The following is a 258,205-nucleotide window of genomic DNA, read 5'->3' on the forward strand; positions in this document are numbered from 1 at the left end:
TATTAGCTGGATAATTAAAGGCATTTTATATCAAAACACTCCTAATATTTTAAAAAAACAAAGCAAGCATGATTTACTGTGATGGTGCAGGGCTGAAAGCATGAGTGAAAAAGGATTAACAGGATGAATTTTTCTTTCTTCAAGAATAAGAATTTCATTTTAACCTAAGAAATAAAAACCATGTTACCATGAGATAATCTATAGTTGGCATATCAAGAACGCTATAAAAATATTCAATATTTTGAGAAAGCCTTACAGCCTACTGCATAATAAACCACACTGCCAGAAGATTAAATCCCAATTTTAGCATTATTCAGAAAGAAACTGGCTCAGTCAAAATAGCTATTTCCTGCCTTTCTTCCAAACCTTCTAATTGCTTTCTTAAACTTGAGCTCCATTTGATTTACAATGATTTATTTAAAGTTTAAAGTTTACCTGGGTAATTGACTGTACTTTAATAAAAAATAAAATAAAATATAAAGTTTACCTGAAATCAATTTCAAAGTTAGAATGAGATGATATTTACAATTCTTTTTTATTTTATTGAAGTATAGTCAGTTACAATGTGTCAGTTTCTGGTGTACAGCATAATGTCCCAGTCATGCGCAGATATATACATATATTCATTTTCATATTCTTTTGAACTCTTTATTTTGGGAATGTAGAAAGCCCAGTATCTTGACAGGGTTCAAATTCCCACTTTATTTTGATACCACAAGAAGAGTTGGGCATGATCAAGTCAGAAAAATTCAAAGTAAAATAACAATGTAGTCTTATTTTATTTAGAAATAAAAGCATTTTTATTCCATTCTTTAAAGTTCATCTTCTGGGCTCCAATTTAATGTTAAAATTCTATTAATCTTAGTTTGGCTATTTTCAAATCTGAGGTCTTATCCACTCCTTGGTCTAAACATAAAACAATCATTCCACATTTATCCCCATTTTGTGTGGATTCTTGTTCATTCCAGCTATCTTGAACTGTAAATATAAAAATCTTAGGTTGATGGGTATCTCACATTTAGAGGTAAACTAACACATATATGATCATGAAAGATTCTTTATTTTTTGTTTCTGTATGCTTAACCATGGTGTACATCATTCCTCCTCAGAACCCTAAAATAACTATTACTTGCAGTAGATCAAAGTTATGGAGTTCACTAATGTTCTTGCACTTACTTCAAATCCTTTTAAAAGAACTTTAAAAATGTGAAAGGTTGTCCTATTTCTCTCTTACCAAACAGACAGGATCACAATACTCCTAAAATATCAACTTCATGATAGATTTCACTTTTATATATTTATTTCCTGTTAAAGAGAGAAAAATGAGGCACAGTGACAATTCTTTGGAAGCCTGAGAAAATTAGTTTTTAGTATCTCATCCCCAAGACTTCTATAAACGCCACAGATATGTTGCTCACTCTCTGTTTACACCCGATTTTTGTGTAAATTAAGGAATCCATTGTATGTTGTAGTTGCTGACTATTGTTCTTTAAATAAGGAATAACTACCCAGACCTTGTGGGCTCTCCTGTGAAAATAAATGCTGGAAATGATATACTTGAATTGATAAAGGAAAATGAATAAAAATAAGATGAAACACAAAGCAAGCAAATGAAAGCTTTATTGAGACATCAAATATATAGAGTCTACTCCATTCTTGTTTTATTAGCATCTGAAATTTGATATGCATATTAATATCCAGCAAGGAGTTCCCTGTAGATGGAGGAAGACACTCAGAAATCAAATTATTTGACTCAAAGATTTAAAACTATTACAAGATGATTACAAGACAAAGTCCACGGGTAAAATTCAAAAAATACTTGGTCTCTACTGTGTGCTAGATAATATTTTAAGTGGGGGAGAATACGCAATGAACAAGACAAAGCCCTCCAGGCTCACTTAAAATATTGCTAACATGAACTCAAAAACTATACATTGAATTCTTACTTTTTCTTTTCCTAGGCTATAAGTTTAAGGGAAATTGTGTAACAATATTCTTATGGAGGTAGACACCAAAAAATATTTCAGTTCTCACAAATGAAATACTAATACCACCCTCACTCTAGGAATGAAAACATTTCTCTATATTAACCACCTGGACAAGTATTACGTTCTCTGGTTAAATGTTCATTTGCAAAGCTCTGCGATTAACTGTAATTAACTAATTCATTGAGTGTCCTATGAAGGCCAGAAAAAGATGCACTTAGTGTGAGGGAGGATAGCATCCCTAGCCTTTAAGGCACTTGGAATTTACACACGTGAAAAATGCACAAACAGGTCTGAAGTAAATAAAGATACGAATCCAAATATCCAATAAACACAATGACATGTTTCGACTTGGAGATTTTCTTTGCCCTGGTCCAGTTGAAGGTAAATAGGTCAGCGCTTGAGACTTAAAATTCGTAATGTCTCCAAAATCTCTCTCCCTCTTACAAGCAGTTTGAGGCTGTGTCCCCAGCAGAGCTGAGGGAGGCTGGGGGTGGTGGGGGTGTTGCTGGTAGAGTCTTACTCCAGGTCGTGTTGCTAAAGAAGAAAGACGCTGGATCTCATCGTCACTGACATCTTTAAAACATTTTTTTATGAAATCCCGAAGCCCTAGACACAGGCTTTTCCAGGAAAGTAGTTTTCAATTCTGTCTTTTCAGTGGATGTTTGTGATAAATATGAGTCTTGTCTCTCCTGCGACTCACTCTCAGGTTGACCCAGGAAACACGAAATTCTGCCTGGTAGCTGTAACGATCTCTTTCTCTCCCACAGAAAGCACACTAGAGCTGTTCACAGGGATAACCATGACTACATGCCATTTTATTTTTTAAAAGGTAAATCATCTGCCAACTTGGGCAATTTAACTCTTGTTAGTTACAACTTACTCAGAATGGACCTCAGAGCCATCCCCAGTGTTTCCATTGAAAGCTTCCTCTAACCAAAGGATCAGCCAGTGTCTTCTGCAAAGGACCAGAGGGTAAATATCATCACCTCTGTGGGCCATGCAGTCTTCATGGCAACTATTCAACTGTCACTGTAGCACAGAACCATCCATAGGCAAGACCTAAATGAATGAGCATGCATGTTCCAATAAAACTTTATTTACAACAAGAAGGAGGCTGCACTGGACCCATGGGCTCTAACTAGTTCTCACCCCCTTCTCAGACTCAAGATAGGACTGCTCCCCAGTTTATCCAGTCTTGGCCTATCTCTGGTGGCCTTCTCCCTTTTTATGCAATATACCATCCTCTCCTCTTTAAACAGAATCTCCCCAATACATAGATCATTTGATATTGCTTCATTTACATTTCTTACATGGCTGTTTTCCTTCAGTCTGATATTCTGGAATATATTCCTATGACTTCTGTCTTATTTCTACCCATGGTGATACACGCTTTGGCTAGAGAAGAGCACTTCCTAAGTGAAAGCACATTTCCTGCATTAAATGAGGACTACTGCGTTTGTAAAATTTCCAGCCATCAGTAACTATTGCCAAATAGAGCAAGGCTTCTAATTAACAAATTCTGAATTCTAAATGGTGTGCCAGACTGCTTAATTCGATCTGTTGCCTTTTAATTCCCCGACTGGAAGTCTTGGGCTTGGCTTTATCCCCATCCAATCAGTTCTTTTCTTAAATCTAATCTCGGTTGTCCTGTAGGTCATGTTAATTATTTCCACTAATGTATTTGTTTATCGCAGGTAGAGGACCTCTAAGTTTAGAGAACTAGTAGCTCATAGTTCTGCTAGTTTTATCTCCCAGGCAACAAAAGCAATACCTGACCATGGCTTTGTTTGTTTTTCAGGTCTTATTCTTTTCTTTCTCTTTCTCTTTTGTCTGGAACCTCTACATTTATAACCTAATAGAATATTAAAACTCAAACAAAGGACACAAAAGAAGAATAAGGAGCGGGTTTCACTAGAGAAATGAAGTCTGAGGTGAAGATGCTGTGCTGGAGATGGCAGCACACAAGGGTGAAAAAGTAAGTGGTGAGGATTGTAGCAAGCAGGCGGGTGAGTGCTTTCCTGGTGCCCTCCCCTCCTAACTCCAGTTTCCAGCTGTTTCTCCACAGCCCGGCACCTGCCAGACATGAGCTGGCCTGGAGGACAAAAGCAAACCTCTGCCCAGGCCAATAAGGAAAAGCTTAGGCAAGATTTTTCTCCTCTTGTGGCAAGATCTCCTGTATTCATTTCCTGCTGTTCTGAAACAAATGATCACAAGTGTAGTGGCTGAAAGTGATGTGAATGTATTATCTTACATTTCTGGGAGTGAGAAGTCCAAAAGCGGGCTCATGAGGCTAAAATCAAGGAGTCAGCAGGGAGGCATTTAGGGAAAATCTGTTTTCTTGCCTTTTCCAGCATCCAGAGTCTGTCTGCATTCCAGGGCTCATGGCCCCTTCCTCCATCTTCAAAGCAGCACAGTAAAATCTTCAGTCTTGGTCTGACTCTGACCCTGTTGCCTCCCTCATTCACTTAGGAGCATCCTTGTAATGACATTGGGCCCACCCAGATCATCCAGGGTAATCTCTGCATCTCAAGGTCAACTGATTAGCAAACTTAATTCCACCTGCAACTTTAATTCCCCCATAACATAATCACCAGTCCCAGGGGATATCTTTGAGAGGCCATTATTCTACCTACTACATTAACTGAGTCTAGAATTCAATAAGTGAGAATTGTGGAGGCAACCTTATGTATATCTTGACAAAATTCCTGAATCTTAAAATTAGAAGTAAATTTCACAAGATTTTAGATGGAAGTTATAGTGATTCTCACACACACACACACACACACACACACACACACTCCCAACTGGTATTAAGTTTATCTGTAGAATGAACATGGAAAATGACAGACATCTACAGGCTACCAAGGAAAGGAACACCCCGCAATCCAAGGAATGTGTGTCCATCTAAGACATCATTTGCCCACCAAGGAATATAATGATATTTATTTATGAATATGCAAGGGTTCCAAAAATACATTCCATGAACTTCATCCAAGGACAATATTCAAGGAAAAAACCTTTAGCCAAACAACACAATGTTCAGAATAGAGATCAGAAAAATAAAAAGAGAAAAGAGTGTTCAGTAATGAACCTTGAAATTGAAAAATCATCACACCTAAATAAAGAACAGTAGAACATGAAGATTAGAAATCAGAGACTTCATTTATTTGACTGACCATATATGTGGAAATCTAATTTGTAATTTTAATTGATAAGAGAAGCCTTGAAAGGAAGGTGGTCTTTGATGACATAAGTCTTTAAGGGGTATGTTGATATTGCTTTTCTTTGCAAGACAAGAAAGAGAATGAAGAAAAATATTTACATCCTGCTGGCTACTACAGCACTCCAAATAAACAAACAAACAAACAACAGTGTTGGAAACTACCTAGAAATGTCCACAGTCTCTGAGGTTAAAGTAACTCAGCTAGAGATACAGTCCTCAAATTTCCTAATAGCTATGAGAAAAAATAAGACTTCTTGAGAAATATGAGTATTTGACAATCAGACTTGGAAATATAATGGTTTAACCACAAAGCTTGAAAACATTGTTGTAGGAAATTGATTTTGTTCACTTCAGCTGTGAATTAACTCATCAGACCTGGGATAAATAACGTACTGCTCAGGATGTGAACTTTTCTGGCCTTGTGATAATGAACCTATGACACTACACTTTCTGCTGTTTCTCAGAAAGGTTTTTGTCCCCCCCATCAGTTCTTTTCTCAGCAGCTATAGAAATAATCCAAGCCGCTTCTGATAGATCCGATTCATATACAGCACAGAGTTTCTTTCTTCCACACACTGTAAAATGCTAATAACAGTCTTGTACTAAAAGTTATAAATTCAGCAAAACCTAGGAGTTGAGGAGAGGAGAGGGTTAAATAAAATTAAAAGTATTCTAAATTTATCTTCTTTCTGGTGCATGGGGAGAAAACAGTGGTAAAATAGAGTATCTTAAGTGTAAAGGAATAGTATTCTATTTTCATATACTAGTAAAGTCATGATGCTTGATTATGAATGTACTTTTCACAAAGAGAAAAAAACTGACATTTTCAAAGGCTGAAATTTTAAAGACCATATTCTCTGATCATTATCCAATAAAATTTGACAAAAAATAAAAATATGCCTCTGTGACTCAGAAAATCAGAAATTCACTTCTAAATACAAGTCAGATAAAAGAGAACAATTTAAATGAAACCATGAACGGTGGAGAAAGCAATGAAAGGAAGGCCACTGCATTCTAAAGCCACTGGAACACAATGAAAACTGTCCTTGGTGTAAAATTTTAACCTTGAATGCTGTGGAGGGCGGCCCCAAGACCATTCTCAGGCTTAATGATTCACCAGAAAGACTCACAGAGCTCAGAAAAGGAAAAGATCATGCTCACAGTTAGTGCAGGAAAAAGAAGTGGATTAATATCAGCAAAAGGAAATGGGATGATGTCCAGGAGAAGCCAGGTGCAAGCTTCCAGGTATCCTCTGCCAGTAGAGTAACACAGATGTGCCTAATTCTCCCAGCACTGATGTGTGACTACATACACAAAGTGTTGTCAACCAGGGATGCTCCTCTGAGCTTCAGCGTCCAGGGTTTTACTGAGAATCAGAAACACAGGCACACAGTGTCTGCATGACTGATCTCAGCTACTTAGACTCCAGCATTCCAGAGCAAAAACAAGCATTCACAAAAAAATCACATTGCTAGCATAAATTATCTGATGAAATTTGGTACTGCATGGCCCAAGGCTCCAGACATGCAGGAACACCCTGATTAGGCAGAATTTTCTAAGGGCTCAGAGCTCATCTCCCAGCACTTGGCCAAGGGCCAGCCCTGAAGACAGCCTTCCTTGGGAATGTGTGGAGCTTGAGCAGCCAGACCTGCTAAGTTTCTTGCACAATACCTCCATGATTATAGGGGCAAAAAATTAAAAGAAATGTAATGTTAGTCTTAAGAAATTAGAAATAAAATCAAAAACAAAAGAGCACAAAAAGAAATTCAGATAGCAAAATAATATAGAAAAAATACATAATAAGAGGTTGAATGTATCCCAAAGCCAGTTATTCCAAAAGACCAATACAATAGATAAAGTCTCCTGAGCTTAATAAAGTAAGAAAGAGAACAGACATTGTAACTGATGCCACAGAAGTAAAAATGATTTTTAAGAGACTATTATGAACAATTACACACTGACAAATTAGATAACATAGAAGAAATACATTTCTAGAAAATATTACCTACCAAGGCTGAACCTTGAAGAAACTGAAACCTTGAACAAACTAATAATTGATGAAGGTACTCAAAAACCTCCCAACAAACAAAAGCCCACAACCAGATGGCTTAAAGAATTAACACCAACCCTTCTCAAGCACCTTCAAAAAACTGAAAAAGAGGGAACACTTCCAAACTCATTTTATAAATCCATTATTACTCTGAAACCAGAGCCAAAGATACTACAAGAAAAGAAGACTACAGGTCAATATCTCTGATGATGAACACAGATGCAACAATTTTCAACAAAATACTAGCAAACTGAATTCAATAGCAATTAAAAGGCTCATATACCATGGCCAAGTGGATTTTATTCCTCAAATGCAAAGATGGTTCAATGTATGCAAATCAATTAATATGATACACTATATTAACAGGTTGAGAGATAAAAATCAGATGATCGTCTAATTAGATGCAGAAAAAATTGACAAAGTTCAACATCCTTTCATGATAAACACTCTGAACAAAGTAGAGAAGATACGTACCTCAAAACGATAAAGGCCATATATGAAAAGTCCATAGCTAACATACTCAACAGTGAACAACTGAAAACTTCTCCTCTAAGATCAGGAGCAAGACAAGGATGCCACTCTTGCCACTTCTATCCAACATAGTAGTAGCCAGAGAAATTAGGCAGGAAAAAGAAATAAAAGGCATCCACATTGAAAAGGAAGGAGTAAAATTATTGTTGTCTGCAAATGACATGATCTTACATGTAGAAAGTCCTAAGGACTCTACAAAAAACAAAAACTGTCAGAACTAATACAAAATATGGTATAGCTGCAGGATACAAAATCAACACACAAAAATCCGTTGCAAACTATCTGAAAAGATAACTAAGAAAACAGTCCCACTTACAGTCAAAAAGAATAAAATACTTAGGAATAAACTCAACCAAGGAGGTGAAAGACATGTACATGGAAACTACAAATCATTGATGAGAGAAATTAAAGACAAATAAACGGAAAGACAGCCTGTGTTTATGGATTGGAAGACTCACTATTGTTGAAATGGCCACACAAAACAAAACTCTATGCATATTCAATGCGATCCCTATTAAAATATCAATGGCACTTTTTTTTCCTAGAGAAAACAATCTTAAAATTCATATGGAATCACAAAAGAATCCAAATCTTGAGAAAGAAGTTTTACTTAATACTTACATAATACTTTCCATAATACTTCCTGATTTCAGAGTATATTACAAAGCTATAGTAATTAAAACAGATTAGTACTAGCATAAAAACAGACATATAGACCAATGGAACAGAATGTAGAGTCCAGAAAGAAACCCATGCATATACAGGCAATGAATCTTCAACAAGGGTGCCAAGAATACACAACGGGGAAAGGACAGTTTCCTAATAAATGGTGCTGGGAAACTGGATACAAAAGAATGGAATTGGTCCCTTATCTTACATCACACACACAAATCAATACAAAATGAATTAAAGACCTAAGCATAAGAACTAAAACTATAAAACTTCTAGAAGAAAACAGATGAAAAACTTCATGACTTTGGTCTTGGCAATGATTTATTGGATATGACACCAAAAGCCCAAGCAACAAAAGCAAAATTAAACAAGTGGGACCACATCACATTAAGAAGTTTCTGCACAGCAAAGGAAAAAATCAACAGCATGACAAAGCAACCTATGGAATGGGAGAAAATAAGACCCCAAAATACAAGGAACTCCTACATCGCAATAGCCAAAAATTAAATAACACAATTGAAAAATGGGCAAAGGGCATAAAGGGACATTTCCCCAAAGAAGACTTATAGATGGCCAACAGGCATTTGAAAAGATGCTCAACATCACTAATGATCAGGGAAATGCAAGTTAGACCCTTAATCAAAACAAAGATACACTATGAGGAGACATTAAGACATAACTTCTTCACACATCAGGATGCTTATTATCCAAAAAGCAAAAGATAGCAAACTGGTGAGAAAGTGGAAAAATTGGAACTCTTGTACACCGTAGGTGGAAATGTAAAATATTATAACTGCTATGGAAAACAGTATGGCCTTTCCTCAATAAAGTTAAAAATACAGCCACCATATGATCCAACAATCCCACTTCTGGGTATTTAGTCAAAAAAATTGAAAATCAGTATCTCAAAGAGATACTAGAATTCTTGCTTTCATTGCAGCATTATTTATAATAGCCAAGATATGGAAACAAATTAATTTCCGTTGATAGATGAGTGGATAAAGAAAATGTAGTGGATACATACAGCAGAGTATTCAGTCATAAAAAAGGAAGGAAATCCTGCCATATGCAACCAACATAGATGAACCTGGACATTACGCTAAATGAAAAAAATCCAGTCACAGAAGGACAAATACTGCATGAGTCTACTTATATGAATTATCTAAAATAGTCCAACTCATAGAAGCAGAGAGTAGACTGGTGGTGACCAGGGGCTGGGGGTGGGAGTAATGGGCAAATTGTTCAATGGGTATAAAGTTTTAGTTACCCAAGATGAGTAAGTTCTAGAGATCTGCTGTACAACACGGTGCCTGTAGTTAACAATTCTGTATTGTACACTGAAGGGTTTTTTATACGAACAATGATGCTTATGCAGAGAAATTTACTGAATATTTTTTTCAAAATTCAGCCTCTGATGGTATAACCACAAGCCATTTTAAATCGGCTAGTTTATAAGCATAGTATCACATTTTTTTATAACCTCTTCATAATCTTGCGGTTTTACAGAGTCTTGTTTTATAGACACCATGATAATTAATGGAATGAATTTAAATTGTTTCCCATTCTTTCTTCCCTGGTTCCTTTCTTTTTTTATCTTCCCACTGATAGTCTTTGGCAGCTCTTAAATAAATTCTACCTGTTTATATCAAGGGAAGAAAATTAACCCAAAAGTTTTCATCTTTAGACAAAGTCAATTATATAGTAGTTCTGTTATGAACTATTCAATAGCACTTATCTTTCTGGGACATTTGTAAAATGCTGTTTTGTTTTTTTTTTTAAATATACATGCTCCTGAATCTCCTTTTTCAGTTGTTCTTGATCATGTGACTTGTAATCAAGGTTCAGAATAATAAAAGCCTTTACTACTTAAAACAAATATTTGAAGCACACACACACACATACACACACACACATACACACATACACAAAGAGTTTGATAAGAGAGTAGACCTCAAGTCAAGGGTTTTCAACCACCAAAAAAGGGGGTGAAGATAGAAGGAAACTTTCGGAGGTAATGGATATATACATATATGTGTATATATATTACCTTGACTGTGATGATTTCATGAGTGTATGTATGTATTCAAACTCATCAAATACATATATATTAAATATATGCAGTTTTTGTATATCAATTATACCTCAGTAAATCTGTTAAAAATAGTTTCCAAAAATAAAAGAGATCAAAAACATATACAGAATTAGGACTGAGAAAGAAAACAAGATAAGGAAGGCATTAAAATCATTTTTTAGAATCCTAGATATAATTCATAGCAATTAAGTTCAAAGCCGAGAGGAAATGTAGTTTTTGAGCAAAATATAAACTGCCAAAATTGATCCCAGATTAAACAAATTACCAATAGAAGAAATTGAAAAGATGATTAAATATTTACTATAAAAAATACAGCAATACTATGTATTGTCACAGCTGAGTTCTTACAATAAAAGCCTAATTTGGGTATTATTTATACAATTCAAGACCACAAGAAAATATTAAAAGCTTCCAGATTCATTTTATGAAGTTATTATAACCTCTATTTTAAAATTGATAGGTGGAATCTGGGCAAGCCCTCCTAGATTCTGATTTCCCAGTTTAGAACTGGTATCTAGATCACTATAGCAACTGGCCAGAGGTTGATGAGAGCGATTCGAGTTTCTGAATATGGTGGACCAGAAGTGCTGAAACTCCAGTCGGATGTAGCTGTACCGATTCCAGAAGAACATCAGGTTCTAATCAAAGTGCCAGCCTGTGGTGTGAACCCAGTGGACACATATATTCGCTCTGGTACCTACAGTAGGAAACCGCGCCTCCCCGCTACTCCTGGTGTAGATGTGGCTGGGCTGATAGAAGCTGTTGGAGAGCGTGTATCTGCTTTCAAGAAAGGTGACAGAGTCTTCACCACCAGCACGGTCTCGGGCGGCTATGCCGAGCACGCGCTGGCCGCCGATCACACCGTTTACAAGCTGCCGGAGAAGCTGGACTTCCAGCAAGGAGATGCCGTCGGCGTCCCGTGCTTCACGGCCTATCGCGCTCTGCTCCACAGCGCCTCCGTGAAAGCTGGAGAAAGTGTTCTGGTTCACGGAGCTAGTGGAGGAGTTGGACTAGCAGTGTGCCAGATTGCTAGAGCTTATGGCTTAAGGGGTTTGGGCACGGCCGCTACTGAGGAAGGACAAAGGGTTGTTTTGCAGAATGGAGCCCATGAAGTGTTTAATCACAGAGGAGATAATTATATTGATAAAATTCAGAAACCTGTTGGTGAAAAAGGAATTGATGTGATTATTGAAATGTTAGCTAATGTAAATCTTAGCAACGATTTGAACCTTTTGTCCCAAGGAGGACGAGTAATAATTGTTGGCAGCAAAGGTCCAATTGAAATAAATCCACGGGACACCATGGCAAAGGAATCTAGCATAAAAGGAGTTACTCTCTTTTCATCAACTAAGGAGGAATTTCGGCAGTTTGCAGCAGCCCTTCAAGCTGGAAAGGAAATCGGTTGGTTGAGACCTGTAATAGGTTCTCAGTATCCGTTGGAGACGGTGGCCCAGGCTCATGAAGATCTCATTCACAGCAGTGGCGCTACTGGAAAAATGGTTCTTCTCTTAAAATGATTACTCCTTTCATGGATTTCCTATTAGAAGTTTCTTACAGTATCTTTGCTTTAATTGGCATTCATTTGATTTAGTAAGTTTCTTATATTAAAAAAAGATGTATCTTTAGAAATTATAAGCATTAGAGTATGATTTATTTCATAGCTGGCAGTATTCTTTAAGCCTCTACCTCTCATCAGGGAGGCATCAGAGTAGGATGTTAGTGGTCACTGGGCATTGGAGTGCATTGCAGAAATACCTAATTGATGCGTGATCATTAATTCCGTATCTTTGACTAAAACCTGCTCATTCAAAATAACACTGCTTGATTTCCAAGCCTACTTCTCCTTCTACAGGTTCTTTAGTCTCTGATTAGCCCAGAATTATATTGGACTCTGAAATTTTCTGGACTAAATGAGACCCCCTTTTCAACACTTATCTCATCTAGATCTACAAGACTCTCAGAAGGGCAAGATAACCATGTCCAGAGAAATTTGTTAGTTTTCCAATAGTTTCCAAAATAGTAGAACATTGACTAGGTTAATGAATGATTACCAATGATCCATATCTTTTGTGAGGACAGCAGCCTTATCTTTGATATGATATGATGGGTACATAGTTTCCAAATAGATACTCCTTGATTGATTCAGCTTCAAAGTAGATTTAGAATGATCTGTTTTTGTGATGGGGGTCATATATTTTTCTTTAAACTAATGAATTTAACACACTAAAAAAAATAAAAAAATAAAATTGATAAAAAGTTGTATGAAAGGAAAAAGAAACAAATCTCACATGAATACAAATGTAAAACATTCTACTAACAAATAGAACCCAGCAACATATCACAGGAATAATACATTGTGAACAAGTAGGATTTATTTCATAAATTCATGGATGTTTTAATATTATAAAATCTATCAACATAATTTGCTACATTGATCATTGTAAAAAGTAAAAGCGTGTATCATGACATTGGATGATAAAAAGTTACTTAATAAAATTAAACAATTTAGTCTAACAAAATTCTAACTAATGTAAGAGGAGCAGAAAGAAGTACATATTGGCGGCGGGCGGCGGGCGGCGGGCGGCGGCCGCCGACTATTCACCGCCCATCAGGCCGCCGCCAGTCGCCGTTCCGCGGCGCGGTGCACGGCTTCTCCCGTGGCGCGTCGGGTTCGGAGGGTCGGCCTCCAGGCAGAGCTCTCCCGATGGAACTCTGAACCTCAGCCTCCGCGTCCTCTCATCTGAAAAGGTTTCCTGAAAGACAGAGGAATGGAGGAATCGCTAAGCCAGACGCAGCGGCTGCGTGAGCAGCAGGTGGCCAGCTCTGAGGGCGGGTATGTGCGGCAAGTCACCCGTATGAATCGCCTGCACCGGTTCTTACGTTTCGGGTCTGAAAGTGGGATTTACTATATCAAAGAACAGAAGCTGGGCCTTGAGAATGCTGAAGCTTTAATTAGGTTGACTGAAGATGGCAGGGGATGTGAAGTGGTCCAGGAAGTAAAGTCGTTCAGTCAAGAAGACAGAACCGCAAAGCAGGTGCCTCTGCTCTTCGCCCTCGCCGTTTGTTCCCAGTGCCCTGACAGGAGCACCAAGCAAGCCGCTTTCAGAGCTGTTTCTGAAATGTGTCGCATTCCTACACACCTCTTCACTTTTATCCAGTTCAAGAAAGAGCGTAAGGAAAGCTTGAAATGTGGCATGTGGGGCCGTGCGCTCTGGAAGGCTATAGCAGACTGGTACAATGAGAAAGGTGGCATGGCCCTGGCCCTGGCAGTGACTAAGTGTAAACAAAGAAATGGCTGGTCTCACAAAGATCTGTTAAGATTGTTGCATCTTAAACCTTCCAGTGAAGGACTTGCTGTTGTCACCAAATATATTACAAAGGGCTAGAAAGAGGTCCATGAATTGTATGAAGAAAAAAGGCACTTTCACCAGCACAATCTTAAGAGGTCCACGCCATCAGTGATCACGATAAAAATCCGAAGCTACTTCCCAGCTAATCTTAATCCAATGACAAAAGATAGTAAACAGTATAGTATGTGTATCATACTCAAAAAAAAAAAAAAAAAAAAAAAAGGAAAAGTTAAGATGAGCCCAACGTTCTGTCTTCTAAACTAGCTCTTGGGAAGTAGCTTCAGAATACTGTAGCCCCCTCTGTCCAACAGAGAACTTCTTGTTGATAGACACTGTGAAATAGTCAAGACCGTTTTGCTTTGGTGAATAATCATGTTTGTACTTAAAAGAAGTGAGAGCCCAAAACGTAGGTAATTCCATATCATGTCACTTGTGTGAGAAATGCTTAAAGGTTTCTTGAGTGTTTTCATCGGGAAAGGACAGCTTTGGTAATGTCCAAATACTCTGAAATGCACTGGACCATGTGAATGTGATAGAATATGAAAATCCATCTGTAAACTTTTATACCAAGGGGGTGGAAAAACCGCAACACTTAATTAAATTATGAATGATTTTTACAAATTCCTTGAACAGTTTTCTACAGCCACATAAATAGCAGGTTTCCTAGCCAGTGAAAAATGTATTTTGTTCTATTTATACTTGTAGAATTGTTACCATTAACCACAAACTAATGGAAACCCCTGAAAAGAGATTCTAAAGTATGTCAGCTGAGGCAGTCTGTTTGGTATGCTTTTGTTTATTGCTAAGGGTCATGACTTGACAGTTTCCTCTGACTTATAACAATATAGCCACATGTAGGCACATTTTCTTTTTTTCATACTCTTAAATGAAAACATAAAATGTTTCAAGCAATTTAACTTCCCCACTCATACTCTGAAAATATAACAAAAAATCAACTGTAACCAGACTAGTTTTTTCCTTTAAAATCATTTTTTTAATTACTTTTAACTATTTTTTTTTAGCAAACTGTAAATAGGTTTTAGATACTTCTAATTGTAAACACGTCAGTGGCCTCCTGTCTCTTTGTCCATTGTGCATTTGTGGCAAAACCTTTTTTGATAGTATAAAAAAATAATAAAGCAGGCTAAGTTTTTCAGGTATGAAAGGCAGTTTTTGAGTGGCATATCAACACTAACCAGTCTGTAAGAAATTAATTTTTCTATTTTATTTGTGTATATTAAACTTCCTGTTTATTATAAAGTGCATTATTTTCATGAGCAAATATCCTTTCTTTGTGAGGAGGTTAACCTGTTGAAATGCCAATATATTTGCTCATAATTATATGGTTGTCTAAAATAACATGCACATAAAACTTCAGGTTCTATGTATTGTTCTTTAAATGTAATTAAAGATTTACTGGGGATTTATAAAGGCCTTCTCACTATTGTATGAAAAGCCAAACTAGTAAATGTAAATTATAGACTTTGGTGTGCTTGGGGGTTAGAGGTTTTATGTTTATGGGGAGTGGGGCTTAAGTAATGTTAGAATTTGTATACTTTTTTCGTGTGTTTCATGAGAAATTTGGGCTCTAGGAGTGACAAGAAAATGTTCATTTTAAACTTGTTTGTCGTATTAATGCCTTCACGGCAACTGGTAGGAATATGTAAAATATTGTGATCTACCTGAGGTTTTTTGGTCAGCAAAGCTAGTAGCCCCACCACCCCAAAAAAATACATTGCTTCTGTCATTCTGCTTTTTGCCCTCTGTCAGGCATTGGATTTGACATGTTAGCTACTTTTAATACATTAAAATACCACGTTCAGATTGAATTTAAATTTTAAAGAACCTAATAGAATCATGTAATAGTACTTGAATTCTTTAAACCCTAGATCTTCTTAAATTAAAAATTATAACATGATTAACTTTTTATTCCTAATAGAAATGTTAAGTGGAACATAGCATGAATGTTTCTTTCTTTCAGTTTTATACTATTTCTATAGTAGTTTTAGACAGATACTGTTTAGGAACTAATAGTAGATCAACCAAAGCAGAAAGATTAGATGTGACCTTTTTGAAGTCACATAGATAAGTCTATTAAATGGGTGAGGGTAAGATTTAAGAAAGAGGAAGAAAAAAGAACTAAAAGCCACTGCACGAGGTAGCTTTATTTTCAAATCATGGCGCTCTAGAGTTGGGAGAAACCTGAGAGATTGCAAAGGTCATTTTTTCCTTTAGGCTAGGGACCCGAGGTTCTTGAGGGGCTTCAGAGCCCTGGCCCTAGGAATCTGCATCTCTTCCTCCCCAGGGCATGGGGAGATGCTGACTCACAGAGCAGGGGGTGAAGTCCAGTTCTTCTTCTGTCTTTTTAGGTATTAGGAAATAATGTAAATACATGACTGGTTTAGGAGTAGACAAGCAGAGAAATTGTGAGCATGTATACTTTTGTAACTCACTGTAACCCTCAAGCACAATTAACATCTCCATAACCCGCGTTGCTATATAACATAGTCCTGTAGAAAGAATAAAAAAAACTTACCTCATTATGAATAACATGTACTCAAGTGATCAAGTTTTATTTTCTGTATTACTTTTAGTGTTACTGCTGATTAGGGAAACGTTGCTTTTTAAAAAAATCCTAAGAAAAATAAAGTTAATTTCCTTGGGAAAAAAAAGTACATATATAAGATAAATTGTATTACAAAGAACAGTCAACCTGAAAGGTGTAGCGCTAAAGCCATTTTCATTAAAACCAGAAACAAGGCAAGGACACTTGCTATTTAGATGAAGACGTAATGCTGCTTTGGAAAATCTAGTAAATAGAATAGTACCAGGGGAAAACAAATTGGGACTGTGTTTGAAAAGAAGAAAGAAAAGTTTTTGTCGTCGATAAAATTGTATGCCTAGAAAACCCAAAAGCCCTGGTTAAAAAAAATTTTGATTAATAAAGGAATCAGGTTAAGGTATATAGAGACAAGAAAAATATACAAAAGTCTTTATAGTAATAATCATCTCTGTGTTATAATAACCAGCTAGAAATTGAAACAGGGAAAATTGAATTCTCATTTGTATCAAAAGTAAAAAAAAAATATGTAGAATAAATTTATTCTAGCAAAGGACTTATAATGTAATAAAACCCATAAAGTTTTATTGAAGGACAGAAAGCTAATCAGAACAAAGATACACTATGAGAAGACATAGAGATGTAACTCCTTAAACCATTTATACATGCAATTCTCATACGAATATAATTTTTGTATATTTAATTTACATAATCTAGAGTTCATATGAAAGAACAAGAGTTTGAAACTAGTCCAAAGATTATAAAAAGAAACAGTGAGAGGAAACGTGACTGACACATATTTAACAGTCATTGTAATCCAAACAGTATGCTATTTGCATTTGATTAGACAAATATATTCATGAAACAGATTTCTTAGATATAGATCTCATTAGGTAGATATATGAGAGTTTAATATAAAAACATTCAGTCCAGTGGAGGGAGAAGATGATTTATTTTATAACTGGTGCTGACATAACTGGCTATCCATAATTTCATTTTATTTTATTTATGATTCACATACTGTAATGCTTTGTTTTATTACTGAAGTATAGTCAGTTTACAACATGGTGTCAATTTCTGGTTTTACAACATAATGTTTCAGTCATACATACACATACATACATTTGTTTTCATATTTTTTCATTATGGGTTACTACAATATATTGAATATAGTTCCCTGTGCTATACAGAAGAGACTTGTTCATCTATCTTATATATAGTTGTTAATATTTGCAAATCTCATGTCAGTTCTGAGTCTGTTTGGTCTCAGATTCATTTCCTGTCCTTCTGTTACTCCTTGAGCCCTTCGAGGCTGCCTTTTCCATTCTCCTTTGACAAGTAGTCTGGCTGGGTTCTAGCCAGGGGGAGGCTGTGGGCGATACCTGGGCCTCAGGGGGGAAGGGAGAGACAAGGTATTTCTCTGCATGGGGGGGCATCTCCAGCAGCAGCTGCATCTTGTCATCTTCATAATAGCTTCAGCTCCTGTGCGACAGGTCTCCTGGGGACTCAAGCTTCAGTCGAGGAAATGCACCAACAGACAATTCCTAGAGGATAATACAAATGACTTTTCTTTTAGGCTAGGTTCCCCAAGACACAGACTCTGACACCAGGGTTCAAGGGGCATATCTGGGAGTGGGGAAGTAAGACAGGGAAGTTAAGGGGCCAGTAAAAAGTACACCATTAAGTAAATCACCACCTTTAGGAACCGGAGCTTAATGTTGCTGGGGAACTCTGGGAAACAGCCCAGACACATACTGCAGAGTATCCCACTCGAGGGCAGAGAGCGCTCATCCCTCACTGATGGAGGACTTCTCCCAGCGACCGTTACGTCCCCAGCATTTTGGCCTGTCACGTGGCTCCTCACAGCCAGAGTGGATCCTCACAGCCAAAGAAAGTTCCCCGATAAAGAAAGGCAGGTGTTAGCATCTGGAAGTCCAGATGGCATTTATTAGAACACCAATATTATCTGCTACAACTATTAAACACAAAAGCATGTTCAGTTGCCCTGGGAGATTGGAAAATGCAAATTAAAATAACAGATATCAGAGAACCCTGTAATATTTGCAATTATAAAAAGGAATGAAAGACACCACAGGAGAAAAGGCTCTCTTACACTTGGTGGTAGAAATAAGAATTGTTACAACATTTTGAAAAGCAATCTAATAACACCCATTAAAATTGAAAGCATACATATAGATTTTTTTTTTCAGCAATCTCAATCCTGGAAGCTTTAGAAATCCCAGTCATCTTAAAATCCATCTCATAGAAGTAAGTGCAAAAGTCTATAGAAATATATATTCAGGATGACTTTAAAGCAACGTTGTAGAGGATTTTTTTGAAAGCAAATTTCCATTAATAAGAAAACAATTGAAGAAATATTGATGCCTTCATACCATATACAGTTGTGCAGCCATTTAACAATGATTAACTCAGAAGGACTTTCTCAAGGTATTAAGTGTGAAAACTAAAACATAGAGGTGTGTATGTAATTCTCCATTTTAGTAAGAAAAATTTTTCTAAACACTTCATGTGTATGTTTACACAAAAGCCTGAAGAAGGTACAAAAGTTACACAGCAGCTTGTTACCATGGTCACCCAGCTGGTGGGGGGAGAAATGGGGCAATGGCACCATTTAGGAGGGAAAATGAGGGAGGGAGGGGAGGAAAGAGAGGTGTGGTGCTCATGATGAAATAGTATTATGGTATTTATGTATCATTTTCTGTATGTGTGGCTATCAAGAGATATATGAAGGAAATTCAACATTAAATGGTGTAGGTTGATGGGATATCAAGAGATAATTTTAACTTTTTCTTTCATTTTTTAGTATTAATTAATATATTATGTTTTGATTAGAATAAAACAAAACTTTTGTGAAGTAAAAATATCTATCTATCTGTGGGCATGCAGTAAATTTTACTTTCTTTTCTAAGCTGGAATTTCTCAAAAAAAAAAAGATGAATTCTGTGAACTAGTTATTTAGTAGCTGAATTAAGAACTCTGGGATCAAGTAAGTTTAGGAAACACTGAAATCAATTGGAGTTGTATGACTTTATTCTGGAACTTTCAGAACCAGAACAGAACGTGGTACAAAAAGTTTCTTGATCTCATTTGACCACAGAACTCTTCACCCCTGTCTTTCTGTGGGTGAGGAGCACTTTGAAACTCTAAAGTTCCCTGAAACTTCTTTGGGAAATGAAAAACCACTGAAGATTTTTCAGCAAGTGATATATGTTTTAGGAAAATTAATGAAGAGTGGTGTTCTAGACACAAATGCTCTCTTTTCTCAAAGGCTTATATCTGGGTATTTCACAGGCTGAGATCATTAGTGGAACATTTTTTCTCTTCACTTTGATACTTGGCTGTCCCTAGTGATTTGTGGAACTTTGCAACTTTGTGGTTTCCTTATCTATGGAGTAAGAAGAGGAGAAATTAAGTTAATATAAACTATCTGCTAGCATCCACGGTGGGAAAAAGACCTCATGGAATTTCACTGAGGAATTTTGCTATTATTGGTGTGGAAGTGAATGAAGAATCACTCTAGGAGTCAATGAATCGTGTTAAGATGCATTGCTATGAACCCTTTCAGGCTTAGTTTTCAATAGTTCAAAGACTATTTCTACTTATACCTACTTCATAGAAAGGTCGACCTTGAAAGGGTTCTTATCTCTGTAGTCTTTCCTAATCCCTACACATGAAGGAACAAACCTCTTTTCTGAATCTCAAAGTAATTCAGCTTTAAATGTCAGTTCAGGCTTCCAGAAAAGAGATGTCAAGATAGAATTGGAAATGCAAGAGCTATTCATGTTTGATTGAGGCATTGTGCTGTGCACCAGAAACTGACACAACATTGTAAACTGACTGTACTTCAATTAAAAAAAAAAAAGAAGAAGAAATGCAAGAGCTTTACTAGGAGACTCTCCTCTGAAAGGCAAAGTGGTGAGGACAGGAGGCTTCAGACCGAGATTCGAGTCTGGTACCTAGTGTGTGATAGGAGGGGATGGAGGGAGGAGGAAGGAGGACGGGATAGAAGCCCAGCAGTGGGTCCTGTTAACTACCCTCTCTGCAACAGATGCCTTGCAGAAGGAAGATCTGGGCAGCGCACTATGTCTGTCACACTTTATAGCTCATGAGACTTATCTTCCTTTCCATCATTATTAGAATCATTTATTACATATCTTACTTCCCCAACTAGCTTGTTAGGGACTTGGGCATAAGCTCCATATCTGATTTACTCTTGGAAATGTGCAAAGCTGTGATATGCCTGGAGGGACCTAGAGACTATAACAAGAAACAAACGGCCAGTAATTTCTTTCTGCAGGAATAATCACTTCTCTGATACGTAACGCCTTATGGTGGGAAGTCAGGTTTTCCTCGGTGACTATGATTTCTCCGTTGCCTTCAGAACCTTTTGAGGACACAGTTTACCGTCCTGACTGCATGCTCTTATTTACTAGGGAGTTCACCTGTCCCCTAAATCCTTTTCCTTCTTTGACAGTGGTGTGAGGTTAAGCTAGAGTTTATGCCACATTCCCCAATCCACTTGGCCCCAAATTCCATGTGACACTACGCATGTACGACATTAGTTTTAGACATTTATCAACATTTTACTATGAACTTGTTAAGCATTCAAGTTAGATATATAGTTGACACAGACTACAGAAGGCACTCGATAAATATTTCTAGTTTGAATAAACCACATTCAACTTTTCCTTGTACAGGCAGACCTCGGAGATATTGTGGGTTTGGTTCCAGACCACTTGATAAAGCAAATTATCACAAGAAAGTGAGTAACAGGAGCTTTTTGGTTTCCCAGTGCATATAAAAGTTTTGTTTACACTCTAGTGTAGCACTGCACCAAAAACAAACAAAACAATGTACATACTTTAAAACTACTGTATTGCTAAAAATTGCTAACCATCATCTGAGACTTCAGGGAGTCATAATCTTTCTGCAACAAGAACATCAACCATCACTGATCCCAGATCACCACTGCAAAGGATCATAATGAAAAAGAGAATTACCCAAATGTGACACAGAGACTCAAAGTGAGCACATGCTGTTGGAAAAATGGCGCAGACAGACTTGCTCGATGCAGGATTGCCATAAACCTTCACTTTGTAGAAAATGCATTATCCGTGAAGCTAATACAAGCACAATTAAACAAGGCATGCTTGTGCTCACATGGTAGTTGCACCATCTGGTCTGCAAGAGCAGATTGGTGCCAACACACTGGGGCAAGTCAAATGATTTGTCCTCTCTATGATCCTTTAAGAAATACTAGGTCAGCATTGTTGGGGTGTATAGTTAATTTTTCCTTTTTAAGTCAAAATGTAAAAGTTCTTCTTTTAACTCCTAAGAGCTGTCACCCTGAAGGCTTCATGGAAAGAACTGAAGGGTAAGAAGCCATAATTCTTTTTTACAGTCTGGTGTCAATATTACTTATTCTGGTCCAATGGCTCCTCTTCTCACTTACTGTTACTGATTTGCCAGTAACATTCAGCATCAGTTAAAAACACGCAAGTTGGCTTACCTACATTCAAATATACGTATATGTATGGAAAGGAAGGTTTCCTTTGAATTTCAGAATGACAGCAGCACCGCAGGATTAACATCTAGCCTGAGAAAGGAAGGAAGAAGCTAACATTCCATTGAGTGTGATTTTATTTGAAAAGAAACACTTCTTTCATTTCCCAACCCCGTCACTGGCATCACATGCAATTATGAATCCGTAAATATGTTTTAGTTCCCACTAAATCATTTACAACACAGAAGACCCATTTCATAAAAGGGATCTAGGCTAGAATGTTCTTAATTGTCTACAATAAAGATCTATGAGCTGAAATTTATGAATCCTGGGGGCTTGATAAGCAAAAGCCTGAGCAAGTAGAAAGGAAATAGCTCCTCTCTTGCACATATATCGGAGGATATAAAACTGTTCCCACCTCACAGAGGTGAGAATTCCATTTTCCTGTGAACCAAACAGGAATTCTGAGCCCAAAGCAAACCAAAACATCTTTAGAAACCTTCGGAAATCAGAAACTGGAGATTTCTGGACCCCAGATCACTAGTTAGCAGTCTAGAGAGCTTGGTTTAATTCTTAATGAGTCCTAATATGAGGATCTAAGAAATAGTGGTGCCAACTGTTTGACTACCCAGGGTTTATAGCTTGTTAGTGGCATTCTGTGTACAAGGAAGAAGCCTCTTCTGTTATTCGAGCAGACCCATTTCCACATGGCTGTCAGCCTTCTGCATTTGACCAGGCATTCCACAGAGTGCCAACTCTCACCCCTATTAAACTGCAGAAAATAGAAGCTTACATCAAATTGCCATTTCAACCCCTACAATCCCGCTAATCCTTCATCTCGGGAGAGTAGCGAATCTGACTGAACCACAGTGCAAGTTCTTAGGAGACAGTGGTGATTATGAAACTTCTGTCCCTTGATGGCCATTCTCAGCTAAGAAATAATAATCCTTTAAGAAAAAAAGAAGACTGTGCTCCCTTCCTTCATGCCTCAAATATTTGTTTTGCACTTAGTGAACGAAGTCAAAAAACATATTGAGGAAAATCTCTTGATGGCAAGATTGAGCTGAAGACCCACATGACCTGAAACATTATCATTTCACCTCTCATTCTTGAGTCTGATTGAAATGAGCTCTGGAGATGGCGACGCAGTCCCTAGAGGGCCCTACCGGATGGTAAATTCAGATCAAAAGTCATTGTATGTATGAACTGGTGCTGATTTTATGGGACAGCCTGTTTCCATTTAGACAGGTTCAAGCACCAAGGAACAGAATCACTTCCCTCCTCCTTGTTAGATTAAAACTGGAACCATTTTTAAACACATTCACTTGGTGCTCCCCTATTACCCTGGTTTTCCTGGAATCATAAGATCTTTGTTTACTGATGATAGCAAACATTTCACCCTCTGTTCACCTTGCCTTCCTCTTGTAAAACAGAAGTATCATAACTAGGAAACCAGATGGTTTAAAGTGTAGTCCTTCATTTTGTTTATAAAGAATTACAAAGCTCCAACAATAACCAACAACCAGCCTCCAGAATTAAAGCGTCTTCACATGGGGAACCATATAATCTACTCAAGGGGTCTCATATTTCTGCCTATTGATGAATTAAACATTTTTTGCATTTAATTTCTGGGAAATAAACTGGATTTCATGGGAAAATAAATTAACAGAAAGACTTGTAAGTTTTACTTATTTTTTTTTAGCACATACTTGTGTCAGATAAATCCTGAAGGAGAACACCAGTTCACTGAAAAATTATTAAGATCTCTAACAATAATTGCTATGACCACAATGGGCTATCTGTTCATTTAAGATTTACCACACCTGAACAAAGACAGTGAAAGCAGAAGGCAGTGGTTCAAAGAACTGCTGATTCATACTCTACACAGTAGGCTGAGTAGCAAAATGTAACAATGTGAGTTTTGGGTTCACAGGGACCTGAGTTGAAATTCCACTGGTTTCTCCTCTTATTTGCAGTTTTGGCTAAATTATTTACCTTCTCAGATTCTGTTTCCTTATTTTCAGAATGGTGGTTGTAGTGCACATTTTTACAGTGTCTGCTTGGCCTGTGACACACTCTTTTTCAGAGAACAGCCCCCTCGTCCCCTTCTATGCCCCTCCTCAAACTGGGGCATCAGAGGCCATTTTTGGGGCTAATGCCTGGAGTGGATACTTGACCCAGGACCATCGATTTCCTCTCTGTGTATTATTTAGATGGAGTAGCAGTCAACAGGCCTCTGCTGGCAGCTGGAACCAGAGGTTGGTAGGGTAGCCCACGCAAGGAGAAGCAGGAAAAGACAGCAAAGGCAAAAGACACTAGGAGCCAGAGAGGGAAATAAAAGTCCATGTGGTTCAGAACCAGGGATTAAGGACTAAAGAAGTGGCTGTCTTGTTATGTGACAGCTTTCGAGTTCTTAGCTTAACTCACACGTGAGGCCAAATTGCTCTTGAGTGAGATTGTAAATTGCAGTAAATTTCCCTTTTTTGTTTTAGATTTAAAATGAATTTCCTGCCAATAAAAATGAAAATAACCATGCCCACTATAGAAATAGTGGCTATGTATAAGGGTAATGGTGAACATTAAACTGTGTAAGTAAAATGCCAGCTCAGTTGCATTCAATAAATGATGGCTACTGTGATTATGTCACTCTTCCTATGAGCAAGATGGGAATACATTTGCAAAAAAGACAAATATTGGAGAGAGATTTTAAAGTATATTAATAGAGGAAAACCATAGTAAATCGGTAGAAAACGTAATTATAATTTATGCTAGTAACATACTTTCTTAGTAACTCAGAATATTCTTTCTCAATGGCACCGCTAATGGGCCACAGGGATCTCATTTGTGTGTGAGTGCGTGTGTGTGTGCACGTGTGTGCGCGTGCGTGTGTATGAAGATAATACACTTACATCACTTAGTGAATTCAGATTACTATTATAATAAGGGCAGGTGAACGTCTAATGAATATGACATTAGATTTCATTATATGCTTATTCCATTTTATACAATCACTAACTGGAATTACAAAAGTTATATTTATGAATGTGAGAAATTTCAACTAAAATTAAGTAGTCAGCAGCAGCGTTCAGTATTTTAAAATCATGATGTTTGGCCAGCAGCAATTTTCAAAAAATGTCTTCATCTGATCACTTACTGCACAGGGTCCAAAAGCAGGGCCTTCCCCATCTTTCAAGTCACCAGGTTTCTGATCTCGTTCTATTCCCTTCCATCTGTGTCTCCAACCAGCCAATTCTTGCCTGAGATCCTCTCAAATACTTTACTAGATGTAAGTAGTAACTAACACTCCTAATATTCTGCTTTCCAAATTCTTGCCTGAGAGCTAGAGTTGCAGCAGTACTTGGTCTGCTTTCCAAGTTCCTGCAGGGTCAGCTTTGCCAAATGTTTGGTTCTGCCAAACAAGCCTTTCCCGCCTTCCAGTCTGCCGTTTCTGCTTCTCATGGCCTCAAGGTAAGCCAGAAAAGGTGGAGACAAAGAGGCAAGAGAGGAAGCAAAATGAAATTCGTCTTGATGATTGTATCCAGGAAAGAACTTGGGTTTGGTTCCTAACACAAAGAACTGATCAGAAGTACAAACATCAAAGGCTTCTAAAGTTTTTGAAGGAACCAGAGAAATTCTGAGCCCAGAATAAAAGAATGCCCTTGACTGTTCATTCCTTAAGATACTCCTTCATCTCCTCAATTAACACAAGTAGTAAATGGACTTCAAAAGCAACACATCCCAAAGAGGAATTTCTCAATAACCCATTAACACATGCACATATATATATATAGATATATAGGTATATACATACAAATTTACATGAGAGTGTGTGTGTGTGTGTGTGTGTGTGTATGAATATATTTGGGGTTGTCCTCATATGGAGGAAAAGTGTGCGAAAATGATGTCTGATTTTTAGAGACTTCCAACTGCTCACCCAAACCTCCTTCTTTCCTTGACACATTTGTGACATTTCTCTCCCCCCTGTGCAGTTAGGTATGGCCAGGTTACCATGTTGATGACATGTGAAGAAGTGTTAGGTACCATATTTACATCTGGGCCATAAAAAATCCTCTGATCTGTACTCCTCCATGTCTGTTCCCTTTTAGCTGAATATACGTGGATGGACACATTTAGAAATCATGTGTTGAAGACAGCAGAACACAAAATGCAGAGTCAAAGTCTTAGAATAACCGTCTTGGAGGTGAGTTTCCTACCAATCAGGAACACCTGCTCTTGACTTCACAAAAATTAGAAACAAACTTCAATATTATTTGAACCATTATACATTGTGAGTTTCGTTGGTTATACTTGCTATCCTTATCCGAAGTCAGTATTTAATGTTCCCAATTCATTTAATTTTTTGTTGTAATTTTCTGATGAAAGTGAATGTGCTTCATTCATGTCAGAAACCTCATGAAAGGTAAATGGCAAGAAAGTATGTATTTTCTACTTAGCAATAGTCCATGAAATTAAATACCTGGCAAAATTCATTACACAGACATGCTGTTTTTAGACTTTACATCAATGAAAGCACAAAGTATGTTCAGCACATCTTTATTATTATGAAACAAATTCTAAAGTATCAATAATAGGTAGACAGTTATAAGGAAATGATCTATACTGAAACAAATGCATCTTCATAGCTCTTCAAGGATTTAAGCACAAAGTACATTTACTGAAATAGTTTAACAATATTAGATTTATATTTTAAAAGAAAGCAGCAATTAATTTTGTCTCTTACACATATTCATATGTTAAAAACTCAGCCTAATATATCTTTTTTTTCTAATGTCTTTGAAGTCAGTTACTATTCATTTATTTAAAAAAATAACACAAGTATAGGTTTCTAAGACCGATGAGAAGCTGCTCTTATAGTTGGTTACACTGTAAGAAAAATTATGCAGGAGAAGCCGAGGGTACCTACTAAAATTCCTCCACTTGGAAATAAAAAATAGAAGGCAATCATTTATAAACCACAAAAAAGTATGAGACATTTTATAATGTTGTCGTGATTAACTCTAAATGTAATTCCAGATGTCCCTTTAAATACATAACATTGGCTTTATCTCATTAGGACTTAAGTTTATGTATCATAGCTTTTAGGATTTCTTCATTGACACATCTTTGTTTCATGTTTTTAAAGGCTATAAAAAGAATGTATGTGAAATATTAATAATAATTATTATAGAAATAAAGCAGCAATGGTTGCATGTATTGAGTCCTTATGTTCTTACCACTGTGCTCACCACTTAACATAGATCATTTCATCTTTGTCACTAATCACAGCAATATTTTTGGATCTGTCTCCTAAGGCCAAAATAAGTAAAAGCAAAAATAAACAAATGGGATCTAGTTAAATTTAAGTTTTGCACAGCAAAGGAAACCATCAACAAAATGAAAAGACAACCTATAGAATGGGAGAAAATATTTGCCAATGCTATGGCTGACAAGGGTTAATATCCGCCTATATAAACAGTTTATATGACTCAATATTAAAAAAAATAATGATCCAAACAAAAAAATGAGCAGAAGACCTGAACAGACATTTTTCCAAAGAGGATGTACAGATGGCTAATGGACACATGAGAGGATGCTCAACATCACTAGAGAAAAGCAAATCAAAACCACAATGAGACACCACCTCACACCTGTTAGAATGGCCATCATCAGAAAGACCACAAAGAACAAATGCTGACAAGGATGTGGAGAAAAGGGAACCTCTGTACCCTGTTGGTGGGAGTGTAAATTAGGGCAGCCACTATAAAAAGCAGTATAGAAGTTCCTCAAAAACACGGAAAACAGAACTATCATATGATCCAGCAATTCCACTCCTGGGTGGAAAAAAATCAAAACACTAATTCAAAAAGATACATGCACCTCAATGTTCACAGCAGCATTATTTACAATATCCAAGATATGGAAGCAACTCAAGTGTCCATCAACAGATGAATGGATAAGGAAGATGTGGTGCGCACACACACACACACAAACACACACACAATGGAGTATTACTTAGCGATTAAAAAAGAATGAAATTCTGCCATTTGCAGCAACATGGATGGACCCAGAGAATATTATACCTAGTTAAATAAGGCAGATAGAAAAAGACAAAGACTCTATGATAACACTTATATGTGAAATCTAAAAAATAAAACAAATGAATACTTTTTCAATAAAACAGAAACAGACCCACAGATACAGAAAACAAACTAGTGGTTATCAGTAGGGGGAGGGAAAGGGAGAGAGGCAAGATAGGGGTATGGGATAAAGTGATACAAACTGCTATGATTAAAATCAATAAGCAACAAGGATATATTGTGCAGCACAGACAATTATAGCCATTATTTTGTGATAACTTTTAACAGAGTATAATCTGTAAAAATACTGAATCACTATGCTGTACACCTGAAACTAATATTGTAAATCAACTGTACGTCCAAAACAAAAGTTGGATTCCACCTTGCTAAAAAAAATCTTCCCCACAGCCCTGTGGGTAAGTACCATTTACTATAGCTGCACAACTCCAGGGGGTGCCACTCATATACTGGTCCATGTAAATGGTGCCTCTTGGAGTTGTGCAGTGCACAGATTCCAAAGCCACATGTGGTGATTCTGACTTTTATTATTCTCACGTTAGAGATGAGGAAACTGAGGGTCATACAGGGAGAGGAGAAAACAAATTCTTAAGAAAGTAAACCCTAAACCAGACGCTGTCCTTGAGGGGTAGGATTGAAATCAATTCATTTTGAAAAGACAATGGCTGTGCTGCTAATAAGTATTAAAATAATACAATTAAGGTTGGCAAGAGTCTATATCCTCTGCCCATTCCTGGACACGCGCCTTAAGTGAATGGGACAACCTACATCTACTGACCAGCAGCCGGAAAAGTTAGGGCACCTCCTCCGTGTTCCTAGAGCTCTCTGGGCATTTCACTGCATTATACTGTCATTCTTTAACCAGCCAGTCCTCACCCTACAATCTGAATTTTTAGAGAACCATCCCATATTTGTATCCCTAAAAATAGACCATAACAGATATTCTATTAGTTTTTTTTTTTGCAAATTAATGAAAAGGATGTTAGTAGTTACATAGAACAATGGTATATTTAAAAACTGGTTTTCTATCCATCACATTTGAAAACCAAAACCTCAACACATTTCAGAAGTCAGCTGAAAGGGAATTGAGGAAAATGTTACTTGACCGTGAAAGACCGCTTTCTAAACAAATGCCCTTATCATGAAATCCCAGGAGTTGAACTATGTATGGCTATTTGGCAAAAAAACAGTATCGTATATCTCACATTAAGACAAATGTAACAGTAAAAAAGAAAAAACCCAATATGTTCTCTTATTATAGTTAGAGGTCTTCATTTCCTCAAGTTTGGACTAATTTTAGCTCTTAGGTTATTTAGTGTTGAAGAAAAAGTATTCATTTACAGTTTAGAGCCAACTACTTCTAAAAGTTTTGAAGGCAACTTGAAGAAATAATGAGCTGTATCTAAAATTATTCCAAGTGCAATCTTGCTTCTGAAATGTCCCTTGTTTGGGGTTTGTTTGTTCTTGTCTGGGACAAAATACTCTACCCTGACTTCCTAATTATTTTGGAATAAAGTAAAGAACTTTAGAGGTCAGGACAGCACATCCCTGAGATCTCTTCTGAAATGGCAGATTGCTAAGCAGAGGAAAGGAGTTTCACAAATTCAGTGAATCTGATACAGGGTAGAAACACTGGAAACTTAAAGAATATGACAGCTTTAAGCTTTGAGACATTAGATATACGAAAAATACACTGTCTACGCAGGAATCTACCTTACATGAAGTATCTGAGGAAGGACTGATGTTATGGGTAGTGTCAGAAATGCCGTTTCTCGCTATTCATGATTAAACAAAGGTGCTTGGCAGCCCCATATGTCTCTGAGAGTAACAAGCCATACCTCTAAGTGTCTGATATTAAACAGACACTTTTACTGCATATGTACTGAGGAGCTTGGATTGAAAGTCAGATTTGTCACTTGGGATGAATTATGTGGGGAGCTGGGGATGTGTTTTGCCCTGCAGTGGTGCCAATGTTGAGATCACAAAATTCCAGTAAGTTTGTGGCTGGACGCAGGACATTTTAGGAAGTCATGAAGGTCACAATTCACAGTGGTGCCAACATACGTTATGGAGAGGAAGGGAAATATCCCGGAATACATTTCTCGGAGTTCCCTGCTCAAGGAAATAGTTAAAGCAAAATCACTGTTCTGTTGAAAGGGGAGTCGCACTGGGGGAACCATAAATCCTTCCAGTCAACCAGTGGCAAAAATGAGCTCCCTTCATATTTTCTTCGGGTACAGAAGTCAGAGACTTTTGAAGACTCAAGGATTCAGTTTCGATTCACTGCAGTTAACTTTACTGAATAACATTGTGGGAGAGGAAACCCATGGACTCTCATCTCTTACCCAGTTCCCAAATGTACATCCAGAGACCATATAGGCTGTCAAAAAGCAGCTCAAAGTGAATTCTAGTAATACAAATTTTGTGAACAGGTTTTAGACTGCATTTACTGACAGCTCAAAGTAGCACTCACTGGTTGACTACGAAGATGCCAAAGTGCAGCAAAAACTAGAAAACCTTGTTCTCAAAGACAAAATCAGTGCACTGACTCAATGGCTGGATATGTCAATAACAGTCTTGTTCATCGAGATTGGGGAAACAATCTAGGATATTGGTTAAGAAGGAAATTTATTTCCTGAAACCCATTACTACTTACATTGTGCTTGTTCTTAGAAAATACGTACTGACTTAGGGCAAACAATCATATCTTCACTTTGCCCTTAAATCAATAGTTGATTCCACGTGAAGGGTTATATGGGGTACTTATCATGCTATTTCTTCTAATTTTTTGTAAGTAAGTTGAAGCATTTCAAAATAAAAAGTTTTAAAAAAAGAAGTAGTTTTCTGCAGTCTTCTGTGTATTAGCTGTATAATCCAGTTCAAGTTACTTCTTGTTCTGAAATCTCAATGTTCTCATCTATAAAATGAGAATAATACTGGTGACACCCTCAAAAAATTCAATGAAATAATCAGTAACTCAAAAAAGGTAGGAATAACACAAATCTTAAAAAGCTATTTGCTATGTATGCTTGATCATGCATTTTGGTTTTGGCCAGTTAGAAGCAGCTGAGTCCCTATGTGATCCATGATGATAATAAAATATGTTGATGCTTTATTAAGTCATCATCAATGCTCAAAAATATTCAATTTTTTAAAAAACAAACATTATAAAGCAATCTATTATTGAAGTGGCCTGTTTAATTATAAAACAATTATACAGGTCCAGAGATATTTATTAAATGAACTGAATGGATTGGAAATTTATCAGGCATGAAAAATTACTTTGAAACTATGCAATTTTTAGCAGTTTCTAAAAAAAAAAAAAAACCCCCAGAAAATACAAAAACAGGAAGCAATGTTTCCTTAAGTTTTCCTAGATACAGTTGAAATGTTAATAATTGCTTTCAGCATTTATAGACAATGAAGCCATTTACTATTATCACTATGCCAAGGTGGTGGAAGAAATATTTTACCAATAGAGAAAATAACTTTCAATACCTTCTCTTGAGTAAGCTGATGCCAGCATTATATTAAAGATCAGTGCTCTTTTTCAGATAATGGATAACTTTTCTTATCCTTATGAGAGCTATAATTATTCTAGCAATTTCAGTGTCTACCTTTAATTCTACCTAGAAATACTCTGCCAGACTGGCAATAGTTAAATACGCTAAAAGTTAAAATGATAGGTTGCTCTGCCTTTAAAACACTGAACATACTAATCTATGACAGTATTCATGGGACAGGGACCTCTATCCACATTTCTTAGCACAGGAAAAGGAGGAGATTAAATATATTCAAAGACCCCAATAGAAAGCTGATATTAGATTGGACTGGGGCAGTACCAGAATTGATCACACAGCCTTCTAATTATTTCATTGTCTAGAAAGGTTCACATTCAGAAAACAAAATCCATTCACCATGGAGACAAAAGTATTTAAAAGCCAAGAAATTCTCATCAACTTCACACTCCAGTAGGACCAGGTACCACTGTTCTCCTGACTCTCAGAGAGGTAAAATAGAGTATCGCTAAGTTTTCAAAACCCAGACTTCAAACTTTTGACTAAGTTATATGGTTTATAGCCCCACCAAATCCTGTTTATTAAATTTTAACTTCCAAGAACCAGGTGACCACATATGTTGCCATCAAATTGGACACTTACGAGTACAAAGAGGGATAAACTAGGACCATCTGGGCCAACCAAGACATAATGATTAAAGAATAAACTTTCAGGGGGGAAGGTATAGCTCAAATGGTACAGCACATGCTTCACATGCATGAGGTCCTGGGTTCAATCTCCAGTACCTCCTCTAAAAATAAATAAAACAAACCTAATTAACCCCTACCCAACCAAAAAAATGTATGAGTTTAAAAAAATAAAAGAATAAACTTTCAATGAGAGCCTTAGATGGCAAATGAAAGGAAGCTTTCTCTTCAAAAATGTTTATTACTAGACTCTATGACTGGAACTACTCTGGGGTTGCTCATATACAAAGAATTCCATGATTCTTGGAAGAGTAATTTGGGTAAATACCTAATGGGTAAATATTGTTCTGGGAAGCCATCAGGTTTGAGTTCTTTAGACAAAGTTGTTAAAATATCACTCTATTTACCCAAAGATCAGTAAGCACAGAAAGTCTCCTCTAAAGGAAAAAGTCTTAATAGCGATTCCTCAGACTTCACACATGAGCAAACATTTCATTTCACACATCTGATGAAAGTGAATCAAGTCATTGTCTTACAAGTAAAACAAATTAGAGTGCGGGGTGGGTGGAGGGGTCCTACATATTACATTTTGATTAATACAGAAGAGGGATCGGTGCCTGAAATGAAAGCGAAAAATGTGCCACTCATGTAAGAACTGTTTCTGGAATGAACACATTTAGTGCCCAGTAACTTATTTTACCAAAAAAAAAAAAAAAGGTACAGAGTGTTTTTTCTCTGTTACCAGCAGGACGGCATACTAGCAAGCTTCAGGGCTTGAGAGAAAGACTATGGGATTTGGAGTCAGAACTACTTGGGCTCAATCTCAAGTTCAGTCACTTGGTAGATGAGTGAGACAGGGAAAACTGTAGCAAATACTGTTAGATGCCCATCCAAAATCCTCCTTTTCTTCCTCCTTCCCAACAAAACTCTGAATTCGCTCAGGTACACGCTTGTCCCCCTTGAAGTCCACGCTTCCCAGCAATAGGATTGATTATAAAGGTTAACTCCAAATTCCCTTTATTCCCTCTGTCAATGCTAGGTTCAGGTATGCCCATGTGACCATTCTGAGCCAAAAAGAAACAAGGAGGGGTTGGCTGGGACTTTGGGGAACGTTCTTCCTCTTTCTTCTGGGACAGTGTCAAGAAGAGACGCTCTCCTCTTCTCTGGACATGTTCAGATGTATAAATGTACATGTATGAGGCCTGCATGTGATGCTTTTGTTCAAAACTAGTCTTAAGATGAAGTTAACACAGAGATAAGGAAGCCAGACTAAGACTCTAGCAGGGAAATGAAGCCAGAACCAAAGTTCTCAGACTGTGCTATCTCTGGACTTCCAGATCGGTGGTCAAGAATTCTACATGTGTTAAGACAGTTTGATGGGGCTTTTGGTAATTTTCACCAGAAGGCACTTTGATCTTTGAGTCATTTTCTTATCTGTGAAAATCAGACTGAGAGCTACATTACCATCTTGCAAGAATTCATAATACATGTAAAGTTTTAGGCACAGTGACTGGTGCAATTCAAGCTTTCAATAAGTGGTATCAGACTTGCATCGCTGCTTGCCTGGCACACTGAGTACCTGCTGTTAACCTTGCTAATAATTAACTTTGGCAAATCTTTAACAATTTCTGATTGCTCACATTTCCATATAAAAGAAAACAGGGGATATTTAGCCTCCAATGAACACATTGTTATAGCTGAGGTAACGATTCTAAGTCTCCTTGAGGTACCAAAAGATGAGGAACAGAAAAATGCTGCATTGGTATTTTACCGCATTTCACACACATATATGTGCACATACCTCAAAGGCAGATGAAATAGAATCAGGCTGATAAAAGACATTAATTTATCGCATTAAATGCTCATTTCAAAAAGAACTCAGGGGAATTTTACACATTGGATACTTCCAAAAAAGTTAAAACTTAGAACTTATCAAGAAGAATAAGGTGATTAAAAAAGATCCAATGTAATGAAGGTAAAAGTCTAAAATTTAAAAATGTTAGATAACCTTTTTTTTCCAAACAAAACACCATCAATAATAATGAAACTAAAGAGAGGATACAATACTGATTAAACACATAGGCTTTGGGTATACAACCTAAATTTGAAAATGGGCTCTGACATTTGTATACTGTATAACTTTGGGCAAGTTTCTCAGCCTTTTTAGCCTGTTTCTCATATATAAATTGGAGATAAACTTTGGTTTTAAATAAGATAACTGTAAGCCAGGTTCTTGTGTAATGGTGCCAAGTGTAGAGTTAAGCACTTAATAAAATATTTTAATTATATTCTTATAATAAAATTACTTCCATGGGATCTCACTGACTTCTGGTAGTCTATTATAGAATGCTGGGTTTAAAAATACAGGCTCAAATATCAGATAGGCAAAGGGAAATCCTCAAAGATACCTCCAGCAACTCCAAGAAAACACAGGTGACAAACACTATAAAAATATATCACATGGGAATTTCTCTTTCTGCATAAGACGGTAACAAGGACTTGATTTAACTGTCTATTTGAAAAACTAAAAAGCAACAGCAGACAAAATGAGTGAAATAATGGTTTTCAGACATTGGACATTAGGCAATTCAGTGATCCCTGAGAAAAGGGAAGAAAATGAGGGGAGTCCTATAACTGCCCTAACTTATTGCTAAGTGGTCTCCAGGCCAAAGCACAGGGAAACTCAGGTAGAGTTCAGTGGTTTCCACAAGTAGAGGTTATAGATCTAGGAGTCTGGGGATGCCAAGGTAGGTATAGAGTGGAGGCTTCATGGAGAGAAATATCTGCAAGGTGTTCTCCTCTGGTCTTTGGCTGCATGCTGGAGGCGGCGGCAGGGGCGGGTGGCCAGCAGGCGGCCGCAGGCATGGGCTTGGGCAAGGACATGGGCACCGAGTACGCTGCTGCCAGCCCTGCCTGGGTGGCCACGCAACAAAGAAGCCACCCAACGATGAGCCCCGACACCCCTGGCCCAACCGTGGGCAGATCCGAGGGCAGCCCAATGGATCCCATGGTGATGAAGAGATCTCAGCTGTATGGGATGGGCAGCAATCGTCACTCAGCCACAGCAGAGCAACCCTTACCTGGGAGGCTGCTACGGTCCCCCAGGCCCACAGCAGTACCCCATTGGCATTTAAGGTTGGACCCCAGGGGCCATCGGAGGAATGCAGTACCCACAGCAGCAGATGCCACCTCAGTATGGACAGCAAGGCGTTGAGTGGTTACTGCCAGCAGTGCCAGCAGCCTTACTACAACCAGCAGCCACAGCCTCCGCACCTCCCCCAGCAGGAGCAGTACCCGCCATCCCAGTACCAGCAGAGGTACCAGCCGCAGCAGGACACGTCTCAGGAAGGCTATGGAACTAGGTCTCAACCTCCTCTGGCTCCCGGAAAACCTAACCATGAAGACTTGAGCTTAATACAACAAGAAAGACCATCAAGTTTACCAGTTGAAGTCTTGACCTCAGAGGATACTGCCTTTGGACTCAAGGATCTGTCTGGCTCCATTGATGACCTCCCCACTGGAACGGAAGCAACTTTGAGCTCAGCAGCCAGTGCATCCAGGTCCACGAGCAGCCAAGGAGATCAGAGCAATCCGGCTCAGTCACCTCTCTGTCCGCATGCATCTCCCCATCATCCCTGGGGGCCCATCACCTTCTCCTGTCGGCTCTCCTGTAGGAAGCAACCAGTCCCAATCTGGCCCAATTTCTCCTGCAAGTATTCCAGGCAGTCAGATGCCTCCTCAGCCACCTGGGAGCCAGTCAGAATCCAGTTCCCAACCTGCCTTGAGCCAGTCACCAATGCCACAGGAAAGAGGTTTTATGGCAGGCACACAAAGAAACCCTCCGATGTCTCAATATGGACCTCAACAGACAGGACCATCCATGTCACCTCATCCCTGTCCTAGAGGCCAGATGCATCCTGGGAACAGTAGCTTTCAGCAGAGTAACTCAAGTGGGACTTGCGATCCACAGATGAGCCAATATGGACCACAAAGTAACTACTCCAGACCCCCAACGTATAGTGGGGTGCCCAGTGCAAGCTACAGCAGCCCAGGGCCTGGCACGGGCATCAATGCCAAGAGCAGATGCATGGACAAGGGCCAAGCCAGCCATGTGGTGCTATGCCCCTGGGACGAATGCCATCAATTGCGATGCAGAACAGACCGTTTCCTGTAAATATGAGCAGCATGACCCCCAGTTCTCCTGGCATGTCTCAGCAGGGAGGGCCAGGAATGGGGCCACCAATCCCAACCATGAACCGTAAGGCACAGGAGGCAGCTGCCACAGTGATGCAGGCCGCTGCAAACTTGGCACAAAGCAGGCTTTTAGGAATCCAGGATGGAATACGCATTGTTCCTATGTGCTTGGTGGAAACAGCTTCACCAAGACGCAGAGGTGAAAATACTGCTCTTTGCAGAAAGGCGGAGACAACCAGGAGACATGCTGTAGACACGGAGAGGCCCTGTGGGCAACACCACGTCACAGGCCCATGGCAGAGACACGTGCAGGAGAAGTTCTGCTCTGAAGTCATCTGCAAATATCCACTCAATAGAGAGCATTCTGGAGAATATGCTAACAAAGTCCCCTCTGCCTCTGTATTGGAACGGTCTTTTTCACAGAAATGGTGAATGTTATTACATTCCTCTTTGCCCATTCTTAAAGGACAAAATAAAACTTAAATGTATCAATTACCAAAGGGATTAATTAAAAAAAAAAGGAATAATTCATGTTCCCACCACACAGAAAGGAAAATCGTGTAATTCATGGGACACTGAATAGGGTCCTCATAAGGGTATTGCCTCAGTAGGAGAAAAAAATGTGCCCTGGAATAAATGCTACTATGATTCCAACTAACAAAGGTTGTAAGTAAGCCTGTAAAGGAACAAACCCTTTACAGGTAACTTAATTTCTTCCCAGAACAAATTTTAAGCTAGTTATAGGACACCAGAATATTTAACACATACGAAAGTAAAATTTATGGTATTTGGCATTCAATAAAAAAATCACCAGACATTCAAAGAAGCAGAAAAATACAACTCAGATTGAGAAGTAAAAGATATCAGTACAAACAGATCAAAGAATTACACAGGTGATAGAAATAGTAGAAAGAGACACTGTAAGGTTTATAAGTATATCCCACATTCTGAAGAAGATAGAGAAATAAACAAGCCTACTAAATATAGACATGGAAGGCATAAAAAGACACAAATAAAGCTTCTACAATGTTTAAAATGAAAAACATACTGGACGGGATTAACACCAGATCAGACACTGTAAAAGAAAGTATTTGTAAAATTGAAGATGTAGAAACAGAAACTACCCAAAATGAAAAACAGACCACAAAAACAAAAAGAAGAAGAAGAGGATTAATAGAGAATCAATGACCTGCAGAGCAAATTCAAGTGGCTTAGTTTATGTTAACTGAAAATTCTGAAAACTGGAGAGGAGACAGGAAAGAAAAACCTTTGAAAATAATGGCCCAAACTTTCCAAATTTGATGAAAGCCTTATGTCCACAGATTCAAAATGCTCAAAAACCAAAAACAAAAAAAGTATAAAAAACTTGAAGAAAATTATATGAACACACATAATAATAAAAGTGCCTAAAACTAGTGACAGAAAGAAAAAATCAAAAGGAAACAGAGGGAAAAATAAATACATTATATACGTGAGAACAAAGGTAAAACTGGCAATAAACTTCTCATTGGAAACAATGCAAATCAGAAGAGAGTGGAAAAACATCTTTAAAGTACCGAGAGAACATATACTATCAATTCAACAAAAAAAGAAATGTTTTTCATGAAAGTGAAATGAACATTTTTTCAAATATACAGAACAAAGTATTTATCATTGAGCCATCTAGCACTACAAGAAATATTAAGGGAAATCCTTCAGAGAAATTATACCCAGTGAAAATGCAGATCTAAAAATATAAAAAGTACAGAAAATGGAAATATCTGGGTTAAGTATAAAAATTTTTAAGAAAAAAATTTATAAAGGTAATTGACAGTTGAAAGCAATAAAAATGTATTGCTGGGTTTACCATATATGCAGAAGTGAAATGTGTGAAAGCAAATCTAAATGATATAAACACATGAAGTAAAAGGCAAATGTTTAGATTAAATAAAAAAGCAAGACCCAACTATTTGCTATCTTTAAGAAAATCCCTTTAAATATAAAGAAATAAGTTCAAAGTAAAATGACATGCTAAAAGAGATATGCTAACATTATATTTAAAAAGTTGGAGTGGCTATAATAACATGAAAGTAAATGTCAGAGAAAATATTACTAGAGATAAAGAGGATAATTTCAGAATGATAATGAGGTCATTCGTCAAGAGAACATAACAATCCTAAACATTCAAGCACCTACTAACAGAGCTTCAAAATGCACAAAGCAAAAGTTGATAAAAGTGCAAGAAGACATAATCAAATCCATAATTATAGTCAAGGATTTAACACTCTTCTCCCAATAACTGACAGGACAAATACACAGAAAATCGGGAAATATACAGACGCCTGAAACAATAAAATTAATCAATTTGATCTAAGTGACATTAGAACAGTCCACTCAGCAACATCAGAATGCACATACTTCTCAAGCGCACACAGAACGCTTACCAAGAAAGACCATATTCTGGGCCATAAAAATAAAAGTCTCAATAAATTCAGGTGGATTAAAATCATACAAAGCACGTCCATTGACCACACTGAAATTTAAAGTAATCTACAATAATATATCTGGTTAATTCAGAAATATCTGAAACTAAATTACATGCTTCTAAATAAACTTTGGTACAAAGGAAAAATTACCCAGGACTGGGGGACTGAGGGGAAATTGGGAGTAACTGCTAATAGGTGTAGGGTTTTTTTTGTGTGTGTGGGGGGAGGGGAGTGATGAACATTTTAAAATATTGGTTATAGTAATGTGTATACAACTCTGTGAATATACTCAAAGCCATTGAATTATACACTTTAAATAGGTAAACTGTGTGGTATATGAATTTATCTCAATAAAGGTTTTTTTAAAGGGGGAAAAAAGTCAGAAGGTATTTTAAACTGCATGAAGAACATAACATGACATATCAAAATTTGTGGAAAGCAGCTAAAGTATTTGGAGGGAAATCTATAGCACTAAACTCCCATGTTAAAAACAAAAATAGGTCTCATATTAATTACCTTAAGCAACTATAAAAACAAAAGTCATGAAATCCAATTACTCTTACTTCACACTGTAAATAGACACACAAAATTAACTCAAAAGTGTCTCGTAAGACTAAATATAAGAGTCAAAGTATAAACCTAGAAGAAAACATTGGAGAAAATCTTAGTGACCTTGGATTTGGCAAAGATTTCTTAAATTTGAAACAAAAGTACAAACTACAAAATTGAAAAGTTCAATAAATTAGATTTTAGTGAAATTTAAAAATTGTTAGAAAAATGTCGTACTTTTGACAAAAGATTTGTATCTAGAATATACAAAATTCTCTTATAGCTCCATAATAAAGCAATCCAATCAAAAATGGTCAAAATATTTGAATGGACACTTTACCAAAGAAGATAGATAGGAAGCAAATAAACACATGAAAAGATAATCGTAAGGGAAATCAAAATTAAAATCATGAGAAACAAGCATACATCCAAAAGAATGCCTAAAATTAAAAAACACTGCCCATACAAAATTTTATCAAAGATGTGCGTTAACAACTTGTATAGACTACTGATAGAAAACATGAAATGTTACAACTTTGGAAAACAGTTTGGTAGTTTTAAACAGTATGAGACATACATTGACCAGGTGACCCAGCCATTCCAACCCTAGATACTGGCCCCAAAGAAATGAAAATATATGTCCACACAAATACTTCGTATGAATGTCCATGGTAGTTGTATTTGTAATAGCCAAATACTGGAGAAAATTGAAATGTACATCAGTGGGTAAAGGGGTCAAAATTGTGGTACATCCATATCAGTAAGTAGAGGAATAAACTATTGACACAAAAACAGTATGAGTGAATCCTAGTATTACCATGTTGAGTGAAAGAAGCATAAGAAAACATTTTGGGATAATGGGTATGTATATTATCTTGAGTGTGAGGATGCCTTCATGGGTGAACACATGGGCTTAGGGTCAGACAGACAGGAGAATGAATACTAACTCTACTCTTATAATTTAACCTTACAAAAGTTACCTATTTGAGTCTCTTCTATATTTCTTATGTGAGGATAAGAACATAAATGTCAAAGGTTTGCTTTATTAAACATGATATCATACATAAAATACCCAGCATAGTACTTGGCACGATGTAAATGTTCATTTTCACATATGTATTTTCTTCTCCTAGTCATTTGTGCAGGTCTCCCCTTCTGTAAAACATACCTCCTTAGCTCTGTTATTTTTCTACCAAAGGATATCTGTACTCTTCCTCTTGGAACAAAACAGAAAATGTGTTTTGATACCGTTTGAGAACTTTTACTGTTTGATTCCATTGAAATTGGCTGGATGATTCTTGCCTCTGTTCCTTGTAGTGCTTTACTCAGCTTTTGTGATAACGATTAGAACAGCACATCACAGTTCACAATACACACATCTGTGTCCCCCTGCAGAACTTAGTATCTCATGTCCCTCTCACAGAGCCTGCGAAAGGCTCATGAAGTCACTGCTCAATCATTAAAAACAAATCAATTGAATGAGGGGCCCCAGAGGCAAGACAACAGATAAGAATAACTGAGTATTGTAACTATTCCCACTCGTAAAGCAAATCCTGTCAGTGGGAGAGGAAAAGGCTTGGGCGTGAGGCAGAAAGTGACTAGAACTTAAAGAGTGACTTTAAAATGTAGATAAAAGAGGAAAAGAACTGGCCTTAATCTAACCACCACGTCAGCACAGCTCAAGACACAAATGAATGCAATTAGGCACACAAAGAGACAGAATTCATTCCTAAATAACCAAGGGTTTCTTGTTTAAGAGATCACCCACAATTTTCTTAAATGCACCCTTTAAGACATGAAGAAAGGTGAGAAAGATATTACTGACAATAAAACGATCTGATGGAGAAAGAACTCCAGTGAATATTGGCAATTCAGCTGTTCTCTCCAGAAAGGGTCTTCGAGACAGCCTGCCTTTTATTATGTCTGGTGAGGGTGGAAATGGCTATTACAAATATCAACAAGGCAATAGTCATTGTGTTCCTACCTAATGCCAAATACTTGCCAAGAGTGTTCAAAGATTATCACATTTCCCTAATATGAGTTAGATATCATGGTCCCCATCTTACAGGAAGAAAAACTGATGATTAGAACAATTAAATGAGATGCTGAGGTTGCAAACATAGCAGGGAGCTTTGATCCAACCAAATTTCAGGACTTTTCCTATTATTCCCTATAATCACATCTTTTGGTGTTTGGAACATGATACTCACCTACTGCATTATATAAAAATTATTCCGACTTTAAGACCTTCTGCTTAGGCTACTTCACATTTGCTAAACTGCAATTTGAGGATTCCTTTCACGTGGAGCTGGAGAATTTGGCTATACTCTTTGGGCATCTCATGGAAACCGCGTTTAGGTAAATGGTTGTCGTAGTAGTGGTGGCTGACAGATGTGTTCTCTGCAGTTTTAGAGAAGGGCCAAAAGCCATACAGCTTCACGCTCTCACACAGTTCAACCGCCACACTTGTGATCATCAAGCCGGAGGACAGGCGATACTCGGTCACACCTTTAGTCCTCCAGAAAAGGGCTAGGTTTTTCAGGTACTTGGGATGAAAAAATAAAACTTTTTGTCTTGCTTTAGACTCCTTCAGTGTGCTGTACACTTTAAAAGAGGCCCCGGTGTTGGCCCTGAAGGAGAATGCCGGTAGAAGGACGAATGCATCTCCATAGGTGGCCATGTCCTCCAGAAACATTGCCTTCTTTTCCTTTAAGTTCCCATATCTGCCAAATTTTTAAAAAACCATAATTTTAACAATAATACTCAAATGAGCAGGTTTGGTGACATGAGGCTGAATTCACCACTGGCCAAAAAGCAGAACCATTTATATCACTGAGATAAACTGGAGACTCAGAGAAGACACGTTAAGCAAGCATCATGTGCATATCGGGGCTGGTCTTTCTCTCTCTCGGCACATCTATGCTTCCTACTTTCTTATGAGGCAATGCTTTCACTCAGCATGCATTGTTTTACATTATTTTATCTTCCAACTCACGTCATTTTTTCCTAGGGTTACTTTTTGATGCTGAAACACCTTCCAAATTCATAATGCTGAACTGTTTTCTCAAACATAAGACAATATTTAAATATCTATACATTTTTAAGAATTCATTGAGCTGTAAACTTATACAAATGTTATTATAAAATAACAGTTTCATTTAGAAAACCTAAAATGTCTACATGCGTACACACACACATTTAAAATTTCCTCCACAGATTGTGATGTCTGATTTAAATAATACCTCAGTAAATATCCTGTTTATGATTATGTGTGTTTAGAAAATAAACACTGGGGAGATGGGAACAATATTTTATATTCTCTTAAGACATACTAGAACTATTTGAGGGGTGCATACTATTAATAACAATTATTAGTCACTTTTGATGAAAACTGTAGAATAAAACTATGAATGGGATTTTTATTAAACAGCTGACATTTTGTAGTAGTTACAGTGCGGAAAAGAAAATATGGAAATTATCCTTCAGAGATAAACTACCCAAACCGAAAACTTGATTTTTGCCAGGTTCTCCTAAGGCTTACTCTCCAAAGCTTCTAAATAGACTAAGTTTTCTTCAAGAAAATGCTATCAAGATAAAAGTATAGCAGTAAAATTCTGAAAGAACACTGAAAAAAGGAACTTTGCTTTTAAAAAAAGATGAGGAGGTAAAATAAGTTCTCGTTTGATTAGCAACTATGACATTGGAAGTCATACTTCTTATGAGCCAACACCTAAATTACCAATAATATATTCTTACATATTTCCCCCAAAGCCATTCCATCTGTACTGGGAGTCACTCTCAGCACCAAGATTAATGCTCAGACTAAGAGTTAATGAAAAAACGTTCTTGAACAGAAATGTAATTTGGAGGTACTTACCTTAGTCGTATGATACTAGGATTTAAAGTTACCAGGTTGGTTTTACTGCCAACATCTTTGCTAACATTCCCTGTGGTTGGGGGGATGTTACACCTGAAATTTGAAAGAAAAACTATTTTCAAAATATAACTTCTAAAAAAAAAGTACATACACACACATTCACACATATACATGAGATCTTTCTCATTGGAGAAAAATCATTGCTCTTAAGAGATCTCAGAATTCATCTGATTTTCATTTAAAACCATTTAATAAGTACTGAACTTTTGGTTGGCATTTCAACATTGCATGAAATGTATGAATTTGAAGAAAGGCTTTCAATTTTGATTAAGATCTTTATAAGTAACAAAGCAAGAAATGACAATTACACCTTGTGTAGCTTTTGAAGAATTCATGATCCTTTTATTAAAATTATTATTTATATTAATTATAGTCCCACAATAGTATGATCACCAATTTACAGATATTTAAAAATGGAGGCATTGTGACTAAGGGTTATAGAGTCTGCCAGAAGCAAAGGCTATACAAAAAAAACCAAAAAAATTTCCTGATTCCCATATGGACTTTCCCACCAAATCATGCTGTTAATAAATAAAACCCTAATGGTTCTTATAATGATGTTTTCCTACTGATGTTCTCATCTCCTTTTGAGTGCTAATTTGTTTTTAAATTGGAAAACAAATTGAGAATTATAATTTGGGGCTAAATACATTCCTGCCACAAAAAAAAAAAAAAAAGGAGGCGGGGAGTTGGTTATGATCCCAAAGTATCATTTACAGAATTTCAAGTAGACCATTTCCTTAAAGCTGCCCATATAAAGGGAGCATCAGTGAGGAAGGCTATTTAAACCTGAGGTGTTCTGTAATGTGACTGAAGCAGAAAGATTCTATTCTATGCGATATAAAACATACAGATAATACAGTCCATATAGAACATGGACTTCTCTCACTGATTTAAAAAATACATCAGAACATGGTTAAATGTGGCACCTTGGGGAAAATCTTCGATAATAGGCCACAGAAATGTCTTTATCAGTGGGCTTCCTATAACAAATCCACCTTCTAGAACAGTCTCACGTTCTTTTGAAGACTCAAAGGTGATTTTCCCAATAGTATCAGATGCGGCTCCTAGGGGAACTGTTAGGTGCCGTACACACACAGTACAGCAAAGCCATGCATCACCAATTCCCATTTCTTACACACGCAGCTGACAGCTCTCGACCTTTTGAAATGGAAAATTTTAAAGAAAGTAGTCTCCAGATGGGCTTATAAACTACGAAATACATGCATGGCCAAAGTAAATCTGGCCTTAAAAAAGTAAATAGATTTTAATGCCACCAAACACATCTAGCCTTCATTTGGCCTTTCAGGTTGGAAGGTCAACATCAAAAGGAACTCTGTATTCAGAAAAATTCCTGGCATCAGCAAATGTAGAATCTGGAAATACATGTGCTTGTTTTAGAGGTATAAATTAAGTAGCTGTTCAGGGCTTTTTTTTTTTTCCCTCTCCCCTGATTGTTAAATCTAACAAAAACCTTGTATTTCCTGTATTTGCTATAAAGTAAAATGGATGTTTAGACATAACACTCACCATAGATGTTTTGGGAATTTTTCAGTCTATAAAATGTCTATTACAAGAAGAATTATTTATCATCATTATGGCTTTTTCATACTGAGTACTTTAACAGAATGGCTAAATCACGCAGGTACTGGCCACTTTCACATTAATCACAAGGAACATATTCAATAATGATTGGACTGCCAGGTCTGTGGTTCTGCCATTCCCTTCAGCACAAAATTCTAAATGAGATTAAACTCGGGGGAGCTACTGATTCAAAATTATAATTCTTTTTCATGTGCTAAAAAGGGCAGCATTAAATCGATAAGGATCAAAGGATTTCTTCTGATGTATGCAGTCAGTGCTTCCCAAATAGGAAGAAACAAATTTTGACTTACTTTATAAAAAAGGTGCATTTCAACTGAAATCCACCCTCACAGGGATGAGTCACCTGTCCATATATTCTGAAAGTGGAGATGCTCTATCCCTTGCTTTGTTAGTACAGACACACACGGAAACCATTTTTTGTTACTGTTTCTGCAAGCTTGCTTGAACTGAGATATAAACATGTAACAAGACCAGAATTTAGAAGCTGCACAATTTTTAAAAAATATTTCAAGCCAGAAACCTAAATAAACGATGATATTGTGTGGCTGTAAAATGCCTAGGTCAACATGCTCCAAGTATTATCTGAGAACAAAACTTACTTGAAATGCTCTGTTTAAAAAGAAAGAGACAGAAAGAAAGAAAGAAAGGAAGGAAGGAAGGAAGGAAGGAAGGAAGGAAGGAAGAAAGAAAGAAAGAAAGAAAGAAAGAAAGAAAGAAAGAAAGAAAGAAAGAAAGAAAGGAAGGAAAGAAAGGAAAGAAAGGAAAGAAAGGAAAGAAAGGAAAGAAAGAAAGGTATCCTTAATACACTGGAGGCTCTGACAAGTCTGACAGTGAAGATCCTCTTTCACCATGATTTCAAGCAGGGTTTCTGGAAATTGACTGTGGCACATTTTTATTACCCTTCTGATATCAACATTCAGAGGAACTCATGATCCACTTAATATTTCAAGAAACACACTAGATCAGCTGTAGCCTTAAGCATCACAGCTCAAAGGTCAAAATGGACATGGAGTGTCTTTACCCTATTCCTTTCAAATATCCAACTCATCTGGGATTTCAAAGAAACCCATTTGACAGATCTTACCTAAACACGAAGTCAGATTTATCTATTTCAGCTCCGCAGAGAGACTGATTCAGAATTCCTCCATTTCCGACCACTGCGCACTGATTGTAGGGGTACTCCACAAAAGGCTGAGACTATCAGGAGAAAGTGAAAACCTGCCATGAGATGGCTTTAGTTTTAGGACCATAAAAAGCAGCAGCTTAATTCAAGCAGCTTAATTATTACACCTGCTAAGGAACAACAAAGAACAAGAAAGAGGGGCAGAAGTAGCGACACCACTGTACACTGATCAACTTATGACTAAAAGTTCCTAAAAAATCCTGCAAACCTACATTTCATTTCTCTTGCAAGAAGTATACAGCATATCACCCACAATATAATGTAATAATAAAAATATATTTGTTTATAAGATGTAATTTGACACATCTGACATCACATACTTAAGTAAATAAAACGAGAATGGCAAAATCTCACATGGTATCTTTCCGACAGACAGGACCATTTTCAGCAAAAAAACAATAACAACAAAAAAAACCCCAGAAAATAAAGCAATTAGAAAGGAGCATTAAATTCTCCACTCTCGGCCATAAAATTAATAGCTAATTTAGTGAAAGCTCGTTGTCTTTCTTAAATAGTTGGACCTTCAGGCTGGGTGATGACAGGGGATTTATGCCTGTCATCTCCACAAATGACCAGACACGGTGCTTCAGGGAGATCTAGTAACTCTGTGCTGATTTATTTCAAGTTCATCTCCAAGGCCGGAATCATTTTTGTTTCCTCCAAGGACCCAACTGGCCGACCCCTAAAGACTTCCCACTTTCACCAAATCCTCCCCAGTCTGAAACACAACTGCTCAGTTTGACAGTGCACTTTGCCTTTGTGGGTCACTTTTCCAGAAATAATGATGAGACCTTAACCAGAAGGAAGAGGCCCAGCTCACACGTCCACAATGAACAGGTCCTGATTCACCTACCTGGTCTCTAAATTCAAATGTAGGTCCTCAAGGGCACAGAGTGTGTCTATTACTTTTAATTTTCTTTTCCCTTTTCCTACAGACCTAGCCCTTTCCTACAGAAGGATGTCACTTCTCAATGATGTCTGCTGGCCCAGTGGCCACGTTGGTGCAACCCCAATGCTGTGCTGGAATCCAGTGGTACCAGCTTATGGGAGCCACCCAGTACATATTCAGAATTCTGTCATCTGGTTGTTAAACCACTAGTAAACTACAGTCTGCCACAGTGTGGGTATTTACAGTGCTATTCAACAGGGCGTGCACCTACCTGCCCAGTGTACCAGCCTCACTGGCAACACCCCAGGACCAGTGTGGCTCTGAGCTGCCCATGAGATCCTACCTCACTCTAAACATATGATAACTCTATTTTAGGATGTCGAGGTTTGTCCCTAAAAGATGAAAAATCGTGTGCTTCTCATGCGAGAGGCATTTTTTTCCAAGTGGGTAACTTACCAATACACGGAATCCATACAACAATCTGGTGAGCATTTTACAGACAGGATGATGGAAAGTGGCAGAGCTGAGATTCAAACCCCGGCAGTCTGTTTCAGGGTCCATGGTCTTAACCAACTACACATCACACAACTGCACTTGTTGCACTTGTTGGGGGTGAAGTGTTAATTTAAGTCTGTGCTGTATTTCCCTGTATAGCTGCAATGCCCAGCAGAGTGCCTGGCTCTTAAATAAATGGTTCCCAGACACCTCAGGCTATTTCAAGTCACTGAAGTTCAAGCTGAAGACGTCTTCAGTGTTTACTAAGCAGGATCACCGTACATGCTGAATTTTATGGATAAGGCAGGCTGCAAATAGGCTCTTTATGGTACAACAGAAAAGACTATTGAGGGAAACATCTCCAATTAAACACTCAGAATAATGAATGTTTTCTCCGGTTTCCTGGTCAACTCAGAGAACAAAAAATCCATATGTTTCGGGATCTCACATTCAGGAAGAATTTAAATGAGAATTTCAATGTTCCTTAAAATAAACTGCCTAAGAAAACGTGAATCTGTGCAATTCAGCTGCCTTGCTGGTCACTCACTCTGGTTGAAAGCCAACCTTGTGTTTTTTTTTTCAAGTAACTTTGTGACGTTTTTGGAGGAAGTGACTCCACAACACTTAATCAGAAGTATCTATTTTGATCTGCTCTCTGTGAGCCCCGCAGTGTGAAGCAGGGTGGGGGGTGCAGGAAGCGAGGTGGGAAAGAGGTCAGATGCTGTGTCCATGGGGAGGGATATTGAAGCAACATAAAACTGACCTCCCTTTGCGATCTTTACTGCACTGACTTCAGAATTTCCTCCCCCCAGTTTTTAAACATTAGTATCAATTTGGAAAATGGATGCTGTTGTTAACTGCAGCCAGAATTACTGAGCCTATGTTGTTATTCTTCTCAAAGTGTCAATTAGAAGCAAAAATACCTGCCACTCCTCTGTCCTGGCCAGCCTAAAGCAAGGAAAACACTAGCAAAAACTGCCAAGAGTTGCTTTCTGTGGAACTCCCCAAGGCCCTCCCTGACGGACAACATAAATATTCTTTAGTTAATATCTTTCCAACTACTGGTAATTTCAGTGCATCACGAGAGGAGTTTTAGAATGCTGTAGGAGTTACCTTTTCCCTCCTAGAAAGTTTGCAATATTTTTCTCTAACATTTTATATTGATTTTCCATTCATTCTCAGCAAATCATACTTCCTTTGAACTGTTATATTTTTTTAAAAAAATTGGAACAACTTACATGACAGTAAAATAGTTGAAAGAAGTCAAAGGTCCAACAAAATAGAATTAATTGCAAGAACTGAATATTCTACAGTTGGTAAACTGCAGATATAAAATGATCCCATTTTGACCAGACTGTCTTGGCCTCACTGCTCTTATCATATCATAAAAAGATGCCTGAGAGTATAGTTTATAAGCAGTAGGATATCCTTCATGAGAATAATTTCCCCCAAGATTTGGATTTATATTGTAACAGTACTCATTACAATATAATCAATGCTCACTAGTTTAATTAACAACTAGGTAATGGATGTATACATGCACTGAGGAATGTCCTAGGAGCTTGAGTCACATCAGGGAACATACTAGGTAAAAATCCCTGGCTTGTTAAGATTATGTTTACTGACCACAAATTCTTATGTATTCGCTTCCCAAAGATTAGCCACATAAACCTACAGTTCTTCGTGAAGGAACTGATTCAGTCACCAAAGCTGACAACTGGAAGACTCTTATTCCAGGTGAAAAAAGTGGTCAACTTCCCATACCCTAGTAATTACTGTGTAGAAAGTCCAAGTAACTCGTCTCACTCAAGGATGAGCCATCAAGACACAAGGGCTCCAAGAGCTTATGTAAATACCATCCCCTGCAGCACCACAAGCGTTCAAAGCTGCCCTGTGAATATGGACCACCATACAGATGTTAGACAACAGAACAACGGAGGGCGGCACTTTAACTCATCAGCTCCTCCATTGTTATGCTGGGACTTAATCTGACAGAACGCTCACCTGGAAAGGTGACACAAATAAAACAAAACACACAAATCTTCACTCACCACTGGCAACATAGCAAAAATGTTCTCTCTGATTTGGATTTCGCTTTTACTTTCCACCTCGTAACTCATGTTAGTCCCAACTGGAGTGTTATTTTGAGAAACAATGAAGTTTTGAATGGCATCACAACAGGAAGCAAGTTTGGCTCTGCAAAGGATAAGGATAAGAGTGAGTCAGGAATAAGATTAAGAAGCCAAAAATAGAGACTACAATGGAAAAATGCAGAGGACGATTTTGCCATATTGAATTTCAGAAAGAAGACTAAGTCATTCACAGAGATGACATTTTTATCTCATGCCATTCTAACTGGCCCTGGATGGTGAAATGGTGATGTGGTCAGAAAAAAACAGCAAAGAACATAAACATACTTATATTCAGGTAGGGACCATCTCCCTAACAGGAAATACGTATTATACAATGGTTTAAATATAAAAACTTCTTTCTAACAACAAAAAGAAAATGACAGAATACCTTATAATTATTTCAATAAAAAGTACAGGAACTCAAGAGCAAATCATCACCAAAGTGATATGTAATCATTTATTATGATTCAATGAAAAAAAAAAGAACCATTCAATACAGTGATTTTTTTTTGAGCTTCACTTAAGTATAATTCACAAATACAAATTGTTTATATTCAGGTGTAAACTTCATATTTTGATATGCATACAGTGATCACCATTATCAAGCTAATAAACATCCATCACCTTACATGGTTATCTTTTTCCTTCTTTCTTTGTGGTAAGAATACTTAAGATTTACCCTGTCAGCAAATTTTAAGTATACAATACAGTAATGCTAATCATAATCACAGTGCTGTACATCAATACAGTGAATTTTTAAGTGATGTTAATATAAGCTGCCCTTCCTTACAGAAAGCCCAGAAAAACATAACTTGGTATCAACCTGTATTTCAAAACCATTACATTATTGTTAGAATGCAGATCCACAAAGGTCCTTCCAGGGATCATCTAAGTTTGCCCCCAGCCTCTGGCAGGGGAATCTAGAACCACTCAGAATTTATATTATGCTTATGTAATTCTCCAGGGATGGAGATTCCACTGCATCTCTTGATAACTATTCTAGAATTTAATCCATCTTAAAAGTCAAGAGACTCTGTCATTTACACAACTGAATTCTCTTAACTTAAACCCATTTCCCTGATCGGCTCTTCCTAGAATCTCTCCATACAAATACGTCACGTAATTCAAAGCGGTAACAAATCAAGCAAAACTCGAACCTTTTCAATCTTGAAAGAATTTAGAAAGAATTTCCTATTCTCTTACTTCAGACGTTCCTAAGATCAGCTTTTCATTTATTTAAGTCACCCTGCCCCTCTGTAAACATTTAGTTCTTTCGCCATTTCACTTAAAAATATGTATGAAAGGTGGGTCCCATCACAGTACAAGGAATGGTGAACAGTCAGCGAGCAGAGCTGACCGCGGTCAGGACTGACACCCGGTCAGATTCACCAGTGCTCCGTCCCCAGCCCACACCGTTTATTGTTTTTTTGGTATACTTTGTATACGTTCCTACCGAATTTGGTTCTGCTGAAAGAATACAGTGCTCTAATCTGTCATGGTTGTTTCCAATTCTGTTCCAGTCTTCTTGAATTCCAATAATCCTCAGGGTATGAAAAGCCAGTGTTGTGATATTATTTGTACCCTAAAATCAAGATTTTTCCAAATGACTTATTACCAGCCAGCGTATACTATAGCTTATACTTAAAATAGTACCTTCTTAATTGAATCCTATCACCTGCTTATTATCCCACTTTGTATTACACAACCTCCATTTCTAAAAGATAGTTCATGAAGATTAACAAAAAAATTGAAAATTAAATGACGTGTAGTCAGAAACATGATATTTTTCATTATAAATTTAATTTCATAACAATTCATGTGATTTATTGCAAACTCAGAAATCCTCATGTGTTAATAATTTTATTTTTTGGTGGGGAGAGGTAATTAGGTTTATTTAATTTTTTTAATGGAAGTACTGGAGATTGATCCGAGGACCTTGTGCATGCTAAGCATGTGCTCTACCACTGAGACATACCCTCTCTGCCTTCCTACCCCGTTTATAATTTTAAATGTCTCTTTCATGCAAGATGTTGACAAAGGCAACAGAATATTCTCATTCACCTTTTACAAGTAACTTGATTTCTCCAAGGATATCTTGTACTTGAAAGAATATTGCATTACAAAAAGAACATACTGATTACCCTTTATATGTTTTTAAATAGTTTTTTTTCCCTGAAATTATATTTTCAATGGTTGTATTATAACATTTTCAAACCTACAGGAAAGTTGAAAGAATTGGACAGTGGGCACTTGAAAAACTACTAGCTAGATTCTGCAAGTAATTTTTTTCCTGTATGTGCTTTATTGTGTATTTACCCACCAATCCATTTTTATTATTATAGTTATTGCAATTCAAAGTAGATTACAGGTCCACTTCACCTCTAATTACTTCAGCACGTATATAATTATTTTGTTTGTATTTTGGGATAGAATTTACATACAACAAAATTCTAAGTGCGTTCACTGAGTTTTGAGAAGTGTGTATCTCTGTAACCCAACTCCCTATCAAGATATAAATATTACCAACCCCGCAGATAATTCCCTCAGATCCTTTCCCAGTTTACTTCCAGCCCTCCCTCATCTCAAGGCAACCACGTTTGTGATTATTTTTTATCAAAGATTAATTTTGCCTGTTCTAGAATCTATACAAACAGAATCATATCATATATATGCTTTTGTATAAGACTTCTTTCACTTGGCATAAATGTTTTTGCAGTTCATGTATTTTGCTGTGTTTATTGGTAATGTGTTCCTTTTTATTGCTGGAGTAGAGTTCCAGTGCATGAATGTGCCAGAACTGATTCAGCCATCTCTCCCTTGCACTTTTAAAAAAATCACTATAAAAAAATCAATGTTAAACACCAAATCACTCATAGTAACTTCCCAGGAAAAGCATCAGAATAATTATCCAAGATGTCATTTCTGAAGCTTACATGGAGTCACTGACCAACAGGACTTTTTAAGCCTTAATATTCAGTAGCGGAATTACAAATCTATGTTCTTTGTCACCCTTCAGCTCATCCACGTGGTAAAGACCCCTGTAATAACCAGAGTTTAGTATAAAGCTGAGATGCTTAGAATAAACAAAATAAAACAGAATTCTATTTTTCCTCTTCCATTTCCCATCATCCTTAAGAAGAGAGTCAGTTCTGATCCTTGGTGACTCAAAAGTCAACTAGCTGCGTTCACAATAACCGACATGGCTGTTTCCTCCTTCCTGTTTATTGGTAATGTGTAACTGTTTATTGGTAATTGGTAAAAAGAGCAAGGGACCTTAAGAAATGAAGGACACTGTTGGTATTAACTAGATGTGATGGTCAATTTTATGTGTCAACTTGACCAGGCCACATCGATGCCCAGATAGCTGCTAAAACGTTATTTCTGGGGGTGTCTGTGAGGGTGTTTCCAGAAGGGATTAGCATTTGAATTGGCACACGGAGTCAAAAGGCTCGCTCTCTCCAATGCACAGTTAACTATCCAACCAGATCAGTATGCACAAAGCTTACTTACCCTTGTAAAGCACCGTACACTTCCCAGAGAATTTTCACACCCTTCATGACATCTGATTCCCACAGCAACCAGGGAGGTAGAAAATACAATTATTCCAATTTTATTATTTTTTAACTGAAGTATAGTTACTACAAGATCTGAATATAGTTCCCTGTGCTCTACAGTAGGACCTTGTCATTTATCTATTTTATATATAGTAGTTTGTACCTGCTAATCCTAAACTCCTAATTTATCCCTCCCCACTTCTCCCTTTGGTAACTATAAATTTGTTTTCTATGTCTGTGAGTTTGTTTCTGTTTTGTAAAGAAGTTCATTTATTTCATTTTTTTAGATTTCACATATAAGTGATATCATATATTTGTCTCTCTCTTTCTCTTTGACTTACTTCACTTAGTATGATCATCTCTAGGTCCATCCAATCATTCCCATTTTAGAGATGAGAAAACTGGAGTTGAGAGAGTTTACATGATAGGACCAAGGCACCCAGGTAGCTAGCGACTCCAAGATATGTCTTTTGACAATCACATCTCTGCAATTTATACCAGAGTACACTGTGATGGGGGTAACGTTCTCACCTGAGCTTCTTCCGTTAGGGTTCTTTCCATAATGACACTAAGACAACACAGTGGTTCCCCAAATAATGCTGGTCACACCTCTTTGAAAACTGGTCCCGACAAAACCCAAAGATTTTACATATAAATGCTTTAAACTCTCTCTATAACTGAGACATTCAAGGCTCTTGTTTTACATGGAGGATGTACATGGTCCCCAATGGGATCAAGGTTATCACGTGGTCCAGTCAACATGCCCCAGGAGTTAATGGAAAAGAAACCTGTGGCTTGATGATGATCTTACTTTTTTTTTCAGTTCTCATTAACACAAATATTTATTGATACTATTTATACAGTAAATTAGGTTGAATGTGACGTTTTGGATAGCTTGAATACACCATTTTCTTGTGCACAAAGGTACTCTCTCATTTATAAATGGGCATTTCTCTTTGGCATCCATTAAGTTTTTTGCCCAGATATCGGCCTCTGTCAAATATTAAAAATCAACTTAGTTTCTATTAAACAAAACTGAAAGTGATTCCATGGAGTGACTGTATGATTACCAAACACATCTGCTGTTAAATGTCATTAAAGTGATGCTTGATCATCTCTGACAGTCTGTGCTAATTAAGACAGAGAGAGCTGGGATTTTATAAATCGCAAGTCTCTTACCTGAACAGTCTGCATATAAAAGTTGTCTTTTAGCCTGGTGAAGGGGTATCCATGAAGCTGTGGACCTCTGCATTCTTGTTTTTGCTGGTCAATAACAGCCATCTTTCCAACTGTCATCTTTCATGCTGCCATAGGTTTTAGGAGCTGGCAAGGATCTGTGAACACGCGGTGCAAGTTTGCTGCGAGTCACTGGTATACCCCCCGCAGAAGGGGCACTGGGTCTGGGCAGGCAGCTTCTCAGCATGGCTGTCCCTGCAGGTCTGGTCAGAGCAGTGCTGTTGATACTGCTCGGAGGATCTGCTGGGACTGTGTTCTGAACCATGGGAGGCCCAGGCGAGGAGGTGGTTTGCGTAAGTTGTGTTGTTTCTTGGCTACCAGGAGAACCAGAGCCATGGTTACTAAATGCTTTTACTGGTTGCCGGAGAGCCAAAGGAGATGGTGCTGCAGGGGAGCGGAATTTGCCTGGAGAAGGTATGGCTGAAGCCTGAGGTTGCAATGCGAGGTATTCCTCCATTTGGCACTTGAAAATTTGAGTCACTTCTGCTGCTTTTCACGGAGTCAACTTGTGTATTAGATGTGCAGGACAGGTTTGGAAGACTGCGCTTTAGTTTTTCTTCATTTTTAACATTGGTTGTCTGCAAATCTGTGGGATGGCCTTGAAGTGAAAGGCGAGGTTGCTGTAAGCGGCTAATCATAGGCTGTGGGGACAGTCTACTATATTCTATTCCCCGAGCAGGAGATAGAGAACGAGGTGAATTTTGGGGTGACTGCTTAGGTGATGGTCGAAAAGAACTGCGTGGTGATGGTGAAAACCTGTTAACAGCAGGGTATACTGCATGATGCATATTGTCATCTTCATCATTTAAACTTTGTGCATCAAGTTCCCAATCACTAAACGTACTCCGTCTTGTAGAATTGCAAGATGAACCAGAACCGTGACGAGATGTGGTGGCTGCATATTCTTGCCAGAGACTCTTCCTGCCTCCGAGCTAGAATCTGCACATCAGTTACATCGTTTAGCTTATAATTGGGTCCAGTTGAACCTTCATCTAATTCTGAAGAACTTAACTGTCTATAGAGGATTGAGGACTGAGTGGAGGATTTCTGTCTGATGAACTTTTCAAATTACCTGAATTTCCAGTCAGTATTCGCTGTTTGACTATAGGAGGTCGCACTGGCGGTGAGGATGGAGAATTAAAACCACTGCTGTATGGGCTACTGGCATTTGGACTGTAAGGACTTGTGTAACTCATGGAGTTGAAAGGATTATTATATAAATTCTGCCTCTTGAGCGCTGACATAGTTTGATCAAGTTTGTGGATAAGAGACTTTCAGCGCAGTCAACATCAGGACTTGGGTAATCCGAAACTTGCCTGCACCAAACTAATGCACTAACTGATTTCTGCATTGGTGTAAGTCTTTCCTTTGGTGATGAATACAGCCAGCTCTCCCCCTCCTCCTCCTCCCAGCCTGACAGGCGCTCCAGCTCCTCGGGCCGCAGCGGCTCCACCTGGTCCAGCAGGCCGCCCTCGCCCGCTGCCAGCAAGGAGGTGGCGTCCCGCAGCCCCTCGCTCCTCGCCCGCCTTGGGCCCGCCCCGGCCCCGCTGCCCGGCGTGACGCGGAGGCCCAAGGGGAAGCCCCGAGGGGCCGCGGCGCCAGAGCAGGGAGTGGACCCGCCGGCGCGGACAGGGCAGGGCTGCCGGGCCCGGGGAGCCGCGCGCTGCTCTGCTCGGCCCCGGAGCGGCTCCTCAGCTGTTCGTTCCGCTTCTCCGCTTCTCCATCAGCTCCCGCCGCCTCCGCACCTCCTGGCCCGCGTGCACACTGCAGTGGACGTCCTCCAGCCCGGCCCCGCCGCGCCCGCCGCCCGCCCGAACTCACGGCCACAGGGGAAAAGCCACGGGGCCAAGCCCCACCGCCAGGGCCCCCCTGCTCCGGTCCCGAAGCGCCGCCGGCCGCAGCCGAGCCGCCTCGTCTGCGCCGGCTCCGGGACTCGGGGACCGTCGGCGACCTCAGAGCCTCGAGGGTGGACGCGGCCGCGGGCTGGCGCTGAGAGGGCCAGGCGCCGGTCTCGTGGACAGCGATGATGACCTTACTCTTGCCGTGTCGTACCTTCAGCAAGTTCCTCCACGCAGTCCAGCTCCAAAAGGAAAGCTCTCTTCCACCCCCAGGAAAAGCATGGGGACCCTCTAACTGTGTTGAGTTCCAGAACTGGAAAGAGTCCACCTACTTCCAAAAGGGCTTAACGCTCAAGAAGTCAGTTGGTCCCAGGAGAATCTGGCTTAATACTTTCAGCCTTGATCTATAAAGGCAGAATCTGAAAATGTGCAAAATCATCTTTGTGTCACAGTTGGTCTAATGATAAAGTTTTGAAAAAGCGATTTTTGTTCAAATTGCAGAAGTTCCTTTTTCTTTCACACTGTAGACCGCTGAGTGTTTCCTTGGTTTTTATCTTTGATTTTTTTTTTTTTGATTCATTTCAAGTCCCAGGTCAAAATTCTTCTTTAGTTCTAAATGGGATGCTTCCTGGATTTCCATGAAATGTTAATGACTGCTTAAGGCTTACTGTGTACCAGACACTGTAGGACACTCTGAATACTAACCACCTAAGTGTCCCAGCCCAGAGCCCACAGGCCTCTCTTCTGTTTATCAAACTCTGTAAGACTCCCTAATGAGATATGGGGCAGCCAGGGTGAGGCAGAGGCTACAGGCACCTTCCAAGTATTAATAAAAAGCTGCCTTTCCTGGGATCCATTCTCTAGGGTTCAAGGTCATGAGGATTACAACTTATAAGTTATTAAATACAAAAATACGTAAAGCACAGATGGACTCTGCTCTCCAGGGAGCTGAATGACATCAGAAGAGACAGACACAAAATGTAATGGGTACTTCAACATACTTTCAATATGACACAGATTGACGTGAGAAGAAGCATGGTAAGTACACAGAGGAAGGGCACTTCAGCTAACCGGGGGCAAAGGGAAGATTTCGTGAAGGTGTTAGTACATGCCCAGCACACAGGAGTCACGGGATAAATATCTGTTCAGTGAATGAATAAGCTGGTGTTCGGGAACAGTCACTGGGGTAATGGAGGATGGCTGGTGGTGGAAGACCAGAAGGAGGAAGGCCAACTGTTGTTAGAGCTTATCCAGGTAAAGACTGAAAGGGCCCACAGTAAGCAAGTGATCTAAGGGTGAAAAGGGTTGGGTGGGGAAGATTTAAGATCTACTGAGTAGGTGACAGAACAAGGGTAAGGGATGAACTAAGGCTGCAGGAGACAGGACAATGGCTCTGTCACACGATGCCCTTCTCAGGCTCCCCCTAGCCCTCAACATCCCCCAGAGGGATTCACGCATCTCACAACTATTCACCAAGAGCAGTCAGTGCTTCAGGAACCATGCTAGACCCTGGGACTATCTCAAGGAATAAAAGAGACCCTGTCCTTACTGTCGTCTTGAACGTGGGGCACCACAATTTAGGTGAGATGTAGAAAATGGAAGAAGGCTTCAGGGCAAAGCAACAAAGGTGATTAACAGTTGGTGAACTCTGTTCAAGAGGGAAAGGTCAACAAAATCAGGGGATCTTTTCTGTGTAAAGTGTGGCTGAATTGCAAGGAAAAGTCTATCCACAGAAGGCTGTGTAAGCAGAGGACAATCTCATTCCCCCTCTAGAGAGCAATGAGAATGTTGTAGTCTTGAGCTTCTAAATTCATGAAAAAGAAGAGAAAGCTATTCAATGAATTCAGAAAATACTTTTTACATTCTAGTTTTTATATTATGGGTAACTGCAGAAGAGAGGTAACAAGGTTAAGGGGAAAGCAAACTAAAATTGCAGCCCACACAGCCACTGTCACAAGACTTGTAGATAAACTCCATGACCTTCAGGGGCAAATAGCTACCTCTTGAGACATCCTGTAAATTGTGATTAAATATTTCTAAACTGTGCTGAATTTCCAGGGTTATATGCAAAATAAGAACTAAATATCAAGATGCTTTTGATGAGTACTTGTGAAATGGATGAATTCTACCGGGGAAGTTGAGGGTTAGGGGGAGACTGAGAAGAACATCATGAAGACAAATCCCTCCCTCAGAAGGAGGCCCAGCTGGCCACAGGTTAAAGGGCTAAGGGTCTGGAACTGGGGTCCAAGGAGTCAAGGTCAAGGTCAAAATTCCTGCCCAGGCAACAGACTGCTTAGGGCTGGGAACCAAACACTACTTCTAAGAAAATGATCAAGTGTGACGCTAACGAGAACAGATATGAACAGCAAACACCAAGAAGGTAGAGTTGGGAACCAAGTTTAGTGACATGGAACAGTGTTCAGGGTAAGCCAAAGATTTCTTTTCTTTTCCTTTCTTCCCCTTCCTCTTCCTTCCTTCCCTCCTTCCTTCCACTTCTTTTGTTTCTTTCTTTCTTTCCCTCTCTCTTGCTCTCTTTCTTTCTTCCATTTATTCATTCATTCATGTGTATATTTATTCAGCAAATCAAGCTCTTAGCACTGGTCTCAGTACCAGGGATATGACAGGAAATAGGCAAAATTAAGTGCCCAGGAAAGGCTTGTCACCTAGTGGGAGAGAAACAAGAGCCAGCGATTACATCATTATGCCATCAGTCCTCCACTGCGACGAGGGAAGCAGAGGCTGAGGACCTGGGCTGGTCATGCTGGGCCTGCTGTTACCCCTGATGCTTAAGAAAAACAATCCGGAAGGGTGAGACTAGAGCCCAAGGGAGCCTCCCTCTGTGACTGCAGCACGAACTGTGGAGACTGGCAAGCTGCCAATAAGGCGAGGAGCCTGCAGTTTGAGATGTGAGCTCACTCATTCCCAAGGGCTGCACGAACTACAAGAACTTTAGGTGCTAATCTGAATAGAACCATTCGCTCACTTGAATCCTTAATCTTGTGTTTTCATTTTGCTAATTCAGTAATAATGCAAAGTGAAAGCAAGTTTAACTAAGTCCAATTACACATTCATGCAAACCCAAGACCTGGGCCAACCCTCCAGGCAGGAGGACATAGGAATCCAATCTAAACCTGGGGTGTCAGGGCTCAGCTCCCCAGAAGAAGCAAAGCTTAGGCTGAAAACCAAAGATGAGTAGAGGGTAGCCAGGTAAGGCAAGAGAAAGAGAAAAGAGTGGGGAAGACTTTGAGAAACAGAGAACAAGGAGTGTGAAAGCCGGGGGGACAAAGAGCACTGAACATGCAAAAATGCTGAAAGAAACTCTGTCTAGGTCGGGAGAGAAAGTACTAGGTGGAGAATACTGCAGAACTACACCACCAGAAGTCTTAGAAGCAAGAGGAAGTGAACAATCTGGCTTCCTTCTACGGGAAAGAACAAGTTGTTGGAGGTCTAGTTACAGTAGTGATATAATAAGATACGTATTTTAGGAGTGTCCCCTGGCTTCACTGAGGAGGACAGATTAGGAGGGTCTGAACAAGGTGGTGTGATCAGTGAGAAGGACATGGCAGTGATCCAGTATCGAAGATGGTCTCCAAAGATGGTCACCACCAATCCCTTCTGTCCCTACACACTCCCATTGCTCCTCACATCAGGAAGTGAAATTGAAAGCTCCTCCCCTTGAATCTGGGCTGGCCTTCATGACTATTCGACCAAGGGAACACAGCAGAAGTGGCACTGGGATTTCCAAAGCTAGGTCGTAAGAAGTCTTGGGACTGCTGCTTGGGGTTCTTAGTATGTTCACTCTTTGGACTCAGGGAACCCAGCCACCATGTTGTAAGAGGCACAAGTCACCGGCAGAGGCTCCTTTGAAGCTGCTGTAGTTGGCAGCCCTAGCTGAACTCCTACCAAAGCCAAGGTCACCTGCCAGCTGTGCGAGGGAGCCATCACGGATGTCAGCAAAGGCAAGCTTTTAGATGAATTCAGCTCCAGCCACCACTGGACTAGAACCATACAAAAGCCCTCGATGAAGCTCCAGCTAAGCTCATTCAGCCAATGGAACAGTGAGAGAGTATGAAATTGTCCCCTTAAGTCATCAAGATTTGGTTTTGGGGGATATTTATTATGCAGCAATAGATAACCAGAACACTGGTTAAGAGATAACTAGGTAACAATTAAAAGACAACTAGATGGGCATTTAGGTTGCTTCCAGGTCTTGTCTATTTTAAGTAGTGTGGCTATGAACACTAGGGCGCACGTGTCTTTTCCAATTAGAGTTTCCTCTGGATATATGCCCAGGAATGGGATCAACAGGTGATAGGATAAAGAAGACGTGGCATATATATGCAATGGAATACTATCCAGCCATAAAAAAGAATGAAATAATGCAATTTGTAGCAACATGGATGGACCTAGAGATTGCCATACTTTACCATAAGTAAAGTAAACCAAAGACAAATACCATATGGTATCACATATACCTGGAATAAAAAAAAATACAATGCAAATTAACTTATTTATAAGACAGACAGACTCATAGACAGAAAACAAACTTACGGTTACACGGGGGATGCGGGTGGGGAGGGATAAAAAGGGAGTTTGGGATTTGCAACTACTACTATATATAAAATAGATAAACAACAAGGTCCTACTGTATAGCACAGGGAAAACTATATTCAGTACCTTGTAATAGCCTATTATGAAAAAGAATATGAAAAGGAATACATATATACACACACATATATAGGTATGTATGTGGTATATGTGTGTGTGTGTATATGTATAAATGAATCACTACGCTGCACACCAGAAATGAATACTATATTGTAAATTGACTATACTTCAATTAAAAAAAAAAAGACAGAGTAACTATGTCAGTTAGGGCTCTCCAGAGAAACAGAACCAAGAGTCTATCAATATTGATATCTATCTATCCATCTATCTAGATTTATTTTAAGGAATTGGCCCACACAATGTGGGGGTTGGCAAGTCTAAAATCTGCAGGGCAGCTGGCAGGCTGGCAACTCACACAAGTGTTGAGGCTGCAGTCTCGAAGCAGCATTTCTTCTTTTCTGGGAAACCTCGGTCTCTGTTCTAAAGGACATCACCTGATTGGATGAGGTTCACCCACATTATCCAGAGTCATCTCCTTTACTTAAAGTCAACTGATTGTAGGTGTTAAGCACACCATCACAGCAATGCCTAGATGCACGTTTGATGAAATAACTGAGGGCTACAGCCTAGTCGGGGGGACATGTAAAATTAACCATCGTGGTAAACTGGACCCAAGTTGTGGGAGGGGACAGAAAAAAAAAAGTAGATCACTCTGTAACATATTTAGGATGTGAAACTTGAAGTTTGTTGACAGACTGCAGATGGGCACCAAAGGGAAAGATGTCAAGGGTGATACACAAGTTTCTGATCCTGGGAGAGGGTGGTGCCCTCCCTGACGCAGGGAGAAGCTTCAACAAAACGGGGTAGGGTGGGAATGGCCCTTTCCTAGTGCAGGAGTGACCTGTGATCATCTTCATTCATCCTAAGACTCAGAGAGAAAATGAGATCACACCGCAGCAGTGGAACCAGAAGTTACACTGTGAAAAAGCAGGGCTGTGCGGTCTCCCAAAACAGGAGGGATGTCCCACCATTTGGCTGGCTTCAGAGTCACTGTGAGCTTCAGAGTCACTGTGAATGAGCAAAAACTATGACCAAAACCACTTCTTCGGGTCCCTCCTGCTGCCCGATCACAAGACTGGCTCCTGCCTTTTTAAAAAAAGTGTTACATTCAAATCAACAGCCAATGACATAAGTGTGGAAAAAAACAAGTTCTAAAGATAGAGAATCAACTGTTAAGATGAACATTAGGGTTTCTGAAAATATCTGACTCTGCAGACAGGGGAAAAAAAATCAAGGTCACTGCCATTATTATCCAGTGTGTGAAGAATATGGGGAGCTGTTCGTTGATACTTGTATTTGGTGAGATATTTCGTAGAGGAAGAAAAAAGAGGAGTAAGAAAATTTTTTTTCCTTTTTGCAGACATTGTCTGGCAACATTATTTCAGATGCTGAAGTTACACTCTGAATCCGACGAAAACAGAGATTTATTATTCTAATGCTGAATCAGTCTTACGTGTAATTGCACCAATACACTGTTCAGTGAAGCATCTCCGAAGGAAAAATGTTTCCTGTCTATTTTGCATTTACATCACTTTCTTTTATAAAAGGTCTCATTATTTCCTGATCTTTAAACTTAACCAAACCAAGTCCTAATTGCACACTTCACTGACAAGCGATGCAGGTGTTATTGTAAAGGGTTTCTTCTGGGTTACAGGCGGGAGTCGCTGTCTTGCACGGATGGAGGGACAGGTAGGAGGCCAGGTTGTTAAATGAGCCTGATTCACATGGACAAATGGGCCGTACGTGCTCCCAGAAGCCACTGCGGTGGGTTACATCTCAAGCACTCTTCCAGGACCACTCCCACAGCTCGCTGAGGAATTCAGCATCTTCTGTGTTTTTGGCTTCAGACACAAACTCAGCTTCTATTTCCACCTGGCCTCTGGGAACGGTGCACTTATATTCTGGCTTTTGGCTTCTGGTTTCCCTCCACATCCTGACTTTTCATCTCTGCTCTCAGGCTTCACCCAATAGAAAAGAATTATCCAGTCCTACCCTGAGCTTACCAGCCCTTTATTTAGTTCCAAATAGGGGAGGGAGGGGACTAACTATTCTGTGAAAAGAACGAGATGTGTAGCTCTGTGCTCTGCCTATAATCAGGCTGATTAATTTCCAGGCAACTCAGTCATTCCTTGAGGGACCTGAGAGCAAGTCACCAAACACAATCTGACCAGCTGTCTTGAAAGGGAGGGACAAGAGACAGACTGTTCCTGTAAAGGTAAGTCCTTTTCTGCTGCAAAGAAGAATGCACAGGAAGATTGCAACCCAGAAAGCTGAAGCTCATTACTTCCTGCTCTGTGTGACCTATTTTCCATCAAGAAAAGATCAAAGACAAGTTCAAATAAAGCAAACCAAATAGAAAGGGCTGGTCCTCATCAAATGCACTGTCTAATCCCTAAAAAATGCATCACAAAAGCAAACATGGGGCTTACAAATGTTTACAGGTCTCCCCAGGCAGAGAATCAGACCTGAAACTGCTTTATTGCTACCCATGGACTTGCTGTATTTATTACAGATGCCAAGAGTTTAAACTACTTTAAGTAAAATATTCATTGTAAGCTAGGAAAATGACAATAAACTCATGATAATAATGATAATAGTGATCAAGTATGGAGACTGTAATGTATAACGGACTCTGTACTGAACATTTTACATACTGAATATTCATAAAGGCTCATGGAAGAAGGCATGATCTCATCTCCACCATACCAGCAAAGAGACTGGCTGGGAGAAGTGGTTTAGCCTAATAATGATAACGATGTCACAGATAACCAACTGCCCAAAAGTCTCCTGTCCAAGGTAAAACGGTGCCCTGAACATGTTCTAGTGGGAACTCAGCATTCATAGAGAGACCAAATATAACATAAAATCAAAGACGATGGAAAACCAAACAAGAAAGGTAAATAAAATAAGATGCATGAAGCCAGCATGAAGCTGAGCCTACGCTCTGAGCCCAGAAACCTGACTCTGCTTTCCAGCTCCTAGTTCCTGTACTGAGTCTTGACCCATTTTTAGAACCATCTAGAAAGAGTCTTGCTTCCTTCTGATGAAAATGTTTTCCCATCATCATTAATTTTCACTCTATAAAACATGGATCACAGGTAACCAGGTCTGTAAATTAATTTCACACACATGATGAAAACCCATATAGGACCAGTCTTAGGAAGGAAAAATCTCATTACAGGACAGTGGCCAAGAAGTCATCAGGTGGTTTGGGGAAGGCTTTCCTGAGCATGAGGTGGCTGATTTGGGGTCTGAAAGATGAAAACACATGAACAGGGGAGGTGGGGGAGGGAGAAGGGGACAGAACTGCCAAGTTCCGTGGCTGAAGCAAGGATCGGACGTCTGATGAAGCCGAAGACCAACACAGGTGGAGCAGAAAAGAGCCAGGAGGGGTGTGGGGTCCAGTAATGCCAAGGAAGTAGGTAGTGGCCAAGCAATATAGGGCCTTAAGGGAGTTTAGTCTCTGTTTTAAATGCAATTAAAAGAAAAACAGAAACTAAAAAGCAGCAGAATCCAAACAGATTGGGGCAGAGGTAGCGTGATGGAAGTGAGTTGTGACCACAGATCACTGCCCAATTTCCATTTAAAAAAATCCACCTGGCGGCTGTATAGACAACGGACAAGAAGGATACCAGCGTGGTGGATGATGACCAGGGTGGCGGTCACTGCAATAATCCAAAGGAGAAATGGCGATGAAGCCAAAAGACCCCCCCTAACCACAGTCAGTCATGGAGTATCTGCTATGCGCTGACAAAGATTCCCACATTTTAGACTTTTCCAAAACACAAACAGAACCCAAGGATGGACTGATATGGAGATAAAGAGGAAGGAGCAAAAAACAAACAAACAAACAAACAAACAAATGGAGCGACACAGAAACCAAGTATGAGAATCTTTCAAGGTGCAAGGAATAGGCTACAATTTCAAAATACTGTGAGACATGAGAGGTCAAGCAAAACGGGAACAGAAAACGCCTTTTGGATTTAGCTGTTGCAGGGGGGGTCACTGCTGACCACAGGTGAAAAGATGTAGTTAAAGATATGGGTGGAAGACAGAGCAAGTACAGACAACTCTTTCCAGGCTTCGGTTGGGTAGTGGAGGAGAAACAGTCTTTGGGTAAGGAGTGAAAGAAAAAGAAAATCAAGCTGCCATGTCAAAATATTGAAAGTTAAGAATCAACAGGCTCATAATGAATGTCTGTTTCCCACACTAAAAGGATGTTTCACACTAAAAGACTGTTAAATCAAACAGTCTTATGGTTACCAGGAAAAGGGGATGGGAAGGGATAAGTTTGGGAGCTTGAGATTTAGCCACTATATATGAAAATATATTTTAAAAATTCTTTTGCATAGCACAGGGAACTATGTTCAATATCTCGTAATAACCTTTAATGAAAAAAAATGAAAACAAATATATGTATGTATATGCATGACTGGGACACTGCTGTACACCAGAAATTGACACATTGTAATTGACTGTATTTCCATTAAAAAAAAAAAAGAATATGATGATCTAAGAATTCCAGGGATTCTCAGGGATTCACAAGGCAGGAAAACATTGTTTCAGCTCCAACAGATTGGAAGAATTAAGGGCTTCAAAAAGACGCTACTTCTTTTTAGCAACATGCCTATGCCTAAATTAAAATAGAACCATCCATGAGGTTGAGCTAGCCTCCCAGAACACTCGGAGAACTTCCAGCAACCCAGAGGGGATCTGTAATTAGTTTGTGTGATGATCAGTTTGGCATCGCTCTGAAAGGTAGGATGGAAGAATTGATAGCTGTCAGGTTAATTCATGATACTAATCATAGAGCTTTACCGTCGAATCACTGGCTCTCTCACAAAATTAGGAAGTGTAGTGGCCCATACATTTAGAATTAATGTCAGACATCAGTGATGGTCCTTAATGAATCCCATTAGATACAGAATGAATGCAAAGCATGCCAGACAGAAAAGCCATTCCATTAATCATTCATATCGTAACATGAGTTAGTACATCCCGTGTCAGTAGAGGTCTGGCATGGAGAAAGTGGAGTTTTGAGGAAGGATGAGGGAGAGAACATTAAGGAACATGGAAACCTGACATCACAAGGTGTCCCTGGACCCCTGAGGCACTGCACTGAGAAAGAAGAGAAGAAGCAAAGAAGGAACTGGGGCAATTTACAGAAGATCAAAAAAAAAAAGAGGTGGCAGGAAACCCGGGCACTTGACCCAGAATGGATATTTTATCCAGTCTGAAATATATATAAAATATAAAATAAATAAGTGACCGTTTCATTTCACAATTTTAGCTTTACCTCAACCCACTCCAAGTTCTATTTCATAGAAAAATCCAAGAAGGTATGTGATTCCATGTTTGACATGGGATTAACCCTAGTTTCAGGCTAAGGAAGAGAATGAATGAAGACCAAATTCAGTCCTCATCTTGGATGACTGAGGTTTTTTCCCCTTATACGTGTACATTCTTATTTTGAAGTTTATGAGAGATGAGCTCATATATTTGAGTAGAACATAAGTAAACCAAGGTAAAATAAAACAAATATGATTGTCAAGGCAAAGGACAGGAACTCAATTGAAATGTCAACTCAGACGTAAAGGAGACATGCTAAAACACTGGAGAAAGATCTATATGTATTCAGGAACGTTGTAACAGTGTTTAAATGATGTCAACGTACCAGTGAAGACAGCCCAAGCAATGTGACAAGGAGCAGAGGGCTTGAAAGGTAGGGCAATCTACAAGACTTCTCTGACATAGAACAATAAAGCAACATGGTTGACACAGAGTGCAACTTGGGAAACACGTTTTGAAATAAAATTCAGAAGATCAGTGAATCCCGTGTGGGTCTGATGCACTTTTATGGCAAAGTTTATATTCTGAAGACTGATAGAGGAATGAGTTCCTTAAATGTACAAGAGCCAGTTTCTATCATTAAATACGGCAGGCGTAATGACATGGTGTGGTTTTTGTTGCTTCTCTAAATGCACAGGCATGCTGTACGGCGTGACGGATGGAAGATAATAAGACAGGATGTTAACAGTGAAAAATGGTCTTGATACAGAGGAAACGAGGAAAAGAAGCTTTTTCAATCTGACAACTGACCCAAAACACCTATCATCAAATGCAAACATCTTAAATTTAAAAAAAAAAAGTATTGCTTTGAGCCGTCATCATAGTCACCCTAGATGAATCATAAACATTTAAAGGGAATGAGAAGGAGGAGAACAGAGGTTCAGAAAAATGAACACAGTTTTTTGTATAATCAAAAGAAGCTTCTGGTAGAGATGACTTTTGCTTCCCCCCAAGAAATCTGTGCTACAAAACAAAATGCCTGGGGCATAATGCTGTTAAGTGTTGATTGAATGGGGAGGGGGTAGTTTAAACTCAGCAAATGCTAACCAAAATCAAACCATAGCCATTGCTTCTGGGAGCCATATTTCAGAAAACAGCTGAAAACTTTGCTGGTTAAATGAAGTTTGGTTGTTCAGTTTTACGATTTCTTGAAAAATATTGATTACCTTATCCATCTATTTGTGCAATTTATATCCTTTCACAAAGCTAAGTCATTAAACGGCACTCGATCATGTAACTATTGTTGAACGAAAACTACTGCAAGCCTATCAGTAAATAAAGAATGCTGAAGCCACCAAGTCATCAGCGGCTGCCGGCACCCCCTGGGGAAGACAAGCCTGCAGCCCAGCCTCTGCAGCCACTCACAGTGGTGCACCCTGAGGGGACTCAGAATAAGAAAGGACAGGATACTGGCCCTAGATAGCTAGATGCTTGTCAAAGGAATGAATTCAGTAAGCCCAAACGCTTGCGCCCTCCCGTATATAGAAAAGCGTTAAATTCCTTAACGTGAGATGTCTGGTTTCCTTCAGTTAACAAGTAATCTTTCAAAGTTCGGACTACCTGGTCTTTGTTATAAAATTCCTATATATCCTTGCTCCTCCCCTAACTCTTTGGAGCAGTTTCTCAGAGCGATTGAGAGGCTGTCATCCTGGCTCAAGCCCTCCCGCCAAAAAAACCGTAACTCTCAACTTTCAGGCTGTGCATTTATTTCAGTTGACAGTATAATGCAGTAAAAAAATTAACATACGTGATATGCAATCTGGAAGATCACTTTGTTTAAAATGCTTTTTTTTCCCTCCAAGGAGCGCCAATAAAAATGAAAGCAATATATTGGCTGTTATTTTAGAAATATCAGTGAATCTACTAAGACAGCGATGGAATATTTTCTTATATACCCAACACAAAGAAAGACGAAGTTATTTTCAAGAAATTTTAATCTAACCAAACCTGAGGGGATAATTTGAGATTTAATAAAATTGCTACCCTGTAATAGTTATCTGTAACAAAGTAATCAGGCACAAAAATACCTGTTTTACAAGTACTTTGAAAGGTATCTCATTTGCATGTCTTAAAATAAAAGTGCATTTATATAATAGCACCATTTTTTTGCCACTAAGTTTTCAGTAAATACGTGGTTGACAATATTCAGCACTTTTGGATTCAAACTCATGTCTATGAAACACAGGGATGTCTGAAGAAATCAAATGATGTTAGAGTACCCAAAAGAAACCAAAACCAAAATAATAGTATGACTATTTCTGAAAAAATATGATAGTAAAATGAAAATTAAGCACGGTTGTGTATACACCTGTTAGCATTCTGTAATTGATTACACAAATGAATACAGTTCTTTTAAGTTAGAAAAACGATTCATGAATGTGAATACAGTAATTACCAAGCAAGTTACCTACCTATGGAATCTAAAACTAATTATTGACCCTCAAAGATCTTCTGTTGGGATAAAACTTGCTTTCCAAACATTCCCAGACTTTCACAAAGGAATTTTCAAGGCTGAAGGAGAGGAAGTGGACAGAGAGAAGTAGGGAGCAATTCCTACCACGTTTAATTTAAGTATTTTGATGTTATTGTAGTAAACAAGAACAAATCTTGTTCTCCATAGACTCCATGTTTCTTTTACTTTAACCTTTGTATTGTCTTGCATTTGCTACAAGTTAGTCATTAACAGGATGTTGCCTAGAGCTTAAAATGGCCCATCTCCAGGAACCCTGCCTCCCATGCCCCCACATTAAACCAAAATACCTTCTGTCACTTACAGGAAACATCCTGACCAGGCCCACCTGTGAATGGCTGCAGGCAAGATGAAATTAACATACCCCCCTCAGGAGTCTAGCAGAACCACACAACAGTTTCAACAACTTATCACTTTTTTTTACTTTACTCCCTCACCTCCCCCATTTTGTTCTATAGTTCACTAACATCCAAACCAAGAATCGTGGTTTTTTGGGTCCACTATCTCCTTGGTCTGTTGACTTTCTGAATAAAGACACTGTTCCTTGCCCCAACAACTACTGACCTGTCACATGGCAAGCAGTATGAGCTTGGACTCAATAACATTATGCTCAAATATCCGAGTGTCCTGCTCAAGCAATGATTACCCATCAGTTTCTAAAAATGACAGGAAGAGAGCGTGAAAAGCAATACAGATCTTTCTCTGCTTATGATGGGTTTACATCAATAATAAAGCCATCGTAAGTTAAAAATATCTTAAGTTGAAAATGCATTTAACACACAGCCTCCCCAACATCATAGCTTAGCCTCACCTACATTAAATATGCTCAGAACACATGTACATTATTAGCCTACAGCTGGGCAATATCATCTATCACAAAGCCTCTTCTGTAATAAAATGCTGAATAGCTTATGTAACTTACTGGATTCTGTACTGAAAGTGAAAAGCAGAATGGTTGTCTGGGTCCAGGATGGTTGTCAAGCTGTTCACCCTTATGATGTCGTGTTGTCAGGGCTGACTGGGAGCTGTGGCTGCTGCCACTGCCCAACATCACGAGAGAGGATCAGAGCACATGTCGGAATCCCGGTGAATGGCTGTTACCATAGTGATGCCATGCCAGGCTTGTTCATTTCCTCCTGGCCTTCTACTGACCCTACATAGGACTGTACTGTGAGTAAATCTCTTCTTTGCTGTCAAGGACTTTGTAGTTAACAGACATTGTTTAATAATCATTAGATCCAGGTGGTTTCTATGCTATATTAGTCTCTGAGTAATGATAAAAACCTTCGCTGACATATTCCTGGCTCACATGGGACTAGCTGCTCATCATAGACCTTGACTTAGGATGCACCTGCTGTCTCCAAGCACATACCCTCACACCCTAGGTTAACTATAGAACTGTCCCAGTGGCCCCTCGGAGATGCAGAATGCAGCTGTGAATGCTCCTGAATCATGGTCCACCAGCTCCTACCCTGGATATAAGTTAGCACAGAATAATAGATCCACTGATTACATGGAGCTGCTTGCCTCACTTTTCAATCTCAAGGTACCTTTTCAGTTTGGTGGGCACATTTTGTTCCCTCTGTCCTCAGACACCATGGAAAAGATCATAATTCAGTACAGGTTCTAATGAAAGTGTATCAAGGTCGCACCATCGTAAAGTTAAAAAATTGTTAAGTTGAATCCTTGTAAGTTGGGGACTGCCTATAACTTTTTCTCCTCTACTTTTTCTTAAACCCGTTTATTTTTTAATTTTTTAATTTTTTTTTATTGACATACAATTACAATGTGTCAATCTCAGGTGCATAGCACGATGTCCCAGTCATGCATATACATACATATATTTGTTTTCATATTTTTTTCCATTAAAGGTTATTACAAGATTTTGAACTTCTTAAACTGAAATCCAGGTTAGATTTTACACAAGTAATTATACGTGCATCAAATTGCACTTGTGGGAAATAAGTATAATAGGATAGCTACTCAATGATTTTAAAAGCAGAAGGCAGACAGCTCAACATTCTTAACTTTGTAGCTATGCATAAATCGAAGTACATACCAAGGAAAAAACAGTGGGTAGGACATCTTCAATTCTTAAGTACGTTGTTAGGTTCAACTAGGATCTCATAGAAAAGTCAGTTCATAACTGAAATTTAGAGTGTCTGCATTTTAGGAGGGATAAATCTGAGCTATGGCCACACTTAAGCTTATGATAAGAATGCTTACAGGGAAAGTGAAACAAACCAATGCCAAAGCAAACGGAGCCTCAAGTCTGGAGGAGTTCTTAGAAATATTTTAGTCCATTCTGGGGCTCCTAGAACTCCTTGAGAATCTGATAAAAGTTAGGTATCTTTTTCCCAGAAACATGTACAAAATGTCACACACAATTTCAAGGGCTTCATGGAACCACCGATATACACCTCAGATGTTCCCAGGTAAAGGCTGAGGGAAGTCAGGGGCTCAAACCCCAGGCACAAGTTCTCAGACTCACAATTCCAGTACTGAATGATTAAAAACTAAGGAATCTATGAAAAGAGGACAAACATTGTTAAACAAGGGGAAAAAAGACTGCTGAGAAGACAGGCTTTGAGAGAGCCATATTTCTATATAATCTAGCTTTTAAACTTCCTTTTCCAGGAGAGCCCATTTTCTCTTAACACTTAAATGTTGATCCCAGACCAAGAAAACACCTTCTGCATCTGGTTGTCCCAATGTCATCTCAAACACAGCCTGCCCCGAATCAGCTTATCTTCTCAAAAGCAACTTCCCTTTGAAATCTTTCCACTTGTCCCTAGCACCACTAATATCCCAATCAACCAAACCCAAATTTTCTTGTGTGTCCTTGACTCTATTTTTCTTCTCCTTCAATTAGAAAACCAGGAATCAGTAAGCAACCAGACCCTCCCCACTCTTTCAGTCATGTATACCACGGCTATTTACTGGGTACCATCTATGTGATGGTCACAGGAGACACAAAGATAAATAAAACATACCAGTTCTTCAAAGAGCTGACAGTCAAGTATCCCTTCTTGATATTTCTATAGCAACCACTGATGTTTGAGGTCATCATTCTGCAGTCATCTTTCTACAACCAACCCTGCCTGCTCTGATTTCCCTCCGTCTGCTCACTCCCTCCTAAGATTCTAATTTGCATAACATTTTGCTGACTGAATACATTCCCTAAAATAATAAATTCATCATGTAATTCCCTTGCTGGGAATATCTCTGTTGGGTTCCTGGTATCTACAGAAAGCCTGTGGACTTTGATAATCAGAGCCCTGTGTCTCAACGGGCCGGCCCCTGTCTACCTACAAGCACCCCCTTCCCCCCAAGTTCCCTCTAGTACAAGTTCACAGCTCCAGTGAAGCTGGTCTTCAAAATTATTCATGTTTATTCCTGGTCCCATCGCTCCTGGTCTCTCCCTCCCTTTCCACTTATCTTCAGAGCTACAGCTCAAGTCCTGCTTCTTTCCACAAAAACGTTTCAAGAAATTACATCCCGCACTGATTGTGCATTGATATATTATGGTATTTGTAAACCTCACTCATTTTGACATTAAATCATAAATATTCATATTCTTATTTCTTGTCTCACCAAACTGGCTACAATTTCTTCAAAGTCAGTAAGAAAACCTTGCATTTTTCTTGTTTATTTTCATGCAACCATTTATTTAATATACATTTATTGAGGTCCTACTTAGCACATGTCTCATACCGTCCCAGGCCTAAGGGGTCTATTGTGCTTTGGCATTGTAAACCCAAAACAAATATTTATTGATAAATAAAATGTATGCTCTCTGCTAGCAGGCAGCATATTTACTTAAGAAAAGCTCTCTGCTTTTTTTTTTAATCTGCATTTTTTTTAACTGAAGTATAGTCAGTTTAAAATGCTGTGTCAATTTCTGGTAGACAGCATAATGTTTCATTCATACATATACATACATGTATTCATTGTCATGTTCTTTACCATTATAGATTACCACAAGATATTGAATATAGTTCCCTGTGGAAAGCTGTCTGATTTTTAGATCATGTGACCACAAAAGTTCATCTTCAAATAGTTCCTAGGTAGCAACTGCTGGGAGTTTCAACAATCAAGCTGGACTTAGAATATATTTACTTGCACATATTCTCCAGAATTTAGTGTAACTTTAGTAATTCCTGCTTAAAGAATATTACCACCTTTCACTTTTCTTCAATTTGGTATAAATTGCTATAAATAAATAAAATAGGAAACAATTTAGCTACTTGGCATCTATAAAAATCGGGGACATTTCCATAACACCAACTTTATAAATAAGCTAGAAACTCTCCAGATTTGGCCAGCTATATTACTAAAAATTGAGAAAAGTGGATAGTTTATTATGGTTTAATTGCACACATTTCTGTCGTGGGTTTGTATAATTCAGTTTACAAATATGCCCATAAAAAGAACATCCTGATATAATAAATGTTCCAAGAAATACATAAATGTCACCATGACTGTTCTCTTGAATGACAATAAACAGTAAGTGTTATAGTCCCAGATGTTTTCTTAGATTCGTCCTGAAGGGATAGATGGGCCACTGGGTACTCATCAAGGTTATAGATGCACTTTTTGTACTGAGATGGTACAAAGGGGGAAATGGCCATTATGTCTGCATATCCCCATCTACACAGCATCTATTCATCCTAATTTGCACCCAGTGACTTTCATGCAGCTTTGGATTCGAAGAGACTCCAGATTTTTAGCGCGTGCGCGCACACACACACACACACACACAAGGAAAAACCCTTCTAGACTGTGTATAGAGGCTTACAGAGATCACCCAAGACTCAGAGTGAGGTTACTTCCTTCCAGAGAGGATTTATTTTGATTTCATCAGGCATCCAGGCCAAGGGCAGATCTAAATCCAGCTGAGGATGGAGATGACTCCAGTTTGGGCATCAGTCTTTGAGAGAACTGGGCGTTTCTAGGGATTGCTAGAAGCACTGCTCAGCTTCTCTGCCGCCCATCCTCCTCTTGCTTGTGCGTCCCGCAAGCTCCCGGTGAGGAAAAGCAGCTCCAAATGCAGGTCCCTCCTCCCTGGGCTTCTTTCTTCTTCTGGATCTGCCCTGGTAGCTCTCCGCTGGCCTCAAAGAGGTGTTTGGTATCCTTTGTGTTATTCTCCGGAGGTTTGATCTACACCAACTTTACAGTCAGATGTAGAAGCTCCGTGACCCCCTACTTTAATTATCAGCGTCACCACTCATCTGGTCTTTTCCAGCTAATGATCTGGGATTGATCCTCAATGGTTCAAAACCTCCATATTCTCTTTCTTTTTTTGCCTACTCGGCACACGTAGAAAGGTCTCTCAAAACCAGACTCGCCTGCCACTCGTTCATTGATTCTGTGATCAATTCGGTTATAATTGCCTGTGCAACTTTCTACCTGGTCTTCCTGTTACAACGATCTCTCAAATCTAGTCTGCTGTTTAGTAGAACTTGTCTTAGTCCACTTGAGCAGAACACTACACACTGGGTGGCTTATAAAAGACAGAAACTTATTTTCACAATTCTGGAGGCAGGGAATTAGAAGACGATCAAGGTGCTGACAGATTTGGTGTCCGGTGAGAATCCACTTCCTGGTTCTGAGACAGCCATCTTCCTACTATGTCCTCACTTGATGGAAGGGGTGAGAAGTAGTCCGTGGCATCTTTTATAAGGTCATGTCTTCCATTCATAAGGACTCTACCCTCATAATCCAATCACCTCCCAAAGGTCCCACCTCCAAATACCATCATACTGGTGATTCAGTTTTTCAACTTTTAATTTATTTTTTGATGAAATTTATGACTCTGAGGGGACCCATTCAGTCTACAGGAGACTAGGTAGCATAAAATACTCTGGAGATTAAATAGCTAAATATCTCATCCTTTTTCTCATCCCTCAGTTCAGAAAAATACTTAATGGTATCCCGTAGGAAGTCATGACAATTCATGTGTCTACCCAGTGGAGGAAGGATATTCACTTTTAGCTGTGATGCAGTCAAGAAGCTACTCTTTCACCCAATGGGAGCCGACCAGAACCTTCCCTCCTCTTGAATTGGCCACAGAATCACAGGCCATTGGTCCAAGGACCCCTGCGCATACTGACTGGATGAGGTGCAGGCAGAAGCCACAGCCCTGTGCAAGCAAGAAGAGCCGCCTTCCCACAGTAAAGAGAGTGGAGCAGCAGATACTTGCTAGAGAATCTCAGAGGACAGCAAAGTCTCTTTAATAGGGATTTGAAAACACTGGATCCTTAAAGTCAGTTTTGAAAATAGGAACCAGTAAAGGAAAACACATGCTTCCATTCTGTCATAACTTAGCACAAGACAAAACTTGTACTGATGCAAAACAAAGAATCAGAATGTGGGCAAAGAAAAGCAGCGAAAATGGAGCCCAGGCAAGCACAGAGATCCTGGCCCAGTGGCACCGTATGAGCAGGTGTTAGGAGGAAGAGGTGCCAGGGAAATGTCCAGGCACCTGCCGCAGAGAACCGTTTTGACACAACTGGTTTCTGTCGGGTGGGCTCCAAGTTATCCACGCACAGAATAGCTCTGTAACCATCAATGGATAACCTGGTCTTGTCAGGCTTTTGACAGCACCTCCCAGGTAGTTACCTGAGGCATCTCATGTCCCTGTACGTTGCTGGTGTCGAAAAGCTAATGAGACAAACTGGAAGGGAATACGCAGCAAGGAATAGTTTTTGTTCTAAAGCGAGGGGACCACAGATGATTCTTTTGCCTTCTATGTTTTCCAAACATTCCTTAACACTGTTACATTCTATTTACAAAATAAATAAATGTCAAATACAAGTGGTACAGAGCGGCAGCAGTAGCCTCTAAACTATAATAAAAAGTACAACAAAAACTATCATTTTGAACATGGGATTTTTGTAATTAATTTCAGTCACATAATTACAAATACAAACTTCCATATAAGAGAAGGAGACAGAGGACCATGTGCCTTATGAGGCGATCTTGGAATGACATCTTCCTAATTGTCACCTGGCCCCTTCTACTTTTCTTTTTAACAACACATTGCTTATTTTCCCTAGAAAGCAAATGGAAACACTTTTCATCACCGATTATTTATGAAGAAATGTTTTTACCTGAAATTCTCATATTCTTCTGCTTGTCGTTTCCACGGACAGCTCTGAATATTTGTGATAATCTGAAGATAGTCATCTTCTGAATACCTAAAAGTCAAATGTTAATGAAATTAGAAAGTAAAGGTCTCACTTTTTGCTAAACAAATAAATGTGTCCCAAAGGACACTTATAATCTATTCACTTTAGCCCTTTACATCTTTTCTGAAATAAGGTGACATGGAAGTAAGGAAATATCATACCCATTTTGAGACTCCTAGGAACATGCAATTCTTAAGGAATTATTCTGTTGATTTGGGAATGTATAATTTGCACGTATCAGAAGTCAAGTGTAGCATTACAAACAAACACGACAGCACACAAGTTCACATTCATATCTTAAGGCCATTTCACCTTAGCATCTCATTAATAAATCAGTAGATCTTTCTCTAGATGTTTAACATAAATATACAGTTAATCATTTTTTTCAGACTCTACATTGATAGATTTATCTTGGGCTATATGGATAACATTTCCCCAAAATAATCATCTTAAATGTTCATTCTGAATGGTACATTAAAAAACTAGATTAGGCCAAGTTGAAAGAGATGTCTATTGGTATAAAACTCTACAGGCACAGTGGTAGAGCTGGTCAGGATCCCAGTCCCCAGTCTATCTTCCTCTACCTGATACTCTGTCATTAGGTAATAACTCCTTTAATCACAGAATAGCCTCTCATCTTTAAGGGTTATCAATTAAATGCATATATCCTTTTGAGTGAAAAAAAAAGAAAAAAAAACCCTTAAATTTTCTTTTGATTAATATCACAGTCATTAGTTGCCGGCTGTTGAGACCAAGGCTCTGTAACAAAGAGAAAGAGTGTGTGTTGGTGAGTAGGTGGGGAAGGCAGTAAAGAATCTTGTCAGGAAAATTCCTTACCCACCCCAACACAGTACAATGTGGATCCTCCAAAGTTAATCTCCAAAAGGAGGTATTTATTATAGGTGGGGAAGATAGTCAATCAAGCAACTCCTTTGCCCCTGAAATTTACCAACCTTTTGGGTATCTCTCTTCTCAATGTTGCCATCAAGGTTAATCAAAAACATTTTCTCTTGGTTCTCATTGGACCAGCTAAGAAAAGCTGAGACTCTTGGAAGACTGTGCTGAATATTAAAGGAGAAGCAAAGCGAAAAGCTACCACAGGAGAGAAGAAAAATAGTTGTACTTGCATACAGGCATCCAACCTTAACCGGTTTACCTCTCCCATGGGCCTTAAGACTTGTCCTGGTACACCAGGTGGCTTGAGAGATCTATATACTCTGGCCCCAAAGCTTTGTCTAGATGTGACACTTCCTAGCTGGAGTGAGGACTGCCTGTCTCCATGTGGTGGAAGATAGCCAAAGACCTTCTGCAAAGCAGCATTAAGCTCAAAAATAAAATAAAAGACATGAACATCCAGCAGCCTACTCACAGCTCTCCCAATGTCTGGTTCTTCAAGAGAGACATAACATTATGACTATCCACTCCTGTCCAGAGAAGTCTTGTCTACCATCAAGGCATGGTTTTTAGTCATTTGATCATACTGGGAACAGGACAATAATCAGAGCACTGTGTGTACCAGGGTTCATCAGGCAAAGTAACAAAAGAACTGCTGTCCCACAAAGCTCAACAAAAGAGGAAATGGAAAGGGAGGGGCCAAATACAAATACTGATTAAATCAAGGAGAACTGGAATTGTATCTTAAGTCATCAAGATAAAATATTTCATGAAGTACAGTAAATAGGAAATTAGGAAATTATTATCATCATAAAAACCCAATGTGTCAGAGTCTAAAGTTTTATTTAAATGTCATTTGTTAGATTAAAAAGAAATTAGATTTCTCATGACATCTAGCTAAGATAATAAGATTAGTGAATTTGAAGACATAGCAATAGAAATCATTGAAAATGAAAGGTAAAGGGGGAAAAAGGTAAGTGAAAAAGTTACAGAGAATCATTCAGTTGTGAGACAACTCAACATAATTATTGAGCCCAATATACAAGAAATTATGATCCTAGCAGGAGAGAAGAGATAAAAAGAATTTCAAAAAAATACGGTGGCAACTTTTCCAAATTCAATGAACCCACAGATTCAAGTAGCTCAACAAACCCAAAGCACAAGAAACATGAAGAAAATTACAGCAAGGCACATAATAATAAAGTTTCTTTAAACCAGTGATGGAGAGAAAATTGTAAAAGTAGTAGAGAAAAAAGACCCGTTGTGTGCACAGAGACAAAGACGAGAATTACAGCATAGTTGTCAGAAACAGTGCAAGTCAGAGGCAGCCTAATGAGACCATTAAAATACAGAACAGGAATGGGTGAGGGCGCCTGTCAGTTTAGGATTCTACAGTCTGCAAACCTTTCAAAAAAAATGAACATAAAGTAAGGACTTTTTCAGGTTGTACAAAGGCTGAAGGAAATCATACCAGCAAATCTTCAGTACAAGGAATACTAAACGAAATCCTTCAGGCAGATGAAAAATGAAATCAGACTCCAAGTCTGAACTAAAACCAAAGTAATGAAGAGCACTGGGAAATGGTAAATATGTAAACACGTACGAAAGACTTTTTCTTCCTTTTACAGGTCTTTTAAAGATAATTGGCTATTTAAAGTAATAACAGTAATAAAATATTGAGGAATTTATAACATATGTAGAAATAAATACATGACAACTATAGAAGAAACGCTAGAAAGGGGAGAGGAGAATAAAGTGGTATAATATAAATCACTTAAAAGCAGACTGTGGTAAGAGAAAGATGTAAACTGTTTACCTAAAGCAACTAGTGAAAACAAACCACAGAAAGTGATCAAATCTAATCAGAAAATGACTCAATCCAAGGCAAAAGGGACAAAGAGCAGGCAAATAGAAAACAAGCAACAAAATGGTAGATTTAAATCTAACCACATGAATAATCACATTGAATATTAACAGTCTAAACGTACCAATTAAAAGGCAGAGAATATCAGACTGTTTTTTTTTCAAAGCAGGAACCAACCGCATACTGTTTATAAGAAACTAACTGCATGTATATAAACAAATAAATTTGAAGTAAATAGAGAAAGGTATACCACAGTGGAACTAATTAACCTGAAACCGCAATGGCTATATTCACACCAGACAAAGTAGAGTTCTGAGCAAGAAATATTAACATGAAAATTAGGCTAACAGCAGAAAGAGATAAAATTTAAAGGAAAGAATTAATGAAATAAAAACTGGTTCATTGAAAAATCAATAAAATTGAGAAGCTGCTTACTGTACTGATTTAGTAAAAGAGAAGGTACAAATGACCAATATTAGTAATGAGAGAGGGTACAGCACTAACAGTCCGACAGACGTTAAAAGTATAACAACAACTTAATGCCAAAAAATGGACAATTTACATGCAATGGACATCTTCATCAAAAGACAAACTACCAAAGCTCACTCAAGAAGAGAGAGAGAATGTGAATAGTCCTACAGTCATTAATAAAAATGAATTTGTAATTAAAATTTGTCCTACAAAAAAAACACCAGGCCCTAATGGTGTCACTGAAGAATTTTATCAAACATTTAAAGAACATTAATACCAATTCTACACAAACTCTTCTATAAAACTGAAGCAGGGGATACTTCCCAACTCATTCTATGGGAACAGTGTTATCCTGATACCAAAACCAGAAAAGGACATTAAAAAAACAACAAAAGATCCTACAGACCAATATCCCTCATAAATATAGATACAAAAATCCTGAATAAAATATTAGCAAATTGAATTCAACAATACGTTAAAAGGATAAGGCACTATGACAAAACAGGGTGTATCTCAGGAATGTAAAGTTGGTTTATTTGAAAATCAATTGATGCAACTCACCAAACTAACATAATAAAAAAGAAAAACCAAATAATCATCTCAATCATTACATGAGGGAAAAAAAGCATTTAACTTAATTCAATATTCAGCCATGACAAAAATTCTCAGTAAATCCAGTATAGAAGGGAATTTACACGACTTGATAAAAGGTACCTACAAAAAATACTGTACAGCTAGGATCATACACATCATGGTGAAGGACTGAACACTTTCCCCCTGAGATCAAGATCAAGGCAAGGATGTCCATTCTCACCATCTCTATCCCATGTTGTTCTGGAGGTCCAAGCAGAGCAACAGGACACGAAAAAGCAATAAAGTCATCCAGGTTACAAAGGAGTAAGTAAAACTGTCTTTACTCAGAGAGGATATGATCATCTAAAGACTCTACAAAAAGAAGCTATCAGAACTAATAATTTAGGAAATTTTCAAGATATAAGGTCAACCTACTAAATCAGTTATATTTCTATAGACTAGCAAGAAACAAACAGAATTAAAATTTAAAACAATTCCATTTATAACATCATCAAAATTGTGAAATACTTAGGAACAAATCTGACCAAAGATGTGCACTTTAAAAGCACAAAATATTAGTGAAGTAATTAAACAAGACCTAAATAAATGGAGCAATATCCCATGTCCGTGGGTCAGGAGACCCCAGATTATTAAGATGACAATTTTCAATAGATTCTAATTGCAAAATATATTTACTGCACCAAAATCTCAGCAGTAATTTTTGTAGAAATGAAGAATTTGATTCAAAAATTCATATGGAAATTTAAAGACCTAGAATAGCCGGAAGAATTTTAAAATTCACAACAAATTTGAAACAGTTGCTCTACCCAGTTTCAGGACTTACTACACAGTATTATAATATCAGAGCAGTTTCTTATTTATGTCAAGACAAATAAATTAATGGAATAATAGAAAATCCACAAATAAAGTTTTTCAACAAGGCAATTCAATGGGAAAAGAACAATCTTTTAACAAATGTTGCTAGACAAGTGGATAGCTAGCTTTTTTTTTTAAAAAATCATCAAGTCTTACGTCATCCATCTACAAATATTCACTCAAAAATGGATCATTAATCTAAACATATGAACTAAAACTGGAAAACATCTAGAAGAAAATAGAAGAAAAAATTCTGAATGACCTTAGATTTTGTACATACTATGCACAAAATGTACAGCTTATAGAAGAAGACATCTATAAACTGAACTTCATCAAAATTAAAAAGTGACTTTTCAAAAAACACTGGAAAGAAAATGTCCTCCCTGTACTAGAGCTGGCTCATACAGGCTGGGGAGAGTCGTGAGCACACTGTAAAATCATCCGGGAGCCTGAAATCGGCCAAGGTGGGAGCATTTACACCATGGGAATCAGCAAATGCGACAAATCAGGGCTCCCTCCTCCCCAAGCTAGTTGTGAAACATGCGTGCACTGCTGCTCTGATACCTCTCCACCCCTATTCCCCAAACCCTTGGTCTGGCTCCAAACTTTCCAGTTTTTCCCCAGTTTAAGCCCTATGGAGGTCTGCTGAGAAGGCCAGATGAGACTTTGCTGCCAAACCTGACTCATCAAGAAGGCTGATTCAGAGTGGTCCTGAGCCCCAGTGAAACAGAACAACCATATTAGATCTATCTTAGGAAATTAAAGGTGACTTTATTTCTCCCAAGGTTTTGAGCAAATGCTCTTATGTATATTACACATTAACTTTGGCTTACTTGAAAGGCAGAGTTTGTGCCACTTTGCTATCATTCTTCCTTTTATATCAAGCCTACTCTAGAACATTAAAATGATCATCCATTGCCAATTAGAATAAAAATGCATTGTAAAATACATACGGTCTTTTAAAACGTTTTGTTTTAATGACATACACCCCCCAATAAATTGTGGCTGGCTCCAATCTAGCTTAATGATGAAAGATGTCAAATCATAATGTATCTAATTACACTAGTAAGTTAGCTGCGTAAAAGTGCTTTTGAATTTATAATCTCTGATATTTAAAACCAAGTTGAACACATTGCAGCAGACTATCTCTTGTAAAGGAAGAAATACTCCTGGCCATTTTATAATCAGAAGACAGTACTCAAGCTACTTTATTTCCTGAAACTGTGGTCTTCAAAGAATCTTTTTTTAGGTCCAGCCTAGAATTGATACATTATCCTCTGATATTATACATGGGAAGACTAAAGAATAAGGAATATCAAATGGAGGGCTTTTTTTTCCCCTTTCTACTGAAAAATAAATCACCAACCAGCTTTTTTACAAAATTAAGATTACCACAGTAACATCATGATTTGTAAGGTGGGAGCCTGGCTGGAGAAGGAAAAATTACACATAAGCTGTAAGTGTGGGTTAATTGGTGAAATAAAGGTGCCTCTTTTAAAGTCTCCTGTTGAGTAAAATGATCTAAATCACATCTTACTTTCTGCAAATTTACATTTACAGTTAGTTTTCATTTGCAAAGTACAGCCTTCACCCTATGCTATTCCTATGTTATTCACCCCCATTTTTATGGATGACAAAGCTAAATGTTCAGAGAAGATAAATAGTTTGCTCAATATTATATTTTAAGCAGATGAGCTAGAAATTCAACTCACTGGCTTTTGATTCACAGTGCTCTCTTTCCAATATATCATGCTGCATCTCATCTATTTTCCTAATGAAACTGAAAATTAATCCCTTCAGAAATATTTTCTGGTACCAAGACATACAGTAAATCATACTAAATAACACAGCAAGTTATTTTCAAAAGAATAAATAATGCCTATTATTAATAATACTCAAAATGGTTACAAATTATAAATAACATGCTAAGTGATACTAAGTAAATATATTAAAATTTAAAGTATTTTTCTAAAACAAATACTGTATACGACTTCTATGTGGAATTAAAAAAAAAAACCCAAACTAGTGAATATAACAAAGAAGAAACCAACTCATAGATAGAGAGAAAAAACTACTGGTTACCAGTGGGGAGAGGGAAGGGGGGAAGGACAAGATAGGGGTAGAGAATTAAGAGGCACAAACAACTATATATAAAATAAATAAGCTATAAGGATACATTGTACAGCACAGGGAACACAGCTAATACTTTATAATAACTATAAATGGAGTATAATCTTTAAAAATTGTGAATCACTAACTATGTTGTACACCTGAAACTAATATTATAAATCAACTATACCTCAATAAAAAAATAATAAATAATGAAATATTTTTCTAGAAAAGTCTCTCTGGAGATGAAGACCTACATTCTGTGACTAGTTTTATCTCAGTTAAGGGGCTCTTTAAAAGCTATAATTTATGATTAATTAATTTAATCATTAAATATTTCTTGGGTGCTTATTAGATGCCTAGACATTATCTTGAGGACGTTCATTTATTAGTCCTATTTAAGCAGCTGAGATACTGATTTGGTTTCCTAAAACATTCTTCACAGTGAAAGCCAACGTTTTTGTCTACTGAAATGGGTGGGGTATAAAAAGTCAGTAGGCTGGTAAGTGGTGTTCTATGTAGACCAAACAGTCTTTTGAAGCTAGTTTCTACAAAACCTGAGAAGAGCTCAGGTCTACATGAGAATAAATTCTGCGAATCAATACAGTGCCATAAGATTTTTAGTCAGTGCAGCCAATCATTTCCACTGGGCAATACTTTTTAAAGAAATGATTGATGACTGTATGACAGCTAAAAAAGAGAAGTAGGTAGCAGGTAGACTGAGTTGAGCTATGAATAGAACTGACATAGTAACATTTCATCCACTAAAGTTAAGAGAATTCAATTTACACTGTTTTTAACTTTGCATGATGAGCTCTTCTAAGTAGAATGCTGTGGTTCCTGTCAATTGGCATAGGAGAAAGGGATCTCAAATTTATTCCCCCTATACCTTTTAGTGTCCCTAAGACAAGTTAAACATTCCAAAACAGCTTGAGGAATTAATTTCTAATGATGCCAATGTAATTCTTCATAGTCCCAGTGAAATCTCCAAACCTCTAAATTGCCACATTTGAAAAAGTCAAATATTGATTTTTTTTTTTTAAGGGAACACTTTCTCTGTCCTGGAACACTACATCTTAGGGTTTGGATAGTAATTACATATTTAAGACACATGCTAGGAAGTACTGCAACCAATTAGTTGGTTGGCTAATGTTGGCCAACTGAGAGGGAATGGGGTGTCTATTTATAAGGGGGTGGGGATGTGGTATCGGAAAGGCTACACAGAGTGGTGAAGCACACTAAGCTAGCAACAGCGTAATACAGTATACAGTCAGAGTGAGTTACAAGAGTGAAGGAGCAAGTGTGGAGAGTACATATGATAAGATTTTCAAACCATCTGAGTGACTACCTTTTGGAATTTAAATTCTCCTAACTCACATAAGTAGAGTTGACCTCTACCTCCCCTGAGTCCTTTATACCTAAACTGACTCAATATCTCTACAGCACTTATACTTTTGTTTTCATGTTTTTACTCAATAAATACTTATTGGGCATCTGCTATGTGCAAGGTACTGTTCTAGAAGCCAATAATACAATAGTATCAGTATTAGGTTAACAGTATTAGATCAATAATGGATTATTAAAAATAAATCCATGTTCTCATGAAATTTATATCATAATAAAGGATAATGGACAAAAAAAAAAAAAGAAGGTAAGGCTGAACTGTCTTCCTCCAAACTCACATGTTGAATTCCTAACCCCCAGAAACTTCAGAATATATTTGGAGAAAGGGTCTTTAAATGGGGGATTAAATTAAAATGAGGCCATTAGGGCATCCCTAATCCAATCTATTGACATTCTTCTAAGAAAAGGAAATTTGTATCTACAGAGAGATACCAGGAGTGTGACAAACATACAGAAAGAGTGAGGAGGACACAAGAAGGCGGCCATCTACAAGCCAAGGAGAAAGGCCCCATAGAAACCAAATCTGCTGACACCTTGATCTTGGACTTCCAGCTCCCAGAACTGAGAGAAAATAGATTTTTGTTGTTTTAGCCATCTGGTCTATGGTACTTTCTTATGGCCATCCTACCAAACTATACACCAAATAACACATAAACAGCATGGTGAAATATTACTTACTTTGTGCTATGTAGAAAAATAAAACAGGAAAAGAGGGAAAGAAAGTATGGGAAACTGGGTTGCAACTGATGTGGGATGGTCAGGAAAGACCTCACTGGGAGGGAAGAGCTGGGCAAAGACTTGAAGAAGGTGATTAAGTCCACTCTGCACTTATGGGGGTGTGGGGATGGGAAGAGCACTCTAGGCAAAGGGAATGACAAGGGCAAAAGCCAGAGGTAGAGGCAGGCATGGTATGTTCAAGGAACTACAAGATGGTCAGGTTGGCTGGAAATCACATATGAGTCACTCAGGAATCCACTCATGAAGATGATAGGAGATGAGGTCAGAAAGATAAAAAGTAATCTGATGGTAAAGACCTTGTTCAAAGTGTGGACCTCAGACGAGCCGTGCTGGCATCACATACAAGACTATTAGAGATGCAGACTCTCTGGCCCTGCCCCAGACCTATGAAATCATATTCTGTACGGAGATAATATCCCCAAATGATTTGCAGGCACATTAAAGTTTTTAACAGCTTCATTAAGGTATAATTAGTACACCATACATTTCACTCATTTAAAACATACAAGTCAAAGGTTTTGTATAATATTTACAGGTATTTGCAACAATCACGAGGTCAATTATGGAATATTTTTATCACATCAAAAAGAAGTCTTGCACACTTTAGCTATCACTGCCCCTGCATCCTATAAATTTAGATACATAGTGCCTTCATTTTCATTCATCTCGAAGTATTTTCTGATTTCCCTTTCTATTGCTTCTTGGATCCACTGCATAGTTAGGAGTATGTTGTTTAATTTCCACATATTTATGAGTTTCTGTAATTTTTTCCTGAATATTCATTTAAATTTCATTAAAATGTGGCCAGATAACAGACTTTGTTATTATTTCTGTAAATCTGTTGAGGTTTGTTTTATAATCTCTTATATGATTTATCCTGGACAGCATTTTGTGTGCCTTTGAGAAGAACGTATATTCTGTTGTTGGGTGGAGTATTCTATAGATGTCTGGTGTTGTATCCACTATTGTAAATAGAGCAGTTAAGTCTCCAATTATTGTTGAATTATTTACTTCTTCCTTTCTCAGTTTTTGCTTTGTGTACTTTGGTGCTCTGTTATTGGATATATATGTGTTTATAATTATTATAGCTTCCTGCTGGATTGACACTCCAGCTTTCCTGTGGCTGCTGTCTGGATGATATATATTATTCAAGCCTTTTACTTTCAATCTATTTGTATATTTGAATCCAAAATGTGTCTTCTCTAGATAACATCTAGTTTGATCATGCTTCTTAATCCAGTCTGACAATCTCTGCCTTTTGACTACATGATTTAATCCATTCACATTTAATGTTATTATTGATATAGATTTACTTCTGCCATTTTACTTTTGTTTTTATGGCTCATGTATTTTTTGTTCCTCTATTTCTCCTTTACAGCTTTCCTTTGTCTGAAGTGAAAATTTTCTAATGTAGCATTTTAACATCTTTAATAATTTTAAATATATATATATATAATACATATTTATTTTTAGTGGTTGCTCTAGGGTTTACCACATAATCTTATCAGAATCAGCTTTCAATTTATACTAGCTTAATTGCACTGATATACAGAAACATTATTCTTATATAGCTCTCATTCCTTTTTCTTCTTTTTGTGGAATTTTTGTCACACAGTATTACATCTACAAATGTTATAATGCAATTACACATTGTTGTAATTATTACTTTACCGTTTTTAGCCATTTTCTTAGTCAATACAACTTTGCTCCCACCCATCCACTTTGTGCTGTTATTGGCAAATACATTACATGCCTATATAAGAGGATGCCTATAAGGAACTTGTAGGTTGTTGTAAGAATTTTGTCCTTTTTTCTGAGTGAAATGGGAAGACACTGGAACAGAAAAGCCATCTGATCTGACTTACATTTAAAAAGGTTCCAACTGTACACTTCATTGAGAATAGTCTCTAAGAGAGCAGGGAAGAGTCAGAAGACAATTTAGAGATGTCTGCCATAATCCAGGGTTGGAAATAAAGATGGCTTGGACCAGGCTGGAAGGAGTAGAGTTTGTAAGAAATCATTAGCTTCTGAATATGATCTGAGGGTAGCCAGTGAGATTTAATGACAGATAATGGGATGGATAAAAAGAAAGGAATCAAGGATAACCCCAAGCTTTTAGGCGTGAGCACTGGAAGAATAGATCTGCCATTAACTGAAATGGGGAACAGTGTGGAAGCACAATGTTCAGGGGGAAATCCGGGAGATCCAGTGAGATGTATAAGGTTGGAGACACCTTATGACTACCCCAGGGAGGTGCTGACTGGGCAGAGATCATACAAATCGGGAAAGAGGTCCAGGTGGGAAATATAAATTTGGGAACCATCAGTATACAGGTGGTATTTAAATCCATGAGACTAAATGAGTTCCTTCAGGTCTGAGAATGAAGAAGGAATGAGGCTGAGTTCTGGGGTGTCAAAAGGAAGGGAAGATGAGGAGGAAACTACAAAGAAAAGAGAAGGAAAAGCCAAAGTTTTATAAATACTTGACCTTCTTAATATGTGTGAGCTGCTTAAGAGCGGAAATAATTTATTAATCATTGTGTCCCTTATGTAAGCGTTCTCAACCATGCAAACTTTGAAAAAGCTCTCAGGGAGTCTGATCCACACCTCCAGGTTGAGAACAACTGCCTCTGTGCCTGTCATAGTGCTGGGCACAGAGAAGTTGCTGTGTGTTTCTGAAACTGAAACTGAATGTATGATTAGAACATAAAAACACCCAAAGGTTTCAGGTATTAATTTTGAACCATGATAATAATTAGCTATCCACCATGATTTACCAAGAGAAGCCACACTGATCCCCGAGTTGCAATTAAGGTAACTGCTGTGCAAGAGAATAAAATCTATGTATATTTATATTACAGAAAAAGAGGTAACAAAAAGCAAGGGAAGTATATAGTATTTTGGAGATGGATTGCTTTTAACTAGCTTCACATTATATAGTCAAATGCCTTTCACTTCCTGTATTTGTGACTTGTAATTCTGTTCTCATTGAGAGTGATATCATAGAGTAGTAAGAATCGAACAGTCAGATTTTCATCCAAGCCCTGGTTCTGCCATTTCTAACTGCCATTTCTGAAGCTCTGCAAGCCATATAAACCCTCTGGGCTCATCTCTTTCACATGTGGAATTAGAATAATGAAATCCATTCTGAAGAAATATTGCAAACACTACAGACAGACTTAAATTATCTTGCAGAGAGCAGACTCACAAAAATGGTCATTGTTATTACTATTGACAATTTTGGCAATCATAATTGTCATTATGATAAAAATACAATAATGTAAAGAATTGTGAATTGAGTAGGCAATTAGTACCTATGTGATAAATTACTTCAAAACTTAGTGGCTTACTTGTTTTATGACAATGAACTATGACTGCGGTTCCTGTAGGTCAGGAATTCACGAGTAGCTTAGCTTAATGGTTCTGGCTGAGAAGCTCTTGTTAGGATGTAAAGTTAAGATAATGGTCAGAGCTGAAGTATAGGCTTCCAAGGAGGCTCACTGACGTGGCTGACAAGCTGGTGCTGGCTGTTGGCCGGATGCCTTAGCCCTGTGGACCTCCCAGTGTCCCCATGACATGGTAGCTGGCTTCCTGCAGAGCAAGCAATCCAAGAGAAGGCAAGGCAGAACTATCAAATTCTTCTACAACCTGGCCTTGAAAGTCTCCTTGCCTCCCTCCTTCCTTTCCCTTCCCTCCCGGGCCTGACCGCCCAGCCCGCCAGGTATGGCGCTGATGGTGGATGTGGTGGGGCCAGCGCCCTGGGGCTTCTGCATCTCCGGGGGCAGGGATTTCCACACGCCTATCATGGTGACCAACGTAACCGAGAGGGGCGAGGCTGAAGCTGCTGACCTCCGGCCTGGTGACATTATTGTGGCCATCAGTGGGGAGAGGGCAGAGGGCATGCTTCATACCGAGGCCCAGAGCAAGATCCGCCAGAGCCCCTCACCTGAGGCTGCAGCTGGACCGGTCCCGGGCTGCCTCTCCCGGGCAGACCAACGGGGAAAGCTCCGTGGAGGTGCTGGCCACTCGCTTCCAGGGCCCCGAGGACGCACATAGACAGCCAGTCCTCCCTGTGGTCACCCGGCTCCAACCCGGCCTCCCTCGGCCCCCGGCCAGGCAGCCCCACCTGCCCGCCAGCAGCCCACACGCCCTCGCTGGAGAGGATGTGACCCTCCACAGTTTCCAGAGGCTGCCCCACTCCCCGGGAATCGCCGCTGCGGGCCGCTTGTCCTATGGGGGCCGCCCCGGAAGCCAACAGGCCGGCCTTGGCCCCGCTGGCGACTCGGCTGCGCTGGTGCTGCCGCCACCGCCTTCCCCAGGTCCCCGTTCGTCCAGCCCCAGGCTCACTGTGGCCTCTGAAGGGGAAAGCCATCTCCTGAGCGAGGACTCAGAAGTCTTCAAGATGCTGCAGGAAAATCGTGAGGCGCGGCTGCCCCCGCACCCCCCCCCCCCCCCGCAGTCCAGCTCCTTTCGGCTCTTGCAGGAGGCCCTGGAGGCCAAGGAGAGAGGTGGCACGCCTGCCCTCCTGCTCAGCTCGCTGAGTCCCCAGTCTGCCCTGCGCACCTCCAGGGCCCTGGCCACCCCACCCAAGCTCCACACATGTGAGAAGTGCAGTGCCAGCATTGCGAACCAGGCTGTGCGCATTCAGGAGGGGCGGTACCGCCATCCCAGCTGCTACACCTGCGCCGACTGTGGCCTGAACTTGAAGATGCGCGGGCACTTCTGGGTGGGGGACGAGCTGTACTGTGAGAAGCACACCCGCCAGCGCTACTCCGCACCCCTGACCCTCAGCTCCCAGGCCTGAGTGCCCGCCCTCCACTCTGCGGGCACCTCCACGCCAGGGCCATGCAGTTGGCATGGAAAGGCGATGGGGGTTGGTGGGTTCCCTTCCTCCTCGCTGGGACAAGGACCTGCCTGCGCTGTGCCTCTGCTGGATACTCTCACTTCCTTCCCCCTGCTGGACAGGCTCTGCACCAAAGTCTGAAGTGGGCGCTGCACAGGGTGTCTCTGTGCCATAGGGGTTGAGCAGGTTGTTAGGTGGAGATAAATATCTAGGAGAGGGGTGGGCCAGACGCTCCAGGTATTCACTGTGTAAAGTTTTCAACATAGGAACGCTATAAATATATACTCAGCATGGACAAAAAAAAAATCGTTATTTCCGTCATATTGTACTTGTTACACAGGGCATCCCCCTTCAGTGAGATAGGGGAAAATATATAAACACCAGGCGGAAAGAATCATTGGGCACCATCTTGGAAGTCTGGCTACCACAAACAGTAACTAAACTATACCTTTAATGTTACCTGTTACCTTTGAAAATGGTGAATGGAAGTAATAGATTTGCTTTCTTTCTCCATCTCACTTCTAAAACTGGAAATAATTCCAATTATTTCTTAATGACCTTCAATAAGTGTGATTATATTTATTGCCACTGTCTTCCTAGTAAAGGTTTCTTTCAAATGTCTTGCTATTTGAGCAAGTACGAAGAAGCTTTCTGATGTGAATACATAATCAAGATTGTTGTATAACTCGAAAGTCAGTGTTTCAATTTTCCTCTAAGGGAACATTCAGCTTTGTTTCCGCTGACACACACTTATAACAAAATAATACCCTATTTCCATCTTCAACATGGCCAACAAATAATACTAAGCAACTCTTGCCAAGTACTAACTAAAGAATTTGGATTAGAACTATGCTGGTTATCTCCCAACATCAACAACTACAGACAAAATATTTATTTCCCACCCTCCCATTAACTGGTTGCCTGACTTTGAACAAATCATAATCCCATTTTAATCTTTAAACTGAGGGAATTCGATTTTTTTAGAAAAAGAAAAGTTATATATGCTCATGGTAAAAACAGAAAAAAAGCATATGGATTAGAAAAATTCAAGAGACTATTCCTTCAAGTTCTTAAATTGTATGATTGTTTATTTCTTATGTACTCTTTGAGATACAGAATGATGGTTAAATCATCTTTTGATAGATTTGGCATAACTAGTTTGGTATAAATGCAAAAAAAAAACTTCAGAGACTTCTACCATCACCTTGATCGTGGCTCACCTGCCCCAACTTAAAATTTTATATCAGTCACTGCTTTGGTTACCAAGAGATATTTTCCAAGATACTAAGAATGGACTATGCTGGTATGACTAGCTGTTTTGTGTTAATGTCTTTCTAACCTCTATACCAAGGAAAGGAAGGAATGCTAGATATTGGAGTCCTTAAAAGCTGACCAGGAAAGGCAAGTTAAAAGGTGAGAAATGAAAAGACAGACAAAAAAGTGAGTATCTCTTTAAGAAGCAATGAAAGCTTAGAGATTTCAAGGTGAGGAGAAGCAAGTCAAACATCATTCTATGCCAAGAAAATCTTGTAGATGACCACAAGCCACTTTTCCTGACAGACAACTGAAAACTTAGGAATATTTGCTTTGTTAGCAGGCTGTCAAGTGATATGTTCAGAGTCAGGTTTTTTGTTGTTGTTGTTGAAGTCTGATATGCCATAATTTATATTTCTTTCTTTTGAGTTGCAATTCAAGTCACATTGTACTCTCCGTAACAGTAAACAGGAAGACCATTTGAGGCTAGTCTTCAGTTCACTTTGCCTTTCACCTTGCAAAACAGAGCCTTCGAACTAGCATCTTCATTGCCCCATTAAGATGATCTTTTCAGAAAATTCCACTGTTATCAGCAATTTTACACGGCATGGCATGACACGGCTCATCGAACATACGCACTCATCAGGTAGTGTGTGGTTCAAGCCACACCTAGCCTGCGTGAAGCTGTGTTCCAGACCTTAACTCTGAGAATTTGGAGCTTACCAAGAAAAACTATCTGAATGCAGGTAAACCCTTCACGCCCTAGTGACTGCGCAGGAAGTCACAGGGCAGTGGCTCATCCTCTGTCTCTAAGGAACGGGTCTTGAAATCTCTCCTTTCTCTAGAAGTTCTATTTAAACTACTCAAGTGTTCAAAAGATGTAAGAGCTGGCTGTTGTTTAAGAAAATTGTTTCCTTCCATCTTTAAGAAACACTGGAGGGGCCTACAGAAGGATGAGAATGGTAAAGCCACTTAATCTACATGGTGCAGAAATATCTGATTGGTGTCACTGATCGGTGCACCCTTTCCACAGCATATAGTTGTTGCTGTAAGAAGCTTCCCAGCCAAGCACTACATTCCCCAACACCAACCACACACCAACTCCACTCACATTCTATTGGCCAAAACTGCCCACATGACCCCAAACATCTAGGTGGGCTAGTTTCAGCCAGTGGAATGTGAATGGGAGTGATGTGCGTCCCCTCCAATCTTTGTGTGCTTCCTCCATATCACCTCCTTCAGCAGGAACCTGGGGTCACCTGTTGAAGAAGAGCTGCACTGGAGGATGGAAAGGAGCCAGAATCCCTGATCAATACTCAGAGGAGAGTTGCCTGATCAGGAAGGAATATGTATACTGTTCATTGTTGAAGAGAGAATACAATATTGCATTATGACATTGCGCTTTGGGAGATTTTGTTAGAGCAGTTCATCTACCCTGACCAAACAGTGGAAACTGAACCAATACAGAAGTACATTTTCTTGGGATGCAGGATCATCTGGGAAAACGGAAGAGGAACACAGGAAGAAAAAAAGCACAGCAGCAGAGGCAGGAAAACCTAAGATGGAGAGAAATGAGTTCATTTACTGGGTCAGCCCCTGGGAAGTATCTGCTCTTAGAAAAATCAGTTCATTGGTCTGAAACAATGTGGACTAAGACGGACAGCTTGAATATCCACATACCCATTGTTAAAAAATAAACCAACAGAAAAGATTACAAATAATCTTTGCCATACTGAAAAGTGAACAAATTAGCAGTGATAAGATGGCTACATAGCATTTTTTGTACAGTGTAATATTTTATCCAAGAAATACGTAGTGAAGAGGATTGGGATGGAGAAATCCAGAGAAACATTCAAGGAAAAAGGATGAAGTAGGAAAAAACTTTAAAAACTTTAGATTTAAAGTAAGAGAAAGAATTAGAGAAGTTAAAAAATCTGCTCCAAGGAGTTGAAGTCTAAGGATCATTTTTTAAGAACTAGAAACTAGAGATGGTAGAGAAATGCTCTAAAGACCTAACAGGTATATTAATTCGTTCATTAGTTTATTCCACAAATATTTACTGAGCAACTACTATGTGTGGAGCCCTGTTAATGGCAGCATGGACAGCACCATGAGCTCACAGTCCTAAGCACAGAACAAAGGGTTGTGATACATAGTACCCCATCTCAGCGATCTTCTCAAAGGCAAATGTTTAATTTTCTTTTATTCAAAAAATGTAGTCAAGACCAGCGGAAAAAGAGGACTGTTTCCCTCCCATTCTAATGGCGCCTTCCTAAATTCTATTTTAGCAATCAGAAAGGGACAAACAGGCTGGAGAAACACAAAATTCTAAGTCTTTAACAGACTGTGACAAAAACAGAGCCAAATAATTATTTCTAAGAAAATGAAATTGCTTTTTATCACCACACACTGAATGAATTTTTCCAATTGTCCCCTGTAAGGCTGTAAAATGCACGAATCCTGACAACAGACAATACAATTGAAAAAATTAGTCTCCTGTGTGCAAAATAATACTTTCATAACAAGGGGCAATTCATGCTTACTTTCTTTAGACTTTTGCCAAACAGAATACCAGTTCAGGCTAATTACACGAGCTGGTTGAAAACTGTGTGCTTAAGGGAAACGCATCCCCCTTAAGAATAGCCAAGAATAAGTCTTAGCACCAAATACAAAACAACCGGAAAAAAATGAGTTCAATCCCCAGCACTTCTATTAAAAAATAAAGAAAGAAACCTTATCTCATCCCCTTCAAAAAATAAAATGTAAAAATAAAATATATAAATTCATTTTTAAAATTGTTAAAAAAAAAGCAAGCATGTAAACTAACAAAAAGTAAAGTTAAAAAATGCTCAATATTGGTAAATTATCAGAGAAATGCAAATCAAAACTACAATGAGGTATCACCTGACACTTGTCAGAATGGCCATCATTCAAAAATCCACAAACAATAAATACTAGAGCGGGTGTGGAGGAAAGGGAACCCTCCTGTGTTATTGGTGGTAATGTAATTTGGTGCAGCCACTATGGAGATTTTTTATCTTCTCTTGTTCTTTGTCTCACTTTAAATCTAAAGTTTTCTAAGTATTTTTCCTACCTCATCCTTTTCCCCTGAATGTTTCTCTGGGTTTCTCCATCCCACTCCTTTTCACCAGGTTATTTCCTAGATAAAATACTATACTGTACTAAAAATGCAACCTAGCCTTCGTATCACTGACAGTTTGCTCATTTTTCAGTATGGCAAAGGTTATTTGTAATCTTTTCTGCTGTTTTTATTTTTTTTACAATGATTGTGTGGGTATTCAAGCTGTCCATCTTAGTCCACAATGTTTCAGACCAATGAAGACTGAAGAAAGAGCCCAGAGTCAGCAACAGAGCGACATCAATGGTTTAACGGACAGGGGAAAACATAAGAGGATACTCACAAGAAATTTCATCAGCATACTGCAATTAGCCATGCTTGCTGATGCACATAAAAGAGTTGTAAAATTCTCTGCCTTGAAAGAAACAAAAATCACCTTCCGTGATTAAGGAACTTTCTGTCACATCGACTCAAGTGCTTTGCTCCAAAGCACAGCTATGGGTCACCTTTATGTTGAGAACTTTGGTCACCTTGGGAGAGAAAAAGCAGTTCCCGTGAAGAGAGTCAACTGTAACTTCCACACACTGATTCACACGTCGGGCAAGAAATACAACTGGCTTGTCAACGGGAATGGTGGGGCAGGGACCAATTTTCCCAAGTTCTACTTTTCATGAGGCATGGTGCCACAGGTCTGCCGCATGGATGATGCTGCAAGAGGTTTGGAAATCTGAGTCCCTAGAGAAATGTTTCAGAAAGAGACCGACAAACAACAAGCAGAACAATGCCTCCAACGTGATCAAAACAGGTGTGCAGCGCCATCTACGACGCATGAGCTACTTTAGGTCCCCCTGAAAATTCAGTTAATTTCTTGTGTAAGAAGAGGAGCATTTGTAAGCATTCAATCAAGTCAATCTATGATAAGCGAGGGTCCCGGCAAAAACAATGGCCTGCTCAAACTGCCTCATTTAAGAAAAGCTTAGAGAAGGCACTTCCCCCCAGTCAGAAAATGGACAGAAGACCTAAACAGACATTTCTCCAATGAAGACATCCAGATGGCCAATAGGAACATGAAAAGATGCTCCGGAAGAGGGTATAGCTCAGTGGTAGAGTACATGCTTAGCAAGCACGAGGTCCTGGGTTCAGTCCCCAGTACCGCTATTAAAAAATAAGGAAATAAATTAAAAAACCTAATTACCTTGTCCCCTTCAAAAAATAAAATGTAAAAATAAAACAATAAGTTTATGTTTAAAACTGTTTTTTAAAAAAGCATGCAAACTAACAAAAAGTGAAGTTTAAAAAAAGATGCTCAATATCGATAATTATTGGAGAAATGCAAATCAAAACTACAGTGAGGTATCACCTCACACTGGTCAGAATGGCCATCATTCAAAAGTCCACAAACAATAAATACTAGAGAGGGTGTGGAGAAAAGGGAACCCTCCAACATTGTTGGTGGTAATGTAATTTGGTGCAGCCACTATGGACAACAGTATGGTGATTCCTTAAAAAACCAAAAGTGGGGTTACCATATGATCTAGCAATCCCACTCGTAGGCATACATCTGGAAAAAACTCCAATTCAAAAAGGTACATGCACCCCAATGTTCATAGCAGCACTATTTATAACAGCCAAGACATGGAAGCAACCTAAATGTCCACTGACAGATGACTGGATGAAGAAGACATGGTGTGTACACACACACACACACACACACACACACACACACACACACACACACACACACACACACACACACACTGGACTACTACTCATCCATAAAAAAGAATGAAATAATGCCATTTGCAGCAACATGGGTGGACCTAGAGATCATCATACTAAGTCAAATAAGTCAGATAGAGAGAGATAAATATCATGATATCACTTATATGTGGAATCTAAAAAAAAACCACAAATGAACTTATTTACAAAACAGAAGGAGACTCACAGACACAAAAAACTTAACTTATGGTTCCCAAAGGGAAATAGTAGGGAGGGATAAATTAGGAGTTTGAGATTAGCAGATACAAACTACTATATTCAGAATAGATAAACAATAAGGACCAACTGTATAGCTCAGAGAACTATATTTAATAGCTTGTAATAAGTTAAATGAAAAAGAAGATGAAAAATATATAGATACGTATAACTGAATCACTATGCTGTACACCAGAAGCTAACACAACATTGTAAATCAACTATACTTCAATACAAAAAAAAAAAAAAAAAAGGAAAAAAAAAGGGACTTTTTCCAAAGGCCTGAACTGGATGTAGGAAAAGGCAAGTACAATATCAGGGGACTATTAAGAGCTACTCCTGTGCTGGCAAGAGTCCAACGGAAGGAAAGGAGAGAAAAAGGAGAGAGAGAGAGACACTTAACAAAAGTCATGGCCTTCATTCAGGATGTAACTAATACCTTCCTTCCGTCAAGGATGTCATTCACCTGCACACCACCACAAGAAGAAAGCTTCTTTCCCTTGCTCCTTCTTTCTGATCAGTTTCTAGTACCCACCTCTCTGGGTCAAATCCAAAGAAAACCAGATGACAAAGGAGCCAGGGGCCTATATGACGTCCCTGTCAGTGGGCCTCTCAGGGCAAAGACAGACTCAGCTGTGGATGGGGGTGGGGGGGAGTGCATCAGGCGCAGCCAATCAAAGGAACTCAGCACAGTGGATTTCTCTCGGAAGCTTAGGGCCCATCAGTTGGAATTTAAGGAAAAGAGAACAAAAAAATTAATAGCGCTATCCTTTGAAATAAACTGAGCGTTGGACATACAGCGTTGGATTGTCAAACCAGATTCTCTCAAATCAGAGCTCTAACCAGGTATCAGGCTTTTGTAATAACTGCAAGGATCCAGGCAGTCAAGAGGCTCAGACAAAGCAGAGAGGCACCTGGGACACCAAGGGTGGCCGTCTGGGTCCTGTCTTCCTGCACTGGATGTGCACCTCTCTGGCTCAGAATAGCAGATGAGGTCTTTAAGTGAGATCCATGGTGTTCCTTACACAGCAGGAACATTTAAAGTCTGAAACATCTCCCTGAATATCCAGACAGTTAGACAGCCACCCTGTGTGCCACTCTCCAGGGACACCTGGATCATGGATCTTGGGTTCCATTTAATGTATACAATACCTCAGGCAGGGAGCAGCCTGCTAGAACTTTCAATACATAAGTTTCTTCCTCCCAACAAATATCATTAGTCTATTACCCAGCGGTCCAGATGAAAGGCGTTCAGACCAGGTTGTCTACCCTGGTTTCCTTTCCTCCAGGTCAACCGCCAAAGAAGAAAGTAAATGGGGGGAGAGTATAACTCAAGTGGCAGAGTGCATGTTTAGCATGCACTAGGTCCTGGGTTCCATCACCAGTACCTCCATTTAAAATAAATAAAAATTTAAATGTCACAATAGTCCTATGAATTACACATTAATCTCCTATTTTACAGAGGAGGAAACAAACCCAGGGAGGTTAAATACCTTATCAAGGTTGTTGTTGGGGCCAGCATTTACTGATATGGTTACCAAGTTCAATCTCTCAACTGGGTATGAAGACACCATTGAGGGGAGGGTATAGCTCAGTGGTAGAGCACATGCTTAGCATGCAGGGGGTCCTGGGTTCAGTCCCCAGTACTTCCATTAAGAAATAAATAAATAGACTTAATGGTCTCTACGCACCCCCACCAAAAAAAAAGCTTAGCAAAATGTAATTCTCCTTAGCCAAAATGTTTAGAAATAAAAAAGAAATGGATTCTAGGGCAGCTTTATCTGCTTCCTCCCACAAACACTTTGTAACATTAAAAGAAGACGAGATGTGTCAGTTCACGTGAGTGGGAGAGACATAAAGGGAGAGAGGGGAGAACAATGAGAAGGGGAGAGGGAGAGATTGATTATTAGGAAGAAAAGGAGAAAAATACGGAGCAGAAAGCTCTCTGGGTCTCCACTGCACGAGGCTGCCGTGAGGAAATCTGCTACACCTCGTACCCTGAACAACTGTCCCAACTTTGCCAGGCAAGCGCTCAGCCAAACGCCATCCGAAACGCGAGCTCCTGGGAGGGAGACTGACAGGTGTGACCACAGGCCCAGGGCACACACACACGCACTTCCTCCTCCCCGTCACACTGATTGTGACTCTTCTCTGTAGGAAGCTAGGAGTTTTTAGATCTCCTTTCCCCTAGTTTGGAGAAGACAGTGCTGGAAGCTCTCCACCTGTACGCAGGTGTGGGGAAACGGCGTGAACTGCAGCTGGGACCAGGGGTCAGCCTGTTTACCTTCTGGGATTGTAAGCAACTCCACTCCCGCTTAGAAAAGGTTTCTCAAAAAGAGTGAGGGCCTAGAAAAGTTTAGCTGGCAAGACGACCAAATTTCCAGTGACTGTGTGGATCCAGAGACAGACAGCTAGAGTCCCCACTGCCAGGGGCCGACCCTGGTCTGCACTCTTCGACCCCTGGTCCATCCGTCCTGACCCACCGGGGCTTCTCCAAACCCAAGGTCATGCCTGCACATAAACAATCTTATTTTCCAAATGATTTCAAAGAGCTGTGAAACAGTTTTGAGTACAAAACACTTATTTGAAAATTATATTAAATGCAAAGAGTAGAACTTACTTTTTCGTTTTGTTAGATAAAGTCTCCAAGCCGGCTTGCAGATTTTTGCATCTCTCTGATGGCTGGAGTGACTTCTCATTCAGGTATGTGCTGTTTCATGAAAGAGATTAAAAATTGACTGCTTTATTTATTCAGTTATTAAATAGACTTTATTCTTTTAGAGCAGTTTCAGGTTTACAGCAGAATTGAGCAGAAAATACAGAATTCACACACAGCCCTCCCCACTCACACATATATACTCCTCCACCCTCAACATCCTCATCAGTGTGGCATATTTGGTGCAATTAATGAACCAACATGGGCACATTATTATCAACCAAAGTCTGTAGTTTACATTAGGGTTCACTCTTGATGTATCACATTTTTTCTATGGGTTTTGACAAATGCATAATGGCATGTAGCCACCACTATAGTATCATGCCAAATGATTTCATTACCCTAAAAATCCCTAGTTCTCCATCTATTCAAAGTGATTGCTTTAAAAGGAGAGCTTGTAAGATACGTTTAACAAAAATCAGATTTAATTGATAAAGTGTGCCCAAATGAAGTCTGATTTTCATTCCATTATTGGATGTGTCCATGAAAAAGGAAATTGATATTTTTACCTCCAAAGATGGGTCTAAATTAAAAAGCAAAAAAACAAAGAAACTTCACATGATAAAGTCAAATGGAAAAGAACTCTCCATTTGGAAGACTTTATCTTTTCAGGTTTTCATATTTTCAGGTTCATACGTGCAATGAACAGATTATTGGACATTTTTAATCATTGTGTATATAAACAGACCTTATTTTTTAAAAGATGTCGTCTCTGGTAGGAAGCATGCAGACACAGGAGATCAATAATTCTCTCCAAAAACAAAGGCAAGATAAATCTGGCCCTTGATGATTACAACAGCTGTGATAGCAGGGCCTGTTGCTGTTGTTTTATGAAATTGGAAAAACTGGAGTTGGAACAAAACCAAATCAAAAAGCAAGCTAAGGAAATGGGTTATGGAGTCGAGCTGCCTAACGAGCCTTGGAGACACACGCGTGCTATTTAACCGATCCAGGTCTCAGTTTCTGCATCTCTAGTCCCTACCTCACAGTGTCATGGTCAGGATATGTACATGATAGAGCAAACAATAAAAGGCACTTGGTACCATGCCTGCCACAGTAAATGCTCAAAAAAAAAATGCAGCTATCACTTTCCTTACACTTCAAAAATAGGCACACAACTCCGACTTCCTATTAACGCATTGATTTAATCACCCTGAAGGTATTTGCTGAGGAGCTAATACGCATTGGGAGCCAGGCAAAGGAGGTCCCTCTCCTTGGGGGAGCTTGCAGTCTGGTTAGGGAGAAAGATAGGTATCAAACAAAGGACCACACGAATGAAGGCAGAATTATGATCTGTGCTCGGGATCGTTAAAACAGCAGTGGATGCCACACAGGAGTGTAATGGGGAGCCACCTGCATATGGAGGGCGCTTCCGGACAGTGTCATTTTGGTGGAGATCCCCTGGGTAATCCAAGAGCGCTAATTTGGGAGGTGGGGGTACTTTCCAGATAGGGGGGGAAACAGGTGCAAAGGCCCCAGAGTGTTTGGAAACTGAAAGAAGGCAGGCAGGGCTCAAGGCTGAAGGGCTAAAGGGTGTGTGGAGGAGTAAGTAGGGGCCAGAGCTCACAGACCTGGTAATCCATGTTTACAATTCATCCTAATAACAATGCGGTGGGCAGCCATAGTAGGTTTGGGGGCAAGGGAGTGACGTATGTGTGTGACCTCGTATATTTCAAGAAGGTGACTGTGCAGAGACATGAAATGAGAGAAGGCCAGACTACAGAGTTTTTGTTTTGTTTTGTTTTTGGGTTTTATTTCAGCCTTTAAAAACAGTTTGCTTTTCACAGTTTGAAACATAACTTAGAGTTGAACATTTGCAGTGGCTAAACTTCTATGCTTTAGTATTTTTTTTTTTTTGAAAAATAGACAAACACGCCAGGCTCGAGAATCAAGAACTTTCAAGAATATTCAAATAAGGAGGGGACTTTAAAAGTGCAAAGTAAAGAAATGGAAAGCTCAGGGAATAACTTTTCAGGAAGATTTCGGGGGGCAATTTACATCTGGGTTTGTGAGGTTTTTTTTTTTAAATCCCTGAGAATCAGAAGAAGAAAAAAAAAAAGGATGGACAGATGGGAGGCTTCTGCTGGGTTCTGGGAGAGAGATGATTGCTCTACCAGCCAGGATAGAATAGACTATGATGTGGTAACAGACATCACTCACTGGCAGTTGCTTTACATCACAAAAGTTTGTTTCATGAAATGCCCACTAGACATCTGAGTGTCTTTCTAGGGCGGCTATGCTCCACATGACTTAGAAACACCACGTGCTGCAGTCTTGGGGCCACTTGGTTTCAGCAACCTGCTTCCATAATTGCTGTGTCAGGAGAAGAAAGGGCTGGCAGGTCTTAGTCTGTTGTCTGAAGGCTTCAGCCTGGCCAGAACTAGCTGCATGCCCTACTGTCAGAAAAGGGCAACCATTCTCTGTGCCCAGAGAAAAGAGGAGACCGGGACACAGGAGGGCACCGGAAGTCCTCACCCCCTGTCCATCAGCCGAAAGAGAAGCTGACAGGTTTGAGATCTCTCCTGGAGATAAAGCTGACAGAACTTCATAATCAATTGGATACAGGAGGTGAGGGAGCAGGAGGGGAATCAAGGTAAAGATATAAACAAGACAGATTCATAATTAATCCTCCAGAAGAGCCTTCCAAAACCATGGAGCACAAAGTACAGATGGGCTCACAAAATCCCTCTTTACCCTGATATGATATGTTTCCCCCCTCCCCATTTCCTTCCTCCTTCTGTCTGCGTGCCCCACCTTCTGTGCTTTCTGAATGTATTACCATTCTTTCCAAGGATTTGTTTATTTCTAATTTGCCGTGTATTTCATTCAGGCAGCACCGTTAATGAAGTGAATTACCAAGCCAGCAGTGCTCTGAATTATGATGGCTTTGCAAGATTGAACTGTGAAACGGCGACAAGCAGGCCTCCAATAGGATTTACAGTCACATAACTTTCCTTAAATCGGAGAGTTATCTTTGTTACTAAAAAGTCCAAACAGCTTTGCCCAACTGAAATCACAGAAGGTCCATAGAAAGCAAGTGAGGGTATTTGGGGTAAAGCAGAGAGGAGAAAATAAAGAATGAAGTCAGAGGGCAAAGTGGGTCCTTAGATGTCAGCAGGGTCAGCCTTGAATCTGAGCTCTGCTCTCTGACCTTGGCCTTTGAACCCAAGGGTTTTCTTTTTAAAATCTTTACTCAAAAACATAGCCATAGGGATGCTACAGATTGAATGTGTGACTATCTATGTTGAGCCGAGCTCTCTCCGGACACCAGGTCTGCAGGTGCTATGATCTTGGACTTGCAGCCTCCAGAACTGTGAAAAATAAATTTCTGTTAAGTCAGAGCCACCCAGTCCAGGTACAGCAGTCTAAATGGACGACTGCATGGAAGGACTGCACCGGATGTGTATAAATAACAGCTGACCCGCGGATGTTACTCAGTAAAGATTGTGTTCTCTACAACGCATCACTGTGTTGTTTCCTGGAGCAGCCGCTGTCATTACCCTAGGGGTCAGAAACTCCTCCCATCCACAGAAAGTCACTTCACAGCAGGAGGAGCCGAAAGAGAAGCCCCTCAAGTTCTCTTTGCTTCATTCATTTCATTCAAAGAAACTTCATAGTTCTCTTCCTTTTCACCTAATGTCATTGAAACCTTCTCAGGAAAACATTAAAAATGCACATGGAATCCATAAACTTCAAATGTTTGTCTACCTTAGGCATCTGACCAATGTAGCACCTTTCAGTGTCTCTGAGACAAGACTCTCAACTCATACTGTTTCCAACAATGTTGATTATCAGAATGAAGGAAATACCAATTAACTGTAGAATTGCCATGTTTTAAAATGCTTGAATTCCCTGGACCAGTAGAAGGCATTAGACCTTCCAGGGAGGGAAAGTGTTAGATCGTCAGTCCTCTCTGTCGGGAATAAGTGAGAATTAGGCGTTTCCTGCATCTGAGCCCATGAAGAGAACCATGAGGGAGTTACTTGCTCTTGAGAGAGCAAAAGGAAACTTCCCAGTTCTGAGTTGAGAGTGGTCATGCCCTGTGGACAGATCCTGTTTGAGAAGCTGGCATCCACCACAGATGAGGAAGTTGGAATAAACCCTCCTGAACTTCTGATATGGGGACATCTCTCAGACGAGTCAAAAGGGACAGAGAGAAACTGACTGAGACGAAAGTAGGAATTCCCAAGACCTGGAGTCACAAGGAACCTGGCAGGAGAAGAGATTGCTACAAAACATGTGTGGGCTGATTTGTAACCCAAGGAAGGAATACTGGGGACCAGGTTTGAAGGGCCCATTCAAAAGGACTGGATGTCAGGGAGGACCCGAAATGACAGAGGAAGAACATCAGAGCCTGTGGCTGGGGATCTCACATTTAGAGAGAAGTCCAGGATGTAAGCGGAGAGGGACCCCCTAAAACTTAGAACTCAAGCTGGCAGCCTGAGCAGTCAGATCTGGAAGAGGAAAGGCACAAGAGTCAGAAAGGCTGCCAGATAAGCTGTAAAAGCCACAATCTGGGGCCAGATGCTCATGGATTCAAAATAAGAATTCTGTTTCTGTCACTTCTGATAGTTTTGTGTTTGTTTTTTTTTAATTTCAACTTTCTGGTGAAAGCCCCTTTTAAGAAAGTCTTACCAGAATTAGCCAAAGATGAGAAAAGAATCAGCCCACATATGGTCTGCCAAACCGTACAGTGGAGAGTGCCTCCCAGGACAAGTCATGACAGGGACGGGGCTCTCCCCCTGGACATCTGCTTGAACTTGACGCATCAAGTTGGCCTTGAAGACTCCAGACCAGAGAGTGGAGGGGACTCTAACTGCCCTGCCAGGGCCCCTTTCACTGCCCCATTACAAGGTCACAGCCTCTGCTCACACGTCACGCTGCAGGACTGCTTGTCTGCTCGTTTGTAGCATGTCACCAACACTGTCAGGTCCCTGCTCCCTCAACATTCTGCCACATCCACCTTGCAAATCTGCTGCAAGGGAGAAATACAGCCTCTGGCCTAATACATTTCTATACCTGCCCCCTGAGGATGGCTGGGGAAAAAAAAAATCACCCAGGTAGATGGTTTGATAGATTTACGGCGTCCAATTTGCCAGGCCTTTTGTCCCTTGACACTTCCTGTTACACCTGCCATCCTGTCCCTCCCTGTCTCCTCGAAGATCCAGGCCCATCCCTTCATTTTTTTCTTTCCTGAACCTTCACCCTTTCCCTGCGACTGTCTCCTGCTCCTCAGGCTCAGTTCTCTACCATCTCAAAGTCAAAAACAAAACAACTCATTCTGCCATTCTCCTCTGCCTACTGCCCTGCTTCTCCAAACTTCCTCCCACAAGCTGTTTCTTTTCTTTACCTGCAAACCCACTGAACCATTCTTGGAAAGCATCGCCAAGTCCAGGGGATGTTAGGGCTCTTACTCTCCCTCCTGCAGCGTCTGAGTGGCAGGCCACTTGCTGGGCACCTGGTCCCCATCACAATGCTCTCTTTGTTCTTCTGCCTCTGATTGCTGATCAGGGTTCTCTGGCAGGTTCCTTCTTGGACCCGTCCACTAAGCATTGGTGTCTCCTGTGGTTCTTCCTTTCCTGCCTTTTATTTTAAAGCAACTGATTGGCATCCAGTTACAGTATTCCCCAGGACACTCTCTAGACCTCTTGTCTTCTCAGCCTGCCTGTCTCCTCGGAACATCTCAACCAACCTCTTTTCCCTTCTGCTCCATCCTCATGGCCCCCAAGGCGGGCAGTCTCATGTGCAAGTTTGATCTTGTCATTTCCCTGCTCAGGACCTTCCGTCATGACCTCTCTGTCAGCCTCAAGACATGCTCCTTGGCTGAGCCATGCACAAGCTGGCCCCTGACCATGATTCCAGTCTCACTTTTTACTGACAGTTTGCTAGTCATTAAATGGTACAAATTCCTCTTTCCATTCCTTGCAAGTCTTTTATTGTGGATGCTGCCTGCTTTTATTACATAATTATAGAATTTATCTGTTTGGTCTGGCAACCAAGCCTTCAGGCACATTTTCATCACTTCAGTAAGTCAGGGGGAAAAAATCTTTAATAAGATTGAGGGGAAAAGATACACAAAAAACAAGCATCTCTGCCATCACTGTTATCTTGCGGCTGATCTGCTTTTTAGAAATGCTCTCCTCGTAAGTCAGACTTGAGCTGAAAACCGACTGGCAAGATTTCACAAAATAGCAAGAAGCTTTGGAGACTACAACGGCTACTGCAAAATAATAATAACCAAGGCCCTGATAATGCAAAGAATATCTCTTAAATAAAACCAGTGGTTCAATCCCTGCAAGTAATGTCACCAGTATTTAGTGGGTATTCACAAGGACCTCTAAAACACAGAGTTAATGTCACCTTCTGAGCATGCCTTGTAATTAGTGCAATCATGCAATCAGCCCCCTGGACAAGTCAAACATCCCAAAGAATAATTTGCTTGTAAGTGACCAAGGAGTTTCAAGAACATCCAAGTTCTATTTACAGTGGCCAGAAAGGGGACAAATCTGAATTGAGAATCTAAATGAAAAGCTTAAAAGTGAATTAATTTTAATGTCTCTGAAGAAAGAATTTCTTAACAGATGGGGAATACAGGCTAAAAATGGAAAGCCCAAAGAAGAGGAATCCATCCATATATGTACCGCTCACGCTCCTTCCCCATTCCTGGGAAGAGGCACTGAAGAGCCAGGAGGGCATCCCTGATCATCAAAGGAACCCCCCCCCCCATAGATTGGTGTAACAACTGGCCTGCTAGCTCCAGGATAGAGGGGACAGTGGCCAACTGTGTTCACTTCAAGCTCATCAAGCAAACATTTAATTAGAATGTGCACCCTCCTGGTGTGTAATTTCCCTGAAGGAGAAAGGCAAGCATCCCAGCCCACTGGGATAGTTGGATTGCTCTCTTTAATTGACAAATTAATTTTCAGGTTTATAAATCACCCTCTTATGAGTTTGGTTAGCATAAGTCTGCCTTTGAAATACCAATCATACTCAAGAACTGGCAAAATCAAGTCTTGGTGCCCACAGAGATGAGGGGCAGACCCCAGCCTGCCTCTTTGTTCAGTCACTTACCAGGCATCTGTGCCACAGAGAACAGGGGCTACTGGAGAAAGGACAGTGGCCAAAACAGTGTCCTTTTGCTTGGAGCGAAGAGTCCGGGGAGGAGGACAGACAAATGAGCAGACACTTACCACGCTGAGTTTGCAGAAGGGATGCTGGCTATTTCCCACCATCATATTAATTTCAAGAAACCATAAATCTGTGTTGTGGTGGTTGTCACTTAATTCAGAATACAGGAACTGCTTTTTAAATGACAACATAGAACTTCACTCCTTTAAACATAAACACTGCAGCCACCTTAAACTGCAGGCCTTTCTGCAAATAATCTCTGCTAACCTGGTTTTTTGCCTTAACTTTGACCTGTCTTTGGTTACCCTTGATAAATATTAATTAGCTAGCTCTTTACTACTAACTCAGTTACCCTGAAGTATTCTGGCCCCTCTACCATTGTTGAAAGATAGATCTAAAATGAACACACATTATTTTATTTTACTCATCATGAGGGAACCAGTTCAAAGGAGAATCCGCAGAATAGACACATTTATAGATTAGGAATACTGAAATGTGCAAACGGAGGGAGGTCCACTGGACCTCCACTAGATAGGACATAATTTGCATATTTATAGACAAGAATTATTTTGTGTTACTCTGACTTAACTACAGCCTTCAGAGTTGTAAAACTGCTTCCAGGAGTATTAGAATCGGGAAACTCAGAGCTGTGTTCTCTGAACAATGCAAACTTATTCATCGAAGCACACGATTTTCCCCAAACCATTCACAGTAACACTGCCCATCACTATAACATTAAAGGAAGGGTCAGTAGTAATGAACCTAAGAGACATTCACTTAGTCTGAATTTCAGTCCCGTTCACTCCACAGCTTCCTCAAGGGGAACAGGTGGACCTGGTGTAGGTGTAAGGTCCTTTGAAGCACTCAGGAAGCACTGACTTATCTAAGCAGGTTGAAGTAAAGAGAAGACTGGTCCAAAAGGACAAGTCTGATATGGAGACTTATTAAAACGTCAAATCCAGATGGGCAAGAGCAGGGTCAAAGTAGAGATAAAATAAAGCAGGAGCAGATTGGAAACAAATGGAAGAAAAAAAGTGACTAATACTGGACCATTTGTGTCTCATTTCATTGGTTCTTAAGTATGAGATCTTTAGGGGCTTGAGATCAACTCAAAAGTGTAGACTTAGGGTGGAATTGGTCTCAATGCAGTGTTTCTAAAAGTCTTTTTAAACCCACCTCCAACATTTTCCCACTTGGTAGAGCCAAGGTTATTCTGGTCTTTCTTTAATATGCTTTGTATTTGAAAAGGTTTTCCTAAGTATATTTTTAATACTAATAGCCACATTCCCTGATTTTGCTTTGCTTTCCTGGTTATGCATGAAGATCGTAACAGTAACATCTAGTAGATGGTCATTAGGTGCCAGGTATTGTTTCAAACTTTATACACGTGTCATCTCATTTACTCCAATGAATACACAAGACAGGGACTGTGCCCATTCTATAGATGAGGGAAATAAGGCACTGGAAGATGAAAGGGCGTACAGAAAGTCACTCTGTTAGTCAGAAGTGGAGTAGAGTTTCAAATCCAGACACCACGTGTCTGTGTTCTTAGCCACTGAGCTATTCAACCTTCCCTTAGAGGGAAAAAATTGTCTTTCAATGGAGAGCCAGTCATTGTCCACAGCACCTGCCACTGTAGGTTACCTGACTCTTTAGTCTACAGGAACTGACAAAGATTCTCTCCTTGACCAAACTCAGGCTCCTCTGAGGTCTGTTTTAACTAGGCTCCATTTGTGGGTGTGTCCTTAAGCACCCCAATTCCACAAGAACCCTGCTAAGTCAGCACTCCATGTATGATCACCCTGGACAGTTGACCAAATTCCTCAATCCCCGCCATCCCCCAGGTGATATCCAATCACCCTGGTCTGCCTTCAGCAAGAGTCTTATCAGGCCGGTTTGGACAGAATCGCCCCTTACACCTTTGATGCTTCTTCCACTGCCCCTCGCCCTGTTCATTGGCTATAAATTCCCACATTTTCTTGCTGTATTTAGAGTTGGTCCAATCTCTCTCCCCTACTGCAAAACTCCATTGCAGTGGGGAGGGTATAGCTCAGCGGTAAGAGTGCATGCTCTTGGGTTCAATACCCAGCACCTCCGTTAAAAAAATAAATGAATACATAGATAAACCTAATTACCTCTCCCAAAATTTTTTTAGTTAAAAAAAAATTTAAACCTTTAAAAACTCCATTGCAGCAGTCTCTACACCTATTGCAACAGAACTGAATAGTCCGCCTTATCGTTTAAACAAGTGTCATGGATAACTTTTCCTTTAACAGAGCTGTTTTGAACTCTATACACTGTAGGTAAGGGATAGCAACATAAAACCACCCTTGTCTACAGGTATGCAAATGAGCTGTGTCCAGTGGAGACACATCCCTCCCGCACAGCCAGAAGGTCTGTTTTACCTCCCTTGGCAGGTTCATCTCAATATCCCTGATCTAGAAATGTGTCTGTTCCTTTGAACTGGTTTTAACATTTTGCCAGTCTTCTCTCACTGATGAGTTAAATAATCTCTTTAAAGAGCAGTCCTTTTCCTATCTGTAGAAGAGACATGATTTTACCTTTTTATTAAAGTTATCTTTCAACACTCTGAATGAGAGTGCCAGAAGCACTTGTAAACTGAATAAAGATTACCCTGACAAAGAGGATAAACTTCGGTGGCAAACTGAGCACAGTTCAGGTGCCCCGCTACGCACTACATGCTTAGCCCCTTAGAAATTATTTAGCACCCCCATGCTTTCAGCTTTGTGTGCAAAATGGAGATAATATTATCTCCCCAATAGATCTGATGCAAAGTTTATGACTGAAAATGCATTAAAACACTCAGTACAGTGACTGGAACAGAGAGCCCACACAAGCAGCCCTCAGTAGGAGTCCTCACGGTGGCTGTCACTGCCACAGGCGGCCTCTTGAAGCAGTCCTTCTCAAACTGTGATGTGCCCGGGAATTGCCTGGGAAATTTACTAACATGCAGATTCTGGTGCAGCAGCTCCGGGATGGGACCTGCTCGTCTGCATTTCTAACCAGCTTCCAGGTGACGCCACTCCTGCTGGACTGAGGCTCACGCTCTGTGTCACGAAGTCTTAAAACTTCATGGATCAAATTCATCTGCCCTGATAGTTTTGTAACAGCCTAGAGTAAAACTTTCAAGACATGGGGGTGGGTCTTACAGCCAGAAGCATTAGTGGGAAAAAGAAAGAAACACTTTGAAAATCTACAAGAGTAAAACAAGCTAAATTACCATGTAATGAACAAGAGGTGGGTTTTTGGTTTCGTTTTGGTTTGGTTTTTCCCAGATGAAGTGCTCCACAAAGGAAACAATCTAAGAGGAGATTTGTGGAACCGAGAATTTTTAACATAATTGCTTTTCTGAGTCACATGCGGGATTCATGCCCCCCAGGAGCTCTGCTACAGAAAACACACAAGTAGCCCCCTTTGTTGCTAACACTTCCACTCAGGCTTGACCCGCCCACCAAATTCAGCCCTCCACTGGGCATCATTCAAGCAAATGGGATGATAATTGGAGGCTGCAGCTTTTTTTTTTTTTTCCTTTTTCAGTTTTACTAGGTAGAATTATTACAGTTTGACTGCACAAACACATTAAATTGCAAATGCATATATACAGTATACTGCACTTTTTTTTAGTTTACATATATATACTGATGATTGTTTCTAAGAACAGATTAGTGCTTTAGCTTTTAAACTTACATAGTTATCAAAGGAATAATGCCAACCACAAAATAAGAATCAACAGAATGCAATAATCTAATCAAGAAGGAGGACAGTCAGATGTGCTTACACATATTTAAGAAATCCACCATCTTAGTTATAAATAATAAGTAGTTCATTTGTGTCCTTATTGTTATTGTTATTATTTTTTAGATTCCTCATATAAATGATGTCATATGGCATTTTTTTTTTCTTTCTCTTTCCGGCCTACTTCAGTTAGAATGACAATCTTCAGGACCATCCATATTGATTCAGCCTCTTCTGAGAGAAAGTCAAAGGACATGAGTTGGAAATAACTCGAACATATCAGATAAAAATCCATGTTTCAGTGCCCATACTAGCTATGTAATCCCACTCAAACCAAGTCAAAGTCCCAATCAAACAGTTCTTTATCCCAACCGAAAAATACAGGAAGAAATTTCTCTGTCAACTAAATATTTCTTCCAACAAACTTGGAGAAGTGAATTCTGAAATAAGACCATTAACGAGAAAATAACTTTTATCCGTATTCCATAATGACTCCAGGATAGTGTTTGAGATAGCCACATGGCACTGGATAATACTTGAGAACTTAAAAATGCTTAAGTATTAGAACCATAACAACAGCTATAAAATAAGTTTAACCACCAAAGAGTGGAAGCCATCTTATAACCTGTAAGTCCATAGCTCATGTTTATATATTCATATTGCATACTCATTTTCAAGAAAGCATTGGTGAAACTTTGTGGGGCCCTCCTGGGTATAAAAGCCCCTCTGAATCCCCCATTTCTTGTTTGCAGAAAAAGGCTTTAGTCTCCTAGGGCTTCCCTGAGTTCCAAAGAGTAGGCACACTCAGGTACTAACTGGGGGGTGAGGGAACACAGAAACCAAGGAAAAAACAGTTAAACAAGGAAAGTAATGATAAGGGTTCAGGGTCAGAGTCCTTGTGCTGCCAAAAGATCGGCCCTCATCCGTGATGAGCCAAATTGAAACTCAGAGACAGGGTCTTAAAGCATAGAAGAAAAGAGACAAAGGGGACCCAGAGCAGGCTAGTGCCTTCAAAACAGTGAACCCACCTTGGGGATGGGGCAGGGTGGTTACACAGTCATAGCTCAAACAATAAAACATTGATAACAATGAGCAAAATCATTTTCCTGTCATAAGGTTTAGCGCGACATCATGGTGTCTCCAGGCAGACAATCCTACAGAGGCTAGCGACTGTCACTTTCTCAATCTCTTCATCTTGCAAATGCCTGTGGCATGGGTTTTTTGATGATTTAGCCTATTTTTGCAGGGTTACGGTTCCATGACCTTCTACCTGGAGAAGAACAACTCAGAAGCCAAGCACGATTATAACTTTTGATTACGGGAATAAAGTAGAAACAGTAAGATCAATAGCTTTAGTCTTAACTGTGGGCCTGGAGCTGTGAGTAGCAACTGGTCAGTCAGGTTAGTTGACCGTTTTAAGGGCAAGCATAAAGGTAAGAATCTGTTAGCCTAAGTGTGGCCATTTTACTATTCCTCCTTCCCTTGTTCCTCCTCCAGATAACAGTCTGAAGGATATCTCTGAGTTGTTCTTCGGGAACTAAGACCCACCCCCACCCAGGTGGAGGATGGTGACTCCAATCTGAGCACAAGCACGCAGACCCCAGCCTGGTTGGCACCAGGAGGTCGATGACTGTGATTCCTCAAACACTACCCTGTTACCTTTCCATCAGCCAATCAGAAGAAAGACATGCATGCGGCACCCCTCGCCCCAGATGTTGCCTTTAAAAATCCTTCCCTGAGAGGGAGGGAGGATTATAGCCCAGCAGTAGAGTGTATGCTTAGCATGCATGAGGTCCTCGGTTCAATCCCCCGTATCTCCATTAAAATAAATAAGTAAATAAATAAGCTTAATTACCTTCCTCCCAAACAAATACCAATAAAAATAAGTAAAGTGTTTTAAAAATAATTTTAAAAAGAAAATTTAAAAAATAAAAAGAAAAGCCCCTGCCATCAGAAAGCCATCAAGGAGTCCAGGTATTTGGAGCATTATCTGCCCGCGCTCCTTGCTTGGCGCCCTGCAGTAAATGCTGTATTCCTCTCACCACAACCCGGTGGCAGCAGATTAGCTTTGCTGCCTGGTGGGTGAGCAGATCCCAACTGGTAACATTAGGTTCAAAGACTGGGGACATCGTGTGGAGAATTTTACATACAGACTCTTCCTCAAAAAAAAAAAAAAGTTTAATAGGGTGGCACAATGGCTTCTGATCATCAGAGCAAGGAAACTCTGAAGCAATGAAAGCTGATGCTGAGACAGCATGCCAAAGTGGCAAAGTTGCCCAGGCAACGTGGAGGCTGCAGGAAGTTACATGCTATCAAAACACAAACACGCCAAAAGCCAGTCACTGAACACATCTGGACAGCGAGCAAACTCCTAATTGACTGATCTCTTCAAAACCCGCGGCTCTTTTAAAGGCTGTTTGAGTTTACTTGCGGAATTCAGGTTAGTGTTATCAGAAGGAAAACCAGTGCAAAAAAAAAATTTTTTCAGAAATCATGTGCAGACATTTGGGGGCCCTTGAATTATGAAATAAAATGGGGAGAAGAATATGTCATAATAAAATAAAAAACAGCAGGTGGAATGTCTCATCTCACTACAGCAATTTTATAAATGTAAGAGGAGGCAAAATCATGATGATCTATCACAGAATAACAATGATTTTTGAAATTCTGAAGGGCAAAGAGGGGACCTACTTCACTCAGTCAACAGAAAACATGCTAGGATCCTGCTATCAATAAAGATTTTTTCTATGGCTCATATTGTGTAAAACAATGATGAAAAAACTATAAACTAGAATTTGTTCAAAAAGCAACTTCCAGAATTTCCCCTCAGTTCCCTGTTATACATTTTTACATCTGTCTTTGACATAATTGTGTCTTCCTCATCTGTTAGTAGCCCCCTCCCAGTAAGTTTGCACAAATGGATGAATGCATAAATGATCAACGAACCTGAGATACTTCGAGATTATAACTTATCCAGGGAAAAACAGATTCCAGAGCTGGTCAGAAAAAGTAAAATAAAATTCTAGGAAAAAAAAAATGTCAACAGGAAGAATTAGAACCAAAAGGATCTTCCGATTAACCCCCCAGCTAATTACAAGACTTAATTAACCAGAAGAGCCCAGTCTCTGTTCATTCTATTTAATTGAGATTTTAGTGCATTTAAAATGATGCCCAAATATTCTCATTAATAATGAATGAAAGCATATGGAAACTAGCTAACCAGATTTACTGTGCTTAGGTAAACCATAATTGGGTAGGGTTATGAGTGTCGTAGGAAACCAGTCCATCTCAAAATGGAGCAATATAATTACACATGAAATTCAACAAGGAAACAGCACAACGTAATTAAAAATCCTTGAAAAGAGGAAATACAGTTACTCGAATGAGGTGTTGGCGGCTGAGCAAGCAGTCAATCAAGTCTCATTCCACGAAACTCAGGAGCAATAAACCTACTCAACAAAACTGAACTCTTGATTACATGAACGTGTATTAATCTCGTATCTTCATATTTACAATCTCCCAGCTGATAAAGTGTCCTGCTGTTATCTCACTGAAAATTTGGAACAATAGGAACCTAGTTAAATCAGAGCTGCTGCGTCTGGTTAGGAATTTTTTGTAACTGGGCAGAGTTGATGGGCTCTGTCTCCGTTTATGACAGGACCTCTTTCCTGCCACATCCCGGTTCTCCTTTAAAGCCCCTCCTCCCCCTCCCCGGGAGGATATTCATTCTTGCTGGTTGACTAATTCCTCGTTCCCATTTCTGACTCTTCCGAAAAACTAGAGTTTGTGAGTAGGATCATACATGGTAAGGAGTTCTAATGAGCTTTTAACGGCTCCCACTTCACAATGAACATATTTGCATTTAAAAGTGTGTCCTTAAGGAATGTTTTTCTGCCCTCCTATCCAACCCTGCTGGCAACGAGAGCCCCATTCTGGTCTAGTCTAGTACTGCAACGACTTGGAGCCTCCAGAGCTGCTCCAGCCCCTCTTCCTCCACTTCTGGTGCCTACATCACCCAACTCTCAACTTTCCCCCAACTCCACTGGATAGACTGGCCTTTCTCACTTTTCACCGTGGGGATCTCTCTTGGCCATGGGTTGCAATGACTGTGACCACACTACAGCACCACTATTGGCTCCTCTTGCCCTGGACAACATGTGTCCTCTGTCCACCTTCAGCTCTGGCCTCCCAGAGCCTCACCCCACCCCGTCACCTGACCCCCCGCCAAGCCAGCCCCAGGCCCCCGCACTGAGACTCAGAGAAGTCAGTCATCTAAGCCAAGGCCCTAAAGTCGGGAGTTGGCCTCTGAAGCAGGTGCCAAGTTTTGGAGAGAAATGGGTTCCTCAAGCCCCCATGTGAGCCCTCATTCCTCCATAAGTGTCAGGCCACAGGCAGGGGCCAAGGTGTGAGCTAAGAAGGCCACGAACAGGATGACGCTGAGTGGGGACCATTTGGCTGTGGATCCTTAACTTGAGCCCAGGGGACCCAACCACTGCTGCATCGAAACAGCTGCGCCAAAGTGTCTTCCTTTGGTCTGAACGTTCATTTTCCTGATATACAGACCTTCAGGGAACTTTATCTACAAGAATTTTACAGGCATTAAGTGTATGTGAATACAGGCATACCTCGGAGATACTGTGGGCTTGGTTTCTGACCCCCAAATAAAGCGATTATCCAATAAAGTAAGTCACACAAATTTTTTGGTTTCTCAGTGTTTATAAAAGTTATGCCTACACTGTACTGTTGTCTATTAAGTTTGCAATAGCATTATGTCTAAAAAAAAAGTACACACTTTTCAAATTAAAAAGTACTTCACTGCAAAAAAAATGCTAATCATCATCTGAGCCTTCAGCAAGTCATAGGGGTAACATCAAAAACCCCTGATCACAGACCACCATAGCAAATACAATCATCATGAAAAAGTTTGAAATATTGTGAGAATCACCAAAATGTGACACAGAGACATGAAGTGCGCCAATGCTGTTGCAAAAATGGCGCCAACAGACTTGCTCAGCAGAGCTGCCACAAACCTTCAATTTTTAATAAATGCAAATACCTGTGGAGTTCAATAAAATGAGGTCTGCCTGTGTAAGAGAACCAAGAAGTTGAGATAAATGCCCACACAATGCTAGCATTTTGTTATCTAACATTCTTTCTTTTCAATTCTACCAAAACTTGAATGTATTTGTTAATTCAAGAAATACAATATTTGGAATGATGATTTTTATTATAGCTGTGGGTTTTTCCTTAGGCTATGAATGCTTCCATCTAATTCAACTACTTATCATTTTTTTCCCTCGACTCTTCTGTTTTTTTTTCCCAGTAATAATACATATTTTCTCAACTTCTTAAATCTCTCTATGAGATACAATTGAATGTAATTTGGAATTTACAAGTCTTATCACAGTCTCATTCTGCCTGAGCAACTCTAAATACAGAAAGTACAGCCTGCGTACATTTCTTCAGTGCTCCTGCAACACTTTGCTTAAGATTCCTGAAATTAAAATGATGATTCTTTGACATCTTTTCCATCTAGTCATTGCTGGCTTCTGGAAAACACCAGAAGCCCTACTTAGCCTGTGTCCCGACCTGAAACTTCTCACTTACGGGTTGTCTGACATGGAAGTACTGACCATTTTGCCAAGGGAGTAGGCACGGAGCTAAAAATAAACAGAATCAACAATTTGCGATGCAATTACGCAGCCATCCATTAATCTAGCTTATGAATGACAGCTATAGTGGAATGCCTTAAGGAAATCAAGATATTATCTATTACATTACTTCAGTCTACTGGGCTGGATAATACCAGGATAATTCACTTTATAGTCTACCAAGTATTTACATTTAATCTCTGGAACAACGCTGCCAAATACTTTTATCACCAGTTTCATATAGTAAATATAATTTATTGCTGTTAATCTAATATATTCTGTTTGTCCAGCTCACTTACTCTAATATTCGCTCTGCAATAATTCTTTAATCTCATTGAGACCTCCCCCAACACATACATCCTATGTGTTTTCTTTCCCTCCTTCCTTCGACTCACACCCTCAAAAAACCCTCTTAATTCTCTTGCCTCTCTCTCTGTCACTCTTGTCTGGCAAATTCAGAGCCCTGTGTACCCGACTCTACCAAATGGGATGACCCCCCACCCCAGATCAGCCAACTACCTCTGGAGAAAAATTATATAACTCTGCTGGATGATTTCACTTTAAATTCAGCTCTGCAGACTTTAAATGGGCATTTAGTAATAACTGCCAATCTTATAATGTGTCCCTACTAAATTTCACTCTCTTTCAAAATCATCACTTCATTTCTTCTCTCTGCCCCAACCTCCTACACCCCCTACTCCCTGGGCTCCCTCTCAGCTGATGGCCTTACCTTGCACTTCACTGGGAAAACAGAAGCCCACAAAGGGTAGCCCCTTCATACATCTTCCACTGTATCAAGACCCTCTTACCTTCTGTGCTTCCATTTGTCTGCCATAACCATACCAGAGGCTGGTGGCTTAAACAACAGACGTTAATTTTTTCATAGTCCTGGAGGCTACAAGTCCAAAATCAAGGGGCCATCGGGATTGGCTTCTGGTAAGACCTCTCTTCCTGGCTTGCAGATAAGTCACCATCTCACCGTGTCCTCGTGGCCATTTTTCTGTTCATGCCCGTGAGGAGAGAGCTCTCTGGTGTCTCCTCCTCTTTTTACAAAGGCACCAGTCCCACTGCGTTGGAGCTCCATGTTGATGACCTCATTTAACCTTAATTAGCTCCCTAAAGACTCTGTCCCTAAAAACAGTCACACGTTGGGGTCGGGGGAGCTTAGGGCTTCAGCATACAGTTTGGTGAAGACACAAATCAGTGCTGAACACTGCTCATCTTCTCTAACCATGAGTTACAACAGAAAATAGTCCTTTGCTCCCATCAAAAGCCAGTAGCCCCTCCCCAACGTGCTCTGATCCCCAGCCTGTATCATTTCATAAGAATGTCACTGACCCACTCGTCTCTCCTTTTGCATAACCAGAGTCTCTTCTCTGGATCATTCTTACCAGAATTTAAACATTCTCCTCCCTTGACTCCATAGTCCTTCTCCATCTCCCAACTCAATTTTCTACCTCCCTTTGAAACACTAATTCTCAAAGAACTATCTAAAATCCCTGCCTCCCCTTTGCCAACAATGTATTCACTCATTAGACCACTCATATCTGGCTAAAACTGCTTACCTCAAACTTTCAACATCTTCCATGCTCCAAATTCAATGGGCACGTCTCTTTTCTCATCTCCTTCCATTTTCCAGCATGATCTGACCCAGGTGACCACTCTCCTCCCTGAAAACTCTTATTCTCAGATCCACTACGTCACACCCTCCTGGTTCTCCTCTGCTGGCTCCTACTCCTCTTTCAAACCTCTAAATACTGGCATGCCTTAGAACTTGCTCCTGCAAAGTTCATCTTCTCTTCTCCAGCTATTTCTAGTGCTAAGTGATCTCATCCCATTCCTTGGCTTTGAACACTGTCCCTCTCTGGCCATCACATCTGAATTTATACGTGCAGTTCTGACCTCTCTCTTCAGCTCCAGATGCATTTAAACAGTCCCAGTGCCTATCTGATGGTCTCTCCTGGACACCTAATAGTCTTGTCAAATGTAGGGGTTCCAAAATGACACCCCTGACTTCCTTTTCCAGGCTTCCCCATCTCAGTGAATGGCAATGAGCTGCTCAAGCCAAAACTGTATCCCCCTTGCTCTCTCCTCATCTCTTATCTCCTCCATCCAGTCTTTTGGCAGCTCTGCCCCAGATCCATCCACGTCTCCTTACCTCTGCTTCCATCACTGCAGACCATGGCACATCTTCTCTTGTCTAGACTGGAGCCAGGGCTTCCGAACCTGCCTTTCTGTCTCCATTTTTGCCCCACTGCCATCCATTCTCCATGCACCTACCAGAGGAAACTTTTCAAAATGTAAATCATGTTTTGTTGTCCCCTTGCTCAACACTCTTCAGTGATTTCACTTATTATTGGAATAAAACTCAAAGTCGTCACCAAGGCCAGCATCCTACATGGTTGTCTGACTCACCAGCTGTCTCACGATTCTCCCTGCATCTCCCCCCTGCCCTCCACATTCCCTTCTTTCTGCTTCTTGAACACACCAAACTAGCATCTGGGCCCTCACGGTCCCCTCTGCCTTGAACATTACCTCTCATCCTTTAGGTCTTAACTCAGATGTCATCCCCTCAAAGTGACTTTGCCTACTCCCATTTCTAGCACTGACTTTCTATTTTCGCATGCTACTTATCACTACTTATCTACCCAAGAGGGCGGAGCTTTGGTCCGTCACCTCCCTGCCGTATCTCCAGCACCAAGCACCTTCCTGGCACATTAATAAAAAAAATTCATTGAAAAAATGAAATTGATCACCGACTGTCTCCCTCCAGGCTGCCAAAAGAAGCGCATAATTGTCTTCCCCCCATCCTTCATTTGTCCCCGCTCCAACTGTCTCTAAGGAAGGCTATCTCAGCCAGGCTGGTCCTGGACTCTTTGTATGTCCGAGTCAGAGAGCTGACAGAGAATTAATAGAAGATAGATCCTTCAGGCTTAGGAAGGGAAAGACTTAGAGAAATTGGTTGTCAGCCAGAAATAATAAAGAATAGAGGTCTGGGTGAGGAAGGGAGGAGAGGGAGCACTGAAAAGAGGGGAAAAAACCCACGTGGTCCAGGTGTGGGTGAGCTCTTTCAGCACTTGTCAAATTTGAGTCTCTGGAGCAGATGGGACAGGAAAAACTGAAACACTTAAGTGGGATATGAGCAGCAGCGCTAGGAATTCTGAACTGGATCCCTTTTCATGTATCTTGAGAGGAAGGAAAATAAGGACGTAATTTACACACACACAACACACACTTTTTTTTTTTGCCTGTTGAATTTCACTTCCTTAAATGCCAGCCCAAAGTTGAACTATCTGAGACCATGACTCCAATACAATTACAGACATACGAAGAAAGGGAAGTTCAGAGAGGTTATGGGCCATAACCATAGTCACTGAGTAAATAATGCCAAACAAAGGTTCAAACACAGGACTTCTGCCTACAAGGCCTGGGCTTATATTCCTACACCATCTGCTTCTTTCCAAAACAAGAAATGAGGTTAATTGGACATGTCTTGTTTCCAACAACGTGGCCTCCTTCTGTTACCCCTTTTCCTTCTAATTGCTCGGGGTAATGTAAGCCAAACTCACCAATTTACGGTTTCCAAAATGTATCTGTATCCTCCCTCCAAATATCACAATAATGTTTGTTCCATCTTTAGTTTTCTATCACTTCTCCTCTTCCCTGAGATCCCACAGAGATGAACAGTAGTGGGCATCCAATTACATGGGTAAGGAACACTTAGTTCCTGGCAGATAATTTGTCTCCATCTGGAGAACAGAATTTACTTAAAGTGACAAGGTGATCTCTGACTAGCTCTTCAATTGTCTGGGGTGTCCAGCCTCTTCACTGTGCCTGACGTTTCCTATTTGAATATCATGGTTCTTGAGACAGAAGTTGGAAACATAAGAATGGAGCAGTTCTGATTTCCCCAACTTCTGGGAACAAAAGCCAAGCTGCCCCAAGCAACAAGCATATTCCTTCCTTCCTTGGTTTTTCACTTAAAACACAGCTACCAAAAAAAAAAAAAAAAAAACAGAGGTTCATTCTATTTTTTAGCCTTTTCCATGACCTTTTAACATCTTTATGCCCCTCTTCTGCATACATTTTTGTACACACCCTTTAATTTTCCACACAAATTTTCTGAATTTGAGATCATGTCATCATGCTCTCATCCATAAGATGCTTCCCAATTTTTTTTCATTTGCATCTATAGCATCAGAATTTTATTAGTAGTACAGCAACAGGGAACTATATTCAATATCTTGTGATAACCTTTAAAGGAAAAGAATGTGAAAATGAATATATGTACACATATGCATGACTGGGACGTTATGCTGTACACCAGAAATTGACACGACATTGTAAACTGACTATACGTCAATTAAAAAAAAAAAGAATTTTATTTTTAAAGAGTTTTTCTGCCTGGCAAGCCTTACATAGACATATGTGTTTTCCAGATAGATAAGGAAGAGGTGATAAAGTGATAACCATGATACAGATAATTCTTTAAAAACTATCATCTCAAAGACTGAGGACTCTGAAATACTTTGTAAAAGAGGTAAGTCGTGAATACTTTCATCGCTCATGATCATCCCCCAAATCTCTCTGTGAGGGTCACTCCAGGAACAGATCCTGATAACTACTTCTTGGAGCCAATTTAAATGCTTAAATATGCAAGCGCTAGGAAGTTAGTGCTCACAAGTGTCGAAGATGCCATGGTGTCGGGACACCTTCTTCGGAACTGGGGCATTCATCTCTCCAGCAGCCAGAACCGTGGTCTGCTGATACCCACGTGGGTCCTTCCTCAGGAACTACTCTTGGACAAAGGAGCTGCTTCCTCTGAGATCACATGGCCCCAGGAGGCAGCTGCATCCCACGACGAATCAGTGCCTGGCCCCTTACCTCAATCCAGCCCAACTCCAAGGAGACATTCCAGCTTCCCAGTTCCCTGTGGCCAAGACCTTTGTTGCAGCAGCATTAAAGTGTGAGCTCTGCCCCTGCCGTTCCTGCTTCCTGCACCCCTCATAGGCATTGTCCCCGGGATCACTTCCTAATAAATGTCCTATACACAAATCTCCATCCCAGAGTCTATTTCTCAGCGAACCCAACTTCCAAGGATCCCTAATACAATCAAAATTATATAGTATGGAGTTTAATTCATCTGTGCTTTTAACCGGTATGCAAAAAAAATCATATATGTAAACTGTCCAATTTATTAGACCTATTAAGTAAGATACAAGAACTCAAAATGTGCACACAAAGTTAGAACAAGTCTTCAACTGAATTGTTTCTTTTTGGGGACATTTTCCATGGGTATACAGCCCCTAAATATAAAGAAAACAAGTGGAGAAATGAAAAACTCTGCAAATGTTTGCTTTATACATTCCTTTTCAGACTCTATTCTAGATTTTGTTAATTTTAACAGTTTAGAATTTATAATTTCATGTATATAATTTAAATTTTAAATTGGGATAAAGTATGAGCACCTACTAATGATATCAGGTCCCTCATTTCACTTTTATTCAAGAGAACAACAGTCCTTAAGCCAACAGAAATCATGCCACATGAGGAGAAACACGGTATTTTAAAATAAATTGAAAAAACAAACAAACAAAACTTTGGGAAAAAGCTCCTATTTAAAATGGTCAACAACTCTAAACCTTCTAGGAAATATCATTTTTAATCTCCAAAATACTGCATATATATATATATATATATATATATATATACACACACTCTGGGTTATTTTTTCCCCTAAAGTAACTCCCCACAAGTAGTAATTAAGAGTTGTTTTATGGGACAGAATTTAGCCAGTCAGAGGCAAGGGCTGTGAATCAGAAAGACAAAATGTATCCTATCGTATCATATTCTGTGTTGCCACAATACTGATCTTCTCTTTATGGAAGGGTGGCCCACAGCCCCTCTCGTCATTAACAGAGGATAACGTACTGCTCCACGGCAAACAGAGCCTTAAATAATTCTGCCCCTCCCTTTCCGCCATCCCCTGGCTGAACAGGTAAAATGCATTGATGTCATTACGGCTCACGACACATTGATTAATCAGGTAATACACATTCTAAACACTTAGTGAAATGGACTGGAAAAAAACTATTTTACTGACTCTCAGGGACAACAATTTATCTTCTCCTACTTTAATGGCAGTGCTGTATCTATGTCTTCACAGGCAATGGCACTTAAAAACGATCAAAAGTGCCTCGGTTTCGTGGATGTGACACCACTTAAAGTCCACTACATTTGGCTAAAAGTGCCCACCCCCCAAAAAAGGAACGATTTAAAGCATGCTAAGAGAGAGGGGAATGAAAGAAAACACAGAAATTGTTGAACAGTATGGACCAGACAGGATGATGGACAGTTGTAATTTCACGTTGAATAGAGCCACCTGGAAAATGATGAAAATCTCTTTCAACACGACAGAAAATAAATGCGCATTGGGAGCAACTGTTAACAGAATACTGTTGCCATTCGTTCGGCAGTTCCGGAGCCAAGGAGATACTCAGAGAGAGTTTGGTATCAAAAATTATGTGTCTGACATATGATGCAGGCAAATCAGCAGGTAATGAGATAGACATATGGAAACCACACCAGAAGCAGCGGCCACTCCATAAAGTCCAACCATGGAAAACAGGGAGGAGGATGCTTGTGAAATTTACTGTATTTACAACCGCTCCTTCCTGTTGTCCAAATTCTGATCCTCTCCTCGGGAACCTCCTGGAATTCTCCAGAGCTGGTCCCCTTGTTAGATGTTTTCATACCCCTTTCTTTTTTTCCCTCTGTGTAACTCGGTGTTTCTGGGGTTCTGTGATGAATGTTTCCCTCCTCCAGCCAGACTGTCAGCTCCGTGAAGCTGGAGACCCCACGGTTGTTCCATTCCCTGCAATGCCAAGTGGGTGTGGGATAGACTCCAGTGCTCCAAAAACAGTTTTAATTTAAAAAAAAATTTTTTTAGCAATTAAGTATTTTTAAGTTAAGGTGTGCACATGGCTTTTTTAGAGAATGCTTTTGCACATGTAATAGTAGAGTGTAAAAAGAACTTTTTTTTTGGTTCAAGCAACAAAAATAAAACAGTGACTATGTTCCCTGTGCCACACACCACATCACCGTGATTTACTGATTTTACCTCTCCAAATGTACTTTCTAAATGAGGGGAATATCTTCTCGACAGCATCAGTGGTTTTCTCCCTTTTCTCGTCTCTTTTGGTGGCTGCAGGCCTTGTCCTCTAGACAGTGTTACTTTCTCTTCTGCTCCCACTGTGATGAGATTACAGGAGCAGACAGCATCCCGGGAGCAAAGTGACACTGACAGGAAAGGGACACATTTCTTCCACTCCTCTGCATGCTGAAAACAGACCCCTTGTTCAAATGCATTCAGGCACCTGCGACAGGTCCTGATATATATACATAAGCAATAATCTTTATTTTTATATTTATTTTTAGTGGGGGAGGTAATTAGGTTTATTTATTTACTTTTAATGGAGGGACTGGGGATTGAACCCAGGACCTCATGCTTGCTAAGCAGGTGCTCTACCACTGAGCTCTACCCTCCCCCATAAGCAGTAATCTTAATGGAAATCTTACATCTTTGTCTGAAATTATCTTCAGAATGATACTATGTGTGTGTGTATATATATATATATATAATATATTTACATATATAAATACACATAAATTCTATTGGGCCTTTATAGTTAACTAAAGTGATGCGGAAATCACAGGTACTAATTGAGCCCCTGCTATGGCCAGTTATTACAAAATTATCCAAAATCAAGAACAGAGATACAACAGATTTTCACTGGATCCTTTGGTCCAGCAATGGTCATTCTCACACTTTCCAACTCCTGGTTTGGAAGCCACACCCCTCCATCACCCCCACCTCACGCTTTATGCTGATTACCTTACCCTTAACAAATTTCATAGCAGTATTTCCAAGTTCTGCTTTTGCCTGATCGTCATTGCAACAGACACTATTTTTCATGTGTGTCTGTCATCTGCTAATTTATTCATTTTAAGATTTTTCCCTTCTTGAACCCTCCTACTCTGTTGGTGGGAATGCAGTTTGTGCAGCCATTGTGGAAAACAGTATGGAGATTCCTCAAAAGACTAAAAATAGACTTATCATATGACCCAGCAATTCTACTCCGGGGCGTATATCCAGAGGGAACCTTAATTCAAAAAGACACCTGCACCCCAGTGTTCACAGCAGCACTATTTACAATAGCCAAGGCATGGAAACAATGTAAATGGCCATCGACAGATGACTGGATAAAGAAGATGTGGTATATTTATATAAGGGAATACTACTCAGCCATTAAAAATAGTAAAATAATGCCATTTGCAGCAACATGGATGGCCCTGGAGAATGTCATTCTAAGTGAAGTAAACCAGAAAGAGAAAGAAAAATACCATATGAGATCACTCATATGTGGAATCTAAAAACAACAACAACAACAACAACAAAAAACAAAAAGACAAATGAACTTAGTTATAAAACATCAACAGACTCACAGACATAGAAAACAGACTTATGGTTACCAGGGGGGAAGAGGGGTGAGAAGGGATAAATTGGGAGTTTGAGATTTGCAGATACTGACTGGCATATATAAAATAGATGAACAAGTTTATACTGTATAGCAAAGGGAACTATATTTAATATCTTGTAGTAGCTTACAGTAAAAAAGAATATGAAAATGAATATATGTATGTTCATGTATGACTGAAGCATTGAGCTGTACACCAGAAAATGACACAACATTGTAAACTGACTACACTTCAATTAAGAAAAAAAAAGATTTTTCCCTTCTTATCAATTACAGAACAAGGGGAAAATGGATTTTAATTTACAGACATTTCAACAGGTCTAACAAGAGACCTTCTCTCATTCCAATCATTCATAATTATTTCAGTATCTCCAGTTTTTGCTTGCAGCTTGTATCTAGCAAACGATTTTTTTCTGTTCGTCTTTCAGAAAGAAATAAGTGTAACATCTTCAGGGCTATCGTAAATAAGTGGTGATCTTGAGAACTATCTTACTTGCCGTTAGTTATTTGAGACACAAAACTGGAGTAATAACCAGGATTGTTTTATAAGGCAAGATGACTTTCAGAAAGGATAGAAATTACTGATTAGTGTATGAACACTCTGGTAGCAGGATCTGCTTGAGCTCTACATGGGGTTCTCTCAGGTTCTCCAGGAGACAAGGATTCAAATGGAGAGTGTAGGTTTGAGAGACGACCCCAGGTAAGATGGGAGGGGACTGAGATACTGTGCTTCAATACCCAAACTGAGTCCCAGTGTTATGTGTGCCTTGACATGTGGGGAAAACCCAGGGCCCTCGAGCAGCCTGCTGGCAGGTCCTCCTCCCCACTCTGTGCCCACAGATACGGTCCCTTAGCCAAAGAGCCCTCCTGGTCACAGAGTCAGGTGTGGTCCCTGTTTATCCCTTAGCAGTGGGCTTCAGTTCCCAGTCAGCCCATGGAATTATTCAAACAAACAAATCACATCCTTCCACAAGAACCAGGAGTCACCCCACCCTCTTGGTACTACAAAGCCCGCCTCCCACAGCCCCTGCTGGGTCACCAGGGTTCCAGAGCTGCAATCTCTGTGTGGCAGGCAGTGTCCTCACCCGGGCTGAGCATAGGGGACTGTAACTGCTGTCCACCTCATCTACAGGGGTGATGTGTGTCCCGTCAGGAATCTGCCGCCCTCACCAGTGCAGCGAACAGGAGAAAATTAAAACAGACCCAGAAGAAAATGCATCTCATAAAATGCGCATTATCAAGCAAGTTACTGCCGTAGCCACGGGAAAACCGAAGCTGAAAGCCTCTGGAGACTTCTAGAAGCCAGCGGACAGCCAGCCTCAGAGACACCCACCCCATGTGGCAGAAGAGCTGGGCTTTTTTCTTTTTTTTTTTTTTTTGAGCCAACTCTTGTCAGTCGGCAGTTGAGAGCTGCCCCACGGGCATTCATTCTCCCAGACTTGGAGCACATTATAAATGGGCGCTGCGATCAGCCAGCCAGAGACAGCCCTTGGGCAGAGAGACGAGAGGCCTGCAGGTGGAAGATGGCCTGCAGGCGCCACAGTGCTAAGGCCTGAGGGGACGTGGGCTACGGTGTGAGAAAAGTCCAGGCCATTATGCCAAAATCCTGTTAGTTCCCAGGTTTTCCTACAAAATTCATTAATTTGCACTCAGAAAGACTCCATCTTTTAGTGCAGATAAAGTTCTCTGCAGGAAAAGAGGATTTTTTTTTTAATAGAGGTACTGGGGAATTGAACCCAGAACCTTGTGCAAGCTCGGCATGTGATCTACCCCTGAGCTATACCCACCCCTCAAGACAAGAGAATTTTTAAAGAAAAAAAATGTTGAATGCCATGGTTTGATCAACAATGGGGCCCACTCATTTCTCTAACATCCAGCGTTTAGGAGCGAGGCAGCCTAAGTTGGTGGGTTTCAGACGTCAGCACGTATGGGAATCACATGGATGGCTTGGGTCTCAATGCCAGAGTCTCTCATTAAGCAGCCTGGGGTAAGGCCTGAGAATCTGTATTTCTAACAAGTTCCCTGGTAGCTGATGCTACTCGTCCAGAGACCACACAGAGCTCTAGATCAAGGCTCTGACCCCAAAGGTCTTTAAGCAAATGCCTCCCATGTGCCTTTATCCCTTGAGTCCAACCACAGTCCAGTCTTGCCTTTGGAAATAGCCTGGTGTCTTGGTCTCTTGGAAAGCCACTTGCTCATGAAACAGGAAAACCCTGATTAGCCCTTTATCTTTCTGCCTCTGAATTCAAGTTCAAGAATCTACTCCCAGATCAGTTACTGTTGGGAAAAGAAAGAAGAAGGCAGTCCATCACAAGAAAGAGAGAGCTCACTGATAAAAGCAGAAGGGAGTCTTTCTTCCCCCAAATCTCTGCTGAAACTCAGAATTCGGCCCCTCAAAGAATTTGACCGCAGCTGCTCTAGCTTCTAATGCCACTGATCACAAAGGCCAGTCTCATCATACCTGCAATTTTCATTTTTCAAATGCTTATTGAGTGCCTCCTGTGTGACAGGCCATGTGCCTTCTTATTCCAAGAGACTCTTGCCAGGGCCTCTGTATCCAAATAGACCCACCCAACCCATGTGAAATTCTCCAATTTCGGATTCATGCTTTCCCAGTGAGGCATGGGGTCCTGAAGAGACCCCCAGTGGCCTGTGAGACAGGCCTGGTAAGTACCCCATATTCAGCAAGAATCCTGCAGAAACACCTCGGCGGAAATTAACATATGATCCTGTCGGCCAAGTGGTGGGTGGCTCAGCACAGGACCAGACGGGGCTGGTGTGGAAACAAAGAAGTCTGAGGGTGGGGAAGATGGGGCACAGGAACCAAGGAGAAGCAGTGAGCGGTCAGGCTTGGGCGAAGAGCTTTCCTGCAGAACCCGAAATGCCAGTGGGAAGCTAGAGGTGGTGGGCGACCCAAGGAGCACAGAGTGGTTGTGGAGAGGAAGGAAGGCTCCGAATGATCTATTTCACAATCCTTCCTCTAGATCAAGGGCACATCTTCCTGCCGCCTGGCGCCCGTGGAGGCAACACCGTGTACCTTCTGGGAGGTCTGTCTCAACAAAAGGCAGACCCAACGAGGGACGGAATCGTAAGGATTTTCCCTACCCCTGTGAAACCTCCCTTTTCTCCTTGCACAAAGAAACAAGATCATTTTGTTTATCGTCAGAGTGTTTCGAGGCATTTTTTACTTCATTTTAAGCTCTGTTAATTTTTAATATTACTCCTACGAGTTTTCCTCACTTACTTGCTGAGCAGCTCAATCTCTCTGAACGTCCATTTCTTTCAATCCAGTAACACAAACGCTCTAACGTGTATTCCATAGGCTGTTGTGGTGATAACGTTAACAATACGAGTAAAGTGTAAATTGTAGCAGGTGCCACCTGCCTCCTGGTAGCTCAGCGCGACTCGCCAGCATCCCTGCCCCTCCCCTCTCATGCCCTGTCCCCCTCATTCAGCTGTCCTGATGACTGTTTTCTCCCTGTAGAGTCAGGAGTGCTTATAAATCCTAATACTTTCATTTATTCGTTCGTTCGACAGAAGTTTGCGATGTGACACTCAGTAAATGCTGGAAATAGAAACAGGTCGGTCAGCCCCTGCTTCCCCATAGCTCTCAGTCTACCCAGGAGATGGAGAAATAGAATCCATTTTCTCAAGTGATGATGAGATAAGCCAAAGACACGTGGAGGGAGGAGGTCAGACAGCGGGAGGGAAGGCAGCTGGGAGGACTTTCCACGGAAAAGGGCAGCTGAGCTGGGTCTCCTGGGCAAAGCTAAGGAATCAAACAGGCAGACCAGGTTGTAGAAGCAACAGCAAGACCAAGGCACAGAAGGTGGCGCACAGGGCGCCTGCGAAGGCACTCAGCGGGGCTGGAAGGCAGCAAGGAATGAGGGACGCAGATGGACAGCCCCAAGGCTGGCCTCATGGGAGTCAAGGGTGACAACGATTCAGAGAAGAAAGGACCCGGTCAATCCGTAAGAGCAAGGAAGACAGGAATGGATAAGGGTTGGTTGGCTGTGTTGCTGATCATCTTAGCAAAAAGTGCTGGAGAGCTGCAGGGGCAGAAGTCAGTCTGCAGTCACTTGGGAAGCAAACTGCATCTGAGCATAAACATTCTAGGTGGCTTCTGCGGCTTAAGCCGCACCAAAGTCCCCACCACCTCCAGTCCTGCTGGGGGAGTTGTGGTTACACCAGCACCTCAAACAGTTAAGCCCAGAGGTGTGCTGCTCTAGGCTCATGGCTGGTGTTTGCAGATATGCCCTTGGAGTCCATACTTCACACTCTGGGGTGCGTCTCCTGTGATTAGTTTATGACCCCTTCCACGTGTGTACAGCCGGTTTCCCCTTTAGTGTTGGACACCGCTACCACCACTAACCTCACTGCTGATACCCCCACATCCTCCTGTGTCCTTGGTCCACTTTAATCTGAACCTCATCTTTCACTGAGGCTTCGTTTAGCATCTTGTCCTTTGCTCTGTAGCAAAGTATCTATATTCCCCATCTGTATTCCTTATAACAGGCTTACACCAAACTCTTGCTCCATGTGACCGGGGGCTTACCCATGTGGCGGGAAGTGGATGGACAGCACCACCTGGGGCCATTCACAAAGCCCCTTCCTTGGTTTTCCTCTAGTATGCAGGTGGGAAAGTCACAACATTTATCTTTCTAGATTTCCTTGCTGTCAGGCTGAGCGTGTGACAATTACGGGCAGGGACTTCCTTTCCAAGGATGAAGGTGAAACCTCTTTAGGAAAAAGCCCTTTCCCCTCTTCTTCCCAACTGCAGTGCTGACAGTGCGGCCGCCACGTGCAGACATGAGTACCAGAACCACAGGCCCAAGGACGGGGCAAAGCAGGGATGAAGGACACTGGGACTCCGGTGGCACTGGGGAGCTGTGACTGTCTGGACTGCTTCCCCAGGACTTGTTGCTAAGTGAGGACCTGCTAAAGGCAGGCCTAGACAAATCACCCTTGTTCTGCGGGGCCCCTTGAGGATGGAGGGCCCCCAACCTCCCCACTATGAACCACCTGTTGGCAGCACCACGTGTATACAATGAAAGTGCACGTTGCTACCCTGCTGCCTCTGGTACACCCACAGCTTGTGCCGAGAAGACCTTGCATCCGACAACCTTGAGGTCCAATTTGACAAGTTCTGGATGCTCAACTTCTGGGCAAAAATCCCAGAAGGACCCAGAAACATGCCTGGGTGAGAAAGCATACAGCTACACGGGTCACACCTGCAAATGAAGGCTTCTCCTCCTCCCACACCCCATGAATAAAAAACTACTGAAGGAGGGGAGATGTTGGGGAGAAGCAAGGGAAGGGAACGGAATAAGGGTCTAATAGGGAAGAGCAGAAAGGGTCATTTAATATAAATGCTTCATACATCAAATTGATGAAGGAGACACATCTCCCTGTGAAACAGACTGGGAAGCCACAGTGCCATCTGACCCCCATCGCCTTCCTCTGAGGAAGCCTGAGGCTCCTGGCATCTCAGGCCAAGTGGCCTCCTGAGTCCATTCCAGTGAAGACGTGGCTTTAACAGAATGACACGTAAATTACGCGAAAGCTCTGTGGTCCTTGCTCAGAAGACTCCATCCTGAGATGGAGGATAAAGAAAAGAAAGGTATATATTTTGTTTGTTTAATAATTTTCTTTTATTTTTTGGTTTTTTGTAGGGAGGTAATTAGGTTTATTTACTTATTTATTTATTAACAGAGGTACTGGGGATTGAACCCAGGGCCGGGTGCATGCTAAGTAAGCACTCTGTCACTGAACTATACCCTCCCCTGGGGCGTATATTTTAAAGCACATCTATAACCTTTTCATAGAAGGGATGTCTTCATGGGGCTGTAGTAAAGGTGTTTTAAGCACATCACTTCAAGGTGTGACCAGAATGATACACTGATTGGAAAGCGGTCATTATAGTAAACAAGGACAGTTTAAAGGGGAGAGGGGATTGTAATTTAGATTTATTTGGATTTTGGACAATGATAGGCCACCCAAGCTACAACGAGGAAAGGATAAAGTAGAAAAACAGCAGAGCCCACCATAAAAACAAAGAAGAGTTCAGAAAGCCAGTGTCTAGTCCCTTTCTGTCGTAAAAACATCCCTGGAGGAAAAAGTTCTGGCCCAAGTCTTGAGTCTTACACCTGCCACCTGTGTGATGGATGATGTGGGGCAAATCATTTCAAAGTGCCTCGTTTTCTTCAGTTGTAAAACAGGAATGAACGCAGAAAATGTGTATTCGGTTTCTACTGTGTATTTATTATTCCAGACACAGCTATCAATGAGACAGGCACCCCCCCCCTCGCCGCCCACGTGGAGCTTACTTCTGCAGAAGAGATGGACAAAAGCGACTGAAGTAATGTGTATGTAATGTGAGGTGGCCCAAGGACAATACGGCTGGGACAAAGTGATGGGACGATGGGGTTTGAAGGGGGGACTTCAGTGGTCAGTGGGGGAAACAGGCTTTCTCAGGTGAGCTGGCAACTTGGAGAAAGGTCTCAATGACAGGAAGGAACAGGACGGGTGGATGTCTGGGGCTGAGTGCTGGGGAGCAATGGTCCAGGCAGAGGATACAGTCAGAGAAAAGGCACTAGAGCACAGCGTGTTCTAGAAAGAGCCAGGTGTTCCGTGTGGCTGCAGCACAGTGAGCCAGGAAGAGACTTGAAAGGGATTAGGTCAGAGAGGCAGTGGGGTCAGATTTTATGACTCATAAACCACTGGAAGGACTTTGGCTTTTGTTCTGAGCGGGATGGGGAGTTACAAGAAGAGAATGGCATGATGGGGTTTATGCGAAAGGATCTTATGCTGAAAGGACAACTCAGCTCATCCTTTGCAGACTCTGCTCCTCCGAAGGGCACCGGGTGGCTCAGAGGCAATGACAACAGTCCGGAGAGATGGGTGGATGTGGGCCTCTTCCTCCCCACCAGCTCCCTAAGACTTACGTAATGCACATAAGCCTCCATTTCAAAACAGCATGTGCATCTCGGGCTTACTATTATTGTTAGTTTATGACCTTTGTGCTAAAAAATATGCTAGCAGGAAAAAATGCAGCCAACAAATTTTTTGTAGGATGAGCTCATTAAAAAAAAAAATGATGGAGACGCACTTTTTAGCTGGTTAAAGAATGGACATCAGATGGGTGTCAAATTTGGAGCCTGCTTACTGGCCCAAGGGAATAGATGTCTGAGATCACCGGCAGGTCGCGTCCCAGCTTTTCTGGCTTCTTTGTATGATTCAAGAAACTAATGAACTTTTGCCATTTGCAGCAGCGTGGATGGACTTGGAGGGCATTATGCTAAGTGAAATAAGTCAGACAGGGGAAGACAAATACTGTATGATATCACTTATATGAAGAATCTAAAAACTACAAGAAACTAGTGACACTAACAACAAAAAAGAAGCAGGCTCACAGTTATAGAGAAGAAACTAGTGGTTATCCGTGGAGCAGGTGGGCAATAGGCTACAAGGATATATTGTACAACACGAGGAATATAGCAAATATTTTATAATAACTAAAAGTTGTGAGTCACTATACTATATACCTGCAAGCTATATAATACTATGTATCAACTATACTTCAATAAAAATAAAATTTAAAAAACTAACAAAAATTCTACATCTGAGAAAAATAATAATAAAGAGGTTCTCTACCTTTCCTCTATGATATAGAAATAACCACATTTCTACATCAACTTATTAAACATACATACAGAGAGAGAGAAAACCTTGCTTTAATAATTGTTGAATACCAATAACCAAAAAAAAAATCACAGGGCATCATTAACTTGTTTGTAAGGGTGAAGATTTAAGATACAGCTTTCATTTACCAAAAAATAAGACACAACTTTAATATTCAACTATTAATAATTGAAGAAATTCAAGTTAAAACAAAGATACCATTTTCACCCATTAAACTTACAAAAATAAAAACATAATACTTCATGTAGGAAAGGTCTGCTATAACAAGATTTTTTACAGGAGTAGGAGTCTAAGTTGGCACAATTTTTCTAGAATTGACAAAACATCAATATGTATCAAAGATTTAAAATTGTTAATATCTGCTGACAGGGATTATCCTTCTAAAATCAATCCTAAGGAAAAAAGCCGGGAAGAAAGATGACCGCGGCCTAGCGGAGGCCGGGTGAAGGCAGTCAGAATGACAACAGATTTTCCAAGGACAACACTGGAAACTAGAAGACAACTGAGCAAAACCTTTAAAATTCTGACTGAAAGTGATTTCCAATCTAGAATTCTAGTCTTAGATTAACTTTCACGAAATGGTGGGCGGAATTAAAACGTTTTCTGACTTGCAGAGTCTCAAAGAATTTGTCTCCCGTGAACCCTTTCTGAGGAAGCTGCTGGAGGAGGTAGCCATCAAAATGAGGGAATTTACAAAAGAAAAGTTTGAGATTCAGGAGACAGGGACCCTAGTTTAAGGGAGCAACCAAGAGAATTCTCAGAATGATGCTGAAATGAAATTCCAGTATGGCAACGAGGCAGCAGGCTGAGAGGGGTCAGTCTTGCTCGGAGCATGACAGCAGGCGGCTCCAAAAGGGGTATTTTCTACAAAAACAAACTGCAGTGATAGATCATCTGATCATTGGGCTACTTTGGTGAGATTTTACAGCTCCTTTGGAGAAGGTGGATTTTTCCATTACTGCTGAAATTTGAAAGTGACCATGATCGCCTTCAGTAGGGAGTGAATTAATAAACTGTGGTACATTTGACAGTGGAATATTACCCAGTGCTAAAAAGAAATGAGCTATCAAGCCACAAAAAGACATGAAGGAGCCTTAAATGCATGTTCCTAAGAGAAAGAAGACAATCTGAAAAGGCTGTATGGTATGATTCCAACTCTATGACATTCTGGAAAAGGCAAAACTATGCAGACAGTAAAAGGATCAGTGGTTGAGGGGGGTTGGGGAGGAGGGAGGGATGAACAGGCAGAGCACAAACGACTTTTAGGGCACTGGAAACACACTGTACGAGACCATAATGATGGACACATTCATTATACATTTGCCCAAACCCACAGAATGTGCAACACCGAGCATGAACCCTAATGTGAACTATGGACTCTGAGTTAAGTATGACATGTCAATGTGGGTTCATCGATTGTAACAAATGTACCACCTGGGGGGGAATGCTGACAATGAGGGAGGTTGCGTGTGTGTGTGTGTGTGTGTGCGCGCGCGTGTGTGTGTGCGTGTACTGCGCAAGGGGAAAGGGGCATATGGGAATCTCCGTATCTTCCTCTCAGTTTTGCCATGAATCTAAACTGCTCTAAAAAAAGAAAGAAAGACTTAAAACACACACAAGGAGAATAAAAAGGAAATGTAATCACAGTCCAGTATAAAGCTCAGTTGTAAAGAATATTTACAAACTCATGATAATATAAACTAAATACAGAACTAACTTAAACATTGATTAAACTGTACTGGGAAACGGGGGAATGAGATGTGAGGTGTGTGTGTGTCCTTCTGTCTTTTGGTGAGGAGGATGGAAAGTAAGAGGAATAAATCTATTTCTGCCATAAATAGACTTCGACGACAACTAAACTTAAAAATTCAATTATGAAATGAAATGAAATAAACTTTATACATTAATTAAATTTCAAAACTCAAGAAGCAGAAGTAGGGGCACATTATAGAGAAATACGGAGGTAAATATAAGAAATACAGCTAATGGCGTTGGAAGTTATTGCCACAGGGCGAGGTAGGGAACACGAGGCAGAGACTTGCTAATTTTCATTATGTCATTTAGTATTGATAGATGAAGTATATATAAATAGCACTTAATAGATGCCAGGCACGAACACTAGTTTAAACCACATATATACATCTCTCCCAGCAAGCCAGGAAGAAAGCCTTCACCAGAACCTGACCATGCTGGCCTCTGATCTTGGACTTCCAGCCTCCAAAAGTGAAAAATAAATTTCTGCTGTTTAAGCCCCAGATCCATGATATTTTGGTATGGCAGCCTGAGCTGCCTCAGATTGATGGGCTGATGAAAGATGAGAATTTAGGTTCATCTGACTTCCCCCTGCCTCTTTAGCACTTTTATCTCTTTTGGCTCAAAATAATCCATCACACATGTATATATATATACACATACACACACACACCATCCAGAGTTCAAATGCTGAGCCCCTGGTGGCAGGTAAGGTACCCACAGTGCAGATACCTGCTCAACCAGGTCGCCACCTGGACAGGTAGTCCCTGGGAGACAAGGCAGGAGGCAGGGGCCATGGCTCTCCTACTTCTTGAATAACAGGTATGGCCATCCTGGCCGAACGTCAGCTCTGCCTTACACTAGCCTGAGTCCGCTCTCCAAATTACAAGGCTTATTACATCGCCCCTCCTGAAAACCCATCAGTGGGTCCCCCTAGCCTGGGCGATAACACCTGAGTTATTTAACTAAGAGTATCCCTCTGTCGTCTAGCGCCTGTCCACCAATCCCCCGCTCACGCCCCAGGGTCCAGAGGCCCTGAAAGAGTTTCAGCTTCACAAACACATCTTGTTTGTACATCCCCATGCCTTCCACGTATCACAAATGTCTTCTTCCCTCTTGGCCTGCTCGTGGAATTTCTACTTCGGCCTCAAGGCTCAATGCCAGCATCTTCACTGTCTAACCTCCCCTGGGCTGCCACACTAGCCTGGACATACTTCCATGATAGCACTTACACTGGACGGTCAGCATGGATGCCTGCTACTCCCACTAGGCTAAGGATTCCTTGAGAACAGTGATCGGTGCCTGTTCAGGGTGTTCGCAGATCCGGCTCCCCAGAGTGAGGCCTCAGAAAACAAGTGGAATTTGACGACTGATGTGTTTTGCTGCAAACACTGAGCTGATCTTAGCAACTGCTCCCGAAGGAAAGAAGGCTGTTTTTACCCACATCCAATTAGGTACCACCTGCATATCCACTCTCCCGGCACCCAGGTCTGAGATAAGAGCAGAGGTTTCCTGTAGCATGAATATCTACTGAATGGATGAATGAAGCCATTAATAACCTCTGACTGTGTGCAGGATCAGTCACTGCTGGGAGGAACAGTTTCAAAAGAAATGCATCTTTTTTCGAGTGAGTCAGGACAGAATCGTTTGGATACAAATTCATTCTTAGGAGACTTGCTTTTAATAAAATTCATGGTGAGGGTGGTTGTGTGTGGGGGGGTGTTCTTTGGATCTTCCTCCATGCAGAGGACCACCGCACAAACATGAACTATGGGATGGGGAGAAAGGAGAACCTGTGTTTATGACCGCAGGGCAGACACACACACACAGAGGCATTAAATAAAGCTGGGCGTAAGTAAGCTGCCTGCGTTGGTTAGTTCCAACCTGGGGAAAGTAAATCACCCGGGCTCCGTGCACTCTCTCTGGCCTGGTGTGTGGTTTTCCTTGTGAGCTAAGAGGGCTGCTTTCTGAAGGTGGGCACCAGCCGGCAGCTTCAGCCCTCCAGCCGGGCATAGACTTTCTGCCCACCCACACAGACCAGGGCAGCTCTAATCTCCCATCCAGCGAGATGGTAAGGACTCCACACAGGAAGCTCTCAGGAGAGGGGCGGGGTCCTTTTCAAGAATGGTCTGGAGCCTGGGTTTAGCATCCTGAGCTCAGGGATGCGCCCACCCCTGCCCCCACTCCAGCTGTGGAAACCCCACCCTCCACACTTGGTCTACTCCGCATCCTCCTTCATCAAGTCTGCCTCTGTGGTCCGAAGGGATTCAGTGGTCCGCTCTGGGCCAGTCCCCTGCCTCCCAGGCTCTCATCCTCACATGTCCTCGAGGTCCTGCATCCCCACAATTCTCAGTCATTCATGGCCACTACCCTAAATGTCCAGAAAGATCACCCTGCCTTCAACATGGAACACAGTGCGACCTACCTCTGGAGCACAGCCTCACAAGTCAGGCATCTGCCCCTCTGCGCCTGGGACAAGTGACTAAACTCTCTGGTCTCAGTGTCTCCATCTGTAAAGTGGGGACACTAATAGTCTTAACATACAGAAGAGTGTCCCTGAGAGAATTAAATGAAGTCATACAAATAAGGGCTGCTAAGTCCAGCACCTGGGAACAGCTCAATAATTGCTGTTCTATTAAAAAAAAAAATCTTTGATTTTGTTGAACTTAATACAATACCCTGGGATTCATAGGTACTCACATCCGGATGACTGATTATTCTCTATCTTAAATCAACTGCACTTCAAACCTGACTCAGACTGTGTAGAAAACAGGAAAAAATGCAGGAAATCTGAGTGGTCATGGCGAACTTCGTGGAGGGGTTGGAGTTTTTTTTTTTAATTTTATTTTTTCATTTTTATACAATTTTAAAGGTGACACTCCGTTTACAATTATTACAAAATATTGGCTCTATTCTCCGTGCTGTATAATACGTCCTGGAACCTGTCTTACACCCAACAGTCTGTTCCTCTTACTCTGCCACCACCCATGGGGAACCCTGCACATTTGTCTCGCTCTCAGCTGAGCATGTTGTGGATATGTAGATTACCTAAAAAGACTTTTTAAAGTTGGCAGTCTTTAGAAATACTTCAATCCTCTGCCCGTTCCAACCGCACAACATTATTTCTATGCATAAGCTTCCTGTGCTTAAAACCCACCCACACAGAAGCACAAATACTATAAAGCTTCTGCACAGAGTGCAACACCGCGGGTGAAAACATGTATTTTCTCATAAAGTTTCCTGAATATAGAAAGTTGAAGGGCACAACTTAATGATATTTAGTAATTTATAGATTTACACAACCATCACCACAATCCAGTTTTAGAATGTCTCCACCACCCCCTGAAAGATTAGGTGCAAAGGTACCTAATTTCTACCTGACTTCCCATCCCAGGCAACCACTGATCTGCTTGGATCTCTGTCTCATACAGTAGGTTGTGTCTGGCTTCTTCCTCTTAGCGTAATGCTTTTGAGGTTCATTCATGCTGCAGCATGTATTTGCATTTCATTCCTTTTTATTGCTGAACAGTATTTCGTGTACAGATACATGTGTGTTTTATCTTTTCACCAGTTGATGGGCGTGTGGATTGTTTCCACTGTCTGGCTCCTACGAATAATGTTGCTCTAAACATTCACATACAAGACATTTGTGTGGGCATCTGTTTTTATTGATCTTGGGGAGATACCCAGGAGTCGAATTCCTGGATCATACGACAAGTCTCTGTTGAACTTTCTAAGAAACTGTCAAACCCTTTTCCAAAGTAGTAGCATTCAGACTTCCACTGATGGCTGATCTAGTGCCAGCAGCTTCTAAGTCTCACCTCCCACCAGCGTCTGTTGCCTCCAGCACAGTAACCGGCTGACTCCGCCAGCACCAGCACCCCAGTGAGCCAGCGGGGGGGGGGGGGGGGGGCAGGTGAATTGAGACGCAGAGCGATCACTCTGTGGCCTGCTGAGGCCCATCCCCCAGGGGAAATGGTTAATTAGAACACTGAAGGCATCAAATATATCTGCAGCTGCTCCTGCCTGTGCTTCTGCGCTAAAGATCCCGACCTCCAGGGCTTCAGAGGGACTCACCTCTGGCACGCAGGAGCTAAAATGCAAATGTTAACCAGCACTAAGTGCTCTATCTTTTTGCCTCCTAAAGATCCAAAAACAAAAGCTAAACTAAAAAAAAAAAAAAAAAAAAAAACCGTAATGCACTCTTAAAGGTCATCAACAAAGATAATGCATCTTCCTGAATGCCCCAGCATTTCTACACGTCACAGCCTGATTCCACCCTAGAAAAGGAAACCTCACAAATTCTGCTACTAAAGAGAAGCCCAAGGGCGAAAACTCAAATCCTGACAATTGAGATGAAGACTCTTTAGACAAGAAAGCTTATAAATACCACCTAAATATCATTGGGGGTGGGGGGTTGATGGGGGATACACTCCACAATGTAGATCCTTGGAGCTACTGATCTAGCTAATACATTTTATTCGGTCCCTGTTTCTCCAGCACCATAACCACACTTTGCATCCACCTATGAGATGTCCCAATACACCCTCATTAAGTTACCTATTGAGTATATCAATATCCTCACCATTTATTTTTGCAGACAGAGCCTTCGTGGGTTTGCTTTGTTCTCAAGCACCCAGCTACGACCTTACACTGACAACGTTGTACCGAGGGAAGAAACTCATGAAGCTGTTGCTCAGGACATTCAAACTGTGGTCCAGGTGCTGACTAACCAGAGTTGGGTCACCCCAAAAAGATCCAAGACTCCACCACCTCAGTTTAATCTGGGAGCATCATTTGGTCTCCAGAAGGCTGCTCCAACCATCTCCCATCAATTACCCTACTTCCCGCCCTCTCCAACAAGCCCAACATCTACTCACTTCTTTGGCTTCTAGAAAAGCGTATCTCCCATCTACACATTTCATTAAGATCTATTAAGGCATTCACAAGAAAATCAGCTCAATCAGAATGGAGGTCATCTCAACAGCAGGACCTTGAGGCCACTCAAAAAGCCAGCCAGATAACAATGCCACCAGTGGCACCTGGTGGTTTCTTTACTGCAAAAACCCTACCCACTCATTCTCATGCTTTCTGGAGTGTCCTTGTTCAAGAAAGGTGGCCCCTCACCTGGCCCCGGAGGCCAGTTGGAAGGTCTCCTGAATCCTCTCTAGGGTCCCTCTTCTCAGTCCAGATATAATAGGGAATTCATGCCTGCATTTATAAAACCCCAATAGAATTCCCCTTTCCAGTTAACTCCCCATTCTGCCATCCCTTCTGAAACCTGGAGCCCAGATTGGGGTAGATACAATGAGGTGACCCACTGGAAATGAGGGACCCACCCCCCTAAACAGGCTATTCTATTTCTAAGAAAGCTGTCTGCCAAAGCCCGCTGTCCTCTCCCACCCCTAATATGACAATTTTTAAAGGTTGGTTAAATAGAGGTCCCTCTTTGTAGGAAAAAGAAGTCTTCATGCCTTCTTTTAAATGTAACTGTGGGTCCCATCACAATCTTCTGTATAACTGACCTACGTTTAGGTATTCTCAGCTGTATAACAGTCAGTCCTCGTGTGCATCTTTCCACGAGGAAAAGGAAGATCTTAAATTAGTCCCCAGCATCAACATTCTTCAATAGGATGTCAGCTCTGGCCCCACTGTTTATGACAGTTTGGAAGAGGGATGGCTACAGGATTCCAGATGGCAAAGTTCATGGCTTTCATAATAAGAAAAAAAAAGAAATTACTCTCTGTCCCCTGAAGCCAAAGAGATACTGATTTTTAGTCACTCTTGTGATAATTCCTCAAATGTAAGTTGCCTCAAGGTCTTAGTGTCACCCGTGGACTCCTAACAAATCTACAAATCCCCTGTGCACATACCACCTCTCTCTCTGTTCCAGACCTTTTCCTGGAGAGCATCCTCCCCTCCTCCCACCTCAGGACTTCCCAGTCTGCGTAATAAACCTTTCTTTGATTACACCAAGCACTAATGTCATGAACTTCAGTAGTAGAATCCAGTCTCCGGAGGGAGCTGCCCCACGTCATGGCAGAATTACTAGAAAAGCCATTGTGAAAGGTGTGAAGTAGAGATCTCATTTAGCTTTTGATCTGTATTTCCTTAATGACTAACTGGACATTTATATCATCTGTATACCTTCTTTGATGAAATGTCTATTCAAATCTTCTGCCCATTTCTAAACTGAGTTGTCTTCTTGCTATTGAATTGAAAGAGCTCTTCATATATTCTGCATACAAATCTTTCATTGGATATATGATTTACATATATTTTCCCCTAATCTGTGGCTTATTTTTTCATATCCTTAGCAGTGTAGGTAGAAGTACAAAAGCTTTTAACTTTTTAAAAATATAATTTATCCATTTTTTTTCCCTCTCTTGGTGTTGTATCTAAGAACTCTTTACCTGATCCAAGGTCATGAAAATGTTCTGTTTGCTTCTAGAAGGTTTATGGTTTTAGCTCCTAAGTCTATGATCCATGTTGAGTTATTTTTTGTGTGTATCATGTGAGGTAAGAGTCTAAATTCATCTTTTTGCATGTAGCCATCCAATGGCATGGAGAGACCACCCTCACTCCACCATCTAGAAGTCCCACCTCTAAATGTGTTAATTAACTTAAATAAGTTTCATTTCAAAGAATTTTTACACCAAATAAAATTCATACATTTATAAATTACGTTTATCAAAAAAACTTACCAAAAGTTCCACATTTAAAACTATCCCAGACATCAGACCTGTTCTGATTTTTATTGTTTTTTAGTGAAGATGACATAAAACAATCTTTTAAAAATGATACATGTCTTATTCTCACCACTCTTGAGAAAAATGGAGGAAATCTTACAGCATTCAAAATTTTGTAAAATCTAGATTTTTTCAGATAGATCTTTTTCTAAGAAACCAGCCTATATACATGAGCAGTTAATATACTATAAATCAATTTTTATGTGGAGACCTCCTAGCTTAGAATATGAATCTTGATTTAAAAGGATCTTCCTGCAGAAGGCCAGCATAAATAGGAGTAACACGAAATCTTTGCTTTGGACATGTGTTTTTAAATTGTTATTTATCAAAAGTTACATTTCTGTAAAAAGTTTCCAGTGCTCTGTGGCTTTACAAAGAGTTCTCAGAACCCCACAGAAGTACAAGTTCTATGATGGACGGCAGAGATAAGTGCTCACTAATCTCTAAATGTTTTATTAGAAAAAAAATCTCCTAAGTACACGTATCATAAGACTTCCTGTCTGTTTATTCAAATTATTTCTCAATGTATGTTCACCCTTTAAGAAATGATTACAGATATGAGACTTCAACCCTCCAGGTTTAATCCATCCTCCTCCAATTATTAAATTTTATTTTATAATCCCACACAAAAGCACACAACTCTAAATCAGGTTTTGTTATCATTGGTATTTTTACCATGTGAAACTCGCTCTGCATCTCTCTGGCAATGCAACATGGTAAAATGTACCTTCAAAAACCTGGTACCACTATTGAGACAAGACAGCAGGACTGAAATCCTAACACATTGGGGGTTCCAGAGAACTGGTGAAAGAAACAGACAAGGTACAGACCTCATCGAACTATAATCAATTGTATGAATAATATTCCCTGGACATGAAAACATGAATATTTTGGTATCCCTGAAATGGGGAGTGTTGGATAAACTCTCAAACCAAAACCACGAAAGCCTTCCCACTAACTTAATGCACAAACAGTAAAGGTATGTCCACAAATAAAAATATGTAAAAAAAAGGGTGTTTCCCTGAAGTAACAAACTAGCATGTATGTCATAAATATATATACTGCAGCAGTAAAAGATACATTCCAGACGCAAAGTTTAGGGATAACATACTATATCCCATAGAGTAAGGAAATAATAAGGTATAATCTCAAAAAGAATATATAGAATATTGAATATATTCAGAGACAGCATGTGACAGAAGGTACCACTTGCATCCAACTAAGATTCCAGCAACCAGTGAGAGATTTTAATCATTTTCAAAATTAATGGTCTTTACAACCTACAACTTCGGGTTTTTGGAATACGACCGTTCAAAAATTATATGTTAGTGAATCCAGTGTGTTTTACAACAACTAAGAACAATAACTAAGAAGACAATGAAAATTATTTTACAATAATTTCAAAAGCACAGGTGATGCCCTATAAAATTCTCTTTAGAAATAATTATGACCATGGGTATGAATCTTCCCAAGAAATCTCTAACTAACTATCTACAACATGTACAAAATATTCTTAGTACTTCATGAAACAAAATAATTTTTTTTAAATCTGAAAGTATAGACAAGATAGATTTAACTGCTCTGGATAAGCTAACTCCTTAAATGTATGCAGATAAGTATACCACAGCCATATTCATCTTCTTAATGGCAAAAGAAGCTATAAAACAAGACATCAGGACACAAGAACACTTTGCTCAAGTTTACTCAGAGCATCAATAGCTCTTTAAAAGAGCCTCTTTTTCGGTTTCCAAATGAGAGGTTGCAGAACCTTTGCACCCTGAAACCACAAAGCAGCTTATATCAGTGGCTCTAAAAGACTGACTTCCCCTGGCAGATGAGGAGATAAATTTCTTTTCTTTTCTTCTCTTCATAGCCCTTCTGCTGTGTCCCAGCCTCACCTCCTACTATTTTCCCCTGTTAGCACATAATCCTTCAAAGTGTTTGCGCGTCTCTGTAACTCCTGGGGAAAAAAAATCTTTATTCCTCCCCTAGGCAGTCAGGCTGTTTAATATTTTTCTGTTGTTTCATCGTAATGCCTGTTGGTTCAAGGGAAATGTCTATTAAGGGCACAGGGAATTAATACACAAGGCCAGACAACACTAAGGCAACCCTGATTTATGTTGTGATGGAACCATCTTCACTTTAACATATGGGTGTGAACAGTATTATCTGCGAAGCCACAAAAAGAAACACCCAGCCTCTTTGTGAACAGAGGCCCTGTCACGGAGGCAGTGGAGTGATATGAGCATAATGGAAAATTAAATTCCACCTTCAACCACCTCCGAAGTGAAGGCTGGACCAATCAGACACCATTTCTCCCTAGATTCCTGACCTCCCATCCACGTATCCCAAAGCAAAGAAAACAGCAGGACATTTCTTCATGTCCTTCGAGCTCATCCTGGCTTTTCCGTCCACATGTCAATGTGCCCGAAGAAGCTTGTCAGGGGCTATAGCCTGAGTTCTGAAGCCTTCTCTCTGGGTCGCCTACCCTGGACAATTGTACCTTGCAGCTTACACCAGACCAGAGCAGCAGCCAAAGATGTAACACAGGCAGCAGGGAATGAAGGGACTGAAAAGTGCCAATCTGGAAGGCACCATAAACCCATTTTCAAACAAGGGACACCAGGAGAGAGGCAAGCAACCCAGAGCAGAAATGGAGGAGAGCTCCCTGTAAACCCTTCAAAGAAGAGCTGCAATTAAGACGTAGGATTAGGAAGTCGGAAAAGAGGCAGAATGCAAGATTTAAAGCTTCATTTTAAATTAATTCAGCAACCAGACTCAAGGCAACTTTAAAACGTACTGAATTTTTAAAATCAAGGCACTTAGAGTATCACTACTTCTAGAAGCAAAGAAGGAAAGACATAAAAGTGTGTTCTATTGTTCTCAAAAGTAAAATTTAATAGCCTTCATCTACTTGGAGGGTGGGGCGCAGAGAAAAGGGGTGAGAGTTATGTTTAGCTCTATGGCTCTTTGCACAAGCTCTAGTTCGCACTCATCTTGAATTTTCTGAAGCTCACAGTTATGATCCCAGGATGAACATAGGCAACAGGAAAATGCCCAATAAAACAATATTACAACTTACACTGTAAGACAGTAGAGAGTAAACAGTGCCTGACTCCCCTTCTTCCAGACTATTTACTTTCTTACGAAAGTACATAAGACTACACAAAATGACAACCACACATTTTGATGGCAACAGATTGCTGCTTCAAAAATGGGTCAGGTTTGGGGGAAGAAGTATTATCAGCAATAGTGCCTCGCATGGAGAAATTACCAGCAGCTGATGTAAATTTTCACCCCAGAAACAGAGCAAGTCTAGGGAGGAAAAAAAATTAGAGTGGCTTTGAACTTCCTCCCACTGTCTACCTTTATTTCCCTGGGCGTGGAGAGCCTGCCTCAACCAGAAAATCAGGTGGCTGCTCCCACACAGGAAGCACCCACTTCCTGAGGCCACAGAAGCTGTTTTGGGTGCTTATGCAGTGCGGTCTTTCTACATCTTCCTGAGATAATACTTCTATCATATCGTGTATCGTATCACATCATATATCATATCATATCATAACATATCATAAAACAACACTGAAGGAATGGAAGGGGACAGAAAGGGAATCAGTCATCGCACCCTGGGATGTAAAGGGATGCCACATATAGGGAGAGCTCCAGGAGCCCGGCCCTCTCTAGATGTCAGATGACATTTGTCATGCACCGTTCCTGGCAGCAGCAGAAGTCCAGTTTGACTAGGATCACTCAGGAATACATGGCTTTCTTCTTTTTTTTTTTTAATGTGTCATCTTTTTTTTCACTTTTTATTGAGTTATGACCATTTTACAATGTTTTGTCAAATTCCAGTGTAGAGCACAATTTTTCAGTTATACACGAATATATATGTATTCATTGTCACATCTTTTTTTTTGCTGTGAGCTACCATAAGATCTTGTATATATTTCCCTGTGCTATACAGTATAATTGTGTTTATCTATTCTACATTTTGAAATCCCAGTCTGTCCCTTCCCACCCCGCACCCCCTTGGCAACCACAAGTTTGTATTATATGTCTATGAGTCTATTTCTGTTTTGCATTTATGTTTTTTTTTTTTTTAGATCCCACATATAAGCGATCTCATATGGTATTTTTCTTTCTCTTTCTGGCTTAATTCACTTAGAATGACATTCTCCAGGGACATCCATGTTGCTGCAAATGGCATTATGTTGTCGGTTTTTATGGCTGAATATTATTCCATTGTATAAATATACCACTTCTTGTTTATCCAGTCATCTGTTGATGGACGTCTAGGCTGTTTCCATGTCTTGGCTATTGAAATAGTATTGCTATGAACATTGGGCTGCAGGTGTCATTTTGAAGTAGGGTTCCTTCTGGATATATGCCCAGGAGCGGGATTTCTGGGTCATACGGTAAGTCTATTCCTAGTCTTTTAAGGAATCTCCATACTGTTTTCCACAGCGGCTGCACCAAGCTACATTCCCACCAGCAGTGTAGGAGGGTTCCCCTTTTTCCACAGCCTCTCCAGCATTTGTCATTTGTGAACTTTTGAATGATGGCCATTCTGACTGGTGTGAGGTGATACCTCATTGGAGTTTTGATTTGCATTTCTCTGATAATTAGTGATACGGAGCATTTTTTCATGTGCCTATTGATCATTTGTATTTCTTCTTGGAGAATTGCTTGTTTAGCTCTTCTGCCCATTTTTGGATTGGGTTGTTCGGTTGTTTCTTTCTAAGTCATATGAGCTGCTTTTATATTCTGGAGATCAAGCCTGTGCCACTTTCATTTGTAAAAATTTTATCCCATTCCGTAGGCTGTCATTTTGTTTTGCTTATGGTTTCCTTTGCTGTGCAGAAGCTTGTAAGTTTAATTAGGTCCCATTTGTTTATTCATGCTTTTATTTCTATTGCTTGGGTAGACTGTTCTAGGAGAACATTTTTGAGATGTATGTGAGATAATGTTTTGCCTATATTTTCTTCTAGGAGGTTTATTGTATCTTGTCTTTTGTTTAAGTCTTTGATCCATTTTGAGTTGATTTTTGTGTATGGTGTAAGGGAATCTTCTAGCTTCATTGATTTACATGCTGCTGTCCAGTTTTCCCAACACCATTTGCTGAAGAGACTGTCTTTATTCCATTGTATATTCTTGCCTCCTTTGTTGAAGATTAGTTGACCAAAAGTTTGTGGGTTCATTTCTGGGCTCTCTATTCTGTTCTATTGGCCTACATGTCTGTTTTTGTAGCAATACCATGCTGTCTTGATGACTGTAGCTCTACAGTATTGTCTGAAGTCTTGGAGAGTTATTCCTGCAGCCTCTTTCTTTTTCTTCAGTAATGCTTTGGCAAGTCTAGGTCTTTTGTGGTTCCATATAAATTTTATTATGATTTGTTCAAGTTCTGTGAAATATGTCCTGGGTAATTTGATAGGGATTGCATTAAATCTGTAGATTGCCTTGGACAGTGTGACCATTTTAACAATATTGATTCTTCCAATCCAGGAGCATAGAATATCTTCCCGTTTTTTTAAGTCTTTAATTTCCTTCATCAATGGTTTATAGTTTTCTGTGTATAATTCTTTCACCTCCTTGGTTAGATTTATTCCTAGGTATTTTACTACTTTGGGTGCTATTTTAAAGGGGATTGTTTCTTTACTTTCTTTTTCTGTTGATTCATCATTAGTGTAAAGAAATGCAACTGATTTTTGAACGTGAATCTTGTAACCTGCTACCTTGCTGAATTATTCGATCAGCTCTACTAGTTTTTGTGTGGACCTAGGAATACATGGCTTTCTGACAATCATGATATCAAGACACAGGAGCAAGAGATAGCTTTGAGGTCCAGTATTTAAAAAATAAAATCAGTAAATTTTCTGTTATCTGTATTTTACCACATTTGTTTTTCATTCAAAATTTTTAAAAACCAAACATTTTTCTGGCCACATGGCTCCAGCTCTTCTCCAGGGTATGCTCTAAGAAGGGGGGCCTCTGGTCCCCTGGTGGGGGCCACTAGGAGTTCTAAGGTGTCCTGTCTGATGAGCACAAGGCCAGAAAAGGCCAGAGAAAGGACTCCTTGTCTGGGGACAAATAAATTAAAAGCAAGCCCCCAAATGATAAAACTTATTAAAAAGATTCTCTAACTTAGGGATAGAATGTTATTCTTAAGATGCAGAGAAAAATCATACTTCGGAGAAACATTTTCTATAAGAAACAGAAGAAATCTTTAGAGAGCATTTGTTTTGTGTTCTCCATAAAATATAAGAAAATACAAAGAAATGGAAGGTGAGGTTTAAAAGGTTACACAGATGCTTTCTAAGATATAAACCAAGGTGATAAGGAACAGGCTGAAAGAAGGAAAAAACTGTAAAGAATAAAAATGTAACCGACACACCGTTTTAGACAGGGCAAAACAGAGAACTGACGCTACAGAAGAATAATTCAGGAAAGTCGAGGGCAAATTGGAGAAGCCCCCCCAGAGGGCAGAGGAAAAGGACAAAGAGAACCAAACTCAGGAAGAGAAATTAAGTTTACATGAGAAGGGAATGGTGGGTAAGAGGTAAAGTGGTAAAAGAGGGAAAATGAAGGCTCACAGGAGGAGGTCACAGCTCAGTGGTAGAGCACATGCTTAGCATGCATGAGGTCCTGGGTTCAATCCCCAGGACCTCCATTAAGGAAAAAGAAGATGAAAACGATGACTCAGATACACCCAGATCTGTGTAAAATAAAACCAGAATATATGGAAAATATCAAGGGTATGATACCAAAAACTTTAAATTTAAAAATAACCAGGCCAGTGGATTAAAAAGGCTTATACACAAAATTAATCAAAAGAAGTCACTGCAAAGATGTTATCACTATGAATTTTAAAAATTTCCAGTTTAAGAAAAAATCGTAGCAGGATCCAATAAAACAAACCATTGAACAGATTACTTTTAAGGAAATAAAATTAAGACTGCCTTCATTTCTCTTTCAGAGCTCGGAAAACAGAGGAACAACATCTTACAAAAGTTTTAAGATGAAAAATAATTTTTAAATGGAGTTCTGATGCAATAATTCAGTACTCATCAGTGAAAAATAGTAATTTCACCCTAAATATCTGAAGTTTCAGAAATGCTATTATCCACACTCCGAGGCTAAAAATGTTAGAAAAAAGAAGACAAGCCAACTGACCAAGAAAGGAGTGGAAACAAAAAACTATGGAAATGAGGAGGGGCTCATTTAAAGTGACAAATGTCAAACACTGAAAAGAGAATCTAAATGGTATTTCTAGACTTCTAAGCAATCACTTCATTCAAATTAAAAGAAAAACAGTAATTTTCAAAGAAGAAAGTATATAATAGAATAAAAATAACTTAATAAAGAGCCTTTTACCATATAGTAAAAGAAGTTCTAGAAGGAGGAAAGGTTTAAATACTTTAAAATGAGAGATGTCCACTTATCTCAGGGTACTAAATATACCAATAAATTTTCAATAAATGTATTAATTCAAAAGAATTGATAATGAAAAGTAGATATAAGTGACATGAACACAAAAAGGTTAAAAACTTCTACAGATTAAGTAACCACAGACATAATTAAATGTTAACTAAATTAGATTAAAGTCAATTTAAATGCATGGCAAATACAAGCTTGATAATTTTGATATTTATAAACCTCTTGTAAAACAACCAGAAACTAGACTATCTTGAAAGAAAAATAGACAAAGGTATGAAATGTCAACTTAGAAAAGAAAACATTTAAACAGTCAACAAATATCTTACAAATTAAATACAACGGTGAACAAACCAATACATATTAAGGCATCAGAAAAATACTATCTCTTGAGTACGAAAGTAGGAAAAGTGGAAAGAAACTCTAATGCACAAATCCGGCAAGAACTTGAGACAATGGTCACTCTCATAGACTCCTCACAGGAGAATAAATTGGAACAATTGTTGTTGTTGGACGAGTCATAGCAAAATTTTAAACTTTTCATATATTCTTTGATCAAGTCCCTTCACTGCTAGAATTTATCTGAATAATCAAGAATGTGTGTAAGGCTATAAAGCTGTTCATATTAGAGGACACATCAAAATCAAAAGTATTAAAGCATGCAGAAGGGAAGAATAAATAGATGACATGCATACATGCAAACACCACACTCTGAAAATTGTTGCAGAAGAACACTAATGACGTGACGAGGAAAAGTTCAGATGCTGTTAAAAAAAAATATGTATTACTGCTTTCCTTTTCTGGTAAGCAGCCTGAGGTGACCTCAGAAAATGGTTCGCTGTTCACTTGACCCAGAAAACCCCACAACATCATGCAAGTCAAGAGATTCAAATCTTTGTGCTAACTTCAGAATACTTGTGAAACTGCCCAAGCCATTAAGGGTCTACGTATCTGAAAAGCCACAAAGTATCAGAAGGATGTCACAAGCAACGGGCGCCATTCCGTCTTTAAGATGGTGGAGCTGGCAGGTGCGCCCAGGCCAAACAGTGGTGCCGGATGCAGGTTTGATGGTCCAAAAAAGAGTGCTGGCTTTTTACTGCACATGCTCAAAAATGCAGACAGTAATGCTGAATTTATGGGCTTAAGTGTAGATTCTCTGGTCATTGAGCATTCCCAGCTGAACAAAGCCTCCAAGATGTGCTGTGGAATTTAACAGAGCTCATGGTCAGATCACCCCTTATGTGAGCCACATTGAGACGATCCTTGAGCCACACTGAGATGATCCTTACTGAAAAAAGAACAGACTGTTCCTAAACCAGAAGAGGAGGTTGCACAGAAGTAAAAGATATCCCAGAAGAAACTGAAGAAACAAAAGCTGATGGCCCAGGAGTAAATTCAGCACAAAATAAATGCAAATACAAGTAAAAAAATAAAAGTTATTAACCCACACCAAAATATGATAGCAAAATTACTAGATCTGTACATACAAAAGTTATTGAAAATATGAATACTAACATTTTATAGGCATTGAAATGACAGGTGGTTTTCCTTTTCTTTGTGTTCCTGTAAAAACATACAATAAAATCTCTGCAGAAATGCTCCCTACAATAATATGAGTTGGGATATAACATGTTTAACTTTTGATGTCAGCCCTCTACTGAACCTCAGTTCTCAAACAGGGACAGATCAAGTTCTACTGCAGGGAGGAAGGGTCACAGGGAGTGGAAAGAAAGGTCAGCAGGCAAATCTCTCTAGGAAAGCAGAGATGTGGAAGTGGGGTCCTCACATCTCTGGTGAACTTGTAGGTGGGTCAATGAAAGAGGCACCAACTAATCAGGATGTTCAAAGAATGGTGGCTGCTCTCCAGAAAGTTGAGCCAGACATAGGATCCTGAATCATCACCATGGAGATGAAAGCCAGACGGGACACTGCCACTAAAGGATGCCAAAGTAGAACCAGGACCTAAGACAGTTCTTGTGGAGGGACCCTGGAATTCCAAGCCACCTAGTTACACAGACTTGTTCTGGCCACGTCATTAATGTCACAATAATCCAATCTCTCATTTCTAATGATTGAATATTTTGGAGATTGCTTATGACATTATGGCAAGATTTTATTTGGTTTCATTTATAATCAAAATAAAATGAATATTAAGAACACACATTAAGTTAATAGTTAAGAAAAAATTCCAACCACTTGGAAATTTAAAAGTACTCTCCTAAATAACTATGGATATAAATTTTACATTTTTATGTAGTTAAAAGCAATTTAAAATATATTTTAAAAAATCAAAACACTGTGTATCCAAACTTAAAGAACAGGTGCAAAGCTACATTTAAAGGGAAATCCATAGTAGTAAATATTTTTGTTACAAAGAAAAAGAGGAAAATCAGTAAATGAAGCATTCATCTCAAGACATGACAGTGGAAAAAAAAGAAGGATATTTTAAAAGATAAACATAACACAAAGGAAACAGAACATGGAGTTACATCAGAATTGAGAAATAAATCCGAGAGATGGTTGTTTGGGAAAACAAAAATCAATGATACACGTCGACAAAGTTTATTAGAGAGGGAAAGAATCCATTGTGATGGGGTCATATTTTGAAAATTATTAGTATGTTTTTCTCTGTTGTCTTTCTGGTTTTGGCATGACTTTTCCCTCGTTATTTTGAAGCATCTTTGGGGGGAGTATAAAGAGATAAAGAGTTTCTTGAAAGAACGCAAAGAGAAAGAATAAGGTCATATTCAGCTTAGGCAGGCAAAATAGGATTTGCTACAACCCCAAGAAAAGATTTTCCAGATTCCTTCCATTTTCCCTCTCCAGCATATTAACTGCCTCACCCGGAAGACCCACCTTCTGGAACTTTCCCCTTTTTCTTCACTCCCAGTCTCCACAGTTTACTCATAAGGCTTAGGTTTGAGCCAGGGAAACAAAGAAAATATGAGGCAGGGAAAGCCTGCACAATTCCAGCCAAGAGCAAAGACAGAAAGAAGAGAAAGAAAGGAAAATCAGAGCTTTGGCTTAAAGAGAGAAAGGTGAGGGTAACGAAAAGGGTAGATGGGGCTTTGACTCCTCCCCAACTCAGGACTCTGAAAATACATCACCTTCTTGGGCAGCCTTCCACCCTGAAACTTACTTAGACTAGGGTCCCATCCACGGCGCCTGAACCAACCTTGGTCCTTGTGTGTTTTGATGGGGCCCAGAAATAGTGGGGAGACTGGCTGTGAAGCTAGCCAGCCAGAGCTGGGTGAGACAGCATTGTGGCAAATGCTGCAAGAGGGCAACCCAGGACAGGACAGAGAATCTTCACCAGGTCTCTGAAAAGTAACATCCATGGGAGCTCAGGTGAGGCCAAGACAGTGGTGGGTAGCAGCAGGTGGAATGCCTGAGGAAAAAGAATGAACTGCAAACCACAGCTTTCCTAACTGGCTGTCAACAAGGTACTCAGCCAACCAACAGACCCTGGAGGGTTGAGGAGTCAAAGGATACCATGATCATGAACTCCATCTCTTAACTCTCCATCTCTCTGCCGCCACACCATCTAAGCCCCTGTCCCCCTTGTATCTGGTTATCATCTTAAAGTAAGGAGAGATGGTGGAAACAACCTGAAAGCCTGGGCATTTGCTCCCAGAGAATAAACATTACCAGAAAGAGCTGTTTATTTTGGCACATCTGACTAAGCTGGACACACACATCATCTTGCCTAGTACCTGTGATAGACTATATACACAGCAGGGAGGTTAAGTGTGTGGGATTCTGGGTCCACGTGGCCTAGGTCTGACTCCTGGCTCCACAATCTGTCAACTCTGGGCAGTTTACTTCATCTCCCTGCACCTGAGTTTCCTCGGCTGTAAAATGAGGAAAGTAATAGTATCAACTGTTATTTTTTAAGGATTAAGGGATCTAATAAATGTACAGTCCTTAGATCAGTGCCCATAATAAGGATTCAGTAAGTACTGGCTCTCTGTCTTGCTTTTAGCATCACTGTCCCATTATTACCCATACCTATTACCTATGGCTGGGGCTCTTGAGAAAAGATCAGATCAGCTACAGAAAAATCAAGAAATTATCATTTCTCCACACAACCAAGTACTATAGATTAACATCTGTACTCTTGCCACATAAATAATCAATCATACATGATAAAGAAATAGATCAAAAGACAGGTTTTTAAAAATACAACAGAATGGTACAAATTTTGAAATCTTAATAAAATGGACCACATTCTGAAAAAATATGAATTACCTATATTAGCTCGAGAAGTAGGCCAAGTAGAAAAGAAGTACGCCAAAAGAAGCTGAAAAATTGATCAAAGAATTACCTCCAAGAAAGGCCTATGTCCGGATAATTTAATTAGTGTATTCTTTCAAACTTTTCCCAAGGGACAACCCCAGAATGCATAACCACGGTACCAGGACGTGCAAAAAGATGGACTGCTCCCCAGTTCATTGGAAAATTACTACCTATAATACACAACCCTGCATAAAATAAAACTATAGGCCAATATTTTTCTTTAAAGCTTTGTTACTCCAGGATTTCTTAGTGCCTCTCATATGCTGTGAAATTTCAATAGGAGGTTTGCAGGAAGCAATGTTGTGCACATCAAGATTTCTTTCTGGCTCCCCCAGACCTTTCTCCTGATCAGGCAGTAACTGCATCAGAGCAGCAGCCAGAAGATTCAGATGATCCAAGAGCCAAGCATACACAGAAAGATACATAGAGGAAAAGGGATCCACAAGAGCAGGAAAGTGACAGTATACTATTACAAAATAGCAAAAATAAGAGCCATGCTGAGGCTCAAAGTAGTACATTCTGCTGGTGAAAATGTAAATTGATTCAAATCATCTAGGAAGCAATTGGCCAGATGTATTTAGAAACTTGCGAGTACCTACTCTTTGACCTAATAATCCAACTTGTGTGAATCCATCCCAGAGAATTTAAAATGAAGATAAAGATGTCCATACAAGGATGGACTTCATAGAATTATTAATAGCAAACAGAATAGGAAACAATCTAAATGTCTAAAAATAAAAACAGCTAAGCAGATTATGGTGCATTCATAGGATGAATTATGCAACAAATAAAAGCAATATTTGAGAGGAAAAAATTTAATGACATATATGTCTGCTTTTTTTAGGGAAAAAAGGCAGAACAAAATACAATCTTAAGGGTATTTTTTAAAATATATGTACATAGGAAAAACTACTGGAAGAATATAGACCAAAACCTTAATATGATCTCTGGGCGATGGGTCTCAAGTCATTGACTATCTTTAAATAGATTTCTCATATCATCTAACTTCCTGCACTAAGAATGGATTACGTTTATAATCAGAAAAAGAAAACCCCGATAAAATCGAAATAACTATTGCCCATGGGTAAATACTCATGAGTGAAAAAGAACATTTTTAAGTCTCCGTTCACTAAGGCCAAAAACATTCTCAACACTGTGCACAGAATTCTATTCTCCTAAACGTCAGTCTGAACACCGGTCCACTCAAAAACATAAAGACACACAAAGCAAACCGATCAAATCCCTCCACAGACAAGGCTGAGCTCCTTCTCCAGGTTTTCAACACACCGTTACGGAGAGGGGCACTCAGTATCCATTTTTTTTGAAAGTGCAGCTGTTTTGTTTTTTGTTTTTTTTTTTATCTCCCTTGGTTCAAAGAACATCCACATCCAGGGACACGCTTTACGGGGGAGGTTGAGGGAGTGTGAGAGAGTTAACGCGCGCGCGTGTGCACACACATATTGTCTGTCTGTCTCTCTTCTCTCCCTCACACGCACGCATACACACGCTCAAATCCACTCAATCGTGTGGTGCCAGCCAAACAACTCAAAGCGAGTCTTGCGAGTGCAGCCGAGCGCCGTCCCTGATCCGCAAGCAGCCACGGAGCCTCCCCGCGCCCACCCCTTGGCCGCCCGGCAACGCGGGTACCTGTTCATGGTGCGCGGGGGCTGGGTCGCCGGGCTCCTGAGCGTCCTCAGCGCGGCGGGGGTACCGTGGGTAGCCTCCCTGCTTTCCTCCACCCACAGCCTGCACAGCCAGGAAGAAAACTATGTTGGGGAGCAGTTGGCTGGCGGACTCCGCATCGCGCTCGCAGCCCGGCCGGAACATCCTCGCGCGCCCTGGCTCCTCCGGCAGCGATTGGAGTTGGAAGAGGCCCAGGGCGGGAAGGAAGGGAAAGCACGGACCAGAATGGAGAGCCCGGGTGACTGATGCGGAACCCGACGGCAGGTCCAGCTCCGCAGCATCCTCACCCAGAGCGACGCACGCTGGGGCTCTCGCGCCCTGACCGGTCCCTCCCCGTCCGAGCTGGTGCCCAGCCAGTGCTCGTGTCGCCCCTCTGATTTCCCCCCACCCTCGGTTCACCCAGCCAGGTCTCCCGAACGCCTCCATCCCACCCCACGCCCCACCCCGTCGGCTTGTCCTAGCAGCAGCCGCCAGAAGTCTGCTCGCCCAGGTGGAGCGGCTGGGCGGCTGGGGCTCTCGGGGCGCACGGCGGGGGTGCACGGCACGCGGGTCGGCCCGAGGGCGGGGGGTGGGTTACCTGGAGCGGGCGGGCGCGTCGGTCGAGGACCAGAGCAGGCGCAGCAGCAGCAGCAGCAGCAGGCCGGCGAGCAGGGCGAGGAGCGCGCCCCCCGGCCGCATCCTGAGCCACAGGCGCGGCCGCCGCCGCTGCTGCCCCGGCGAAGCGCAGCCCGAGCGGCCCCGACTCGCGGCTCCTGCCGCCGCCGCCGCCGCCGCCGCAGCCAGGCACACCTCCAGCGTTCACAGGCGGCGCGGAGGGGCGGCGGCAGCGCGCGCCGCGGGCCCGCACTCTCGGGCGCCCCCGGCCTGGCCCGCACGGCCCCCGGGGGCAAAGGAAGCAGCCGCGCGCCCTGGCTCTCCCCGCTGCTCCCGCCCCGCTGCGGATCGCCGCCGGAGCCCGGCGCTCCGATCGCGGCGACGCTCCGCTCAGCTCGCCTCCTCTCCTCCCGGAGGCGCTCGGAGCTGCTGCGGGCTCTCGCCGCCGCCGCCGCCGCCGCTGCCGCCGCCGCCGCCGCGCGGGGTCACCTGAAGGTTGGGGCTCGGGAGCTGGACTCTGTGCTGATTGGGCTCCAACTTTTCTGCGCCCTCACCTTCCCGGGAGTGGCCGCGCGCTCTTCCCTGAGGCCCACGCAGGCGGAGCGCAGCTCTCTCCGCGCCCCTGCGTGGGAGAGGAGGGCCCGGAGCGGCGGAAGGGCAGGGAAGGAAGGGCCCACTTCAAAAAACTTTTCAAACTGTGTAGTCGCTCTGCTGGATCGTCCCACGCATAGAGTCTGCGAGGGACTTTAAAAGAACATCCCCTTGCTTAAAGGCAGTTTCAAACAGACAGCGAATGAATGCCCGGGGGCCAGGCAGTCTTTGGGGGTTGGGCAAACTACCGGCCACAGGCCGAATTTGTCCCCTGCCCTTTTTTTTTCGTGAATAGTTCCGTTGGAACCCCTCCACGCCCAGTCCTCTGCGTTATCAGAGGCTGTATGCGGCTGTTTCTGTCTAGGGCAGAATTAAGTTGGTGGCAAAGATCAGTTGGCCCACAGAGCCTGAAATATTTACTATCTTGCCTTTTTCGGAAAAAGTTGGCAGACCCCGGCTCTAAATCGTATTGGGCTAGATCACAGTGGTTAGCAGCTCATTGATTAGTTAGTATCTTATGTACTAAAAGAGCGTGATCTGATGACAATGTATAAAGTCTGGCTTCCCAATTGTTTATTTGGGAGTGGGCCTCTCCTCTTTCGGCCCTAAGCTGTCCTTTCTGCGCATGCCCAATGGCCCCACTCTGCCACCTCCCCACGCTTTGCCCCTGACTCTGAACCCTTGGTGGGCATCAGTGAACCCTAAACCCCACAATGGTTGTATGGGGGCTCATTAGACTATTCAATTTGCTTTTGTATACATTTGATTTTTCCAAAAGCAACCCTTGGACTCTATGATCTTGTGAAGACCTTGATAAAGGAACTTTCAAAGGTTTTAATCAGTTAACTGGCCTAAGTAACAAAAATGTATTAACTAGACTCTCCTAGAGGCATTAAGGTCTTAACCTGAAAAGCCAGCGAGAGCCTTTGAGAAGCTAGTCGTACAGACAGCTCAATAAAGCTGTCGCCGGTGAGTTCATCACAGAAGGAAAAACAACATATGTCAAGAAGAGAAATGCCAGGCTGCCTGGTTCTTTTCTACTAATTCTGCATTTACTCCAATTCAAAACACTTGGTTGAAAACAAATCAGAACTTTGCACATAGTAGTTGATCAATAAATATTTGGTCAATGAATAAAACACCTCAGAATTCACGTTCTTCTTAAAAAGAAGAAGAAAAAAATCTGAAAATAAATGTAACTAGAAACATGATTTCCTCCCATAGCTCACTGTTGCTGTTGAAAGGTGTACTGATCAATGATGGAAAAGTTGCTACTTAAGTCTTTTACTTATGACTGACATTTTTAGGGGCCCAGCTGCTTCTCTGAGGATGGCATGATAAAGTCATGATGTCTTCAGATAGTGCTGAAATAACAACATACTCCAACTCTACGTGTTTGAAAGTTTAGCCATTCTGTTAGATTCGCCGGGAGGGCACAATTATCTTGAAAATGGAAAAGTTGTCTGGATTTGGAAGATAGCCTGAATTTTCTTTCTCTTAGAGCAAAAGAATTGTGTGGAGAACTCACGCTGAAGACGGTTTCCAGAAAAAAAAGTAGAGGGCATTATTGTATCATCCAGGAAGCCGCTATTTCAACTAATTTACTAAAGTTTAATATTTCAGCACAGCTGGGCTTAAGGCAGCAGGAAGAGAGTCAGCCTTGCACGGGGCTCCCTAAACACCCTTGCTGCAAATGAAGTTACTTTTTATCAAGCCAATGGCTATCAGCAGGGGACTCACAAAAGCCCGTTTTAATTGGAAAACCAAGTGTAAATGTGCAATGGGAATTCTGAACGGAGAGTTAAAATTTGACAGTAGGGATCTTTAGCACAAGGATTGTAATTGAAGATGTAGGTTGGTAAAAAATGAATTATCTTGCTTATCCTTGAGAGATCAAAGAACCTGACAAAAACATGAGTTCTTTAATATTATCAGCTAAAGAACCAATACTGGAAAAATGGGCATTTGGTCACTTAACATGGACCAGTTTGACCAGCAGCCCCAAAGATCTGAACCCTCAGAAACTGATGCTGGTGTGTGAACCTACCTCACTCTCCCAGTTTGCCCAGCATTTCTCTCTCACTTTACCTTTGTATTTTTTTTTTTATTCACCATCATGAGTGCCCTTACTTTCATAAAGTCACTTATAAAAATGGTCAGGAAGTTTCGATATGTTAAAAAATGTCCAAGTCATTGAAAATCTTCTTGGAAGCTGGGGTTTCTCATTTTTGGCATCAGGTATTAAACATTTCCATATGCATGAATTTGAGGATTCATGAAAAATCCTTAATATCAAGTGTCTATTATATCCTCTGGTATACGCGAGTAGAAACTTTCAACATAGGGAAAGGAAGGAGGGCTATGAGAAACAGAAAACTGATGCACCAAAGGATTTTTCCTTCACTTGGGTGACATGTTTATCTCTGTGTTTAGGATGGATAGTTTCTGATGTCTTCAGGCTGCTTGATTGGTTTTAGTAATAGAGATTTGTGAGGATTGCAGGACAATAGACATTCATAAATATTAAACTACTCCTTGGGAGAGGAAATTCATGACGATAGCATAACCAAGGCTACATATTTCCAGTAAATCAGAGGATATTAATGAAAGTAGAAATAACTTCAAGAAATCAACAACTTTGTTGGGGGTGTGTAGCTCTATTTCCAGATACGTTTTATTATAGATTTTGTCTGCTGCTGATTGAATACAAAAAACATTGAAGCAATTCAATGTATAAAGTCATTTTAACTTTAAAGATAGAACACCTAGGATGATTTACAAATTCCACATAGGTCTTCAATATATAAGAAAAACAATTTGTAATATAACTAAAATTACAGAACAAAAAATAAACTTATTATTCACAGTATAAAATAGATTTTAATACATAAAACATTTAAATTTCTAAAACTCCTTTCCCTGAAGTCCACTTAAAAGATCCTAATGGACCAAAAAAGAGAAATGGAAACCACATAGTTATCCTGCAACTATAAAATGGCTACAGTCCCATTCCACAAGCCCCCCAACAATGCTGCTAAAGATGAGCTAATTGGACAAGAATACCAAGTTTAAGACTCATCTCCCTTATTTATAACTTAGATTTGTGGAAAAGAAATGGAAAAGTTTTGGAAGGTCCCACTAATACTTGATTTGGATGACCAAAGGCTGGGAGCAGGACACAACAGATACATCAGTGGGAATGGCCAGGGCCACTAAAACAGGGATGGTGACCAGTATTTATTTCTGCTTTCAGTGAATATAGCTTTCTAGCTGGAGGAATGATGACCTTGAGAGAGTGCCAATCTTGAAGAGAGACGCTGTCAAAGAATTTTGTAAACTTTTCTTTAGTAAACTCAGTTTACTAAAGAAAAAAGACCACCTATTCTACCTAGTCGATGAACAAAAGGCCCTTGAAACATTGGTTTTTATACTGAATTGGTCTCTCCCAGACTGTCCTGCCTAATTCCAGAGTCTGCAAGACTGGGCAGAACTTCAAAAGGTTCCACAAAATTGGGGAGGAGGGTGCAGGTGTCAAGATATTAAACCCACACCCGCCACATTTCTCTCTTCAACTTCTCTTTTGCACCTCTTCATTCCATACAACCTAAACTAAAAGTGGATAAATGACTTAAAACCAAAAATTCCATAGTAAGCCCTGAATGTAAAACTAAGTTTCAACACATAGGCAGCTAAAAAGAAGGACTGCCAAAGATTTTCCATTCACTATATTGCTGGCAAGTGGTGGAAAAAAACAAGCATGACTTATTTCAAAGATGAGTTAGCGGGAAAAAAAATTATGCAAAAGTTCTGCAAAATATAAGATGAATGGAAGGAAATGCAACCAGTAGAAAAGCCAATGAAGAATATATGTTGAAACAAGACTTACTGCAGGGAACAGCCAAAATTTTAGCAAGGATCATTTTGTACTTCCCAGGAAATGAAATATAATATAAACACCATGAAAGAAGAACACAAAGAATAAGAATTAAAAGACAAGATAGCAAGGAAAAAGGATGCAAAGTGAGCTGACAACAGTGAAAAATGAAGCCAAAAAAAAATTGCTGTACTTAGAATTATCTTTAGAAGACTGAGGAACAGAATTTAGATGGCAAAAAATCGGAATTAGTGTTACAGAGATAAGACTGATGAAATTTACAGAATACACAAAGGAGAGGGACAAGGAAAATACATTGATTAGGAAAACAATTATATGTAAAGACAGATATGAGATACATATCATGTAGGGGTTAGGGGTTGTTTTTGAAAAGCATAAAGTGAAATATTAAAAACATTTAAGAATATAGTAGAAGAAAACTTTACTGAAATAGAGAAATATGTAAATACGCAGAATTCATGTTCTCATTGTCTGAGCTCATTATGTGAACTCATGATATTCCAGAAAAATTTAATAGAGATCAACTAACTTCATGGTTTATCCTCTTGCAGAGATTATTAAAAACAAAGAAAGAATACTGAAACCATCCAGAAAGAAGAAAAAGGTAAAAATTAATTTTGTTTCTGACTTCACTTCAGCAAGATTGGACTCAAAAGGAACAAAGCTATTTTTAGTGAGTTTTTTTTTAGCAGAAAAGATGTGACCCAAAAATTCTTTACCCAACTAAAAGAGTTTTCATATATAAAAGCATGTGAAATTTTCAAATATTTAAGAACTCAGAATATATAATACTTACACATAAATCCTGGAAAAATCAACTTGAACCATAATTCAGTCATAAAACATGAATCAACATAAGAAATTCACAGTAAAGAAGTTATGATCAGAAAGAACTCAGATGAGCAATAGATCATTTTAAAAAGAGAAGTGAGTCTACAAAGGATAAAAGCTGGAGAGGGTGTGGAGAAAAGGGAACCCTCCTCCACTGTTGGTGGGAATGCAGTTTGGTGCAGCCATTGTGGAAAACAGTATGGAGATTCCTCAGAAAACTAAAAATAGACCCACCATATGACCCAGCAATCCCACTCCTGGGCTTATATCCAGAGGGAACTTTACTTCAAAAAGACACCTGCACCCCAGTATTCACAGCAGCACTATTTACAATAGCCAAGTCATGGAAACAACCTAAATGGCCATCGACAGATGACTGGATAAAGAAGCTGTGGTATATACACAATGGAATACTACTCAGCCATAAAAATGATAAAATAATGACATTTGCAGCAACATGGATGTTCCTGGAGAATGTCATTCTAAGTGAAATAAGCCAGAAGAAGGAAGACAAATACCATATGAGATCATTTATATGTGGAATCTAAAAACAAGAGAAATGAACTTACTTACAAAACAGAAACAAACTCCCAGTATAGATAACAAACTTATGGTTACTGGGGGGAAAGGGGTGGGAAGGGTTAAACTGGGAGTTAGAGATTTGCAGATACTGACTAATATATATAAAATAGATAAACAAGTTTATACTGTATAGCACAGGGAAATATATTCAATATCTTGTAGTAGCTTATGGTGAAAAAGAACATGAAAATGAATATATGTATATTCATGTATGACTGAAGCATTGTGCTATACACCAGAGATTGACACCACATTGTAAACTGACTATACCTTAATAAAAAAAAAAAAAAGAGGGAAGTGAGTCAAAATAATAGAATTCCACAATATAACCATTATATTTTCTTAAAATTGCTACAGAAATAAAAGATAGTAAATTGATACAATAAATCTGGGAAGGAAAATTCCAGTTCATGTTATATAGTGGAAAATATAAAATAAGAAGAGTGAAGGATATAGTGACTTTCAGGGTGAAATAATTGTTTCACAAAAAAAATTTAAAAAGTGAAAAAATATATATAAATATTTTCCAAAGAAGGAGGGAAAAAGAAACTCAGACTTTTTAGCTAAAGATAGAAAGAATACCTATTCAAGCAATATATGGATATGTTACGGACACTTAGAAATGTTTTATAAAAGACAACAATAGAAAGGGAATACATAACTAAGTTCTCAGTAAAGAAAGGGAAAACCTCAGTTACTGGGGAAAAAAAAAAAAAAAGAGCAGGAAGTGTGTATGCTGACCCAAAACAGCTCACCTCAATACACTATCATCCTGGTAACCTAGAAGTTTGCTTTTAACATCTATGCAGGGAATGAAAGAGGAAGACCAGGTTCCCAGTGAGACAGAGTTGGAATTACAATTCCTGCATAAAGCTTTCGTTGTTGCTGTTAAAAACAAAATAGGTGAACTAGAAAAACAAAGATCCACACACGTACACAATGACAATTATTTGTCTGTGCCTGAGATCTGGGTGAAAGAATTTTAATCTAAAACCCTTACTTCCTTTGGGTTTGAGGCCCAGTGTTAGCCAGGTCCTGAAATTAACATAAAGCTTGGTCCCTGGCTAATGTTGGCCTAAAGTCCATGGCAGGAAAGTGCTAATTATTCTAGCTACATAAAAACTCAAAGAAAAGGAATCTCACTAAGAATGAGCATAAAATTAAAAATTGCAAAACATGTAAGGAATTCGCCACACACATTCTCAGTATGTACAACTAATGGGAGGATTATTAAACAATAATCAGAAAGAGAACATAAAATAAGCAAGTTTAAAATCATTAGGGACATGAAAGGGTGAATCAAGACACTAAGGAAAAAGCTATGATAAAAAGAAGCAGTTTTTTTTTATAAAGAACCAATAGAACTATGACAAAAATACAGTGGACACCTGAACAACACAGGTTTGAACCACACAGGTCCACTTATACACAGATATTTTTCAAGTGTTAATGCTACGTTCCTACACAATCTGTGGTTGGTTGAATTTGAGGATGTGGAGAAATCTTTAATAGGGAGGGCCAACCATAAATTATACTCAGATTAACCTGTGTGTTTTTCAAGGGTCAACTGTATTGTCATCGATATCCAAATAATTAATGAAGAAAAAATAAAATAATTTTAAAAATAATCAATGGATAGGTCAAGTAACAAGATTAAACATGGCTAATGAGAGAATTCATGATCTGGAATACTATTGTGATAAAATTCTCCACTGAAAGAAAAGATGATGGAAAGCTTGAAATAGAAGCTAAAAGGCTTGTAGTAAAACCTAAGAAGCCCCATGTACTGTTATGTACTGCTGCAGAACAAATTACCCCAACACCTAGTGGTTTGAAACAGTAACGTTTTATTAGCCCTCAAGATATCTGTGGGTCAGGAATTCAGGCAGTTCTCAGCTGGGTGATACTAATATCTCATAAGGTACCGAATGTGCCCTGAAGGGTTCCATGTGGCTTCACTCACACATCTTGCCCTTTGTTGGGGATAATTCAGAGGATGAGTTCAGCTGAGGCTGTCAACTGGAGTGTCTACACCCTTAGTCTCTCCAGCACAGTGATCTCAGCGTAGCCAGATTTCTTACTTAGAGGCCAACAGTTCCCATCAAAGATGTTCTGCATATATCTGGAGGAAACTCAAATTTGAAAAGATACATGCACCCCAATGCTCAGAACAGCACTATTTATAATAGCCAAAACATAGAAGCAACCTAAATATCCATTGACAGATGGCTAGATAAAGAAGATGTGGTTTACATACTATAATGGAATACTACTCAGCCATTAAAAAGAATAAAATAATGCCATTTGCAGCAACATGGATGGACCTGGAGATTGTCATACTAAGTGAAGAAAGTCAGACATAGAAAGACAAATACCATATGATATGACTTACATGTGGAGTCTAAAAAAAATCACACAAATGGACTTAAGGCGTTTGGGGTTAGCAGATATTAACTACTACATATGAAACAAAAAAATAGAAAGGTCCCACTGTATAGCACAGGGAATTATATTCAATACCTTGTCATAGCCTATAATGAAAAAGAATATGAAAAGGAATATATACATATGTATAACTGAAACACTATGCTGTACACCAGAATTTAACACAACATTGTAAACCAACTGTACTTCAATTTAAAAAATTAAAAAACAGAACAAACAAAAAGATGTTCTAAAAGATCTGGGCAGAATAGAAGCTGCAAGTTTCTTATGATCTAGTCTCTGAAGTGCCAGGACATTACTTCTCCTGGATTCAATTGGTCATACAAGTTGCTAAGCCTAGCATATAGTCAACAAGAGGAATTAGATTCTATTTAATTCTGACAGCGACTCCAGTGTGTGTGTGTGGTTTTTTCTCGTGCACCAGTAAGCAAGTAACTCAGCTCTAACGCTGTCAACCAGGAGACAGCATCAGATCCCGCAGTTAGGCACTCAGTCCTATAGGACTGCCCCTTTACCCACTTGAGGCAACAATACAAGTCCAGGTTGTTACCTGTGCTTCTGACCAACTGACTATAGATCACAGGCTCCAACATCCCACTCCTTGGGTTTGATTAACTTGGTAGAGCATGCCAGAGAACTCAGAGAAACATTTGGCTTACTAGATTGCTGGTTTATTGTAAAAGGATATAATTCAGGAATAGCCAAATGGAAGGGATGCATAAGGCATGGTATGTGGGAAGAGGCAGAGCGCTTCCATGCAATCTGCCCCAAATCTCTGCACGTTCACCAACCTGGAATCTCTCCAAACCTCATCTTTTTGGGTTTTTATGGAGACTACACTACATAGGCAATATTGATCAAATCATTGGCCACTGGTGATCCAGTCAACCTCCATCACTTCTCCTCTTTGGAGGTTGGAGATAGAACTGAAAGTTTCAGTCCTCTAATCACATGACTGGTTCCCCCTGTCAATCAGCCCCCATCCATGAGGAATGAAAATACATCCAAGTCTAGAAATGCTGTAATAAAACTTCAGGACCCCAAAGACAAAGTCCTAGAAGCAACCAAAGAGGAAAGATGTATAACTTACAAAGGAATGGTAATTAGATTACAGCCTACTCCTATCAGCAAAAATAGCTACCTAAAGTTAACTGAATCTCCAAAGTGCCAGGGGAAACACTGTCATTCTTAAGTTTTATATCTGCCTAAACTATCATGCAAAGGTGAAGGTGAGGGTAAACTAAAAAGTGCTTCTAAAGACTGAAAAAGCTTCCCACCCACAGTCCTGTTAGAAAGAAAAACTATAAACAGTACATTCCAGAAGAAAAGAAACTGGCCCCAGAAGAAAGGCATGAGATGCAAGAATAAAGGTGAAGATGGAAAATGGAAAGCCAGCAGGGACTATATAAAACAAAGCAACGATGATTAATCTGTGACGGGAACTCCAAAACAAGATTGATCAAAATAGTACAATAATAATAAAGAACAGGAACTATCAGAGTTAAAGCACACTAGGTTTCTTGTCATATTCAGAAAGTCAGTAGAAATAGTAACTACTTTTATATATTGTTAGGTCAAGTATGCACCTTTTCAACGTTAAGACATCCACTATAATACGGGAGGTGATAGATAAGTTAATTCAGTTGTGGGAATCCTTCCACAATGTAAGAAATATCGAGCCATCACGTTGTGCACTGTAAACATTTTACAACTCTATTTGTCAATTACACTTCAAGAAAGCTGAAAACGTGGCATTCATTATAAAGTAAAACTATGGTAACTCTTAAACCAGTGGAGGAGAAAAGAGAATAGAGAAAAATCAACCCATTCAGCAGAAGATGGAAAGGAAGTATAAGGAAAAGTAAATAGAAGTCAAAAATAAAGTGCAAAACAAGATGGTATAAATAAATTCAAAGATATCAGTTATCAAAATAAATATAAAGAAAGTAAACCTACCAGTTAAAAGACAGAAACTCACAGATTAGGTAAAGATAAACAAAATAACACAGAAAAAAATAAAATAACAGTATGTGAAATTATATACAAAAGAAATGATAAAAGAAAGCTTAACAATATCAGACAAAACAGACCCAGAAGTAGAAAGTATTATTAGAAATAAAGAAAATCATTTCAGAATAATAAAAGGCATAACTCACTAAATAGAAATAAAAATCCTGAATCTCTATGGGAAAAACAGCAACATAATCTCAAATTACACAAAATGAATTTGATTTATTCAGCACACCTTTCTCTCCAAGAGACAAGAAAATTTGGAAAAAAATGATTGAACAACACAATTTGAAAAAAACATGTTCTCCTCAAGCTCACCCAGTATACCTCTGAAAACTGGTCACGTTCGATTCCACAAAACAAGTCCAGGAAATCCTGCAGAATGGATATGACAGAGGTCATATTCTGTGATCGCAAAGCAGGAAAAATCAGAGACCAATCACAGAGAAGCTAATAAACCTGTCCTCACTCTTAAACACACTTTGAAATAATTCATTGGTCAAAGGATCATCTCTAAATTTTTAAAACACTTAGACAAAACCAATAGTAAAAAGACAACATACCAAATGGTAGGCTGTAGTGAAAGCAGGAAAATACACAGCCTTAAATGTACATATTAAAACAATCAAAAGGAAAAACAATGAGTTAAGCATCCAAACCAAGATGTTGGGGAAACAGCAGAGCAAACCGAAAGAATAGGAAATATACCCCTAAAATGGCATTATAAGGAAAGAAAATTGATAGATCAATCTAAGGAACCTATTTTCCAAGTAAAAGATGATCTTAGCCCAGGTCTCCCCCTCTTACTTTCCGAAAGCAAAGCTGAGACAGGAGCTTTTGTGCAGCTAATTTGTTTAACAATAAAACCCTGGGATCAGGAGAGAGAAACTGGAGAAAGTTAAGCCGAGGCAAGAAAGCCAATGTAAAAGTACATCATTGAACTGCGAACCCCTGTGGATGCCGGAATACCTCACGCCAGGGATTTTCTGATGAACCTCACAGAACGTGTCTCAGTATACCTGTCCCTTGGTATCCGAGGGGGGATTGGTTCCAGGACCCCCGTGGATACCAGAATCCACAGATGTTCCGGCCCCTTCTACAGATCAGTTTTCAGTACACAGTCGGTTGAACCCACAGACACAGAACCCGGACTGAACTTTCTAGCTGAAAGAAAGCTGGTGTTTCTCCATTAGCCTCTATTGCACAGTACATTTTCAGGTTGCACAAGGATGAGTGACAGGTGCCCTGTAGTGGTACCCAGACCCCATCAGACTTCACATCACAGGAGCATGCTCCCTTATTAATAAAGTCTCCCCTCCTCAGTTGTATATGCTGCCTTGTCTGTTGCAGCATTTTCAAGATCCACTCTCAAATGTGCTCCCTTGGCTTCTGCCAGGAGGTACCACAATTTGATGTGTATGCTCTTTCCTCCTGAAGACAGACTCTATTTTCTTGCTTAAGCCACACTGTGACCTGATCCTGGAGGCAACGAGGGAGGTAGGGGCAGAGATTAAGGTGGAAAAACATCGTAAGACAAGGTATCTGCCTCTGTTGAGGTCTTTGCCTGTATCTAGGCAAAGTGAAGCTTCTTTCTCTTATCAGGGTGGTAGGGCAGGAATGAGGTGTGGTTTCTGCCATCCCAGAGAGTTTAGGGGAACCTGGGGATTCAAGAGTCTCAGGTTTATCCACCCAAATGACCCATGACAGGTCTCAAAATCCTTCTCCTTTCCTGTCATAATCTTGGCATTTGCACGGAAAACCTGTCAAGGCTGTCGATCCAGTCTTCTTTGTAACTCCGTCATCCATGTGATTCAATCTGGGCCAAAAATGTTCTGCAGCCACAAGTGATGATCCCTCCTTTAAATCCTGCCTTGGAGGTCTTCCAGTTTTCAAAGTCTGCACCGAGTTGACAGTCAGTTTCTAAAGCATTAACCCAAACCAGCCAATCTGCGATGTGTCATTACCATCACCACGGACTAGCCAAAGGTCTTATCTGTCTCAAGTGAAAGCTTCATCTTTACCTGCACTTCACCCCCATCCACTGCAGTGAGAGTCCGGGTGACTGGGATGTCAAGGATTTGCCCCATTCCACCTACCACCAGCAGTGGGATCCTGGCTGGTGTCTGACTGGTAAGTGATTCGATTTGGGAACCCGATCCCAAGGGCCACTTCTAATACTAACTCTTGACCCATCCCCAAGGAAAGCCTGAGGCAAAGGCTTACAAGTAGAAAGCTTATTTGAGAATTGATCTCCTGAAGCAGGAGACATGAAAAGAGAAATCATAGATTTGGTTGGTCCATGCTGTGGGAATCTGGAGTTTATTAATCCCAGTAGGAACCCCCTAAGAAACCACTGGAGATGCCCCTGAGAATGGTTCATCTAAAGGCCAGGCAGGGGAAGTATTCATCCATCAGCTTGTGCTTGTGTCCCCCTGCGTCAAGGGTTGTCTTCTGAGCTGTAAAGTCTCTTTTGGGTTTCATGTAAGTGAGGATCAAGAGGGTTCCTGCAGGAATAGGACCATCACACCACAGCATCAGAGAAGATCCAGGAAGAAAAAAAAAGGAAACGTAGAGGTCAGCTAAGTTCACACCTGCACAAATATGGCAGTCTCAACAGAGGGTCCCGGATATAAAACGAGGTTGTACACAAAGAACCAGGAATTAAGCTGTCATGAAAGCTGATGTAATCCTGTGCTTGAGAAGCAATTCTCAAGATAAACCACCTGGGTTCACATACAGGTCTTCCTACTTATCTGCTATAGGATTTGGGGCAAACAACTTTGTCTTTCTGTGCCTCAGTTTTCTCATATTTGAAATGGGGATACCTCAGAATGTTTTTATAAAGATTAAATGAGCTATTTTGTACAAAGAGTAACGTTAGGACAATGCCAGGCACGTCGTAAACACTATGTAAATAGGTGTTTATGATTACATTCTCAACAGTTGCAAAGGGAGCGAGAAGACCATGGAACAACAGCTTCAAAATTCTGAGGCAAAATTATTTCCAACCTAGAATTTTATACCAAGTAAGAAAGGAGAAACTACCTAATTGCCCTTCAGAAGGAGAATGATAAATATTTGGTCACTTACTCATTCAGCAATTAAAATGAATGAACTAGGCAACATACCATAAATCTCAAGGACTGCATTAAAAGAACCATTAGCACTGTATGGTTCCAACTCTATGACATTCTGGAAAAGGCAAAACTATAAAGACATAAAAAGATCACTGGTCTCTAGGAGTTAGTCGGGAGGGAAGGATGAATAGGCAGAGCACAGGGGGAGGGTGTAGCTCGGTGGTAGAGCGCATACTTCTATGCATGAGCTCCTGCATTCAATCCCCAGTACCTCCATTTAAAAAAAAGAATTTAAAAAAAAATAGGCAGAGAACAAAGGATTTTTAGGGCAATAAAAATACTCTGTATGATATTATAATGATGGATATAAGTCATTTTGTGTTGGTCCAAACTCATAGACTGTACAACACCAAGCATGAACCCTAATATAAACTCTGGACTGTGAGTGATCATGATGTCAGGATAGGTTCCTCAGTTGTAACATGGGTACCACTCTGGTAGGGGGTGTTGATAACAGGGGAGGCTGTGCATGTGTGGGGGCAGGAAGTATATGGAAAATTTCTGTGCCTTCCTCTCAATTTTGCTCGAAACCTAAAAGAGCTTTAAACAAACAAGTCTTTTAAAAGTAAATACATACATGAAGTTTAAAAAAAAAAACCTACTGGCATTTATTCTCCTGATGGAATAATGGTTCACCACAAGAAAATCCAATTTCATTTATCATTATATGATTATTGCAGGACACCTACAATCATTTTAGCAAACGAAAGAGACATTTAAGAAAATTTAGCAATATTTCTGAGATTTTTAAAAAATCCTTAGTAAAACAGGATTTGACAGCTGCTTCTAATAAAATGATAGAAAAAAATAAACATTTTGAATCAAAAGGCAACCTCATGCTTTATTAATTATTTAATAAAAACAATTTCTTTCTAATCAGGAATGAGACAAGGTCTTAGTAAATATTCATTGAATAAAGTGCACCTGCCATTCCACACAGGTTCCTGACATGCTTTTTGACTGCTGAACATGCTAAACATAAGTTTAAAAACTTCGAACCCAAATGGAACCACATAAAAATACTCAACACTTTCATCCAGAGTTTAAAAACCAGCATCTAACTGCAAGTTATCAGTTGTGCTATTTTGATATTTAGCCCTCAGAATTACAGTGGATTTTCTAGCTATCTCTAAAACCTGAGAAGAGGACATTTGAAAATCAGTCTGATTTTACAGTCAGTCACAATTTACCTGCGTAATATTCCTCACTACTCATTTAGATGACCAATGTGATCCCCACCTGAATTCATGCAAATTTTAGACCGAGTAGAAAGTTTCTAGCACTCTTGGCACTAGTGATTCAACTTTTGTTTTTCACTGACAATTCAGAATCCTTAAAGGCATCTTTCTCCCAGACGTGTCTCTAGAACATGATCTTATAAATTCAAAATTGAGGGGAAATATTTAGAAATATTTTGGAATCAGGCATAAACTTCAAATAATTTCCTTCTTGCCTCCTTTCTAGCACTCTTCTACACCATGATGAAAGGAATGCAAATCTTCCTCCACTTCCCAGATAAACTCATCGTAAGTTGAAAATATTGTAAGTCAAAAATGCGTTTGATACACCTGTCCCACCAAACGTCATAGCTTAGCCTTGCCAACCTTAAGCATGCTCAGAACACTTAGATTAGCTTACAGATTAGCTTACAAAATCATTTAACACAAAGCCTATTTTACAATAAAGTGTTGAACATCTCATGTGACCTATTGAATACTGTAGTGAAAATGAAAAACAATGGTTGTCTGGGTACACAATGGTTGTAAGTGTATCAGTTGTTTACCGTTGTGATCATATGGCTGACTGGAAGTGCTGGCCAGTATCACGAGAGAGTATCTACCATGTGTGGCTAGCCTGGAAGAAAAGCTCAAAATTCAAAAAAGGTTTTACACCACTTTAAAGTTGAAAATCTTAATCGAACCATCATAAGTCTGGGGTCGTCTGTATATACAATGTATTTGTGAAACATGAAGTAAAATGATTTGACCACAGTGCCTTTGCACTGATGATTCTATTCAATCCGCCAGAAAAACTCTTGCTCCAGATATGCCCACAGCTTACTCTCTCTTTCTTCAGTCTGACCGAATATTACCTTACTCAATAAGAACTACCCCTCAATCCCAGATGACCAGCACTTACTTTCTTACCTTGTTTTATGTTTTCCACAGCACTTATCACCACTACATAAATTATATACTTATTTGTGTATTGTCACTCTTTCCCAATTACAAGAGAAGCTTCATGAAGGCACAGACATTACTTATTTTACCCTGTTCCTGCATTCCAGGTGCCTAGAACACACAGAAGGTACAAAATAAATATGTGTTAAATAAACACATGTAAATTCTAGAGTATTTAGAATATATAGCCGACATTTTTCTGTAGCTAACCCAAGTATTGCTGAAAACGTCAGTCGCCTTTAAAAATGCTGGGCACAAGGACAGTAGTAACCCAAGTACAAATATAAGAAGAAGACTTAAGTAGTAAACAATGCAGAATAAAGTATAATGAAAGTCTAGAGAAATGTACTGGCCACAGACTGAAATTGTCTAGCAAGTTATTTTCCTATGAAAACATTTCTTCCCATTGAAAATTTCCTTTGGAAATATTTCCTTGGAAAAGATGGCAATGTGTAAATAAAGAACTAATGTGTTGTTAGATTACGCCCAGATCCTCCTGTTCCAATTTGCAGAGCACTCTGTTGTGAAGAAGGAGCATGAGGTTTTCATTCAAACCAATCTGGTGTGTTTCCTGACTCTGCCACTCACTGGGTATGACTCTCAGCAGGATATTTAATCTCTCTGACTTCCCTCATCTGAAAGTAGGGTAAACCCAGCTAAGATGAACTCAATTCCTCCTCCTGGGTTTTCTAAGTTTTTCTGGAGGGGACCAGCAGCCAGCAAGATGCCCAAGCCAGACACTGACTGTCATCCTTCACACACCGCCTCTTCCTCACCATCACCTCACATCCACCTGATCAATCGACCATTTCAATTCTACATCATTAACATCTCTTGAGTCTGTTCATCCTTCTCCATCCGGGCTGCCATCTGCCACGTCCGTGACCCTGGTCACCACCACCTCCCTCTAGCTGGATTATTGCAGTAGTCTCTGATGAGCCCGTGATCCAGGCTTGGGCAATCATACACTCACCTCCAAAACTCTGATTATTGAGGAGGTCATACCAAGCTGCAGGGACAGTTGGGAAGTCGTTCAGCATGGCGGCACTAGCACCCATGCGGAGTGCTGTCAGCTGCAAAGCTCTGGCAGGATGGTCCCTGTTGCCTGGTCTCCCTTGGTTCCTATTCATTTTCCAAACTCTGTTCTCTAACCCTCCAGATATTTCCAGAGCTAGCCAATAAAGATCTGTCCCGGGGGAGGGTATGGCTCAGTGGTAGAGCACATGCCTAGCATACATGAAGTCCTGGGTTCAAACCCCAGTACCTCCATTAAATAAACAAACATAATTGCCTGTCCCTCCCCCCTCCAAAAAAATAAAAACAAAATAAAACTAGACTGCTTTAAAAAAAATCTGTCCACGAAATTCCACTCCTGCCCATGCTAATTACGTTATGTAAGCTGGCAACCAGGAGCACCGCCCTGGCACATCATGAGACGCCCACCCTCTCCTGCAAACTTTCCTCCCACTTCCAGTGGCCTTAGCATTAGCTTTGCGATTCAAGCATGCTCCCCAGTCCAGCCTCCTCTTATGATTCTGTACACCAGCCGCACTCACCTTCCTGCCTCTGGGCTGACAGCTTGCTCTCTCTTGCTTCTGGACATGCTTTATTATCTCTGCTTAAAATCCTTTCCATTGGTGTGCAAACTTTCTTCTCTTCTATTGTAAGGAGACTCTCTTCAACCAGCAGGGAGCACTGTTAGAGGCAGCTCTCTACCTGCATTTTTACAGGCTCACGAAGAGACCCTTAATGAGCCGCTGTTAGGAAAATCCTAGTGCAGGACCCATTCTGGGCCATGAGATCACTTTTCTCATAATGAGGGTAAGGAGCTGTGATGATCTCACCCAGGTCCTGCGTCCACCTGTGTGGCCTGGGGGGCAGGGCCTTTGTTCTCCTGCTGCCCCCTAGTGGTGTACTTTCTCCAGTGGATTGCCCAATAGCTAGCTATTTCATAGTTCGCCTTGAACAACACAAATGTGAACTTCACAGGTCCACTAATATGTGATTTTTTTTTCCAATAGCAAATCCTACAGTATTAGGTGGGAGAAGGATCCGTGGAGAGAGAGGAGACGGACTTCAAGCACTTTGTCAATCCACCTAGGCTTCGCGCAGCTGCCACCTATTGTAAATGAAAACTTGTCCCTGTGCTTCAGGTGACACCAAGAAGTGAAATGCACCTGAGATGAAAACCAGACAGACTTCAAATTGTCAGTTCTGCCACTGCTAAGTCAGCCGACCTGACCGCTCCCAGCCTCCATGTCCTCATTTATAATAAAAGGATAAAATGCCATTCTCGGTACTAAATGCCCAAAGCAAGGTGCAGAGCTCTGTGGATAGTATAGCCCTCCTCTGTCTCTTTTTTAGCAAAAACAGTGTATTCATCAACCATCACTGTGTATGTAGCAGGTGGCCACAGTGTGGAAATGGAGTGGAGCGAGACTAATTTTCCTCTATATATTCCTTTGTGGTTTTTCAAAATTAAATACTAGGTATGTGTCTTAACTATTCTTGTTAATTAATTAATTGCATGCAAATACCTGCCTCACAAAGCTGTTGCAAAGAAAACCCAGCATCTGATAGATTTATAATACATCCTGATTCCCTTACCCTTTGCAAGCGGACAGAAATTATCCACCTGGAGTCCAGCTTTCACGTGAAAGCTCGAGACTTTCTGGCATAAACCTCACTCGTCTGTGTGTGACAGCCCCCATATGTGCTTTAGTCTGAGTATACGTGTGTGTGTGTAAGTTCTCCATGTCTACGCTGAATGGGAGTCAGAGAACTTGCACCTGTCAGGTTGAAGTAACCACACCACTAAATCATCTTCAAGGAAAGTTATCAAGTATGAGGGTCCTCAGGCTTATACCTCAATCTATAACAGTTTAATGTTTAATAGGTACAAAATAAATATTAAGCACTGAACTCAGACCCTTTACAAGGTGAAGGTGGTCCAGTCTGAGCTTCTGAAAATTAGAAGAAATTCTTTAGCACTCCTAGAATCACCCTCATTTTTTCCCCCTAGGAAATGGCCACCTATGATAGCTTCTCCAACTCTTTAACCATCACCTGCTTAAAGTCATCCCATTGCTCTCCCCTCTTCGCTCCCAGTAGCCATTTCACCAACTCAGTCTCTCCGTTAATAGCCCGTTTGCCCACCTGTTCATTTTTCCATTACCGACAGAGAAAAGGGAAAACTGAACATGGGGTGGAAAGGAAAGTCCTTGGAAAAGGAGAATTGATTAACCTAGAATAACTACTAAAATGCAGAAGTCGCTGTGACTTACAAACCGCTCTGGGTTAGATATTCATTAGAAGTAAATCTATGAACTTCATTGTGGATCTAAATCTATAACTCATCCTGTTCAAAGCTATTCCAAAGTAAGAGACCCAGGACCGTATCAAGTATTTATGTTGTTCTTCTAAATACATGTTTTATTTACCATAAAATATATAAAATATTTACTTTTTCCTAAAAAGATACTGTAAATTATTCAAAGTTCGGTACATCTCACCCTTTCTTTCTGCAGGTAAAATAGGTTTCTTGGATCACTAGGTATGTTGTTTAAAAAAAAAAAAAGCAATCCTGTGGTCTTAGGAAAGCACAATTTGGTAAAAATCAAACATACGCAGAAGACCTAATTGTTCCAAAAGCTATATATGAAAAACTGGACGTCCCTATGGAGAAATCAAAGGTAGTCATTTAGGGATTAGCAAACAGCACTAGAATGATTAGAAAATAGCACAGAAATTAAATATTTATTCTTCCGTACTCTACTAGAGTAGGGGATGAAAAATTATAATTTGGGAGTGTTTTTGCTCTTGTGATTTAGAGTCACAAGAGCAGTACTAGAATTGGTATTTAAGTCAAAACCATTCTGATAATGAAAAAAATCCTCGATGAATTAACTACTTCATTACAGACCCTTTATTTTCCAGTCATTTTCTTTTCTATTCCCTTATACGCAGACATGTAAATGGTTTTCACCCCAGAAGAACTACGGGTAGAGACTCCTACATGGTATTTCAGCTCAAAGTCACCACCCTTTAAAACAGCATTCTGTTACACTCTTACATTTCGTTCCACACCCAGCACATGGTTCGCTGCACTATTTTAACTCCTGTATGTTATAAACTAGAACTTCTTATTCTCTTAAAATCTACATGATGTGTCAAAGGTAATTTCACTTTAAATTAGAAGATAACCATATGTTTACCCACCTTAATTAATTTTCCCTTGGAAAATGTTCCTTTGATTATGTTTTGCATATTTGGGTGAGTTCCATTTTCCACCTGTGTTCAAAGGCACCGGCTTCTAATGGGTTGATTACCTGGGTTAGAGGTCGGATACTATTACATTTCATTTACTGTGATAATGGACCTTACATGTTCCACATCACTGACGTATTATAACCTGTTTTATCAACTTATTAACTCTATTAAGACTCTTCAGTGACATTTACAGGTACGGAATTAAAATATAGATTTAGTCAAATTGATATTGTAACTACAGTTATGAAGTCAATGCAACGCCCATGTCATCTCTGCAAGCCCGCATCTTCTCCCAAGCCCGCATCATCTCCCCAAGCCTGCATCTCCTCACTGAGCCTAGGCCATCTCCCGAAGCCCACGTCATCACCCCAAGCCCACTTCACCCTAAGCACACATCATCTCCTTAAACCTGCATCATCTCAGCAGGCCGCATCATCTCCCTAAGACCACATCTCACCAAGCCCACATTACCTCCCAAATCCTGCATATCTTAAGAAGCCTACATCTCCCCAAGCAAACGTCCACTTCCAGAGGCCAAGTCATCTCCTGAGCCCACGTCATGTCCCTGAGCCAACATCATGTCTCAGAGCCCACATCTTGTCTGCAAGCCTGGAAAATGTCTGCGTGCCCGCGTCATCTGCCCCAGCAATCGAATTCTCCAAAATTTTACATCATCTAAAGTCCACACCATCTCCCAAGCCTGCAACATCTCCAAAAGCCCACATCATCTCCCCAAGCCCACATCTCCCAGGACCCTGACAACTCCCAGAGCCCATGTGATCTCACCAAACCCGCAGCATGTCCACAAGACCGTGTCATTGCCTCAAGCCTGAGTCATCTGCCACAACCCGCATCATCTCTCCAAGCCCACAATATCTCCCCAAGCCCACATCATGTCCCCAAGGTGACATCATGTCCCAGAGGACAAATGATCTCCCCAGGCCATGTCATCTCCCTAAGGCAGTGTCATGTCCCCAAGCCCGTGTCATCTCCGCGAGCCAGCATCATGTCCGTGATCCCAAATCATCTTCCTGAGCCCGCATCAACTTCCAAGCTGGCATTATCTTCCCAAGAGCCCTGGAATCTCCCAAAGTCTGCGTTATCTCCCTGAGCACACAGCAAGTCCGCGAGACCACTACATCACCCTAAGCCCGAGTCATCTCCCACAACCTGCATCATCTCTCCAAGCCCACATCGCTCCAAGACCACATCTTCTCAAGACCACGTCATCTCCCGAAGCCCACATCTCCCCAAGGCCACACTATTTCTGAAATCCCATATCATCTCCGAAGCCCACATCATCTCCCCAAGCCTGCAACCTCACCCCAGCCACATCTCCCCAAGCCCACATAATCTACCCAAGCCCGCATCATCTCCACAAGCCCACATCTCCCCAGGCCCACATCATGTTCCCAAGCCCACATCATGTCTCCGAGCCTGCATTGTCTTCCTGAGGCAGCGTCATATCCCGGAGCCTGCATCATCTCTCCAAGCCCGCGTCATTTCCTTGAGCCCACGTCATCTCCCCGAGATCATATCTCCCCTAACCCACATGATCTCCCCAAACCCGCATCATGTCCCCAGCCCACAACTTCCAAAGCCCACATCATCTCCCCAAGACAGTATCATCACCCCGGCCCACATCATGTCCCCAGGCCGGGTCATCTCCCTGAGCCAGCGTCATGTCCGCGATCCCAAATCATCTCCCTGAGCCCACATCTCCCCAAGCCAGTGTCATCTCCTCCAACCCGTGTCATCTAACCAAGCCAGCGTCGGCTCCTGGAGCCCGTGTCATCTCTCAAGCCCCCATCGTCTCTCAAAGCCTGCGTCATCTCCCCAAACTGGCGATATCTCCCAAGCCCACATTTCCCAAACCCACATCAAATCCCCAAGCCCACATCATCTCCCGCAGCCCACATCCCCTGAAGCCCACAGCCTCTCCCCAAGCACACATCATCTCCCCAAGCTGGCATCATCTCCCAAGCCCACGTTATCTCCCCGAGACCCTGTCATCCTCCCAAAGCCCACATCATCTCCCTGAGCCTACAGCGTGTCCATGAGACTGCTTCACCACCCCAAGCCCGAGTCACCTCTCACAGCCCACATCATCTCCCCGAGCCCACATCTCCCCAAGGCCACACTATTTCCAAAAGCCCATATCATCTCCAAAGCCCACGTCATCTTCCCAAGGCCATGTGATCTCCCCCAGCCGGAATCATCTCTCCAAAATGGCATCATCTCTCCAAGCCCACATCTCCCCAAGCCCGCAGTATCTCCCCAAGCCCACATGATTTCCAAAAACCCACATCATCTCCCCCAGCCTGCATCATGTTCAAAGCCTGCATCATCTGCACAAGCCCACATCTCCCCAAGCCCACATCATGTCCCCAAGCCCACATCATGTCTCCGAGCCCCCATCCTCTTCCTGAGGCTTTGAGAAATGACGTGGGCCTGAGGAGATGTGGGCTTGGAACGATGTGGGCTTGGAGAGGTGATGTGTGCTCGGGAGATAATGTGGGCTTGTGGAGATGATGTGGGCTCGGGGAGATTGTGGCTCAGGGAAATTATGCAGGATCTGGGAGATATGTGGGCTCCGGGAGACGAAACGGGCCTGCGTAGATGATGCAGCCTCTGGGTGTTACACTGGCTTGGGGAAATGATGCGGGCTCGGGGAGATGACACGGGCTTTGGGAGATGAGGCGACTTCAGGAGATGATCCGAGCTTGGGAGATGATTCGGGCTTGTGGAAATGACATGGGCTTGGGGAGACGATGTGGGCTCAGGGAAATGTGGGCTTTGAGAGATGATGCGGGCTGTGGCAGATGACTCAGGCTTGGAGTGATGACGCGGTCTCGCGGACATGCCGCAGGCTCGGTGAAAATAGGGGGGCTTGGGAGTTGACAGGGGCCTGGGGAGTTTTGGGCTTGGGGAAATGAGGTGGGGTCAGGGAAATGTGGGCTTGGCTAGATGATGCGGGCTGTTGGAGATGACTCGGGCTTGGGCTGATGACACGGTCTCGCGGACATGACGCTGGCTCAGGGAGATGGCACGGCCTGGGGAGATGATGATGTGGGCCGGGGAGATGATGCTGTCTTGGGGAGATGATGTGGGCATGGAAGATGTGGGCTTGGGGACATGATGTGGGTTTGGAGAGATCATGTGTGTTAGGTGAGATATGATCTCAGGGAGATGACATGGGCTCAAAGAAATGACGCGAGTTTGGGGAGATGATGCGGGCTCATGGATATGACACAAGCTTGTGGAAATGATGCAGGCTCAGGGACATGATGCTTCCTTTGGAAGATGATACGGGCTTGGAAACATGATGTGGGCTTTTAGAAATGATGTGGGCTTAGGGAGATACTGCGGGCTTGGAGAGATGATTCGGGTTGTGGCAGATGACTCAGGCTTGGGGTGGTGACGTGGTCTCGTGGACATGTCGTGGGCTTGGGGAGGTAACGTGGACTTTGGCAGTTTACGGGGTTCTTGGGGATGATGTGTGCTTGGGGAAATGATATGGGCTTGGGGTAATGATACGGGCTTTCATAGATGACTCAGGCTTGGGGTGATGACGCAGTCTTGCGGACTTTCTGCGGGCTTGGTGAGATTATGGGGGCTTTGGATGTTGACAGAGTCCTGGGTAGATCTGGGCTTGGGGAGATGATGCGGGCTTGGGGAGATGTAGGCTTGGAGACATGATGCCGTTTTGGAGAGATGATACCAGCTCAAGGAGATCACATGGCCTTGGGGAGATGACGTATGCTTTGGAGATGATATGGGCTTTTGGAAAAAACGTGGCCTTGGGGAGATGTGGGCTTGGGGAGATGGCATGGGCTTGGGAGATGATGTGGGCTTGGGGAGATGATGTGGGCTTTAGGAGATGATGTGGGCCACGTCATCTTCCCAAGCCCACATCTCCCAGGCCCTCGTCAGTTCCCAATGTCCATGTGATCTCACCAAGCCCGCCACATGTCCACCAGACCATGTCATTACCCCAAGCCGAGTAATCTGCCACAACCCACATCATCTCTCCAAGCCACATGTCTCAACAGTCACATCATCTCCCCGAGCTGACATCATCTCTCCAAGCCCACATCTCCCCAAGCCCGCATCATCTTCCAAGCCCACAGCATGTCCCCGAGCCTGGGTCAAGTCTCCAAGCTGGTGTCATCTCCACAAGCCCGTGACATCTGCCAGAGCCCGCGTTGTTTCCCCAAGCCCAGATCTCCCCAAGCCCACATCATCTCCCCGAGCCGGCATCATCTCTCCAAGCCCGCATCATCTCCCCAATCCCACATCATCTCTCTCCCGGTCTTTTTGTGGTTTCTCTGAGAGGCATGTTACTAAATCTGACCCTCTCTTAGCCAATTAACTTCTCTGTTTCTCTGCCGTGGGCACTTTTATTTGTTTCTCTTCAACAGTTTTTTTTTTTTTTTGACCACTTTGTGTGCTCAGTTAATTTTCCCACATGCACATAAAATAAAAGTTTGAAGGAGTTATTCAGATCATCAGAGCCAACACCATGTATTTTGTTTGAATTATTGGAGTAAGGCCAGCAGAACCAGAATTTTCTTTTCTGCCTTATCCAAATAACAGCCTAATTACCCTTTCTAGTCTAGCTGTGAGAGCCCAGGCAGAAGGAAGTGAAATGATTTTTCCCTGGTCCCAAAGCAAGTTATTAGCAGTGTGGACCCAGGCATCTCTACTGACGCCATGGGTGCCCATCAAATATTAGCCCATACGCCACTGGGTTGAAGGAGACATTTTCCCCTGCTCCTTCCTGAAAACAATTGCATATTGTAGCAGTTACCGATCACATTCCACCTTAGAATTACTGATCTTGCCCGAATTATTTTAAATCTGTTCCCCCAAAATAGTTTAAATATGTACAAAAACATTAGGACTGGGACTTACATTTTCAGTGAAAATACTTTTAAAAATCAAAATACTTTTACTCAGAGTTGTTTTTTTGTTTGTTTGTTTGTTTCTTTTTTAAGTAAGTCTAACTTATAAGAATTTGTCAGTCATCCAGGGGTAGAGATCTAGAAATAGACCAGAGCCTCCGAAAAGTGTTTAGGTACTTACTTAAAAGCAGAGACGGTTAGAGAATTAAAATTTAATACAAGAGATCACAAAATCTAACATTACAGACTAAGGGTGAGTTGTCATTTTAAGAACACACCTTTTCATAGTCAGTCATCAAGTTCAAGCAGAACAGATCAGTAACTATCTTCCAACGTTTCCTCTACCACACCGCTGAGGGAAGGAACCTTCCTCATGCCTTTTTCTCATAAGCTGATTTTTAATAAGGCACTCTGTCAGAATTTATGCTTCAATAGAGACACTGGAATTACCTGAATTAATTTGAACCACACACAATAGTAAATGAGAGTTCTCTCGCACACTGTTTTTTTCCAAGAGTGACCAATTAACGTTATTGAATTGATTTTTGTGTTTCTAGATATTTATGAAATTTAAAAATTTCCTTTTTAGTAGTGCTTTTCATTTAAGGAAATATATAAAACCCAGCATTTTTCTGTTTGTAAGGCTAAGCTCTCTGAGGGCAGACATGGTGCCTCCCTTGGTCACCCTCTGTCCTGGGCACTCAGAACCACACTGTGACTTAAGTAGGTAACAGCAAATGTTTGCAGAATGAATGACTGACATGAGAGGATATATATAAAACACAGATTGAGTTCATGTGCAAAATTTGCATTATTATGATGTCTTCCAAGTATAAATAAATTTCATACTCTCTTGAGCTTTTTTTTAAATTATTGAGGTATAGTCAGTTTACAATGTGGTGTCAGTTTCTGGTGTACAGCACAATTCTTCAGTCATACATGAATATACATATATTCATTTTCATGTTCTTTTTCACCATAAGGTACTACAAGATATTGAATATATTTCCCTGTGCTATACAGTATACACTTGTTTATCTATTTTATATATACCAGTCAGTGTCTGAAAATCTCAAACTTCCAGTTTATCCCTTCCCACCCTCCACCCCTTTGGCAACCACAAGTCTGTGTTCTATGTCTGTAAGTCTGTTTCTGTTTTATAATAAGTTCATTTGTCTTTTTTTTCAAGATTTCACATATAAGTGATATCATATAGTATTTTTCTTTCTCTTTTTGGCTTACTTCACTTAGTATGACATCCTCCAGGGCCATCTATGTTGCTGCAAATGGCATTATTTTTATCATTTTTGTGGCTGAGTAGTATTCCATTATGTAAATATACCACAACTTCTTTATCCAGTCATCTATCGATGGACATTTAGGCTGTTTCCATGTCTTAGCTATTGTATGTAGTGCTGCTATGAACATTGGGGTGCAGGTGTATTTTTGAGTTAGGGTTCCCTCTGGATATATGCCCAGGAGTGGGATTGCTGTATCATATGGTAAGTCTATTTTTAGTCTTTTGTCTCTCAAGCTTTTAAAAAATGTTTGTGGCTTCTTGAACATGGAAATGGCAGATCTGTGGAATTCACTTGAGTGGCAAACACACAGAGCAAGATACTTTCTTCTGCGGCTACTGACAAGCTAGACTAGAATGCCATTTTTACTGGGGAAGAACAGAATCTATTTTAGAAGTGATGGCACCAATATGAGCAGCTTTCTTTTGGGAACAGGAGAGCCAGAAAGTATGAGATAGAAATTTGTTGATGAAGAGCCACTGTGATAAGAAATGGATGCACCGTTGAATCCACTCCCAGCTGTGCCTTAGGGCTGAGTGTGAGAAGGCAGAAAAACAATTATTTTTATATAGAAACAAGAGGGCTTCATTATTACCATCCAAGAGTGGCCTTCACAATGGCTTGTGTCTGCTACCTTATCCTAAAACCAAAGTGAGTCACATTACAATCAATTAAAGGCTCTATTCAGTGACACGAGCATGTTTTGTGTCAGGTTTGGGGGACGGAAGAAAGGTCAAAAACTGTTGAAAAAATTAGATGTCTTTTTCCCGAAAGTTCAATTCTCAGTCCTTTCTCCTCAACTGTGAATATCAGAAAACACCCACATACATGGAATAGCTCCATTGCTCCTTAACTGAATAACTCCTAAATTTGACCATAATTTCACCTTTCCTATCATTAAGAGAAAATTCCTACTTCTGGAAGCCTACTGGATATTTCTACCTTGATTTTCCACCAGTTTATCTGCTCCTCCCACCAGGCCAAGCCTCCTCCATGGCCTCCCCATTTCCTATCAGGACACTATCAAATCACTGGCAGGCCACTCGGATTTGATTTCCCAGATTCATCTTAAACTTCTCCCTCTCCCTTCCCACCTCTTCAATTCCATCGCAAAGTCACTGCCGTCCCTGTTACAGCATCATAAGGGGTCCCTTGACTTCACCTACTTCTACTTCTGATCTATCCCACATGCTATCTCAAATAGTTTTCCTTAATGCAGTTTGGTGCAGCCATTGTGGAAAGCAGTACGGAGATTCCTCAAAAGACTGAAAATAGACTGACCATATGATCCAGCAATCCCACTCCTGGGCATATATCCAGAGGGAACCTTAATTCAAAAAGACACCTGCACCCCAATGTTCATGGCAGCTCATTTACAATAGCCAAGACATGGAAACAACCTAAATGTCCATCGACAGATGACTGGATAAAGAAGCTGTGGTATATATACAACGGAATACTACTCAGCCATAAAAGTGATAAAATAATGCCATTTGCAGCAACATAGATGGCCCTGGAGACTGTCATTCTAAGTGAAGTAAGCCAAAAAGAGAAAGAAAAATACCGTATATCACTCATATGCTGAATCTAAACAAACAAACAAAAAAGACAAATGAACTTAAATATAAAACAGAAACAGTCTCACAGATATAGAAAACAAACTTACGGTTACCAGGGAAAGGGAGTGGGAGGGATAAATTGGCAGTTCAAGATTTACAAATACTGACTGATATATATAAAATAGACAAACAACAAATTTTTACTGTATAGCATGGGGAACTATATTCAATATCTTGTAGTAACCTATAATGAAAAAGAATATGTAAATGAATATATATATGTATATGTATGACTGAAACACTATGCTGTACACCAGAAACTGACACAATAATTTTTAAAAAGATTATATGAGTTAATATATGTTAAGCATTTAGAACAGCACCAAGGACTTAGTACACATTTTATCAGTGTTTCTGGTTATGACCCACCTCATAACCTAACAGGTGGGACCACTCACCATTTCCCAAACATGTCTTCTCTTTTATAATTCCCAATGTTTTGGATATTTTTGAAGTATAAACACAAAGCTTTTCTGTGGAATCTGGAGAAGCAGATAGAGCGCTGTGTTAGTATTGTGCCATTTACCATTATTTCACAGATGATATGAGAATTGGGATGACTTTTTTTTCCCCCTTCAACTTCACTTTTTCTGCTGTACTTGATGCACTGCAAGATCTTAAAGACTGGCCACTCACGGAGACAAATTACACCTGAGGAAATTAGTCCAGGTGCAGCCAATTAATTGTGGAGCCAGAAACTCCCCGATGGAGTGAGACTGAACGTCCCCACCGTGTGCTCTACATTTGGCTTCTTTTTCTCATATAATTGATCTGCACTTTTCTTAAAAGAAAAATGACCCTGTATGGTTTGGTACTTGCCTTGAATTTTTTTTTTATCCAAAGATGATGCACTTTCCTTATGGAAGAGCAGGCAGAACCAGAAAGAAGATCGTGCTCTCTTTGGTGTCCAGTTCTTACCTTTAGGATGCTTATCAGTAGCAGATCCCCCTTCAGGTGGTCCCTTCATCCTTCAACCCAGCTCAGATCAATGCATCTTCCACCATGCTCTCTGAAATGTTCAATGCCGTGTTCTTTCAAGGGCAAGACTCTTGCTGGACCAGCCCATTCTAATGTATTCTTGAAGGAAACAAAAGAAACACTTCAGGAGCGGTCTATGCTGGGCACCTGTCTCCTTTTGCCTAGTGATCTTTTTGTTTATCATTCCCACTCTTATTCCTCCAACATCCCTCCCCTGAAACCTTTCTAGTAACTCTGATGAATGTTCTCTTGTCTGTGCTTATTCTTATAAAGTGATATTTTGGTTTTGTGTGTATTTCATAAAGTCTTACATAAATGGTATTGGGCTACAGATATCATTCTTTCACAATTTAGTTACTCAGCACTATGTCTTAAAGACATCCACATTGCTGTCTGTCTGTTCAGTGCATTGCTTCTGCCTTCTGCCCTGTACCATGCAACTTCCCATACAGAACATTACACCTGTGCTCTACCCCAGTAATAGACACCGAGATTACCTCCAACCCCCACCAATGATGCTATGATGAACCTCTTTGTACAGGTTCCACTGTGGGCCTGTGCTTGAATCCCTTTGAGAAATGCCAAGGAAGAGAGTTTCTGAATCTTAGGTTATATACATATTTAATTTGATCATTTTCCGCCAGAATACTCTCCAAGACGGCCACACCAATCTATACTCCCATCAGCCAGGCATGAGGGCGCCTAGAACTCCATAGCCCTATCATTCTACCAAGCTGGTGTGTGGGAAGTGATATTTCACTATCATTTTAATTTGCATTTCTGATGAAGAAGGCATTAGGGAACTAAATGGTGCTACCTAACCTTTGGAGTTTGCCTTTCTGTAAATTGGCTGTTCATATTCTTGACCCATTTTTCATGTTGCGGTTCCTACCTTCTTCTGGTTAATCTGCAGACATCCCCACTTCCTTCTATAGTCTAGGTTTTCACCCCGTGTCAGTTTTAAGGACTGTTAAATAATTTCACCATATCTACCACGTCTAAATTTGACCATGGCGTCTTTCATTGAATGGAAATCCTGGGGTGAAAGAAAGAGATCTCTCTCTACCTGGGGTGGGGGTGGAGAAAAAGAGATCACTTCTTAACCCAGGGCAGGGTGGGTGAACAGAGAAAGGAATGGTGCCCTAATTCAGGGCCGGTGGGGAAATAAAGAGAGACTGGGGTCCCTCCCTACCCTGAGAGGAGAGAGAAAGAGATTCCTTGAGTGGAAATCCTTAGTTTTGCTTTATGGTATACGCTTGTGAAGGTGTAAGGAGTCCTTTTGATTCCCATGTTAAGAAGATATTCTCCTACACGATCTTCTATTGCATTTTAATGCATATTTTTCACTTCATATCAATTTCACACTTTCATTGCATACTTTCGTTTAGGTCTTTAATCCATCTGGAGTCCACCTTTGCATGTGGTATTAGATTGGTGGCACAGAACTGAAGACAGTGCCAGAGTGTGTCTGGCACTCTTTGTCTATTTTTATGAATTCCTTACTGCTGTACGGATTTCACTTTGCCCTGATATTACCTCAGAGGCCCTGGCACTAGAGATGTGGGCTGTCACAGTGGACTTCTGTACTTAAGGATCTATCAATGATTGATCCAAGGCCACGTAAGAAAGAAGCAAGAACGGAACATAGAAGTTTTTCTCTGACCTGTCCTCTCACCACACCTGAAGTTTTCCATCTCAAACTAACCCTGTTCCCTCCAACCCACCCTCTTACCTTGACCCCAACCACACACATAGGAGTTTGCCACACATTAACTGACCCTGGAAAATTCCTACCATTTTTGTTAGTTTCTTAAATCCGTGCTATCTTCTCACTTCTAGTTTCTCTAAGGTTGATTTGAAGAGAGAAAGCCAGCAACTCATCCTTGTTCGCTATCCTAATGAGAAGCCAAAATTAGATGCAGGAATTTTTCAATGGCCTTATGGAGATGGTAGCATATTAATAGAAAAATGTATCCACCTGGAAGGAAGGGAAGAGACTTTAACTAGATCCTGAAAAGGAAGATAAATTAAACCAAGGGGGACCTGGCTGGAGCAGTCTATTCATACCCTACATGTGGCTACCAGTTACATCAGTGAGGCTACTTCTGAGTAAAGACATGATGTAAAGGAGAGTGACATTTTGGAATTCCCTAGAGGGTCACCTTACCAGGCTTCACCTTGACTTGTTCTGATGGTGGAAAGAGAAGTGAAATAAAGCTTTCTTTTCCATCATCCATCAGTAGATCTCGGAAGCACATTGCACATTAAACAACTGAAATAAGATGGTCCTGGGTGTGTTCTGGTTTGTTTTTCCTGAAGTCTACATGGATTGTCCATTATCTAAATAGGGGCTTGTCTTAGGGATTTTAGGGAGGTCATCATTTAGGTTGCCTTTTTACGTGTTAAAGTGCAGGATGAATTAATGCCTACATAACTCAGTGCTGCTGAGTCAACAGGACTTTGACTGAACCCAAGAACCATTTAGCAATCACAGCCTCTGGCCATTGTCTTAGCTCAATGCCCAAGAGAAACTCTCTGGGACTACATGAAACTGACGAATGTCAGGACTGAGAGTAAAAGTTCTAAAATCTTGCGTGAGACATTTGATGGGTCTGTGTTTGTTCTCCAGCCTTCTCTAAAGAAAAAGTGGAGCTATTCAGTCTTTTAAAATAAACATTATAAAATCCCAAATCCAAACCACAGAAAGGCCATTCTAAAGAGCTAAAATCTGGAAAATATCAACACAGGGTAACATTATTGGCAGTCAAACTGGATTGATTCAGGAAGAACGCTTTCACACACTACCTTTATTATCTGCTTCTCAGACTTCATTCTTTATCATATCATCTGCCCCTAGAGACAGCTTTGCCCATTAGTATTAATTAAATGTGGATGTTAACATGTAGAAAGATTTATAACTTCCTTGTCCTGACAGCTGTGCTGTAGCTGAAATGCATCAGAGAGGATGGATGACCCAGTCTTCCACACATGAATTATGACCCACTTCTCCAAATTGGCCAGAGCATTTTAAAAGTATTTTGGGGAACTTGCCAACCAAGTCTTTTCCATCCTTCCTCCTTACCCCCAATCTAACTACTGCCGCCATCATAAAAGGACCACCACTATAGGAAGCAGGGTGTAAAACTGAGGGCCAGGTTTAAAAGAGGGGGAAAGGTGAGAAGTAAAGACGGAGTATTCAAGTGCCAAGTTACAAAGTTGGCAAAGAAAAATAGTTTGGCCTAGAACCTCCCCTATTTGAACCACAATCAATATTGGCAAATAGAACAATATATTTTCACATCATCTGTCTATACAGATTTAACATGGGTCAGAAACAAAAATTCTTGCCCTATCAGAACAGAAAATAGAGAGAACACTTTTGAAAATGACAGTCATTTCTAATAAGGACATTTCATATAATTTTAAAATCCATCTTTTCAAAAAACATTTTTAAAGTATCCATAGTATGATGTGTCAGAATCCCATAACAATTTTTAACCCTGATTTTATGTATTTAACTTACATATAAATCAGAGGATTTATATTAACATGACTTCACTATCCCCTGGTGTTTATAATTTTATTAGCATAACTTGACTATTCCAGGATGCTATTACCTGGGAATGTCTTGACTGATCATTACAGAAAACTCCCAAAAGACCCACTGAGGCTTCCCTAAGAAGCATCAACATTTGTTTGTACTTCCCTGAGACTCTAAATTCCTTGCCTGAAATTTCTTGCTTCCTGTTTCCACCAATCTTAAACTGTTAAATCACAGTCTTAATCAAGCTTTGACTTTGAGAGACCCACCTTGAATCAAGTTTCAGATTCTTCATAAAATCTGACTTGCCTTTCTCCCTTGAGACCCTATAAGAACTCTGCTGAGATGGTGTTCCCCTTTACTGTGGTAAATAGTAAACTTTGTCTTATCAACAGGTTGTGTAGTACCCTATTTAGGGAGCCTTCAACAAAAGATAATACAATATGGCTACATGTTCATTAAAAGCACTTAGAATTTATACAGAAAAGAATGATATAAAGTGACACTTTTTATTCACTGTAGTAAAGATTCATCTGGAAGAGAAGCTGGTGGCAAGAACTTTAAGTTGCTATAAATAGTAAATGTGTGAGTCTTAGGCTACACAGAGTTATGTGTACTTTACATAAAGTAGCAAATGTCTACTGCCCAACCCTCTTTATTTCCCATATCCTGCTGTCCTTCTTGAGGGTGTAGGGGAGTAGGGTATGAGGGTTATCATTTACCATCATCTGACACACTAAGCACACATAAATATACAAATTTGCTTATTTGTTTATTGTTTATCTCTAAATACAATCCAAATTCAAATGTAAGCTTCATGAGGGCAGGGATGGTGTAATCTCTGCTATTTTCTCCAGCACCTAGAACAGTTCCAGACTTACAGTAAATATTCTTGAAAGGAAGGAAAGAAGGGAGAATGGGAGGATGGGAGGCGGAGGGAGAGAGTGAGAGAGAGATCAGGGAGAGAGGGAGAGAGGAAGAAAGTAAAGAAAGGCTAAATTAAATGAGACAACTTAGTCCAATGTCAAGTGCCCAGATTTGGAAGTTAGAACTAAATTCATCTTGCTAGTTCTCTGACCTCACACAAAATACTCCAAGTCTTTGAACCTCAAGTTTCTCATCTGTTAAATGGAGATAATATTACTTACATTGCATAGTTGCAAGAATAGGAAATGTAAAAAATGTCTGGTATAATGCCTTTCAAGGAATAAACCATTAATAAACAGAAGACTAATATGAAAAGAGAAAAAAAAGTAAGTAGTTTTTTTAGGAAAGATGTATGACTAAGTTTTGCATTCTGCCCAGGTACTTTAGTGGAAATGGGATTTTAGTGGGAAGAAAACACCTGATGGGGTCTTTTTGGTTTAGAAATTAGAGAACCTTTTGCAAATCAGAGACTTTGGCACGAGCTGTATACACAGTAGAAGTTGTTAACGGAAATGATTCTATATGTGGCATACTATGTGTATTTACTCCCTGAAATGAATCAGATCCTTCTTAGGGAAAAAAAAAATTTGAAAAAAAGAAATCAGTTACATAAGTTGATTGTTATACCATGTGATAAGAAATTATAAGTTCTCATTAATCATTTTGAATAGAAAATAAGTGATATAAGATTTTGGCAATCCTACGCTCCACAGCAACAGAATAGCAACAGGCAGATCTTGAACATGTGGAATTTCATTTTCTTTTAGTTCATCCAGTTTGTGTTCCTTGGCTTATTATTCATGCATTCTGTAAGTCCGAATTTCTAAGATGCTTATCATAGAGGGTAAGGTCATAAGTCTCAGTACTTATTTTGAAAGGGATTGGAATGATTTATTCCATAATATTACAAACACAGATGAAACAGCAATTTCTCCTGCGATCCTTGATATTTTCCAAATCCCATTCAATGATTTTTACTATATTTTCAAACAATATCATGTCTCTTATCTGAAATGTTTAGGTTGGGGAAGGGACAAAGCCATCTCAAAGGGAAACGAAATCTCACCTCGGGTTTTACATGTTTAAAAATATCTACAACAGCACACTTGCTCCCAAATTACTCACAGGAGGGAAGATAGCAAGGATGGCAATCACACAGATTTTCAGTCTCCCCAGATCACCGCCCCCAGCAAAAATAGACAGAACAAATTGAGACCGCAAAACAAAAAACCATGCGCAACATCAAACAAGAAAGCGACAAGGTATTCCCATGGGCAGGAGGGGCCAAAACCCTAGCAGCAACAACACAGTGTTGACAACTACAGGAGGTACAGAAAAACAAGGGACTTCCAACCAACAGCCCAGAACTTGGATGGCCATCAGGTGCCCACTCACAAAGGGGAATCCTCTCCCAGCATGGACAGCTCTTCAGGTCAATGGGATACAGCAGCCAAGACTGGGAGGGGCTTTGCAGGCTCCAGATGCCCCGTAAGCTCTCAGATTGCTCAGATCACAACGCATTTAAAAAGATAAAGAAGTCTTTGTAATTCCAAAAGCTAACACTCGCAATGAAGAGACGACAAGCATCAATAATTCTGCACTCAAATACTCAGCACCGCTTTCATAAAGCAGAGACTGCAGGATAAATCCCCCGAATGAAGAGAAACCGCTGAGCATTGCATGTAAACAGAACAGATTGGGGGCACTAAAGGCAAAGGGAAGAGAAAAAAGCCAGATGAAGGTAGGAGGGGGAGCAAAAAGGCAACATGTCTCAGAAGGAGCTGAACACACCACAATAACAATAGAAAATGGAACTCTAGATCGTTTAATCAAGGAAAGATATTCTGGACACCATCCCCTCAAAGAGCACAAAACAACGATCAATGATCTACTGCAGTGACTGGGGTTGAGTCCATATGATGTTATTTTAAGAAAAAAATAAAATATCTTGTATGACGACATACAGAAAATCCCACCCTCCCTCTCTCCCTGCCATAAATAGGCACTGAACATCTTCCATGTGAGACAAGTTCTGCTCGACACTGAGGATATGGAATGAACGAAATAGACCTGGTTTTGTGGATTTTACAGGATAGCACAGAGACATACAGGTCACAAAATTTAGTATATAATTATAACTTGGCATGTACTTTATAGCTACGTATAGGATACTATAAGACATAGGGGAACTAATTTAGATTGAATTGAAGCAATGGGAAGGACCAGTGATTGCCCTTTTAGAAGGAAACGACATTTAAGTTGAGGCTTGCAGGTTGAGTCCATGCGAAACAAGGCGTGAGAAGAACACCCTCATTGTCAGGCTGCACAAAACACAGGAAGAACCAGAACAGGTCGAGTCCTGGGGAAGAGCGGGCCAGTCTGAATAACTCAATGGATGGTAGACACTAAGGAATCTCAGATGAAGGCCTATACCTAAGATGAGACTGAAAAGACATGTGCGATAGTATTTTCACTCTGAAATTTCATTGTATTGCAAAGCTAATTCTCAGATTCTAATTTTCCTGCAGAGTCTAATCTCTGTTGTACATCCTTCTTAGGTTCCATGGCCTGTCGTTCTGTTAGAGCAGGCAGGTAGCTAGATGAGAGCAGAGAAATGGGGACATGGGCAAATGGCAGAAAGTCATACGTCTTGTGAACAACGGGGGTCCTTGGACAGGCCAAGAAAAGCAGGATTCTCTGGACTAATAAAAATCCATACCTTCTGGGTTGGTAAGTGTCCTGGAGGTGGGAGAGTGGGACAGGACAGGAATCCTCACCATCTGAATGTAACCTTTCGATCATTATGACCTCCATCCAAATGTAACCTTTGCTTATCATACCCCCATCCTAATGTAACCTTTTGTTCATTGTGACTCATCCAACTTCCTGATCAAGACTAAATAAGGATGAAAAATCCCTCCTCCCCACCTGGGAAGGTGGAGCTGGGATGAAGAGCAGGAAATATGGCCCCAAACCCCTCCCCACCGATGAATATTCTGCACATTCATTTTTACACTCATATAAAGAGCTTGCCAAGGAAACTCGGGGCAGCCACCCACCTGGGTCTGCCCGCTCTTCCCTCAAGAGCATACTACCTGTCCCTTAATAAATCCTCGCTTTGCTTTCTTAACCTCCACATCTTGTCTCTGAATTCTTTCTGCAAAAGACAAGAACCTTTTGCCCTCAAAAGTTCTGTGTTCCCAAGAAATGTTTCACCAGGCACAGTGGTTCAATAAATCTGCTCAATTTTTTTTAAGTTAATAATAGACAGGGAACTATTCCTGTAGACGGTGAAATCATGTCATAAAGACATGAGCCTAAAACAGTAAACACTTTCACCTACTGTTTCCAAATGAGCTAAGAGAATTTGGGGAAATGACAGAAGTTATGGAAGAGTGCCATGAGCCACGGTTAGAAAATGAGATGACTGGACATGAGTTTGAAAAGTGAGCTGAGAGAGTTTAAAAATCAGAAGCAAAGGAACAAAATAACTTCAGAAATGAGCAAAAGTAAGACCAGCACAAGGACAAATCAACATCCTAAGAAAAGATGGAAAATCGAATGGGAAGAAAATTAAAAACAGAAAGAAAGAAAGAGAAAGAGAAAAAGGACTGGAGAGACAGTAATAAATTATTCAGAAAAATGTCCCTGATATAAAGAAGATCTGTATCTATAGATTTAAAGAGCACATGAGGACCCTGGAAAATCAGCCCAGAGTGGCCAAAATGAGACGTATTTTAGTAAATCTATGAACTTAAATAAAAGGTGGGAAATAAAGACCCTTTGGACAACAAAGCAAAAGGACCAAGCCTCTCACTAGAGAAAGAAAATAAAGTGACATTAGACTTCTCAATAGCAACATTTTGTGCCACAGGACAATACAGTAACATTCAGGATACAAAAGCTAAGAAAATGTGGCCAAGGATTTTGTATCCAGTAAAACAGGCGTTCAGGTTCAAAGTCATACAGCAATGATTATGAACCTGCAAGAACTCGGGAGCGTGCTTCTCCTGGGCCCTTCCTGAAGAATCCACTTGAAAATGACTTGGACGACCAAATGACGAAAAAAGGGTTTGGCATAATGACTGGCTGTGAGCACTGAATATATATTTAATCTGTAAAATTATGTGATAGCATAAGAAAGACAGTGCAGTTATAACTCTCATATGGTAGAGTCCAACTATAAATAATTATAATTCAAAGTTTTCTTTAAAGGGCAATCTCTATAAATGAAAGCAAAATGAAATGAAACCCAACTGTTCATCCAGTTGATGGCATAAGCTATAGAGAGAAAGTATTTCAAGTGACTTTAAAATGTGGCAATCTGGTGATACATCTCTGATGGCATAAACTCTAAAAACAAATGAAATAAATATTGGCTATTTCAGTATTGCAAGTCTGTAGCTATTGTCATATTCTATAGGGGAAATCTAGTCATTCTATGACTGTTGTTAGGACCCAAGATTTTCAGCAAGAGAGAAAAAAAGATAAAGTCAAGGAATTAAGTTAAAACTCCATAACCTAAAATTTCTACTGAAAAAGTACTAATGTATACTATTAATGTAATTTTAAAATATATACATATGCACATGTATTTCATAGTTTTGTCCATTAAAAGGTCTTGTTAACAATAATTAAAGTAGCAAAGAGCTACCCTAGAGTTCAGGTTTGTAATTTATAAATACCATTTTGTACTAAAAGAAACCAGAGCTTCTTGGATAAATGGTTGATTCCAGGTCTAGTGCAAGAAATGGACAAGATGAACCTAAAATATCCTGTAATGCCAAAATGAGCCTAAAATATTATGTCCAAATCTGAAGAGCCTTTAGCTGGCCAACAGTGGAATAATTTGAACATCAAAGAAATATTAACTGCAATGAATTGAAGCATGTCAAGTATATTTAAATCCATTAGTCAGTAATGAGACTACAAAAAAAATCTCATGGTCACATTGGGAAAATCTAAGGAATCAAATAGTTATTTTGAAAACTGATAAAGGTAAAATGAAGGCAAGTAGTTACCTTGCCTTACATGCTTGAACTCGCCTCAGGACAATCATTGATAGGGGTAATTTGACAGTATTTTAGATAATAAATGAAGAGAGAGTGATAAAATCAGAATATCACCACATTCACCAACCTTAATGAAATAATGAATCTAAATCTAAGCAATGAGGAGGCGGGGGTACAGCTCAGTGGTAGAGCATGTGCTTGGCATGTGTGAGATCCTGGGTTCAATCCCCAGTACTTCCATTTTTAAAAAAAGATTAAAAAAGAAAAAATAAATCTAGCTAATGATCATTAATGATTATTGATTCACAGAGAGCCAACCAGAAAAGCTGCTTCCTGATAAAAGAACACAAAGCCCCTTAAGAAGTCTGGCCATCAAAATTGTGAACCTGAATGATAAAACCTTCAACTCTCACCACTCAGTTGACAGGAGATGTGAGAAAGAGGAAGATGTGAAACCATATACCACTGGGATGCAATTAGAAAATTTCAGGATACGGGAAGTTTAGTTTCTTTAAGAAATCAATTATAATGAAAAATGAAAGAGAGAAGGAGAAAGGAGAAATCTATGGATAAAAAGAAACTTAAAAAATATATCAACAAACTGCAGCGTATGGACCTTCTTTGGCTCTTAATTCATACAAATCAACTGTGCAAAAATTATGACTCAGACAAATGTAAACACTAACTCAATAGGTAATAATATTAAGAAATTATTGTTAATATTTTTAGGTTTAATAATGATGGTCTGGGTGTATTTTAAAAGGCTCCTTCTGCTTTAGGGACGTATACTAACATATTTTTGGATCAAAGAATATCATAAGATTTACTTCAATAAAAAATGAACTTGCCTCAGAATAATCTTCTGAGGGAGAAGAATATAAATGAGCCATGGCTGGCCTTGAGTTGATAATTGTTCAAACTGAGTAAAGAAACTTGGGGTTTCTCGCGTAATTCTCTGTGCCTTTGTATAAGTTTGAAATTGCCCATCATGAAGAATTTAAAACACACACATGGCCATGGTTTTGTTTTTCACTCCAATTTCATCTCAACCAATCCATCTACAATGAGCATGTTGGATTGATTAACTTTCCAGGTTACCAAGCCACTTGGAAAGGGCTCTAAGTTGAAAGAATAAATCACACTATACGTGTGACACATTTCTTTTGACCTTGGTATATATCATTTGTCAAAGATTTTAATAAACACTAGGGGGCATAGTGATTGCTTTATACTAAAGTGGCAAAAGAGAAAATGGCTTATCGCACTGACATGGACAATACCGCCCATCAATGCTATGGCCTGGTGACAATACTTTTTGAAATTATCCCAATTCTTAATAGAAAAAAACTTTTTTTCACTAAAATTTTTTATTCTGCCTCTGCATTACAAGCTCATCTAAACATAATTTATTAAAACTTCTCTGTATGTAGTAATTTTTATTCTTACATTTTTTTCATCCTTCAGTTTATTTTAACAGAGCTGTGCCCTGGCTGGAGGCAGAAGCTGAAACTGAACTTTGCATAGTTAAGTAGGAGGAAGTGTTTTATATTCTTCAAACTGGGTTGACACAAAGTATTCCATATGCTGCCAAAAAATTTAATATGAAGTAGCCTTGAGCCTTTTCTCTAATATCTGCATATCGCTTCCAGCTTCTCATTCTCATGTCATTAATTGGTCCCAAATCTTGTTTTAGCCATCTCGACATTTCTGTCAGCTGATTCTTTTTCTTAACCAAAATAATACATCATTCTATTTTTACAGCGCACAACTAATTTAGGGAACCACTGACGCTTTAATGAATGGATTATGATTAAAGTATTCAGCTTCAAAATCCATTATTTTGGACGGGAAATAAACTCACCCAGTGGGATAGTAGAAAGAACGGAAGATTTGGATGTCTGGACGTCTGCTCGGCTGCATGGCATTGATCTGCTCAGTTCATTTCTCTGTGTCTGCTTCCTCCATTCACTCTTTTCTTGAATGGATATTTACGCACCTACTGAAGTGGGCAGCTTTGTGCTAATGCTACCAATACAGTGGTAAACGCAGGATCACATCCTCATGGCAGTGTGTTTCATGTGAGACTGGAGAGATGTCTAAGAATTGTTGGCGTGGAGAGTTGGGGAGTGTTCAGGGAAAGATAAGTTCAGTGATGCTGAGGAAAGAATGGGTATAAAATGGAGAAACATGATTTAGAATGAAGGAGGAAGATAAGAAAGGAGGTGTACCTTGTAGGTAGTAGAATTAAATAAAGTAATGCATTAAATCCTTCCAGTTCTAATGTTTATATAATTGGTTAGGAATGGAATCAGAGAATCTTGGCTTTGCCATTTATTATTGCCACAATCATATGTAAATTCTTAGCATTTCTTAACCTCAGTGTCCTAACCTATTGAATACTAATATATGTACCTACCTCAAGATTGTTCGGGGGCTCAGATAACATATTTACAGCCTGTGCCTGGTATCAACACTCTGTATATAGATGGTGATGCTTATTATTAGCTTTTCCTTTGCCCTTCTCAAAGAAGCTCCTGCATCCTTTATCTGATTTGATTCCAGCAAAAGTCCTTGGAGAGATTCGTGAGATTTATGACAGTATTATTATTTCTGCTTGACAAATGAGAAAACTTGAGCTCAAGGAGGGGCACAGGAAATGAACAGAAGAAAAGAGTCTCCTGGCTTCCTGTTCAGCCTGCCTTCTCTCATTACACAATTCTCTTTGTTCCACTTTAGCTTACCTTCAAACAAATAAGGAATCTTAGCACAGACTGGGGACTTGTACAGATTTGTTTATCTTACAGCTTAAGACTTCAGCTTATCCTTTGGGTTTTTTCTCTTATTCCAACAGATCGATCTTATACAGACACTATTACTTTCATACTAAGCCTTCTTTTTCTGATTGTTAAGGTTATGAATGTCCTGCCAGTCAATGACTTGCTAAGAGGAAGACCAGCCAGCGTTTTTAGTCATTTTTATGTGCACCATACTCTCTTCTCTGTCATTCTTCCATTACTACAGATCTATGCGCTAAAGCTTTCTTTACAAGCTTCTTCTCAAGAAATCGGTAAAACTTCCATTAGAAATTGCCTCAGTTGGATGATCGTGTTTGAAATAAAAAGTCACCCTGTCTAGGATTGTGAGTTCATCTTCCCTTGAAAATTCAGTAGGGTCATTCTTAGCATAGTTTTTACTTGCATTGCAGATCATCAAAAAAAAAAATTTAAAAGCTACCACAATTATATGTGCTGGAAAGTGGAGGGAAGGAGGAAGATAGGCGTTAAAGGATGCATTTCAACCATCTTCCCAAATTTAAACACTGTAGAGCTGACTTACTATTTTAAAATGACTGAACAACAGTTCCTCCCATGAGCTGCTACACAGTTGGGGGTGCAAGATACAATGACTCCAGCTTAATTCTCTTTCAGAGAAAGCTATGAGTTGATCCAGGAAGAGGAATGAGGGATTTTATTCCTGACAGCAACACGAAGGGACATTCACTTTATTGGCTTCCATAACTCTTAAGGAAATATTTCTTCTGCTAATTCACCTAAAATTTGGTTGGGTATTAAGTTTGCAGCATAGCTGAAGATGTTTCATAAGGATTAGGTATCCATTATGAGTGTGTTGACAAATTGTATACGTTAATTTTCCTAAAGTTGTCACTCTTGTCTCTATATACCAAACTTCTTACCGCTTTTACAAAATGTTTCCTGATGCTCCCTCTCCCAATCAGATGGGATCTTGCCTAGGACTCAAGCAACAAAAGCCACTCCTCCACAATCCATGGCCATCTGTACCTCTCTTGAGTTGTGGTTGTTTGGGCCCTTGTCACAGCCCTTAGTAGACTATACATTTCCTGAACTAAGCCTTTGTTATCGCTCCTTTTTTATCTGTGGCTCCCTGCACCTGGAAGGTAGGAATCTAGGAAATGCACATAGAATAGAATTTTCCTACCTCAAACCAAAAGTGCTTTATGTACCATAAAAAAAAAATGAGAGGGGAAAAAATTCATTCCTTTGAAGTCTTTGAAAAAAAGATGTTAACAATGATACAGTATACTTCAAATTATGGATTTCAGATTCCTAAGCTTTTAATACAAACCATAAATTTAGGCATCAAATTGTTCTTGCTACAAATGGAAAGAGTGGATGAAGTCTGGGTTGTATGCTAATGATACAGGTTGTTTTTTGATGAGAGAAATCTATCAATCAAGAGATCAGAGTCCTACACGCAGCATAATCACTCCCAGTCAGTACTGGGCTATCAAAGTTCTGATTTTTAAACATGTTTCCCTGAAAATTATCCCTGGCCATTTGTCTTGAATAGCTATATTTCAAAAATAAGATATTTATTGGGAAAAAAAAGGAAAGACAAAAGCAAGAAGGTGTGAATATTAATGAAAGATATCTTATTGGCAAAGATTTACAGAACAGGCACAGGAACACACCTGGTTTTGTAGGAATCCTGTCTCTTTCTATGGACCTTGGAATGATTTCTACTATGAAGTCAAATTTGCAGCTAAGATGCCATCATCACTGATAGTGTTCTGTGCTTCATGTCCGTCAATAAACCAACATGTCCTTTAATTTCATAGACATTATAAATTAAATATGTGCATTTTTGTTAAAGACTTAACAAACTCACACGAAATATCCACTAAAATTTTTAAAAACTGGTGGCTCACCAGTTTGTATATAGTCTTTCCACACAGACCTCTCCTTGTCTCTCCTGACCTCTCACGGTTCCCTGAAAAAGACCAGTCATGACAGACAGATTTATTCTCTCTCTAATCCCTGACTTTATACTTCACGTGGCTCCTTGTCTTTATGCTGCTTAAATCACAGTCCTGTCTCTACTATTCTCACTGGGGAATTTCTCATCAAAAATCTGCACAGATGTGCTCCTTCTATTATTAAAATGAGAATCAAATGATTAATTTCATTTGATGTCTGTGTGATAACTGCCTTCGAATTCATATGACTAGAGTTGCCCTGTTTCTCCTTAGGAAATGACATGAGTGATCTGGATTTATCTCACGGATGATATGAATTTTGTAGTGGTCTGTGTTTCCCTTTTTGTTTTGGCTTCCTGGAAGCTCAGAGTTCACCTGGAACCCCAGTTTAGTCAACTCAAAGGGCCTGAGGTCTTGCCTTGTTCCATAATATTCTCCAGCTTATCTTACTGATGTACTTGTATTTTCTCTAACCTGAATCCTTTTTTTTGAAATTACTCTCACCTTCTATTTTGCCTTTACATCATATCAAAATCTTCAGAGAATAAATAAGGATAAAAACATATAAATAATTACTTCAGTTACAGACTGCAGTTCAGAGTTATAGTTTTTTTAAAGGGGGATAACTAAGATGAAAAAATGAATGTTTTTATAGAAAAATATATCTGAAATACAATAACATCATGCCTAATGGTTATCCTCTAGTTAATTGCCTCCAATCTCACCACACTCTACTTCCATCTATCACCTTGCAATTAACTGTCTCTCTTAAACACAGATCACATCATGTTACACCTCTGCTCAGACATCTTAGATAGCGCTACCGACAGATCAAAGATACCTCTAATCTGTCTAGCTTTATCTACCTAGCCTTATCTATCTCCCAGACCACCTCCAATGTGTTCTGCACTCATGCAAATGTGTACAATGTATTTCTGAACAAACCCTGCCCTTCCCTCCCCACCCTGAAGCCTTTTCCCCTTCTCTTCTTTCCAAAGCAAACAGAAAATCACTCTTGTTCCTTTTTTTACTGATCTAACATACTTCCGAGCCTTGTTTAATATTGAGATACAATTTGTTAATGATGATTGTCATGAGCATTTAATTTTAAAACAAACAAACAAACAAAAAAACCCATTTTCTCATTTTTTTCTAATTAACATAGAAAATTCTTGTTTCACAACTTCCTCTCAAATTGAGCTCCAGAGCTGGATCTTTTAGCCCCAAATTATCTCTCTTCTGTGATTAATATTAATATTCTGTGATTTATACTCTAGAATATTTAGAAGCAATCTCCCTTAACGATCAAAAGACTTGCCTTTAGAGTCCATCGAATTTGGGTTCAGCAACTCAATCTCATCTGTAAAATAAGATGATAACACCCATTACAGTTTCTAAATATGTTCACAAATTCTTTGACAACCCTTCCATTCAGAGGCGAATTCCACGTGCCCTCCTCTTGAAGGGAGGTACGTTTCTGACTTTGTCTGTAACCAGTAGAATACAGGAGAAAGGATCCTGGGCGATTTCTGAGATTAGGCCAATCAGGTTGTGTCGTTTCTGCTTTGTTCACGGAGGTGCTCACTTTTGGAGCTCTGAGCTACTCTTTAAGAAGTCCTACTACTGTGAGGCCACCATGCTGTGAGGACGCCCAAGTCACATAAAGAGGCCATATTTCACACATTTCAGTAGGCAGCCCAGCTGCGGTCCTGGCCAACAGCCACCCTCAGCTGCTAGACATGTGAATGAAGATACTTCCAGATGATTCCAGCCGTCAACTGCCAAGTCATTGCCTGCTCATGGATCCAGCCATCACAGAGTGGAGACAAGACATTTCTGTTGGCCTTGACCAACTTCCTGCGCCATACAATACAGGAGTCTAGAAAAACACTTGTTTTAAGCTGCTCATTTGGAGAGCAAATGACTATGCAGCCATAATAACTGGAAGAGAAATTTGGTACCTAGAAGTAGAGTGCTACTATATCATAACCCCAAAAGCATGAGACATTGACTTTGAGACCACTCTTAAGAAGCAGCTGAATGGATCTTAAGGAGACTGTTAGCAGCCTGGCAAGGCTAGAGGAGGCTGTTAGTGGGAACTTGAAGAAAAGCTAGGAAAATGGTATACGAAGCTAGAAGAAAGCAAAATCTTATTACCCAGTGGTGCAAACTGGATCTTTTTAGCCAAAATGTCAAATGTGGTAATGTGAAAAATTGGAAATAATCCTAAGGAATTTGATGATTTAGCTAAGCAGATTTTTTGCCAAATATTAAAAAGGCTACCTAGCTGCTTCTTGCTGCCTATGATAAAATGCAAGAGGAGAGAGACACACTAAAAGGCAAACTGTTTAGCATCAAGTGAAATTTAGAGGAAAGACACAGGAGCTGGAAGTTGCTGGGCTCAAAACTAAAACTGTTCCACATTTCTGGCATCTCCAAATGACTTCCAAATTAAGAGTATTTCTAGGGCAAAGACCAAACCTAAAGGGGAATCATTTGTTAAAGCCTTATGGAGATCTAAGGCTATGTCATATGGAATCTTTCAGACATACAAAAGAACTCCTAAGGCATATCTCATAGACCTCTCTTAGAGGACTTTGAGTAATCTTAAGAATCTTGTCACTCAGCAGCATCTCACGTTCCTCGGGATAAAGAGCAGCTCGTCTTAAAGACATCTGTGGTTGTGGCTTTTGTCGACTGTAGTGAAACCTAATAAGATTCAGAGAAAACCCACAAGGTTTTAAGGAAATTATATTGATAAAACCATGTCAGCTTGTACTAAGGGATCAAAAGAAACAGTACAAAATGAAGAGTAGCCTTGGGACTGAACCCCCAAACTACTTTGGGTAGGATGAAAAGCTTACTCAGGTATAAACATGGGCCAATTATTACAGAAAATGAAGAATGACTCAAAAGGTGGAGCCAAGAGCTCCGAAGAAAAAGTCAAGCACCACAAGAAAAATTCCCAAGAAACAGAACTGAGCCCTAATCAAGGGTTTGGCAGCTCATGCATGACTGGATTTCAAAATTGCTAGGGACCAGTGGCTGCTGTGTGCCTTTCATTCTCTACTGTTTTGAACCAGAATGTATTACCCGATGCCGTCCTGCCACTGGGTGATGGTACATTGGTGTGTGTAGGATAGATAGTTTGTTTCTTTAGTCCTTGGGTTGTCACATAAAGAAGACCCATTCCTAAGAGCCGTACCTGAGAAATTGTACCCAAGGAGCCTTATCAACACATAGACTTGATTCTTATGAGGCAGTACTCCTCAAGCTTAAGCCTGGTGACCCTATTTCTGCATGACAGTGAACTGTGGCTTTGATACCCTCTCTTGAAGAGGTGCAGTCTATGTACCCTCCCTGTGAGTACTGAGCAGACTTGCAATTCACTGGTAATCAACAGGATGCACTTGAAATAACACAGAATGACGTCTGAGGCTATTCATGAAAGTCAATGCAGCTTCCTCCTTGTTAGCTAGGACACTCACGTTTAGAGGTCCTGAGACCACCCATGCTAGGAAGAAAGCCAGGCGACACTGCAGGGCCAGGTGTAGGTTTCCCTGTCAACAGCCCCAACTGGCAGCGAACATCAACTGCCAGATACGCGAGTAAGGGCATTTCCAGAGGATTCTAGCCCCAGCTTTTATGTTGTCGCTGCTGAGACCTGAGACTTCATGAATCATAGGCAAACCATTTCCTCTGTGCTCTGTCTAAATTCTTGACCGAGAATCTGTCAGCATAATAAAATGGTTGTTTCAAGCTGCCAAGTTTTGGGATTATTTGCTGCACAGCAATAGTGACTGGATCAATACATCAAAGGATTATTGTGAGGATCAAATGAGACGTGTACATAAGGCAACAAGCTTGATGTTTGACAAAATAAACCCTCAGTGAATGGGACTTATCAAGGGCTAACTCTTCAACTTATTTTGCTTTGCTCAAAATATTTAGTATATAAGAGATGCCTAATATATACTTGTTGACTTGAAGTGATTACAGGCTCGAGGACAAAAAACATAAAGTTGCAGTGAAATTACAACCTCATTTTCCTGACCTGAGAGGGATTTTTTTTTAATGCTGTTAAAAGAAGCAATTCTTCCCATAGCAGTCTATCAAATTCTAAAATTTATCTTGGTGAGAAATCAGATTGTGCAATTGATTTAATTCTTGCCTTCTCAGCTAAGTCAAAGGTAACAGAACTGTAAGGAGCTGTATTCTGTAAATAATAGTTAATTCAGGAAATGATGGTTACTGTCTAGCAAATATGGGATATGGATAATACAGTGATCCATGTCTATCCCAACCTTCACCGCAACTCTGAAGTAAGTGAGGTTTATTCCCTCTTCCTCTACTCTTCCAAACTCTCTCCAAGATCTAGGCTTGTCACTGTCATCTCCTATCCACTACTGTCACATACTACATCTCATCATGTACAGTCAAAGACCCTACAAAGGAATTTTTGTACCTAAACTATTTAAAATGTTTTTTCTAGAGACGAAATCCCACCTGGAATGTTGGGCTATATGGATCCCAAGTAAGAAAGGCTTTCATTCATAAAATCCCATTGGATTAAAACAATCCCTAGTTTCTCATCTACCTTGTCACAGCTGGTGCAAGAGATAAGACAAAGTGACTGGTGAGGCTTGCCTGGTTTCTAATCCGTGAAGTCCTCATCTCCCCATAGACGATGCAAAGACACCACGGCAGGCATCTTACTTAGAAGCACTCTGAAGAGCACTAGCTCCACCGGCGACAGCGTCCTAATGTCTGTGTTCCATGTCTGATCAATGGTCTTTATCTCATTTCCAAGTTAGAATATCTGCCTACAATATAAGCTTTTCTTGGACTAAGGTCCTGCCTTGCTTCTGCTAATCACCTGCTTGGAAAATTCTTAAAAGAAGTGTCTGGAGGTCTTACTATTTATGATAGACTTTCCTAACTCTAAGGACCCACAATTAAGGCTCCAAATATTCACTGTGTCAGTGCTCTCCCTCACCAAGGCTGCTAGCCTTTTGGGCCATCTAACACTCTTCCCAGATCCCCCAACTTATAGCTTCCCTGGCGCTTTGTTGATAGCCTGTCCTCTGCCCCGACATGGACTTTCCCCAGCGTCCGTCCCATCCAGTGGATGAGACTAGTAAGTCATGTGGAATGAAGTACAGTAATGTGAGGATGAAAACCCCAGTTTTTAGATGGTTCTATTTTACAGTTATAACATGACAAATTAAGTATGCAAATTTCTTTGCTTCTTAAACTGTTCCTTAGAGGAAAAAGAGGCTTGAAAATATCTGTAAAATGAGGTGAAAGGACATAGCTTTCGGCCATCTGAGCAATGATTTCCCTGCTGAGAAAAGGGCAAACAGCAAATACTTTTCATTTCATTTAGTACGAAAGATACAGAAACTGTGACTTTTTAATTAATCCCTAAACCACTGTCCAAAAATTCTCTTGGCTCTAGGGCAATCTTTTAATAGAATCAAAAACAAAAACAAAAACAAAAACAAAAACAAAAACAAAAACAAAAACAAAGAAGAGAGGATGATGAAACAGAAAGAAACACTTTTTAGCCAAAGACTCATCTCATGCTTGTTTTTAATTCAAGGACTCTCTAAGGAGTGGGGGTGGGGAAAAAGGGTAAATTGTTAAGATCCATGATCCTTTTCCATTGGGAGAAACTCTGGGAGATAATGAGACAGAAATGCTTGGCAGGTCTCCCCAAGGACAAGCCAGCAAGCTTCAAGTGGCAGCTCCAAAAGTACAACTGTAAGTTTCTTAGATTTCCCACCCATTAAAATTCCAGGAAAAGGAGGCTGATTTTGCAAGTGGCCAGCTCTAACTTCCTACTACATGTGCCTCTTGCAAAATGACAAGAGGAGGATTATATGACAAGAACACTTGAACAGTCATACCAGTTTTTTTCTGGTACTCGTTGACATTTGGAAAATAGATATTACCTTGAGATGTTTGCAAAGTTTTGTTTTCAAATAATTAATTTGACTTTTAAGGACAAAAGGTACTATTTGAAATTGTTACAAAGGGTACTACCAACGCTGTTAGCATAAGAGATACTGTTGTACCGGGTGGTTCTGCTCTGCCTTGTGGAATATGTGTAAAGAGGCATATTATTTAGAAAGGATTGGCATTGGTACATTGAAGAACCAATGAAAATGGAAAGAAAATCTGCCCAAGTCAGGCTAAATAATTGGGAGAGGAGGTAAAGCATGGTGTTGATCACCGGTGAAAGTGATAACGTGCTATGTGCATCATTTCTTAAGATGGCCGCCAACAATTCCTCCCATCCGTGCGCATGGAGGCCATCCCTTCGATCAAGAGGTAGCCTATATTCCCCTGCCTCTTGAATCTGGGCTGCCTAATGGCTTGCTTTGACCAAGAGAAAAGTCAAAGCTTTAAAAGATCTTGTAGCTTCCACTATCATCCTTCTTAAAAGCCAGCCACCACGTAAAGAAGTTCAGGCTAGCCTGTCATAAACACAATGAAAGACCCAATAGGGAAAGAGAAGCCAGCCAGCCCCAGACATTCGTCACCAGCTAAGATACTGGAGGTGTGAAAGGAGCCATTTTACAGATTCTAGTCCCAACAGAGATCCCAGCTGAATGCGGCCACATGAGTGAACGCAGCTAACACCAGCTAGGGCAGAAGGACACCCCAACTGAGCTCAGAGAACCCACAGAATCATGACACATAATAAGTGGTTGTTGTTTTAAGGTAGTTTTGAGTAATAGGTAGATAACTGAAACAGATTCTCTGTCCCCCATGACAATGAAGAGATAGTCTGGCAACATATATGCCTTGACTGGTGAGTAAACTAGATATGTGAGCATTTTTTGTATTTTTTTGTCTTAGTGGAGGTACTGGGGATTGAACCCAGGACCTTGTGCATGCTAAGCATGCGCTCTACCCCTGAGCTGCAACCCCACTCTCACATTTTTTGTATTAACAAGCAGGTTTCTGGAAGGAGGGCAGAACAGCTATTACAATATAAGCAACAACAAAGCTGATGCCAGTTCTGGCAGGATGAAGAAAGGGCAGACAAACTGGGACTGAGCTGAGAGATTTTCCTGACACTTGTAACCTCAGGCCATTCGTGGAACCCCAGAAACCTAAGTGATACAACACAGAAACAGTTGTGAGAGAATTGGATGAATATGCCAATCTACTGACAGATAGACAGATGATAGACAAACAGACAGATAGACAGATTTCCAAGAATGCTGGGAAAAGAAGTGGAAAATGGTCCCCAACATATTCCAGGAAACTAATTTCCTGGAGGAAGGCAAAGTAACAAATACATTGATTAATGCTAATGTTGAATCCACAGACCTTCCTTGTGAAAAAGAACTCCCAGGCCATGATCTTGCCAAGTTAGGAGCTAAACAAACAGCAACCTTATCTCAAAATTGAAGAGAATTCTTCCACAGAAAGGATAACTACAAATGGAATGTATCAGAAGCTTTGCAGTCAGAAAGCCCTGTCTTCTCCCTTCCTTATGTTACAACATTCTATAGTCAATCAAGTGATAAACAAATTAACGCATCAAAGTTCCCTAGACACTGCTAAGATAATAAAAACTGTGTCTTATGAGGACATAAATTTCATTCAGTAATGAGATAAAATATAATAACTGAGAAGTCTGCTATTTCAAAACATCAGGCAAAAGAATCAGTATTTTCATGACAGAAATCTTCAAAAATGATAGAAAGAAATTGCATATTAAGTAACTCTAGTTAAAATAGTCTGTATAAAATTTTTTTTAAAGTTTGGACTGGCATTATTACCTCCTAATTTTTGTACCTAGATCAGCTTCTTGATAAACCAACTTAATTGTTTATGTACTTGGTATTTATTATAGTATAGATATTTAAATATTAGCCTATTAAATTGCTCATGATTTCCAGATATTTCCATTACTAAACTATCAAAAGCATATGTTTAATTTCTAGTATTCTTTAAGGGTTTTCATAATTTTCCTTTTCCTTTCTTTGTGTACTGGTAAATGAATCCATCAGGTAGAAACACCTGTTCAGAAAAGACACTGAAGTACGTATTATAATTGGATGAGAAAAAACAAAGTAATGACAACCTTATTTGTTCTTAATTCTTTAACTTTTCATCCTTACTGTTTCCAGAGTATGACTGTTCTTATGAGAATATCTTAGTCTAAGGAATCAAAACATAACAAAAACATATCAAAATTCCAATGGCTTTTTCACAGAAAAAGAAGAAATAATCCTAAAATTTGAAGGGAATCACAAAAAAACCCCAAATGGCCAAAATAATCTTGAGAAAGAAGGATATAGCTGGAGGCACCATCCTCCCTGACTTCAAACTATATTACAAAGCTATAGTAATCAAAACAGTATGCTATCAGCATTCGAAAAACACATAGACACATAGATCAATAGAACAGAATAGAGAACCAAGAAATAATCCCACACATATATAGTCAATTAATTTATGCCAAGGGAGCCAAGAATATACAATGGGGAAGCACAGTCTCTTCAACAAATGGTGTTGGGAGAACTGGACAGCCACAAGCAAAGGGATGAAACTGCACTGCTATCTTACACCATACACAAAAACCAACTCAAAATGAATGAAATACTTGAACATAAGGTCTGAAACCATAAAACTCCTAGAAAGAAACATAGGTGGTTAATTTCTTGACATCTTTTTGGCAATAGGTTTTTTTTTTAATTGGACACTAAAAGCCAGGGCAACAAAGAAAAAATAAAGTGGGACTATGTCAAAATAAGAAGCTTCTACACAGCAAAGGAAGCCATCAACAAAATAAAAAAGCAACCTACCAAATCGGAGGAGATATTTGTAAATCACATATCTGATAAGGGGCTAATATCTGAAATAAATAAGCAACTCATACAACTTACTAACAAAAAACAATCCATTAAAAAACATGGACAGAAGAATTGAATAGGCTTTTTCCAAAGAGGACATACAAATGGTCATCAGGTACATGAAAAGATGTTCAATACCAGTAATCATCAGGGAAATGCAAATCAAAATCACAAGGAGATATCACCTCACACTTATTAGAATGGTTATTATTTAAATATTGAAAAACAAGAAATAACAGGTGTTCGAGAAGTTGTGAAGAAAAGGAAACCTTTGTGCACTGTTGGTGGGAATGTAAATTGGAGTAGCCACTATGGAAAACCATATGGAAGGTCCTCAAAAAATTAAAAATAGAACTACCATATCATCCAACAATCCCATTTCTGGGTATTCATCCAAGGAAAACAAAAAACACTAACGCAAAAAGACACATGCACCCCCATGTTCACTGCAGCATTATTTACAACAGCCAAGATCTGGAAGCAACCTAAGTGTCCATCAGTGCATAAATGGATAAAGAAATGTGGTATGTGTGTGTGTGCGTGTGTGTGCGTGCGCACTGCAATGGAACATTATTCAGCCATGAAAAATAAGTAAATCTTGCCATTTGTGGACAACATGGATTGACCCTGAGTGCATTATGCTAAGTGAAATAAGTCAGAAAGGAAAAGACATATACCATATGATCTCACTTATATGTATAATCTAAAAAACAAACCAACAAACAAAATCTGAGCTTATGGTCAAAAGGTATAAACCTCTAGTTAAATAAGTCAGTCCTGGGGATGTAATGTATAGCACGGTGACGGTAGTCCATACTAGTGTATTGCATATTTTAAAGTTGCTAAGAGAAGATGTTAAAAGTTCTTATCACAAGAAAACAAACTTTTGTAAATATGTATGGTGTTAGATGTTAACTAGTTACTATAAGCGAAGAGGCTATTTCACAGTATATATAAATATTGAATCCTTTTGTTGTACACCTGAAATTATGATATAATTATATATTATGACATAATGATATATGTCAGCTATATCTCAATAAAAAAGATATTCATCATAACAATATGTATAATAGTAACAATTTGGAAACAGAATGTTCAGCAATGGAGATGGCTAAGTAAATTATGGCATATCTATCCAATGGAACATAACAGTCAATCATATGTTCATTAAGTGTTTTAAATTATCTTAGAAAATGTTTATGTCTTGCTATTGTATGATAAATAAATAAACCCTTCCCCTTTGGTAACCATAGCTTTCATATTAAGTGAAGTAAGTCAGACAAAGAAAGACAAATATCATATGATACCATTTATGTGTGGAATCTAAAAAAAATGATACAAATCTTATTTACAAACCAAAACTAGACTCACGGGCATAGAAAACAAACTATGATTACCCAAAGGGGAAAGGGTTAGGGAGGGATAAATTAGGAGTTTGGGATGAACAGATGCACATTACTATATATAAAACAGATAAACAACAAGAACCTACTGTATAGCACAGGAAACTATATTCAATTTCTTGTAATAACATGTAATAGAAAAGAATCTGAAAAAAATAGGTATGTATGTTTATAACTGAATTGCTTTGCTGTACACCTGACACTAACATTATAAATCAACTACACTTCAATAGAAAACAAAATTTTAAAAATTGATGAGCTTTTTTCGTACTCTTTAAAATAAACTTGAAGAGAAGAAGGTCCTTTGGAGGACAAGCTTCAACTCGATTAGATCTGCAGTCCATCAGAGGAGTGACCATGCATTTTTTCAGCCTGCCTCTCCTGATTGTTGCACTGCTGATATGACTCACTGTCACTTTGGAAAGCATCTGTTATGGTTTGAATTTCTGCACCTGTTTCTGGAAGTTGCAGAGGAGAATGTGAATTAATTTTGGATTATTGGTACTGCTACAAAGGACTGGAAAATGGTTTGCAATATTTTTAAATGATGGCTAATACAAAATTACTTGTAAAACAAGTCTTAAGTATATTTTAAGTCCTAGATTGGAGTCTGCCTTTATTCCCCAATCTGGGTACCACTTCCAAGTCTATACATACTCATAGAATTCAAATTAATTATACCCATCCAAAGAAGATTTTTAGTAGCATGACGATCTTGTGACCTTCAGATATAAATAAAGGTGTCTGTAATTTTCAAAGTAATTACTCAAATACTCTCTTGCCCAGAATTGTGGAAGAATTCTGGAAGTTTCTTTGTTCTCAAGAGGCCAGTCTGGCTTCCAAGTAGCAGGGGGAGAAAAACTATGGATCTGATCCATCCCTACTTCTTCGCCATTGCTTTTGTGGTTGCCAGAGAGCTCTTTAAAGACCACATGCCACAGTCATTGTTCACATGAGTCCATGGGTGACCCAGATCTTCCTCAGGACATAAGTTTTCTTAAAATGAGAGAGATCCCTTTCCCTTTATGGTGTGTCACTGTGGGGCCTCTTATGAATGTAGTTACATTATTTGCATTCATGTGCTAAGTCATTAAAGACTTGATTTTTTTTAGATTCACAGCAAAATTGAGAAAAAGGTACAGAGAGTTCCCTATACTCCCTGCCCCGCCCCACACACACCCTCCTGCATCATCAACATCCCCCACCACAGTGAACCTGCACTGATACAGCATCATCACCCAACCCAAGATTTATAGTTTACATCAGGGTTCACTCTTGGTGTTTCACATTCTATGGGCTTGGACAAAAGTATGATGACATCTATCCATCAGTATAGAAACAGCTTTCCAAGGGGACGGAAGAGGAGGAGCTGGACAGGGCAGGTGTGTGGTGCTGCTTTTGCCCTGGGCCCCTGGAGAGGTGGGAAGGAGCTCAAATAGACCTGACTTAGATGGATGTGTACCAAGACACCAAGCTGAGCACAGGAGACTGGCAGCTGCCCAGCAGGTATCACTGAAAAACTTCGGGATCCATGCCATGTGCAGATGCTCTTGAGAGGTCATAGCCTAAGAGCAGGGGATCTGGAGCAGGACCTCAAGATGGGCACTCTGGCTCTGTCACTTCCTAGCTGTGGACCTTGAGCAAGCTGCATAAACTCTCTGTGCCATAGTTTTCTCAAGTGTAAAATGGAAACAGTCATGTTCACTTCACAGGGTTGTTAAGTGTGCATTCAAAGAGGAAAATTCCTAGAAGATGGGAAATTCCTAGAACAACACGTGGCGGAGAATAAAGACCCGATGGGAGAACTCTGACTGGGACCTCTCCCATTGTCGCTAGCACCATCAATGTTATTATTTACAGTGTTCCTTATCATTAGGATAATACACCAGGGTGGGAAGAGTAGATAATGCTTTTCAAAGTAAACACCAACTACTTCAATGAGTCACCATTTAGGATGACATATATCATGACTCTTTTCCACTAAGAGGCTGTATTAAGCAGGGGTCTCCAAAGAAACAGGACCAATAGGCTCTGTGTGCATTGTGGGTGTGGAGAGAGAAGGGGAGAGAGAAAGAGAGGAACAGAGAGACAGACAGATTTATTTTAAGGGATTGGCTCACATGATTGTGGGGTCTAGTAAGTCCAAATCCTATAGAGTAGGCAGACCAGCAGGCTGAAAACCCAAGGAAAAGTTAATGTTGCAACTTTAGTCCAAAGACAATTTAGAGATAGAATTCTCTCTTCCCCAAGAAACCTCAGTCTTTTTCCTCTTAAGGCCTTCAACTGATTAGATGAGGCTCACCCACGTTATGGCGGGTAATTTGCTTTACTCTAAGTCTACTGATTAAGAGCGACCCCCCCGCCCCGCCCTGCGGCTCGCTGCCCCCACCCGGCGCGATGCTTGGCCGCGGACCCGCGCGATCCCCGCCCCCGCGTCCCCGGAGGCTCGGTGGCCGCGGGAGCGGGAGGTGGAGCCGAGCCCGCGGAGCGGGAGCGGCCGGTGGCGGGAGCGGTGGGAGCGGCGGGAGCCGGCCGGCAGCGTCTCGCGATTCCTTTCCATCTCAAGGAGAGAAGCCAAGGTGTTTTTATCCGGTAGAAGAATGGTGTAGTTTCATCGTAACCTTCTTACACGTCCAGGTCCGCACTGCGCTGCTGTCCGTCCGCAAGGCTATGATGGGAATGTGTGTGAAACCTTGGAGGGTTCCCCTGACTCGTCGCCTCTGCCCTCAAGTTCATCCTTTGGAGGTCGGGAAGCCGCGCCCGGTGGTGCCGGACTCGCAGGGGCAAGACGCGGTGTAGACGGAAATGGATAGAGCGGCTCCGGGGGCCCACCCACGTGCTGCCCGTAGCCTCGTCCAGGACCGCCCGTGGCCGGCCGGGCGTCCTGGGATGATCGCCGCCGGTGCTGCCGCAGGGCCGACTCCGGAGTGAGGATGGCTCGCCGGGGGCTGCTGGCCTGGGTCTCGCGGGCAGTGGTCTTGCTCGCGCTCCTCTGCTGCGCGGTCTCCGTGCTCTACATGCTGGCCTGCACCCCGAAGGGCGACGACGAGCAGGGGGGCTGCCGCGGGCCGGCGGCCCCACCGGGAAGGAGGCGGCCCTGCAGGGCTGGGAGCATCAGCAGCAGCAGCGCGGCTGCATCGGCAGCCTCAAGAGGCAGATCGCGAAGCTCCAGGAGGAGCTGCAGGAGCGCGGCGAGCAGCTCAGGGGCGCGCAGCGCCTGGCGGGCGCCCATCCGGGAGGGCCCAGGCCGACCTGCTGGCCTTCCTGCGCTCGCAGGTGGACCGCGCCGAGGTGCACGCCGGCCTCGAGCAGGCCACCGAGTACGCCGCCATGCCCTTCGACAGCTTCACCCTGCAGAAGGTGTACCAGCTGGAGACCGGCCTGACCCGCCACCCGGAGGAGAAGCCCGTGCGGAGGGACAAGCGGGACGAGCTGGCGGAGGCCATCGAGTCGGCCGTGGGGGCCCTCCACAGCCCGGCCGAGGGCAGCCCCCACCAGCGCCCCTACACGGCCGCGGACGTCATCGAAGGGATCTACCGCACAGAAAAGGGCAAAGGCACTCTGTACGAGCTCACGCTCCGAGGGGACCACAAGCACGAGTTCAGACGCCTGGTCTTGTTTCGGCCGTTCGGCCCCTTCATGCAAGTGAAGAACGAGGAGCTGAACATGGGCAGCACGCTGGTCAACGTCATCGGGCCGCTGGCCAGGAGGGTGGACAAGTTCTGCCAGTTCATGCACAACTTCAGGGCGATGTGCATTCAACAGGACGGGAGAATTCATCTCACCGTCGTTTACTTTGGAAAAGAAGAAATGAACGAGGTCAAAGGAATCCCTGAAAACACGTCCAAAGCCGCCAACTTAAGGAACTTCACCTTCATCTAGCTGAACGGAGAGTTCTCGCGAGGGAAGGGACTGGACGTGGGTGCCCGCTTCTGGAAGGGGAGCAACGTGCTGCTGTTCTTCTGCGACGTGGACATCTGCTTCACCTCCAGGTTCCTCAACACGTGCCGGCTGAACGCGCAGCCAGGGAAGACGGTATGCTACCCGGTCCTTTACAGTCAGTACAATCCGGAGATAATATACGACCACCACGATGTGGTCCCTCCCTTAAAGCAGCAGCTGGTCTTCAAGAAGGAAACCAGATTCTGGAGAGACTTCGGGTTTGGGATGACGTGCCAGTACCGGTTGGACTTCATCAACACAGGGGGCTTCGACCTGGACATCAGGGGCTGGGGCGGCGAGGACGTGCACCTGTACCGCAAGTACCTGCACAGCAGCCTCCTGGTGGTGCGCGCGCCCGTGCGCGGGCTCTTCCACCTCTGGCACGAGAAGCGCTGCGTGCAGGAGCTGACCCCCGAGCAGTACAGGATGTGCATGCAGTCCAAGGCAAGGCCATGAACGAGACGTCCCACGGGCAGCTGGGGATGCTGGTCTTCCGGCAGGAGATCGAAGCCCACCTCCGCAAACAGAAGCAGAGGACAAGCAGCAAGAGAACATGAACCCCCAGGGCGAGCCGTGGGGCGGCGCTGTTTTCTGCCTTTTGCAACCACCGAAGGAGTGGCTGCGATGAGGGTAAGATTTCCCTAAAGGGCAAGAAAGACCTTGACCGATGAGTCAAACCGACGAGGGGAAGACAGCCCACCGTTTCTCTCTGTCAGTTTGGCTTGTGCAGCAGGAGTCGGAGCGAGCTCGTTCCTCTGCATTTGAGTGATTATCGGGTGCGGGCGTCCTCGGTCTGGGATGCTGACACACCCGGAGACGGGCGCGGGGACCGCGTGGAATTCAGAGATGCCCGCGTCGGGGCCCTCGGGCGTGGACTCGGCAAAACCAAACGGACCGTAACTGTCGTCATCATCCCCCGGTCCCCAAGACTAACCCTAAATAATCTGCTCATCTTTTGGGTTGTAGTTTTAACCGTCTCCCTGTGTTATTTTCATTTATTTAAAAGTACACTTTTTTTTTTTGCTTATGAGTCATATTCTGCTTATTTAATTACCAGCTTGCAAGCCTTACTAAGAGAGCCCAAGTTAGCTCCCTTTTTATATTTTTTTAAGAGGTTACTTTCAGCTGCCTTATGAGAACTTGCAGTTCGGAGGGTCAGACTGACGCCCACGTCCAAAGACATGCCACCTGCTGACCCCGCGGGCAGACAGCCTGTCACGTGTCACATGGAAGGCTTGGGGCCACCAAGGGACGAGATCCAGAGACACTTTATCCGAAGAGTCTATTTCTGAGGAGGAGCAACTGAACCCCAGAGGTAAAGAATTATACCTTTTACCTGAACAGAAAAGGAAACCGATTTGTTCAAAACTCAGAAAACACACTTTCTCCTCAGGAGAACTGGGGACCACTTTCTTACCTGTTGAAATAAACCAAAGTCGACTGTGTGAACCAAACGATCTCTTTTCAAAGCAGGGTGCTCTTCCTGGCCTCCAGCTTCCACGAGAAAAAAATGCAGAAAAACGTGTTTTGTAAAGTATCACTCCAGTTGCCAGCGTCCAGTGGAAGGGAAGGTCCTGCCATATGTTCACCCACCCCCAGCCCGGGGCAGAGTAACTCAATGATTTTTTAAATGAAGTGGGTCTACTCAGTCACCAAGATGCTTCTTTTTGTTGCATTTATTAGTTTCCAACGATTTAAAAAAAATAAACACAGTTAACATTGGAAAAAAAAAGTCTACTGATTTAAATGTTCATCAAATCAAAATATATTTTCACAGCAACAACTTGACTGGCATTTGGCCAAATATCTGGGTACCATGGCCCACCTAAATTGACACAAAAAATTGACCATCGCAGAGACACAATCACAATTGATTGTTTGGGTTTTGAAGTACACTCATAGACAAACATTACATTTTGCTCTGCTGAGTCAAAATCCATCTCCACCACAAAGAAGCCACAGAGGAGAACAGAGCACTCTGGTGTGCAGGTTATCACCTCTGATAATTCGCACATGGTGCCACAGAGAGTTCACTGAAATCACCAAGGGCCATGTTTCAACAACCAAGTCAGGGCCAGGAAAGGTTCTGAGCTTTGAATTCAAAGCTGCTGAAATTCTGCCTTCTTGTCTCTGCTGAAATTGACTGAGAACAGGTATCATCTGTGTAACAATAAACCATATGGAGCTATGACAGTGTTGCTGCCATTGCAACACAGCACAGCTATTGTAACAGCGTTTCATTGGAAGCAAGACTTCATATAAGCTCAGGATGGAATCCCCCCACCTATTCATAAATGTATTTCTCCTCCTGAATTGAATCTTCCAGGATAATCTAAAAGACCCTCCATTGAATGCCCACTTGGGATAGAAGACTTTCAATAGCAAAGGAATTTCCTAATTATGAAGTAATAGCTTCCTCTACTGGACTGGGGGAACCCAGGCCAAGGACCAAGGTCCAACGTCCAGAGAGAAAAGATAGGACTGAAATAATTGTAATGGTAATTCAATATTTAATTTTCTGAAAGTTAACCTAGGTGGTGGCCACAGAGATGAGACTCTCAGATCCTCTTCAATAGAATGTGTTGAAGGAAGCCCTTGGCTGCCTCCCTGGGGACCCAGCAGGTGCCTATGCAGAGACCAACCCTCCCCCTGTGTGGTCCCCGCAGTGAGGGTGCCAGAGCTAGTTCATTTCTGCCTGATGTGGGTTTCCTCTAACATGAAGATTTTGTTTTAAGACCCATCAGTCAGGTCAAGTCTTTCCCAGAACAGTGCTACAATCTGAGGTTCTTCCTACCCAATCTTCCTTCCTCCCCTCTTCCTTTCCTTCCGTCTCTCCTTTCACAGGTATCAGACCTGCATCACAGTCTGAAGTTATTCCCTCCTTCTCCTACTCTCTCCACCTTCATCCTTTCCTGGGGGTTCACCCAATAAATCTCTGGCATATCTAAGCTCATCCTGGGACCTACTTCTCAGAGAACCAGAACTGACCCAGCCTATTTACATTCTGTTTCTTTTGTGATGCTGCTGTCTAGGAGGCAATCATTGCCATGGCAACATCCCTTATTAGCGCTATCTAGTAGGATCATACATCCTGGTTTGCTCAAGGCAGTCCCAGTTTATACCTGCAGACAAACAATTACTGATAGCTCCCTGTATATTCTCAAAGACTCCCATTTTAGATAACAAATCATACGGTTACCCCAGCTATAGCTTATATTTAAAGATTAGTCCAATAGAATGTTTCCCTAAGCAGATTTTGCAGAACACAACTCTTAGAAGATGCTCTAGGGAAAAGAGTTCCCTGGACAAATAAACTTGGGAAACTTCCTTGTAAGTTCACCATCCATGTTAAGTGTGGTAAAAATCTTAGAGAGGTTCTTCAGTAGGAAACCTCATTAACTTTGCTTGACTCAAAGTTTTCCCAAGCTTATTTGCCCATACAACATTTTTACCTTGAATCCCTAATACCAACGAGTGAACCACTGCCAAGATTGAATTCTCTCTACTGAAAACAGCTCAAAATGTTAGGAGGTTCAGAGCGCAGCAGCTGGGTCACTTAGAGGTATTGGCTTGATGCAGGAGACAACTGGGCCCCCCGTCTGTCCTGGCTCTAGACTCACCTCTGAGTACAATTCCCATTAACAACTGTGATCCGCAAAGGCATTTGGCCCTTAGTTAAGTGAAGTCATTTGGATCTAAATGCTGCTTTTAATGGCTTCTAATTTTACTCATAACAATTTTCAGTCATAAAAATCCTCATTTTTAGTCCCAAATTGGGAATTTTGTGAGCAAATCACTTGATCCAGGTTACTAAGGTGATTTTAAAGAGCCTTTTCCATCTGGCTAGTTCTCCTGCTCCCAGCCCTGCCAAAACCATGCCATAATGCAGAGGTCGGCTGCTTTCCCATTTCATGCACATCTGTCTCTTGGTTCACTCTCTTGTATTACATGCATGCGTATCTGTTCTTTAAGACCATATGTAAGTCCTTTAAGGCCAACATCATGCTACAGACAGCTGCATACTCCTTACATATTTAGGTAAAACACTCTGTGCCTAGCAGTTAATTGAAAGAAAGAAATAATGAAAGAAAGAGAATGAAAGGAAGGAAGGGAGGGAGAAAGGAAGGAAAGGAGGGAAGGAGGGAGGGAGGGGGAGAGAGAGAAGGAGAGGGAGAGGGAGGGAGGGAAAGGGAGGGAGAGAGAGAGAAAGAAAGAAAAAAGAAACAAGAGAAAGAAAGAAAATTATTAAAGATGGCATTATGTGTGTACTAAAAGACTAATTTGACACTTCATCAAAAATAGTGCTTACATTCCGTTGATGCTCCAAGATACTTTACATGGTATAATGACATATTTTTCTCAAGAGTTAATAAAATAAGGAGTACAGGGAAATGAGGGAAATGTATAAAGTGCTATGTCCGCTGTGTTTTTAAGGAAACTTGATTCAATTCATTTCAGCCTGTGTCATCTTTTGCAATTTCCCGACCAACTGAACTAGACACCAGCTGCAAATTAGGTTGAAAGCTGTACTCAGTACTCTCGATACATAGGAAAGAAAAAGTGCCTACATGATAATAATACTGATAATGATAATGATAGTGATAATGATAATTCCTTAGGTAAGGATACAATTCTTTTGTTACTCTATAAATACCAAAACCTTTGTTTTTAAAATACAATATCAAATTCACTGATTTGAAGAAAGCATACTAGTCTATTATATTATTATTATACTTTTTATTCTGGGTCCTAAATTATTCAATGGGATAAAATAGAACATCTCATTCATGCTAAATATTGGTCCATTAAAATAGAAATTATAAAAACTGAAGAGCTTGTTAAGTTCTAATTATCAATTTCATTTCTGTCTTTAAATGTCTTTAGAAATTTGGAGAAATTATTTAAAACAGTATAATTTTTCATATATTTCTGATTAGACTTAAAAGAATATGCCTTAACCCAAAAAGATACATGCAACCTAGTTTTCATAGCAGCATTATTTACAATTTTCAAGGTATGGAAGCAACCTAAGGAAGCTGAATGGATAAAGATGATGTGTTATATATACATATATATATATATATATATATATATATATATATATGTATGTATATACATACACACACAATGGAATACTACTCAGTCATTAAAAAGTACAAAATGTTGCCATCTGCAACAACGTGGATGGACTTGGAGGGCATTATGCTAAGTGAGATAAGTCAGAGAGAGAAAGACAAATACTGTATGCTATCACTTATATGTAGACTCTAAAAAATACAACAAGCAAGTGAATAAAACAAAAAAGAAGCAGACTCACAAATTTAGGGAAGAAACCAGTGTTTACCAGTGGGGAGATGGTAGGGGGAGGGGAAGTAAAGGGGTAGAGAAAAAAGGGTTACTATGGGATTATATGAAATTGTGTGTGTGAAACTTTTGAAAATTGTAAAGCACTATAGAATTTAAAGAATCTTTCATTTAATTAGAAAAATATATATGCCCTAAACAAGATAATGGTGATACAGTTATACAGAATCAACTAAACACAAAATTATTTTGTTTAGCAGAAAATAAGCAATTTGACTACTGGAGAGAAATGATGTCTGTCTGGTAACCTCTGACCTAGCTTTCTGAACTTCCCTTAAAATATACTATGCAACAACAGAAGAAAATAAAAACCAATACTGCTAGAAAAATCTAGTACAGAAGATAATTTCAACATCATATAAATCCAATGGAAACAAACAGAAGGAGCCTGATCTACCGAATGGAATAAGGAATAAGGAAAGATTCTTTATTTCTGCCTCAGGATCATTTCCCAGGTCTGAAAATAGAAGATCTCATCCATGGAGAAGGGCAGGAGCTGCTACTCTTCTGCTGGAGATACTCAGAATGCTTTCAGTCTTTCATCACCTTTACTGAACCACCTGCCCAATGTCTTCAGTTCCTCCCTTCCAAAATCCAGTAGGAGGCCATAATCATCAGGGACTCAACTGGGCAGAAAAGTAGTGGAGGTCTGCCAGCGGTATTTTTTCATTCTAGAAAATTTGCCCAGATTGGGTCAAAACCAAGCCATTAGCACCAATACCCCCTCACTCCAAACTGTCTACTTGATGTTACTACACCTGGCAGCCCCTCTGACATCCTAAATCCAGAGTGAGCTTAAAATTTTCGCCCTCAAGTCTGCCATCCCTCCAATGTGTCCTCTCCCAATAAAAGGTGAAACCATCCACTCCATTAGTTATCCGAGAAAGTCGGCAGCAATTTTTGATCCCTCCCTCTCCTGCATCCACATCCAAGTCTGTCAGTTCTGTGTCTTCAAAATTTCTTGAAGGTGTCCGCTGTTGCCCATCACCACCAGTGCCCTACATCCAGCTGTCACCCTCCCTTCCCTTTGCAGTGGCCTCCAAAGACCCTCCTCACTGCCATGCCCCCACCCTCCCTATGCCAGTTTCCACAGAGCATCCAGAGTGATGCTCTCAACTGCTCAACCAATCACAGCACTACGCTGCCTGAAACCCTTTAGGGGCTTCCCACTTGTTTTAAGAAAACATCCCAAATCCTCAACAAAGTCTTTGTGGTCTGCATGGCCTTCTGCACTTGGCTTTCTCTACCATAGACTTCTTTGAGTCCAAATGCTCTGAGCTCTTTCTTGCTTCAGAAGCTTTGCATATTCTGTTTCCTCTGCTGAAACAGTTTTATTTCCACCCAATATGAAGCTAACTCTAAATCATTCTTTACGGCCTCAGCTTGAGATTTCTGCAACTTCACAAACCCTCAGTTCTAAGACAGAGGCCCCCTTATACGTCATGTCCTGCATTTTTCTTTCAGATCACAAGTGTTACTAGAAGTTATCCATGAAATGATTTGTTTAATATGCATTTCAAAACCAGTCTTCAGATATTCCTGTCACAGACGCATCTCCAGTGCTTATAGTGACTACACATAGGAAGACCTTAGTATTTGTTAACAAAAATGAATGAATATGCTATTTTCAAGAAGCCCATATAAGTAAAATAACAAAAGAAAAGGCAAAGACAGCATTTTTGTTAAAAAGTAAATGTAAAATCATTCAAGGACCAGAACATATTCCCAACTGCAGTGCCTCCCCTTTCATATTAAACTTAATTATTTTATCTAAATTTAGCTTGCAAAAGTGTAATGTTTTATTTTAAAAGTGCAAATTAGCATTTTAATACATAATGATATGTGATCTCTAGTAATCAGGTAATAATATAAAAACTATTTGATTTATTTATATAATACTAGATTGAATGCCATCTGGATTGAATAAGGGAATACAGTGTGATGGTTAATTATATGGCAACTTGACTGGGCCACGTGGTGCCCAGATGTTCAGTCAAACATCATCATGTTTCTGTGAGGGTGTTTCTGGTGAGATTAACATTTAACCGGGTAGACTGAGTACAGCAGATTGTTCTCTCTGGTGTGGGTGGGCCTGATCCAATCAGTTGAAAGGCTGAATAGAACAAAAAGGCTGACCTTCCCCCGAGTAAGAGAGAATTTCTCCTCACTAGAATTCAGACATCAGCTCTTTTCTGCCTTTGGGTCAGACTCAAGCATCAGCTCTTCCTGGTCCCAAGTCTGCCAGCCTTGAGACGAGATACTCCATCAATTCTGCCGGTTCTTAGGCCTTGGGTCTCAGACTGGAACTACACCACTGACTCTCTCAGGCACTCAGCTTGCTAACTCACCCTGCAGAGCTTGGAACTTGTCTGCCTCTATAATCACGTGAGCCAATTTCTTACATCTCTTTATACACGCATATCTGCGTCCTGTTTTTCTGTTTCTCTGCAGAATCCCAGTATGTGCAGGTGCCAGTGAAACCAGCCAGGCAAGAGAAATAGTAAATAAGAGGACTATCGTGGAACTACTAAAGCATCATCCTCAAGTGAGTGCTCTGGGAGCACAGAGGGCACAGTTAACTCAGGCTTCCCGAACTGCCTGGGAAGGCTGGAGAGGGGCCAGACTGTGCTAGGCCAGTGAGGGCACAAATGAATGAAATAAGATCTTCAGTGTGACCTGATCTGTACTCAGAGCCCTGGGGAAATTGACATTTCCGATGTGAAATACCTGGTGCATCATAGCTTAATAAACTTTGATGTTACCACTTTTTAATATAACCCCAGTGGTTCCATTTTAACTGGAAAAGGCTAATAACCAGATATTTACACCTAAGTTTCTCTTTATATTGTCCTCCGATCATATTTTCAGACTTTACTTTAAGAAACAGCTGAAGAGGTTGTAAAACCCTAACTCCTGGGCCCATCCGCTGGAAACCTTAACAGACCTGGGGCGGGACCCAGGAATCAGCATTTCAAAAAGGTCGTAGGAGTTCTGGATACAGTCTGAAAAACCACTGATGTAGAACCAATAAATAGTCCTGTGATAACCACGCCACACACTGGACATTGTGACGTTAAACTGTAAATAAAATAACCTTCCAGAAAAGTCATAAAACTCTGAGGGATGGAGTCCTTAGCAATTTTCTTTCATCCTTTTTCTATGCTTCATGACTTTTATGTTGAGATGCAGGTTTTTAAAATCAGAAAGCAATGTTTTAAAAACAATTAGAATGCGCTCTATTGCTTTTCATTAAAAGCTTTTAGTTTGGGGTCCGCTCACGTTAAAGACGAAACACTGAAAATACTGAAAGGAAAAAACGCAGATATCAGAGGGGGTTCTACTCTTTGGTGGAGAATGAGGTTTGTTTTTTTTTTCCTTCTTTTACTTTCAGCATGTCATTCCCTTTTTTTTTCATTGTTGGAAGAACATGAACTTTATTTTTTAAATAAAGTAAGAACGTTTTCTACTCAAAAAATTATCTACCTTTCTCAAACTATTTCATAAAGTTCCAACAGAAATAATACCAAGTCCTCATCACAGATCCTGCTCAGACACTGAAAATAAACCAAGGCAAACTGGGAAGGCTGTGAAATCATTTTTCTTTCTGTGGGTCTCCAACTTCCCCTTTTTGTTACTTTCTCCATCTCGCACTGGCATTAAGTGCCTCCACTCCACCCCAATTTTTTAAGCCTGGTCTTTTCCTATTTTTAAATCCCCTTCTCCTATCCAAACAGACATAACAATGAGCATTATCTCATTTTCATCTTGAACTTAATCAAACTCAAGTACTGATTCTCTCAGGGAGCCACTTGTACCCAGAGAAATCCCACCTGCCCTGACCCCCTCACCTTATCACTTCTTTGCTTCCTTTGGTGAAAGAACCAGGGGCCCAGAACTTCACCCCTCCCAACTTCGACACTCATAGCCCGGCTACTACTGTCACCCTGAGGCCACAGCATTAATCCCACTTTCCCCTTTGTCTCTTGTTTAATCCACAAGAAGCCCCAGACTGCCACGTCACCCTTTACACCCTGTATTGTAATAATCCGACAGTTCTGCAGATTTCCTATGCTGTCCTCTCCTCCTGCACTCCCTTAGCTCCTAAAACCCCTTCCACTATGCTCTTTGGAGCTTATGGTCCATGCATCAGCAAAATCCACTCAACTGCAGTCTATCTCTAAACACAGTCAGTTCCGTGGTAACACAACAAAAATCACTGGGATTTTTAAAAATCACCCTGTAAAAGCCACTGAGCTTATGGGGAAAACAGCACGGAAGCAGAACATTCAAAAACTCCATCAGTGACATATTAGAAAAAATGTAGGAATTGAATCAAAACAGTAGTACAATTGTACACACGTTTAATGGTTAAGAAAGACATAAACATGACAATAAATATGGCATTTTACCTAGAAAAAGACCTGCATGTGTTCATGGAAGTTGCAGCTTGTTGGGTGGCAGGAGGGTCAGCTGAAATCAGAGGGCATTTGTAACACCGGTTGTGGGTGGGTAGGGCTCACACAACACATGCAGTAAACTGAGGCTGGTGGTAGATGTTTGAGGACTGTGTATTCTCTGTGTGCCTTAGATTCCCCACTCAGCCTGGCGAGGGCTTCTGTGTTTCACTTAGAATTTCTCACTGATGAAGTTGCATCCAAGTAAACACAAAATTTGCCTTATGCTCAAATTGTTCTCTAATACGTCAACCGTGTTGAAACAAATTCAGATGCCAGAGCACGTGTTATAGGAGAAATGGCTGTAGTTCATTCTCGCTCAGATCCCCAAACCTGACTTTACCCAGAGGATGCTGTGTCTTCTCCAGCCCTTCCAAGTCATCACCATTTTAACTCAGCCTCTAGTTCTTGTACCACTGGACCTACAGATGGGTTAAGTGTCCTTTTTGCTCCTCATTGCTACGTCCAGAGTATTCTTTCTCTTCTCACTTCGCTTGAACACCTCTTCCTTATTGATCTTTTCATGTTCATTACCTCTGTCACTTCAACTGTCATAACTCTAGGACCTTCTCATTACCAGTAATTGAATATCCCATGTGTTAGACAGGGTTATCCAGAGAAACAGAACCAACAGGAGATAGAGAGAGAGAGAGAGATAACGTGTGTGTATATCTAGAGAGAGATCAATTTATTATGAGGAAATGACTCACATGATTAGGGAGGTTGACAGGTCCCACAATCTGCTGTCTGCAAGCTAAAGACTCAAGAAAGCTGATGGTTTAGGTCAGTCCAAGTTCAAAGATCTGAGAACCAGAAGACCTAACAATGTATTTCCCAGTCCGAGGGAGGAGAAGACCCACGTCTCAGTTTACACAATCAGGCAGAGGGAGGGCGATGCCAACCTTCCCCTGCCTTTTGCTGTTTTGGGGCCCCCGGTGGACTGAATGATGCTTACCTGCATTGGGTCACCTGCACCAGCAGGGGCAATCTGCTTTACTGAGTCCAGTGACTCAAACGCTAACCTCACACAGAGGCACTCTCATAGACACACCCAAAAGTAATGTTTAAACGTGATTTAATGTCACTTAAAAATATGATTTAGAAAGTAGCCAGGTAAGCTCCTGTGTTAGTACAGTTATGCATTCAATAACACATTTGGTGGTGTGGACGTATTTTAAACGTCCTCATTATACAAATATTCTTTTACAAGCTGGCTGTAAATCAGAACAAAAAATGAAATGTAAACAGCATAAGATATAAGTTTGTAGACACTATATGATGAAAAAGAGAAATGCTCACCCTCAGGCTTGTGGTGGGGATACTGGGGTAGAAAGGTGAGAAGATGCTAGGATTAAACACATTGGCTGGTACAGTGGATCAGAATTTGGAGGATCTCCAGACACAGAACTAGCTGCGCCTGCCAGCTTCAACAATAACACGGAGTAAACAGCACCTCGGAGAAGATGAAAATGGGGCTGGAGGGCAGGGAGCAATCTGTTAAGAGTTGGATTCTAAAGCCTTGATCTCATTTGCAAGACAACAAGTGTCAGCAGCAAAATGAAAGCAAGTAAAACAGAAATGCAGTCTTTTTTAATAATTTTTTCTTTTGTGGGGGAGGTAATTAGGTTTATTAATTTATTCATTTATGTTTGTGTTGATTTTGGTTTGGGGGGGATAAATAGTTTTATTTATTTATTTGTTTGTTTGTTTATATATTTATTTATTTATTTAAATGGAAGTACAAGAGATTGAACCTAGGACCTTGTGCACACTAAGCATGCATTCTACCACTTAAGCTATTATTTATTCATTAATGTTTTAATGGAGGTACTGGGGATTGAACCCAGTACCTTGTGCATGCTAAGCAGGCGCTCTACCACTGAGCTATACCCTACTCCCAGCAATGCAATCTTGACCCTGCTCACTGACTACTGAGAAAAGAGCTCAACCTCTAACCCTAAAGGGTAAGACATTTTTGGGAAAAAAAATTATTATCTACTTCAGTCTCTAATGCTCTTTTTGTAACGTAATGAGAACTGAAAGTTACAGATGTGAAGAGAAGCTTGAAAAAGTGCCTTTAAGTCCATAGAAGAAAAAAAAAAAGATCACTGGAAGCAGGCCCACAGATGACCCAGAGGCTGGAATTAGAGACAAGGATTTTAAGAGAATGATCATAAATATGTTAAAGACCGAAAAGGAATGGTGCACAAAATAAGGGGAAGTGCTGAGAATTGGGGGGTATTCTCATTCTAAGATGGAAAGCCTTGAAAAAGAATCAAATAGAAATTCTATAATAAAAAATATAATATCTAAAATGAAAAATTCACTGGGAGAGCTTAGTGACAAGTCTGACACACAAAAGAGAGAATAAATGCTCTTGAACGGGTCAAGAGAAATTATCCAATCTAAAGCATATTGGGGAAAAAAAAAGTGAAAACAGAACAGATCACTAGAGGATTGTGGAACAATATGTAATTGGAGTCCCAGAAAGAGAACAGAGAAAATTATAGGGCAGAGCTAGCTATGTGTGAAGAGATAATGGTAGAGAGCTTTTCAAAAGTGAAGGAAGCAATCAACCTACAGATTCAAGAATCTCTGAGACCCCCAAATAAAAATTGTTCAAATAGAAGAAAGAACATTGTACCTACGCATATAATAGCCAAACTGTTGAAAACCACAACAGAAAGAAAACCAAACAGAGAGAAAAACTTAATAACATCCAGATAAAAAGAATACTCTGCATCTCAGAAAACCACTTCTATTCAGAAACAATGAAAACTAGAAGATAAAGGAATGACATTTTAACATGCTGCAAGGGAAAAAAAATTGTCAACTTAGATTGTTACACTCAGTGAAAATGTCCTTCAAACTGTAGGCAAAATAAGCAAATTTTTAGGCAAACAAAATCTGAGAATTCATCACCTACAGTGCAAGAAAAACTAAAGAAATTCCTTTGAGTTGAAGGCAAATGATCTTGAATAAAAGCCTAGAAGGAATGAAAAGCATCAGGAAAGATAAATATGTAAGTAAGATGTAACAGGTCATCTTGAATGCTTTATTATTATTATTATTTTTGACGGGGGAGGTAATTAGCTTTATCTATGTATTCATTTTTTACTGGAGGTACTGAGTTAATGTTTTCAACTTTTCTTTGAAGTCCTTTTAAAGCAACCATAACTATACGGCATTATAGGATTTTTAACATGTGGAAAAATTAAATATATGAAAATAATTCCATAAGAGTCAAAAAGGGAAGTGACACAGTTCTCAAAAGTGTTTTACATTGTCTAGTAAGTGGCATTGCAGATGGATTTTGATATGTTTGGTTTGCAAAGTTTGCATTTTATAACCCCTGTGTATCTACTAAAAATAATTCAAAGAGGTGTAACTAAAAGCCAGTCAAGAAGATAAAATGTAATACTAGAAACTACTTGATTAATCTAAAAGAAGACAAGGAACAAAGGAACAAAGGGCAAAAGGAACAAATAGAATACAAGAAGATGGCGTAACTGCATCAGAAGTTAAATGCCAATCGACTAAATGTTCCAGTTAAAGTAAGAAACAGTCAAACTAGACAAAAGAACAAGGTTCAGCCTTTGTGACTGACAAGACACAATTTACACATAAGATAGGTTCATAGCAGAAGGATAGAAAAATGCCTTGCATACACAAGTCATAAAAAAAGATTCGGTGCTTATTTTAATATCAGATAAAGTAGACTTCAAGACAGAGATGAGGAGACTATTTGATGATGATAAATGGGTTGATTCATCAAGAAGACAAGACAACACTTTGACCAGTGCGCCCGGAACATCTCTAGCTAGGACGCGGCTGCAGGCTGCGGAGGCACCGGCGCGGACGCCACGCTTCAGGTGGGCCGGCGTGCGGGCCTGGCCGCGAAGCCTCGCCCCCGGTGCTCCGCCCGCCGCTCGGAACGCGCAGTCGCGCCTCAGCGCCGCAGCGATCGGCCGACCGCCACCCCCCGCGCGCCTCTGCGCAGCCCCGGTATGCCTCGCGAGCGTCCCCTTCCGAGCGGAGAGGCCACCTTCTCGCTCCTCGGCCTGGCCTCCGGGAAGAATCGGGAGCGGACCCTGGCGCCTCGGCCGCCGGCGATGCACGCAGACGCGGACAATTAGATGACAGCGGACGGGGAGTGGGGGCGGGACCCCGCTGCGGGGCGCCCGAGGCGGAGAGAGGCCCTTCTGAACCCCGGATGTTGACGACACTTGACTAGGGTACCACGGAGAACTGTGAACTGCGGTGGCGTCAGTGGCCCGGAGAAATCGGCATTTAAATCTGTTGTTTCGGGACCGTGATGCTGAGGCTCTTGGAAGACTGGTGTGAAGGGGTGGATGTGAACCCTCGGAAAGCGCTGTCGATTGCCGGCATCCCCCAGACCTGTAACGTGGCGGCAATCGAGGAGGCCCTGCGAGCTGCTTTAGCTCCCTCGGGCGAGTACCGACTGCTCGGGAGGATGTTCCGGGGGGACGAGGACAGGAAGGTAGCCTTAATAGGGCTTACTGAGGAGACTAGTCATGCTCTGGTCCCCAAGGAGATACCCGGAAAAGGGGGTGCCTGGAGAGCGATCTTTAAGCCCCCTGACCCAGATAATGAATTTTTAAGCAGATTAAATGAATTCTCAGAGGGAGCGGGCATGACACTGGGCTAGTTTACCAGAGCTCTGGGATATGGAAACGACCCGTTTGGCCTAGACCAGGACATGATCCCAGAAATGCGGGCCCCTATGTTGACACAGGCCTTAGGTGAGGCCCTTCAGCCTGCTCTGCAATACCTGAAATACAGAAAGCTGACAGTATTCTCAGGCAGTGATCCTCTGGAACCAGAGGAAGAAGAATTTGAATCCTAGCTGTTTCATACCACTCAAATGATGAAGACATGGCAGGTATTAGATACCAAGAAGAGAAGGAGACTGCTAGAGAGCCTTAGAGGCTCAGCATCTGATATTATTCGTGTCCTCAAGATAAACAGTCCATTAATTACAGTTCCTGAATGCGTGCAGGCTCTTGAACAGGTGTTTGGGGTTATCAGTAACCCTAGTTGCAAGTCAAATATCTGACTACTTACCAAAAGGATGAAGAAAAATTGTCTGCTTATGTGCTAAGGCTGGAGCCTTTATTACAGAAACTGGTAGAGAGAGATGTAATTGAGCGAGAAGTTGTGAATCAGGCCCGCCTAGACCAAATCATTGCTGGAGCAGTCCCCAGAACCCCGCGTGGGAAGTTTGCTCTGTCAGAGGATGGCTCAGCCCCTGGCTTATTGCAGTTACTGACACTGATAAAGGATGAAGAGGCAGCTGAGGAGGAGCACCTTCTCCAGGCAGGATTAGAGGGCCTTTTCACCCGAATCTTGGGATCAGGAAGGGCTCCCTGGCAGTGAGCAGAGCATGAAGGTAGAACAGTCCATATACGCAGTGATAGACATTAACCAATCCCTGCCTTGTGCTGCCAAGTAACTCATTTTTGTGCAGTTCTCAGTATATTCCTTTGTCATTTCTGTGCCTATTTAATGTCTCCTATATGTGTCATTGACTAGGAGGATGCAGTTCTGCACTGGTGTTTATATATTTAAATTCACCCTGTGATTTTTTTTTATCACACACAGCTGTACAGAAAGTCTAAGCACTACATGTGTGTAGTACTTTGAGCGAACAGGCAAGGTCAGGTACACTGGCCAGATCTGCTTGAGCTGTCAGCTTGTGTGATAATAGGCGCAAGTGTAGCTGTCACATGTGATAATGTATCATAGGTTCTCTTTTTTTGTTGTTTATTTGTTTATGTTGACATTGTTGACAATATGTTAGATTCTGGTGAATAGCAAAGTGATTCAGTTATGTATATACATATATATATTCTTTTTCAGATTCTTTTCCATTATAAATTATTACAAGACATTGAATGTAGTACTCTGTGTTATATAGTAGGTCCTTGTTTATTTTATATATGACAGTGTGTATCTGTTAATCCCAAACTTCTAATTTACCCCTCCCTCCCTACTCTGTCCCCTTTGGTAACCGTAGGTTTGTTTTCTGTGTCTGTGAGTCTGTTTCTGTTTTGTAAATAAGTTCATTTGTATCATTTTTTAGATACACATTATAATATAAAAAAAGTCAAGGCAATTCTAAGTTAATAGGTACATAATAATGTGGTAAAAAATGACAGAAGTTAAAAAAGAAATTTTAACATTTATAAACATAGTTGGGTATCTTAACACACTTGTCCTAGTAATTGATAGAACAAACAGATGAACAACAAGCAAGGATATACAGGTTTGAACATCATTATTCACTGATTCAGCCTAGTCAATGGTTAAGGAACACTACATCCAACAACTGGAGAATATGCATTATTTGCAAAGGCATGAGGAACAGTTAACAAAGTAGATCAGATGGTTTCTCATAAATGAATTTCTCGATGAGTTTCAAAAGACAGAAATCATAAGACTATGCTGTCTGATTCCAAGAAATGTAACCAGAACTAATAATAATAATAATAATATCTAGAAAATCCCCCAAATGTTTTAAAATGATGCAGCACACTTTTTAATAAGCCATGGATCAAAGAAGAAATCACAGTGGAGATTAGAAAATGTTTTGGTTCAGATGACAATAAAAATATGATACATTGAAATCCCTAGGATGCAACTAAAGCAGTGCTTGGAGGAAAAATTATATTTAAATGCATGTATTAGAAGTGAAATATTGACACCGGCTTCTGGCTGACCGTGGTGGACGTTTTGAGGGCAGCTCACCCGCAGCTTGTGCACCGCACCGCCTCCTGTGGAGGCCTGAGCCAGCTATGGAGCTTTCTCCCTTTGTCTCATAACCATGTCCACCAATGAGAATGCTAATTCACCAGCTGCCCGCCTTAACAGATTCAAGAACAAAGGGAAAGACAGTACAGAAATGAGGTGGCGCCGAATAGAAGTTAATGTGGAGCTGAGGAAAGCCAAGAAGGACCACCAGATGCTGAAAAGGAGAAATGTCAGCTCTTTTCGCGTTGACGTTACCTCTCCACTGCAGGAAAACCGCACCAACCAGCGCACCGTAAATTGGTCTGTTGATGACATTGTCAAAGGTATAAATAGCAACAATTTGGAAAGCCAGCTCCAAGCGAGTCAAGCTGCTAGGAAACTGCTTTCTAGGGAAAAGCAGGCCCTCATAGACAGCATAATCTGGGCTGGTTTGATTCCAAAATTTGTGTCCTTCTTGGGCAGAACTGATTGTAGTCCCTTTCAGTTTGAATCTGCTTGGGCCCTCACTAACATTGCTTCCGGGACATCAGAACAGACCAAGGCGGTGGTAGATGGCAGTGCTGGCCCAGCATTCATTTCTCCGTTGGCATCACCCCACGCTCACATCAGTGAACAAGCTGTGTGGGCTCCAGGGAACATTGCAGGTGATGGATCGGTGTTTCGAGACTTGGTTATCAAGTCTGGTGCAGTTGACCCGCTGTTAGCTCTTCTTGTGGTTCCTGATATGTCATCTTTAGCCTGTGGTTTCTTACATAATCTTATCTGGACACTTTCAAACCTTTGTCGCAACAAGAATCCCGCACCCCCCTTGGATGCTGTTGAGTAGATTCTTCCTACTTTAGTTCGTCTCCTGCATCACGATGATCCGGAAGTATTAGCAGATACCTGCTGGGCCATTGCCTAACTTACTGACAGTCCAAATGAATGAATTGAAATGGTTGTGAAGACAGGGGTTGTACCCCAACTTGTGAAGCTTTTAGGAGCTGCTGAACTGCCAACTGTGACTCCTGCGCTAAGAGCCATAGGAAATATTGTCACTGGGACAGACAAGCAGACTTAGGCTGTAATAGATGCGGGAGCACTTGCCATCTTTCCCAGTCTGCTAACAAACTCCAAAACTAATATTCAGCAGGAAGCTGCGTGGACAATGTCAAACATCACGGCTGGCCGCCAGGACCAGATGCAGCAAGTTGTAGACCATGGGTTAGTCCCTTTCCTTGTTGGCGTTCTCTCCAAGGCAGACTTTAAGACGCAAAAGGAAGCTGTAAGGGCTGTGACCAATTACACAAGCGGTGGAAGAGTTGAACAGATTGTATACCTGGTTCATTGTGGCACAATAGAACCATTGATGAACCTCTTAACTGCGAAAGATACCAAGATTATTCTGGTTATTCTGGATGCCATTTCAAATGTCTTTCATGCTGCTGAGAAATTAGGTGAAACTGAGAAACTAAGTATAATGATTGAAGAATGTGGAGGTTTGGACAAAATTGAAGTGCTACAAAACCATGAAAATGAGTCTGTGTACAAAGATTCATTAAATCTGATTGAGAAGTATTTCTCTGTAGAGGAAGAGGAAGATCAAAATGTTGTGCCAGAAACTACCTCTGAAGTCTATACATTCCAAGTCCAGGATGGCACTGCTGGGACCTTTAACTTTTAGATTGTACAGCTGAGGCGTGAAGTTGTTTGTTGTGTGCTATGTTTGGTATAAGTTTGTCTTACTGTTTCTCTACTAAGAACTCTTTTTAAATGTGGTTTGTTACTGTAGCACTTTTTACAACAAAACTATACTTGAACAGTTCCACACTGTACATACTGTATGAAGCTTCTCCTGTCCATGGGTTTCTAATTTCTATGTGGAATTTCATATCTTGCAGTGTCCTGTAAATAAAGATTAAATTCCACCCTTTTCTTCAAAAAAAAAGTGAAGTATTTAAAGTCAATGATCTAAGCTTTCACTTCAAGAAGCTCTTCCCTTGGGTGATGACGGTGGGCAAATCTTGGGGGAACTCAGGGCTTTGCCCTGCAGTGGTACGTATGATGAGTTGGGTAGAAAATGGAGCAAGGATTGAGAGGAAATAGTGATTTTGATTCTGATTCCCCATACCAGAGAATGCAGAAAAAGAAAAGAAGAAAACAAGTATTCTAAAATGGCTCATTGTGCAAATAATACTAATTGCATTCGTTCACATAAACTAATTACTGTTTTCCCTAATCATCGTGCAGCCTATGAACAATAATCTAAACCACCACATATGTGTCAGATTGACTAAGTTTAATTGGACAGTGTGTACACTGTCACCACGGTTTATAGCACATCGCTTATCCACCCACAGGTGTGAAGACGTTAATGGAACATTCGCCCCGTGAATTTTTTCCCCCATGAATGCTGAATTCTAGGAAGCTTCATGATTTCCACCGTTGGGAACTTAATCATTGTTCTCTGCTCCCATTTATGTCTCTCTCCATGGATCCATTGCAACTGCTGCTGCCCCTCCGTCTGCTGGAACACAGGCTAACTTCGAAAGACAACATGAAATCTTCCAGTGTTTCAACCAGAAATGGTGTGACGTTGTCTCTTGGTAATGAGTCAAGAAGGCAAACAAAGAAGGCGCTCTGCCCTCTGCAATGATTACATCATTGTCCGCCAGCTAAGGAGCTGCCATCATTTACTGAGTCAGAGGTATGACAACTGTAGTTCCCAAGTTTCCCACAAGTCCAGCTTTCAATATTCTGTCCTTCATTTTTTTGGTTCAGAAGATATGATTTTTGTACTCAGGGTACAGACTGAGGCCTGTCCGGCTGCACGTTACCTGAGGGGTGATACCTGAATCAGCAATGAAGGGCTTTCCTGTGGCCGTGGGGCTAAGTGCTCTATAGTCCCGTCCAATGGTAAAGGTCCCTCAGAGAGAAGAAATGAATAATGGTGGCAGTGGACATTCAGCGAGGCCACCCTGCTGAATGACGTCATGGACGCTGGTCACCCTCTGCAGCCACGGACCAGACCTCCTTGCACAGATCTGGTCACACTGACTCAATTGCTTCAGAATGTTTGCTATTTCAAAACAAGGAAATGATTTGGGAAACTATGATCCATTATGACAACAGGCAACAATTTTAAATGATGATTGTGTTAGAGCCCAATCACGACTGTGAAAAATCACTACAAACTGAATGGCTTAAACACAACTATATTTATTATCCTCAATTCTGAAGCTCAGACATCCGAAATGGATTGGTAGACACTGTACAAGAGAGTCTGTTTCCTTGCCTTGTCCATCTTTTAGAGGCAGCTCATGTTCCTTGGTTCTTGATCCCTGGCCCCTTGTCTCACTCTGACCTCAGCTTCCATGGTCACGTCTCCTTTTCAGATTCTCCCATCTTCTTCTTTCCCTTAAAGGACTGTTGTAATTATAACAGATGCAACTGGATAATCCAGGATAGTCCAGGAAAATGTCCCCATCTCTAGACGCCAAACCTAACACATCTGCAAAGTCCCTTTTGCCACACAAGATAACACATTCACAGGGTCCAGGATTGGGATATAAACATCTTGGAGGAGAGGGGGTCAATCATTCTGCCAACTGCACTGATCATGGAATTTATGCCAAACCAAGGGAAAGAATTCCTGATACAATGTTAACTGAAGAAAAATACCCAACTGAAATTATATGGCATATAAAAATGTACACATGGAGTAGAAAATCAGGGTTAAATGTGAAAAAAGTTTTGTAAAAATAGCAAGATTATAGATGCTTTTCTCCCCCCACCCACCCCCACTCCACCTCTAGCCAGTCATTTCCTTTAACGGCATATTCTGTGGGAAAAAGAGATTTGAGATTTACTGGAGCGTGCCAAGAAAATAATTAAAATTGAAAAATAGTAAATATGTTTTCTTTATCCCAACAAATAATTAAACTATGTCTCATTTTCTTTCCTAATTTTTAATAAAATAAGAAATAAATGAAAGCAAAGCTAATCTTGGTAGCACTACAAAGGAAGTATAGTTATTCACACTATCAAAGGGAAAGCAAAAGTGGTATATGAACCTAGAAACCTAACTGCACCATTTCTTTAGAAATTCTGAGTTTATCATCTATTTTTAATTATCAATTTTTGTAACAGCTTTCTTGACATACATTTTACATACCATAAAATTCATATTTTTCAAGTCTATAATCCATGGTTTTTAGTATATTCACAAAGCTGTGCAAGCATCACCAGTATCTAATTTCAGAGGGTTTTTATCACCCCCAAATGAAACCCTATACCCATTAGCAGCCTTTCTCCATACCCCCTTCCTCCGGCCCTTGGCAACCACTCATCTACTTTCCTTTCTCTCCAAATTTGCCTACTCTGGACATTGCACATAAATGAGATCATACAAAATGTGACCTTTTGTGACTGGTTTCTCTTACTAAGCATAATGTTTTCAAGACTCATGCATGTTATTACTCATGCACCAGTGTTTCATTCCTTTTTGTGTCCCATGAACACTCCATTGTATGGAGATACTTCTTTTTATGTATCCTGTCATCAGTTGGACATTTATCCATTCACCAGTTGATGGACATTTGGGATGTTCTACTTTTTGTCATTATGCATAATACTGCTATGAACATTTGTGAACAAATTTCTAGGTAGACATAGTTTTCGTTTCTCTTGGGTATGTACCTAAGAGTGGAATTGCTGGGTCATACAGTAACTTTATGCTTAACATTTTGAGGAACTGCTAGGCTGTTTTCCAAAGTGCTTACACCATTTTATGACCCCGCCAGCAACGTATGAGGGGTTCAGCTTCTAGATATTTTCATTTTTATTTATTGTCTGTCTTAAAAATGAGCTGGTATCTCCTTGTGATTTTGATCTACCTTTCTCTAATAATAATGCTGCTGAAATATCTCTTCCTGTGGTCACTGGCCTTTTGTATGACCTTTTTAGAGAGATACCTATTCAAGCCCTCTGCCTATTTAATAATTAAGTTATTTAGCTTTTCTTTGTTGAGCTACAAGAATTCTTTATATACATTGGATGCAATTCCCTTATCAGATATATGATTTGCAAGAGTTTTTTTTTACCATTCTTTGAGTATGTTATTAATTTTTTTTAACACCAAATGCACTCTATGCATGCTTATTCAAGATTATAACAATGCTAGAAAAATCAATTATGGATGTCATTCCTTTCACATTTGTATTTTCTCTCCATTTCTTTTTCCCTCCTTAAAGTTCAGTGTTACCATTCTGAAGTTAGTTAATATATGATTGTCAGAGACAAATCTTACCCTGACATGGAATACATAGTGAACTCCTCTCTCTAACACACTTGTTCTTTTTGTTCTAACACTGCAGTTTCCCTTTCTTTGTAACCAACAAAAATTTAAAAAAAAAAAAGCTTTTTCTAATAAATGCTCTCAACTCTGGTCTCTTACTCATAAAATCAAAGATAACACCCCATCTTGTAGCTCTTGGTAGTCCCTACGGATTGCTTCTGTCAAAATTCAGAACAACTGAGCATGCACTTTCTGCTCTATCTGTTGAGCTACTTTTTCCTTTCCTGCTGTCAGTTCTTGCTACTGTGCTTTTTAAACATGAAAATCTTTTTAGGAACCATAATCCAACATCCCTTGCACCTAGTTTGGTGAATCTATGTGCCTAGGTTCATGCCCATGTACGTGGGCTACATCCTTACAGAAGAGGGCACGTTTCTTTGCCCACCTTCCTTTTTCCTGCTACTTGGCACAAGAGTGTGGTGATGAGTCATGTAGATGAGAGGAGCACCTTAGGAATGGCTGAGAATCAGGTCTGAAGTCTCTCAATCTCCACGTGATCTTATTGAGTAGTCACTGTGCCAGTCCCAGATCATTTATATGCAGGTAGTAGGGGAGAGAGACATAAATCCCTATTTCATTTAAACCACTGTTATTTGGAGAGTTCTATGAAGCCCAGTCTAAGATGCCATAAATAGGATGCATCATTAGCATCCATACATCTAAGAAAGAATGTTTGCTTTCAAATATACTATTTTCCGGCGCTTCTTTACCACTTAAATTTTTTATTTTTCAAAAAACTCTTTAAAAAGGACTCTTGGAGGCTTATTTTTGCAGAGATTTAAAAAAATATATATTGCTCTTGTGCGTACATAAGAACGTCTAGGCTATGTCAAAGTTTTACTTTTTATTAAAAGGAACACCAACCAAAAAATAACTGTCCTGGAATAAAATGATTCTAAGTACTGCTTTTCCTATCTTTCTTTTCTTTTCTTTCCTTTCTTTCCTTTTTTCTTTTTTTTGGATTTGCCCATTATTCTTCACTCTGTCTTCAGAAAGCTCTTGGCAGGCTATCAAATCATGTCACTTATTTCTTTCAGTAGCTTTTCCTGTGACAAGATAACCATAATCTGACCTGAGTTCTTCACTCTGCTTATAATGCTTTTTCACTCTTTGGATCTTTCTTAAAACCTAAACTGTTAGCATTTAAGGTCCTTTCTCAATACTCTTAGGAGGCATTTTGATAAAATGGTTTCCTTAGCAAAATATATCCTCACTCTGAATGGGAGTTATGTGCATGCTTTGGTGATTTTGCAGCATGAGGTAGTAATATTTGACAAGGCAAAGCAAGAATCTTCTCTGCCATAAAATTATTGTGCATGGCTTACGTTAAACTTCTCAGCTGTTACTAGAGATTTTAAGGACATTTACTTTTACCCCAAAACCCTATATAGTTGAGTCCATTGTCATCTCTGTGTACTTCACTCTCATATAAAATTATCAGGAAGTTCCACTGTGGCTTGTGAATTTGGTTAGCTAAATCATCAGTGAGCTAACTAAGAGGATTACTGGACGATCCATGTAACAGAATATTATCAACCTAGTAAATATTTTCCAAGACTAACAATAACTTGAAATTATGCTCATATTAAGTGAGAAAGCAGGATATACAATTGTATGTTCAATGCAACTTCAACTATATAAATAAAAATGCTTTAAAAAGACTGGAAGGAAATATATCAAAGAATTAATGTAGTCTATATTTCATATTAAGGGTCCGTAAACATTTTCTGTAAACAGTCAGGTAGTAAATATTTTAATTACATAAACTGTCCATTGCACCATTGCATCTTCTCCCCTCCTCCAACAACCCCTTTGTGATAATTAATTCTATATGTCAACATGACTGGGCAGTGGTCCCAAATAATAAAGGCACACACTGCAGAGCCTCTTGAGACTTAGGATCCAGGACTCATACAACATCACTTCTGCCATGTTTTTCTAGTCAAATCCACCAGGCTAGCCCAGATGCAATGGAGGAAAGAAAAGGACTCCATTTCTGAAAAGGAAAGATGACGATGTCACATTGCTGAGGGACACACATACCAGGATGGGTGAAATGTGTAGCTGTTAAACAATCTACAATATTTTTTAAAAATTGTTTTCTGCTTCTAACTCTTCCTATTGGTTCTTGGTCTTCAATTAAAAACCATATAAAATAATTCTCTATTTAAATAACATCATTTTAACCATTTGAAGAGAGCTGTAATATGACTTCTAGGTCTTCCCTTCCTTTGTTCTTTTCACTGTTCTCGACTTGACTTACTGACTTTATTCTAGAAGTGTAGACTAGACTAGAGCAAATACTTCCCCTTTTCATTGAGGCATGAATATATCCAGTAAAGAATATCAACTGTATAACTCAGTAAAGGGTTATATCTGTTTATATTTACTTAAGTATCACCCCGATCAAGATATAAAACATTTCCAGAACATGAGATGCTCTTTTATTCCCTTCCCAGTACACAGGCACTCCAAGCCGCTATTCCCTCCAGCTCAGCACAGAGAAAGTAGACAAACACCCAGCTACTAGTTTCTCCCTGACAAAGGCTAAACCACATATCTAACGTCCTGATATTTCCAGCTATTGCTCGAAGCTCGGGCTTCCAATTAGTCTGCATCAGGAAGCCAAGGGGCAGGCAATTAGAAATCTTCCAGGAGCCTGGATGGGCATATGGACAACTCTCATGCCTTCGGGACACTGATGAGTCTTGGCACACCCTATTCTTCCAGGAGCCATTAAAAATAAAGACAGCAGCTTGGATGAATACAAAGGTGTAAGAGGTAACCAGGAAGTTGGGCTGGGCTGATTGGAGAAGTTCAACACCTGCATGAGGCCAGACTATCACAACTCGGAGAGGTGACTGTTTTATTTAATGTGAAGAAACTAATACAGAGAGTAAAGGAAAGTGAAGAAACAGGGAGATGTGTCCCAAACAGAATAAGTCTCCAGAAACTGATCTTAATGAAAGGGAGATAAGCGATTTATCTGACAGAGCATTCAAATAACAGTCATAAAGATGCTACTGTAGTCAGAAGGGCAATGCATGAACAAAGTGAGAATTTTAACAAAGAAATAGAAAATATTAAAAAGTACTAGACAGAAATCATAGCACTGAAGAGCACAATAACTGGACTGAAAAATTCAATAGAGAGATTCAACAGCAGACTTGACCAAGGGGAAGAAAGGATCACCATACTTGAAGTTATATCAGTGGAAATCATCCAGAAGAGCAAAAAGAAAAATAATAAAAGGAGTAAAGATAATGTAAGGGAATTATGCAACACCATAAAGTGGACCAATATATGTATCATAAATGTTCCAGAAGGAGAAGAAAGAAAAGAGCAGAATCTTTCTTCAAAAAAAAAAATGGATAATAATTTCTCAAATCTGAGGAAAGAAACAGACATCCAGATTCATGAAGCTCAGAGGGTAGAAGATGAACCCAAAGAGACCCACACTGAGACACAATGTAATTAAACTCTCAAAAGTTAAAGACAAAGAGAGAATCTTAAAAGCAGCAAGAAAAATGCAAATTGTTATGCACAAGGGAACCTCTATAAAACAATCAGAGGATTCTTCAGCAAAACTTTGGAGGCCAGAAGGGAATGGAATTATATATTTAAAGTGCCGAAAGAAAAAAAAAAAAAAGCCTGCCAACAGAAAATATTATACCTGGCAAAGTTGTCCTTCAGAACAGAAGGAGAGGTAAAAATTTTCCTAGACAGGGAGGAGGGTATAGCTCAGTGATAGGGTGTGTGCTTAGCATGCATGAGGTCCTGGGTTCAATCCCCAGTACCTCCATTTAAATAAATAAATAAATAAATAAATAAATAAATAAATAAATAAATAAATAAATAAATAACTTAATTACCTCCCCCAACAATGACAACAACAACAAAATTCCTAGACAAACAAAAGCTGGAGGAGTTGATCAGCACTAGATCAGACTTATAAGAAATAATCAAGGGAGCTATTTAAGGAGAAACAAAAATATTTCATTAGTATCATGAAAAACATATGAAAATATAAAACTCACTTGTTAAGATAAATATATAGCTAAAATCAGAATATTTTAATGTTGCAGTGGTGGTGTGTAAATCACTCACAACTCTAGTATAAAGGTTAGAAGCTAAAAGTATCAAAAATAACTACACCTACAATAATTTTTATGGATGCATAATGTAAAAAGATGTGAATTGTGACATTAAAAACATGAAATGTGGGGAATTAGTAAAAGAAAAGTAAAGTTCTGTATGCCATTGAAGTTAAGTTGTTATCAGCTTAAGATAGACTATTATACCTGCAAGATGTTTTATGTAAGCCTTATGGTAACTACAAAACAAAAACCTATAGTAGATACACAAAAGATAGAGGCAAAGGAATCAAAACATACCACCACAGAAAATCATTAAATCACAAAGGTAAAGAGGAAAAAGGAACTACAAAACAGTCAGAAAATAATTAACAAAATGGCAATATTAAGTCCATAACTATCAATAATCACTCTAAATGTAAATCGACTAAATTCTCCTATCAAAAGACATAGTATGGCTGAATGGATTTAAAAGCAGCTACCAATGATGTGCTGCCTATAAGAGACTCCCTTCAGCTTTTAAGGGCATACACAGACTGGAAGTGAAGGGATGGAAAAAGATACTCTATACAAATGCAAAACAAAAGAGAGCAGGGTAGCTACACTTATATCACATAAAATAGACTTTAAGTGAAAAACTGTAACAAGTGACAAAGAAGATCATTATGTAACAATAAAAGAGTCGATTCTTCATGAGGCTATAACAATTGTAAATATTCGTGTATCCAACATTGGAGTGCCTAAATCTATAAAGCAAATATTAACAGATCTTCAGGGAGAGATAGATGTAATACAATAATAGTGGGGGACTTCAATATTCCTACTTTCAACAATGGAGAGATCACCCAGACAGAAAAACAATAAGGAAATATTGGATTTGAACTATATCTGAGATCAGATGAACCTTATAGACATAAACAGAGCATTCCACCCAACAGCAGCAGAATACATACACTTCTAAAGAACATATGGAACATTCTCCAAGATAGATTGTATATTAGGCAGAAAATAAGTCTTAACACATTTAAAGAGAATGAAATAATATCAAACATCTTTTCTGACCACAATAGTTTGAAATGAAACTGCAAGGTTTTTTTTTTAAATTGACAAAACTTTAGCTAGAATAAGAAAAAGGGAGAGACTATTCAAATAAATAAGATCAGAAATGAATGAAGACATTACAACCGACAGCACAGAAATAAAAAGGATGATACAAAACTACTATAACAATTATACACCAATAAATTGGATAACCTAAAAGAAATCAACAAATTCTGAGAAATATGCAACCCACCTAGACTGAATCAAGAAGAAACAAAAAAATCTGAACAGATAGATTATGAGAGAGGATTCTGAATCAGTAATCAAAAACTACCAGGAAATGTCCAGGACCAGGTGGTTGACTATAGTTTGCCAACCCCTAATTTAGTCACTTTTATTGGTGCTCTTTTTAATGCAATGTGTCTTTTTTTTTTTTATCTCTAACAGATTTTAAGATATTCTCTTTTGTTCAAGATAATCTTTAGGTTTGTCAAGAGCTTGACTCTTATGTGTGGGGATGTGATTTTCTTTGTTTCTATTCTGTGGGGATTTGCTGAACTTCTTCATATTTGTCTTCAGTTTTTAAATAATTCTTGACCATTATCTCTTCAGGTATTGCTTTCGATCCACTCTCCCCCTCCTCTCTTTCTCAATTACATAGGTGTCTCACCTATTTTTTTTTTTAATGTTTGGTTCTTTAATTTTATTCCCTCTCTTTGTTTCAGTTTAAATATTTTCTATTCATCTGCATTCAAGGAAGTAAGTGTGTTTTCTGCTGCACTAAGTCTCCTCTTACATCTGTGCAATGAGGTCCTAATTTCAAAGTATTTTTAAAGTTCTGGTATGTACGTTTGATTCGCTTTTTTAAATAGATGCCATTTCCTTGTTGAAATTCTCCATCTTTTATTCCATTTTGCCTTCTTTTTCCCTATTTTCTTTAACATATTTAAAGTCCCTGACTGTGAATTCCAACATCTGCATCATCCATAAGTCTCCTTCTGTTGTCTATTTTTTCTCTTGATTATTGGTCACATTTTCCCATCTCTTTTAATGGATCTCTTTTTAAAACTATATGCTAGACGTGGTATATTGAAGAAACATAAAGATTAAAAGTGATGTTTTTATCTCCTAGGGAGTGTACCTATTTGCTCTTTCTTAGGCAAATAGTGCAAGGAACTGATCATCTCAATTCAATCAGAAACAAGCTATTTAGAGCTTGATTCAACCTGTATGTCATTCACCTTGGTTTGCAATTTGATTTCTTTTGGCAGGCCCATCTTTTCACAAAGACTCTGTATGCTAAGCCTCTTTAAAATGAAGGAGATTTCACTCTACCTTTCCAGCCAGCTCTTGGCTCTCCCATGAAAACACCCTCTGGGTAAAAATGGCCAAGTGTTTGGGGAGCATCTGCATTCCATTCTGTTATGCCAGCTTACACAGCTATCAAAAATTTCACTGGCTTCTCTTTCCACCAGTGGCATTTCTCTGCTTACACCAAGCCAAATCTTCAGTCTTTAGCCAGATTCAGCAAATGTCCCTTGGGAAGAAACTTGGCAGCAATCTGTGCTTATTAGGAAGGGCTCTTCCCTCCCTGAAATTTTATGTCATCTAGTCCAGTGTGGTCCCTAAATCCGCAGCATCTGGGAACTTGTTAAAAACAAAAATTCCCTGGCTCCAACTCACACATACAGAAATCAGAAACTCTACAGAGTGAAACACAGTAACTGCTTCAACAAGCCCTCCAGGTGATTCTGATATATGTTAGAGTTTAAGAATCACTGATGTCGTCCTCTTTGATTAGTTCTCTAAGGCCTTTAAATGTATGATTAATTTATCTGCTTTTCTCCGTAATTCTTATCTCAGGAGCCATGACCTGCCACTACTTACTGCATTCTCTCCAGAGGCAAAAGTTCCCTACACTTTTTCTTAATTGTTAGTAAGGTAAAAGGATGAAATATTGCTGTTTGACAGCCAATAATACTTCCCATCTCTTTAAGGACAACAAAGTTTCTTAGGAAATTGTATCAACTTCATCTCTAGCTCCAGAAATGGACCCAAATTAATACATCCTTGGTAACTGACTCAAGGGCAGACACATAACCCCACCTAATCCAGTGATGCCTGAGGGCCTCTGGAAGATAGATACTTTTTCTACTTCCACTAGTTTTGATGGAGTGAATATAAGGTGTGAAGTTTGACTTATTTTACTGAAAATGAGGAAATGAGTCCCAGGGATCTGAAACTATCTACCAGTAGCCATTCTGTCAATCCTGAGAATGTAACCTATCCAAAGGTAGACCTGAGAGGCAGGATCCAGATGACATGATTTGAGCCCTGAAGCAAGCCACTCCTGAACTCTTCTCTACCTGTGGAACTTTCATATACAAGTAGGATGATCAACCATCCTAAATCGCCTGTGACTGAGTTTCCCAGGAAGAGGTACTTTCAGTGCTAAAACATGCAACGTCTTCAGCAAACTGGGGTGACTTAATCCCTTAAATACAAGAGATATTTACAGCGAATATATCTTTATATATTTTATCACAGGAAATAAGATGCAAATTGACAAGAAAAAAGAAGGGCAGAGACTTTTTTGTGATGAGTTTTTCTCACCAGATTCTTCTTTCATTTTATTTCCTCTACACCTTTGGAAAGATAGTGCATTTTAAACTTAAGTCACAACATTTTCACTCTCCACTGCAAGATTGCTATAAGGCTTTTCAAGAGACTAAACTATATGACATATTAAATCTAAGTCTATTTATCAAAATGATAAATGAGTAGAAATGCATTTAAAACACATCATTAACAGTCTTCCACTACAGTATTGGGCAAGTCCACTTCCTTAGGAAGTAACGAACTAAAAAGGAACAAAAACAAACTGAATACTATTGATTTTAATTTGTATAATGTCTCATAAAAAGTGCTCTCAAAATGCCTGAAGAAAGGTTTGTGATGCACAAAGTAGAAGCAGAAGCTACACTATACATTAAATTAAATTAGGGAATATAACTCCAGTTTTTATTCTATGGGTTTGTGTGACTTAACTTTTACCTGCATTTGTATCCTTAGAGGTTCAAGAGGAATAATGTTAATGACCTATTGCATTTGGCCATGATGAAGAAAAACCTAAAATGATGTACTCTAAATCGCAAGATGAATATAAATTATTTTCTGATTAATAATGAATAACTTTCAGCCATATTGCTCTCCTTATCCTGACATCTGAGGTTTCCAAAACTACCTTGGAGGAGACTTCTGGTACCTTAAAAAGAATAGCAAAATAACTCAAAAGTGTGAAGTTGCAAAACCCATCATTTTAAGAGCATGATCCTAATATAGGAGCACAAAATAAACCCTTTCCTTTTCTGTGACACAGTTGTCATCTTAGTTTTGACCATGACTGTTAATTTAGCCCATGACTACTTCAATTCCAGCTGAGCAACAGAAACTGTAGTTCATTAAAATCCATTTCTCAATTCAAACAACTGCCAACCATATGAGTTGTCCCTGCAATTAAGGAAATGTAAAGTGATCCCCCACAGAGAGCAATGAAGTCAAGTCAGAAGCTAGGCCAACAAATCATTTTCTTTTTACGGTTTCCCAGAAAAGCTTTGGCAGGGGACATGACCAGACCATGAACTAGACTGAATAGGTGGCATTTTTTGTGTATCATGCCTCTGTGTATTCACCACACAAAAGAACTTCTTTTACCCTGGATTGTGCTAGGTTCTGGATTCTGCCTAGATTCGATACACTTCCAATAATTCTGTTGCAGTCAAGTTTTATATTATCAAGAAATCTGTGTTAACTCATCTATAAAAGAGAAACAGACTCAGACATGGTAAACAATCTTATGGTTACCAGGGAAAGAGGGGGGAGGGATAAATTTGGGAGTTTGAGATTTACAAATGTAAGCTACTATATATAAAAATAGATTTTAAAAGTTTCTTTTGTATAGCACAGGGAACTAAGTTAAATATCTTGTAATAACTTTTAATGGAAAAAAGTGAAAATGAATATATATATGTATATGCATCACTGGGATATTGTGCTGTACTCCAGAAACTGACACATTGTGATTGACTGTACTTCAATTAAAAAAAAAGAAATCTGTAGAGTCTTTCTGAATGATCGCAACATTGAATAGATCAAGTCTACACTGCTTTACTTCTAAATTCCCTTCATTATAAATTTATATAAGCCTCAGGCAGCTATAAATCTACTTCTCAATGCATTCTTATAACTGAACTATAAATTTCTTTGCACTTGAAGTAATTCTTTTTTTGTCTTTCAGCATAAGAAAGTATGAATTCTGCACAAAATTATTGCAGCATTTATTCAAAAAGTCATTTATCCCATGTCTTCCTGAAAAACAAAATTATTTTATTAAACATCACACTGCTACCTTCCTGATAGCATTTTTGCACGTCCTTAATTTTAATGCCTTTCTAGGTTGTTCACTTGATTAATTTTAGGGGAAATACGAGAACCTGAATTCAATTCATTGCCATGAATGACTCATTTTGAAGCCTTGTTTAAATCTGATATTAATAATCAAATACAAAATTATGCTCTATCAAGTCTGACAATTCAGAAACTGCTTGGAATCCATGAAGTCAGTACAGAAATGTGGAATAATTACTGCATGAACATCAAACAATTTCCCAGCTCACTAGCTCTGTCCCAGTCCCCCCACACTTTATCACCACCTCCTTTGTCCTTCCTCACCTCTGCCTCTTTCTGACAGAGACACATTCACACTCAGATGCTCACACATACTCATCCATTATCTGAGAGATTTCAATCAACCTAATCACAAAATTGCATGCAGAAAATTAAGTGGTTGGTTTATCCTTTCATCATACACATCATCCCCCCATCTCTGTAATATCTTTCAACTCTCTATTGTGCAGAATTCATACAGAAATAAATACGTGGACCAACGGACTAAAACACAAAGCCTCAAATAGATCCTATTCTCCACGGATTTCTACGGTTGCAAATTTTAGAGCAAAAGATCACAAAGGAAAATATAAACAGCTTGTGTACACACTGAAGCACTTGTGCCCACTGGGAGGTGGGCATGGGAAACCTACAATCACAAGAGACAGAGAGAGGGAAAGGAAATTGCAGCAAAACCAACAGACAACGATAAATATTTCTACCAGAGAAACAGCTCTTTCAAATCTGTACAGAAAACATCAAGCATCCCATAGATGTAAACAATGAAAAAATGTTCATTTTAGTAATCAATATTAAGACAGCTCTGAAGTACCATTTTACACCTATTAAATTAGTTTCAGAAAACATTTTACAAATGCTGGTGAGGCTGGAATAAAAGAGTAAAATTCATAGAATTGAACATTAGTATAAATGTCTGGAAAAGCAACATGACAAAAAATGCATCCCGAATTACTCTAACACTCATACTATTGAACTCAGTCATGTAATTGATCGATATTTATTCTAAGGAAATAATACAATGGAAGAAAAAACTATCTTCTGAAATGTGTTCACTTCAGAATTATTTATACAATAATGCAACGACAGACTTACAAGAAAACAATTTAAGAGATAAAAATATCATCTGCTGGAATTTACCCACTGCAGCCTTATTTATACATTTAAGTGGAGGGGGAAAGCTTAGAATCAAATCAAATTAATATTCCAGAAAAGAGAAGAATTACATGAATAATATCGGTCCCATGAAATACGATATAGCTATCCTGAATAATTATAATTGCTATGCATACATCTGAAAATGACCTAAGTAAAAAAATTATGTAATTACAAATATATTAAAATATAGAGTGTAATTATGGGCTTTTTTCCCTTCAAATTTTCTCTGATTTACAATATATTTTTAAAAAATAAAAATGGGGACCCTTTTGTAAATCGGTACCAGCCCATAGGCACCTTATAGTGAAACCAAATCTGTGGTATGTATTTCCATTGAGAAATAAGAAAGTTCTTCATCAACTTGTTTCCTCTGCTTCCTGGACACCAGCATCCTTCACCATTTGCTTTGGCTCTGTGACTAAGTGCCAACAGTGTATCTGTGAATTCCACAGCCACATCTGGCCCATAAAAACGTCCTACATGTGAATCTGTGTGTCTCTCCTGCTCTGCGGTAGACAGGCACATTGATCATGGAAGCCATGTATGAAACATGGTACAGGTAGGGAATCAAAGAAGGCTGGGTCCCTGAGTCACTATCTGGAGTGAGCTGGATATACTATTAGAGGAGCTGGTTTTACTCCACTACTCCCTGACTTTCAGTTTGAGGATTTCTAATTAGCATTAGCAAGCAATTAGTACAAATTAAGCTGGCGCTTTGTCACACAAAAATTCCAAGTTAGAACATTGTAGCTCCCATGCATATAACCCTGATTTTATTCTTTCTCTTTCAGTAAGGATGTTAACTAGACTTATTGTGGTGATCATTTTGCAATATATACTTGTGCTGAATCATCTTGTACACCTGAAAATAATATAATGTTATACATCAATTTTATTTCAATTTTTAAAAAACACTATTCTAATTTTTTACCTGCCATGCCCCTTCTTCCTATTTAGACTCTTTTTTTTCAGCTGAGCAAAAATTCCTAATTTTAGTGTCAAAGTATCATATCGACAAGCCTTTAAAAATGCCCTGTCCAGTATCATACAGAAGGAGCATTATTGGTTGACGAGTCTACAGCCAGTTACCCCAGGTGGCTGTTTGGCAGACACAGGTAACCTGTCTAACAGCCAAATGAAGGTCTAGAGCAAGAAAAAGGAAGTCTGAGAGCTTATGGCCCTGGGATGCATTCATGTGTTAAAATTTAGCCCTATGTCTTTTATGGTTCAAAGACTTTAAAAGTCGATGCAGTTCAGAAAATTTGGAGCCTTCAAAGACTTTGGGGAGAAGGCTAAAAGAGGGGGTCACATTTCTTGGCATTACCACCAGATTGAATTGTCAGATTATATCCTCCTCAGCAGGGATGGAGACACTTAGCGTCACATGCCATGGGCTATCTCATGTCCATGCAGACACCACTAACGACCTTGGCACGATTCCGAGTCCTTGGCAGCCACTAACCATCAATCCATTGGGAGGACATGAGAGGCTGTCGCCTCTGCTCCAAAGGCTGGGAATTTTCTCTAAAAATCTTGCAATTATTGTTCAAGGCTGCTTGCCCTCAGACAGTGGGAGGGCCTTATGGAGCTGACAAAATGATTTAAGTACCTTGAAACAGGAAGAAAGAATCAGATATAGGAACTCTCAAAAAGAAAGATATGTTTGCAATTTTAAAAATCATTCATTGTTCCATTAAGCTGACCCAATACAAAAAAAAAAACCAAAACAAAACCCAGAAGTGTGTAACTTTCAGTCTATAATTAATGCATCAATTCAATTAATCTAATCAAAACTGATCAGAACCAAAGTATTATTTATTCCTTTTTTTTTTTTTTACTTTTTTCTTTTTTTGAAGTATACAGTTCACAATGTCATGTCAATTTTGGGTGTACAGCACAATGTTTCAGTCAGATATATTTGTTATAATTACCCTGTAATACTTTGAGAGACTTTTTTAGGAAAACTACTATTAAATACCTGGAGTTAAATGTGAACTTTAATGTGGCGACATGTACGTACTGTCTGACTCTTTCCTCCTGACACACGTGCCCCAATCAGAATGCCCATCACACATTTGTTTTGTGTCTCCCTCTGTTTTGTAATCCAGGCTCTGGCTAGAGCTCCAACCTCACGTTCATCACTTCTCAAAAGATAGATGCCTGTGTGCCAGCTGAACAGAACTACTTGGAGTTTCCCCAAATCCTCCAGAACTGGGTGCCCGAGGCTGCAGTTGCCTCTGCCCAGCACACCCCATCCCATCTTCTCCACTTACATGAAGACTCAGCTCTGTCAAGACTCAGCTCCAGCCTGCCCCCCCCAACAGAATTTTTCCTGGGTTAGCTGCCCTTCTCCTGTGCTCCCCCCCACCCCACCATAGCATCCTCACGAAGGACTTGGTGCACACATTTCTGGGAGCTTGTTTGGAGGTTCTAGCAGGGGAGCACAGTTACTTGTATATCCTCAGCCAAGAAGAACGGTCCTCCTCTATTGGGGATGGTGGTCCTCTTAGACCCAGCGTGCAGCTTCAGGAGGGACGCACGTGGAGTGGTGAGGGAGGAAGGGGACAACTGCCTGGTCAGCCAGAGATCAGCCAAATCAAGCCTGGTGATCAGTGGGGAGACAGATGTCGCAGCCGGATCACCCTTACATCCAACCCACATTTTACATTATAGGCTGTTTTGTCTTTTCTCTCTTTTTTTTTTTTAACAGACTGTAAGCCCCTTGAGGGCAGGAACAACCTTTCATCTCTTTATGCCCAGAGCACAGTGTTGGCGTATAGATAGTTGCTTAATGAATTCTGCAGGGTAGAGCTGTTTTGAAAAGTGATGCTAAGATCACTTGTTAACCTAATCCCATACCTCAAAGTTCTTTAGTTTGCTAGAATGCAGTTAAGAAGCATGGTCATTGAGGTGTTTTAGAATTAGATTTTTTTTTTGCCATTACAATTTGTAAGTAGTTTGCCAGAAATTCCTAACAAGATGCTTCTCTTTATATACTTGCGAAATTTAGTCTTCTGTTGATAGAATCCATTCATTCAATAAATATTTCAATACCAGCTCTATGCCAAGCTCTTCTAGGTGAAATGTAGCAAGGAAAGAAAAGAAAAAGACTAATAAACCTGTCCTCGTGGAATTTACCTTCCATATAGGGGGAGATGCAAACTACACAGGTATGGATTTTGCCAAGAGTTATGAAAAAAACTAAGCTAGAGTCTAGTGGAAGGAGAATGCAGTGGAGGGCAGAGTTGCCACTCCATAGGGTAGTCAGGGATGACTCCTCTGATAAAGTGATATTCTGAGCAAAACCTAAAGGGAAGGGTAACAGCAGGTGCAATGGCCCTGAGGCAGGAGCCTGAACGGCATTTTCCAGCCACAGCAAGGTATCAAGTGTGGCTGCAGCAAAGAAAAATGAGGCAGAAGGCCAGGGTGGGTTGGGGGTGAGGTTATGGAGGGTTTGTAGGCTATAGTTAGAACTTTGGCTTTTACTCTGAGCAAAGTGGTGAGTAACTGGAAGATTCTGTGAAGTGGGATGACACGGTCTCACTTTTGTTTTCAAGATAACTGACTGCCCTGTTAAGAGCAGACTACAGGGAGCCAGGGATGCAAACAGCCAGGAGACTGCAGTGACAAGATAGGCCAAAAAAAAAAAAAAAAAAAGGTGGCCAAACCCAAAATGGTATCAGCAGTAGAGATATGAAATGTTTGTATTCTGGATATACTTTGAAGTTCAAGGCAACAAATTGTGATGAGAGCTCAGTACGCAGGTGATGACTGCAAGGTGTGGGGAATAGATTCCGCAATTTACTGGTTTGTGGGATTCCAGTAATGTGTACCTTTGTGGGAAATATAAACAATGTCTTCTGTATTTATTTTCACGTTAGATGATAAGATCATATCTATAAATTATATGCTCAAAAGTCGCAGGACTATCTGAGGGTGTACATTCTCCCCTTCCTTCTCTCCCCAGTCACCAAATCCTGGAGCTTCTCTCTTGACATCTCAAAGTCTCATCCTCCTTTGCTTTTTCTCTCATGTTCCCTCAGTCAAACCTCTCAGTGCTTCTTGCTTGAATAAGGCAGCAGCCTCCTAACTGGCCTCCAGCCTTCAGTCTTTGATGCCTCCAGTTCCTCCCATAATGATGAGAACACAGGTGGAGTTGTCACAGCCATGTCCAAAAACCTCTCATGGTCTTTGTCCGCTGAATCAAGACCATGCCTCTGCACGGGGCAGGAACTCACTCGGTGGGCTTTTCTAGCCCTGTGTCTTATTACATAGCCCACCACATGCCCATTGTTTTTGTTGTATATGCTCCTGGCCTCTTAGTTTTATTGGTTTGCACACCCACCCTTTCCACACCTGCCCCAGCCCCAAACTCACTTCTAACTGTGCATGCTGGAATGTTTCCCATCCTTAACGCCCGTCATTCCAATGAAGCCGTGAAGCTTCACCCAGGAAGAATTCATCTTTTCCCTGGTACACAGGATGGATGAAGATTTGCTCCTAAGCTCTGGGATGCTGACCAGCAAGCCTCCTGGCAGACGGGAGCCAGGTGGAGAATGAGACGGTGGTCTCTCTCCTTACCCTATCTCCAACACAGGCAAAGAACTGTGTTCCACAATCTCTTCTTCATGGACCAGAATAGCCGTAACAGTTGGACACAGATTCCCATGACAATGACTTTTAGGCTGGTAATGAACTCTTAGAGGAAAATACTGTCTTAAAAGAACAAACTGAACTACCCAGGGAAGAAAGGAGACTGACCTAAGGCACTTCTGTTTGTCCTTTGTCATCCAAAAGAGAACTTCCTCACCAGTATCCTTTCTTCTGGAACAGAATTAGCAAACTACAGCCTGAGACTCAAATTCCAACCACACCCCTTCCTGTAAATAATATTTTTTTGAATATGAAAGAAAAAGAATTAATATTTTCCTCCCCAACACACTCACCCTTCCTTGGGTCTCTACTTAGCACTCTGTATTGGTTGTTTATGTGTATGTATTTCTATAGCTCCTTTTGGACATTGACCTACTGTATGAGAATGCAGAATTTGTTTTATTATCCACATCTCTCCAGCATCTATCAGAGCTCTGCTCAGAATAGATCCTCAATAAATATCCATAGTAGGCTTAAATAGCAAATTGCTACCGCAGTGAGAACAGTCTTAATATTGAGAAAAGATCCGCAGAATGTTGGGTTGGTCCCCACCCACACACAACCAGTACACAAACACGTAATTTTTTCAATGCATTTCCTTTTCTTGGACATCATTATTATCAGAGTCTGTTTAGAACAAAACCACCAAAACAACGTAAGTTGTTTTAAAGGTCATAGTCAGATATTCTCCATAAACATAAGCCTCTCTGGAGTGATATTTAGAAAACACTGCAAAGCAAATTAGATGTTTTGTTCCTCTGAGGCCAAGTCTGTTTTTTTTTTTCCTTTTTGTGTGCAAATAAAACAATATTGATTTTTCTTCTTCTTTCACTGAGAAAAAAATTCTTTAAAATACACTGGGCAAACTGCTTATGTGCTGCAGAAAGCCAGATGTTTAAGGACACTGAAATAGAAAAATGAGAATTTTATCTCATAACTTAAAGATGTCTTTAGGGAAAACTGATGAACGCCGTGATTTGGGAACTGGAAGCTAGTTATAGTGCGCTTAGTATCAGGAAAGCCTCCAGTACCCACTTCACTGCTGCATTAATATTATTGGCATAAATGTCTTTTCCTGCTAGATTGTTGCCCTCAAAGCCACACTTCACTCCTATGTATTAAAACTATTGGTATAAATATCTTTTTTCACTAGATTATAAATTCCTTGAGGGTTCTATTCCCTAAGGTTATCAGAACTTATAAATGTGTTTTTCCTCACTAGATTCTAGGTTCCTGGGGGAGCAGGAACTGTCCTTTATTTATATCCCACCAGCGCTTACCGTAGATCTTTGCACACAGCATTCACTCGAAGAGTGTGAAATTCACCTTGCCCCTTGGCTACCACTCTGTTCGACTTCCGTTCTCTGCTAAAGGACACTACAACCTCTCCTTGATTTAGAATCTTGTGTCACTTGCATTGGAGGTTCAGAAGCTGTAGCAAAGACTCCAAGGAACAGTAGTTTAAAGAGTCCAGGTGTAAGCTTCACTAGACCCACTCCTTGGGTGGAGCCTACTGGGCCGGTGACTCTGGGATACTGGATATGGTTGTGTAGGATCCCCCTTTCTCCTAATGCTTGTTGTACCACTCTGTGGGGTCCCAGGCACACTGTGGTCTCTGCCCACTTTGCTAGTGTCTGTCCAACTGCACAGCTGTTGCCAGCAGTCCCACGGCTGCTCCGTGATGGGAGAGATCCATGCTCCTTTTTCCTCTTGCCCTACTCTTCCTAGGGAGTCCCGAGATGCATCATGCTCCAAGATGAATTGCTGCCCCGCATCCACATTCCAGTAAGAGCACGCTTACTGGAAGCTAAACATGTCACTTCTTGAACATCATTACCCAGAACTTAGTCACACAGGCACGCCTAGCTGTGACGGACACTGGAAGAGCTCTCTAGTCTCAGTGGTGAGTTGTAACTCAAGGGTTCAATTACTATAAGAGGAGAACAGATTTAGGGGCTGACTACAAGTCTCCATTACAAACCAGAATGTCACCTTTCACTTTGTCACTTAACATTTCTGGTTCTGCAATCATGATTACCACCATCCTTCTCCTATGTTCCTGATAACCAGAAGTACATCATCTGTTGTCTGAATTTCTGCAGCAACATCTGTGAAGAATGACAGCTTTGTTTCTTTCTTGCTCATCCATATACTTTCCCCCTCACCCTGTATTTCACTATCCAGGACCACCAGAATAAAGCTGAATTGAAAACATAATAGTGGGGTGGGGCTGGTGATAAATTAGGAGTTTGGAATTACCATATACACAGTACTATATATAAAGGAGATGAACAACGAGGACCCACTGTATAGCACAGGGAACTATATTCAATATCTTGTAATAATCTATACTGAAAAAGAATATATATGTTTTATATATATGTATATATAACTGAACCACTTTGCTGTACACCTGAAATTAACACAACATTGTAAATCAAATATACTTCAATTTGAAAAAAAAAAAGTACCTTTTGGACCTCCAGTAACCCCTTTCTAATTCCTTTGCGTTTTCTTCAGATGTTTAGACTCAATATTCTCTGGCTCTGGCCTTTCTATTAAACAAATTCTTGCTTTCCATCATTAGGATGTAAATTTAAGATATTCTGTCTCTTATCAGCATAATAGTGTTTTTGTTGTTGTTTGTTTCGTTCATTCAAGTATTCTCTACTTTATTTTACAAAAGATTTTATAAGATTTATAAGGACCACACATTAAACTGGAAGAGAAACAGATAGCAATTAACCTCTCAGAACATAGAGCCAGGATAGAGAATCAGCACTAAAGTGTGTCAACATGTAAATTTATGCAGGTCATATGCTACAGTATCATTAAATTTGACCTGTACCTTTTTCTGATGTTCTTTATAATCAGTTTTGTATTGACTATAAGAAACAATCATATCAGTTCTTCACAGAAAATAAAGATTTCCTAGCACGAGGATTTGGAGCAACAACAAAAAAATCTTCACAGAGTTTATGTAGATGATACTATCCACACTGTGAAATAAATGCAGAAGCAGATTGCCTGGGATGGTTTGTTATTTCCCTTCAAGGTAAGCAGACGATAATATTTCAAAGCAAAACACACTGAACACACTTTTTCTAGTTACCCAAACATTTTGGACGAAGTAACCTGTTACTGATGCTCCTCCCTGGTCCCCGGAGGGCGGGGCATTCACACTTGTTTGGAGTTATGATCTTAACTTTCTTCATATAAGTTTGTCATTCTCTCAGCTAGGATTTTTTTTTTAATATGAGTTGTGCAGTGGACATTTCAGTTGTGATTAATTTCTGGCTAAAGCTTGCTTCCTGTGACTGATTAAAGATGCATATAAAAGATCCATCACTCTCCCCATCAGAATGAGGCTTCACGTCCCAACCCTTTGAGTCTGGGCTTGTCTTGGGTCTGCCTGAACAACAGAATGCTGTTCTCCAGCAAGTGGTGCTGGACCACTGGACCAGTTCTGGGTCTTTCATGAGGACAGCTTCCCCTCCTTCCTCTGGGGACTTCCTTCCTCCCTGAACCCAGCTACACTGGAGAAGCCAAGATCAGACAGAAAGTCCATGCCCAGGAAAGCCAGGTGAGGGCCCCAGTTCAGCTTCTGGGTGACAGCCAGCATCAAACGCCAGCCACCTGTGAGTCACTGTGGATGCTCTAACCCAGCTGAGTCCCCAGGTGGTACAGCCGCAGCCGAGACTTCATGAAGCAAAGAAACTACCCAGCTGAGCCCAGTCAACTCAGACTGGTGGGGGAGTAAAATGACTGTTGTTTTGAGCCCCTAAGTTTTGGGGTGGTTTCTTAACTCAGTAACATATAATAAAAATACTTCCCAACCACATTTCAATCCACTACATACAGTCCTGCTTTGGCCACTAACTCTTTCCCAGATTTGTTCTGGTCAAAGTCATAATGTCACAAATCACTGGGAAACATGATAGACACCATTCTCGCCTTACTGAAACCCTTGCTGTATTTGATTACTGACCACTCCCTCCTAAAAAAAAAAAATATATATATATATATATATATATATGTATATATGTAATAGTTAATATTTTCACATGGTTCACAAACAGAAAGTTTAGAATTGTCACCAACGATAAGTCTACTATTTTGTTCCACACCTGGCCAATTCCACTCCCATCTCTGTCCCCAGTGGGTAAAAAACATCCTTATTTTGTTAGATATCAGTCTGGAATTTCTGTATATTCATACAAGTATACATTAGGTTTCTTCTCTTCCCACTTTTTAAACAAAACATGCATTTTATACACATGAGTCCACCCCTTTTCTATTTCCAACATTAGTAATACATCTTGGGGACTTTTTACATAGGGAGCTTCATTTTAAAATCATATTCTTTAAAAAAAAAAACTTCTACCATATGGCTAGCTCTAGATTAAGATGCTGTGTGTTCCACAAAAGAATTTCTTGACCACTCACAAAAAGGTAAGAGATTTTAGAATATAGGTAGCTCTTTCCTCTCTAGATTCACAAGTGGCCCCCAAAACACCGTTTCTTACTGAAGCCTGACCTTCCAAGGAGAAAAAATAACCCACAAGTAGATCATAATGGATTCTTCCTATTTCATCTCATAGTGCAAAGTTGTTTTTTTTTTAATTGTAACATAAGTGTCTGATATTAAGCTTTTGGTTGCTGAAGCATCTATTTCAAAGAAATCTACCTCAAATAAACACATTGCCACATACACAACTGGATAGAGTCAGGCCCTCCTCCATAAAGCTCCCCTTTTCCAAAGTCCCGAGTGACCCCGCTTTTCCCTTTCTGTGCTTTAATTCCTGGCTCTTACACATTTTAAATTCACCAATAAAAGTCTGAGAAACCCTAGATAGCCCATCCTCAACCCCAGAAAAGCAGAACGTCAAGTTTGTGCTGTCTGCCTATGACCTTGCTGTGTGCCCATGGGGCGTGTCCGGGTACTCTCCAGGACCCTGGAGTCATAAACCTTGATTTTCCAAAGTTCCCTGATGGTAGCTGCTGAGGTGTGCCTTATAATCCTAACAAGAATCACAAGGGCTGGACCAGCCATGACATCACAAGACTGGCTCCAGTCTGTGAAGTGTCGACAGGGCCCCTAGAAGTAGTCCGGGCCCAGGTGAGCGCCGCAGGCATTTCTAGCCAATAGCACCCCTAGTGATAGCTCAGACACAAACCATACCTCCGCCAAAAAAAAAAATTTCCATTTCATAATGAAAGCAGATTCACGCTTGTGCTTGAAGAGACACAGAGACAAAAATAGAGGAAAGACTGGAAATCGAAACACGCAAATCACCTCCACATGTGACAAGTGCGAGGGTCTTCTCTTTTGTCTCATAATAGTATACTCAAGTAACGCTGAAACGAACAGTTCCCTGACTTACATCACAGGCAATATTCCACTATGGTGAGAGGAAGGAAGGTCTTGTTCAACAAATCCCGTTAGAATAATTTGAGATTCATGCAGGTAAAAGAAAAGTTAGATTCTTACCCAACTTTACACCATAACAGTCAAAATGTCAAATAAGTTATATGAGCCACAGAAGAATAAGAAAATAAAAGAAAATGTACTTAAGATTTTGAGGTGTCTAAGTCTTTAAAGCAAAACATATAATCAAAGGGAAAAATTGGCAGATTTTGTACATAAAAATTTGTCTCCTATAAGACAAAAGCCTTCAAAAACAAGCTAAATATACGCGTGTAATGGAAAGGAACATATGTACAAATAATACACATAAATAATATACATTTGCACTTCCAAATTAATAAAAATGACTAAGAGCTCAACAGCACTGCAGGCAAGCCACATGAAAGGACCACTCACAGAAAAATACAAATAACCAACAAATACCTGAAAACATGTTCAATGTAAATAATCAGGTAAACATAAATGGGAAAAAAGTAAAAGATTTACAGACAAGCGTTACATTTCAAAGATTTTACAAAAGTAAGACTGCGAGGAAACAGGTGCTTCCATGCCTTGCTGCTGGGATTAAACTGAGTTACAGCTCTTTGGGGACACAATTTAGTAGTATCTACCAGAATTTAAAGTGAGTGTTCTCTTTAACCTAACAGGTTTACACCTACAAGTCTTTCTTGCACGTATACATCTGTACAAAGGCACAAAGGCGCTGTTCCTTCACTTCTCGGAGACTGATCCTTCATTATTGAAATATTTATTATAATATGAATAACTCAAGTGGTTGTTATTTTTAAATGAGATAAATTAACACATGGCCTGGTACACAATAAATTCCAATGTGTTACATATTGATATTACTATGATCATCATTACCATCTGTTATTTTTGAGTACCTACGATTAAAAATTGTAAACAAAAATGTCCATCAGTGGAGAAAGACATATTAAGAAATAGCATGCACCTATTATGTGGGTACACACATGAATCACCAAGACATGTGAGCAAAATCATACAAAATGTACAAACTATTTCCATTTATAGAACGATTTGTGTGTGTGTGTGTGTGTGCGCGCGCGCGCACGTAAAGGGGAAGAGAAAGAATAAACGCGTGTTTATAAGGATCTAAGGATCTAAAAAGATACCAAACTCTTATTAATGCCTGATGTTATCAGAACAAAGGGGAAAAGTAAAGAGGAAGCTAAGACTTTTTTATCTTAGGTCATTCTGTGTGGTTTGAATTTTGACCTTTCTGAAACAGCCAACGGAAGCTGCCATGTTCTCTCTAAAACCAGTAAACTTGACTCATCTGAAACCAGAACAGCTGGGCCATATGACTTCAGTCAACTCTAACCAATTAGGTCATCTAGGCTTTTCAGATTAGAAATGAGAGAAGATAATTTATAATCTAGATTTTGCACACCATTTAGGAAGTCAGAGATTTATATCTAATTTTTTAAAATGGGGACTTAAGATGAGCTTAAGGTTTTTGGTCAATCCTCTTATTGCGAATAATGGCTGGCTGATGAGGCATTTCTGAACAAAATTATTTCATCATATTCTGATTAAGGAACTCTTCATTTGAGGAACCTAGAAAACTTTCATATTCTTCCATTAACACTGTACATACAAATTATTAATATCATCCTAATGCAGGAGAATTCTCTAAAAATATCTTCTGTTGTGAAGACAGTGGTCACATCCCCTCAGTGACTCAGAGCCCCACCCTCCTTCCCTGCCAGGTGGCCAGGCTGGAAAATAAATCATTACAGCTTCTGCTTTATCTGAAATATTCATGTTCAAAAGACCCAGCCATCAAGATACCACACATACTCTGAAAGAGACCAGTGTCTAGGTAGCTTCTTCCTACTGTCCTACTATTAAATGAAATGACAGCCCCCTACTTCTAATTCAAGATAAGAAAAATAACTACATATACGCAATCTTCCAAATCAGAAAAAAATGGAAAAAATATAGGAAAAGAAAATTTTACCCAAGACAATTATGTGACAGTGACATTAAACTCTATCCCAGACATAAGTGGGTTTGGTACGACTTCAGAAATTTCACCCAGCACAACATAGTTATTATAAAACCATTGAGAGCAAACTGTCAGCAATACCAACTAACATTCATTGAGCGTTTATATTTGCCAAGCTCTGTGCTAAATAGTTATAGATGTTATCTCATTTGCAATTCAGACAACTTCCTACCCCAGTTTACGGATGAGGACTCAGAAGCTTAAGAAAATTAAGTAGTTTTCCCTAAACCTAGACTGGTTTCCTTCCCAGGCTCCAGTTCTTAACCATTACACGTGTCATCATTCCACCACTGAATGTGACTGATGAGAGAATTTAAAAATACCTGTCATCAGAATCTGATAGTAATACTCAAAGGCACTGTTTATAATTTTGTTAGTATTTATCGAGAAATAAATCTATGTACACTTTCCTCCTAAAGAAACATTTATAGCTTTAATCCATTTCATTCACTAGAAGACTAAAATTAGTACTAAAACAACTCAGCCTTAATTCCACCAAAGCTTAAAATAAATGTCGTAACGACTTCTTTTCTCCTTTCTAATGCTTACTCAACAAAACACATTTAAAAATGAGCACACCAAGTGAGTGTTTCCAAAGTATCTATACAACTAAAGTTAATTCACAGGGAATATTTTAGAATATTTTTTTCCAAAACTGGCTGAATGCATTTACAGAAAGCAGGTAATTCCATAAGCACATCATTAGGAATTTTTCGGGGCCAAAAACTTCATAACTATGAATATGTATCACCTGTAAAATAACCAGCATTTTCGCAAAACTGTTTTTAAAGGCCTGTTTTTTTTTTTGCTAGCTCTGCTCATATCTGACTTTGCTACCTAGCACATAGTTGATCATACCATCTACCACATACAGTATTTGCAGAAGCATTTCTTTGCAAAAAGAAATTATCCTGAAGTTATGAACTTTCTAGAATTTTACTTTTCCTTAAAACAGTAGTACCTTTTTAATGCTACAAAATCAGTGTCTATAAATTATCTCATATATGTTGCTTTTGGAGCTGAAACAAAAAAGCAGAACCAGATTTTAGAGCAAATGCTTATGCATACAAGACACAAATAAAGCAGTAGCTTTGAAAAATATTATTTGATGCTCAAAAATCAACATTCTTCCAGCTGAAAACTGGTTGAGTCATTTTTTCTTCTTGAGTACATTTAATGTAAATTAATCTTTCAATTTCCTCAGTTCTTAAGATTAGTTTCTGTCATAAAGGTTTTAATAAAGTTCAAAGTATACCCAATAAAACTAGCTTCTGGACATATTAATTTAGCCACAAACCTATTTTAGCCAACTGATGATTAAATTATAAATCACTCGGGCAAATTATAATTATTTTCTGTTGTGTGTATTTCTCAAAAACAGGAGCACACATATTTTTCACCATCTTTAATATAGTCCTTTCCAAGAAACGTGCGCATGTGTGTGTCTGGCTTATTTACAAAAAAAGAAAAGACTAGCTCTGTTCAATTAACAACGCTACTAAACTTTTACCATGGTTTCTAACTGCAGTGATGTCCATTTATTTCATATCATTAAATTCAGTACAACCAGAAAAACTATTACTCTGGATTTTACCTCTGTTCTCTGTCTTACACTCTGTACTACTTAAGGGAACAGACAGATAACTGCATGGCTATAAAATATGCTTTAAAAAAACATACAAAATGTCTTCCTACTTCACACTATGCAAATATCAAGTTTTTTGTTTGCATAAACTTAAAACTATGGTGTTCACTTTGGCTAGAAACAATAGAATAACACAGTAATGCTGATTTTTTCAGTTATATTAAGTAAATGGGATACGGCATTTATAAATCATCTCCATCCACCCCCTGGGATTTCTCTATTGCGGTTTTTCTCAAAAGGGAGGCGGACTAAACTGCTTCAAACTGCCCAGCATCTTGCTAAAAATGCAGATTTCTTAACCCCACAACCACTGATGCAAAATCTCTAAGGTAAGGAGTCTGGGGTCTCCGATCACTCTTCTGAAAGCTGTGGTCTGAAACCCATTTGGTACAGTCCTTATCTTAAAAGCAAAAAACAAACAAACAAACAAACCAAAAAAACCCCACAAAGTGTTAAGTAGATTTAAGAATAATTTTAGG

General features: G+C 40.2%; 5 protein-coding genes and 3 pseudogenes across 5 annotated transcripts; 6 read left to right on the forward strand and 2 right to left on the reverse strand.

Moving 5' to 3' along the window:
* Positions 1–11,051: 11,051 nt before the first annotated feature.
* On the forward strand, positions 11,052–12,768 carry CRYZ (crystallin zeta). Its single transcript, XM_031685107.2, has one exon. It carries the CDS (start codon positions 11,102–11,104, stop codon positions 12,071–12,073), a length of 972 nt encoding a protein of 323 aa, XP_031540967.1. The 5' UTR covers positions 11,052–11,101; the 3' UTR covers positions 12,074–12,768.
* A 4,407-nt stretch (positions 12,769–17,175) lies between these two features.
* Positions 17,176–154,649, reverse strand: ST8SIA6 (ST8 alpha-N-acetyl-neuraminide alpha-2,8-sialyltransferase 6). Its single transcript, XM_072955068.1, has 9 exons — positions 154,096–154,649; positions 153,483–153,581; positions 98,742–98,831; positions 75,966–76,052; positions 49,658–49,802; positions 46,124–46,236; positions 43,375–43,467; positions 41,708–42,220; positions 17,176–18,010 (listed from the first exon to the last, which is right to left on the reverse strand). The coding sequence occupies exons 1-8, from the start codon at positions 154,194–154,196 to the stop codon at positions 41,752–41,754; spliced, it is 1,197 nt and encodes a 398-aa protein (XP_072811169.1). The 5' UTR covers positions 154,197–154,649; the 3' UTR covers positions 17,176–18,010; positions 41,708–41,751.
* LOC116283583 (AT-rich interactive domain-containing protein 1B-like) lies at positions 35,059–36,915 on the forward strand. Its single transcript, XM_072954980.1, is given in 3 exon segments — positions 35,059–35,918; positions 35,920–36,362; positions 36,365–36,915. Coding segments are annotated over 3 exon segments (1,854 nt in total).
* Positions 54,499–60,308, reverse strand: LOC102531583 (SLAIN motif-containing protein 2 pseudogene; annotated as a pseudogene).
* PDLIM2 (PDZ and LIM domain 2) lies at positions 88,144–90,104 on the forward strand. Its single transcript, XM_072955022.1, is given in 5 exon segments — positions 88,144–88,154; positions 88,691–88,918; positions 88,920–89,012; positions 89,014–89,105; positions 89,108–90,104. Coding segments are annotated over 4 exon segments (1,077 nt in total). The 5' UTR covers positions 88,144–88,154; positions 88,691–88,694; the 3' UTR covers positions 89,776–90,104.
* A 55,237-nt stretch (positions 154,650–209,886) lies between the features above and the next one.
* Positions 209,887–211,844, forward strand: LOC102533545 (chondroitin sulfate N-acetylgalactosaminyltransferase 1 pseudogene; annotated as a pseudogene).
* Positions 211,845–225,420: 13,576 nt separating this feature from the next.
* On the forward strand, positions 225,421–226,675 carry LOC102533800 (modulator of apoptosis 1-like). The gene is given in 2 exon segments (XM_072955449.1): positions 225,421–226,159; positions 226,162–226,675. Coding segments are annotated over 2 exon segments (1,080 nt in total). The 3' UTR covers positions 226,503–226,675.
* Positions 226,676–227,913: 1,238 nt separating this feature from the next.
* LOC102531611 (importin subunit alpha-1 pseudogene) lies at positions 227,914–229,783 on the forward strand (annotated as a pseudogene).
* The last annotated feature ends 28,422 nt before the right edge of the window (positions 229,784–258,205 follow it).

The sequence above is a fragment of the Vicugna pacos genome, chromosome 35 (genome assembly GCF_048564905.1).
Source record: "Vicugna pacos chromosome 35, VicPac4, whole genome shotgun sequence".
Taxonomy (NCBI): Eukaryota; Metazoa; Chordata; class Mammalia; order Artiodactyla; family Camelidae; genus Vicugna; species Vicugna pacos.

Coding starts and splice junctions, on each gene's coding strand:
- CRYZ (XM_031685107.2), top strand. CDS start 11,102: ATGAGAGCGATTCGAGTTTCTGAATATGGTGGACCAGAAGTGCTGAAA.
- ST8SIA6 (XM_072955068.1), bottom strand. CDS start 154,196: ATGCGGCCGGGGGGCGCGCTCCTCGCCCTGCTCGCCGGCCTGCTGCTG. Junction 76,053..98,741: donor TTATCTAACAAAACGAAAAA/GTAAGTTCTACT, acceptor TTTGACTTTTAG/GTATTCAGAAGATGACTATC. Junction 42,221..43,374: donor CCTAGTATCATACGACTAAG/GTAAGTACCTCC, acceptor AAAATTTGGCAG/ATATGGGAACTTAAAGGAAA.